Source organism: Megalops cyprinoides, chromosome 19 (genome assembly GCF_013368585.1).
Source record: "Megalops cyprinoides isolate fMegCyp1 chromosome 19, fMegCyp1.pri, whole genome shotgun sequence".
Lineage (NCBI taxonomy): Eukaryota > Metazoa > Chordata > Actinopteri > Elopiformes > Megalopidae > Megalops > Megalops cyprinoides.
The window spans coordinates 24,189,288-24,419,739 of NC_050601.1; the positions used below are offsets into that span (position 1 = coordinate 24,189,288).

Consider the following 230,452-nt stretch of genomic DNA (forward strand, 5'->3'; position numbering starts at 1 on the left):
TTTTCCTCATACCTGCTTGCTATCTTTATGTGGAAATTGGGAAGGTGTAGGAAAGAGAATTACCGATCTACCATTGCAGACCAAACAATGCAGGACACTGTTAAAGTGGACCATTACAGGAATCTGCTCATTTGAACCACTTTGGCTTTGCCAGCTGTGGGTAAGTGACCAGGTTACAGTTTTTTAGCTAGCGATCCAGCAGGCGCAGTGGCTGCTAGTTGTTTACCACTGTGAGAGAGGCAGGCTGGAAAAGAAGGCTGACGTCTGCCTAATCAGGCGGTCAGACTTCAGCAGCTTGCCGCGCCTCCAGATAACGTGATGAAACTCAGTTTATTTCTGGCTGAGTGCATGTCTGCGGGGGGCCCATCGACCCCATAGGTCAACCTGTCCGATGGAAAAAAGCCAAAACCGCTGTCGGTGAGCGACTTTAAGGGGCATGTCTCCACTCTGCAGGGTAGGTCTCCCCCTACTACCCCCACACCCCACCACCTCCAGGTGTAAGGTAGGGTGTCACCCCCACCTCCTAGCCCCCCTTGCCAAGATGGGCATGGTTTCCCTGGTAACCCAGGAGGATCCCGCTGGAATGTAGAGCAGCTGTCTGGTGTCTCGTGTGTCAGCGCTCTCCTGTCCTTGCGTTACCTCTGTGCCTTCATGTGCGGAGCCGCTCACTGCATTTGTATTCCTGCGTTTCGCCTCTGCAATTCACAGTGGATACTAATGTGCTGCAAACGGTCCAGGATAGTTTCTGCCCAACAGAATACGCAGATAATGGTTGTCATATTAGCAATGAAAATACTTCTTGAATTTACAGTTATAGCAGTGATGGCAATATGGCAATAATAATAATAATAAGAATAAGAATAAGAATAAGAATAGTTTTGTACTAGTCCACACGTGTTGTGAGACGTCAATCCAAAAAAACTGAATTTGTGTAATATGAAATTATGAATATTAGTTCAAAGAAAATGAACTATGGGTCAAATTCAGTATGTTCATTACTAATGCCTCTCACACAATAACTAAAATTGACAGATGGAAGAGTGGAATAAGCGCGAGGTGTTTTCAGTGGGTTGGGTTTCCTCGGCGCGGGCCGGCAGCTCCTGTGAGGCTGCCGCGGTGGCGTTATTTGAACAGCGCTGCATTATTAAACGCCGGAATGTCACAGGAAATTAACGTTGCCTCTTTGTCAAGTGAGCAGCTGGAGCTGAAATTGGGTCGGCTGCAACGCGATCGCCCGCATTAATAAGTAATACTGGCCAATGATGTCTACGGAGGGAAAAAGCGGGCAGAAAAAAAAAACCAAACAAACAAAATGACAGAGAGAAGAAAGCCATAAGCATTGAAGTAGCATAAGAAGATATGGAATGAACACTCTAGGCTACGGCTTCCCTGGCCAGGCACCAGTATATATGGTATGCTTGATTTCAGTATATAAATATGAATGACATGGTCCGTTCATATGGAACAGGGAGGTGCGGGTTGAAACAGATTGCAGCAACGCGGCCGACTTTCCGCACAGCATGCTTTGGCCACAGCTGGTGCCAGGTCTTCAGTTGCAGTGAGGGGGGCACGCTTTCGGCTTCTCCTGGCTACACCTGAGATCAGCGAAAGGGCAACGAGGTGGGCACCCTCAGGCGGGGGAGGAAACGGGCTAGACTATCACACTGTGTTTCTTTTGGTCATCAATATTTATAGAGCAAGCCGTTCGGTGGAGAATTTCTATATGAAGCGTTTGTGTTGATGGTGTCCCTGTCAGGTTGTTTTGCGGAGGAGATGGTCATGTGGTACAGGAACAGAGGGTTTGGCTTGGGGTCCAAGGAAGGGGGTCACGCCTGGCCTTTAGGGCAGGGTCATTAACCTTCTTGTTGATCTTCAGTAAAGTACAAATGTGGAGATGTGGAGGTTTTGGGGATGCTAGAAACAGCCAATATAGGGGTGCAGGTGTGACGGATGCTTAAAAGAATACAAAAAATGTTTTAGTGGGGAACCCCTGTCTCAAATCTTGGTGATGGACTTTACATAAGCCAATGTATAGGTGTCCGCGGGTAATGATTGCTGCTGCATTAGATGAGACTGAATGGCCTGTGAGCGGTGCTTCAGTCCCGCGAGATGAGGCGTTCCTAATTAATTTCGAGGGGCTAATCGGCACATTAATGTGGCACAATTAACCGTGTTTATTTACAGAGCGCCCTCCCGCCCCTCAGGTAGCGGCACCCTGTCCCCTGTGGAGAGCCGTGACATCAGAGCTGATTTTCATTCTCAGGTTCCCTGTCAGCCTCAGAAGATCTGACAGGCCACAAGCACAGTATTGGCCCAGAGTCTTTGGTACGGCCTTGGTCTTGCTCCTACTCTCACTCAAATGTAGTGTTATTTATAAAAACGACAGGCGGTAGCATGTTGTGTTTTTATGCTCAAGTGGTCTTTGTCTAAAACTTAAGTCACAGTCTTAAACTTGTTCTTAGTCTTGGTCTCAGACAGTGTGGTTTGGGCTACAACACCCATTAGTCATTCCTCTATGAGAGAAGAGGAAACACGCCAAAGCTAGACATTAAATAAAAGAACGAGGGGCTTTTTTTTTCTACTGTAAACTGAAATGCAGGGATGAGAGGACAACAATCCATCATGCTGGATAAGAAAGAGAACTGCCATGAGAGAACTGTGCGTATAAATCAGCCTCATAAATGAATGAGGTACAATATCAACAGTGAGCATAACCAGAATTGTGTTTTATTTATTGCCACATACATTAATTTTCAGCCTCGCTGGAACCATCTAATCCCTACCCCTCGGAGGCAAGAAATTTACCCTGGGGAAAAAAACAGAGGCATGAATATTTAAATGAGCATCTCAAAAAGCAATAAAAAAATAATCTGCATGCCACAGTGAAGGTCTGCAGACAGCTTGCCTCCCTGTGTCTGACCCAAAAGCCACCCCACCCTCCCCCCTCAATCCCCTAGCATTTGCTAGTCCCCCCACCTCTACCCTGTGTATTGAATCTGCGGAGAGTGTGAATTGAGTTGGGACCAGGGAAGTACGATTCATCATATCCCGAGCCTGCTCTGCCGTTGCCAGGGGAACGGCCGTCGCACTGGCCCACTGCACACACGGTCGGTTTTAATGAGTATTTGGCATAGTGCCAGGACAGCAACGACACCTCCACCCCCCAGACACACACACGCGCACACACACACACACACACACACTGACTCGCGCACTACCCCCTCCCCTCTCCCCTCTGGAAATCTCTCTCTTTGTCACGTAGCATTTCAGGCTACATCCAACTTCACTTTCATCAGTGATATTAGAAATGGTTGTGAATTGCCAGGTATTTGTAAATGTGCACAAATTCTGTCCTCACCAACAAACATATGTATGTCTACTGATCATTTCATCACCCTTTTCAAAGGCTTTATACTTTTTGTGCATTTACTTCTCACAATTCCCTCCTATTTACCCCATTCAATCCTAATGAAATATTAGGGAATTTACTTCAAGAAAAGGCCAGACTCTGAAGTAAGGAATAATAATATGGATTTAAAATGAAGGGTCAAGCCACAGAAGCAGTCAGGGTGGTTGCAGGGGAGGTGGTTTACAGTAACATATACACTGATTGGTCTTTCATCCTCGAACTCTGTGCCATATGTGAACCATGAACAGCTTTCACATAAAAGAGGAAATACAGGCAATTTGCTTTGATGTAAAAGGTTGTTTACAGTTCAAGTCACGACCGTGGTCCACCCCCTTACTCCCAATCATCTGCTCAAAAGATTGAGGGCCCACATTCCGGTAAAAGATTGGGCAGGGATTACCTGAGATTCGTGTTTGTCTTGTATGAGAAGGGGGAATTATGCCAGTTGCTACATGTCCTTTCACTTTACAAACTGTCATGTAATGATGATGGCAACAGTAGCCTTGCATTGTGGGAACATGGTGAATTATAACAGCCATAGAGTAAGGAAATGCCTTCTGCCATGTGAATTTTTCCTATATTGTGTGTTCAGTAAATAAACATTAACTTCACCTCCCTCCTGGACATCCAGTCATTTGGTTTATATCAGTGGGAGTTTGGTCAGGTAAGCAGGCATTTTTATCTTGTCTGCTTCTTCTTGTCTTGAATCAGTGAAAATCAGTGAAATATCTGACTGGTCTGGTTAAATGCGCCAGATGAAGGTAAAATTAAGGTAAGTGTATCGTATTGAGCAGCATCATATGTTGTCTTAAGTCTTAAATAAATGATAAGTAGATAGCCAGTCATTTCAGTGAACCTTTCCCTTTAGCACTTCTTGAGCTAATGTAACTCTTCTTGATTTACCTTCAGGGTTTTAGGCGGACTTTCCAGAGGCTGTCCAGTATAGCAGTAATAACATCTGAGGAGGTTTCATCACGGACATTGGGCATGATCAAAGTTAACTTTGGTTGTGGTTTCGTTGTGAAAGAATCGTTAACCCCTGCTACTGCTGAGCTGGAAGACAATGCTTAAAAGCAACCGTGAATTGTATATGTGAGTGCACCTTCAATATGCCATATACTTTCTGCTTGGCTGTCGGCACTACAAGAGGTGGATTGTGGGCAATGACCGTGTGTGACAGACAGGTGCCCTGTCCGGGTGAGTGGGGGGGGCGTGTCCTTGCCAATTTATTGTGCACTTTGATTTTGCATTTCCTGGGCTTATTTCCATATGCATGTCCTGAGAGAATTGAAATTCCCCTGACTGGCATTATCTGGGATGACAGAGTGACAGGCTCCTGTCTCTCCCCCTCCTGCTGCCACTGTCTGATTGCCAGCACCTGAAGATGGTGCCTCTTTGAGATGCATGCACGTATAGCAAAATGCATAAGTCAGCGAGAAAGGCATCCTTCATCATTTCTGTTCCGCGGTAATGGGGGGGTGGGGGCGGCGGGTGTGGCATTGTTCAAAGGGAAGGTGCAGACAGGCAGTTTGGGCGGGTGAGCTGCTCGTTAGAGACAGGGAAGAGGGCCCCTCATCCCTGAAGCAGGGACGAAGGCCACTCGTTAAGGCAGGGGGAGGGCCACACCCCCCCTGAGGAGTCTCTTTAGAATTCCACCAGATCCCCGGCTTGCCTTCAAGGTCGGGGAGGGGGAGAATGTCAGTGCATCGGTGCACAGTTTGTTACCAGAGTCGCCCAAGGTCATAGCATTTTTGTTTTCAGGATGACACTGCAAAATGGTCGGAGAAGATAAGTAGATTTTGTGTTCCAGGTATCCATCCAAGCAACTCCCCATCGAGTCCTTGTGTTCTTTATCACTGAGTCATAGGACGGGCTAGGGGGGAAAACGTCTCGACGGACAATGGGTTGTTGTGAGGGTCCATTATAACAACAGTGTCCTGGAACCTTCAGTGGCTGGCCTGGGGGGTTGGGTACTGTAAAAACACAGGCTTGTTGTTATTGGCTATTGTGACATCGACTTCTGCTGTATTGTTTGGTAGGTTTCCGTTTGTTTCTCATACAGACATGACGATGGGACTCAAGTTAGAATGGAACATGACTATTCACATCCATGTGGAACTGGGTGGGTATCGTTATTTACTCTCAGCAGTCTGACCACTGTTCTGGTGTATTTTAAAAAGGCTTTTTTTTCTCATGAGGATCTGTGGTTTGGGAGCAATGCAGTGGTAAAACCTCATAAGGTCAGAGGTCAGAGGTCAGGGCAGCTGCAAAGGAGGATGGCCTCAGAGCATTAGCATCCCATTTGACTTTCTGAAAAGGCAGTTAGGGTGTAATCTCTGAGAAAATAAAGCCTAAGGAACTTTTTTTGGTTGGACACACAAATCATTTCTACATCTGCCTTGTCAAGGCTGTTCACCCTTTACATATTAGGGGCATATGCCATCTGATTTCATTTTGTTGACTTTTTAAATCTTAATCATTTGGAAAATCTGAAATATCATATACCCAGGGTTATCAAGATTTTGGTCATAGCCAGGAGCCCCAGGTGCCCTTGAGGGGTAAACATCCCTGACCTCTCCTGCGAGTGGTCAACGTTAAATCATCGATTTGACACCCTGGTTTATCAATGAAGATCCTAAACCTTTGAAGTCGGGCAGTTACGCTTCAAGGGAGAACCTTCTGATGCTTTTAGGGAGAGCTGCTTGTGAGGCTCTGTCATTAACAACAAGGATGTGGGTCAAAGTCTTGAATTGATCCTCTGCCCTGGGCTTTACCCAGGGGGTGAGGTGGGGGGACACCATGACCTTTTGTTCCGGCATCACTGGAATTTGAAGAGTCCTCACTTCAGCCTTGAACTCCTTCAAGAGACCCATCGCACCTCGCCCACTCTTAGGGATAAAGGAGAAGAAGAACAATAAGAGAGGGGAGAATAATAGAAGAAAGTAAATGATAAAGATAGAAGGAGTGTTGTGTGGATGTGTGCTAACTAACAGATATGGACAGATTAGAAAAGGAGAGAGTGCTCCCATCCTTAAATTCCCACAGGTGGTGGGCAATAGAAAAAAAACTTGCAGCAGAAATGAACATAAATATAACCTGTGTGCTGTTGTGACGACTCCCAGTGATACCTTGGTATATTGTTAAGTCAGAGGGATCTGGAACCTGGACGCTGTGGCAACGTCAATGTCAAGGCTATTGTGTTTGCCTTTTTTTTTTATCAAACCCTAAATCGTGACATCAACTGCAAAATGAGTTTGCATTCACTGGGGATCATGCGTGGCTAAGACGTCAGGGCAATGTCCTGTTGTCACCACCCCCAGAAACTGATAGGAAGTTGAAAGAGAGAGTAACCTGCTGGGGGATTTAGTGTGTCCCTCAGCAGTGTACTGTAGTTTCTCTCTCCTGAGTCCTTTAGCCTTTCTGACCAGTAATCCCACTAAGGCATAGTGATACCCTGTTTTACTCAAGGAAGACCACCAATGACCTTTCACCATTTGGTATGATGACAAGTAATGGGAGTGGAGCTGGGATAAAGCTCTCTGACATCTCTCATCTTAGATCAAGCTCATTATGAACCTTGCTTTTTTGCATTTATCTGTATCAGTTCTGTTAATTTTGCAAACATTATTATGAACTCCTTGCAGCAGACCTGTAGACAGAAAGAGGGAAGAAATGGAGAGCTTTGAAAGTGTCAGATCCCAGTTAAAAGCATTTACAGAGAAATGGGAGAAGAGCATGCTGGATGGCCCTGCACAGTGCCCTTATCACATCACCTGTGATAATTCATTTACAGTTGCTCATATTTTCACAATGTCGATTCAGAATTACAATTGCTCAGATTTTCACAATGTTGATCCAGAATTGCGCGGGTCACGTGATTTTGGGGCCGGTGCACAGCTCAGTTTGCAAGGCGAGTAAAAGGATTACCCGTCCTGGGACAGAAATCGCCGAGCAACACGACAGAAATCACACCAAGCTGGGCCATCGCATCGTGTCATGTGTCATGTGGCGACAGTGGGTGGGCATTGAAAAGACACCATGGGCAATTGGAATGCTATTGTAGTTTTCCCCAACCCACCTATAATTGCCTTACACAAAAATGCAGGAAATGTTCACATTATTATTTTGTGGCTGGTGCTTATTCTTTTTTGGCTTTAATAAATAAAGTGATAAAATGGCAGGTACCTTGAATGTGTCCCCATTTTTCAACCATTAATTTGCAAAGGAAATCTCATCTGATAAGTACTTCCTAAGTAGCATTTAAAGCCTGCGAACAGCTGTTGATTTTATGAGTCTATAATACAGGGTTGTGTTACACCAGTGCAGGGGTGCGAGATCTCTCATTAAGTTCTCATTAAAATCACCCATTAAAATCCGGGAGGCACAGGGAAGTTACAACTTCGTGCTTGCCAAACCAGGTTCCTTGAAAGCGTCCATGTAATGATGATTCAGCAGTTATGTCACTCTCTCCTTTCCCAGGGGTTCCAAGTGCACAAACAGCACCTTTATGGCAAGCGTTTAATGAAAATCAATAAATATGCGCATACATACATGCAACTCTTCTTTTAAAACTTGTGAAAGATAAAAATCCTTGTTGTCTTGCATTGAATGATGAGCTGCCGTGGGTGAGAGGACTGAGATGGGTTACTGAAGAAAGGGACCCATTAGAGCTCAGCAGTCAAACAAGGGACCGATGGAGGAGATCTTTCTGATGGTGGAGGGCAGAGGATTGTGGTCTGCCTATCAGCACACAGTCAGGGAATGTGTTAATCACTCTGGGCTGAAACCTAATTAAACTGCACTTGAGTGTGAGGATATTCCCGCCACTCTAATTCTCACGCCTTGTAAGTCACCCTTGGTATTTGTGCTGGATAAATGACATTTTCCTTGTGGGAGGACGGCTCTTTCATGCAGTTAGGACTTCATGATCCTGTAAGCCTAACATGGTGTCTTGTTCAAACCGCTGCAACGGGCCCTGGAAAGAACCCAGCAGTCTGTGCGCTTAGGTCCGAGGGACCATGGTCACGAATGCTTTGAAACCAAAGGAAAAGGACACAGGATGGGAAGCCAGTGGCCACCTGATTCGACACCAGTTTGAGGAAAGCAGTCAAAGTAAGCAAGTTAGCAAAAATGCCCTCTGGGACACAGCCAGTGACAAGGCACTTCTCACCTGTGAAATGGCAGTGATGAAGTTCATAAAGGCGACACTGGCTGGTAGAAGTTGATGACCGGGTTTGATTCAGGCTGGGAATAACTCATACTCGGGTTTGATTCGGGCTGATAGGACCTCATAGTGGGGCTTGATTCAGACTGATAGGAACACATATTGGGACTTGATTCAGGCTGGTAGGGGTCGAGGAAAGGAGCTAATGAAAGATTGTATGGGTTGATGACTGGGTTTGGTGATGACAATACGAAAACACAGACATTTAAAATGGACCCTCATCCATCATGTCACTGACCACTGGGAGTCGTGCAATTGCCTCTCGTATGCAGCACTCAGTTATAAGACAGTTAGAATGAGACAAAAAACCATATAGAACAAGTTTAAAAAGGGCATTAACACACCAGTGCACACATAGATACCCACATAGCCAAAGACAGAAGTCACAGTATGCATACGTTTGGTGTGTCATTGCCATTGTACTGTGTCAAAAGAGCACTGTACACAACAAAGGGGAAAAAAACAGTCCCAGCTGCACAGCTGAGGGGGTGCTCTCTACAGACATAGAGCAGTCATGATTCAGATGTCCTTTGGGAATTGTAGTCTCTCTTCATCCAATTGTAGTTCTTCTGGCAAAATGGCTGCCAACTCTTAAAGTTAAATGTTTAAATTTACTCTGATGGTAGCAGTAAATTTTTATTACTATGAATCGTTTTCATGTAGCCATGATCATTGCCTGGCCTTGGGCCAGTGGTGTGTGCTGCCACGCATTTGTGCATTCTCGCCCAAGTGTGTTCTCTCCTCTCTCGTCACACATAAACGAAAGATTGTGGAATAAATAAATAAATAAGACCAGACGAAACCTATTCCCAAGTGGGGGGTTGACAGTTAGCAGAGGGGGTGGGGGGCGTCTGTTGTTGCCGCAGAGAAAACCTATTCCAATCTGTAAATGATGGGAGTCTGGCCTGTGGAAAGATGATAAATACCCCCGCAGGAACATGCCCCTTAATGAGGGCGTGGGGCCAGGGAGCTGGGCTCGCAGCGGTGGCGGCGGGGTGCGCTGGCCCATGGAGACGGGACGCAGAAAGGCAATTGGTCGGACGCCGAGCGCGATTCCACCTCGGCAAATCCATTTCACAGCTGGCAAATTCTCCGCCGCCCTCACCCCCTAACTGAGGGAGGAAAGGAAGACACATTGAGATTGAATAAAAAGAGAAAGTGGGGTTTGGCTGTTGGGGAGGGTGTGTGTGTGTGTGTGTGTGTGGGGGGGGGGGGGGGGGGGTTTGGATCAAACGAAGAGGGGGCTGAGTGGAGAGCAAGCAGAAAGTGTGACACTGCTGTTAAAGGGTACTCAGCTGAATATTGAATGAGGGAGGTCTCTCTGTTGGTCGTTGGGGGGGGAGTTCAGAGCGGGGGAAAGTTCTGGAAATGTAAGCTTTGTAAGCTAAATGACTTGTTTCCTTGAATTTCTGGACTTGCTCGTGCATAGTTTGAACAGAAGCCTTGGTTTTTATGTGCCAAGTCCTGCATTCGCAGATTTGCCTGGATCCACATCCAAGACCATGGACAGAAACCAATCATAGCATTCTGGCTGTTAGGCTACATTATTGGCATTTAGAAGAAGCTGTCATCCAGAGCGATTTACATAGGTTACAGTTTTTTACAAGTTACCCATTTATACAGATGGCTATTTACTAAGGCAATTCTGGGTTAAGTACATTGCCCGTAAGAACCGGCTACCCTCCAGTTCCTGCTCCTTAAAACTATGCTACACCGCCGCATATTTAGTGCCAGTGTCCCCCATTGCAGGTATACCTTTCCCAAGTCTACTTTATCAAAATAAATTTGTCATATACCTTTTTCATTTGAGGAAATTACTGATGTGATTGATGTATATCATATTATAATGTCAAGAATAACATCCATACATTTCCAGCTAGGTATTTCCATGCATTACTGCTGCTGACGAACTGCACTGGGCTCAGAACAGTGGGATGGTATCCGCGGTGACCCCCCACCCCCCCGACGCACTTTCGTCTCGTTGCATGCGAGAGTCTGTGCGCATCGCCAGAGTGACACCGCTCACGTTTGTGTCTGGCGGCGGTCGGAGGCTGCGTATTTGTCATGCAAAGCTGCGTCCCCGTCTCCTGCTTGTCAGAGCACAATGGAGCGTCTCCTTTTCCCAGGCCATGGCGCATTGTGGAGGGACGGGTACCGGGGGGGTGGGGGTGGGGGCGCTGGCCAGACCGCTCTGACCTCTGCCTCACGTCGAGGAGATACTGATAGAGTGTGGGAGCAGCAGACAAGGAGGGAGGGAGGACGGGAGTGGGAGAAAAGGAGACTGTGAAGGGCCTCCACTTTGGCTAGCCTGCTCTCCCCCTCTCAGTATTCCCACTCTGTGCCGGATCCATTTTCATCCCACAGCAGGCGGTCAGTGGGCATAACTTCATCAGCTCAGGCTCAGAGGTCCACCTGTTACTGAAACGATTACAGCTGCACTGTGTGTCAGCGCCTCATCTGAGATCTCGCCCCTCTCCCTCACGCACACAAAAACATAATTTAAGGTCCATGTTTTTCCCACTTTTTTGGGGAATCTGAATCTATTTCTCAGTGCATATGTAGGTAGTTTTAGTGTATTATTTGGACAGGGATTACGACTGACTGATCTACAGGATTAGAAGCCCATGTCTGTCTGACTTGGGAGCCAGGCACATGCTACGATGTATGACATGGCCTTTAGTTCCTTAAAGCTGAACCAGTTAGGAAGGTTTCCCCGCAGGTCAGTATGTGTCCCTGCTTCCATTTCTGTACGTGCAGGTCGATGTCAGTCGGAAAGGACATTGGCTGATTTTCAGCTGCTTCCCGTCTGTTACGCCGCCAAGGGGGACGCAGTTTGCATTTTCACGTACGTCTGGCGTCTTTTTTTAATCTTCCGTCTCCATGGAGACTGTCTCAATCGCCTTAATTGCCCCCTCCCCTGCAATTCCAAGAAAAGCAAGTGCAATGTAAAAAATAATAACGATAAACACATGACTCATGATTCATCCCAGCTGTTTACAGTGCAGAAGGACTCTTGATTGGGAGCCAGAAGCACCCACGCAGTGCGTGTTGAATGCGGTGAGCGGTGATCGCACGCGCTGGTTACATTCGACCCCATAATGCCGCATCTGTACTGTGAAAAGTCCCCAAAAGGCCGCTTGTATGTCTCCTTGTATCATGCGAGAGAAACACACGGGCTTAAAACATTTCGTATCATTTGTGTCTGTAAAATTGTTTAGCTGGTCTTGAGTTAGTGGCAGTTATCTTTTCCGCACAAACTTGTCCCTTCTGAGACCATTGTCACTTTCTTTCTTCTATCACTTTCTTGATTAGTAGAAGATGGCATGGTCTGAGTGTGAGGGTGAAGAGGCGGCTGGCAGAACCTGTGAATGCTCGCAGCTGCCTTTAAATGAGTGGCTGACTGGTGAGAGACAGGGGCGCTGCTGTGAGGCTGGTCTGTAACACGGTGAGCACGTTTGCCTGTATTTTAGAATAAATTATATAAATGAAGTTGTATAAATTAGTAATGTTTCGCACACACCATCTCAGCTCTGTAACTTAAGCCTCTTCTGCGATAAGGGAAACTGCCAGCACCTTCACACAGTGTACACTGAATAAAATACCAGTAGGCTATCCCACGGTGATCTGCCGGTATGTGTCTCACTGGAGCCTCAAATTACATGAGTTTCATGGTGAAATTTGAATTTTTGACGATATACCTTGGGGAGAGTGTTTACTCTGGTTTGCAAAGCACACATCAAGGAAATGGTGTAGAACACTGCACTGTAGAGCAGAACTGTAGATGGTTCTACTCTACAGTGTAGAACCATAATTGCTTGGGATATCCGATCAAACACTTTGATTGAGTTTCTTTTATAATGTGTGCTCTGCCGAGTTATGAAACATCCGAGGAGTACACCCTAAGGTGCAGCTCTGAGCTCCAGGCACACAGAGCAATGGAGTGTAAGCAGGTTTGAACTCTCCATGAACGTGTGCTGTCCTGCTCCTGCTTTTACAGACTTTGTCTGGGAGGGCTTTTACTCTCCAAAAAAAGATGAATATGACCTGCCTGTCTGTATTAATTTACAGGATCAAGAGCCGACGTTGGCTCCACAGGTCACAGTAGTTTGAGGCTCTGTAGTTGCTTTCCCACCAACTAGTGATGGGAAAGCAAGTTCGCGTCAATACCATGGTCAGTACAGTGGTCGGGGCTACTGTGTGCTGTCAATCACTGACTTATGAGAACCAATCAAAAGACTTTGCTGTTCATGGCAAAACACCATGATTGGTTAGAATCGGTAAGACAATTGATATATTGGGGGTTGATATATTGATATATTGGGGGGTCATGAAGACTTTCTCTGCTCTCATCACCACCACTAACCCCATTTGGTGCTCTGATTAACCGTTTCCCACAGTCCTTGCAGTCTTTTTAAGGATTACCCGCTGTGTTTCCGCACAGTCCTCTCTCATTATTGTGTCGTAACAAGATATGAACGGCCTGCCAAAAAGCGACGTCGCAAAAGACAAATTATCACCAGCTAACGGCAACGCACATGTGCATCAAGCCTCTTGTTGGCTTCAATGCCAGCAGAGGCGTGACCGAAAATAGAACCACAGATAAGCAGAGTGATCGAGTCACTTTATCAAAGGATCAGAGGGGCAGGCGGCTCCATGAGTAAACAATGTTGCGCAAAGTACACACTCGCAGCGTGCTCCCCTGCTCAGCAAACACTGGCAGCACAGTAACGGTTTGTATTTGTTACTCTCAGTCATTCTGAGGCTAAAACTATTACAGAAGAGCAGGGTTATGGAAGTATTTATGTATGCATGCATATGCATGCCCATGGTTACATATATGCTAGGGGTCAAGCGTGACCAGCAAAATCCTAGTACATATGTCAAGACTGACTATAAATGGCCGACATGCTACAGTGCAGAAGCGTTCCTGATTCAAATGCGCCCCTTTACTCTACGAACAGCTGTCACCTTGAAACCTCAGAGAGCGGTCGACTGGTCTGAGTGTTTGAACTGACGTGCTCAGTGGTCATTGGAGGGAAAGTCATCACAAGTTTTGCAGGGAACCAGAGTGCCCTTGAGAAGGTTCCAACGAGATAAGTGCAGTCTGGATCGAAGCAAAAGTCAGAGGAGCAATCGTAAAACAGACAAATGTGAGCCAGGTGTGGTTGCTTTTAGAGAAAGGCTTTGGGTTCAAGTTTAGCCTGTGCTTTCTCAGCACAGGCTAAACTTGAACCCAAAGCCTTTCTCTAAAAGCAACCACAAGTTTAATGTCTGTACCCAATGAGGGGTTGAAACTTACTACTTTAATGTTTTTTTTTTCTGGAAAAAACATTGTTTGTATTTGTAAAAGAAACTCAGGGATCTCACTTTGTTATACAGCACCAAGCACACACTGATTCTACAGTCCTTACAATATTGTTTTCAATATTGTTTTCTATTGTTTGGTATGGCTAACCACAGGCGTTCCCTGCAACCTGAGGGACCCTCCTTATTCACGTAATTTCCCACATTGTTGTCATGAGTGTCATTTTGTCACTCCCCTTTTATGACATCAGCACGCCAAGTGAGAGAGAATTCTGAGACAGGCACCTCCAGTATGCTTGATAGAGAGCTGAGGGTGCTTGCAGAACCACAAAGCTCAAAGGTCACAATGGTGTCTGTCGACCAAGGCAGAAGTGGTCTTGAAAAGGTTAATGCGGTCAGCGCTTACCGTGCCATTGACACCAATTTGCTACTGCTTTGTCCGCAGAGTTAAAACGTAGGCAAATTCCAGACTGGATGCCGAGCTGTATTTACATTGTTGCAGATTTGTTTCCTTTTTGTGGTGCTGTTACGCCCCCCCCCCCCACACACACACACACACACACACACACACACACACACACACACACCCCAGCCCCCCTTCCTATGCTGGAATTGGTTGGTGTTTTAGTCTTTGGCAAGCAGTGAAAGAACAGAGCTCACTGCATAATGGTAATGTCTGTGCTTTTGAACAGGCATGTCTAAAGAAAACAATTCACTGTCGAAGCAGCACTACAGGAAAGAACACTACAAAAAATGTGTCAGTGCTTTGAACTACAGCATATCAACACACACTCAGCAGAGCAAACACCAGAGATGGTTTGTTTATGTGTTAAGTATTTGGAAAATGCTGTAAGAGGAATTCTGCCCTTGAGTGTGGTTAGCATTCTATTCTACAGTTCCTGCAGCGTGGAGGGAAATCCTGAATGCTAGAGGATATTAAACATTCTCATTCATTTTGCTGAGAGTACAAAAGAGATCTTTGTAAAAATTTAAGGGTACCAAGGGTTGTCCTTGAGAATGAACCCCAGGGAAAGTGCTTTGCTGGATCTGCCAAACACACACCAAGTCAATGGCCCTTACAAGGATAATTCATAAATGGCATGTCCAACCACACACTCTCACTGGGTTTTTGCATTCTCTTGGAGCCACCAAAGCTGCCTTTTTTGTTCCAGATTCAGATTTTTCCTTGTTTCTTTTTTATGGGAAATGTAACAAAAGAAGTATTGTGCCACCTGTGCAGGGGTTCAGACAGGCCTCTCCCCTAAAAACACACACAGTACAATTAGGTGTCGTACCATACGTGTTTAGGAGAGAGGAGAGCACAGAGATGCCACAATAGCTCTCTGTCTCCATTTTAACTGGCTGCCTTCCACGTCTCTACTGTCGTCGGGGAGACCAGGGCCCTGTTTACATTCTTAAGTTTGCCTTTACATCCTCAAAGAAATGACACTTCCTGTTAGCTAGCCCAGGAAAAATGTACAGCTGGCAAAGGTGTCTTCACCCCTTTTAAAGCAACAGAACAAAACCACAGTGTGTGTGAAAGGGCGGACTGATGCATTGTGAACATCATGTTTGAACGCCACGATTGTATTTGATTTAAAAAAAAAACAGCTGGTTCACATTTGGGAGTCTGTAAAGTGATTTTTCTCTTTGCTTGCTCTGGGTTCATCATTATGTTGCCTTCATGTCTGTGAATCTGAGAACATCTGTCGTATATATTGGTGTTCCTTTGGTGACTGTTATGTAGGTTAATGGCAAAGATGTGCTGTATGTCTGTTTCCCTTCATTCTGTGTTTTGTTAACCATAAATATTCAGGAACAAGCCTTTAAAATTCAAGCAGTTACTGTAACCAGGTCACTCAAGTTGAAGTATGTGAGATGAACCAGTTTGTTCAGGTTCTTTGACTGCTTAGAGTTTTCTTGAAAAAATGTAATTTCTATTTCCAAATTTATTTAGGCCTAAATATATTTCTGTAAATTATGGAAACAGTTTTACTACCAGTCTAATACAAGCATCATTAGTACATTCATTGTTGAGACGTAATTAAACATTTCGAATTATTGCCCTCTTTAAGTACTATACGTTTAAATGTCACCTGTATATAGGTGTTTCTATAGTAAGTTTGTGGATTTGATCACGTCGAGGTCAAAAACCGGGTGCAGATGCTGATTGCTTCTAATGAGAAAAATATGATCAAATAAGTTATGGGTCATTTACTCGGTGTGTTTAGTGCGCCCCACAAAACGCTGTCTCGGGGGATTTGTTTTAAACGGACTTTTCCATAAAAGTCTAATTATGTACTTGTTAAATAATAATTGCGAAGTAAACTTAAGGCAGCAGAACAGCTTCGCCCAGACTGATAATGATAACAAGCACACTAAAAAAAGATAAACCAAGGCAACACCACAACAGTGTGAACCGTACCTGGCAATGTATTTTAGAATGACGTGCATAACCAATGACGTGCATTCACGTTAACAATAACACAAATATATTATACATGTAGTTTAGGGAAGTGTGCATACGCATACGTGGCCAGAAAATATCTGCACGCACATTTGCACAAGCTGCCTTGTTAGCGGAGGAGAGGCTGAGATTTACTGCTTCACGCCCGCCGGGCCGAATCGGGGGTCGTTGTTTGCAGGCAGAGGAAGTGGCCCAGTATAGGGAGCGCGTTCTCTTCCTGTGCTTAGCGCCGCACCTCCGAACACGGAGAAGGGAGGGAGGGGGAGCTCAGCTAACGCTAGTCAGGCAGTGAAGGAAATGGCGACTATGCAGGACGACTGCCTTTCCTAACCGCTGCAGACGTTGTATTCCCGTAGCCTTATTTCCCCCGCTTTCATTTACTCCGTTGCACTTTAAATTAATGCGGTAAGTGTTTCCGATACACTTTTACTTTTGCCAGCCATCTGCGTATTTGCATGTTTCGATGTGTTTTATTTATCGTTGCGTTGACAGTGTCTGTAGTTGAGCTGTGCGCGTCAGGCTAAGCTACCTAGCTAGACTGCTGGCGCTGTCCGTTCCATAAGTTAAGCGACAGGGTCATGTTTGGATCCAGAGCTAGCCCTAATCAACTGCATTGCCAAAAAGCATTATAGCAAACAAGCTGAACACGGTGCCTATAACTAATCAGTGCCCAAATACAGAATTCACAGCAAATGTTGCCTTATTTGTTCTATTACCGTGTGGCTAATGTTTACTTTTGGGTTTGCAAGCAAGCCCGCTAGCTGCACGGCAGTCGGCTAGCGAAACGTTTCATTTCTTGCTAGCCAGCCAGACTTAAGATGTGTTGCTGTGTAACCTTAGCTATCTAGCTAACTACTTAACGCCTACTACTTAAAAATTCAGCGTAAGTAACCACCTTGTTAACAAAGATGGGTAGAGTATATAGAGTACCAATGTACGGCAAAAGTTAATTAAGGTAACTTAACGGTATGTATTTTGTAATGTTCTCTACGGGCTATTGCGTTCGTTTCACGTCAGTTCAATCGCTTATGCGTCCGAAAAGGCTGAACATTTTCCCCGTTTCAGGATCTAGCTAGCGATGTATGCTATTTGGTTAAATCGCTGGATAGAACTTTGCTGCGTATAGCTAGTTGGCTAACTTAGGATCCGGTGTAATTTCTCAGTTATGAAACGCATGCATTCCTCGCTAATAAGGTAGGTAGCTGCGTAGCTGGTTCCAGACCGACGTGACGTCCAAGGGGGGAAAGCGATGCTGGTTAGCCCAGTTTAGCATTCCTGCTGGCTAGACACAAATTAAGTTTGTTTAGTTTACCTTGTCGGTTGATTTTATCGAGGTAACCGTTTTTATAACACAACGACTTAACCAGCGCCGCACCAACTAGGTAACTAGCGAAGATTGTTACATAGAGACTAGCTATACTAGCCGGTTGTGTTTAGCAATGAGTGCTAGCTTGTGAGCTAGATCTGCAGAAAAGAAAATTCGAGTGTCATCCAACATTAGATATATTTGAAAGCCAAGGTCAGTTTGCCCTAAAATGTAGTTTAGCTATCGTAAGTCGAGAGGAGAAAGAGGGTAATCCCAGGCAGTAAAGTTTGTTCCTTTGGTAAAGAAAATAAGGATCTAAAGTCTTGAAAAGTATTTAACATTTTCATGGGTAAGAATCAATGAAGACTCGATGTATCTATTGGTCCACAACTGCTATGGAGATGTGCAGTTAATCGTGATTTCTCGTTTTTGTAGAGAATTGGAAGCTCTAGCCACCAAAGAACTTGAAGCGAAGCAGAGGTGAGTTTTCTTTATCTTCTTGTGGGGGCTATCATACTGTACATGTTTAATTTGGCGTGTACCACCCTCGCTATACTGTTTACTGTGCACCCACACATGTGCTGGAGACCACTGACAAAGCCGGGTCACCGCAGCTGTTGCTAGTGTAAGCTCGTCCAGTTCCGCTGGAATTAAACGCATGCAAAATGCACTAAATGCTGAGTTTGCCAGTTCCACAGCCGTTTTGAAAGGTGAACGAACCCCCCCCCCGTCACCGTTGCGGAGTGGCGTTTGTGTAGCTCATTGTAGCAGTTGGCAAAACAAAAGCTTCAATGCCTCTGCAACTCCCCTTCTAACCCTTTCCCGGGGCAGTGTGAAACGGGGCCAGTGAAATGCCAGGTTCTTTACTTCAGAAAGAGGGTAATGCTATTTCTGATCATAACTCATTAACTTTAATTGCCCTGAGTAGTAGCATAGGGAAAAGCCGCCAGGATTCCTAACTGGGTTGCAGAAGGGGTTGTTGAAATGGTCACAACACAACAGCCAATCAGCTTGACTTTCCTCTTTGCATTTTTTGCATGTTGTGTTAAGTGCTAAAATGGTGGTCTGTGCAACATAAAATCTACTGTGGACCACCCTACCTGTCATGGATGGCAGCTTCCTAAGTCTCCTTATGACCCCTGGTATGTTTCTGTGTGCCACCATTGTTGCCTGTGTACGCGGCTGAATGAAACGCCAAATTTGGTTATCATGTGGACTCTTTTGCATACCTCGATTTCTGTGGGCTGATGTTGTCCAGGACAGGATACCTATCGCAGGGCTTTTACCCACAGTCTTTGTCTTTATCTTCCAATACTGAGCGCCAGGCGCAGAGGCAGCAGGCACAGTTTTACGGTCCTCGGCGCGAGTCGGCCAGCAGTCAGAACTCCCAGCCTTCTGGTGTCACTAACCACAAAGCCACTGACGTGGGTCCTCTGTTGTGGAGTGTTGTGTGTTTATAAGGATCATGTCCATGCATTAATAATCAGTCCCAATTGAGCACAGCACAACCCCACCCCAAACTGCCTTGCAAACTGGTATACCTCAGTGTTCTGTGGTGTGTGTGTCTGTGTGTGTGAGTGAGTGAGTGAGGGAGATTATGATTTCCCTCTTGTGTTTGTGCAGTGGAGAGGAGAACAAAAAAGAGCTGCATCCGTGCCCTCTCACAGATTCGGCTTCATGAGTAATCAAGGAAGGGTGGCATGGGGCATGTAGATAATCCACGTGGTTCTGTTTTGAAGCAGAGTCACTTCAGAACACCGAGAACGTTAGTCATATGGCTTTTGAGTTGAAGTAATCTATCCCATCTGCCTTTAGAGGAAAAGGAACTTTGTTTATTATATAATTTTTGTTCATGCATCTATTTTCAAGCGGAGGCTGGATGTGTGCACTAACAGCCGTCTGATAGAAAAAGCCCTCATATGTCCTCTCTTAAGTTGCACATGCTGTCTTAAATCACAAGAAAACATGCCACAGACTCTGCAGAGACCTGAATGCTGTCCTGTCCACCAAAGATGAAAGAAGTCTCTTTTCTCTCTTCACAAAAAAACAGATTTCTCCTTTTTGTTGTCCAGTTCTGCAACAGATTAGCCCTTTCCTGAAATGTTCCCTCTTTCATTTGCATAGACGCAGCTGCCAATACAAATGCACTGCAGAGGCAGGGAATGATGCAGGTGAATTATTTTTAGAAGTGAAAGTTTGCCGCTAGTTTAAGAAACCCTAATGGACTGTGAGCATGATCTCCTGTTTGTCTTGAAAGCAATTAGGTGCGTCAGATGGCTAATTACAATTTAAAAACAACTCATGTAGTTTGCAGAATACGAAGTTTCATATACCTAGTTTTGTAACCTTTTGTTACTTTATAAGAATATTTGAGATTGATATTCTTAGTGTTCCTCATTAAATGCCTGTCTTTGCAAAATGGTGACATTTAATCTAATTAGTGCGTTCAGTGCATTTAATCTAATTAAGCAAAGCTATTACTATCTCTTTGAAATATGCTACTAATATTATAAGTACAGTAATAAATACTAAATATGAGAACATTTGGATAAGAATGTTGGATTCATTCAAGTAAACACTTCCACTTGGCATAAAACAAACATTTTAAAAACATGAAAAAAGATGAGTCTTATGTAATGGCAAGTCTAGCTAATGTCTGTGGATCCACATATTTAAAGATTGAGAAATGGAACGCTACCAACTGATTAAACGCATGAGAGTGTCCTTTCCATCTTCAAACCCAGTAGGTGCGTCAGTGCCCCCAGACTGAGATCCTGAGTCTGTGGATTCGATCCAGTCACTGGATGGTCACCTTGAAGTGGACCTTCCTCCTCACAAAGGTCTCATAGGTGAGCCAGTACCGAAAGGATGTCTGACTGGCTCAAGTCATTCGGGAGGGCATTGGTCCCACCCTCAATATTACTGTTCAGATTCCTCGAACATTGAAACACTTGAAATGCCTGAATTATTAATGCATGTTACTCAAAAAGACATTCCGTTAATTGAACTGGCAAGACACAGAATGCGGAGAGTAATTTTGATACACGTTTGACGCCGACTTTCAAGAGATGTCGTTTTAACATGCTCAGATAACACTGGCCTATGTAATTCATCCTCATTGTGTCAATCATATGGCACATTTGCATATCCCAAGGTTCATTTTTTATCAATTCAGAAAGTTAATCAACTGGAGATCAGCATAAGAGGAAAAGACAACCATTGAAACGGTGTTCCAACTTGGCCCAGCATTTATGACACGTAGAATTATCGGAGTACGAGTCAGGCCACTTTGGGTGGTGATTCTCCTGAAGGCAGAAGTTGTCTATAAATGCTGATGTAGGATCAGATTCCCCAACCACAATTGTAACCTTAACTGTAATAAGTTACCCACAAAATTGGTCCTGCATCAGCACTTACGGGCAACTTCTTCCTGGAGCAGTAATTCAAAAATGTCAGCTGCGGCTTATTAGTCCTCTGATTCTCAATCCTGCTCTTGGGGGCACCCTGCTCCGCACGTTTTCCATCTTTCCCTGCTCTACCTACGTGACTGAAGTCATCAGTGGCACCTTTGATTAGCTGAGCACACCTGATTTAATCAAGAGCATCACACTAATTTCAATCAGGTGTGTTTCGAGCAAGGATAGATAGAAGATATGCAGGACAGTGGGCCTCCAGGAGTAGGATTGAGAAACACTGCTCTGTATGATTATTATAAAATCTCATTTAATTAAATTATTCAGTTACCGTGAAAGCTTCATTAGAACAGATTTTCAATTCAAATACATAATTTGATACTTTGTTGACATATTTATATACAGTCAATGGTTGTAATGAATGGGCAGTGGGTTACTAGTCTTATGCCTACATGTAGTAAATCAAATCTGACAGCCTGCTATTGAAATTAATAATGGGGCAGTTGAGACTGATACACTTTCATTTGTTTATGTAATGTAACATTTATCTAATGTAAATTTTCATCTGTCCTAATAATGGACAGGTTTAAAAACGGTCCATCATCATGTTATACCTATAACTATTTCTGTTAGATGGCTGACCAGAATTTCAAAACAACTGGCATGACTGAAGCTCAATAAGACACAGTCAGTGTAAAAATATGTTAAAAAAGTAGTCTCTTAAGCCTGCAAGATGCAGCATTATGTTGAGTTTTTCAGTGTTTCCATCTTTGGGGTCTTTTTTTTTTCTTGGTTTCACTGTTTTGATGCCCACATGTATTTTCAAAGTCTGATTTACCCAGGTTGCTTCTGTGCCACTATGTCAGGATATTTTGAACAGTTTTGTGCTCCTCAGTTGACTCTTTAGTTGAAATTTTTTATTGAAAATCTTTCTCGTAAGAATGGGGCTTGTCTGTATGTGAAGGTAATCAAACATGTCCGCGTTAAATTCGGATACACATGCATGTACAGTGTTTCAAATTGTATCACTGTCTGCATCATCTGTACTCTACATAAACTCAGGGCTCTGGGAAGCCCCTGTCTCGCAACTTGGGATTGAGACCAGTGGTCACCTCAGATCTGCCAATTGTTCTCCATTCACAGACAGATGTCCCTGTCTTTGTGTATGGGAGGTGACTGTTGTGCATGGGGCCATCTGGTTAAACACTTTGGAGGAGGGGGGAATTGGAGTATGGTGGGGTGGGGTGGGGGTGGTTTAGCTTGAGGCCCCAGGGGTGTTGATGCTCCGCCCCTCCCTATGGGGAGGTGACGAAAATACCCCGCAGTTGGTTTCAGCCGAGGCCAAAGCTGGTGTTTGTCCAGGGGCCCTGTCCAAGAGGCAGGTCTGTTGCTCTCTGGCTGTAATCTGCTCATGAGCTGTGGCATCACGATCAGCCCAGTCTGCAGCAGTAATGTGGCATTCAAAAAAAAAAAAGCCACCCCTCATTTTTCAGCCATGAAACCTGAGTCTGTCACCTTAATTCCTGTGTGGAAGGGAAAAGGTGATTTTACTGAGGTCTGTGGAGCTCCTGAGGGAGTGAAAAAGGGCGACGTGTCTGACCTGAACAAGCATTGAATCGCATTACTGGAACCTGCGGCTTTGCACGTGCAAGTGCCGTAATCGCACTGCAAGTGTTGTTTGCTAAATTGCAATTGTAATCAGAGTTGAATTTGTGGTATTGTCAAGAAGATCACCTGTTTTGCTAAGCATACCAATTCAAGTGTTTTTGACTTAAAAATGTGAAACTGATAACCATCCTCATTAAATCAAGTCAGTTGTAGGACAGGCAAATATGAATATTTTGGAGCTAATAAACCAACAAATATGGTGCCACTAATTGAGTGTAATATTTCAGACCAAAGCTGTGTATGTCTGCAAGTTGAGGCTTCTTCCTGTCGTCAGATGTCTGTGGTTTTGAAATGCTGGCCTCGCTGTGGGGTAACGTTTCATGATACCATCATCTAATTTTTGCAGTGTTCACGTGCAGAAATTTGAATGTCTGTGTGTCTTGAACCAATGTGCGATAGAGGAAGTAGCAGGTTGTTTATATTTACATATTTTTTTGTGACTTAGCCAACACACTTATCCAGAATGATGTACAAGATCAGTACATTTAACTTTACATTTACAGATTTGGCATCCATTGTCCATTGATCATGTCCATACATTCCCAGGTGGATTTTAAAAAGCTAAAACGTATTTGAATCGGACCTGTGAGGGCCGCCGGTTGCTTTTTGAGTCTGTTAAAAAAAAAAAAAGACTGAGCTGGAAGCTCCATTTTGTGCTGAAGCAAACCTTGCTCTCTCAGCAGCCCACCCTCAGTTTGAAAGGATTTGCGCTAGTCATCTGTAGTTTTGTTTTAGTTTTGTTTTTGTTTTGTCTGGCTTTTAGCTCCAAAACACTGAAATCATTGCCATGCACAAAGCATGCATCGATACAGAAGGCAAGCTTTTCCCTCACACCGTCCCTGGTGATGAGGGAGCTGTTTGAGGCTAAAGCACTTTTTTGCCGTTTGTTGTGTTTTTCTACTCACCCAAGTGAAAGCTCTGCCTGGTGGGTAAGGTGGGTTAGCACCTTTGACTAGAGTGTCAGGCCGGGTCCGAGGCTTATAGGACAGCGTTCAGACTGAGTGAACACGCACCAGCATACCTAATGCAGATGGAAAAACGTCACATTTTACTTTTTGATGCCAGTTCTAAATTATGGGAATTATTAAGAATTATGGGCTTTTTTTTCTTTTTTTTTTTTTTTTGCTGTTTCCCGGATCCTTATCAGTTCTTACTGTGATGGTTCTCTTCACCTCCTGTTGTAGTGGAGTCACACAGCAGGAATAACGTTAATGTCAGGAGTCAGTTTTTCGAATGATTAGGCCAACATAAACACCATTCACTGGCTTTGATTTTGGCGGTTTAGAGGTGTTGGCTTCTATACGGTGTCATTTTGAAGTCAGGACGCAAAGCGATTTGGCTGTTGCGCTGGAGCAGGTGAGTGCCTCGGAGGCCTTTTTGAGAAGGGCTCAGTCCCTGTTTCTGCATGCATTTTCAGGGGAAGACGGCGACAGAGAGGGCAATTAGCAGAAATGCATAACAATTTACAAGGACTTAGTACCAGCTGGTGGAAGACATATGGCGATTAGCTTTGAAGGTGATTGCATGTGCCACCCTTGGCACGGCGGCCTTTGTTCTTGTGAGGTTTATCGCCGAAGATTAGTTTCAAGCTCCGATCTGACTTGGAGGCGGGATGCACCTAAAAGGGAAAACCCATGCCATTCAGGTTGTACTATGGAAGCACGCAACATCGCCAGGGGGTTACGCGGTTGTTTGAGGCTGCTCTGTGCGTTTGACCCATGGGTAAGGGCATTTCACTTAATTGTATATGTGGCCAACGACAAGGCAGCACACCAGTACAGGAGGTATGGAGCTAATGTGCGTTTGCGACGTCACCTTGGAAAGTGCACGTCGAGTTAGACTGGAAGTATGGCGGTGGAAGCGACGGCTATAGATCTGACCCACTGAAGGGGCTGTTTATAGATTTGTAATTCAGCAGTGTAATCCCTTAAGGGGATTAGCCACAGCTTTCTCCTCTTTTCTAATTGCGTTACTGCATCATGTAGGTTTGCTGCAAGGTTTTAGTGCAACAGGTGGAGAAAGGGGTGCAGGTCTTCCTCAATATAAGTTACGAAAAAAAAAAATGGAAGCTGTTTATGGAATTAATTGCATTTGTTCTTTTTAATCTTTGGCTCCGTAGGGATACCTTGCCAGAAAAGGAAGAACAGTCAACAGAAGATAGGAAAGAGAGAACGGACGAGAAAAGGGAGGAAGCTGGTCGACAGAAGGTAGGTGGGTTTCTCCCTCTGGTCGAAGTGGCGAGTCGGAATGGACTCGAGCGCTCTCCCTTTTTGCTGCGCGAGCTTACAGCCGAACTCCCGGGGCTGGTATTTGGAGATGCGGTGGTGTTACTCGCGGCAGAAGAGCGCATTCCGAGTCCTCCTGGGGGAGCCGTGCGGGGGCTATTTCTGGCTCTGAGTGGATGGATTGACATTGCCGCCTGAGGACTCCGGTACTGGCACAGCAGGTAGCTGTTCGAGATGTGCACTTTGGTCAGTTCGATACTCGGATATTCTTTGGCTCCCGAGATCGAAGGTTTAAAAAGTTTTTCCTCCCTCCCCCAGCACAATGTTAATGCACAATATAATAACTCCAGTTCTTCCTGTGTAAGTGACTCATAACTCACTCTCACTTTCAGGCAGGGAGGCCCGCAGTACCTCTGAATGAGCTGCTGGGCATGTTTCTCAGGCTTTCCGCTGTCGACACGGATGAGAGCGGACTGATTTCTCCTCAGTATCGATGATTAATTAGCATTAGAATAGCGGTCTGAGCAGTCGATTAGCGATCCCGGGGCCGAACGTCAGAACGATCAAATGAGCGTTGGTGCTCATCCCCACCAGCTGTTTTACGGCTTCCTGGGGCACGGCGGTCTGGCGCATGCCGGGTTAAGCTCATTCCAGTGCCTGACCTCTTTCGTTTACCTCACACACCCCCCCCCCGGGACTGCGAAATACATTCAGGGTTTGAGTACCAGCGTCGCCCACTTAAGGAAGCATTCATACATTGATTTTCACCTCCCTTTATTGATCTCCACGCCTCCTTCCTCCCTTCAGACCACAGAGGAGAATGACACAAAGGGTTTCCAGTTTTATTAAAACTTTATCTGGGCCTTCTGCTTTTTTTTTTTTGTTGTTTTTATTAGTCTATAGTTTTTGGCTTGTGGGACTCCTAGTCTCTCCCTCCTAGTCTACTCCCCCACCACCTTACCACAGGATAAGGAAAACCGGATAGCTAAGGACTTTATCTCTGACCTTGCCTTTCCTGTGTGCCAGTGGCTTAGCGGAGAAACCCGATGGCGTGACTGACGGCGCTTAGCGACCAGTTGGGCACAGCCAGTGGAGTCTGCAGCAGCAGCAGCACAATTTGCTGTAGCCTCTCTGCGGCTAGCGTTTGGCACCAGCATTACGTGCCGGGAAGGTTGGCCACAGACGAGGATGGTCGAGGTGGCACGCCCCGCGGTCAGCACGCACCGCTGGTGAATTAATGTTTTCGTGGTCCTTTTTCGGTCTGGGACTCCTGCGGGAGAAGCCGTTTGTAAACAGTCAGACAGTGTTGGATCCCGATTTACAAAGACTTGACTGTAGAACATTCGATCTCACCGTACTCCACATGACATGTTCCAAAATGGAAGTTATCAAAGTCGTTGTTACTATTTATCTGTTACCGTTGTGCAGAAATCTAAAATTTTTAATAAAATAAAATTTTTATAATAAAGTTTTTATTAATGAATGACTGCATGGAGCATGTAGTAGAGGGTGTATAATAGAGAATGAACAGAAGAGGGTGTGCCACATATTGGTAGATTTGTGTAAATAATCTTTATATTGAATATATATTGGCATGTACATGTATAGCAGGTGGTTTTGTTAAACGCTTGAAATGGAATTTTCTTTGGCCTGTGACTGGTGGTCGGCGTAAGATAAGGAGATGAGTGACTTTGCTGCGTATAAGGAAAGTGGCCCCTGCACAGTTGTCCTTGAATGGCTTACTTTGGCAGATGGCAAATTGAAGTGGATACATGCAGACTGGCCACCGTGCTTTTGAGTGAACAGTCAGTCACATGTTATGTGCTGTAACAAATGTGCATTTGCTGATAAATTTGTTGCCTGGCCTGTACAGGGGGATGAGATTTTCTCTAGATCTACAATAGATAAATGTGTTTTGTTTATTTGTAAAGCCTGATCTATAAAAAAAGTAGTGATTTTATTTTCAATATTTTCGATCATGTAAATGAAACATTAAATTGACATGGCTGCTTTGGATCTTTTAGTGGCATGGTTTTTTTTTTGATAGTATACTGTGCAGAAAATTAGATTGTTGGCAAGGAGATCAGTTGCTAACCAGCCAGTCAGTTGCTATGCAGAATTTACTAAAACAGGGTTGTGGTTAACTTTAGATAACTTAATAAAGTAGCGGTATGTAGCTCCCCTTTCTGTGAGATGAGGTTTATTTTCTTGTAATCATTAATATTCTGAATGTGCTTTTTAAATGAATTACCTGGCTGATATGCTCATCTCTTCAAAGTAATAGTCTGGCTGTGAGGAAATCTTGGCTTTACATTGTAACAATTGACAATATCTGTCTGTTATAGCTGTCAATGTCTGTTATAGCTGTAGATACCTGAACTGCCAGCAAATAAAGAATGCACATTCAGTGTATTTTAGTTTTATTTGTGCACGAAACTCTTCAGGACATTGATTGTTGTCAAAGAAGTATTCCTTAATTGGCATGAAGTCTCTATTTTAAAATGTCATTTCCTCGAACATTTTCACCATTTTGTAAAATGCTGAGTGCTCTGACCTTTCAGGGGTCTTTTTTTCCCCCATTAGCTGCTACTCCATCAAGCAAGATTGAACGCATATATACTGGCACGCTGACAGTTCTCTGCTGATGGAGATACCTGGAATTTTATTGCTGTACGATAAAAAATAAACTGGGTGTGCGCTTGAAGCCCCTCCCCCACCGCGGCCTTCCCTTCCCCAACATGTGACGCTTATCTTCATCTCCAGATGGCCTTAGGCCTCCAGCTCTGCGCTCCCTAAGTTAATCAGTTTAGAAATGCTGTTGATTCCGAGTGTCTGTTTTAACACAGTTAGTCAACATCGGACACGACACTCTCATAAAAAAGGGCTGTCTCTAAGAACCAAGAAAGCCAATAGGAAGCTGTTGGTCTTGGTTGCTGCACATGGAGTGTTTCGCTGAGGTTTCTGGGGTTATGTGGGATGAATGGCAGAGGCTAATGTTTTGTTGATTAAAAAAAAAAAATTTAAGCAGCACTTTTTAAACAAAACATACAAGGGGGAGTTTTGGCAGGCAGACGACAGTTCTCTCTGCCTCTCAGTTTTTCCGAGCAGACCCACTGCACCGCGTGGTTTGTCGGAATAAAGCAAAAATGCGCTTTTGCAAGAAGAAAGGAGGAATTTGAGAAAGCTGTCTTGGAAGAGCCTGTCTTATATTTTTACCGCATTGTCGCATTTTTACCATCATGTCAGGGAAAGTTTGAGAGCTAGCAACAGTAACTATGGGGGGAAGGGGGGTTGGGTCCTGTAGAAAGGTCAGTTTTTGAAAAGCGGAAAATGTTTGGATGGCAACTGTTGTCGGGACGAAGAGAGGGTCAGAAAACTGGGAACCTCTCATGAGATGATTGGTGGAGTCTGCGATCTTAAGTGAAGGCTGGGTTTGTGTTTACCAAATCCTGCGGCTGTTGCTTAGCGATGGCTGCGCTCCGGGCAGAGTCCCGCTGAGAAGCGTCAGCCTCTCTGATAAAGACAAGCTACACAAACACTCTGCGTCGGGCCCAATCCGAGACCGAGGCCTTACACGGCTGACCTGTGAAACATCAGCCTCGGAAGCCGGGGGGGAGGTCTGGAGCAGCACGAAAAGAACTACGTTGAGTTCAGTGTTTTTTTGTTTTTTTTGGGGGGTTTTTTTGTACTGATGTCTATCTAGTCGCTGCTCCAGGTAGTTGCCAAAGACCGCCTGACAGCTTTGTTAGTTACAGAAAGGTAACTCCCAGTTCAGCTCAAGGCATTCTTTTCACAGCAAGTGCCCCTACCCGCTAGCCAGGCGTTCCATTGATGTCTTCAGCTCAGACAAGCCGGAACGGGCAACCCTACCCATTCGCCAGCCGGTTTCAGCCTCTTTTCTTTTTTCCTTTCCTCTGCGACGTGCGGCCGCCCCCCCTCCCTCGCGTGTCGGCACGCGTGCGGAGCCTGGTTCGCACCCGGGACTGAAATCGTTAAGTCCGGGTTTGTAGAGCTCGCGGTGTGCTGCGGCGCTCTCGATCTCGGCTTCCTGTTTTCACAGTTTACAGAGGAGGGCGCGGACCACAGGCGGTGAAGGAGAGGGCGAAGTTTTCGCGACCTTCCACCTCTCCTGCCATTTTTCCCAAGGGGCACTTTCGGCAGGCGTCTTCTCATTCGATTGGCTTTTCCTTGTGACATTGTGACAGCGGGAAGGAAGGGCGGGACAATAAGTTGGCGTTATGAGTGTTTCTTTTGTTCTCTATGAAAACATCAATATTTTTAATAAACGTAAACACACAAGATCACGCTCTAGGGTGTATGCATGGGCTGTTCTTGCAATGAAAACTCTCCGTGCATCTTAAATTGCGTCCGTTTTTCATTCTTTATTAAAAAGGTTTATCATCTGACTTTAAAAAGGGTTATGCAGTTATGCAGTGCTGGTGTTATTATGCGGGCTCAACAATGCAGCAAACCTTGCAAACAATACTTTGTTCTAGGTGTATCCCTTATGCGTTTTGATGTTTGGTAAAAAAAAAAAAAAAAAATTATGATCAAATCCATGGTAAAACAAACGAGTCCAAAATGGTAATCAATAGCAGGCTTGTTTAATATGCATCTGGGGGAAGAAAAAAAAATTGTCTGAATAAGTTACAGGGAAGAGCGGTTAGCAGTGTCTGTCGTTAGCTTCAAAGGCAAGCTCACGCATTGCTATTTTTGTTTGGGATCCCATTCGAGTCCACATTTTTTCGGTCGTGAGGTCTCTGTTTGTTGACAAGCTGCCCTGCCTCACTGAGCGGCCTTTCGGTTTGGACTGTTTTAGCCGGACTGCTTTAAAAACGTGCATGCCAAGTGAGCAAGCCATGGAGAATGTTCACAAGCACCTTTGCACCGCGTTAGCAGATCGCACCGCACCATGAGGGACAGCGCTGTAAAACAGCCGTCCATTTCAGATCTCATCAGTCCAGGAGCCAGTGGGTTCTGTGATTGTTTGGAGACCGCTTCCAAGTTTCTTTTTCCTTGTGGCCTCAGGGTCACGGTAGCTGGAAGATGACCACTGTGTTCTTTGGACGCTAACATGTTCTGCCACACAACTTTTTAAAATTTAATTAGACAAGGTTATCAGACATTATTGATAATTATGATATGGTGTTCCAGCAGAATTTAGTGTGTCGCTCCTGTTGAGGTGGACTGGTCGCTTGTAATGCCATTTGTTATAACAGTCGAAAAGTGCTGATCAAGGCTAGCTATCTATAAAAATAAGTGAATGACAAGGTTAAAAGTGCATTTAATGTAAATATTACCTTAGCTGCATGGGAGGACGAGTCAAAGATGCCTGACTTCGAGACCAAAGATGTTTGCTGGCTTTACTCCTTCAAACTGTTAGCTAGCTATTCATAAAGCCATTTCGGTTGCGGACCTGCAGCTGAAGCATTGGGCTGGCTAGCCTTGTTGGTTTGACGTTTTATTGATCCGGTTTGGATTACTTCCAGCTGCAGTAACTGGCCGTAGTTTTTCACCGTTGATGCATTTAGCTTTTCTTTGTGTAGTTGATACAGCAAGTTACCTCATGATTGAAAATTAGATAATGCAGCATAGCTGGTTGGCTGGGTGATGTTGGAATGGGTTTTTCTTTTTCTTGTGTAAAAGTAGGAATGCACTGTCAAAACGTACCATGCGTTGTAAATACCTGGCAAGCCATGTTGAGCAGTTAACAACTTAGCAAATGTAGCTGCTGCAAAAAGGCAAAATTTGGGAGGGAGTATGGGGAATGGACAATTATATTTTGTGCTAGCAGCTTGAGGGGGGGGTTTACACTTTCGAATGCTTTGCAGATGAGTTAATTTTATCCCAGTGTTGCTCAAGCCACCCCCTCATCAGTCCAAAAAATGTCTCTGCTGTCATGTCAGGGGGAATCTTGCCTCATTCAGTATCGCCCCCCAACCCCCCCGGCCCCGTGGCATGCGCGGAGCGGCAGACGTGACTTCCTGTAGCTTGTCATTCCACAACCAGCACCTCTATGCGCTGAACAGGAAGTGGCTAACAGTGCGACATAAGGAGGAGGAGAAGCGTGCAAAGCGAGCCCCGCGGTATACGCGCAGCGTGTAGAACTCGCCCGCTTTCTGCGCAGAGTGGCAGATTCTGTGCTTCAGCACGCTGTGTCTGCAGCAGACACCTGCAGGTAGCTGTAGACAGGATTCCTCTCTCCTGACGCTCCCCTCCCCTCCCCTCCCCTCCAGGCAGTCGCTTAAGATGATCTCGGGGGCCCCCCACTTCAGGCGGCAGGCGGAGCTGGCACAGCTCTGCCCCAGAGCAGTAAAATGACACCGCGCGCTGCTATTTTCTAATGAAATCGAGTGGGAAGCGTCACCGTTGGAAACGGAACATCGGGTCTCCGGAATGTTTTCGCGAAAAACTGCGAGCTGGGGGGCGAAGCGGAGACGGGATACGTAAACAGTCGGCCCACGGTGCCGTCGGGTGGCAGCGCCCGTTAGCATTGTTGTTACTATTAGTTATTTTCGTTTTTTCTTCTTTTTTTTTTTCTTCGAGCCCTCTTGCACACTGGTCTGTGGGGGATCATTGCCTGTGACCTCAGGACAGAAGAGCAGAAGGTGTTTTTTTTTATGTTCTGAGAGCTGGAGGAACAGTGGAACAGAGTGATGTGAGTGAGAACTAAGGAACGTTTTTTTTCCAGGTTTATAAATAGCACCTTGTACTGAAAGCGAGCCGGAGCGAGGACCTGTTACTGAGCAGAGCGCAGTGAAAGGTTCACACACAGGAGTGGTTGTTCGCATGGATTTAGCAACAGCCGTCTCTAGCTTAGTCGTGTTGCGTTTTCCATTTGAACAGCAGACTGAATCACAGGTGCCATAGAGGGAGGGCATTCAGCAAGCAGAGTAGCTCAAATCTAAAGCAAGGTGGATTAAAAGACAGAGTGAGTGGCTCTGATACAGGGAAATTGTGTACATACTCAGTTAAAACCGGGGGAAAGTGATTGGTGGGACAAATGAAACATCAGTGTACCAGGCTCATGCTCCTGTTACCTTTAGGATATTTGGTGCATTCAGCAGAACCCACTGCCTTCGGCTGCAGTTGAAACAATTTCAAGTGAATTCAAGTGCCAACCAGTATATATATATATATATATATATATATATATGTATATGCATGCTGAAGGATTATTGAAAGTTAAAGTACAGGTAATGTTTAAGGCACGTTTCTCCCCCGGGCCCTTTAAGAGAGCGAGGGAGGGGGAGAGAGAGCCAGAGAGAGAGAAGGGCAGAGTGAGAGAGATGACAGAGCATGGAGGGGGGGTGGTGAGAAGAGGAGAGTTGGGGGGAGGGGGCAGGGTGTTGAAAGTCTGTAAGAAGGTGCATAGCTGGTGACATGCTGTAATTAGCTGGTGCTCGCACGGCCTTGCTCAGATGTGGCAATGGAGCTCACGTGCGTGCAGATCTCCCGATTTTGAAAAGCTGGCCCAACGAGGACAGTTCCGCCGAGCACCCTCCACCCCTGCCAGAGGTGGTGGTGAATAAACAAGATGCGAGTGAAACCCACAGACGAGCCCGAGAGTTAACGCAGCGCTCTCGCGCTGCAGGAAGCTCAGCGGTGCTCTGGAGCCGCTCCAGCAACTGCCAGAACCAGTCGCTTTGTTTTTCGCATATCGCGCCGGTATGCTGATAGGAAGCTTTTTATCTCCGCTGTAGTCAGCTGTCAGTATGCTGTCCCGCGTCCTCCGCGCACCGGCGCAGGCCTTGCACAAACCCTCACAGGTTCCACAGCAAACCCGTGAAGCCTCAACGCTCTTCCCTCTGAACACCTTCCAGATTTCCAGCCCTCTGTGCTTTCTGATTATCCGGGCATTTCCAAAACAAACGCGCGGCAGGACATGCCTGACTGCAGCGATCACTTATTCTCAGATTTCACCCCTCCGCGTGGGGGGGGGGATGCTCCAAGCACTCTGGGAACTGGTAGTGCCTGTACTGTTGAAAGGGCAACCAGGGCTATTCTGTGAGAGGCAGCCGGAGCGGCACATTAGCTGCCCTGGAAGGCGCAGCCCGTGGCTGATCGGGGCTGGGAATCGATTGGAGGGACTCCAGATCAGCGGCAGCGAGTGGCTCAGAGGGAACCTATCCGGGAAGTGTTTACCGATCGAACATGCGAAGGCAGAAACGTGGACGGTTTGGTGCATCCAGCTAAACGCATTCCCCGGGTTTGACGTGTACTCGCGCCACCCTGTATCCCTTTTAGAAGTTGTTTATGGTGGCTCTTCAAAGCGCGGGGCTCCTGCCCGTAGATTACCTCTTTGCTTGCTTTCCAAAGCGCTCCCGTTGCTATGGAGAGAGCGAGGCCACGTCCAAATGCCGTTATATAATCGGCGACTAGAGTTTCCCGCTCCAGTGTCTGCGAGTGCCTGTCAGGTCATTTTGCAAGCGTACGTACCTCGATGTTGGAGGAGGAATCCTGCAAGAGAGTGGCTAAATGCACCTGAGGCACCTACGTTTCCTTAATGTAATGGCACCATGCGAAAAACGCACCCCCTCCCCCCAGGAACGATGGGGTATCGTTTTACTTCAGGGTGCCCCCCTCCACCGACTCTCCGAGAGAGGAGTACCTGAGCTCCGAGGAGCTGTCATTTGGCTCTAGCATCTTGTCACCAGCCACCTGTCCACATTCTCTCTGGATGGAGCTATGTGCTTGGCCCGATCATCAGGGTAGTATGTTGCCCCTGCTCACTTAACATTTAGATGACCTTTACTGTATTATTCTTACTCCCTCACTGTCCTCACTTAACCTCTCGCCCCTTTGTACCACACCCCAAATCTGAGGTATAACATCTCAGACTGTATGAGCAGATAGTGTCTAGTTTCATAACTCCGTATAGTCAGTAATTCATGCGAAGTCGGGGAGGCTTGCAAAAGAGACTTCCACCTCATGCGTTACCTCAGTACATTTGGACACTCCCTGAAGCCGTTTAGGTTTAGTACTCTGTCCGAGGTTACAAGTGAAGTGTGCCACCAGGGATTTCAACCTGCAGTCTTGTGGTCAGGACTCCAGTTCTGGTGTTGTGATTAACATGTGCAGCCGAGGTTCTTGTTGCACTGTGAGCTGAAACAGGTTTGGTCCTCGCATTAATGCAGTTGGAAACATGTTGAAAACAGCAGTCAGATGCCACTGAAGTCCAGAAGTGTTCACAAATGCAGTAAGCTTAGTGGTGCACTTCTGCATTGTTTTAAAAGTGCCTTCATTGAATGCTTTCACGGAATGAAAACAACCTCAGTCTTTTCTGAACATACCGGCTTGGAAACGGTTTCTATGTATATATACGTGGGCAGAAATATACCTACCAGCTCATATAATTTTTGTTGTTTGAATTTTCTGTTTTCAGCTTCTCACCAGTTTCCCCTCCTTGCCTTTCAGTGCCAGACCCCATCAGGGCCAGTCTCAGCCAGTCACAGCCAGCTGACCCAAACGAAGGACCTCCCACAGCAACCAGCGGCATCAGAAATGCCGAACGGGCCCAAGCCGTCAGCTGGCCCCAAGCCCTGCCTCCACACCCGCCCTCTGAAGTCCAGCCCAGTTTTCGCTCGCACAAACCGAAGCACCCGCTGAAGTCCCGCCAGCCCCTCACCATCCCGCCACAGGTGGGGACACCAGGGGGCGCTCTGCCAGCCAGCGAGGGGCTCCTTCTGAATTGCGCAATACCCACCGCCAAGGTACAGCGGGCATCTCCACAAAGTCCTCACGGGCTTTAGGCACAGTAACTGAAAATGACGGTAAACAATAACTAGCTCTAAACCCTGGTAGCAAATACCTGTTTGTTTACTAGCAGGCACACCAGTCAAACAATTTGTTCAATTTTAGAACAGCCTTCAGTTTTTCACAACATCCACACCTTTGCAGAACTGCATTTGCCTGTCTTTATTTGTGACATCACACTGAATACGATAATGGGAAGCATCATCCCCTGTCTGCAGCCAGTAGATTTCTCTTCAGAAACACATTGCAAAACAATTCATGCTGAATTTTGTTCGTTCTGAATTTTTAGCGTCAGTGATTAAATAGTATTTTAGATCACGTTTGTGGCCCCTTGACTTGAGCATAATTTCTTGCCTGAACCACATGTCTTCGCAAGGTCAAAGGTCTTTGGAACATCTGAACAAAACAGGCATGGAGGCATTGCTTAGGTAATGCAGCTCTTCTCCAGGGGATTGTTAAACAGAGGCTACATTCAGTCTTTTTCAGTATATGAGGCTCTCGTCAGAGGCGGCTCTTTGTGGCAGGAGTGGTTTTGGTTTCTAAGCCCACTGACACCAATAAGGATGCAAATTATGCAACCAGAGGATTTAGACCCCCCAATTATAAATGATGTGACCTCCTGTTCAGTGAGGGAGTTTGGTGGGAGAGAGAGACTCAGCCTGGAGCTGGTTGCAGAGCCTCTGTAGTTAATGGCTTCAGTGAAACCTTTTGGGAAGAAGACGAAAGTGGAAGCGAAAGTGGTTTTACTAGACAGGGACCCTTATGACAGGCTAACCCTCTGTCGCCAGAGGCATTGCGGTATTTGGCTGTCACTTCTGACTAAACTGAATTCATTTCCTATGTGCTGGTTCAAAATTTCCTCATTGCACTTGGATAACTTAAGTTTAGGGGATAGAATTTTCCCCGCTCCGTTCTGATTTGGTATTTTTTCAGTATATGAATGATTGGCTCTGGGGCTTTTTCCGTTGAATTTGTTTCTTAGAAGTGGGTTTTATATTAAAGTCAGTAAGCGTATAATGGTTGCTTAGATCTGCGTGCATACTGGAGTTCCTAGATACTTTGTCACTTTTCTTCCCAGACAGGGTTTTGAATCATATTGTCTAGTTAGGCATGGTCAAGTAGTCAGCAGGTTAAAATGCATTCTTGTGACCCTGGACCCAATCAATCCTGTGTGCTTGAACACAGTTTTATGTTGGATCTGCATTACATTACAGTACATTAGTTGCTTGGCAGGTGCTTTTATCCAGAGCAGCTTGCGTAGCTGACATAGCTCACCTGTTATCCATTTATACAGCTGGATATTTACTGAGGCAGTTCGGGTTAAGCACCTTGCCCAGGGGTACAACAGAAGTGCCCTACCAGGGAATGGAACCAACGGCCTTCGTGTTACGAGCACTGCTTCTTACCGCTACACCACATGGCAGCTCAGCTTTGTGCCAGGTCATGAGCTATCTCCTAACACCTGTTGTAGCATAGGATGTTGATCTCAAGTCACCCCAATCATCTCTGTGTCTGCCCAAGTCTCTGTCTGACCTCTTTGTTCTTTTGTCCTGCAGGCATGGCTCCTATACGGGATTTGGTCAGCCACTCCCATAACCAGACAGGTAATTACGAATTTATCTCGCCTCTTGGTTTCCCCCGCTGGCCTCTTCACCTTGTGACTGTGCCATCGTACTGCATTGTGGGTGTGGCTGGCCCGCATCGAGTCGGCCAGGATTAGAAGGCAACCTTTGCACTCTGGAGACTGTTGGAACCTCTGAGGTCACCAGGATTTGATCTGATAAAATCTGCTAAATATGATAAAATATGTTGTTTAGAGTCCACTTCGGGGAATCGCCAAACTAAATCTGGGAGAGCAATGTGGCAAAAACATTCCTGTAGCAGTGTTTGCTGTGAAGTGCAGTTAATTGCTCCATTTATAAGGAAGTTGTAAATGACTTTGCAATTTAGGGGGCTTGCCCTTGTAGTCTAATGTGCGGCAGGCCTCATTCACTAGAGTGCAGATCGTGGATAAAAGCTTTGGTGTTAGTACACGGCCTGTTAAGTACTGTGCCATCCCAACAGTAATAATGGAGAATTTCTGCTTTTAATTGGTCAGAAAGCAGACTTGACTTTCAGGCTTTAAATGCCTCCAGTGCTAAACGCACATTATGTGCAAGAATGATGATCTCCAAAAGGTGACAGTGAAACATAAAACATTGTTTTCATCAAACAGTTCAGTTCACTGCGGAGTAAGTGTCGTGTTGAGTTGTTCACTCAAATCGTAAGATGGAAAATTACCAATGTTATGACCAGCCAATGGATTATGGGCATTTTGCAAGCATTATTTAATTGAACACCTATTGAACAATGCAGCCTATTCTTGTTATCACACCAGAATCATTGTTTAGAACCAGTACAAAAATTGGTTCTAAAATGGGGGTTTAAGCCTTTGGGATGGAGGTGGGTGTGTGTGGAGGAGCTGGTCTCTTGGTCTCTTTGTGAGAGGTTGATAGCCGGTGTGCCAGAGACCTGACAGGAGAATCTGAAAAAAGCCTTTGATCAGGTGGCAGTAAAAACAATTGACTCTTGCACTGACCTCTTACAAATAAAATACCTGTTGATTCTTTGCATTTGATGAGGCCAGTTGGCACATTTGCAACTGCATTTGCCTGCTGTTCTGTCAAGTATGTGCTGCTTTCAAAAGCACTGCTCTTAGGATGGATAACCATGTGCACTGGATGTCCGGTTTGGTAACATCTGTGCAGGTTTTTTATTTTGACCATTGATACATGTGCAGTGCATACCTCTGGGCCAGTTTGTCCCATTCTAAACATGAAGGAAAATCCTAGAAATGAGTACAAATCCGCATATGATACATCCAGGCTCAAACTGTTGGACTCATGTGCAGAATACAGGAGACAGTGTAATGTTGCGGTTAAAGAGCTGGACCTGTAATCATGGGGTCCGGTCCGGTTTGCACTTGAACAAGGCAGTCCGTACTGTTTCAGTAGGTATTTGTCAGTGTAAAAGTATGATGGGTAGATGCGTTAATGTGCCAGGAGCGTAAAGCAGCCCGACCTGGCTCTGTGAAGCAAGCGCGTAATTAGAATACGTAGCAGAAAGCATCTCTGCCTGTGGATGGTAAAATGCTGAGGCGAGTCTGCAGTCTCTGCAGGGTCTGGCAGAATGCGCTCCACACGGGCGCGCGTGGCAGCTACCTTTCTAACGCCTCCGAGCCCAGCAGCGGGAGCAGCAGAACCCCTCAATGCGAGCCGCGAAACTCCTCGCCCCGTTTGCGCCAGCCAGCAGAGGTGGGTCCCCGTCAGGGTTACCGCGGCGGCCGTTTCTCCTGGCTGGATTTCAGCGCCAGCTCGCGGGCGGCCGGCTGCAGCGGGACGGGCGGCCGGCGGCTCTCCGGACGTGGCGGGTTTTCAGAACCGCACGTGCAGATTCCGCCGCCCTCCGCCCGAAGCGAGACACCGATCTAAAGAGGGGGCGAGGGGCAGGGGGCGGGTCGGGGAGGGGGTGTCCGATGTCGGGGAGATCCCGCTTTTGTCACCGCGAGCCTCTCTTTCGCCGAGCCAGGCAGCGAGACGGCTCCCGGACTTGGCATGGGGACAGAGGCTCTTGGCAGCCATCTTGCAGTGCGTGCTAGAGAGCAAGCGCAGGCTAGCACAAATATGGAAGTCTAATCTGCAGTCGCACGGGGAGACAAAAGATGACGAGGGGGATGGGGGGGGGGGGTGGAGGTCAGTGATTTTTGGGAGGGGCTAAGGGGGATCTATTGCACTGAATTTCAGGGAAAAACTTTTGGAAATAAGAAGTCAATTAATTTGAGGGAAAAAAGCGAACACCGAAACACAAAAGGAAAGTAGGTTTTGGCAGGCGCGTCCTTTCTTTCCTCCCCCGCCCCCTTGGAACGCGACGGAATCCCGCCGCGGATACAAAATGGTGCCGTCGCTGTGCAGACTGTGGAGGGGGCTCGGGGGGGGGAGGGGTTAAGTGGAAGGACTGTGATCGTAGATCAGCGAGCACTTGCGCCGAACATCACTGATCTCTGATTGCTTTCGTAGAGAAAAAAAATGAATGTCTAAATATCTCAATTTTCTCAGAGATTGATTAGCAGAGTTTGGGGGGTGTTTTAGTTTATTCATGCCTTTTGGATTTTCCTTTGCTGTTAGATTTGGGTATTTTTAGAACCCCAGACTACATAAGGTAGTCTACCACCTCATCTAACCTTTAATTTGTGAGAAACTGTTCACATGTCAGGGTTTTCACTCTTCAGTTTGTTTTACTGCAGTTAGTTATTTTGTATCTGTAGCACTGTTTTACCTTCTAAAGCGTAAATTAAACGCTTTATACTCAGCATCATGTTAGCAGCGGTATTGTTTGTCTCACGCTATGGACGTGTTTTTAAGTTTTGGAGAGCAATGTCTTGTTTTTGTGGTTGCCTTCACCTCTAAAGGCACTTTTGGTTTCAGTTCACACTGACATGAACGGTTTGGCCTTATAAGGGCCGTGTGTTTAGTTTATCTTGTCTTCGTCGTGGTTGCAGTAAGATTTAGATGTACCATGGGGAAGCTCACACATCAAAATGCACAGATAATGTAATGTTCTGTAGGTTGTTGTAGAGGTCAGTAGGACTGTGGTTATGTCACTTTCCCTGCAGACATGAGATTCCTTACACTCATTTATATTGTATGTCTTGGTTGGGTCACACAGTTGCCCTGATCGCTGACCTGGGATCAGTGTGTAAGTAGGGCGCTTGTGGTGGTCCACGTGTGGTTGCTGACCTGAGTGCTGTCGTCTCCCCTCAGATCTGAATCACAGTGGTCTGGGCTCTCAGTATGAAACCTCCCCCTGGAGTTCGGGCTCTCCCGGCAGCGACTCGGACACCAGCTGGGGCAAGGCCCTCGTAGACGGCCACGACAAGGAGGCAGCCTGGCCCTCCATGACCGGCAGCGATCCTGAGCTGGCCTCCGAATGCACCGACGCCGACTCCGCCTCCAGCTCCGGGTCCGAGAAGAACCTGAGCGTGACGGCGGCCGGGGGCGTGGCCGGCGATGGCGTCCAGGAGAACGGCCATGGCGGCCTGGCCAACGGGAGCATTAACGGGGCGTGGGGCGCCTGCCCCGCGGAGGCCGCCGGCGGCAAACCCAGCGCCTGGGGCGCCCTCGGGCCCGCAACCAACGGAGGCGTGAATCCAAGCACTTTGAACCCAGATGCCAACCTCGGTGCCTGGCCCGCTCTGGGGCCCGGCCCCCAGGGGCCGGCGGCAAAAGGGACGGGGAACGGCGGCGCCGGCGCTCACTCTCAGAGCGCCAACGCCAAGGCGGGTGTCTCCGCCCACGCCCCCTGGGGGAGCCTCCAGGGAGGCGAATCCGAATCCGAAACCAACGGTACAAGCAAGGCCTCGCCCGGCGGGCAACCTCAGAACCTTAACACTGAAACCCACGGACCAAATAACACTACTAACACCATGACCTCTAGTTTACCAAACTCTACTGGTTCGGTGCAGGCGGGTGAGGGCTGGCACGCCGGCGCCGGGAGCTCGCCCCCGCTCCAGGCCGCTCTGTCTAACGGCGCCCCCGCCGAGGGCTCGGCCGCCGGGCCCTACGGTGCCGTGTGGGGAGCTCCGCCCGCCACTAATTACTCCGCAGACCAATGCCCTGCCCCGATTGGCCAGCCGGCAGGCGACACTGTGAACACAACTCTAACGCAGCCTGTAGCAGGTGGACCGGCCACTTTCAAGGGTCACAGCGGTGGCAGCCGCGGTGGGACAGAGGCGCCGAGCGGGGACTGGGAGGAAGGGCCCGCGGCCTTGCAAAGCATGCCCGCCTGGGGGGCGGGCGGTGGGGGCCCCTCGGGGATCCCGCAGCCGTGGGGCAGCGTGTCGTCCTCGTCCTCCTCCTCCTCCTCCTCATCTTCCTCCTCGTCCTCCAACGCCAAGATGTCGGGCGGGGAGTGGACCGCCCTGCCCAGCCATGGTCAGCATTCCGGCGACAGCAGGAAGGGGGCGGGCGGCTGGCGCTCGCTGGAGGACGACGCTCTGGGCGCAGCAGGCGCGCGGGCGGGGGCTCCGGCAGCGGGCGGCTCGTGGGCCGGCAAGAGCGGCGGGGAGACCGCCGCCGGCCGCGGGGAACGGGACGGCCCGCACAGCAGCCGCAGGAAGGGCAACCACCAGGCGCAGGTGCAGCTGGCGCTGTCCCGCGCCGACCTGGACCCGCGGGTCCTGTCCAACAGCGGCTGGGGCCAGACCCCTGTCCGGCAGAACACCGCCTGGGACCTGGCGAGCACCTCCGGCCCCGACAGGAAGCCGAGCTGGGGCGGCCCCGTCTCCCAGGCGACCAGCTCAGGCGGGTGGGGGGAGGGGCCGGGCCCCGACAGCAGCGGCGCCCCTACGACACCCGGGTGGGGGGACACCAAAGGCTCGAGCAGGCAAGGGGGCTGGGAGGACGACTCCTCCGCAGCGGGCAAAGGCAATCAATCGTGGGGCGGCAAGGAAGACAAATCCTCCACATGGAGCAATGCACAAAAAGCCAAGCAGGGATGGAACGCGCCCCCCAGCGGTGAGGGGTGGGGGGGAGACGGGTCGCGGGGGAACCACTGGGGCGAGCCCCAGAGGATGGGGTCCGGCAGCTGGGACAGCGACAGCGACCGCTCGGGGTCCGGCTGGGGCGACGCGGGCCGCGGCGGCACCTGGGGCGGCAAGCCCAGCAAGAACGAGCCGACCGGCTGGGCCGAGCCTGCCGCAGCCACCGGTCAGAGCCCGGGGTGGGGGGACCCCCCGAATCCGAGCCACTCCTCCTCGAGCTGGGGCGACACCGCCGGCTCCTGCAAGTCCCCCGACTGGAGCAAGCCCCAGGGCGGCGGGGTAGGGCAGCCATCGGGGGGAGGCGCCCCGCCACAGCCGGGCAAGCCCTCGGGCTGGCTGGGGGGGCCCATCCCCGCCCCTTCCAAAGAGGAGGACTCGACGGGCTGGGAGGAGCCGTCCCCCGAGTCCATCCGCCGCAAGATGGAGATCGACGACGGCACTTCGGCCTGGGGCGACCCCAGCAAATACAACTACGGCGGCGTCAACATGTGGAACAAGAACAGCGGGGCGGAGCAGGACGCGCTGGCACCGCCCCCGAGCCACCCACAGGCCCCGCCCACCATTGCCGCGACGACCCCGAAAGAGAAGACCGGGAGCACAGGTAAGCGCCCCCCTCTATAGGCCAGGCCTCTGCGCCCTGCGCCACACAACCACCACCCCATCCCCCTCCCCCCCACGTCGTCCCTCGTGCCGAGCCTCCCGGCACCCTGACAGGGGTTACGTTACCCCTCTGGAATGTTCCGAGCTTTGATTGCGCTCCCCTCTCTTCAGAAGCTGAAACAAAGTCTTTGTCCGCTGCATGAAAGGCCAGAGCGTTTCTAAAGCCAAAGCAAACAAATATCCCGAGCGCGTATAGTTTCTCTCTAACAAAGGTAGCAGGGCTGTCCACAGTCACATGGCTGCTCTCAATAGGCTCTGAACAGTCTGTGCTTTCGGTGCGTTCCTGCTGCATTTGGTAGTGTTGGTTTGTATCGGGAGAGATGCGCACCCAACCCCCCCCCCCCCCCCCCCCCCACGTCCTAACGCATACAGGCCATTTGTGGGGCGGCGGATCATGTGAATAATCTGTTCAAACGCAAACCCAAACAATTGGTTCTTCAATAAAAAACGCATAGCTGTGTGTGAAATTTGTAGGAAATGATTGATTGGCAAAATGTAAATTTCTGGGAGCCCTCAGCCATTGGGTTTACAGAAAGAGGCCCACACGGGGTAAAGGGCATTGAGCAGCAGGTGAGTTCAGCGTCTCTCAGTTTAATGGAGGCCAGCGTTAGCTGGGGCCATTAATTGAGGACATCAGTTAGTGAGGCGATCCCGGGGGGGGGGGGGCGGGGGGCACAATGTTGGAAGAAGCTGCGCCTGATGCATGGGTTTCAGAGGGGGGGGGGCGGGTTGGGTCAGGGGGCTGACTGCTTCCAGACGCCGCAGCGGGAGAACCGGGGCTCGGGTTTCGCCCTCAGCGGGCGGCAAGGTCACATGGTGGCAACCCGAGCAGCAAGGCGCGCAGCAGCGGGGCTATTTTTGGCGGCGGAATCCGGGGCCCGCGGCTCAGGGCCGAAAGCCGTGCAAGGGGGGGGGGGGGGGGGGGGATGAAATGCCCCCCCGTGCTCAAACGCCGGGGGGCTGCAATATCAGGAGAGCTGCCGGGGGTAAACACAGCTTACGTAAGCCTGTTTATATGGGGACAGGAGCGTGACCCAAGGCAGGGTCAGTGGACTCCCTTCGGCCAAAGTGCACCTAATTCCCAACCAGCGTTAAGGAACTGTGGCTGAGATGCACGCACGCTGCTAATCTTCTTTGTTTACAGTGCGAAAACGCAGGGCTTTTCGTCCCAGCTAGAGGCTGTTTATCCGCCATGTAGTAATCCCATACAAATTGTCTCTCTTTCAAGCGCTGCGCTTTCATTTAGCTCAGTATCCCAGAGCAGGATCTCGGCCTATTTCAGGTAATCGCTGCGTATCCTATCCACAGACATGAGAGCTTATCTAAGAACGCAGCTTGGACCGGACGGCGTGTGGTCACTTCACTCCTGCGGGTGTGGTCACGTCAGAACCTTTGTCATGCATCTTCCAAAATAGAAACCGGCGATTTCAGTTTCCTCAACCGCTCAATCTCGGCTGGATTTCGCCACAGGGTGACACATTGTAGCAATGCGTATTTCAGTAATCGCTTTGAGTTTAAAGGGGAATTCCACCATGAAATAAAATGTGGGTGTGTAGTTTCGATCCTTGAACAGTTGGTATAATTTATTTCTACTTCTGTCTGTGACAACCAAATGTTAAATTTTTTTGTAAAATATTTTAAGAAGCAGTTATGCCTACTGTAGGATCAATGCTGAAGGCATTAAGGCAAAAATAGTTGAGTTGCTGAAACAATGAAAATATACATTTGAGTCAGAAATGTGCTACATAAATGTGTTGTTGATGAAGTGGCCAGGGGCACTCGGGTTTTTTCACTGTAATCTGCAAGAAATGACGAAAGCTCAATTCACTGTAGTAAGTAGCCAGCAGGCAGGATTTTGTAAGCAGCTCAGGTGACCTGCTTTGTGGTGTTAAGCGCTGGATTCATCACATGAGGGAAAATACACCAACTGTTTTGGAAATAAGAAGCATACCAATCTTTGATTTTCTGGGGGAAACCACCCCCCCCTCCCCCACCCCTCAGTGAAGACGCGCCCACTCCTCTGCATTTGGGGTGACAGGGTTGTGGTCCTCTCTCCTGCAGGGTGGGGCGAGCCGTACAGAGCGGCCCCGAAGGCGGAGTCATCATGGGGAGAGCCCGCGGGGCCCCCAGTCTCCGTCGACAACGGCACGTCGGCCTGGGGCAAGCCCATGGACACGGGTTCGAGCTGGGAGGAGCCGGGCCGGGAGACCACCGGCACGGGTGGCTGGGACGCTGCCGCGGGAAGGCAGCAGCCACAACACAAGCACGGTGAGTCGGGCTCACAAAGCGCCAGGAACAGCAGCATGCTGTGGTTTCATTGGCTCAGGCCCCTTGTCCAGAGCAGCTTAACTGCATCTCACATTCAAAACCTTGTTACTGGATTATAAACAGGAAGGCCACCAGATTGCTGACACCCTGTGTGGGATATGAGGAAATATTCATTTTCCCACCATTGATTAGCGCTATTTGTTGGAGTTTTTGTGGGGTGGGGGGCGATGCCTTGTAATCAGGGCCTTCCTGTATTTTGACCAATTTGATATTGGCCCTGCTTACATGAGCTCACACTCAGAAAAATAAAATAGAACAAAGATGTGGCTTGTTTACATGTCAGAGGTACAGTTCAGGATTGTCCTCCTTTATCGCTTGATAAGAATAACAGTGTTAAATGTAGTTACACTGTATGTTTCATTCTAAATGTTTGCCATTCCAGCATCATGTTTATGATTCCCATGATTAAAGTCATGTGCAGAATGAACCTTTGGCATCCTGGACTCATGCTGGGTTCAGGGTTGCAGCTGTGGGACTTGGGCTGGGTTTGGCTGAAATCTCATGCAAGACCAAAAGTAGCCTAAGATTCCAACAGCAGCATCCTCTACACCCGTGTTTCCCAACCCTGCTCCTGGAGGCACACTGTCCTGCATATCTTCTATGTATCCTTCCTGCTTGACTAAATCAGGTGTGCTCAGCTAATCAAAAGTGCCACTGATGAGTTCAGTCAGGTAGGTAGAGCAGGGATAGATAGAAGATATGCAGGACGGTGTGCCTTCAGGAGCAGGGTTGGGAAACGCTGCTCTACACCACAGTGCAGTTTCCCAGACACAAATCGGATGAATGTTTCTGTGTGGCCTCGGCGTGCGCTGTAACGAATGAGCGTTGTGTCTCTCCTCCACCTGTCCCCCATCCCCATCCCCGCGGGTCCAGGACCCAAACCTATGCAAGACAGCTGGTGCAGCGGCGAGGACGTCTCCATGCAGGGATCCAGCTGGGAGGATGAGGAGGAGGTGGAGATCGGGATGTGGAGCAATAACGCCTCCTCCCAGGAGTCGAACCCACCCAGCAACTGGTCCTACACCAAGAAGATGCCCCCGAAGGTGAGCGCGAGGCCATGATTTATCTTACATAGAGCACGGTCTCCCTGCTAAATGCTTTAAAAGAATCTGAAGCTCCCAATGTTAGTGGTCCTGGGGTTCCCTCTGCAGTGGGGGTCTGTGTACCCCTCGGCCAGCTGAAAGCATGCAGAGCAGAGCAGCAGGGGAGGTACAGAGCTCACTGGCGTGTCGCTTTTCTTCCAGCTCAATAAAGGAGTCTGCAAGCAGGATGATGCCTGGATGAACCAGTTTGTGAGGCAGTTCAACAGTATGAATTTCCCTGTGAGTACTCACAAAATTAAGAAAGAAATTATAAGTATAGAATAAACTGAAATAGCTTGTATCTTTTTTAACGTGGGTGTGAGGGCACTGTTATGACTGGTGTTTATATTTACTTTTATTGCCCATTTTATGAGTTCTAATTGGCCGTGCCCAGGAGAAGCGCAAAAAAAAAAAAGTTTATTGCTGTCATTTATTACTATAGGTTTTTATTGGTGGGGTTCACCTTTGGCCCCTTTGTGAGTAGTGGTGTTTTGGTTGTGTGATATCTCGGGGAAAGTAACCAGGCGAGGGTTTTCGGACATGAAGCGGGAGAGTGTGCGTGTTTTCACGGCTCGGTGTGTCTGTCTCCGTCTGCAGAGGGACTCTCCTGAGGAGGCCCTGAAGTGCAATAAGATGGATATGCCCGGAGGTGCGTGCCACGGCTGCTTAAACACATTAACCCCTCTGGGCAGCGCTTGTCTCAGAACCACTGCAGAAGAGTGTCTGTGCTTTATCTGACGGCTGGCGTTCTCCCGCAGGGATGCTGGGGGACAAGCGCATGGACCTGGACAAACACATGCTGAACATGGGAGAGTACAACGGCGTGATCGGGAAGAGCCCCGGCCTCCGCCACCAGATCCCCAAAGAGTCTTCCATGGACCGCGGCTCCTACTTCGATAAGGTCAGTGCGGCGCGCCGGCCCCCTGGCCCCATCACAGGCTCCGCCCCCGTCACAGGCTCCGCCCCCTGGACTCCCCGGCCCACGCTTCAGGCGCGGGTTAGAACCAGTCATTCCCATGTCGAGCATATAAGACTTCCCTCCATACTGCTCTCTGTCCTCTTTCATGGTGCAACGAAAATTATTTGTCAGTCAGGGTGATCCTAGGGACCTCCTGATTGGCTCAGTCAGTTTAGGTGCTCTCTTTCCAAAACAGAATGCAGGTGCTCATGCCTGCGTATGAGGGGGAAATGAGCTTAACATGTGTGTGCATGTCAGTGTGAAACAAGCATGGGAAACCATTAAACCTTGCCTGAAACATTGAACATGTTCTGTTTGAGAGCAAAAATAAGTTTGTGCGTTTAACTGGGGGAGGAGGAGGGCTGCGTTAATTGGTCAAGGAGGTAGGCGGTGTTTATTCTTTCCTTCGTCCATTCAAAACAGTGTGTGTGCATCAGGAAATAAAAGTTCTTACACAAAAACAGCCTGGTAGCCTAGCCACTTCATTCATGCCTGTAACATCCAATGAAGCACTTCAAAGTTCCAAATAACGTTTCTAAAAAGCCTAACATTACTCCCAGGCTCAAATTACATACACATGTGAAATGATAATTGCAAGGTAATCTGGTGATAATTATGCAGCGAGCAGCCCAAGGTACCGCATGAGGAAGGTGGTAATTGAAGCTGCTGCGCCTTTGAAGCTTAGCACTTTCTAATTCTCTGGCAGCTTACGACGTTTTACTGTACCCTGGCACTGGCCTCCCCGCCTTCAAGAGGCACGCTGCCCAACGTCGGCCCGGTTTTTCCGGCCAGACACCCCCGCCCCAAACTGACCTGACCCGAGTCTGCTCTGGCTCTGGCACGGGCCGGGGGACGTTTGTCCATTTTACCCGCGTTTAGCGCCTCGCTCACCCGCGCTCTCTCCCCCCCTCCTCCCGCAGAATGTCAGCAGCGTGTTCGGCGGCGGCGGAGCAGGAGCGCAGGGGAGAGGTGCCCAGCCGCCGCTCGGCTCCTCCCAACCCCCCCTCCGCCCCCAAGTGCCTCCGCCCCTGCTGTCCTCTCAGGTACGGCGCTCGCACCCGCGTCTCTCCCCGGCGTCCACTCGCTCTCAAGACTAACACGCTGTATACATGTACACATCACCGGAACAGGGGGAGTAATGCATACGGAGTAGCCTGGATTTCAGCAGATTGTAATGGAAATAGCTGAAGCATCTTATAAAATAAATAGCTGTAGAATTGGAAAGTAAATCGCTGTGGACCACCTCAGTCCTGTGATAAAATGTCGCAAACAGATGTGGTGTAATACAACTAAAACGTCAGCTCTTGTTCAGTCGATTGGAGATGGAGAGGAATGATTGAACAGTGGCAGCAGCAGTTAACTGTGGAAGTGTCTAGCTAACGGCTTTTGCGTAGTATTGATGTTAGTATTTGATATTATAAGATGGCCGATGATCAGATGGGGAAAAAAATCAGAGCAGCTGCCCTGTAGGCTTAAGGTAGATCACATAGGTGTTTGCTTGACCAATACAGGGCCACTGGGATATTACATGCCTCGCTGTGTTTATTGTTGTCATTTTAACAGACTAAATTTATACCTCTAATGTGAATACACTGCGGTTGTTTTTTTCCGTGCGAGTAAGTGGTTGTGTTTTGGCCCGTTCGTCGCTAAGCTAACGAGCTGCCGCTCATACCGTCTCCCAGGTCCCAGCCTCGTTGTTGAAGTACCCCCTCAGTAACAGCGGAATGAACCCTCTTTTCGGGGCACAGCAGGTGGCTGTGCTGAACCAGCTGTCCCAGCTAAACCAGATCTCCCAGCTGCAGGTATTGCCAACTGTTCCTTTCTCTCCCCCCCCCCACCCCCCCTGCTTTTTACTGTGAGGCTGTCATCTACATCATTGGTAAAATAGAAGCACCAGCTGTCAGGAAAATTACCCCCACTGGAGCACAGGAGCGTCATGTGATGCATCTTTCTCTCTGCAATGGGCAGAGTAGTGTAGTGGTAAGAATCATGGCTCGTAACTGAAAGACTGCTGGTTCAGTTTCCCTTTGGGGCACTGGTGTTGTACCCTTGGGCAAGCTGGTGTCTAGCCCACAATTGCCTTGGTAACTATCCAGCTGTATAAATGGATAAAAATTTAACCTATGTAAGCCACTCTGGCAAAAATGTCTGCTAAATGACAATAATGTCATATGCAATGTAATAGTTCACTAGTGTGCACCAGCATGTCGTATAGTTTGAATATTGTAACTAACAGGCCTTAATAGGAAAAATTACAACAAAATGCACTATTTTCGCAGTTGATTACAACCTTCATTAGTAGCTGTCACTAGTGCTGAAACCGGTGGAGCGAAGGAGAGGGCCCTGTGAATGACATTAATTGTCCGTTGAAAATATCTGTTGAAGTGCTTAGTGTTTGGCTGGGTCAAGTGCGTACTCAGTCTGTGTCCTGCCTCCCCCCAGCGCCTCCTCCTACAGCAGCAGAAGGTGCAGAGCCAGAGAAACCTGCCTGTTGGTGTCCGGCAGCAACAGGAGCAACAGGTAGGGAGACCGATCCTCTGTCCACTTCAGATCTCACTCCTCTGCGTGCACGTGTAGGCCAGTCACACGCTCACATGCCGCTACGCTGTGTCTCCCGCAGGGCCGCCCCCAGCAGATGATGCCGCCACCCCCCCGCCACCTGGACCCCTCCCTGATGAAGCCGCAGACCCCCCCACATCTGCCGTCCCTGCACCAGCCCGGCTTCAAGTCCTACCTGGAGAACTTCATGCCCCAGAATGCACCAGACCTGCAGAAGGGACAGAGCACGCTCAGTTCGTTCAATAACTACCCGTTAGGTAAATCCCCGCCATGATCTGTGATCACTGCAATCCCGTTATTTAGCAGGGGTATGTGTGTGTGTGCGCGTGCGTGTGCGCGCACACGTGGTACATAGTGTCTCAGTAACAGCACTCTGGGGGCTGGGCAATTTGAGCACAGTTGTCTCCTTCATCTGAATGTGCAGTTAATACAGCTCCCCCCCCAATCAAAAAAACTGCAGGGAGAATTGATTTTATCTGTTTATGTTTATTGATTTTATACTTAATGTTCTGGGTACATAAAAGGCATTCAGGGTCAGTCTGGGAGAGTATAAACCCCAGGGAAAATGCCAGGTTGGCCATCTAAGGCATTCAGCCCTGTAAGGCGAGCTGACGTGCATTTGGTACGCTCAGCTTAACACTTCCCCTCAGGGGGGCTCAGTCACAAAAATGTACAGTTCCAGTCCTTTAGTTGGTCCGCGTGTTAGATGATGATGGCGCAGTGCAGCACATCAGTTATGGCTGGAGTGAGGAGCCTCTTATGATCCTGTTGGGTTTTCTCCACTTCTCTCTCTCTTCTCTCACCAGGCTTGAATTCAAACTTGAATGTAAACAGTCTGGACATCGGTGGTGTCGGGTTCAAAGAGCCACAGTCCCGGCTGAATAAGTGGATAGCCATGGACATTTCCGCTAACTCGCCACTTGATCAAAACCCCAGCAAACCTGGTAAGTCACGCTCACACCCTGCTCCTCACAGACAGAGTATCTTTCGCTTGCAGAAAAAAGCACAGCTCTTTCTGTAGCAACCAGTATCATAGTAACGCTGCTGGTTGCGAATTGGCACGTGACTGCTTGGTGTGTTTGGCAGTCCATCCCGTAGGACACTTTGGGCTTCACCTTCATATTGTCACTCAACATCTAACTGAAGCTTAAACTTTCCCAGAAAAAGTCAGCTAGTGTTCGGAAATGAACCTCAGAGAAAGTGTTCAGCTGGATGTCGGTGGGCCTCTGAAAGGGCCAACTGGTTTAAAAAAAAAAAACTCTAGCCGTCCAAGCAGACACTTTCCCTGGGTTCGATCTCCGCCCAGGAATGAGCCCAGATCCTTTTGTAATGAGAGATGCGGGTGTCGCAGAGTGTGAAAGCCTCCTCTGTGTGTGACCGCAGGTCCGCTCTCCTCCGCGCTGAGGCTGGAGGACTCCCTCTTCGGTCCGCACGACTTCATCAGCTCCGGCAACGCCCCCGTCAGCCCCCCCGGGTCCGTGGGAGACGGCTGGCCCCTCCGTGCCAAATCGCCTCACGGCTCCGGCAGCGTCACCTGGCCGCCAGGTGAGCCGGCCTTTTCCACAAGGGGGGAGAGGGCGCCTGTGGTCTCTCATTTATATCGAAATTTGAACGGGCACTCACAGTTGGATTCAGAGCATTTGTAATCATGCTAACACAGCTGGGGGTCAAAGACCACTAAAGTAGGTGGAAGCTAGTTGAGTTTAGTTTAGCTAACTTGAGTTTAGTTGAGCTGTGCAGAAGAATTCCATTCGTTATTCCATTACAACGTAACATGAGATCAGCTCGTCATTTTCCTGTAACATTACATGTAACAATTTGCATTTTTCCCTGAACTTTATCTGAATGTGCACTGGATTAGATGTTTTGGCAGCTCTGGTTTGTGAGGGCCTCTTTAAAACGAGCTGTTCATATAGGGCTGGGATCATGGATGGTACAGCAGTGATTGGAACACTGGCCTGGTCAAAGGGGGAGGTGGAAGTGTGAAGAGACGGATGTCCCTGTCCCTCCTCCTAAAGCTAGGGCTAGAAACATCTCTAAATAAATGTTACTTTGAAAATACAGAAGAATGTTTGCTTACATACCTTCTGTACTTGTAAGTCAAGGACATTGCTGTTGGAACGAATATTGGCTCAGTAGTCTAGATATAATTCCAGAGCAAACCAGCCAAGCCTTTTTGAGCTCTTTTTTGTGTTGATCATTGGGGTGTATCCCAGCAGTGGGAACTCCGAGCTCTCAGCCCTAAAAGAAGCATTCCCCTCCTTCCTCCTCAGAGTTTCGCCCGGGTGAGCCTTGGGAAGGATATCCGAACATCGACCCTGAGACTGACCCTTACGTGACTCCTGGAAGCGTTGTTAATAATCTCTCCATTAATACTGTCCGGGACGTTGACCTCAGGGACCGGAACAATGGTACGTTTCAAACAACACCTCTCTCAGGGTTTCACACGACCAAATTCTGTAGCTGGAATTCTGATGTCCAGACCGAGTCTTTTTTCTGGTTTCACAATGTAAGCTGTCTGTGAGCCAGGTACCTTTCTAAAGCTCATTCACAATTAGTTCTTTTCACTACTGTGAACCACTGGTAAACTTTTCTCAAGACTTTTCTCAAGACTTTTCTCTGACGTGTGGTGCCTCTGTTCTTCTTTTATATATTTACTCAAATCACTTGGTTTTTTACTAAAACAGTCAAGCTTATCTTTTTGAGCAAGATGGAGGTAAAATACTGTGATTTTGTGGTCATCGGGGTCAGCGGTATCCACTCGTTCTTGTGTCAGTAAATTCTCAACTGAGGGATGGATGATTGGGACATTTTTTATATACTGAGTATTTCATTTTAAAACTATTTTATTTAACTAATACGTGTTGCATCTTATCTTAATTTGACTGCTAACAGGACAGCACGTGATGTTCTGCAAGCTATGCAGAAATGCACAGCTGTAATTGTACATCACTTAATTTGACCAGTTGGAAGCAAAAAAAAAAAAAAAAGTAGTAAAGAAGTAATCCTCTGGCCACAGAGTAAGTTGCGGTTACCCCTTTAGCCTCCATCATCCTCAAAGTCGGGGATGGCTCTGAATGGGAATGTCAGAGCCTGTAACGCTGCTCGAGATGAACCCTGAGCGGTGGGGCAGACAGGAAAGTGATGCAGGCGTTCCGTTTGTGACTCTTCCAGGGACAACCTCATCTCTGAACACCACGCTGCCTTCTAATAGTGCCTGGTCGTCCATGCGTGCCTCCAACTACAGCCCAGCACAAAGCACTTCAGGTCAGTGCAAGGCAGCGAGACGCTCTGCTTTAGGAGTGCATCACATATCAAGTTAGTTGGTTTACACCTTGATCCTGAAAGACTAATCTGTGCCAACAGTGTTACTGTGATGTCCAGGTAGACTTGTGTGAAATATGGCGGCAGTGTAGCATAGTGGTTAAGGAGCAGGACTCGTAACCGAAAGGTTGCCGGTTCGATCCCCGCTGGGACACTGCTGCTGTACCCTTGGGCAAGGTACTTAACCCACAATTGCCTCAGTAAATATCCAGCTGTATAAATGGGTAACATTGTAAAGAACTATAACCTATGTAAGTCGCTTTGGATAAAAGCGTCTGTTAAATGAATAAATGTAAATGTAAATATCCTCAGCGTTTTTCTTTTAAAGCAACAGTTGAGATCAGACGCTTTGCTCAAAGGTGCTCTGTCAGTTTCCCTGTATGGAACAAAACCCCAAAACCCTCCAATTCCGGTGGCCTACACCATGTATTACCTAAAACCGCCATGCCTGTGCAGCATACAGTAGGTTTGTGCTCATGACTGCATTCATTTTGTCCCCCCCCCCCCCAAAAAAAACAGCCAGAAGCGGCGACTCCAAAAACACATGGTCTCCTGGAACAGTCGCCAACACCTCTCTGGCCCACGAGCTGTGGAAGGTTCCCCTCCCACCGAAAGGCATCTCTGCCCCGTCCCGCCCGCCCCCCGGCCTCACCAGCCAGAAGCAGCCCTCGTCCTGGGACAGCGCCCCCCTGCGGCTCGGGGGCTGGGGCTCTGACTCCAGATACACCCCCGGTCAGTGCATCGGTCCTCAGCCCGAAGGAGCCTCGTATTTTTACCACTTTAGTTCCGATTTATTCCACTCTGCTCAGTTTATTGTTTGTGGCACGCTGTACAATGCAATCAAACGTCACTGTACTGTACCGCCATTTTTGGCTTGGTCCAGTCCAGTCTGGCTTGGGCTGGTTCACAGTCCCGGACTGTGGAACTGGGAAAAGTGGTCTATTAAACTACCCTGATCTGGTCCAGGGACAGGCCTCTTGAGGGAATCTGGGAATTAGCAGACCAGTTTGGAGCAGCTAAAGGCATCATCACACACCCACTGAGAGTAGCTCTCGTTGGCTTCATCTTTTCATCCCTGCGGGGACACATGAGTGTGAAACTGAAAGAAACCAGACGTACAGAACTCAGGTTGTTTCTGGATTAACCCCAGTGTTGGGCCGGGAGGAGTGTCACTGTAAAGCGTTTATTTCCTGTTTCACCCTCCAGGTTCCAGTTGGGGCGACAGCAGCTCAGGAAGAACAACCAATTGGCTCGTTCTCAAAAATCTCACACCGCAGGTGGGTACACCAAATCCAGAGCCTCTCTTCACAAGGCCCCCAGACACGCTGCCCTACAGCTGCTGACGGTTTACTATACACTGTACAACCCCGCTGCTAGTGTCCCCAAATGCAATATTTTGACACCACCCCTGTCTGTATGAAAACCTGGTCTGTGCCCATGGACGGGTTTCCGGTGTAAGTGTCCCCATTGGGGGTCTAAACGTGTTCGTGTGCGTGTGTCCCCAGATTGACGGCTCCACTCTCAAAACGCTGTGCATGCAGCACGGTCCACTGATAACATTCCACCTGAACCTGCCCCACGGTAACGCCGTCGTGTGCTACAGCTCCAAGGAGGAGGCAGCCAAGGCGCAGAAGTCTCTGCACATGTGAGTGTGACACCCCTCTGTCCGCCCCCGCAGAGAAAGGCCGCCCCGCATCGTGGCCCCAGATCAACACTCCCTCTGCGCCGGTGCTGAAGCGGAGTTTTTAATGTTGGGGATGATGAGAACGGCTGGGCTCTGGGTGTCTCCGTGCTTGAGTGGCACTGTTAGTTTTCAGAACGGTGATGTCATTGTAGAAAAGGTTACCGCACAGAGGCTCTCTCCTAGTGTCACCAATTGGACCTGAACGACAGAGCCTCAGGCGGCCAGCGCGGAGATGCCCACAGCCATCGCTGAGCCTGGAAAAGCTTCATTATGAGTCCGTGCATGCTTCACTGGTGTAGCCCCACTGCTAACGCTAACCTCTGCTCTGCTGTGTCGCCCACAGGTGCGTTTTAGGGAACACTACTATTCTTGCTGAGTTCGCCAGCGAAGAGGAGATCAGCCGTTTCTTTGCACAAGGTCAGTCCATGGCTTCCCCGCCCAACTGGCAGACCCTGGGCGCCGCCCAGAACCGGATCAGTTCCATCGAGGGGTCCCACCCTTTCCCCAGCCGCACCGACCCCAATCACTGGAACGGTGCTGGGCTGTCGGGAACCGGGGGCGGCGACCTCCATGGCTCCTCCCTCTGGAGCTCGCCCAGCTATCCCGCCAGCCTGTGGGGGAGCCCCAGCGGCGGCGAGGGGCGGGGCATCAGCAGCCCGTCCCCAATCAACTCCTTCCTCCCTGTCGACCACTTGGCAGGAGGTGGGGACACCATGTAGTACAACTTTCACCTTCTGACTTAAGAACTGTGACCTCAGTGTGTAACAACTAATAATTCAAATAAGATAAGAAAACAAATGGCACTAGTTGTACTTTCTTCACCTACACGAGAAAAAAAACGGGGTCAACCTGTGGAAACAAGTTACGTTCTTTCTGCACATTTTTCCACTCTGTTTTAGCCCAAAACATATCAGTTTGAATACTTGAATCATGCTGGCCAATATTATAATGTGAAAGGATATATTTACACTTCCAGGTAGCGCTCTTTGTGTGGAGAAAAACAAAAAAAGAAAAAAAAAATTGCTTCAGACGAGCTCATTTAAATGTTTATTCATCATGTTTGAATTCCATTTATTTTTGTTTTATTTTTATTGCGTTCGTTTGCTGACAGTGTTGGAGTATTGGAGCTTTTTTTTTTTTAACTTTGCACTGAATGTGGTCTGTTTTGTTTTTATTTTTCCTCTCAGTATAATCTGCAATATCGAGGGAGCCGAGAGTTTCCGGCGTAGTTGTTTACTCAAGGATGTTCTTAAGAAAAAAAAAAAAACAAAAAACAAACAAAAAAAAATAAAAAGCGTGCGCACTCTGCTACGCCTTGACGTACGCCTACCTTATCGTGGTATTGAGGAGTTTAAAACAATTATGATATAACCGCTGGTTTAGAGTTATTTGAGGACGTTCGAGAAAAGAAAAAACGAAGAAAAAAAAGAGAATAGTATTGCACCAATTTTGTGTTTTAAAAACTAAACTAAAGAGTTTAGCTCTGCAGCACAGGAGACTGTAGGAGCAGCTGTGATTTGCAAAAACCTGTGATGCAAGCCAGGGGGAACAGCACTTTCAAATAGGCTTTCGTTGTGTCTCGGAGGGGCCATGTTGTGCCCTCTTGTTTACAGACTTTTGAGGGGGTGGGGGGGGGGGGTGTGTTTACTCTTCCTTCGTTTTAAAAAAGATTTAAAAAAAAAAACAATAAACATACAAAAAAAGCATAAAACTAAAATTACATGGATAAAAAAACAGAGAAAAATATATATTGAGGATGAAGACAAAGCTTTATCTCTGGGAATACTGATCAGTGTTTTTGCCATGTTGTTTTTTTTTTTTTTTTTGTTAAATCTATTCCACTCATCTGCTAGATAACAAGCATGGTTCTCAGGAAATACTACCCAGATTCCCCCTCCCCCTCACGTACAAAGTCTCTGTAGGAAGATCCAACTTTCAGCACTGAAACTACTTATCGCTCTAAGTTTTTCTCTGCCAAATACCTGCTTTAAGCTGGATATATTCTACATACTGCTTTCAGATATGCTGTCTTTTTTATTAATGAGTGGAGGATGGTTTTGCTGAATCACTATATTTGTCCTTATTCTTCCCTTAATTCCCATTGAGTGGGGTCAGTGTTTTATTTTACTTTATTTTTGCTCTGACTGTCAAATATTACTGTTGTACTTCTAATAAGAAAAGCAGAAATTCGTAACTATGCACACTGTAGCCAAGTACGTGGCTCACAGAATCACACTTTTTGTTATGAGAAATGTTTTAAATGTCAGAATAATCGCGGATATGCCGTTTGCAACTCTTTCTCCTTGCCACTAGTGGTGTTCCTTAAAAAAAAAAAGCTAAAAAAGAAAAAAAAAAACATCTTGTTTGGTCGATATTTTAACAGTGCAGAAGTTGCCCACATTTCATTGCCTTGAGTCAAACTGTTCCAAGATGCAACAAGTCAAGTGGCTTTTAACTGTTTACAAATAGATTATGATTGTAACGTGTACAGATGGGTTGTGTTCAAATTTGAAGTTTCCTTACAATATTAATAAATCATGTTTTGGCTGCTCATACTTGCTTGTTTTATGAACGCTGGTGTGTCCTCTCATAGGCCTCATCTATGTAACTGGAAGAGGCTGTTGAAGGCTAGAACAGTGATGAATGTAATCTTTTGCTGGTAGTTTAAGTACATGCATTTAGATAAAGTGTACATAGATTTACAGAAAAAATACAATATTGATTGTTCAGTTACAACAATGCACAATTTATGCTTCAAAGAGAGATGTCAGCATTAGGCTAAGCCATGGACCTTAATGTTTGTTTTTTTTTCCAATATTATTATTTCAGAAGTAGAACTTTCTCGTTAAGTTTAAGCTGTCCAGGTTTGATCAAGTTTTAAAGTAGTTGAAAACCTCAAGTATTTAACCAGACTTGATAGTGGCATGCCAGTATTGAACCGCTTGTAACTACGTGCTCTACCAAATACGAATCAATCAAAAAAAAAAAAAAGATTTGATTACTGAATTCCAGATAGTGCTTTTCTCATTTTGTTTAATAGACGTTAAGAGGAACATCTGAACCAGGATTTTTACGGATCGATAAGAAAATAAGATATTCAGACTGAAAGCCTTGGATTTGCACTTGGTGTCTACGTTTGTGAATATATATATATATATATATATATATATATATATATATAAATTTGTACTGTATGTATATCTTAAATGGAAATGAGCATAGCTATGGCTATCGAAGGTCTCTTGTGTAGTTGGGTTTTTTTGTAAGTTTGTCTCCGATTTGTGTTGTGAAATACGATTTCTTGGGTTAAGCAGTCCAGGGTTTCTCCTGCGCGTTGCCCCGCGTCGTTCCGTCACAGGGGCGGCCAGGTTCGTGCGTCTGAAATCTGGAAAGAGAAAGCAGACGCCATTCGGAGGTCTTACCTGACCAGACGGGTTCTCACGATCACTTGCAGACGGCTGCCGCGCCGCCTCCGTAGCTCTTGACTGCGAGGAGCTCAGGTGCTTTGACTGCGAGGGGGTTAACGTTTCTTGTGTCCAGGGTAGCCGTGTTTGTTTCCCTTAAACTCGCAATTTGCGTTTTTTATGTTGTGTGTGTGTGGCTCTGACCACGGTTCAGGGTGTGTTCCACTGCGCAGTCCGGAAGTGGAGTGGGTCTATCTGGTTCCCCGACAGCCCTTTATGCTATCCTGTGGAGTGGAGTGAACTGATACAGGGTCGGGCAGGTGGCATCCTTCGAGTTAATTCCACTTGTTTTGGTCTCTGCCTTTCCCTTTTTTGTCGGCTTTGTGTAGCATACGTTTACCTATTTAGAGCTGTTCGCTGTCGAAAGAAAAAAAAAATCTCACTGTCATGCCAAATTGGGGAGGAGGAAAGGGATTGGATATTTTATAAAAGCTGGACAATTTATATGCTTGAAATGTCATTTGCGACTAGAAGTTGCGATGGGAAATACAGTCCCATTGGTTCTTTGCAGTCTTTTGTATCGCCGAATAGAAATGGAAGAAAACGGCCGGCCAGACATACTACTTTTGTATTGAGAAACTTATATTGTTTTCTGACGCGTCCTGCGAGCGAATTACACGGGTGTCTTTTAAATGGTCCCTGCCGTTTAATAATATGCTAAGGCAACAGACTTTACATACTGTGTGGGCATTGCCGTCTCATTTTAAACTCTAAAAAAAAGCTTTAGTGAAAACCAGCAGAACGGAACGGGCGAATACAGAAAAGCTTGGAATCATAACGTCCGTTATGGTGGGTATTCTCTGAAAGACTATGCAGTGTGCAGTAAAACAAGGCTTTGGTTGTCCATGCGCGTTTACTTAGCATCTTAACTACAGAAGTCGCAGGATTAAAACCGTCATTAAAACCGCGTGCCATGATTTAACTGTGTACTTTTTTTAATGGCCAGTTGCAGCCTATTGAGCACCTAATTGCCGTTTCCCGTTCATTAATCTCGTAAGTGAAAAGCGAGAATGCAAAATTTCAGCTGCAACGTTTTTTTTTTTTATACGTAAACATGTCAAACGTGGAAAAATAAGCGCGTGCGCATCAGCCCAATTATGCACATTTCTTTGGACTGTTTAAACAATGTAGAGAAAACCATGTCAATAATTTACCAACTTCTTAAACGAGCAGGAAGTACCTTTTTATGTCTTCCTGGGGTGATCTGGGAATTTTATGTGGGGGAACTGCACTTTTTGAAGGACAATCTTTATTTGTACCGGTAAATTGACAAAACTAGTCTAATACTCTGTTGTGATGAATGTTTCCATTGATGCTGTCAATTTATTTTATTTTATTTTTTTTGTCCTCATTGTTGCTTGCATTTCAATTGTAGTGCTCTTAGGTGAATATGTAATGAGGTATAGGTCAGATATCAGGCCTTTTGTTGACTGTATTTGTTAGACTGATAACTGTGTGTAAAGTTCTGCTGATCTCTGCATCAGAATTCAAAGCTGTGTAACTTGGGTGTAACCCACAATAAATCTTAACAGTGAGTCTTCTGTTGTGTTGTCGTTCATTTGTGTTCGGTTGCTGTTAAAATGTATAGTAACATTTTTAAGGTTATGCATAAAGGATTATTTGAATTTTTCCCCTCCTGGAGAATCTGAATTTGTGCAGATGTTTTAAAAATGTCTAAAATTATATAAGTCAAATATCGTAGGATTTGAAATGTGTGTTGGGTAGGGTTACACACTGTAAGTCCTGGAAGACTGCAAACTTGTAGATTTGACAGGTTAATGTCAAATGTAGGTTTTCTGCAAATCGTACTAAAAAGGTGAAACCCAGTGAAAGTCGGTGGATGTACCAAGCAATCTACCAAGTCACCAGTCCTTTCTAGCAGCAGCACATTTAAAGGGGCAGTGGTATAAAAATGCATGTTGCATTGCATTACCACAGAGCACATAACTTTTAAATTAGTTGATGTACTGGTAAGACTTTGTTTTAAAGCAATTGACTTCTTTGTGAGGATGTGCAGAATGAAATGGAATACTTGCACTTTTCTGTGTATTCACCAGGGGGCACTAGAGCCATAACAGACCTGACTCCTTTGGTAAGATACATTACTTGTATTGTTGAGATTGAATCTGGTTTAAATGAACATCTTGAAAATGTTCTCTAAATAGCAAGGCCATGGACCTGCCATCTCTGCGAATGAGGAAGGGCTATGGGCAGTGGCCCAAAACAAGCTCGTCACCCTCGTCAGTGAACTCCTCTGTCCAAGTGCAGACTTTCAATTTTAATTTGCCTTGCTACAAGGAAGTGAGTAGAAAAACAGCTTTACTATCCTGGCACTGGCAACAGCAGTTTGTCAAAAAAAATGTGGACACAATTAACCACTGTAAGGCAGTGTAAGGCAAACCTCAGAGCCATAGATCACTTGTGGGCTGAAGGATTAGTAAAAGCAAACTCAGAGAAGGAAATGTTCATGGGGACAAATAAAATGCTACAGACCCAGCAACTCTCAATTTATTAGATCCCACTCAGCAAGAGCATCTACACTTACACATCTGGAGGCACACTTTGCATATAAAACAAGGTGCTATAGGAGAACTGTTCTGTGCTGATGCTGAACACATTAAAATCTATTGTTTTTGTTACATACAATTACCATGCCAGCTTCTACATAGTATGTTTTGTTGCAGTGATGAACGTTGCTTAGTTTCTTCCTGTGCTGGCAGTACTGGCCAATGATTTGAAGACTCCATCAAATGTTAATGTCTTGCAATTCTATACATCCCTTTCAATGCTGCACGCAGGAGAAACTAAACCAAAAATGTTTCTACTGGTAACTGGTAAGAATCGTGTGAAGACAACATCTTGATTGCAAAACATTAAAGATGTGCGGCTTGTCTCTTAACACACAATTCATGAGTGTCCATTACAAGTGGAAAGGCATACAAAGTCTGGGTGGTTGCATTACATATGAAGACAATGAAACAAGCTGAACCCTTCAAAAACATTTTAAAAAATCAACAGAAATAGTCTGCTTTGGGTGAAAATGTCAAGTGTGATGATTTCTGTTCTAAGGTGGAGAGGTGTGCATGGAAGATGCAGACAGGACGAGGTAATAGCCAGGGACAACTGCAATACATAGCCATATCTGCCTTGAGATTAACACAACACAGACATGTCCCCTTATGGAAGCAGGTTTATTTCAGCTCTCAATACTCACTTAGTCTTTTGTTTTTCCCAAGTTAAACAACAATTGTAACTGCTAAATGAAGACAAATGTGAGCTGTCTGAAATATGGTGGAGGTTACAATTCCTGGCCACTAGATGGGGCTGCAGGATAAAATGACTTCAACAGTCAAGTTGGGGGTTTCACATTTTATTTTTTTACTTATTTCTCTCCAAACTCATTAATCCACATAGGTCTTGCTGTAATTAAATACATTGTGTACAGAAAACAAGGCAGTTGACACTGTAAGCCATGAACATCACAGACTGCATGTGAAAATGTCTGAGTCTAAACTGAGAAAAAAAAAAAAACACCATCCATGTCAGGTCCCACAGGGTCACATGGGGACAAGGTCACTCCTACCTACCTGAGGGGGGGGAAAGACAAATTCTGCAGTTACAATTCTGTAATTTGATCCTTTTTAAAGAAGTCTTACTTTGCACAATTGTGTTTGTATTCTTTACGTTAAGATCTTTATTTTGCCCTCTTGAATATTCCCCTACTTGCCATCAGTTTAAATCAATCACTCCCAACAGAGGACCAGGGAATACTTTTCCAATGATTCCCCCTACTGACTGAATGAATGTCACTGAAGTGCTCTACAGGAAGTCAATGGCGATATACTAAATACATGTCTGACTGTGACTGATTTTCCTAATCTAGAGTACCAGCTGCCTTTCACACAAACTGCTCCTCTGACTTAAATGTGATCGAGTGGTAATTAAGTGTTAACCTATTTAATTAAATATTTACATTAAATATTTTGAAATCCATCTAAAAACACAAAATCAAATTCTCCAACTCAAAGCTGTACATTGAAAATGAAAACTGATATGCTAGTTACTAATGAGGTTTACAAAACCTATTTTGGGTGGTGGCATCATGTCCTATCAGTGACTCCCTGATTCGAACCAATCCTAGTGTTTTGTTATGGAAAGCCATCATTTTGATTGGTTCTTCAGCCTTGATTGGCAGCACTCAGCAGCACCATCCACTGCTGGTTTCACAAAGCCTAATGACAACCAGTGGGTTTGTGGGTGGGGTTTATCTTACTGTATGTACAAGGAGGTCCCGTCACTCGTACACGTCCTTCTTGTCTGCAATGTAATCCACAATCTCCTGTGGCGTCATCAGCTTCTCTGCCTCTGCGTCTGGGATCTCGAACCCTGCCAGTCACAGAGGCGCTCGTTTGTGACCTCACTTCCTTTTAGAAGCTTAACTCCTGAAAAATGCTAACTCGCTGAAATCAGTCCCCATCAGTCCCCAAAAGGTGAAGGGATCTGTGGAGCCACGTGTCTACCTGCTCCGCAGTTTAATGAAACTCATCAGTGTTTCTCATGGTCATTTGCGCTATTTTTGGTCATTTCCACTACCGCCAAATCCATTACGTTGTGTGCACAGCGAGGAACGGTAATGCCACCTCGGTCAATGAGTGAATGACCAGCTGCAAAGCCTGAAGACTTCAGCAACTATTCAGTCTTCTATGTCACACTACTGTCAGAGAGGTAATTAAAGCAATTAAAGTGAAAAGTAATTTAATAATTAATTATTAAATTTAATAATTTAATAATGAAAACAGCCACATCACACTCACCAAACTCATCTTCCATGGCCATTATAATCTCCACCTGATCCAAGCTGTCCAAACCCAAATCTTTCATGAAATGAGACGTGGCTTGGAGCTACACGAAACAAATGCCACCAAAAACAGATTAGTAGACGATAGTATCGTGCAGCACCGAATATCATACATACAGATGCCAAAATGACACGAAAGTAAGGTACTCATTTGAGAGGAAGGTAAAAGCAGCCAAGCAGTCAAGAAAAAAGCATCTAGGATGTGATTTTTAAAATCTTGTAGCAGCATGGTTTGCTGTAAGTTACCTAGCATTTATCATCACTGAGCATGTCAAATATAAAGTGATGTCTCTTTTCAATCAAATCCCTGGAGAAATCTGTCAATCACTCTGTGTAACGGCTCAAGGAACACACACAAACAGACACACACAACTAGTCTTTTGGATTTCTAACTTTTTAATTCCCTCTGGTAATGCAGTGCAAAGACCCCTATGACAAACTAGATTCGAATAAGTGCTATATCAAATGGAAAGCTGATGATAATGGCTTGGTCCGGCTGTCCATGTTGACGCATTCATTTCAGTCTAAACATATCAATATGTTGGCATTAACCAGCCAAGTAATTGAGGGCACACCCACTCATAATCCATGAAACATGAATGAATGCACTGATATACTTTACTTACTTTCTCTGGGTTGATCTTGTCGTAAAGCTTCAGGACATACATAACCCGATCCTTGATGGAGTCGAGCGTCAGAGGCGGCAGGTCCCCATACTGTCGACACAGCTGCGCCAGAGAGCCGGGGATCTACAGACAGGATGACAGCACACCAACGCTCGTCACACACGGCCAGACCGCGGTCTTAAACAAAGCGACCGCATGTTCATGGACAAGGAGCTCCACAGATCAGGGTTCCTACACATTTTCCATTTCAAAATTCCACACTTTTCCAGAGTAAAATTTCCAGACTTCTCGGTAGATTTTTTTGACCCTATCTGACATCTGAGTAGAAATATCTAGATGTTTATTATGTAAATAAATGGTTTTAAAATCCAACTGTTAACATGTATGATTTTACACAAAGTTTGCATCTAGCTTTCTTTTCCCATTTGGAATCCTTAGCCAACCAGGCTTTATATTTGGGATTGTCAAGCCAGGCCTTGTATTCACCCACTGTGGCCGTTCAGTCCACACTCCGCAGAAAGTTAAAACTGTCAAACATCTCTGCCCAGAGAGGAAGTAAACTAACTGGTGCTACCTATAGTCGTATTACTTTCCCTTAACATACTGTACAAATAATATTATATTATTGTTCTCCCCATATTTTTAATCTCTTTTATAAATAAGAACCGAAAATGAGTCGAAAAAGTTAAATAATTTAATTTTCACAGCGTCTGTGCAGCCGTGTTTATTCACTGTGTCCATGGAAACGACGATGAACACAGCTGTATGGTTCCCTTACGCAGAAAAGACAGTCCGTTTACTTTTCTGATAACTACATCACTGCATAACTCAAACATTCCGACAAGCTTAATATTTGCTTATTTGTGATGCTATGTACTGTATATGTGCAACTGATGATCTTGCCGCATTTTCGTTCAAACTAATTTGGTCGCGGATGTCCGGATTTGGTACAGTTATAAGGCAGAGCTGTTTTACAGGCTGTGACGTACAGGCGTAGAGGCAGCTCTGTGTAGGAGTGTGTGTTCAGTCGCACGCCATACTTCTTGCCTTGCTTTCGACGACATCCAAGCTCGCTCTGGGCCGCGCTCTCTCACACAATGGTTAACATTTTGGCTGCGCTGGCTGCCTGCTCCAAACGCCATGAAAAACACTCTGCTTGTATGATCAATTTATTTCTAGAAATTCTGAATTTTGTATTTTATAAAACAGAGTAGGGACAATAGTCTGCAAACACAATTTTTTATACTCTCATTTCTTTTTTCCATACTTATCCAGACCTGGAAATTACTCAAATCAAATTCCCTGGCGTAGGAACCCTGGCAGATACACTGATCTCCAAGTCATCCTGAAGGAATCATCGTGGATACCAACGATTTGACTGACGCATCGATATACTATAAATATCAAGTGACTAACAAACCTGCTCTGAACTGCTGTCCACCCGCGTAAAAGCAGACTCTACCAAAACCTGGTCCAATGAGATGACATTGGTGGTTTTGCATACAGAAGCGTGACATGCTCCCTGTAATCTCGCAATGCCAAAGCACGGGGTAGCGGGCTTCTTGGCTGAGCAGCTTCAGTATCACCATAAAGCAAGCCAATGTGGAGAGTGAACCGCTTTGCGACAGTTCCGATTCAGTTTATATGATTACCCGCATTACTATGCATTTCGAGTGTCTATTTTGTAACAGCACAGGTAAACGCTCCCAGTACTATTCAGATAGTAGTTAGCTTGCGATCCTTGCCCTCAACATTGAACGTGCAGTGTCTAGAAACATATTAGTTTAACGGAATAACGAACTACGAAATTGACTACCTTTGCTGGCATACTATCTACCATCAATTCGGTAGCTTGCTGATTAGCATCAGCACTTTCAATGAGACTGGACCTAGACACCACTTTCAGTATGATGGCGATCCAGGTTAGCAATAAGCCATCAGCAGTTGTGCAATGTGCACCTAGCTAGCCAACTAGCTAGAAATGCATTCTCGGTATCGCTCAGCTAATTCACAGTTCATTCGCCCGTAACATTAATAGAAGCAACACGTAGCACGCTGCTCTATTCGTTTTAATTGCTAGCTAGCAAATTAGCTAACTGTGTTGTCTACATTATCACATTATTCCTTGCACAGACACGGATAGGTCACTGCACAGCCCCGAACTGCTAGGCCAGGACTAAGATCTTTTCAATGTTATTCAAGTGTTACCCGGATTTGGTCGGTCTGTCGCGTTCGCTGGCTGCAGGACAGGATGGAGAACGGTCGCTGGTTGAGCGGGAGCGGCGCAGCAGCTGCTCTCACGGCAGCATTTACGGGACACAGCCTCGCCGAGGGCCGGGCGAGCAAGCGGACACACCGGGCTAGGACACGGGAAGCCATGACTGTGAAGCAGAACAGTCAGTCCCAGCATGCAAAGCGAAGACGCACTTGAATCCGCGAGGTCAAGTCGCTTCCTGCTATGGCGCATGCGCATACCGACCTCACTTGCTCTGCATGAACCCATTCCCCCGAAACGGGTGCTAGTTACCTATGAAACCAGATCTGAGAATTTATAAAGAATTTCGTCTGTGTATGCCGAGAAACTCTAAAAACTCTAACAACGTGTACTTGTTTTACAATCTTAACTATCAGGGAAATAATTTAGGATTAATTTGCCATTAATGTTTTATTATTATTTTAAAATAATAGGATCGCAATAAGTGCGAGCGATCTGTTTCATGACGCCCCATTTGCGAAGACCCGCCTATAAGGCACTAGTAATGTATGTATTTTTCCTCCAATGGAGTGTCTTAAAATGTGTTATTTATATTCAGTGCACTTGTGAGGGGATTCAAAGATTATTTTATCTTTTCACTGTGGGTGCTGTCCAGCTTGCCCAGCAACTAAGTAAACACCTGTAAGAAGCCCAAAATTTCCACCTTGTTCTCCTTGTCCTGTCTTTCCTGAACCATCCTGCACCAATATTCATACAGTACTTCATTGGTAAGTAAATATATTTAGACTTGAAATATTGTAGTATTAATATCTGATTAATATTTGACTTAGTACCATATTTGTAATTTGTCCAGCCTTTTTATGAAAAATTCTATTTTGATTCCATGTTCAGGAATATAACCCCACATATTGTCATTACACAGGGAAAATGTAGTGTTTGGGAAATCTAGATGGGTTCCAGGAACAAGTATTTCTTATTGGACAGGATGGCTTTAAGCTTCTTTTTATGCTGAAGTAGTTCAGTTTTACTGCTCTGTTACTGGTCTTTCTAATAGATGCCCACCCCTGCCCCACAAGCCTCATTATTTGGCAATTTTCAGGCCATTCAGAATTCTCCTAACCACCTCTCTAAAGTCAAGGTTAAGCCACACATCTCCCCCATTTTGGACAAACTGCACTCGTTTCCATTTTATTTCCCAATTCTACTGCACATAAAGCCTCCTATAGGCTAGCCATATCTTGCTTGATCTCCTTCTACCATATGCTCTAACATATCCACTGTTGCTGTTCCAAGGACAATAGTCTGGTAACCACCCCTAGAAGCCTGAAGACTGTTGGTAAGCTTTCAGTTACCAGGCTCCCCTCCTGTGGAAATCTTTGCAAAGGTCATTCAGAGATTCATTTTCCCTAGATAGATATTTTTAAATCCTTGCTCAAGGTCCACAGGTGTATGACTACTGCCTGTGGGGTGATACGTGGTAATTGCATCTTTTGTATTGTGTTGCATTGTATTGTATTAACACTCCCAGTACATTCATTTATTATATTTAAAATGTAACTGACATGGTTATCTGACCAATATTTAAAAAATTTAATAATCCTGCTGTGTTTTAGATCTTTGCTCCTTTTCAGTTACAATATATTGTTTACATTCATGGTTTCTAATTTACTTAATGTGTGCATGTAAAAACCTAATGCTTGAATGCTCTATGCACTTTTGTGGTATGACAGTGACTTATGGAGCTCTCAGAGCCATCACCTTTGTGTATCATGAGATAAGGTAATTAAAGAATATGCATGCAGAGTGGAAATTAACCATAAGCAGCAGTCCTTGGCCTGCAGGAGCAGGCATTACACTTGTTGAACTTAGATTACTCAAGCCACTCGCAGTTGCGTTCTGTTGTTTTTAGTGCCACCTGGACTGGTGGTGAAGAATATTTCTGTGTACCTGTAAACGTATAGGAAACTGGCATTGAACAGCCCTGGTTTTGGTTGCTTGCAAAGTACCACACAGACAGTTATGGAACAGACATAATATAACACCACTGATTTTCCACTAGATGTCAGACGTTTGCACTGCCTGTGCAAATGGCAGGGGGAAATGAGACGTAAACCAATGTTATTATGGTTTAAAAGGGAAAACCGCTGTTATGGCATAGAAGGAATCCGGGACCAGGAGGCTACGTTTCGATTAAGTGGCCGAGAAGCCAAAAAACTACTGTTCCAGAGTTCCGTAGGTAATCCTGGCAGATTGCAGTGTAATAAAGTCGATAAACCGCCTGGATGAGTTTCCAAAAGTTCGTGCGTGATATGGAAGCTATCTTGGAAAAGAACGGAAATGGAAACCTAAAAAGACAGCAGGTGGTCTCCCAGACTATCCCGGGTTACGATCTATGCGTAGCTAGAGCTGGCTGTATGTGCGTCAGTTTGTTTTGAAAAGTGCTGGGGACAACGACGGGTGCAACGTGCTCACACCTTTTTAAAGTGGTATGGACGAAATGGGCCATGACAAAAAGTGGTAGGGACATGTTCCCAGCGTAAATGACGCTTATGGCTGTGCTAGAGTTTGGCAGCGGTTGCCACGCACCCTCTGAGCCCTGTGAAAAAGACGCGGGTGAAATTGATATGACGGTTAGAAGTAAGGACCTAGTCCGCTAAACCCTTATGCGACAAAATCACTGCAGAAAACACCCAAGTGGATATCTGATTCATTACTGTAAAAACTCGATGACGATAGTTATTAAATCAGGCAGGCAGCTACCCTCACTCCACAATATTTAATAACTAAAGTTAGCGATCTTTTGTAATAGTAACTGATGATCCCGTATACCCCCGCCATACCTCTAACTCCAACTGCAAAATAATTTGTAAATGCCAGTTAGAGCATCATTTTGACTAGACTGCCATTTAGGAAAAGCCTATGAGGATAAAAGATATGGGGCCGACACGCCACCCATTTAAAGCGATTCGCTCGTCGCCCGTCGCTTTGATGCTGGTTGCTAGTGGACATTCCAGGCTCTGGTTGCCTAGGTATCCCTCTTGTATATTTCCCATCCCAAATGTTTCTGAGTGAAACAAGCAGTAGCTGGCTAGTTCTACAAGACCATAAATATATCCCTAGTTTATGCATATGGACAGAGCTACTCTTCAACAGTGACAATGCACCCACGTTTAATTTCTTTTAGTTCTCAGATAGTGCGTTTATAAATCAAAGCCGTAGTGGTAGGAACCAAAGTCGTGGACGTTGTCTCCTTGTGGTAAACGTTTGGGGACCTCCCCGTTGGCGTCATCTGTCAGTCAACGGTATCCTTCGCTCCCATTGCTAGTTGCCTCAATTGCGTCGCCTCAAAGTTGATATTTAGTTTAACTCGGAACCCTCCCACTTCGCATCGTCAATTGTTATTTTGCCTGACGTGGCTGCAAGTCGCTGAATTTCATTCCATGGTCCCTCGCCGCTTAGTCTCTTCCAATGTGTACGGGGCTTAAAACTAGTGATGCATTTATGTTTAGTTACATTTTTAGTGTTAAATGCAGTTTACAGCGATTTTCATACGTAGATGCAGTGTAGATTTTCCATTGGAGTTCTATCAGAACACATTCAATCCTTTTATAAGTAGGCTATTCAATCATATTTGTGTGTGTATTACTGTAAGTGGTTTAAATGGTACCAAAGGCAGTTCTTTTTACCCTATTATATTTTACCTTTATTGTAATAATCATTATTAAACATGTATTGTATATCCAATTAGTTGCTATTTATTATGTTTTATGGAAAATCTAAAAAAGCTTTCAACAGAACCCCAGGGACTCCAGCACGAGTCAATATCCTCAAAAAGAACTGTCCATTCTACGGATACCTTCATTTTAAAAACTCATTTTAAATGAGTTTATGCCTGCAGTCTTTGTTCTCTTTTTCACGATAATAATAATAATAATAATAATAACAATAATAATAATAATAATAATAATTTGATAGGAAGGAATATAATTTAGCATTGATACATTGTGCAACGCATTTCTTATAAGCATTATATTGAAGTCTTTTAGCCATGGCCTGACTCCAGCCCCAAGATGGACACTTGAGATAATAATTATGTCAATATTATACCCGTGTCTTCTATGGAAGAATCCACAATAGCGTCACAGAGTTAAAGAGGGCATATGGACATCTGTTTACATTATAAGATGAGAAAAGGGGGCGCTTAACTGGCCTGTGTAACTGGGTCGTTCTTCCAAGCGCTAATCACAGGAATTGTTTGCCCGAGCCTAAATGTGTGTCCGCCACCTACTCAGTTTTCTCCTGGGTAGATTATTATGACCGACGCTGTTAAGACGTTAATATATCTATTTCATCAGCATATTTGCGTTCATTATCAGTGTTGTCAAGGATTTGTGATATTTCACTTTTCTCAGTTCCCCACAGCCATATGCAACATGTCTGAAGTGCCGCGTAGGTCAGGTAATCCTCAGTGCTATTACACCACACGGACGTTAAAGGAACGAGCTGCTCAGATATGTATATCACAGTTTGCCAGCGATTTAAATGATTGATGTCGATGTTTATAAAAGAATTCTAATGTATATCAGTATATGTTAACATATGAAATCCGAAAGGGGTACTCACAATAAGATGTGTCATATACTACGACATATGTCAAAAATGTCATTGTATACGACATATGCGCTAACTTTTACTAAGTGTAGTAGGTGCGTTAATCTAACGTTTTTGGAATAAATAAATTTGGACGCATGGATTATGGATTAGTTATACAAGATAAATGATCATAATTTGATCAAAATCTTATTCTTTTTAAATTTACAGTCCTAGATGCTCTTTACATAGCTGGAGACTACAGATCATTTTAATATTTCTATGAAGATCCAATGACTTAACAATGCCTCAGAAAAGTAAAAAAGTGCTAGCTAGTGATACAAACCTTTTGATCTTGCGACAATGTATGTATTTTTGTAAATTTCTATATGCATAACTTGACCTTATGTGAACTATCCTCAATAGCACTGATGAATACACAGTGTGGTTGATTGAGCGTAATATTCATAAAGACCAGGCGAAGAAAACCCCTGACATGGCCAGGGCTGCCGTATTACCCTCTTGTTCCATATCGATGAGCTGATGGTGACTTTTTCATCACCTTGATGGGATGATGATGCCTTGGGATGGGGAGAGATAATCCCAGTGCATCCCGGCGCATGCATATTGAGGGCATTAGGGCAACTCTGACGCCAGGCCTTTCCAAGATGATGGGTTACTTTGAGGTCTCTGTGACACACAACACCCTACAACCCTCACACAGTCTGCCAAAGGTACCCATCATCCTGACACCCCACCCCAACTCCCACTCCTAGGGACACAGAAGGAGAGAGTGAGACTGCCCCAAGAGAGAGAGAGAGAGAGAAAGAAAGAGAGAGCACAGAATTTCATCTCTGGAATTATTTATTTCCATACCCCTTTGAATCTTTTTGATGTTATTACTAGTTTAACTAATGTTGTGCATTTTAATTCATTGTGTTCATCTCCCATATTAAATTGCTGTACCCCTAGTTTCAGTCTTCGTCATCAATTTCTATTTCCTATTGCTTTTCAAACCTGTTAGCAATATCCATCTTCTTTTAAAAGCAAATTCCACACTATCAATTAGCACATGTAAAATGAGAAGGGCCAGGCCAGGTTTGATAGCCTGAATATGCATCTTGGTAGTGCACAATACTCTTTCAGTACAAACAGTCATATTAAAAAGGAATTTATACACTGTACCATGACAGAGAGTTTTTGTAAAATAAAATGGAGGCCATAGCCTACAGTCACAGAGTAAATGGGAACCAACCTGCACATGAACCATGTATTTGAAAAAAAATGGCCCCTCTCAGAGAGTTTGCTGACAAATTTGATAGGTGCATTGCTGTTATACTGCATCCCCTATTGAAGCACCAGCAGGAGAGGGAACAAAGCTATCTCCCCTTAATAAACAAAGAAGACACATTTGAGCAGTAATTATGCTCAATGAATGACTGTCATTTATGACAGCTATCGATAATCCACTGAACTGAGACCCATACTGAGAGCTGCTTATAATGTTCTCTGTGAACACATTCTTCACAGTGTAATGGCGGCAATAAAGGAAGCAAATAGCTGTTGCAAAAGCTAGGTGGCACTAAAAATAAAATGTTAATGTGGATTTTCAGATAAAACTAGCAGCACTATCACAAATGACATATTTCTGTGTTTTGTGTGCTTTCAATAAATGCCCATGTGCATTGTATAACCACGGTTTTAATGCACATGCAACCCAAACATACCAAAAATGCGTAACGACATATTAAAATATATTTTCCTGTAACAAATTCTTAACAGGACATGACCTAAGGATTCTGAGTAATATGTCAGTATTTTGGTGTGTCTTCCACTCACTTTGAAAAGTATTTCTATGTCCTTTTGGTGTGAATAACGACTGAATGAGCAAAGTCAGAATCTAATAAGTATGTGTCGTGCTCATTTCCCATGGTGCTGTGCTCCCAGCCCTTGTTGACCACAACCTGCCAAAAAGGATATGCAGGTAGCCAAGCCAAGAATAGCCAGTTTAATCACATTATGTGGTCTTTGTGAGCATAAATCAGATACTGAAAACAGACGCTACCTAAAACAGCTGAAAGATGAGCTGATAATAAATGGCTACCTTCCTGCTTTGAGCGGTAATTACATCCTTCTCTGGAACTCCCTAATGGCCATAGGGTTTTTGGTTAATTGGTTCCTTCCAGCTTGCTGTTTCCGCACAGACTTCCTGTTAAGTGGTATATTGTTGCATAGCAAATGCGTGACATCAGCAGCCCCGTGCATGCCAGGAGGGGTGGGCGTGGCTAGACGTGAGCCGTCTAATCACCTGGGGAGTGGGGGATGGTTCAGGACCATGGACAGAGGACACCATGACTCCCTCTTTAGCTTCAGCTGCTCTGCGTTCCGCCTCTGAGGGGGGCAGGTACTAAAAAGAACCCCCTTCAAAAAGAAGTGCTACACACCAGAAAAGGGACTCCAGCCCTCCTTAAGTTCCCCACTCTGTTTTATTTTTATGGCTGTTACTATTAACTGTGACTTCCTCTTTTGCTTTCATATTTTTCCTTGAAGACTACATGGGAATTTGGATGGCAGGCACGCTATCCCAGGCTCATCAGGGTACGTCCCATACCTGTACGGCAGAGAGAGTTAGGCCCCGTCTGGGGATTCCTACAGAAATAATCACACCGTTCCTACAGTCTGACCGAGAAACACAGCCCCAGGGCTCCTGCTGGCTCTCAGCCTCGGCCATTTGTATCACTCCTCCTGTGTTTGTCTTGCACACTCCACACTTCTCAGAGAGATCACACCTCCACCACCCCCACACTGAGGAGGGAGTCCAATGTCCTCCTGGGCAGGCAGAGGCAGACACACATCCAGCCAATTTATATTCATGGGCTTATGTACGTATAGTGTGTATTAGTTTTTGTTCCAATTTCTTCCCTGGTGGTGAAGTTAATAAGAAGGACAGTATATACAGTATATATCGCACCTGAATAAAGAATATGTTACAGTAAAATATTTCTCAATACACCACAAGGATAATCTGCAGATTTGTTGTATGATGTGCAACAAAAAATGATGGGGTTTATTAAAATATCAGGAGCAGAGGTTGGAGTCAAAACTTACATATACTGACTGTGACACATCAAATTTAGAGATGGCCACTCTGCATTTATCTGTGCTGCTGTTAGTCCTTTCAGCTTCTCCCACAGCCTGGAAGGCTTCAGGACCTAGGACAGCAACAGCCTCACAGACAGGTACCTGGTTGCTATTTCAGCCTATTCAGCCTTTCATTGGTGGTAAAGGACAGAGAGCACGGATCCTGTGTGTGGGGTTGTTTGTTGCGTTGAGTTTGTATAAGTCTCACATGCTGTTTTTTTTTCGTTTGTTTTCCTTAACCAGCGCCACATCCTGATACTGTATCTGTTTCTTTTTGGCCTTCTGTTACCCCCCAAGTGGGAGAATAAACAGCAATTGGCTGAAATACATCATTTGGAAGCTCCACTCTTGCTACCTGGCAAAGTGACCACCCCTGTCACCCAGCTACAGGCACCATGTGACCACAGTGATGAAAAGGAAATGCTACTCCAGTCGATCACAGTCCAGCTCTGTGTGCACATTAGTGTAATGTACTCCTGCTGCTCTTAGGGATAACTGTCAGTGTGTCAACAATTTCTGTTATGGGTTTTACATTTTATCCCTTTTTTAGCTTAATGCTTATTTACTGTGTTAAGGGCTGTTCTGTTCCTTTCTTGCCTTCTTGTTCTTGTTGCTGCTGTGACATGTATCCAATATGTCTTCCCTTGTTGGCCTTGTGAGTTGCTATGGTTAAAACTGTTTTCCCAGTAAATACAGTAATAATGACATGTCACAACATTTATCAAACAGACATTGGCCAATAATCTGGAACTACCCATCCTCATCTCTGAAACACACGCGATGTGTGTCATGATAACATTTGTGGGGAATATTTGCAGAGCACTAATTTGATCCTGAAATGACCCCTTTGCTCTAAACAAACCAAAATGAGGTATGTGGAATAAGAGTGGACTTCCACTGAGCCATTTGCTCTGTTTCACACACAATCGCATTTCGCAACGGCTGACACGGTCTGGCACAAAAATGGGGGATGGAATCTGTGGACAAAGATGAATGGAAAAACTAACAGTTACTGGCAGCCCAGTGCATTGTGGGACATGGGATTCTGGAGAATGTGGACAGTGAGGCCAACAAACAGAATCAATTTTGTACTGAGAGTGGAATGATAGCTGTGCCAACAATGACAACCAGTACCAGTAACACCTCTAGCTCTCCTTAATTTTAGGCCTGTTTTGTTTTTCTGACAGCTCATGGTTGGTTCAACCATTTAAGATTAGATCAGATTAGAAACCTGTGATGCACATAGGTGTTTCCTCATCTTTCATTGCACTCATCTCACTTCAGGGCACTTGTGCAATTGCAGAGGTTGTCATTGTGACATAAGCCTAATGAGAAGCTACCATGTTCAAAATGGGTTGCATGTGGGGAAAAAGCATAAAACCATATTACCTATTAACTTTATTTATACATTTAAAATCATTACACTGCAGTACATCGTTTAGCAGACGCTCTCACCTAAAGTGACTTCCACATAAGTGCATCACTCTCCTCAGAGTAGTTATCAAGAAGCATTACAAGAGGTCAGTAAGATACTGAGTTGAGTGCTAAACTAGTGCAGAGTGTTTTTTTTTATAGAAAATAGGGATAGAATTATTTGTACACATTTCTAAAACATATCCATATGAGTAGGAATGGTAAGCTGTAAACATAAGATTGTAGGTTGAAAATTTGAGCTAGCCACTCACCCTGAATTGCTTGAATAAAATGTAGGGCTACAGAACTGGATAATATGTATAATGTGAATTATGTAACTCACCCAGAATAAGGACACCTTAGCTACACTGAAGTCTGCAGTACAGCAGCAGGAGCATAATATTACTCTTATGCAATTTCTGGAGTCCCTCCCCTGGCCCCCCGGACAGAGGATTGCTACCATGGTTTTACAACCTGTCCTGAGATAGTGCAGGCCACGCCCCAGAGTTTGCGGCAGTTATCACAGCTCTCCTCTGCTCGCTATCTCCGCCGCTGTGCTCAAGACAGCCTCCCTGATAGCAGCCAAGCATTATCAGCGCGGAGCTGAATCGAACAAAGGGAGGTTTATTACAGGAATTGGTGAGGAAATCGAGGCCACTCAATGGGCAAACACAGTGACTGGAAGTGGCCAGCTTTCAGAACAGCCGGGCCAGCTGCAGGAGACGCCTGACAGCATGGGCGGCAGTGGTCACAGGCAGCTGCGCAGCACTGTGGGTAAAGAACTGGGCTTTTGCAAAAGTCCTTGCTCTGCATCACTAGGGCATTGTTCATCTCTGAGCCCTCTGACCTTTGACCTTTGCCCACTGTAGTGAAGGGTGAGAGCAGTCACCCCACCCAGCCTCGAACCCAGGTCTACGGGGTGCCAAACCTGGCCTCGATGCAAGCCATCACACTATTAACACCATATGTAGGAAAGGGCTCTTTGGCGTTGTTGTCAAGCTGCAGGTTTAGCGCCCCGTAGACCCGGGTTCAAGGCCGGGTAGGGTGACTGCTCTCACCCTTTGCTACACCCACACACAGATTCTGCTGGCTAGGTCCTTTCCACCAGCACACCTTCAGGTTTTTTGAGTAATTCTTAAAGTACAAGACGTGCAACATGAGGGTTGCACTCTCTAGTCCTGGACAAGGTTCTGCTATTGTTCCTATGATCAAGACACCGCTGGGTGCTTAAGCAAACACATCCAGCTCAGTAAATGCATAATAGTTCAAAAATGTACGCTATGTGAGTCACTGTGTAAACAAGTCAGTCAGGGAATGATCGGAAATGAACAAATAAATCCATGATTGATGAGATTAAGCTATGTTGTTGGGTACGTGCTGTTTTTCGGGGAAAAGCTCTTGAAAAAATATTTAATGTCAACACGCCATACTATTGTGACATGTACTTCAATGGCGAAGAGAAGCACGTCACACCTTCAACTAGTAATCATTTTATGAGTGGGAATGCTGATGATTACTTATGAGATTCTGTACTCTGCACCTTCACCAGTTGACCTGTTTGTCTGAAGAAAAGGAACTGGACAGAACATCCAGGCCTTGAACAGCTTGCTCCTGTATGAGGTAATAGTCAATGTTGTCACCATCACTGACCAGAGCAGAGATGGCTAATCAGCTGTCGGCACAGTGAAAGACATCAAAAGATGGGGCGAGGAGGTGAGCTGTGAGACAGAGACACTTATTGTTTTCACACATCCTTCCTTCGGACCGTCTCTTTGTACAAGCAACCTTATGTTAGTGACCAGAGCGGCGGTTGCTTGCGCAGGGAGTGGGTGCTTCCTGCCCTTAGGAGCTGGCCCTGGATCTGCACACAAATTCTTCACTGAATTGTATGGGCTAAGACTAGGGCTGAGGAGAACTGATTTTAGACCTGCTGTCAAGTGCCCCACCAATATTATAATCATTTCATCCAGACACCAGACAACATAGATCTCCTAATAATAAATCCAAACAATAATACACACTAGCTACACACTAGCTGGCAACCCCCGCCATTGGACCTATATCCACCTTTTACTAAGTGAAATTACTCTTAAATTACTCACAGTTCCAACACTCTCTGCCCATCACACAACCTAGTCTGAGCTAGAGGGTCTCTGTCATGACAGAACGGGAGCTGTCGGCAGGCCCCTTAATGCATGCTTTGGTCAGTAGCCAATCAGCACGAGCCCCCCCCCCCCCCCCCCCCCCCCATCCACGTGAGCCCCCCCCCACTCCCTCCAGGCTGCGGTGCCCTGTATCCCTGGCACAGAGTGGGCGGCCGGCACAGACCTGCTCTCCACCGGGTCTCAAGTAGGGCATGCAAACAAAGGCAGCCGGCAGCCCCTTTCCAACTGGCCCGGCTCAGCGCTGACATTTGAAACCCTAAACTTCCCACTCCCACTTCACAAGCCCGCCATTGTCTGTCTTCCGCTGATGTTTGTGCGTGCATGTGACATTTCAGCTTTTCAGCCGCTTCCGAATCGTATCAGCGCTTATAATGGCTGATTATCATTACAATCAGGTAACTTTCTTTTTTTACTTCAGTGTGCATTTCACTTGTTTGTGAGAAGCACTGTATAAGTGTCACAGGCCTCATAGGCACATTTTACCCGTGTCTCCTTGGTACTTGCATCTCCTTTGATGCGGTATTTCAATGACGCACTTCAGCACAATGGCATCATGGGACTTCTCCTCTTGGCCTGGCTGAATGGTAAATGTTGCATTTGAAAACTGGATGCAAATGTCAGAGTGCATGTAGTCGGTGTAGCTAGCAGAGCAACACCCCCCCCCCCCACCCCAGTCTAGTCAAATGGTTTTGCTTTCTGAGGTTCAGCATGAACTCTGTCTGCCAGCATGCCATTCTGTCTATGTGTGTATTTGTGTGTGTCTATGTCTGTGTTCCTGCCTCTGTGTGTGTATGTGTGTTTGCACATGTGTCACTGTGTCTGTGTGAGGGTTTTTTTGTTCATGTACAGTATATGTTTGTGTGTATACATTTGTGACAGATTTGACACCAAGGTAAATGATTAATATTTGGTTTCTGTTGCAATAACACTAGGCCTAGTTGAACTCTTCATATGTTTCAGCACCTTGCTGACATTAAACAATACATACATCTACACTCAAATGTAACGTGCAGTCTTCCATAGACCTACAGAAGCAGAGTCCTCAAGTAAATTGTCTGCATTACAATATACTACATTAAATTAGCCCATTCAAACAGACTTTTGTGAGTAGAAAAAGAAGTTTGTGAGCATAAAAGATGTGCTTGGACTGGCACTGGACTTGCCTGTTCACCATAAGAAATCTCTTCCCAAAACGACTGATCTACATTTTTTCCACAACAGACAGAGATCAGTGAGTGGTACAGTGGACAGTACAGTGAAAGGTAATGTGGATATCACCTTTCAGCACGCCCCACACAAACCATTGTTTCAATGAACCAACCCAAAACGTAAAACTCTGTGGTCAAAATGCCGAAAGGCTTCCCTGAAAAAAAAAAACATTTATTTTCAAAACAGTCTAGAAAGAACCTTGGCCTGTTCGCTGAAATCATCTAGTGTTGTTTGCCCGTGCATAATTGGAGTTTGATGTATGTGTGGCTTTCAGTCAATACATTTTTGAAAATAAACCCCAGGAAAATAATTTTACCCTTATTTCTTCTTGTCATTACACTTAGTCTTTAGTTTATTTGGGAACAGCAAGTCCATAGCAAGTAAATGACCCTTTCAACACACTGTAAGTGCTTTCTATACCAAACCAACCAAACACTCTCCCTTATCTCTTAGGTTCACAATCATTAGTGTGCATTTGTACACTTGTTGCGACCCAGTTTTCTTCTTTCCTTTTTAGAGGGTTGTTCACTTCTTGTCTTTTCCAATTTAATCCCCAGGTGTGATTTGCCCCGCCCCCCCCCCCCCCCATCCCCCCCCTCCCCCCCATTTACCCTGTTTTCGGTCCCCTTATTACATCCCAGTGGCCAACACCTGCCTTGTGGTATAATATTTTCTGATCTAGAGAAGACAGCAATTTATATTACTTTTGTGGTTATTGTTTCGTATTTGCTCGTCCTGGCTGACGTGCGTAACTCGCATTTTACTTCAGTGCTGAGCCGCTTCAGCCTTGCCCAAAAGTAGACTACTACAGCGACGTGCGACACGGACTTCAAACCTAACGCCTCGTGATTGCAAACCCACTTCCCTGACCACCACTATGCGTTACCTACTGTATCTTTACGCTTTGTACATTGAATTAAAACACAACCTTATCGCTACTCCTGATAAGCTATTGTGGGTAAGATAAAATGCAATCGTTACGCGCGTGGTAGTGGGGCGAGTGGGCAGCGTCGGACACTAGCGTGTCCGTCACGCATATCCTGTAACAACACTCGGTTTGCCCGTGGGTGACGCCGGCAGAGGTGAAGTTGACTCACTGATGCCCTGGCCAAGAGAAAGAGCTCTCTTTGTCCTCTGTCCTGCACACCCACATCTCACCGTTCTGCCAAGTGCCATCCGATGCAAGCCCATGTGATAAGCGACAGGTATTAAACACAGGAGTTGTTTGTCCCTGTCTTGCAAGAGATTGCATTTGACGAAAGGAGAGTGTGAGCAGCCAAGCATGTTTTTGTTCACAGTTCACACGTGTTTCCTGTCGTGGGAACATGTTGAGTTAAACAATTAAGAGGACCTTGTATGGATTACTTTTCATTACAGTAATTTATGATGAAGCCCCCCCAACGATCAATACTGTTGACTGATTGGATGAGGAATCAATGACGTTGCCAAGGTGGGTTCTGAAGGGCTGAAATGATTAAAAAAACATCCATACAAAATAAAATGAGTCTATATTTTAAGGACTATATATTTTTTATCTCAATAATTATTGAAAATATGTAAAATATTTCCGTTTCAGTATGTTGCAGCATATTTCTACTCTGAATTCCTACATTTTAAATGTATTTGCAACACGGTCTTGGTCTTAACACCATACTTTTCAGTATATCACAATATATTTCATTTTCGTATGGGTTATGGAAAAGTCAGATGAGTAAATGTATCGCTGCACCCCCTTGTGGATAAGAAACGTAGTTACCTAAAACTGAAGTAAAGTTACCGGCGCTTTCGCAGAAATATCCATTGAGAAATCCGTGGAAATAAAATATGGAAATACAAAATTGCAAAGTGAAACGCCTGACTCTTGGTTTCGAATATGGCATCCAATCTGTGCGAGATTAAATGGCATCAAAAAACAAGTATATGATAAATATGAAGCACAAAGGTGCTTAGAAAACAACTCGTGCCCGGAGTTTCCAATATTCAAGTGCGATATGGCTGCGGTCCAATCCTCGGCTGGCCCGGTGCACTCCCATTTAAAAAGCAGCCCTCTCTGCTACTTGCCGACAGAGACACGCCCGCTACTTGATCATTGGTTGGTGGAGTTTACGCTGTGATCTTCAGGAAATAAATAGCGGTAATTTTACAAGAGGTGAATTGATTTTGTGTTATCCAAGAAGCGGTCTAGACATCCTCATATGTTCATAGCCAGTTTACAGTTTATTACAGCGGACTACAAACCACTGCAACCTGGCGTACCCAAATAGTAAACTAGAAGACGTTTAAAACAAATGTTAACAGTATACAAAAGCAACAACTAATATATCCAGTTTCTAAATCTAAGACTCAACAACGCGCATGCAGCAATGTCTTTATTGGTGAAGGAGAAAACCACAGTCCGCTTGGTGTTCTTCGGTGCGGCGGGTGTCGGCAAAACCGCACTGATCCAACGCTTTCTAGAGGACAGGTTTGACCCCAAGCATAAGCGCACGGTTGAGGAGCTCTACAACATCGAATATGACATCGACGGTGCGAAAATCCGAATAGAAATCATGGACACCAGCGGCAGCTATTCTTTCCCGGCGATGAGAAAGCTCTGCATTCGCAACGGTGACGCGTTCGCCTTGGTCTACTCCATAGACGACCCCGAGTCCTTCGACGAGGTGCAGAGGCTACGCGAGGAAATCATAGAAATAAAAGAGGACCCGTTCGTTCCCATAATCGTGGTGGGCAATAAAGTGGACCTTAAGACCCAGCGCCAGGTGCCCATCGAGGTCAGCATGTCCACCGTGGAGATGGACTGGAACACCAGCTTCGTGGAGACGTCTGCCAAGACTAGCGTGAACGTGACAGGGGTGTTCAGAGACCTCCTGCAACAGGTTAACTTGCCTAGCCGCCTAAGCCCCGCGCTTCAAAGGCGCAGACAAACGATTCCAAAAGACAACGTCCAACTACGCAAGAAGCCATTCCTAAAGAAGACCAACAGCTGCGCTATCTCATGATTTTAATTGCAGCATTTACGAGAAGACCAAATAGCTGCACTATTTCACGATTTTAATCGCAGCATTCACAAACATCGACAGGTGCACGCGGCTTGGGGCGAGATCTGGCATCAGACGCGTGGACTCATGCGGAAGAGCACAAACTGCGGGAGAACTGTACTAGGTGCCGTCACAAAAAGAAAATAGAAGGATACTCATAAAGTGGGATCTATTTTTAAAGCAGAAACCTAACCCTAACATTAACCTTCGTTTCCTTTCTACCTGAAAAAACGACTTTACCTAGTAAATGGTACATGAAACGTATGTATTTTGTAAATATGTTGGATGTTTGGCATCTGACAGCAATGCGTAATGTATAGTGTGCAAACAGAACTTATGCAATAAACGGAGTTGGTGAATACCACTGAGTCATTTTATTAACCTGTGCATAAATCTAGTTGATTCAAGAGACAATGCTGTGTAAAGACATTTGTTATATTTGCCTTTTTCATGCCAACATGAATTTAAGGCAATGATCCTAAAACAAAGGCTACGTGTCACACATATTATTCAATGCATGGGAACAATTCCTGGTTAATTCACTGTCTACAGGGAGGTGGGACTATTATACATGCAACAATAAGGGAATGTACATGCACAGCCATTATGTATAGCCTTGCACGTCTAGTGTGCTTATTCCCCCAATATCCTCAGTTAACAGATACTATGATGCATGGTTATTTCGTTGTGCACCGTGGAAACATTAAGACAGGCTGCACTGTGTGTGTATTCTCAGAATGCAACAATGACTCAGTTTTTAATTGTTGATCTAGATTGGTAGTCTTTAAATTACACTGCAGTTCGGCAACTTAATGATTGAAGCAGGTTGCAGATCTGCAGAGTTGATTAGTGATAACTGGAGAATGAGGCTTCATGAATGTCATAATGGTTGGAGTTGCCATGTATTCTCAATCACTGACCTGTATGGACCAATCAAAATACTTTTGGCTCCACACCAGAACACTATGATTGCTTCAGTTGACTGAGTCACAATAGCCCCACCTATTTAAAGTTCAAAACATCTTGCTTTCCCATCATTACACATGATTAGGAAAGAGTAATGATTGAGTAATGATCATTAGAAAACATATTTAGCTCGGGGCTACTCGTACATGCAATCAAGCAGAGAGTTCTGAAAAGCAGCACAGAGTAATGTCCACATCTAGGTATGCACTAATTGTCTTTGTTTTATTAAGCATGTAACTACATTTACTCCCACAGCTTTGGTTAATATGCTGGATGCAGCAGACAAACAAAAATATAAAAATGTACCAAGTTTTGTCTTGGTCATGCAGTTATACATGTTCAGCATATGTGTTGTATAAGTCACTCAAATGTCACTCACTGACCCCACATCTTACACATATAATTCATACCGCATTCATTTCCATTGTAAATCTCACTGCTTGAGCCAGGTTGAAAGTCTTCACCAACACAGACTACAACATTCTGGTACAGAATAGAGCATATTGTGTACGGGAAAATAAACCAAAAAAGTCGACATTATATTAGCCTACATAATTCGAATTACGGGGGGGGGGGGGGGGGGGGATCGGGGGGTCTGACCCCCCTAATTAAGATTTGCCCCCCCCCCCCCCAAAAAGAGGTAAAAACAACAGTTCTTGGGGGGGTGTCAACTAACAGGGTTCGTAATTCGAACCCTGATGTTGGGTCCTTTACAATTTTTGCGAATAAATGTGGTAAGTTCAGACATAATGTGATGAAACAATTTATGAATGAAATGCTTGTGATCATATTGGAATTTTGCCCTTATCCCAAACTTCGTATTTGAAGTCCCGTAGAGAATACGTCATATGACACGCACGAGATGAATTATCGCGAGGTTTGTGTTAGTATTTACACTAACGGAAGCTCAACTTCTTCCTTCTTCCTGTTTAAACGATCACGTAAGTAACATCGTGACTGGGTTCTTGGAGGCAAGCTTATCAGAAAAAGAATCCGTTAAATATATTTGCCATCTCTTAACTGTATAGTGGACCAATCTCCGATTATAGTATAAATATTACAATTAATTATTTCTGTCACTGTATTGGTGATGAAAAAAACCTGCGATGTGTAATAAAGAGCCGACGCAACTGCGGTGTCCTAATTGTCATTACTGCAATCGTTAACTCGTAGCCAGATTATTAATTTCCATGAAGAAAGCGATATGGGTTAATTCAGAAATTTTACAGTGAACTTCTGCATTCAACTGTTTCGTAATACAGCTTTGAAACCAGTAGTGTACTAAATCGGAGAACATGGAAAGCACAAACGCATTAGCAGGCAGTCTTGGCGGCCTAGCTGTCGTTCTCCTAATGAAGGCCAAGAAGCATTATTTGGTGCTTTAGATGTAACGTTAGTCCATTTGACAGTCCAGTTCTGCAATCGGTTGCACTTCGGTCTAAAATTTGCTTTCTGCCAACAGCAAATGGCGGACGACGCCGGTGGTAGAGGAGGTTTTCGCGGTGGTTTCGGCACTGGGGGCCGTGGACGCGGCCGTGGCCGTGGTAGGGGCCGCGGGAGAGGCCGCGGAGCCAGGGGCGGAAAGTCCGATGACAAGGAGGTAAGGGACGGGGGCTACGCACGTGTTGTCGGTATGGGAGCCGACTGCATACACTGCTGCTATGATGCTTTTGTTGCAATACCTTTGATAGCCGCTGTATTTACAATGTGAGCCGTGGGTTGCTGTCATTTTGGCTAGCTATTTGTCCATACTTTCCATTCAAACGGATGCATTGCATGTTGGATAGTTTTTTTATTATTATTAATGAGCGTTTCTGTAATTGTGATGCAATTTGGAAATTGGTTGAAGGTGAGATTTAGTTGACGTGCCTCTAAATCTGCACATGAACTTAGTTGGCACATAATGCTAAAATAGAGGAACCCACAGAACTACAGTGTTGGAAACATTTTACTTAATCCACAGTCTTAGTCTTGCACCCTCTCAGATGCACTGGTGACACATTCTTTACTTTTCAGTGGGTACCAGTGACCAAGCTTGGTCGTCTTGTGAAGGACATGAAGATCAAGTCTCTGGAGGAGATCTACCTTTACTCCCTCCCCATCAAGGTAATTATGATGATGGATTATTACTGTTCATTACCATTGGCTGATCAACCAGTAAGGGGAACTCAGTGGGCCTGTTCATAATGTGTCAATCATGTTCACAGGAGTCTGAGATCATTGACTTCTTCCTGGGGTCCTCGCTGAAGGATGAGGTGCTGAAGATTATGCCTGTCCAGAAACAGACTAGGGCTGGTCAGCGTACCAGATTCAAGGTAGGCCTTTTGTTTTGACTCAGGATATCTAACTATGAAAACAGCTGGTGTGGGGGGGGGGGGGGGGGGGGGGGGGTTCTATGACTTGAATACAGTTTAGTGAGTGCCCAGGCAGAGGCTGTACACTGAAGTGTTGTGGTTTTTGGATATAGGCCTTTGTTGCCATCGGCGACTACAATGGCCATGTGGGCCTGGGGGTGAAGTGTTCCAAAGAGGTGGCCACCGCCATCCGTGGCGCCATCATCCTGGCCAAGCTGTCCATCGTCCCTGTGAGGAGGGGCTACTGGGGTAACAAGATCGGCAAGCCCCACACCGTGCCCTGCAAGGTGAGTGTCCCACTGGCAGGAGAAGCATGCATTCTAAGGGGATCATGGGCATTATATTCTCCCTCCTGGGATTAGTTTTGCCCCTCTTTCTTGTACTGACCATACCCTTCCTCTTCCTCAAACAGGTGACTGGCCGCTGCGGCTCTGTCCTGGTGCGTCTGATCCCGGCACCCCGCGGTACTGGTATCGTGTCTGCCCCTGTGCCCAAGAAGCTGCTTATGATGGCGGGTATCGACGATTGCTACACCTCTGCTAGGGGGTGTACCGCCACCCTGGGCAACTTCGGTAAGACCACCACCCAGCCTTCCTCTTGGTCTGAGGCCATGAACCTAATGCTTTCAGAGCAGTCATGCAGAGTAGCAGTTTGTATGAACAGATATAATTTGTGTGGCACCTTCTGTGGTCTGCAGTTATAGTGGGTGGGTAGGCCTATAGTGGGTGGGAAACGCTCTAACTACCACTGATTTAGGTGATGGACAGCAGTGCTTTGCAGGAATGTGAACCACATGTCATGTCAACTACATGAGCAGGTGTGTGTTTACCCAGTTAACCCCTCCCCCTCCAGTTTAAGTGGCCAGGTTTGCAATCTGGAGGGGGAAATTTTGACCAAAGTCAAGGCCTTGAGTTCACCTGCCGTCTTTTAGGATGAGATTGCTCAGAAGGGTGCAGGCTTCAAGATGGGGTAGCATTCTACAGTTGGCTCGGAACAGTTGGTCCAGAATGTATCCTGTATGAATCTACGTGAAAATGTATACTGACTTTTAATTTGGCTGGATTAAAGGCATCTAAAGGAACGAATGGATGAATTAAATTTAGACTGTGTACTCTCTCAGCTCTGCTCAACTTTACCTCGTCAGTGGTACGGTTGTCGTTAATCGGGAGAGACAGTGAATAGAGCACTCTAATGCACGGCAGGAAGACGCCCCCTAGCGGCCTTTCTGTTCCCTTCTCTGTGCTCCACATGATTGCATTCTCGTCAAACCTTGTGTTTTGAGTCCTGTGCTGGAGGGTGACTCGTTTCTGTCTCATTTACAGCCAAGGCCACCTTTGATGCCATCTCCAAGACCTACAGCTACCTGACCCCTGACCTCTGGAAGGAGACTGTGTTCACAAAGTCTCCATACCAGGTATATTGAAATGCTTACCTTGATTTTGACAGGACTCGTATGCAGACCGAAGTTTTCGGTCAAACTCGCACTGCAGCGTGATGAGTGAGGCTTTATTAACCTCAACATGAGACTGCTCTACACAAAATTGTCAAATAGTCTTGATTGGTTCATAGCGGTGATGAGATTTTTAGGCCTCATTTTATCACTTGATTGTTAGAACCATTGTTTGAAGGAGCCCGGCTGTGGCTGAGATCCAAACTGGCTGCCATGTCACATAGTAAGCAATGAATCTGGTCTTTCCTTCCTGCAGGAGTTCACTGACCACTTGGCCAAGACCCATACCAGAGTGTCCATGCAGAGGAGCCAGGCCGCTGTCGCAGCCACCTCATAAATGCATTTTTCTACCAAGGGTTCAATAAAAGTTCCTGAAACTTTAACCTTCTGTTGTCTTGTTGGTCTTGAACTGGGGGAGGGCTGGGCAGATGGAAATAGTGGCCCATAGAGGTAGTAGATGTGACTGAAGTTGTTGTGGGGAAAACCATATGGCAAGTTCAGTGAAAATGAGAGCGGTTTGTGTCGAATCTTTATACATGAAATTCTCAGACAAGTTATTTGATGTGCTGAAAACATTTGTAAGTGCAGGCTGCCTTGGTGCTGTTGACACCAATTGTACTGGAGACCAGTCTGCAGGGGATGTGTTGTACAGATTTCCTTGAGTGTGGGGAAAATCTATAGACATGAGCAGTTTCTGAAAATGGTCTTTATGGATACAGCAACTACTACATTTGAGTACATTACATGTATTTAACAAGCTCTTATCCGGAGTTACTTCCAGCACAATAGAACTTGCGTGTATTCATTCAGTTTAAATGAGCACCAGGGTAAAAACACTCCCAGACCAGTGAGTGAGCATAACCCTATTTGAGCCCTACCCCAGGTAAACTTGTGCAATCTTTGGATTCCCAAGAACGCAGAATCCAAAATGCATCACAACACTACATGTAAAATAAGTATGAAACATGAGAAATACTAGTGACATGTATTTAGCCTGGGCCACATGTACATTTCTGTAATTTAAAGCAGGCGGCACTAAATTAGTTATATGGAAAGGGTAGCAATTGACAAGTCTCAGTACTTAGTTTCTGAAGCAGTAAAAAAAGGCAAAAGGTATGCTGGAATATATAAAGTGCTGACTACAAATCAAAGGTTACACATATATTCTACAATACCTTTGTCACCACATTTGGAATAGAAACATTTTTTTAAATGATTTAAGTGGAACTAAGTTCAGCCTTGCTGTCAGCAGAACAAGCACATTTGAAATTACAGGCCATTACACCTGATGCTGGGAGGTATTTTTTGAGCAGTTACTACTACATGGAGCGGCCTACTAAGATTCATAGAAGAAAAAACCTTTACAATGTTCTGAATGGGGCCTGACACAATGCTAGTTGCACTCTAGAACAGAAAAGAGACAAGCCTAAGGACATTAAATACTATTTTGTCATCGTTAAACTTGTTTTTAATTATGTACATTTGTGTAGTGATGGGCTAGGAATAGGGACTGCTGCCAGAATGCTGAAAAAACAAAATGGTGAGGATCTCCTGTACTGTTTCACTGTGGACTGAGAGCAGTTCAGAGTTCATGTGCACATGCTGCACTTGCAATATTTTGTGTTGCTGCCGTTTCCACAGAGAACCTAAGTGGTTCACGCTGCTCACACAGAACCAGTGACTGACCCTTTCTAACTTGTGTTACTCCTGTGTACTCCCACAGGATTAAGCTTGGACATGAAGGGCATGCAAAATTCAAGCTTCTGAATGGAACCTTGGCTGCATGTACATATATGTACTGGCATGCTTTGTGACTCCATAAAACAAACTTCGAGTACTGGCATTTGGTTAGCATGCAAGACCATATAAATTGCATTGAACCATTGCCTTGAAACTGGCCAGACTAGGGGGGAAACCCACCATTCTGCTGCCCAATTCAAAATATGCATGTATTAATGAAGGGCACTGGAATAGGATAGATGCATGTTTTGACTACCATGTCTGCATCGAGCTTACACTGAACACCAGGGACAGTTGACTCATTTCTCAATAAACACTTTTATTTTACAGTTTCATACAGAAAGGAGAGAGTCGGCTTGACAGACGCAGTTCCACACACTCGTTCTCGGGCCTCTTCTCAGGCTGCCTGTTTCTGGCTTTCCATCATTCTGTGCTTCTGCTTCATCAGGCACTTGCGTGCGCTGCCATACGCCCCCAGGTCCCCGTCTGCGGGAAGACGTCAAATGACACGCGCAATTTAACTCAACACCGGCTGGACCTGGAGGCATCACTCCAGTGTAAAACGGCCCATGTGCTGTGGGTAGCCAGACTTGAACATGGCAGGGTCAACGCTGGCACAGATGCTGGTGTGGTGGCTGCACTGTATGGGGCTCACCTTCCAGATGATGTAAAGACTAGTGAATCTGAGTGTCAGCTTTGTGAGGTACAATGCCCTCAACAACCACCATTAAACAGCTGCTGCTTTGCATTTTTCCTGCATTACAACCCATTATAAAATTTTGTGTTGTGATTAACTTAGTGCTGTTTAGAGGGTGAGCCAATGACAAGCCGAGGGTCATGTGACCCTGTCTAGTGCTCAACGTGTCAAAAAAAGAGACCAATGCCACAACTAAAAGCTAGGTGTACTCATTACACTTTTCCCCTTTGCACCCTTTTGGAATCGGCACCTGCTATTGCGCCAGAATGCGACAACCTCTGCAGCCGCGCAGGAGTGCTGGGTATAGGAAGTTTCCTCGAATGCGAAGCGACAACTTACAGCGCGACTGGTAGGCCCTGGTGACCTCCTCGAACTGCTTCAGCTCCCTGGCGCAGTTCTGCTGGTAGCTGTTCCCCTCGCGCTGCTGGCAGGCGCGGAGGCGCTCCTGGATTATCTTCACAATCTCCTGGTCCACTTTACTGGCGGGGCCAAGACAAGACGTGATCTCGCGTTACAGATCCGCAAAACACGGCTTTCTGCGGTCTTAAAAGTGGTCTTCGGTGCTTTAAAAGACCAACGAAATGCGTATAATTCGTAAAGGCTGGCACGCATCTGCCTAGATGGAGCACACTGCACAGAATACAGCTACTTGAATTCAAATTCCATTTTTTGCAACATGTACAATAATTTCATTGCTGTCTTACATGAATCTTCACGTACAGTATATCTGACAATAATGTCCGACCTTGGCATTCTGAGTGACGGAATAAACATACAGCTTAACCTCTTAATGGTCCAGAAAATTAAAAATGACAGTATATCATTTCAGTATGCTTTAACGTGCACCATCTCTCTGCTCTATAATGTTTCCTTTCTTTAAAAGATACCTGCAAACACACAGCTTGCAGAGACAGGACTCGCTCTGAACGCAGGTTAACTTGGGGATAAACAACGTCACACTTACTGATCTCTCCGCCACTGCATTTCCGCCTCGTAGTAACATGGGTAGTCTCCCACCTGGCAATCGGTCAGTTCGGGAACGCGGCGGAACTTCTCATGGTAGTAGTAGAACTTGTTATTTCCGCGAAAGCTTTCCACCAAGCCTAAACACAAGGAATCATACAGCCATGGAGTCAAACAAATACCGCCTGACACAATTAATAACGGACATAGGTTGCTATAGCCCTAAAAACCTTAATGTCTTGTACTAGGTAGCAACTGGAAAAACTAAAAATACAAGATTATTATCTGGCGGACTTTAACTGCTTTGAGGGAGATCAACTTTGCTCCCTAACGAGCTACTGATGTATACTGGCCGATGTTGTAAGATCGCTTCCTAGGTTAGTTACAGCTCGCTCGCTATAAAATACGATGCGCACAATTAGCCCATTAATTATAATAAAAAGTACAAGATTATGAGCTTGATAGTTTATCTAACATCATCAGCTACACAGTGGTATTAAATTTGCAAAGGCATGCGGTGCTGCAAAAGCGATTGTTAGCTACCTCTGAATGTGGTGACAGGTAGATCCACCGAGTAATAGAACAATTTAGTTAAAATCAGCGCAGGGTTTGGGAGAGCAGTCTGTTTGTCCACTACCGGTGTACGACGAGGTGGTTCGGAATACACATCTTTGTCGTGATCACCCGGCATTCTTATTTTATTTTAAAGAAATGAATCTCCTCAATTCGACCTCAAACCACCGTTCCTTCAGTCTGCATCTGCGTCTGCGCGCTTCACACAGACAGAAAGGTCAAAACATGTGTATTTAAAATCTGAGTCGAAATTAAATATAACCGAAATTTAATTCGTCCTTAAATATATTTTGTATATGCATATATCATATAATATATTCTGACAATTTCTTTATTGAATTGTTTCATCGAGAGGTCGAAGGTAATAGGTCAACAGATACACGTTCCAAAGATTTTTAAGAGTCACAAGATCTCAAACACTGCCTTTATGATAGGCAGAAAACCGGAACTGTTTTATGTGAGCACCGGAACTTTATGTGTGAACGAGGAAGCGGTGGAGTATACGGTTTTTTATGGTGAATTGTCTCCGCCTGGCTTAGTGATGTTATTCCTTTATTTACCTTCAGGCGTCAGTATAGGCCTCGTTTTGCAAAACGAACAGGATAACCACAGCCTGACCACAGAGATAATTCATAGGAATAAATCAACCAAAGAGAGAACATAAAATGAATATTATCTTTAATATTAACATGTGATATTTAATTTTGCACTTTACATAAAAAGTAAAATGCATTTAGCACCGAGAAAGTTTGGAAGCCAGTTCTGGTTTTATTTAAGAGGGTCTTTAAACTGCCTCAACTTGTGATCTCAACAGTCAGATTACAATGCATTGCAATGTAAATCAATAACAATGATATTAGTCACAACATTTCATTATTTGCCAAAAGCCTAAGGATCTTGTTCATGCCATCAATGTCAACATTCCTAGCACTGTATACAGATTGTAATTATCTGTGAAAAAATGATGTCTGAGAATTGTAAGACACAGACCTTTTTTAAATATATGATCACATCATAGTTCATTTTACCCAGACTCTATCCAGAGTTGTGTATTTGCACTTGAAAGGGTGTTGAGCCCCACAGTAAGCAAGTGTAATTACAGAACACTTGAGAGTAGTCAGGTATAATTGGGCTCACCCTTGGAAACAAATCTCCCAACTTACTTTCCAGGAAATAAAGACTTAAAACTCAATTATGTATGCCTACATTAGGTGAAAAGATAGATTAGGGGAAAAACTTAAAGTATTATTTTGCAAATTCTCTTACTCTAAGAAGAGGAATTCAAATTATTAAAAGTATTCAGGAAATCAGACAGTTATAGATTATTATTCTTTACCTTTTTTACAAACAAACCTAAAAGCTGCATGAGATATTTTAATGAGAAATGGACAAATATATAAACAATAATATCAGTGATCCATAGTGTGTGTCAAAAACATGCTTGTGCTCAGATTTTCTTGTCACAATGTACAGATACATTCTTCATCAGACAGTATATTGGCACTGATATTTTATAGTCAAAAACATATTCTCGAATGCACTGAAATGCATACCATTTTTGAGGCATGTTTCATGTCATGTCGTCTTTGTTACTGAAATGTGTATCCATCAGCCACCTGTTACTGAAATGGTGCTCCCTTCCCTTCGTTAAAACTTTAGCCCCATTAAACCCCCCCCCCCCCCCAACACCCCACCCACCCCAACTGAGTCATGTTGCTGAATGGGGTCCACCCTCTGCCCCTTTTGAGTCACATGCTCCCCACTGGCTCACAGCACCATGACTTGGCAACATTGCTCTTGTTTGTAAATGAATACCGTTCCTTAACTGGGCCAGTAGCTAAATTAGAGTCTTTAAAGCGAGTATCATCTTAAGTATGACCCCCATATCAGCATTTGCTTCTGTCTCTTTCTGCCTTCGCCCTCGACACTGTGCACAGCCATGGTCAGTGCGTCTCTGTCTTTGCCGTGTAACTCACTCCTTTTTGCAGGGCTGCCTTGCTCATTCACCTCTCTCTGATATGTGTGTGTGTATATGTGCGTGAGCATGTGAGTGTGTTGGTGTCAGTGAGCATGTAGACTAACAGTGGTCATGTTTTTGTTGTGATGTGGTGGAGTATGATATTGTTGCTCCTGGGTACTCTCTACCCTTGACAGCAGATCTAAAATCAGCCTGCCCACTTCCAATCTGAACTCCAACAATTTAGCATTATATTTTGACTCTGATCCAAGATCAGTTGCTGAGGGTAAGAAAAGTACTGTGTTATTTGCCCATTGTCAGGATTTCAGCCAGAGATCCCCCCCACGTGGAGCCATGTGGAGTGGCGACATGGCGTACCTGCATGCTGCATGCGGTTCCAACAGCCGGGTCACCATCGCCCCACTCATGAGTCAGACGCTGGCTTCATCTACAGGACTAAATGGCCGGTTCTCTCGTCACTACTGAAGCTTCAGCCTCCTACTCCAAATATGCCTCCTCATTCACTCCTAGATGCAGAGCCCTACATGTTGTAGTCATCAGGGTTTTTCTTTTTTCTTTTTTTTAACGAGACTTCGGTTATGAGCTCCATTCTTTTTATGAGAGTGGAGTTCATGGCCTAAACAAAAACTGTTCAGTAAACACTCTCGCTTTTACACACGTTTAACTTCACAATAGCATAGCAATAGAATTAAGCATGTTAGAATTAAAAGTTAAATGTTAGCACATGGGAATTTGTGAATTATCTCTCTCTCTCTCTCTGATCGATGGCCATTATTTTCACCCTAATTGCAACTCCTACTGTTCACAGTGACGGGGACTCACTCCTGTCATTAGCTATCGTTCTGATGGAACAACGTTGAGCTCCTCTTTGTGCTGTCGTCCTTATTAATGACACTGCTTAATTACTCATGCATTACTGCACCCAGACACAGGATAGACACAACACACATTAGCTAGATATTTACACAAGGGGTGACAATTTCCTGCAGGTGTATTCGAAGGTTTATTTTGTCCTAAACGGGTCAATCAATCAAAATACTGAAAAAGTCATGCATTTCACTTCTTGTATAATGAAAACGAATATATATTAGGGTCTGGATAATGGCTCTATCAGTCCTGTTCTTTTAGCTTGAAAAGATCTGTTCTTTCATTTCCTTTTACCCTTTAATGTGTAGATTTCATCGAAGTTTGACAATAATTTGAAGATATCTGAATAACGTTGATCAATATTTGAAAACTGACCTTATGGAAAGCATTCGGTTGGATGTTGATGAGTTTTAGTCATGTTGATTGAGGTGGACATGGCTTTTCCAACAAGACTCTTCCTGTGGGGTTTATTGTCTCATTGAAACAACATAGGTGTTCTCTCTTCAAACTGCATCTCCGATCCCCTTCAATTCCCACCTCCTAGCACCTGCTTACTGTAATCATTAGTTTACTTCCTGCTTATCTATGTGTATTATTGCCATAGCTTATTGGTGTTATGTAATTTAGTGCCATTGTATGTGATTTATGGTAGTGTATGTTTCTAGGCTGTCTTAATTTCAGATTAGCGCAAATTACATTGTGGTGATGCTTGAATGGTGTACACTTCTGTTCTCTTGTGCTGGAAGTGACCCTAGAGAGGAGCATGTGCTAAATGCATGTAATTTAATGTAATGTAATTTCTTCACTTACTGCAGTGGCTGCAATGTGGACTCCCCAGTTTGAGAGAGCAGTGCACTCTTTGTCATACCTGTTCACTGCTGACTTGTTTATGATGCTGTATGAGTCACTTTTATCACCTGTCTCCACCCCTAGAGGGCGAAGCTGAGTCATTTGAGTCATGGGTAGGACAGGTACTTGAGCATGAGGCACACAGAGGGCTGGCCCAATTAAATTTACAATGCCTTTAAGGTTTGCTTGGCATCTACCAAAACGTGATGGAGACGTGAGGGTGGTTATCACGGTGATCACAGCGATGAGTGGGAGGAGCCTCCTGTCACTGACGTCACTGAAGATCACAGGGCTGAGTGGACTGATGCGGTTCTAAATAGACACACAGCATTTTAGAGTTTTCAGTGGAACGCTTTTAATTTAATGCTTTTACAATGGAATGCCTTAGCGTTTATCAGAATTTCAAATTATACAATGTCAAAACACAGTATGAACCTCCCACTGAAGATTTTGCTCCGATCTGTTTCAGAAGAACAAAACAATTTGAGCTCCAAAGGTGTCCGATTTGGTGGAACGTTCTGGCGAGAGGTAACCGGTAACCGTGCAATGTGGGCATGTTCTTTCTCTCTTGTAGTCTCACCGCAAGTTCCATGCCCCCCGCCACGGACACATGGGCTTCCTGCCCCACAAGAGGAGCCGCAAGCACAGGGGCAAGGTGCGCACCTGGCCCAAGGACGACCGCAGCCTCCCGGTTCACCTGACTGCTTTCCTGGGCTACAAGGCGGGAATGACTCATACCCTGCGAGAGGTGCACCGCACCGGGATGAGTACGTCCTGGGCATGCATAGTCCCAGTGGCTAAGGTTCCGGACTTATATCCAGGGGATCATAGGTTCAAGTCCTGGTTTGGCAACAGCCACTGTACCTTTGAGCAAAGCAGTTCACGTTTAATTTTTCTTCAGTAATTATCTGGCTGTGAACACTAATGAATACTGTATTTAAATGGAATTAAAAGAGGTCTACAGGCCTAATTCACTCAGCCATTTAGTCACTGTTCAGTATTTTGGGTGCCGAGACGCACAGTATATTCAATCGAGTGTAGGCTTCTGTCACAGAGTACACCAAAGCGAGTCAGCTGTGCTAACAGTTTCACAATGTATTCCTCGGATGATCTGATATGACCCCTCCCCCTTTCTCTCCGCCGCCCAACAGAGATAGCCAAAAGAGAGGAGGTGGAGGCGGTGACCATCATTGAGACGCCCCCTGTCATCGTGGTCGGCATGGTGGGGTACATCGAGACCATGCGCGGCCTCCGTGCTTTCAAGACCATCTTCGCAGAGCACATCAGTGACGAGTGCAAGCGCCGCTTCTACAAGAACTGGTGCGTACAGTCGAGTTTTCCTCATGGGAAAAAGCGAGTGTACGTGTCCAAAGAGAAAACCAAAATGGGGCTCATTGCAGCACCTAAAGTTGCTTGTTCTGGTCCCACTGGTACTACTCTGTGGTTAGACCACCAAACAACACCACAAGACTTGCCTAAGATGCAGTAAAAACGCTAATCAAGCAGTGGCATGTATTTTTAAGGTCGTCATCAGATGAATCTGTGTCTTAGGTATAAGAGCAAGAAGAAGGCCTTCACCAAGTACTCTAAGAAGTGGCAAGATGAAAGAGGGAAGAAGCAGCTGGAGAAAGATTTCACCTCCATGAAGAAGTACTGCTCAGTGATTCGGGTCATTGTTCACTCACAGGTGTGTCCCATACTGGCCCGTGGACTGTGACACAAATGCAGAATACCTGGTGTTTCATCGATACACTGTGCACACTGGTTTTCAGTTAAGCTTTCAGTCTCTCTCAATTAGCTAAAGCAGTTAATGGGATGCTTCTGTTTGAATTTTGCTTCAACTGACAGCAATGTGCTGTTGTCCTTTGTTTTAAGTGTAACAAAGTCTAACAATGAGTTGTAAAAAGTGTGTTAGAAACAGAAGTAGTGCCTGCTTTGGGCCTGAATAACCGTCTCTGGAAGATGAGACGTCATATTTAAAGTATTATTCAGTTGACAATTGAAACCCAATTACCTGAGCTCAGCTGGGGCAGTAAACAGCACACAGTGGAGCCTCATGGCCAAGGCTGAGGAGCACTGCTCTTTTTAAGTATCACCTGAATGGCTGGGTGTCTGTCTTTCTGTCACAATAAAGTCTGCGGTAAGGAGACCTTTTTCAAGATGTGTGACACACACCCAAAATAGGTTTGTCCTCTTGGCAGGAAACTGGCAACTTTCATGAACACACTGGGGGTTTAATGCTCATCTTGTAGGTGCTGCAGTAGTAGGACTGTTGTGAACGCCTGTTTGAAAACAAGGAGGGGATTTGTGTTGTTTTTATGACCACATACTGCAGAAAGATTCGATCAAGTCCCTCGTGCACCCCCCCCCAGCCGTCTCAAACGGAGATGTGTCATGTCGTCTTATATATCTGCCTCCAGAACGCGGGTATGGGGTTACAAATGGCAGTTAAAAATAATCGACCCGGTAAAACCGGCCCGCATTTAGAAACCGGCCCCTGTAGCATAATTACTTTGGCAATAAAAACGACTGCAGAGCGCCCACACGCCTGAAACCAACTTACTGCCCACCTCATTTGAAAAAGACGTGGAAATATAAGGAAATGTTAAACCTGTATAGCATTAAACGCATCTGAAAAACGCAGTAACGGTAAACCCTCGGAAGGATTACTATCATAAAAAGCAGCGGCAGACGTGATGCAATTTGCTCACCCTGGTTGATTCCTGTCTGGAGCGTTGAGGGAGCGAAGACGGTGTAACGGCGGCCGATGAGCCGAGCTAAATTTGCTTTAGGCAAACACTCTGGGGGGGTCAGTCAGTGTGTGTATACTGTGTATACAGTATACTATACATAGTGTATGTGTATATGTACTCAAATGTATGCACTTTTGGAGTCTCCTTGGATTTGTTGACATATATATTTGAGCACCTCTAAAGTGCATGGTGTGCGTGTGTGTGTGTGTGTGTATGTGTGTGCGCGCCTCTGCAGATGCGGCTGCTGCCACTGAGGCAGAAGAAGGCCCATGTGATGGAGATACAGCTAAACGGAGGCAGCGTGGCAGAGAAGGTTGACTGGGTCAGAGAAAAGCTGGAGCAGCCCATCCCCGTTTCCAGCGTCTTCTCCCAGAACGAGATGATCGACATCATCGGGGTCACCAAGGGTCATGGTGTAAAAGGTCTGAGCCGCCGCATTAGAACAACGCCTGCTATGCAATTTTCCATTGAAGGGAATTTCCTACAATGCTGTGCCAGTGCTCCGACTTTAGATCAGCTAAGCCGCATTAATAGACATACAACTCTCTTGCGATAAGGTAAAATATCTGAAAATCCAAAATACACACTGGATGCAGAACCTGACAGCGATCTGTGAAAGGAACAGCACCCTAGGCCAGACTTCTCCCCCTGCTAACACTGTGGCCAAGGCCTGTAGTTTTAAATGCATCACATTTTACGCAAAGATGATAAAAACCGGGTGCCACCTCAAGCTTTTCATTTTTTACATTACATTTAGGTCATTTGGCAGATGCTTTTATCCAAAGCGACTTACAAGTGAGGAACAGCAAGCAAGCTACAGTAGTGTAGAAGACCTTGGAGTAAGCTTTAAGTGCAACCTAAGCAACTTACCTCAGCTAAATAAGTCAAGAAAAGTAGAAAACAAAGGTAAATGAGGTGAAAACACAAGGATAGACAGGCAGAGGAGACAAACAAGTAGCGACAGGAGAAAGAAGTGCGAGGCAGAAATTGCACGGAGATAGAATTGTGTAAGAGTTGTTAGAGGTGTTTAAAACTCAGCAGTAAACAGCTGTGGTGAGACAAACTTGTGTAAAGGTAAAAACCTGGTGTCTGTAAATCAGTGATAATATTTTACAGGTGTGCACCTTTGTGATAGCACTTACTCCCCCTGTGGCAATGTGTCCCACAATGCCACTACATATCAAGGAAGGCATTAATGGCTCGGTATCTGTGTGGCAAATAGCCAAACCATATTGGATGCTTTTTAAGTAAGTTGCTCTAGAAAAGAGCTCAAGTGAATAAATACAAATGTAAAATCACAGTGTTTACATTGTGCCACGATTCATGAGTGTGATGTTAACATTAATTATCTTACTCCCATATTTATAGTGGCTGACAATAACCTGAATAAACTTCATTAAGATGTGTCAGAATTTATTTAAGGATTAAGTTGTCAGATTTTGGGTGCACAGGACAGATCCAAATACGGGGAGACAGGAGTGAAGATTCTGCAGTCCTAACAGTTACGAGTAGTTGATTCCACCCCTTGGGGCCAGCATATGCTTCTTTGTAATATAGCATTTCACTCTCGAATTTGACATGACTGATGATCAGACGTTTGTGAAAGGAGACAAGGAGAAGCAAGACATAATTATATTTTGAGAGACTAAAGACCAGTCCAGCAAAAGCATTCTGAATGTGGTCTGGCGACACAGACAGAAAGACCAGCTAATAGAGAGTTGAAGTCCAAGCAGCATTGTAGAAGAGTTAGGTATAGTGGGAGGTGTGAAATAGATCTATGCTTCTAATTTTTCTGAGTAAAGGACAAGGTCACCAAACTGAAGTGCTCTGTGTAGGAAGATGTATTTTGAGTGTGTGGGAAATAATGTAGAACCATGCAGAGATCATGGTGATGTCAGGGTTTAGCTTGTAACCAGAATTTGTCTGTGTTAGACAGACTGAGTCTGAGACAATAGTTTATCTTCCAGGTAGAGATTTCAGCCAGGCAAAATCAGCCCAACAATGGTTGTAAAAACCATGTGCAGAAACAACAGATCCATGTGATTTAGTAAAAAGGTGGAACTGAATGGGGCCAAACACTGATCCCCGGAGAGCTTCTGTTGTGAGAAGCCTAGAGTAAGCCTTTCCAGGTGATTTGGTGAGAACAATCTGAGTGAACCAGCTCAGGGCAGTGCCAGAAATTTCCATTCATGCCAGGGTAGACAGGAGTATCTGAAAGTCTATGGTTTAGATTGATTGATTGATGGTTTAGAGACAGACAGGAGGACAGAGGGGGGGGGAGCTGCTCTCAAGAAGCAGTGGTGCCTTATTTACACAGAGAGGAGCCACATCTAGTGTCCCATCCTGAAAACAGACTGCTTAGGATTGCACAGGTTTCTCTGAAAAAGAAAACTCAAAATTAATTTGCATGTAGCACATCTGAGTGTTTTGGAGGGACAGCGGAGCAGAGATAAACAACGATAGTTTTGAAAAGCAGGCTCAATTATGAGTTTTTTTATGGCGGGGCATGGTGTCTGCCAGTTTGAAGCTAAACAGGAAAACTGCCAGTATAAACGGAGGTAATAAAGAGGAGATGAAGGAGGAAATGAAGAAGAACAGAAGATCCCACGAGCAGCAACCAGCAAAACATACATATTTTTAAGATGTATTTTGTATTCTGATATTGAGATGCGCATACCTGATATTTTGGGCATTATACTTTATGGTGTATCCCTTTTTCATAAAGGACTGTTGCATTGCCTTTGCAGAAGAAGGCCAGCCCCCTTATGTTTCCATGGTCATGCATCACTCAATAAATAGGATTAAATGGGTTTAAGGGATTGCTAATGTCTCTGAGTGCTATTCTTTACCCCCCTGGGTTCATCCCAGGTGAATGCCGGTATGTGGTGTTTACCCAGCGAGCCCATACCTACTGCTATCCCCTCCCACCCAGTAGGGCTGATCCATTCTCTCTGCTCTTCCAGGGGTGACCAGCCGCTGGCACACCAAAAAGCTGCCCAGAAAGACCCACAAAGGTCTGCGCAAAGTTGCCTGCATAGGGGCGTGGCACCCTGCCCGGGTGGGCTACACCATCGCCCGCGCCGGACAGAAGGGATACCACCACCGCACGGAGCTCAACAAGAAGGTGTCTCTTCATTGCATGGAAATGCCGGATTTAATTGAATTACAGTGAGATTATGGAGGGAGTGTTTGGAGTGGTGAGCCATGGGTGCAACCCAGATTACCCCTAAGGGCTTCTGTAGCACCAGCTTTCGTAATTCATAATTCCCGAAATCTTATCAAGAGCAATCAGTTCATCCTAGAGCAATTTGGGCCAGCGGTATGGTTGGGACTGAACTAAACCGATACGGTTGCAGCTTCCAATCCGAGAGGAGAGACAATGCCTTAATGCCCTTGGAACAGATAATGTAGAAGTTATATAAACCTAATGCTGTCTACTGAGGAAAGAGATAATGTACATAAAATTAACTGAAGTTATGGAGGAAGTGCTCGCAGCAGCAAACAATCACAACTAACCCCATTACCATGGGAACTGTTGTGGTGTCGGGTTTCATATTTCAAAACTCTTAAACTCCTATGAATAGAAATCAATGCAGGTCAGCAGTAGTTAAGGGCAGCCGTGGGGGCTAGTATTTGGAGGAACTGGACTCATAACTGGATGGCTGAAGGTATGCAGTGAGGGCAAAACACAACCACTGTACTTGAGCCCAAGGTACTTGAGTTAGATTGCTTGTGTAAATATCCAGCTGTCCTTTATATGCTGATAATGTGCAAAATGGAAAATATCTAAGCTGCCCTGGGTAAGACTGTCCTCTAAGCAGATGAATAATGTAATGTAATGAATTATGCAGCGGCAGCACCATTACCGCACTGTGTTGAAACCGCCCCATTTGCTTCTGAGCTTCTGGCCTCTGACTGCTTTGTAAAAATGCCGTTAAGCATTTTTTTCCTGCCCACAGATCTATCGTATTGGCAAAGGGGTCCATGTCCAAGAGGGGAAAGTGATCTGCAACAATGCCTCCACCAATTATGATACGACTCAGAAGACCATTACACCCTTGGTAAGGTGAAACTTGAGGACTGCAAATGCAATAATTAAATATGATTTCAAGTGCTAAGAAGTAATCAGAATGTAAGAAATAGCTATATAAATCATAGAGGACACTGAGAAAATCTGGGTCCAGAATGTAACCAAAGTTTAAAAGGCACCGATGGGGAAAACAAAACCCAGGGAAGGTGTTTTGTTGGACATAGCATTTCTGAGTCAGTCTTAGTATGGGGCTGCTTACTTGATGGGTGATTGGCATTTCTAGATAAATACTTTCCCTGAGATTCATTTTTCAAATAGTACAGCATGGTAGTGCTACAGAGATGCAGAGTTCTATTCTATATAGTATTCTATTCTATTTTATACTATTCTATTCTATTCTAGTAATAGTATTCTATTCAGTCTGGCCACCATATCAACCGATCCTCATACCATAAAGATCAGTGAATCTGGCCAGAATATTTATAGGGAAAAAAATCTTTGCCTTTGACCTCTCCCTTGTTCACATCTCTCCCTGTTCCCTGTGCTGATATCTGGCTTTAGGGCGGCTTTCCTCACTACGGGGACGTAAACAATGATTTTCTCATGCTGAAGGGCTGTGTTGTTGGCCCTAAGAAGCGTGTCCTCACCCTCAGAAAGGTACGGTGCCTCGGTCTGAATAAAAAGATACGATACCTGAGTGTGAACGAAAGGTGCTGTTTAAAAATTGTATTCTTTTTACTTTTACTCGGGCAAAGCTTCCCCTATGGAAATGAAATGAGCGTGTCTGTGTGTGTATCACAGTGCCTACTGACGCACACCTCCCGCAAGGCCAAGGAGGCCATCGAGCTCAAGTTCATCGACACCACTTCCAAGTTTGGTCACGGCCGTTTCCAGACGGCCCAGGAGAAGAGAGCCTTCATGGTGAGTGCGGAATAAGGATTTTAGAGGGGAGATGTGGGGGTGCTGTCCTGTACCCCCGAGTTTCGAGAGTTTATATATGATGAAACCCTGACCCTGCCCCCTCTTCTCTCGGACTCCCAGGGCCCCCTGAAGAAGGATCTGCTCAAGAAGGTTCCTGAGACACAGGCGGAGGAAGTGTAGAGGGGTCCTTTCAAAGGGTGTCCACAGTGTTAAATAAACACTGAATAGTATTTACAATAAATATCCTTCCAACTCCTCAGCCTCGGTGTACATTTCTGTCCCAGTGATGGCTGAATGATCGACAGGTGCTCAGAATTCTACAACAGAAACAGGGTTCATTATCTGCAGTTAATTGCACTCTAACAATTAAAGAAGGTTCACTTTTAGATAATCTTTACATGTGCTTTGAATGGCAGATATTTCTCTTTAATTTTAAACATCTGACTTGAATAGTATATGTTTGTATTTACTGTTAAATTTTTGCCTTGAATGGTAAACATTAGTATTAAATGTTTGTGTTGAATGATATATATCAGTGGGGTAAATTTATATTGGATGTTAACACATGTCTGTTTAATGGTAACATTCAATTTGAACATCCACACAATGCCCACAGCAGTGCAGAGAAGCAGTCCTTTCTGACAGTCTTTTCACTGTTGCTGAAATGCAGAGCTCTGAGGCCCTCAGAGTGTAAGTGGTGCTCAGCTCCCACAGTGAGACATCATAATCTGCAGTGTGACTCACTACCTAACTCGGCACATAGTCCAAGGACATGGAGACATTTAATGCACACTCGCACGCACACACACAAATACATCCATGCATGAACGCACACACGCGCACGCGCACAAACACACACATGCATGAATGCACACACTATACTATACACTCAATTACACACACTCACACAAACACACAGAAAGGCACACACGCTCACACATATGAACACACACAATACACTATATACTCAATCACACAGACCCACACAGACACTTAGAGAGATACATACACACAATTGCACACACTATAGTATACACTCCGTTATACACACTCACATACACACACACGAATCCACACAAACACACATGCATGAATGCACAAACTAGCCCATGCACACAATTACACTCACACACACACACATGCACACACATCCAAACACAATAAATACATGTACACACTACACTACACAGCTATACACTTACACACTCAATTACACACAGACACACTCACACACTCAGCTGACCACACAAGCATATGCACAAACACACTCTTGCCCACACACGCTTGCACACAGTTACGCAAATTGGCTCTCTCTTAGCAGACACTCACGTAATTAAAATTTGAGCTTTGCTGGTCCAGTCCAGGGCCCTTCCTGCTCAGACAGCCAGCAGCAGAGCAGCACTGAGAGGAAAAACAAGCCCTGACAGCCCAGCAGCTCTGTCACTGTTACCACTCTTTTATTATCCGCCAACAGGGAATCAGGGAACACGCTGTACAGACACACATGCAGGAGTCACTGGAATTCCCTTTCTCTTTACTGACATGACACATCATGAAAAATTGGCAGGCACCTGTCTGACCCCTCTCTGCGGGCCTCTACAGCTGTTCATGAGGAGACAGCTTTTACAAGGAGAGGGAAAAGTCCAGCCACAATGCAATGCTCCTGCCTCATTGTAAGGATAAGTCCACACCTCAGTCGTGCAACATCCCCTTGCCCATGCAGTTCAGTTAGGAGTCTTCTCTTTTTGAGCTTCAGAATCATTGAAGATAACCTCATGGTAACAAGATGGAAGTCCACAAAGCTATCCCAGCATGCTTCACTGCACATCTTTTGCCCAAGTCCAGCTGGTACTGTTTTAAACAGTTTTTTTTCAGCAGTGCCTCAGTTTGGTACTGCTTACAGACCGAATGTTGAAGCTGTACACATATGCTATCCCAGTGCTGGACTCCAGGGGGTGCTGATATCTCTTGTGCTCAGTCAGTAGCACCCGTTTCACTCCCCTCCAAAGCAGGCCAGTCTAATCACCAGCTCCAGCCTGTCAGTCTTATGAACTGCAGACCCATGTGTTTGACAGGGGACCCAAACTCTCCTTACAGCTTAGCAGTGCACTGACCCCACCCTCCAACCTCCTCACATATCCATTTGAAGGCTGCTCAGAGCATGGGGGTGCGTTTCCGTACATCTCCACTGCAGGGCGCTACTCAAACACAGAATCCTCCCCCTGCACCATGTCCTCTGGTGACTGGTGAGAGTGTGGCACCGGGGAATGATGGGATGTTGGAGGACTGTCCAGGCCAGAGTGCATTAGGGGCAGGTAGAGGTCATCCATGTTAGGCATCACAAGCACTTTCTGCAAAGGAAAAAAGACAGCACAGTTGAGAGTCCTGACAGTTAATGAATCTAAATACAGACATGACAGTGTAGAACACAGGTGAGAAGAGTTATATACTGATATATTTCTGATTTATATACCAAAAAACAGCCTCATCCGCCAGGTTGACTGAAAGAGGTGACACTGAAAGGTGTCCCCAAAAAACGCGTTGGTAAGTAAGTGGTTTTCGGTAGCTCAAACAAGGCAACCCCACTGTTCAAAGCACTCAAAAACCACACCACAGTCTGAATCTGTAATGTTACCACTGGGTTTACTGAGTTCAAAAATGCATTCAATTGGCTGTACAAAATAAAGTAATAATTTAATGATAGTTCACCATGCCACAGAGCATAGCTGTGTATTGAAAATGAGTGTGTAAAGTTGTCATGTCAAATATGCAGTACATGATGACTTATTACGTATATATTAATCAAGAGTATTTGCTGGATTATAAACTGTAGAACAACATTAACAATAACATTAACAATATTGTTCTATACGTTAAAGGGGTGGACCAGAATTCTATCCACTGTCTCATGTTTCTGTCAATTTCCCATTAGGAACAACCTGAGTTTGGAATTGCATTCTGTTGCAGTCAAAATCATTGCTATAATGGTTTCACAGAGACAATACATGAAGATATAGTTGGAAACGCTTTCAAGAGAAGTATTGGGTATCTAGGTCAGGGTGACCTGAATCCAATCTGTAAAGGGCTTTAATCCAGCAGATTTTCGAACTCTCTTTAAAGCACTAACACTCTCAGACCCAGGGAGGGCTAAATTGGTTTAGCGATTAGTTGAATCAGATGGGTTAAATGCCTGGCGAGCAGTCCAGGGCCAGGGGTGAGCAGGGCTAGTCTGCTCTTCAGAGTAAAAGTCCCTGGTGCCCTGGGACCCTGCTCTGTGAGGAGCGCTTTTCATGTGAAGGGCTGACCTCGAACTCCCGCTGCAGCTTCCTCTCGATCCACTCAGTGACATGAGTGAAGGTGACCTCCCTCTCGCCAAGCATCGGCCTCACACGTAGGTCCAGGCGGGGGGGCACACGGAAACTGTACCTAAACACGGGTGGACACACACACACACATGTATTTCAGGTTCAAAGGCGCCGGAACACTTTCAGAAGAGTAATGGTGGTTAATGAGGTCACAACATGCCTTAATAGTTCTGAAGTTTCCCTCCCCTGCTTTCAGCTCTAGCCACTGCCAGGTCTACAGCCAACATGAACACCTGCCCACACACTGTAGCCCAAGCTTAGGTGTCCATTCATTTCTATGAGGTCATACTACATCTGTTGATGCCAATGAGTGCTCATGTTGGGGGTAAGTACACACAAAGCCAAAACACTGATGAATTGGACTGAAGAAAAACGTCAAAAGTCAGCAATGTCAACAACGTCTATTCCTGTCAAAGTAAACTATTTCAAGGCAAAAAATCATTTATGTCAAACTAAAATATTTCAACAATCTAAATAATTGCTTTCGTGGAAGCAAACAAGAGGAAGGTGGAAAAAGGGGAGGTGGATAAAGGTAAATCACATATCATGCAAGAGGAACCTGAGATCTCAGACCCTCCTCAGGTCATTGTTTCAATCTTGACCTCATGCAGTGAAATACTGTAACTGCAACCTTGTGATATGGACAGTCTGATAGACACACAGGCATCCATTACATTACATTATTGGCATTTAGCAGACACACTTATTCAGACCAACTTGCAAAGGTTATAGGTTTTTTACAATGTTACCCATTAATACAGCTGGATATTTACTGAGGCAATTGTGGGTTAAGTACCTTCCCTAAGGATACAGCAGCAGTGCACCAGCAGGGAATCGAACCAGCAACCTTTTGGTTATAAGTCCTGCTCCTTACCCACTATGCTACACTATGTTACATGGCCACCCCATCCACTGCCATCCAGTGTCAAAAACAACAGGCAGTGTTCACAACACAGTGTTCACTACCTTGTCTTTCCTTTCACCTGCATAAAAAGGGTGTAAGGGGTCTCTACAAGAGGGAAAAAATGTGAATTACAGAAAGAAAAGTCCTATGTTAGTGATCCTCAGATGCCCATAATGTTAATGAAAGATTTAGGTTATGCAAGTGCATTACCATATTCGGTCAGTAGGGGGTGGTGGAATGTTCACAGCCAGTGTTCCAGAGAGCTCCTGCACTTCCACAGTGAGATGGAGGGGTGTGTTGGACACCTCCTCTATCTTCTTCTTGATGTACTCATTCTCAGTGGCCTTCTGGAAGTACTTGGATTTGGCAATTTTGTCCACAAACCTCAAAATCTTCCTGCTGGTGCTGCCGCCACCGTGACTGGAGGAGGAGAAGGCAGAAAGGGTCAATTTGATTTTGTCTGTTTAAGGCTTAAACCATCTAACCATTTGTCATTTGTATAAATGTAATTTAATTAGAATGATGTATTTGTTCATTATCATTACTATCTTATCTAAGACAGCCAAAAAGTGGTAATAGATACAGTATCTATGGACAGTTATGGCCACTCCTTTGTCTGAACACACATTATTTTGCCTGAATTGAAGGTAAAAAGTAGTTGTTTTTCTCTTTGGCATCAGCACTGTACAACTTCTTTAGATAGACAGATAATTATCGTATCATGAGTTGTCTCATTCTCACAGCCTATCCAGACACCCATCCTGCTGATGTGAGGCGCTGGCTCTCCACAGGCAGCTGTGCAGAATGTCCTTACACGTCAGCGCCAGCAGGAGTGCCCTTGTCTCCCTGAGTTCCCTGGGGCTCGGAGGGTGGTACTTCCTCTTCGTCAGAGGAGCCAGCACTCGAAGACTCTTCATCACTGTCAGCCAGAACACACAGCCTGGGCCTGGAGCTGACACAAAGCACACAAGAGAGTCAGGGGAATGCATGCACACTCGTGAGGATGAGCAATATGGTGTGATAGCTAGGACACTGGACCTTCAAGCCAAGCTCTATAAAATTAGAAACTGAATGTGTATAGACTTTTGTTCCAGCTGAGTTCAGAATTAACTGGAACCGATTGCTTACATGAAAGAAAAGGAAGTCATAACCTCTATGATCCACATAAACTATAGTGGAACACTCCAGAGTGCAGATGCTCCGAATCCACACACCTACATGACATCTCTTGGGAGCGCTACAGAGAGTTAAACACAGAATGGAACAGGGAGAGGAGCGGAGAGAGGAACAGGGGGTGGAGCCAAAAGGGAGTGGAATAGAGCTGAAAGAAAGTAGAGCAGAATGCAATAGGCAGTAGAACAGGAAGCGAAACAGAGAGTAAAACGGGGAGCAGTATAGCATCCACTGAGGAACAAGCTATACCTCACGCTGCCAGACTCCGGCACACTGTCGGCCTCTGCCCCACCCTCCTTCCCGAGCTTACACAGGTTCATCTTGGTCTCCAGGGTCATCTGGAAAGAGCCGGTGTAGGCCACCTCCAGCTCCAACCACAGACCTGTCCCAAACAGAGACACAACCGCAGCGCTCAATCTATGGTCTTTAAGCATAGTGATCGCTGTGCACACCACCTCCAGTTCCAACTCTAGACCTCCCTTCAAACAGAGGCACAACCATGCAGTGATCACTTTTTGCTTCAAACATGGTGGACTGGAAAAATCGTTCCTCTGAGACAGTGCCAGTTTCCTCTGTGATGGGGTCTGCGACTGATTAATCCTGAGCCTTGCACAAAGTGCACACACACACACACACACACACACATACACACACATACACACACACACACACACACACATACACACACATACACACACACACACACACACACACACACACACACACATACACACACATACACACACACACACACACACACACACACACACACACACATACATAGAAAAAGCAAGGCTAAGCATTATTTCCCCAATAGCAGATTACAGCACAGTAACACCATCTCGACTGTTCTTACACACGGAACAGAAATGTATTACAAAGCCAGAATATCATCTTTGTATAGCATGCAAGCCCCCCCCCCCCCCCCCCCACAAAACCTCACCTCTGTTGTCGACGGAGGGCTTGGAGGTGCTCACCACCTGTGGCATACATGTGCCCATGTCCAGCTCGGCGAGGATCAGTTCATTCATGAAGTATGGTAGCTGTAGAGGGACATGGAAACATGCAACAGCACTGTTAATGTAGGAAAATGCTAAATAAAAACACAAAGTCCAGTACCAAGCCCACCTGTTAAGCAAAAATTAAGCATATTCTGTAGGTATGAATTCGAATACAATAAGGGTTGCTGATGGTGAGACTATAGGGGTACAAATCTTTGGCTTGGAGTCTGTGGAAAGGGTCGCACAAGAACACCCCCCCCACCCATGCCCCCCCGCCCATCATACATGGCAATAGAAGTAAAGAAGAGATGGGATGGAGGAGGGATGCCATGAACAGCTGACACAAAACATTTTTATGCTTGAGGATGGGACAGTTTGGTGAATGTGTGGGGTTTAAAAATCCCCAGCGCAAAAAAAAATTCAGGATGAGCTGAAACAAAGTCAAACAAATCACATTTCTCCCTAAATGTGGCTAAATAAGCAATGACAAAAAGAAGCGTGAAGATGAATGTGGGGAATAATGGCACTGCTCGCTTACTCACAGAGAAAATAATAAAAGCCATTTTCGCTGCCCTTGGAAGAAAAAGCTGAATGAGAAAACCAATATAACAGAGGCCTTGAGAGGTGATTTATACTGTAGGAGCCAGGAGAGTGAGGGAGAAACTCAGTTAGTGGAGGTGTTTGCCAGAGGAGCTGACTGGGTCACTTCTGTGGGGCCTCCGACAGCCACTGTGTCAGCCATGATGGATCGGCTGTCTCAACGCGCACGCGGCTTCCGCAAGTCCCCTGACAAGGACCTGCAGACTCACACAGAGGAGCCGGTCAGCTCTCTCAGATCAAACGTGACCTTGCAGGGAGTCGGCACAGCTGTGCAGAGACACAGCAGTAAACAAGAGCCCGGAGATGTGGCCCAGACTCGTTCAGTCCTGAAAGTCTGAAATGTAGATTCATCGCTTGTTTTAAAATGGCGAATATGGGAGAGGAGTTGTCAGATGATCCCTACACAGTGACACCAGACTGGCTGTACTGGGGTCGTATGAAGAGCTCTTGTTTGTGGACTGCCCTGGTAGCTGTCTCCAGCACCCTTCCCAGCCTCTGCCTCAGTTCTGCTCCTTCAGCATATGCACCTGTAGTAATCCTTCATCCTGTACTCATCTCCACCTCTCCTATCTGTATCTCCTCATGTTCTGATATCAACACACAGGTCAACAACCTTGTCCACACTGGCCTGGTGTGTTCTCCTCCTCAGACTCCAAGCCAATGGTGATTTTTTACCCATTTCCACACCCAGCATTTACATCACGCATCAATAAACACCTTACATTCAATTTTAGCATCTGTTATCTGAATAACTCAAGCGCCATAGTTGGCATAGATGGCAACAGTGACCTATATTCAAAAAGTGAGGTGGGTATGACTACCCATAACCCTCTGCTGGACAATGTGCCAGTTTTAATTTGCTCCCTGTTGGCATTATAGAACCTGGTGCTCAGTCACCTGAAGGCTCCTGGTTGCCAGCACTTTGTAAAACCCCCCCTTTTACTCACCCTGATTTTCGTCAGCTTTTTCTGGATCTTGTGGGCCACCTGATCGGCCCAGTATTTTTCACGGAGGAAGTCCCAGAAGATCCTCCCAATGAGGGCATTGATCCAGACTGTCTGGGCCTCACCGTTACTGCTAGCAGGCTCACAGGGCTGCAGTAGAGACAGGGGTGCGTGGCCGAGGAGGTGTGAGTTGGGGTAAATTCAATGACCTCACAATGAACAAAATCAGTGATACTGAACCCATTTAAAGACCCCCACAGATGTCCCTCACCATACAGAGAATCTGGACAGCTGCAATCTTTTAAACAAGCAGGTGATACTATCGGTGCAGTAACAAGCATTTGTCTTTAAGCTTGGATTGGTGCTCAGGTAAATTAGGCTTGGAGTCTGTTGGATTTCAGGTGCTTAGATCCATGCAGACCTGTAAATTACTGTTTAAACAAATGCTCTAAGTCTGAAAACTGTTGGAGCCAGAAATTGGTCATACCAGCCAGGTAAACCTCAGACAGTTGCAGAAAATCTTAGGGCATGTTCTTGTGTATCATAGTTAAGGAATTCCTTATGTAACACATTAATGTCACTGGTGGTGTCTGGTTGGATGAACTACAGTGTCTGGATCTGGGGTGGAAACCACAGAGGAACCAGCCCTATTGCTCTGGCCTGACTGCTGCGGGCGCCCCCGGGTCCCCCACCTTGGTGTCGTCCGAGAAGCTGTCCCCAGTGACATGTGAGGGGCTGGGCGGGGGGCTGACAAATCGGGCCATGTAGGCGCTGTAGTCCAACAAGATCTTCTCCCGCATGCTGCCCGCCAGGTCCTTCAGCCGCAACAGAGAGGGGATGTCCTCAGAGCTCCCCCTGCTGGAGCCCTCATCGCACTGCACCTGATCCATGGGGCTGGACCCCTGCTGTGCGGACACATCTGGGTTGAGGGGGGAGGCAGGGTTGGGGGCGAGTGTCACACAGCAGGTCAACAGTGGTAGCAGGTGAGGCTTACTGAAATCCACGATGGGTGGAGCCACCAAGTGCTGTGAATCACTTGCTTGAAAACCAATGGATAAACTTTCCTCTCTTCAGCAAAACTCCACGGTTAAAATCACTGAGACTGTTAATAAATGATAGCTCCATCCACTCAGTGGTTCATAAAGCCTTTCCAAGGACAATTGTAATTAAAATAATTACAAGTCTCAGTAGTTTAACTTTGCAGGTACCATTTATCATGCATATCTAATAACGTCTAATAAAGAAAGTCAACAAGCATACAAAAATGCTAGAAAATCGTTTAGCTGGACTAACCATGCATGTAGGGCCTTTGCTATTTCTAGGTCCCTGTCAACAAATAATGCTAATGATAATAACATATTCCTTTTATACTAATTAGGGAACAATATTCAAATTGTGCTTTTACTTCTCTTATCTGCCAGTTTTGACTTATAGTAAGTTTTATAGTAAGTAAGTAAGTATATTAAGTAAGACTTAAAGTAACTTTCTGCTCTGTGGCTTTCAGAGAACCACAAAATGGGGTTTGTATTTACCTCAAAAGGCCCAGAGAAAACATACAACATGGAGCACAAAATGCACTGTACCTTTTACAGCACATGAACTACTAAACAGAAACCCTTAGTCACAGTAACAGACATAGCAATCATTTAACATAAGATCAATTCATAGAGCTGATTAAGTGACTTGCTAAGGGTACAACAGCAGTGCTGCTCCCTAGATTCAAACCTGCAAGCGTCTCTTTTCTCCCCCCTTACCGGATTTGGAGCCACTGTCCTGGTCCCCGTCCTGGTCTCCCACCTTGGATGCAGCCAGCAGGTGCTGGAACCACTCCTCCTTCTCTCGTCCCGTCCGGCCGAACAGGTAGAGGGTGGTGGGGATGCCCGGCTGGGCAACGGGGGGCGGGCTCGCCCCCGCCCCCGCCCCCACCTTCTCCTCTTCGTGCGTCTCACCCAGGGCCTCTTCCTCTCCTCCCTCCTCTCCCTCTGCCAGCACCACGCAGATGGGGTACTTCTTGTTCCACACCCGCTTGCGTGCCAGGGCGGCTGGCAACAGGAACACCTGTTTTTTTGAACGGGCCCTTGAGTCTGGCGTTTCACGTTACACACCTTTTCATGTCAAAAACACTGAGTGCCTGATCTTCTATGAATGTGGCCACTGTTGTGCTCTGGTTTCTGGGCCTACCTGTCTTGAGCAGATAGGCCCAGAGCAGGTAGCTTTTAGCAGCAAGAAACTTGTTGCATTTCATCACCACAATTAAGACGAGCAATCACTTTAACCACAGTGGCACTTGGACCTTCACTTTGAGCAACAAATTTAAACAAGTACTGTTATACTCTGTATTCTTACACTTCATCATTAGTAAGACAGTTGAGTTTAATGACAAACACTGTGAGTAAAAAATGCAATGCTTGTATAATTATGAAGACATTTTGCATAGAACAGCTCTTGAGGCTTTTAAATGATAAAGAATGATTTTGTAGCTTTGCTGCTTCTTGAATGCTGTCAGCTAGTAATGAAATAAAGACAGCCACTTTAGACAGCAGAAGAGTTCAGACAGCAAGGCAAAAAATTTAATTAACAGTATTATCTAAGAATCAAAGACATGCAACGCTTGCTTAGATACAAAAAAAAGCATGTAACCCATTCTTTATTCAGAGATGAGTACATTGAAGGCCTTAAGGCCTGGCCCTCATGAGTTTTGAGGACTGGTGTGCAGGCGAATCAAGGGGGTGGGGGGGGTAACCTTGCTGCCGGTCAGCTGGAAGCGGCGTGAGCGGACGAAGACGGCCTCATGGGGGGAGTCGTGGAAGGTGGCGCGGCGCGGGATGGTGCCGCGGGGGTACGCCAGCCGCAGGCGGCAGCCCTCCAGGGTGGCGTGCACGGGCTGGGTGAGGGACGGGTGGTAGGCCTCAGGGTCGTACGCGTGCATCTCGTTCATCCACCCCTGCGGAACACCGAGAACCATGCTCTCAAGTCAGGGAGCAAGGGCTCGACACTCACTTATGACATTCTTGACCTGACATGCTATACATGGCACCCCATTACCCAGGCACCACAGTATGGTTTTCACTGTGAGACCCTTAAAGCCAGTAAAAACACCACAAAAGTTCACACAAGTGCTGTGTGTTTGTGTTTTGTTGAACCACTTTGGAATTCTGCCTCCCCTCCCTCCCCTCTGCTGGAGATAAAAGGTTCCATTTGTAACCAGGAGGGTAAGCATTCTATTGAAAAAAGGATCATACATTCCGGTATTAAATTTATGATTAATATGACAAATTGTCAGTTTGGTCACTGAAATTAACAAAAGCACTTGCCTGAAATCCTAAATGAAAAATTAGGACTGGAGTGTGTGTAAAAACTGATTTTCTGTATACAAGGATGGTTTTATTAAAGGCAACAGAATTTTTATGTACTTTTAATGATGGTTTTAAGAGTAAAGCTGTGTACTTCTTGCTTAACAATGATTCAGCTTGTGTGTAGCTCATAGCTCTATATTGACATATAGGCTAGGATGCATAAGTGACCTTTTCCAATCGAGAGCAATTAAAGACAGAACTAGATGCATTGTGATTGATAAAAGCAATTAAGCACAAAATGCCATCAATATGTTAAAACTTAAAGTACAAGGAACTGGTTCCAAGAGCATGTTCTCATTACCATTAATCTACTTGAAATAAATGTTAATTGGGAAGCACAAGACATAAGTCTGTTTTAGTCAGGTGACAGAATATTAAAAAAGGACACCTCTGGATTAACATTATTTTTCATATTCAGGCCTACCCCATGGGACCTGATGCTGTGCTGCATTCAGTACAGATGCACTCTTGAGAATATATTACATGTTACAAAATATTTACACACATCTAGAGACTTGATAGAGCCTAATATCTGAAGTGAGAAAAATTACAAAGCACCACAACTGCAGGGGAACAAGAATTGCTGGATGGAGTGGAACAAATGAATCTAATGTGGCATGGATTATTAATCACGATGCCCCAGGGTGACGGAGCATATCCAGGTGTGCCTGGAATTGTCTGTGCTTCTGCCCACTAAGAAGATAAAAGTGTCCTTGCATTGCTTTTTTTTCGCCAGGGCAGCACAACTACCAAACGGAAGACTTGGAAAACTGTACGAGCCACGAAATAAGTAAAGCGTCCAAACTGGATGTGCCGTCCTGTTGTTGGCCACTCCTCCTCTGTAATGAAAGCCCTTATGTAATCCGCATAATATTTGCAGTCACTGGCTGAGCTGCACGGTCCGCTTTTTGGTCACCTCATTGTTGCCTGCACCTGTCCCTCTTTCTCCTCTCCATTTATCTCTGCTGGATTCTGTACCTATGCAAATGTTCACTGCTGGTCACAGAACCCCATAATTGTTGTGTTATAATATAAACAATGATACAAACAGAACAAAAGGATGAAGGACACATTTTATCTTGAGGGACTGGATTACCCTGCCAGGTTTCGCTAAATGCTTCCAAACACAATGTGAGATTACCAAAGACCCATTGTGCTGAGATTTTTTGTCCCATTAAACCCTGAACACGATGACAATGTGAGCCTGGCAGATGTTTTGGTGCTGATTTTTTTTTCTTTCCTGTAGTGGCTTTGATCCTGTTGAGCTAATTAGGCTAAAGATCCAACATTAGCATGGCTCCCCAAGGAAACACTGAGGCAGTGAAAGTGGTACAGACACAGAGTGAAGGAGGAATGGAGATAGAGAGAGCAAGACACAGGGAGAGACAGACAGTGAGGGAGGCTGAGAGAGAGTAGGAGAGAGAGAAAGGGAGACATTGAAAGATGGAGGGAGAGGAGGGCTTGCGGTCCCCCATCTGCAAACAGGCCCTGAGGCGGGATGCGGCCCCCGGTGTCTGTGCCAAGCGGGCGATCTCCTCCCTCCCTGCCCCCACTGTCTAACAGAGTGACCGCTTACAGGGACTGGCGGACATTGTGGCTCGACTAACACCCCGGGAAGAGCGGCAAAGGGGGCAGCGGAGATGATGTCATTGTCACCATGGCGAGAGTCTCATGACAAGGAAAAAGTGAGGCTGTTGTGGCTGATCACCCTGTGAGGGTATAGCTCACTGCAAAGCAAAGCTGCTAATCTAGACAGACCAAATTAGCCCAATTTAACCGGGTGGAGACGGGAGGGGAGGGAGAGGAGGCAGTGTGCAGCCAGCGTTCAAGCATTCAACCCAAACTTGCAAAGACAGTAGTGTCTTGACATAAGACAGAAATGGTGCCCAGAAGCCCTCAGTGTTAATTGTGTTTCAGATCAATGGGCGGTCTGAGAATTTCTCTGATCTCTTTCTCCTTTTTTGATTAGCTTAATGATGCACCTGGCATTGTTCACAGTGATGAAGGCTTTGATTCAAACTCAAGGCCAGCGCCAACACAGCAATTTCAGTCACTGCACTGGGAGCTCTTAAGCAACAGGCCATGAACATTCTTCTGCAGGGGAAATGAGCTTTGAGACACACAATAAGCAACATTTAGAACTAATAATCGCAAACTGCTGGGAGAGCATGAACAATTTCAGTGACTCAAAGTGTCACCTCAAAATCACACCCAGTCATACAGACAGATAAAAAAGAACTTCTCTGCGTAATATACTTTTAAAAGTAAGAATGGGAATATACTTCATGCAGTAATGACATGAGAACACATTTTAGAGTAAAAACAGCAGTATAATTTTTGGAGTAAGGACTTGAGTACGCTGAAGTAAGGGTGGTATACCTATTGGAGAAGGGCAGGAGTGTAAGTCTCAGGTCTGGTACCAAGCAATACTGTTCAAAGACTCCAAGGCAATGTAGCCATGGTAACATTCATAACCACTTTGAAATTATGCCAAGTTTGCACTGTACACCAACACAGTTATTACGTTATGTGTATGAAGGTGGGCTCCCTTGACTTCTACTCCTTTTAGAAGCATGGGCCATTTGTGCTTTTAATTCTGCTCTTGGCCCAGTGGTTGGCCACATAAGCTTGTGTGACATCCTGTTTAAGATATTGTCTTATTGTCATACATGTTGTTGTAATATTTGTATACATGTATGCTGTTGGTCCCCAGTTCCCCTGGGGAACGATTAAAGATTCTGTTCTGCTCTGTTCTGTTCTGTTCTTTTAGCACATCAATTGGGACACATCATACAGTGTAAATCATTAAATCCTATAACAATGTGCTGCTCCAGACTTGTTATTGCTTTCATGTGGCAGACATCCAAAGAAATTTACAAGTGCATCATTGAAAGATAATTAAATATTAATATGACAAGAGCAACAAGAACATTGAGAACTTAGATGCAAAACAGCTAATAATAAAGCTAATGAGCATTAAGCTAGAAGACAGAGCTAAAATATATGCAAACAACATTGTTTTAACATCAACATAGTGCCCAATGATTATCCTTTGAAGTGGAGCGTACCTACATCACAATAATGATCTATGAGATGAAAGTGATTTTATATCATTAGCATGGTGTCATGGGTCCGTGGAGTTGCATGCTAAGTCCCAGGTATGGTACCGGGCCCAGTGCTGGTGACTCACCTCCAGGACCTTTGGATGCTTGTGCTCTCCTCCGGGCGTCTGGGTCCTCAGGCTGTCCTGCTGGGATGGGGCATTCTTGTGTGGGCACGTGAAGGAGCGGCGCGGGGCCAGGAGGAACACCACCAGCAGGCCCAGCATGAAGCCGCCAGCCAGCCCCAGTGCCAGCCCCGCCAGATAGGAGGGCAGAGGCAGGACAAAGAAGCTATAGGCCAGCACGGAGACGCAGAACAGCCACATCCCCGGCACGGAGCGCGTCAGTCCCTGGGGCCCTTGTCCTTCCTGTCCCTGCCGGGCCACCACGCCGTCCCTGGCGGCGGGGCCCGCAATCTCCACCACCTGGATGACGTCTCCGTACGTGCAGATCTCGTACCTGTTGTCCCGGGAGAGTGCAGGAGAGAGGTCCAGCTTCCTCCTTGGCTTTCTTGCTGGCGTGGCGCAGGCAGGCGGAAGTTCACCGCCAGCCCGCTGCACCCTTTCACCCTCCACCTCCATGGCCTCCCTGTCAACGACGCCCTGGGCCCCACCCCTTACCCCACCCCCACAGCCACCGCCCCCTGGGGAGTCGGTTGCCCCAGCCGCCCTCTGTTGCTTGGGGCTGTCCTCCCCGATGATCTTGCTGAGCATGCTCAGTGGCTCCTGCATGGCCTCTGAGAATTTGCGCCGGGTGTCCTCCAGCTCAGCCTTAAAGAACCTCCCTTTGGGCTCCGTGGGGGAGGGGCTGGTGGGGGACGGAGGGGCTGCTCCAGGCTCCTCCTCCTGGCCTTTGGACTGGGTCAGCTGCTTCCACAGGTGCAGGTTGAGCTTGGAGTCGGACTTGGACTGGGCCACCTCCGGCTCCCGGCGGGAGATCTCTGTAGAGAGCGACTTGACCAGGCTGAGGAGGGGCTTGGGCCTGAGGGAGGAAGGGGAGGAGCCCTCCTTGGACTCGATCTCCGTGGACAAGGACTTGACAAGGTTGACCAGTGGTTGGGCGGCAGGGGTGGAGCTCGTGGGCAGGAGGAAGGCAGGGGCTGAGGCAGAGCGGTCCCCCAGCACCCCAGGGGAGGAGGGGGAGACGGGGGCATGGGAGGGGGGCGAACGAGCGTCCCTGCCCTCTCCTGGCCGTCCCGCCCCGGAACAGCTCTCTTCGGAGGAGGAGACGGAGGGCCCCTCCTCATCGCGGTCCACGGACACGGCGAGCCCGCTGTCGTCCGTGCTGTCCCAGGTCTCGATCACGATGGCCTGCCGGTCCACCGGGTGCAGCTCAGGTGGAGATGTGGGGAGGGGGTGGCTTTGGCTGCTGCGGTGCGGCCCGGAGTCCGACTCATCCACAGCCTCCGCCATCGCTCACCGAAGCATCACAGACCCGTCACACCTTGGAAACAGCAAGAGGAGGCAGAGGTCAGACCGAGGTATTGTGGGTCATCTTGCTTTGCCTGTTTCCAAATCTTTGCTTCCAGTACATTTTTGCTGCAGTCTTGTCTGCAAATGTCCTTCCAACAGGAAAACCCCTGTGCGTACACAGCAATGCTAGCCTGCTCCCCTCTGACTGACTAATGGTTTCTGCTTCAGCAGGATCTCCCTGCTGTGTGTTCTGGAGAGATAAATTCCCTCTGCACTACTAAGCAGGATCAGAGCCAGCTTTGGACAGAAACAAAAATCGAACCACAGAGTTGTTTTTTTTTTAACTGAAATCATCTGAAATATAGGGCAATAAAATGTACTTAAATTCAATACATCCAGCAGCAGATACCTAATGCCTGAAGAAAAACCTACACACCAATCAGGGAAACTGGGTGAGTGTAGCCATTGGGTTCCAGGTAGAAAAACAATGACCACTGGACTGCCTACATGTGCCCTGAGTGTGTCCCTGTGTTCTGAGCTTGGTTGCTTCTGCATTGCGCAAACATCTCATCAAATGTGTTCCAATTTACTTTGTTCTTACTCACTGTCAGTATATATCAAACCCCAAAAATGGAAATATTTTTTCTAAAAACTCAAAGCTTTGATGTTTTATATTTGTTGTTCACGATAACCAAAGACACACGCTTATGCTGTAGTAGAGAGACCCAGTGCCTTGTAACTACATCACTCCGGCGATACTGTCTGAGGGCGAAAGCTCTCGTCCAGTGTTTTTGGGCTGCGAGGGAAACAAGCACGTTTCTATATTTGACAGCCTAACAGGGTGACATTTAGGCTGTTGCTTATGCATGGCTCGTTCTGCCTTGGCTGTCACCAGGGAGCAAATCCCGTGTCTTCAGAGGCCGGCGGTCGACCGCGGGTCTATTTAAAAGACGGATTAGAGGGACCTCAAAACAAACAGGGGGGGTGAAAAAAATTGTGTCTGTACGTGTCGCGGTGTCAGATTTTGTTAGGGTTATGCTTTCAAAATAAAAGAAGGGCACAGACCATGGACAGGCAGCGCAACAGAAAGTCTCAGAGTTTTAGTGTGCATGGTCACCCATGCTGCAGTAAGTTGTTTTAAAACAAGGACATTTCTGCTGATGGTAAATCTTGGCTGTGGCCCAGCTGTGCAAAGCACATGTGTAAAGGAGGGCGGCCCCTTTAACTGAGGGCGGCCCCTTCCCTGTCCATGCAAAGCCATACGGACGATCAGCCAATCGGAGCACAGCAAGACGAAAGGGGAGAAAACAAGTTAGAGCAGGACACCAAATGGCAATCGTGAGAAGCCATTAAGTTACCTTTGCGTAGTTAGTAAAGTGTTACACCTTTTCCTGTGTGCGTTCATGACTTTAAAGTAAGTAAATTTGCTTACGAAGTTCTCTGTTACCGTGTGCTGTAAGCTTGTGTCGTTGTTACCCATGTTACTTCTCACTTACTACCGAGTACAGCGGGGATAGCCCCCCGAAGTTGTTTTCAGTTAGCGTAATTGTTTAGATGTTGTTGCGCTTAGAGTAATATTTTCAGACATCCACCATAATCAGTAATGTTGAGAAATGAATATTATAACGCGTAGAGACGATTAACACGCATAAACTCTACTCTACGTGAACGTAAATATGTCCCGGTGCGTAGTATGCAAGCTTACGCTGCGTGACTGTATCGCGCCCGTCTTGTATAGAAGTATGTCAGTTATGCCATTTCTGATTGCACGATTGTACATATCATAACCCTGTGTAGTTTGCTGTGTTGCTTGCCCAGCGTTATGTGTCTGTATAGTGATAAAGTTATAATTGTATAATGCTGTATAACTAATATTATGTATATCTGCCTTTTGTTCAGACCACACACACACATACCCTCAAATACCTCCAAACCTGCAAAGTGATCAAGACTATGCCAATACCCATTAAACGAGTTTAAAGGATCAGATGTGCCCTGTTTCCCTGTGTTCTGACCGACACTCCACCCTTGAACCAGTACACACCCTCCACCACAAAATTGGTCCTTCGAGCCGGATTGGGCCGTTACCATGGCAACCCCAGGGCACAGCTCCTTTAGCTCTCCACCTGCATCCTGCCAGCGCCCGCGCAGAGTAACCCAAAGGCCGGTGTACCTTGATGACTACCTCGTTAACTACGCCGGTACGCCAGCCATGCGGTCAGTTCGGCGCAGAGAACCTGCAATAGGTACATCCACCCCCTTCAGTCCCAAACCCCCACAAGGGGCAGCAGGTTCACCTGACGACCTCATGCAGCAGATAGTGGAGATCACAAGACAGCAGAGTGAGACTGCTAGACGCCAGACAGAACTCTTGGAGCGCGTCCTGCTACAAAGTACCCCAAGGGCATCCACTCAGTCCTCCAGAGCATCATCACGCCATCAGACACCTCGGGCCCAGATCCTGAAATCAGAGGAGAGGGAACAGCCGAAACCTGATGTAAGTCCACGTGGTGCCTCCCCAAACCTTCCTCCCTGGCAGCAGTCCCCTAAGCTTCCAACCTCACTCATTGAAGAGCTGTCTCAGGAACTGAGGAAGACCCACCTGAGTGGCCCGCATCTCCTGTCGCCACCTCCTCTGAGCAGAGATCCTACCCTCTCCGACCATCGCTATACATCGCCATGCTGCACCCCATTGTCGGAGAGAATCCAACAACATGGTGAAGCCCATTTCCTGATGCGGCCATTGCCTCCAACCCCTGTGCCGAAGCAGAGCCCACCAGAGCCATCTCCCTTCCAGCCTTCAGTGGCCCCAGAGCCCCACAGTCAGTCTACGTCCGCACCTAGGTCAGTGCCACCACACCAAGCATATCCCGCTGCACCCGCAGCTCCTGTTCCAGTCGGTGGCAGTCACTGGCCACCAGATCCAGTAGCCTTCTCCCAGCCTCATGTTAACACCCTACCCTATCCATCCGCCCACTTTCCACCTTACTGGTTCCCAATGGTAGAGGGACCCACCTTTCCTGACTTCACTGAAGAAGAAAGGGCACAATATGTGGAGCTCCGAATGGCTCTGAGTAATCTTCTCCATCCCAGCCTGTCAGAGAGGTACAAGTACTCTCTCCTTCTCAAGCACGTGAAGGTTCCTAACGCCCACAGACTTGTCCTGGCACATGCAGAGTCATCCATGCCCTACACCAACGCCTTGCGAGCACTAGACAGAAGGTATGGACGACCCTATCAGTTCATGCTTAAAGAAATAGAGACCCTTGAGAACCTACCACCCATCCGTGCTGGAGATGAACGAGCCTTTGACGAGTTTTCTCTTCGTGTGCAAGCTATAGTGGGAATGCTCAAAGCCCTGAAAGATGACGGCGTTGAAGAACTCCACAGTGGCTCCAATGTGAAGCGCCTGCTGAACAGGTTACCTCGCCCTCAGCAGCAGCAATTTCGTAGACAGCACCTTAAGAATAACCCTGACAAGGCGAAGTTTTCCCTCCTTGAGTTCGCTGATTGGCTGCAGCTGGAAGCTAACTGTATGGAGTTTGACCCAACTGACAAGGCCTCTGCAGAGAAAGGGCAGTCAAAGGAGCAGAAGGCTGCACCTCGGGGTCAGAAGAAACCCACCTCCATACTGCATGGAGCAGAGCAGCGGAACACTGCAGAGCAACCAGACAAGACTGCAGTGGTTCCGCCTAAAGCACCCACCAAATCCAAGGTCTTCTGTCCATACTGCCAGTCTACTATGCATTACCTAAGCCAGTGCACGGCATTTGGAGCGCTCACCAAGGACCAGGCTGTCAGCTGGATAAAGGATAACAAGCGTTGTTGGAGATGTGCTCGGTCTCACCTGGCCAAGGATTGTGACCTCAAGAAGCCCTGCCGTCTCTGTCAGGGAAAGCACCTTTCTGTCCTTCATGACATCAATCAACGGAGTAGTGATGCCACCAAGCAAAGTAGCAGTCTCTATAACTCCACCGTAGAGACTCTTTACCTGGACCAGCCCCGCTGTGGCGGCAGAGTGTTCCTGAAGGTCGTTAAGGTCATCCTCTACCACCAGCGGAAGTCACTGGAAACTTTCGCCATCCTTGACGATGGCTCAGAACGCACGATTCTGCTGGCCACGGCTGCACAACACCTCAGCCTTGGAGGAAGCCCAGAACAGCTGCAGCTACGGACAGTGCACCAAGACATCAGGACACTGCATGGTACGTCTGTGACCTTTGACATCTCCACCGCTAGCAACCCACAGAGGAAATTCAAGATCCGCAGAGCCTTCACAGCAGATCAGCTTGGCTTAGCAGAGTACGACTACCCAGTAAGTGCCTTAAAGGAAAGATACGTGCACCTCAGAGGAATACCCATACCCCCTCTCTCCAAGGCACAGCCCCTACTCCTCATAGGCGCAGATCACCCAGAGCTTGTCACCCCAGTGGAGCCAGTGCGTCTGGGCCCGCCAGGGGGCCCAGCAGCAATCAGAACCCGCCTCGGCTGGACCCTGCAAGGCCCATCTAAACACCTACAGGAGCGGCTCCCAACATCCCAGTGTCTGTTCACATCCATCTGCTCTCCATCCACTGACCTACATCATCAGGTTGAAAGGTTATGGCAGCTGGACGTCTTGCCCTACCGAAGCGAGAAGCTGGTGACCAGGTCACGACAGGATCAAGAGGCTCTCAAGATGCTGGAAACACAGACCATCCGTGTGAATGTGGACGGAGTACACCGTTACGCCACCCCACTTCTACGAATCAAGGACATGCCGGCATTGCACGCACCTAAGGAGGCAGTGATGTGTCACCTCCGTAGCACAGAACGTCGGTTGGCTAGAGACCCACAGCTGGCTGCCAAATACAGAGAAGAGATCCGGAACCTGGAGGAAGCTGGCTACGCCATCCAAATACCACCCCAGGAGGTTGAGCTGTCCGGAGAGTCATGGTACCTTCCCCACCACATTGTGTCCCACAATGGAAAGCACAGAGTAGTATTCAACTGCTCTTACACCTACAATGGACAGAATCTCAACAAGCTGTTGCTACCTGGACCTACACTGGGACCCTCTCTCCTGGGAGTGCTGATCCGCTTTCGTGAACATCGAGTGGCCATCAGTGGAGACATAAAGGGGATGTTTCACCAGGTCCGCCTGCTCCCCAAAGACAAGCCCCTCCTACGATTCTTGTGGAGGGATCTGAAGCCAGAGGCACAACCGGCCGTGTACGAATGGCAAGTCCTTCCATTCGGTACGACATGCAGCCCGTGTTGTGCGACATTTGCACTGCAGCAACATATCTTCACCCACTGCCAACCAGGTGACAAGACTCAACAGTCAGTTGAACGGTGTTTTTACGTGGATAACTGCCTGCAAAGCACTCCCTCCACTGACGAAGCACGTGAGCTGGTCAATGAGCTGAGGTCCCTGCTGGCCACAGGTGGATTTGAGATAAGACAGTGGGCCAGCAATGAAACCTCGGTTGTAAGCCACCTACCAAAGGAAGCTAGATCTGAGAGCACTGAGCTGTGGATCTCCCAAACCCAGACAGACCCACAAGAGATGACCTTGGGTTTAAGCTGGCACTGCCTGCCTGACACCCTCCATTACCGCCATCGACCCTCCCCCTACCAAGAGGTGACAATGCGGAATATATATCGCGTTTTAGCGAGCCAGTATGATCCCCTGGGATACATACTCCCCTTCACCACCAGGGCCAAAGTTTTGGTGCGACAGCTATGGGTGAAAGAAAGAGAATGGGATGACCCACTTCTCCCCTCTGACCTCCTACAAGCTTGGAAGACATGGGAAGCGGAACTGCAGCACCTACCCTTGATCACCCTATCCAGGTGCTTTGTGTCTGCTGACCTGGATGTGCCAGAAGTCAGAAGAGAATTGCACATCTTTTGTGATGCGTCAGAGGCAGCTTACGGATCGGTAGCATACCTCCGTACTGAACATCAAGGAGAGGTACAGCTAGCATTTGTCCTTGCTAGATCCAGGGTGGCGCCGAAGCGCCTTCAGTCAATGCCCAGGCTGGAACTCAGTGCCGCACTCACCGGGGCACAGCTTGCCAAGCTGCTTCACAGCGAGCTCTCCCTGGAGATTAATAACACAATCCTATGGACGGACTCAACAACCGTTCTTGCCTGGCTGCAGTCCGAATCGTGCAGGTTCAAGGTGTTTGTGGGAACGAGAGTCGCAGAGATTCAAGAGCTCACAGACGGCTACACCTGGCGCTATGTGGATTCAGCCAGCAACCCTGCGGACGACGTCACCCGCGGCAAGACTCTTATGGATTTAGCGCAGCCAAACCGATGGAGTCAAGGGCCCCAGTTTCTTCACTTACCGCCTGAGTCGTGGCCTCAATACCCGGCTACTGAACTGACAGTTGATCCAACTGAGCTTAAGTTCTGCGGTCTCATCTCGGCAGCATCTGACCCGTCACTACCAGATGCCAATCAGTATTCAACCTTTGAAGACCTTGTGGAGGCAACTTGCAGGTCCCAACATGGGGCGGCAGGCCAGACAGGCAACCCAGGAGCAGCAGACTACCAGAAAGCTGAAGCAGCACTGATTCGGAGGGCCCAGAGGGACAGCTTCCCAGAAGAGTTTCAGGCCCTCAAAGCTGGTAAGCGTATCCCCTCCTCCAGCCGTGTCCTCACATTGTCCCCAGAGTTTGATGTCAGCACTGAGGTCATCCGTGTGGGTGGGAGACTGCGTCATGCTGTAGACATCAGCCATGACACCTTACATCCCATAGTTCTAGATCCCAAACACCCTGTCACCCGTCTCCTCATAAAGCAGTATGACAGCAAACTGTGCCATCCTGGCCCAGAAAGAGTCTTTGCAGAAGTGTGAAGAACCTACTGGATTCTCCGAGGAAGAGAAGCCATCCGACAGCACCAGCGTTCCTGTGTCGAGTGCCAGAAGTGGAGAGCTACACCCAAGATCCCAAAGATGGCCGACCTCCCCCCAGCCCGCCTTCGCCTCTTAAAGCCAGCCTTCTACTCCACTGGAGTGGATTGCTTCGGACCCTTCATGGTAAAGCGGGGGAGATCCAGTGAGAAGAGGTGGGGTGTAATCTTTAAGTGCATGACCACACGTTGTGTTCACCTGGACCTACTCTATAGTATGGATGCAGACGCCTTCCTTATGGCACTCCGACGATTTGTGGCCCGCCGTGGAACCCCGTTTGAACTTCTCTGTGACCAGGGAACCAACCTTCGAGGGGGCGACAAAGAGCTGCAGGATGCCTTCAATGCCATGAGTCCAGGTCTCCAAACACTACTGGCCAAGCAGAAGATCAAGTTCCAGTACAACCCCCCTAATGCACCACATTTCGGAGGTATGTGGGAGCGTAAGATTCGCTCTGTCAAGGCCGCTCTCCACACCATAGTAGGAGCTCAGACGCTGACCGAAGAAGTCCTCAGGACGCTCCTGACCGAAGTTGAGGCCATCCTGAACGCAAAGCCCCTCGGATACGTCTCCTCCGATGTAGCTGATCCTGACCCTGTGACCCCTAATTACTTGCTGATGGGGCGGCCTGATGCTTCTCTGCCACAGGTTGTTTTCCCAGAGTCAGAGCTACTAAGCCGACGGAGATGGCGTCACACTCAGGTACTGGCAGATCAATTCTGGAGCTACTTCATTAAGAATTACTTACCCTCTCTACAGCGACGACAGAAATGGACCAATGACACTGATGACCTCACTCCTGGGACCGTCGTGATGATCATGGACCACCAGCTCCCTAGAGCACTCTGGCCTGTTGGGCGGGTGGAGACCACTTTTCCTGGAGCAGATGGCCATGTTCGTTCAGTGGACATTCAGGTCAAAGGCAAACGCTACCACCGCCCCGTAGCTCGGCTCATCAAGCTCCCTGCCATCCCTGACGATGACAACCAACGGGCACCTCCTACCCAGATCACACCATCTACAGGAAGTACATTCACACAGTGAATGTAGGGGCGGCTGTAAAGGAGGGCGGCCCCTTTAACTGAGGGCGGCCCCTTCCCTGTCCATGCAAAGCCATACGGACGATCAGCCAATCGGAGCACAGCAAGACGAAAGGGGAGAAAACAAGTTAGAGCAGGACACCAAATGGCAATCGTGAGAAGCCATTAAGTTACCTTTGCGTAGTTAGTAAAGTGTTACACCTTTTCCTGTGTGCGTTCATGACTTTAAAGTAAGTAAATTTGCTTACGAAGTTCTCTGTTACCGTGTGCTGTAAGCTTGTGTCGTTGTTACCCATGTTACTTCTCACTTACTACCGAGTACAGCGGGGATAGCCCCCCGAAGTTGTTTTCAGTTAGCGTAATTGTTTAGATGTTGTTGCGCTTAGAGTAATATTTTCAGACATCCACCATAATCAGTAATGTTGAGAAATGAATATTATAACGCGTAGAGACGATTAACACGCATAAATTCTACTCTACGTGAACGTAAATATGTCCCGGTGCGTAGTATGCAAGCTTACGCTGCGTGACTGTATCGCGCCCGTCTTGTATAGAAGTATGTCAGTTATGCCATTTCTGATTGCACGATTGTACATATCATAACCCTGTGTAGTTTGCTGTGTTGCTTGCCCAGCGTTATGTGTCTGTATAGTGATAAAGTTATAATTGTATAATGCTGTATAACTAATATTATGTATATCTGCCTTTTGTTCAGACCACACACACACATACCCTCAAATACCTCCAAACCTGCAAAGTGATCAAGACTATGCCAATACCCATTAAACGAGTTTAAAGGATCAGATGTGCCCTGTTTCCCTGTGTTCTGACCGACACTCCGTGGCGACGGCCAACCCCCACCCTTGAACCAGTACACACCCTCCACCACAACATGCTTCTGGCATCTTAAGAGAAAAGGCACTGATATTAAATTGTGAAGCCAGGAGAGTAATTTTGTTTCCCTGCCTTTCTGCTTTTGGCATTTTGTCCAGTGAAGCTCTTTCTCTCTCTCTTTCCCTCTTTCTCCACTCATCTATATATATAATGAAATGTCCACACTGAGTCATTAACTTGACTTGTGTTCTTCCTTGCAGCTCTTGGCAGAACATGGTGCAGCTCTCAGAACAGGGGCCTGGTCACGTTCGAGGACAGCCGCACAAAATTCTGCATGGGCTCACCATTCTCTATGTCATGCGGACAGCTCGCTGTGTCCACCGCTCCAGCTGCCCGGCAGGGGTGTGTATTATTAAGATCAGTGAATCTGCACAGAAAAACCCCTTGGATTCCTTCTCTCCAAACGCTGTTTTTGCCTAAAGCCTAGATTCTTGCACACGGCTCACTAGTGTCACACCTCTCATGGGAGGGATAGTCCCACTGCTTATTCGTTGGTGTCTGTTTACAGCGGGTGCTGCCTGAATGCACTGATCTTTATATTATGTGGATGAGCCACTCAAATAGTTTGCATCTACTATGAGCCCATGCAGGAGATATAAAGATCTGAGATTTCATATAGTGCCCCTCATGAACAAGCACTCTCAGACTGTGTAGTATAGTGTAGCATAGTGGTTAAGGAGCAGGACTTGTAACCGAAAGGTTGCCAGTTCAATCCCCGCTTGGACACTACTGCTGTACCCTTGGGCAAGGTACCTAACCCACAGTTGCCTCAGTAAATATCCAGCTGTATAAATAGATAACATTGTAAAACAACTGTAACCTATGTAAGTCGCTTTGGATAAAAGCGTCTGCCAAATGAATAAATGTAAATGTAAAAGCATGAATTGACCTGGGGAGCATTGAAGAGTAATGGCCTTTAATTAAAAAGAATTCTAGAGAACACATTTCAATTCAGTTTCAGGAAGCTTGTTCATTACTCCATGTGACAAAACTCCTTAAGCATCATCTACTGAGAGCTGGGCGGACACCAGGATATGACTGGGTTTTCCTTTTTTTTTGGTCTGTGATTTCTTCTACTTCAAATGGTGATGGTAAATTTGATTGACAGCTCCTTGGATAACAGGATCCCCTCTCTGAAGTGTAGTGACAGAGGCTTTGACTTCCAAATAATTGTCTTAAGCTGAATGTTGTATCATGAGATGATCATCCTAAAATAAGAGCACATAAAATGGTCTTCTCTGGCATTTGATTAAATTAAATCCAGTGTCTCCCATTTTGTTATAATGTGGATAAAATTTTTTTCGTCTCCACACAATATTTGGTGTTCCTGCCAAAGAAATGTCATGTTTTAAAGTGCAATAAAAACCCTTTGGCAATTATGTTCTATTTTGCAGACACTATTATCCAGAGTGATTTACAAGGACATTGTGGTATAGTACATTAAATGCATATCACGGTAGCATCAAGAACATCTACAGCGCTGAGTCAGAATAACCAGTACCATAGTGACTGAGCATCAAGTCAAGAATAAGGGCATGAAGTAAGAAAAGGTGGCTGTCTAACATCTGTTTTGTCTTCCTGAGTCATTCAGAGCATTTTCGAAGAGAACACTAGAGAGAACACCGAAGTTTACGCAATCACCTCACATGACCAGGACACCAACGCAGCCTAGAGAGCGGAGAGAAGATTTGCTGTAATCCACGACAAAATGAGTTTGATTGGAGTGACAGCCGACTTTGTGCAGAGGTAGGGGGAAAGCGGCAGTCAGACAGGCATGTCTCCCTGACCCTGCCTCTCACCCAGTTGCACTGCAGAAACAGCCTGCTCACCCACACATGGCCATGTATGTCTGCGGCCACAGACATGAAATCCTGGGCTCAATCTACCCACAAGGCAGTCCATCCTGAACTCTGAATAATCAACCTTTTTCTTTAACAACGTTGGCCCACGGCCAGATGCAATCACTCCGTCAGACTTCCAAGCCAAATAAAGTACTGCTACAACATCAAACACATTCCATTTTGACTGTATGGAACTTCATATCAACTGGACTGCTGGCTGGGAAAATTACGGTTACAAGGCAGCCTTCCTGCCCACTTCCCCACACCCCGCACATGCGGCCTGCCCACAGTTGGAGGAAATCTGTCCCTGATCTATTGTGGCCAGCGCAAGGCAATGCTGCCGCCATCAATTTCCATTATACAGTCAATTTAGGCCGATAAACCTTGTCAGGGTCAATTCGCTCCCTTTTAATAACTCCGGGGGCCAGCGAGTGTCTGGCCACACTTCGCGTCTGTGTTACAAAACAAGCTCTCTCATAAGAAGAGCATAGAGGGATTAATGACATGTGTGGGGAAGTCTTGGGGATATTTACGAAGAAGCAGCCAGGCTGTTTTTGCTGCAGGGGTTCTCTGTGAAGGTGAGGTCAGGAGTACAGTAGTTGTTTGTTTGGTTTTTTGTTATAAAAGAGTTAAAACAGGAATCCTGTCTAAAGGTAGGTGTTAAAACAGGAAGCAAGTCTGACATGAACCACACGGACTGGATCCAGAATGGCAGAAATGTGTTTTGTCCTTATCTTTGAGAAACAAATTAAAACAAGCGAAAGGGATTTTTTTGTTTCTTGCTCCTTACACAACATTAACAGTTCATTTCAGTATTCACCACATTTGTTAACTTGATTTAGTCTGATCTGAGTTAATTGGCACCTGATTCTGTCTGTCCCTGCCTTGCCCAGACACCATGAAATAAATGAAATGTACTTTATTTTTTCAATTAAATTTAAATGACTAAAAATCTGCAAACAATAATATCATCAATTACAAGGATGAAAAAGCAAATACATATTAGCATCAATTTCAAGTCTGTCAGCAACATACATGAAAGGGTTCAAATGGGGCTGGTTGGACTGAGTTATCATCAGGTCAGGACATTCCGCTCTTAATGGGAACAGAGGCAATCTGATGAGACTTCATTATGTCTTCATAAATACTATATGGAGTAGCATTACAGATACATAAATTACAACTGTAATGACTCTTCTCCCAGCTGAGTCCCAGCTGGGGCAGGGGATGCGACCTTTATTGCATTAGAACATCCTGCTGCATAAGTGCGTAACGTATAAAAGCATGAGCCCTGTAAGTCACCCTGGATGGAGGCGTCTGCCCAGCATATTAATAACAGTAACATTTAATGGAAGGTGACAGGAGAGTTGCAGTCACTCACAGAGACAGCACTCCCCTTGGGTGGAGCACACGCACACACGCATGCACACACACACACATGTGTGCACACACATGCACACAAAAATGCATACAGTACACACACACTGTATAAACACAAATACATGCACATACACGTACAGCACACACAAAGACACACACATACGCACACTTGCATATGAGTGCATTCACTCATGTATACACACAAAGATGCTCACACACACTTGTGTGCATCCACAAACATATACACATGCACACACATACACACACATACACCCTCCCTGCTTCCACACACTATGTCAAGGCAGGGAAAAACCTAGCCTTCAGCTTCCTCTCTCTCCTCAGCCAGAGCACAAGATTTCCCAGACTCCCTTCAAAAGGTCTGTAGGCCTGGGATGCCTAAAACAGCATCACTGTGAAGCAAAATGAAAGGCACTTATTTGTTAACAAGCACAGCCTGGTGTTTCCCTTAATTACTGACAGAGAACAAGGGAAACACCCAACACCATTGTGTTTCTGCTTGGTCCAGAGAGAAGACTGTCATAACAGGTCTGCTAACACTACTTGCAGCAGACACCTGGTTTTCTCTCTAGATCTCTTGTCCTACACTAAGCAGGCCCAGTCTCGCTTACTGTCAGCCAATCAACAGGAGGGGGGGACCAGGGCGCCATGGTGGCGGGCCTAAGCCGGTCTTAACGTTGGGTGAAACCGCCCAGAACAGGACTGACTTTAACGAGCTTAAGGAGAGCCCAGCAGGAAATAGACCTCCAGTGGTGCGAAGACAACAAGGTGGCAGGCTTTCCCATTCAGTCACTGGGTCACTGAAGCAGTCGAAGCCCCTTGTCAGCAAAGGGGCTGTGGCCACCGGAGGCCACGTACATACTTCAAATGACACACGTTGGAAAGATTCAGTGTACGTTGTGCACAGAGGGCTATATGTCATAATGTATTTAAAGCAGATGAGCCACTGCTACATGGCATCAAAAGCCAGCCCAGGCATCTCAGCCAAACAGAAAAATGGCTGGTGTTAATTCACCTCGAACAGAGGGACAGAGAGCTGGCCAGGACTAATCTGAACTCTCTCCAAACTCAATCAATGCATGCATTTTTGCTCTACCGTCTCCTTCACAGTTCACTTATTGTTTTCTGTTCGTAATGCGATGGCTCTCTGCTGACAAGCTGTGTCATTAAAATGGGACCTCAGCATCGAATGGCCCACGAGGTTGTGTGTATGAGATCCACAGGGTGAAACCTGGAGCACAGGACCTTGTTGTTGAAACAGAGAAAGGAAATGGAAACCGCTCTCAGAGCAGGTGAAAGTGCTCAGAGCAGATCAATGTCTTCCATACTTCACGCTCTTCTGACCACTCCCTTGGCTCTTGACCCTGACTGGTTCTTTGGCAAACGGAGTCTGCACCATCCAATCAAACAGTGAGAATTAAGACTAGTTTAGGCAGATTAATGCTGTTCAGGTAGGAGCTGTCTAGTTGATGGCCTGCCCCTGAGGTCTGAAAAACAACCTAATGAGGAAGTTAACTTTAAAAAACAAACAAGACGTTCCTCTGTTGATTGGCCATTTGTCTGGTCTCAGCAGAAATGAGGGTTGAAACTTTACCTCCAGAACAATTTATTTAAACAGTTTTGCCTTGTTACATTCTCCAACCAGATTTGCACACTGCTGGAAAAAAGATTGCACACATTTCCCAGACTTGTTTGATGATAAAGAGGCAAAAATGTGTGTTTCCTGTATATTAGAGCCCTACCTGCAAACTAATAAATTCATAAGAACGACTGAAATATGAGGGGAACCCCGACAAAATGTAACCAAAAATTGGCACTAGCATGTTGCCATTACCAGTCCTTTATTCATTTAGACAGATGCACTGCCACATCACACAGAAGCATATGACATCGTGTCAACCTTTGTCCTCCAGTTTCTACTTTTTAAAGGCTTCAACGAACACACCTACACATAAATCATAAAACATTTTCTCATACAGTGAAACTGCCTCCGGCTCCTCTAAACACCATTCATGCCTGTTTTTCCTCGGCGTGACAAACGCATACACACAGAGCACCTTAGTATGCATCCGACTCAAACTCACCTGTTCGGCTTTCTCGCTTTATTAATATGACCCAGTTTTATCGATGCGGCCGGCGCGTTCTTCCTGAAGTGACCAATAGCGGTCGTTTGATGAGGTCGCCTCCCGGTATCCAGATCCGCCGGGTGCAGCCGCGGTATGCAGCAAATCAGCGCGTTCAGACCTCTGCGCTGTTAACACCGACAGAACCTGCAGGTTTTAACTTCTAACGTCGTTGACAGCCTTAAGTAGACGTTTTAAACCTAAAAAATGCTCGAACAAAAGCGAAAGGGTATCCGCCAAGAAGGTGGCATGCCGATACCAATCAACACAGTCCTCATTCTGCACTCTTCAAAAGCCCGCTCGAGAAACGCATGCACCGTGCGTCCCCGTACAGTACGGTACCGCAGCGGCGCTAAATTCAGATCCCCTCCCCCCTCATACACTCTGGCTGCGGACGCGCCAATCTAATTACTAAAATCGTGGCTGCAGCAAACCACTCTAATCCAGATTAAACGATGATAGCTACTACCGGCATCTTCGTCCACTCATCAAAACCCTCACACGCTCACCTACCTTCCCCTTTCCGTCCGCACAAATACCATTCTGAGTCTACTGTCCACCTACGCATTTTAGAAGGGTTGTCCTCGCCATACCCTTACCTAATGGCACATACCGCCGGTGAAAATGAAACGTTCTACAGGAGGTTATATAACTACAAAACTTTAGCTCCAAAAATAGTCCTATAGAATTTTAGATGTACATTTCTTAGACAGTGTAGTATTATATAGAAATAATATATGCGGCATAATATATGTAATACGAGTAATTACGATTCTGAAATCTCGTGCTGTCACACGCATTCGCAGACACCATCACTGTAAAACACTGGCACTATGTCACTGCAAATAGAAGGATACAGCCATGAACAATACAGTAGCCCTTAAATTTACAGCTGGGTTACCGATTATAATTAGGCTACAATTGTGCTACATGTTTCCATGTAATGAGGCACAATCCAAGTGAAGTTCATTTAATTACAAGTCAGAAAATATTACTGTTCTTAGGAAATACTAATTCAGGGCCAAGGCAATACGGAATGATACATAAATATAAATAAAATACAGAATTACGGCACAGCCAGAATTAGTAGGCAGAAACCTGAAAAACAGTGTAGCAAAGAAATAATACCGCAATACCCTCATAATTATGCTTAGAAACCACGAATTTACATCATGATAAAATGAACTTGGAGACAAAAAAACCTTGCCTCTAACCATAGTGTTTACATGTCACCAGTGAAGGTGAACTTTCACAGGAGCCAATGTGGCATTGCAATGGTCTGATAATCCCAAAGGCTGCTGGGTAGATTCACAGGTGAGGGAACTTTTCTGGGGCAAAAAGCCTACCCTGAATTTCTTCCGTAAATATCCAGCTGAAAGAACACACGCTTTGTGTGTCCCCAGTAAGGGCAAGAGCGCCTGCAAAGGGGCGTTGGCTAAGCGAATGAATAATTTGAACCGAATTATGCACCCCCAACTCCCCACCGATCTTCCAGCAGGGAGAGGTGCGTCCAACAGCAGGGGTCTGACGCGAAGGAGCTCTCTGTCTTATTAATGGTGACACTTCCCGGCCTCCTGCGAAGCTGCGAGACGCAGGGGACAATCAGAAAACTCCCCTCACCGGTCTCCCGCCCTACAGCAACCACCCCTCCGTGCGCGGGTGAAGGACGTGCTCTGCACAGAGCTTGACGCACCTGCTGATATGTGCCTAAAACACACCTTTTATCAGATGCGATTGATGTTTTAATAAAGTGGAAGTCACCGACATTTTCTCATATCATCTTAATATGACGGAGGTTACTGACAGTGAGGGTGGAAATGCTGAGAAGTGCTTCAGGAGCTAGCACTGCAAGCAGAGGAGTGTGGAGATAGAAAACTGCATGGGTCAATTATCCGCTGATCAATATGTTGCCCTGAGTAAGGGTTTTGCTAAGCATATTGCATACTTTAACATCTAAACTCTCTAATTTAGTAGAGGTTGAATGCATCCCTACAAAGGACAATATAAATCCTGTCCTGCACCAACCCCAGTGGTTTTGGAGCATTAAGTGCCTCCGATATGACGTGACTGCAAGGTGAAAACAGACCAGCTGTACTAAGAGCACTGCTGGGAAACTGAGAGAAGGAGAGAAAATCAGAAGCTAGACAATGAAAAAAAAAATGAAAAGAACGACATCATTCGTCTAGAATGGAATCTTTTCTGTGGATGCCACGCAATGTTGCACAGATCAAGGTCAGGCGCACAGCTGTTAATCTGAGTAAACATCTCTGCGTATTTTATATTGCCTGTCACCAGACAGTGGGATGCTGACTCCATGATGGAGAGCCCCAATTTTCATGCAAAGATTTTTTAGACAGTGTGATGAGGTATGACAGATGCTTGAAACCAAAAGGTTGCAGGTTCACAGCCCAAGCAAAGCTGCTATGTGAGTTGCCATGAATAAGAAACTCTGACAGCAGGCAAACATACAGTAACATGTGCAGTGACAACCAATGCCAATGCTGCAGCTCACTTTGTCTAGAATGGTATAAACAGTTCACAAATATCACAAGCTTCCTACAGGACACCGCTAATCGTCCCTATGAGGCATCCTTGTCTGGGAGAGACAGTTCACAGACCAGGAAGGTAATTAAGAACTTTTCCTCAGGGAAATACATCTATTTTGAAGCATATGGGTCACTGAGGGAAGGGTCCAAGGAGTGGAAGAGCAGGACTCTCACAATGGAAAAATGCAATATGCACCCTGCATCTGCTCATATTCCAGCATTTATGAGTATAGACCCTCAATGCTGAGCTGGGGTCACTGCTAAGGTTTTTGGTTAAAGTGATAGGTAAAATGATGATAAAATCCAGCCAGAGTTCCTATGCAGGTAATCTCATCTCTCAGGCCCTAGGCAGGTGCTGCAACTTACTTTGAATATTTCCTTTCTTTGTTGTAATTAGCTGTGACCTGAATAAATTATCAGCAGGGTTGTACATTTGGCCCAAGGAGACTGGGGGAGTCAGGGAGACAGACAGAGAGAGAAAATAAAACTCAGAGGAATCCGGGAACATGATCATAAAATATTGGAATTGGATTTCCGCGCCTTTAATTAGGGCTGGGATGAAGCCTGGTTCTGTCATATGTTATGATGGCTGCCTCATTTGTCTCGTGGCGAGGAAATAATCTCGTTTCATGTGGGAAGCAGCGTGGATTCATCCTCTCCTCTTTCACTTAGCGCTACAAGTGAATTGACGCAATAAATTAACAGATGCCCTTATGTTTAGGGCGGAGGGCGAATGGTCTCCGCACATTGCATTGGTTATATGAAATTAAATCAAAACTATAAAAGATATAAATTTACACACCCATTCCCGTACGTCTTAAAACCATTATAATATTTCTGTTTGTTCACACAAGTAAGACGACGTTACGTTTGATTAAGCGATAAAAAAGTAGAATTCAAAAAAGGTTACATCGCCATCTCATGGTAGTGATTGTAACACACGGTACACTGCTCGGACAGCGGTGTCACGTGATCTGCAGGGCAAGTAAGTGACAGCGACATAGGCATTTACTTTCGCTAAAGTTTTCTCCTTCGGTAATTGTGTGGAAACACGCACCGTGTGTGTTTTGCAAAATGTCATTCTGTTCTTTTAGAGGAGGCGAGATTTTTAAAGACCACTTCGAACCCGGTAAGTACGAGGTAACGTGAATTTTGTTTAGATGGCTGGCATAGCTAGACTGATCATCTTGCCAGCTGGCAAACAAGACAGCTGACTATGGTAGCTATATTAGATAAGCAGGGACCTTGGTAATATAACGGGAACAAAGAAGCTAGGTCAGCTCTCAAGGCAACCAGCTAGCTAGTCTAAAATTTACAAAAGTGTAGATAGCTGTCATATCGAAGGCCCAAAATGGAGCTGTTAAACGTTTTAAAATAAATCTCACTAACTTGCTAGCTTGCTAGCTGTTGCTAGCTAACGCTGCAGTAACATGATACAAATGGTCAGATACGTGGATAGATAACTAGGTCTAACTTGCCTGGCTGTTAGTGATCTGTCATGAGTGAGCTGAGACGTATAGCGAGAGACATTTGGCTTGTCATGACAAAAAGCGTTGTAGCTGATCTGTGTTGGTCGGTTACCTTAATGGTGCTAATTTTAAAAAAGGAAAGTGTAGCAAAGTGATTTCCGACATGAAGGCAACATGTACAGAGATGTGTGAGAATGTTTTGGAGCATGTTCACGGCCGCAATCACATCCCAATTTCAGAATTTGCTCATTTCAAAGTATTTCAATAGTATTTTAGTTTATTTGACAAGCATCCTTGTCCAGATCAATGTACAGAACATTTGCATGTACAAGAGTACTGGAAGAGTACTGGAATGTATTTGTGGCTTACCTGTGTTGTCCCCCACCCCACCCCACTTCCCCTAGGTATCTATGTGTGTTCCAAATGCGGACACCAGCTGTTCTCCAGCAGGTCCAAATTTGAGCACTCCACCCCGTGGCCAGCCTTTTCGGAGACGATTCAGGAGGACAGTGTGTCTAAACAGCAGGAGAAATGGGGAGCTTACAAGGTGAATGCTCAAACTGGCGCCGAGCCTCACACCTGAGCCGCTCGCCCTTATTCAGTTCAGCAGGAATGGACAGAGCAGCATGTCAGGCCTCCTGGAAACCCACTCAGAATCTGTGCCTCTTTTGATTGAATGTGTGACATCTTATGAATGCCCTTTGTATGTAAGTGTACATGCACATTATTGTTTTTGCTGAGCAGACACTTTTAACCAGTCCTGCTGGCACAGCCTACATATAATCCATTTATATAGCAGGACATTTAGAAATTAGTTAAGTGCCTACAACAGCATTGTCCTGCTCAGGATGTGACTGCCACACACTCCTAGTTATTCTGTTCTCTAACCACTACTCTTTTGGCATAGTAGTATGTAAGTGATGTGGCTGTGTTTGAGGTGTAGCTGTGTTGTGGGTGTGGCTGTGTTTTCAGTGTGCTGTGTTTTAGATATAGCTGTGTTTCAGGTATTAGAATGTTACAGGTGTTCTGTGTTTCAGGTATGCTGTTTTTCAGGTATGTCGTGTTTCAGGTATAGCTGTGTTTCAGGTGTCCTGTGGGAAGTGTGGGAATGGCCTGGGCCATGAGTTCCTGAATGACGGGCCAAAGAGGGGACTCTCTCGCTTCTGAATATTCAGTAGCTCGCTCAAGTTTGTCCCCAAAGGTGAGGCTGAATTTTTATGCATGTATGCATTATATTACATTGCATTGTTGTCATTCAGCAGATCCTCTTGTCCAGAGCGACTTACTCAATGTACAGGGTACAGGCAAAGTCAAAGAAAATTCTAGAACTTTCTGTTCTATGCGTGTTCACTTTCATAGGGGTGAATGTAGTCTACCTTATTGTGAGAGGCTGAAGGGATAGCTTATAATATTATATCATCACTATGATTATAAGGACAATTAATATTATAATAATTGTTACTTACCACCATCAGAAAGGGCACTTTCTGATCGTATGCAAAGTGAGAATCATATGTATGACAGTCAGGTGTGAGGTAAGTTACATATGCCAAATGACCTGCACACTCAGGAACAAAAAAAGATCACTTTTGAAACAGTCTCCTGTATCAGTGTTTAGGTCACGTCCAAGACGTTACAGAGACAAAAACGGGAACCTCTCAGATATTTTGGCGTTAGCATCATGAAAGCATACATATAATTCACACAGATTACCTAACCAATTTAGCAATCCCGCAATTCCAGTGGCTCTAGATACAAAAATAGACTTTTAGATAGATTTGTAACATGGTGCGGTGCATAAACACACTGCCTATAATAACCTCCAGATGTTTGGGCCTGGTGCTCACTCCACTGTCTGTGCTGTCTATCTCCTCTCCAGATAAAGTGGACGGACAGTAGAGCGAGAGGGTCTTTCCGGAATCACGAAGGCAGCATAGGGGTGTGTCAAGAATAGTGATACTCTGTTCTGTGGAAGGTGTGGACAGTTCATGAAGTGAGCTGGAGAAAGCCCCCTGATGGGACGCCCAGTGCACAGATGGTGGAAATAGTCCCCTTTGAGAGCAGGGCCTCTATTTAAAGTGTTCAGTTTCACCACACACACACACACACACACACACACACACACACACACACACAAATGTACACAAGGGCAATTACAGCAACCTTGGCTGTAGGTTTTATCTTTGGGTTCAGGTCAGTGAGCACAACTATCGGCAAAAGTGCAGGAATAGGTTTCAGTTCTAACAAGAGTCCGATAGTCTGCTAATCTTTAATATTAAGCTTTTTTAAACCACCACAGAGGTTGTGGCAATTGGCTATGGGCATGTACATGTTCAAAGATTTATTCAAAGCTTTTTTGCACATGCAGTGTAGATCAGACACTACCAGGGCAGGGGAAATCAACCAGACTCAGACTAGCATCCAGAATTTACCAGTCATTTGTAAAAAAAAAAAAAAAAAAAGATAGATTTAAAAAATGTAATATCTAATTTATTCATTATATCCAGAACTGTCAGGTGTTTTATTATTCATTCACATGTGTGAAATCTGTGTTATTTTACACTTGATATTGGGGGGTGTGATGGAGTGTTCTTTTTGCCAAGCATACATTGAGATTCTGCAGTGTGGTGCATTGACAGCAATAATATGAACACTTCTTGCTCAAGGGTGCCCCCATGATTGTCAACACTGTAACAGCATTTTACATATTTCTCAGGACCCGACAATTTCTCAGGATGGACATTTTTGTTCTCACACTGACTTCAGGAGTCACAGCTGAAGCTCTGAAGAGCTGCAGTCTGGGTATCTGTGATAGGGTGTGCCAGTATCAGTATTCTTTGTCATCTATACATGTAGAAACACCAAATGTCCAGATGGGCAGAAACCATCTCTTTCTTTTCAGTTTCTCTTTCAATCATTGCAACACAACTCAGTGCCAGTTCTGGAGTGCCACAGAGATTTTCCAAAAATTTTCAGTCAACTTTCAGAGTCAAGGCAGTCATTCAAGACAGTGATGATCTGAAACAGAGGGTTAAGTGCCTGCTGGAATGAAAACCTTCAGGCAATGCAGCACTGTTCTCTTGGTCCAAATTAATCATTGCCCAACTTGCCACAGTAGAAAAAAATTATAAAGGGCTAAAATCTCCATTTGTATGCAAATCACACTGCTTTGACCAGCTGTGAATCTGTGAATATATGCACTTCCACTTCACTTGAGTACTTTTTGTCAACAATTGGTAGACTTCATTAAAAACTGATGTCTGTCTCAGCTTTCCTGGTTTTCAGATCAGGAGTTGAAAATTACATTGTCTTTTAGCAAATTGAGCTCTCAACTTTTTCATTGCAGAGATTTGTAGAAAGTCTGATATATCCACAGTTTTTCTACATTGAAACAAAAATGTAATGCAAGTGACACATGTAATATGAAATGTGTCTTACAAAATAAATGGCTGCTTCTTCTAGGCCTGTATCTGGGTACTGGCTCTTTGAAATGTAGAACTGGGAAACTACTGCCCTCTTCTGGTTTTCTCAATAGCTGTCAGTTTTCAGCACATTGAAACCCCCTAACAAGTGTCAAAGTGATAAAGTGCCTTTTATTTGGCCTTGCCCATGCTGATGTTAATATTGTCAAATGTTGTTATTACAGTACGTGAAAAAGAAGAGAATGAAACACTGCACTAATCACGACATGAAAGCATACCAAAACCCCACAATTCATGAACTTTATTGTTCATTGTGACCGTTTCTTTATAAAGTAATCCAGTGTTGTCAATCGGCCTTTTCGATTATACGTTGTAATTTATAAAAATGTTAAAACTGTTTTAACATATGAATTAAAAAATATATTATTGTTACTTGACTAGGTTTTTATTCTAACGAATTAGCTACCTAGCTCACATACTAAAACTGAACAGTGATAGACAGTACAAGCACTGTCAGTGTCTGTCAACTCTGAACGTCATGCTGACAATGTCTTCAATGCCGGCCTGTAACTCGTCGTGCTCCTGGACGCTTGAAACGCCCTTGGGGGTCCCGGTCAGAATCAAATCCCCCTCCTCGAGGGTAATGATCTCGCTGATGTAGCTAATAAGATACGGAATGGAAAATATCATCTGGGAGGTGCTGCCGTCCTGCCGTAGCTGGTCGTTGACTTTAAGCCATATCCGCACGTTGCCCGGGTCTGCGATTTTCTCCTTAGGGACGAACTCGCTGACTGGACAGGACGTGTCGAACGCTTTGGCCAGGGTCCACGGCAGACCTTTGGACTTGCACTCGTCCTGAGTGTCCCTCGCTGTCATGTCCAGACACAGCGCGTAGCCAGCCACGTGATCCATCGCGGACTGTCGGGGGATCGCCGTACCCCCTTTACCGATGACGACCCCGAGTTCAACCTCATGGTGCAGGTTGCTGGAGTAGGTTGGCACAAGAATGGGAGACCCCTCTTTCACGTAAGCAGAGGGGGGCTTGAGAAAGAGAACAGGCTCTGTGGGCACGGCGTTTTTCAGTTCTTTCGCGTGGTCTGCGTAGTTTCTCCCAACACATATAATCTTCCTCCCCCATTCCCAAAACCTTGTTAGGCTCCGTGACGCGGCCATTCCCAAGATAGTATTTAACAAGCAAGACAGCTACCTCTTCGGCTAATGTTACTCCTGAGAGGACGACAGCGCACACCTACTTCTAGAGTGACCTTTGAACATCGCCACAAAACTACTAAATCCTGGGTGACTCTACGGAATGCCAGACGTGTCATACTGTGCGGGAATATTGTCCGGTGTTGACGTCATTCATTTATGTGTAGAAATATGTTGTGTTATGAAAGCATCCATCTATTACAAGCATCACTCTAATATGAAAAAATCACCCTGTCATAATAGCAATGCATCCTAGCAGGCAAAATACGTATATTTTGTGTGCCACACCCCCGTATTTGATTGGCTGAGCCGCCGGGGTCAAAGTTAAAAGGAGGACGTTCTGCACTTCAGACGAAATTGTTTCCTAGTTCCTGCAGATACGATATATTAGCAGACATCTGAAGTGCTGCTATGTTATTCAGGTCATTGGTTGCGAGCGCCTGCACACTCGGTGTACTGGGAGCAGCTGCTACGTATAAACTTGGTATGTCGCTCAATGGCCCGATCACTTCTTGCTCGCAGCCGCTGAAAAGCTCCTGCCATTTGTCTTGCTCCGACTGTCGGTGTGCAGTCGATGAATGACGCTTAGCTAGCCAAGTAGCTAGCAAGCAAGCTTACCGTTTTGCTTTCCCTTGGCCAGTGTTGCTGAAAGAACGCAGCTGTTGCGAAGCAGTGTTTACTTGATAGCCATGTTACATCATGCTGGACTCCCTGAAGCCTGTATCTTATATACGCTACCTTGCTGATGGCATTGCATTTATTAGTCTCCTCCAGTAGTGTCTTTAAGATATACTTGACAGGTTTAACTTATACAAATTTAATGTTGTTCATTTGTCGCCTGGTAACTAGATAGCTTGGATATACGACCCGAGCCATATTATAAATGACGCGAGCGAACGCCAAGTGAAGCGTTGAAGTTCTGCGAGACATGCGAAAGTTGACAGTTACCTGGTCGATGGCAGACAGGCATAATTTTCTATAAAAATAGCATCGATAGATGAGTGTGAATAGTTATCAACATTCATTATTTACAGACCGTGAGGCTGTTGAATTCTTACGGGTTACACCTTGTCTCTTACATTAAAAGTGGAAACTAATAAATACAGTGAAACCTAGCTTGTTATCGGGAGTGGGACAAATTTCGTACTGTGCCTTTCACCGTAACGTGAATTGGAGGAATATTGATATCGCAGTGCAAGGTTACTGAGTTACTCAGTTCGGGTTGTTCGTCCTTGTTGTGAAGCTGCTAAAGCAGCCATTCGCACGTATGTATAAGCTGTCGAGACGGAATGCAGGAATGAGTGTTAGCGTACTAGCTGCAGAAGTTTAGTTTCATTCTTTTATTTTTTCGGCTTTGAGCTCCTGCACAGGTTCGCTCAGCATTCCTCCATTCCTATAGGAAGTCTGCGGTTGTGGCCCAGTCCGACATGAAGATAGAACTGCTGCCCGCGTTGACAGATAATTACATGTACCTGCTCATTGATGAAGACACCAAGGAAGCTGCCATCGTTGACCCCGTCGAACCTGGCAAGGTAAACAACCCTTTGCGCAGTGACAGCTTTAATCACAGCAGTCTTTTTTGAGAATAACAAAACGAGGTGAGCTCGCCCGTGCCTTTGATACCGTTTCATGAAATCTTGCAAATTGTATTAGTTATTTTGAAAATTCCACTCCTCATCCATCTTGCTTGGTTCCCCTGAAAGGTTGTAGATGCCATCAAGAAACATGGAGTCAAACTTACCACTGTGTTAACAACTCATCACCACTGGTAAGCCAAGGTCATGAATTTCTAGCAAGTACTAAATAATGTGGACAGTGTGATCTAGTGACTGATGTATGGCAGTATACTTGGCTTCACTTGCCTAGTGATGTTGCACAAGTTAACTTGTGCTAGGGCTTGAATAGTGTTATGCTCACACACACTAGTCTGGGAGTGTTAGCCTGGTCTGATGCTGGTACTCATTAAACTTGAATATTATGATCTTTTGTTTTTTTCTGGAAGTCACTCTGCATAAGAGTATCTGATAAATTCATGTAATGTAATATAATGTAATGTGACCCATACTTTCAAAACCCACCAGTCTTCTCTGTTTGAACTTCACCTGGCTAGACTGTGAAAACGTTACATAACTACCTTCCGTGTAATACAAAAAGTAAGAGGGTGGACTTTGATTCAGTCAGTAATATTTTCAAACTTCAGTTTACTGTGGGACTGGTGGAAACTTGGATACTGTAGTAACACTTTAAAATGCATTGATACAGTTTGACTGAAAAGTTGTTCAGTTTTTCTTGATCTTACACTCTCAAACACCTTTGTGGCCATTACAACGGGGTGTGTACAGGTGTGTCTCCTTTTACTTGCCATTTTCACTCCTAGGATATTTGCATATGAATCTCACTTCTTATTCATCCTTGACCTAGACTAGGAAGTAATTAGAGGTACTCCATTTTCTATCAGGGACCATGCTGGTGGTAATGAAAAGCTGGTGAAACTAGTACCAGGACTGAAGGTGTACGGTGGTGACGACAGAGTGGGAGCCCTGACTCAGAAAGTGACTCACTACAACACGTTCAAAGTAAGTGCTTCAAAGTGCAGGGGTCCGCTTTTGGAAATGGCAGCCGAAGAAGAAACAATTCTAACTCTCTTCAGCTAAGCTTTGGCAAGGTGTTAAAAAGGTGCACAAAGCTCCACCTCAGTGTCATTCATTTGCCTTGCAAACGCCCAGTTTGACCCACTTAGCTTGCATTTGATAGGTTATGTTTGCACAGCTGAATGTTTACTGAGGTAACTCATTCAGAATCCTGTTCTGAGTGGTGTGCAAGCGGTCTGGGTCAGTTCAGTTCCCTCACCACCGCTTCACACAGCCTCCATGCCGTCGATGAGCAAATGGGACAAATCAATTATGTTCTTGCACCTGCACCTGTCTGTGAAATTCTGAGATTGTTCTCTCACTAGGTGTACACAAGGCACCGCTAAAACACTGTTGCTCTCCCTCCCCTGGTAGATTGGGTCTCTTAATGTGAAATGCCTGTTTACTCCATGCCACACTAAGGGGCACATCTGCTACTTCATCACTAAGGACAAGAGCTCTGAGCCCCCAGCGGTTTTCACTGGTAAGGCACTGTTTTCACCAGTAATGAACTGTTGTCATTGGTAATGAACTGTTTTCTCTAGTTATGCACCATTTTCACAAGTGTCTAGTTGTTCTGATCTCAGAAAACTATTTTGCATCCAAGTATAAACTGTGTGTCTGTAAGATGTCCCTCACATTCCCCCATATAAATGGCCTCCCTGTTCTAAGATGTGGGTGATGTGATATCTGTGGGCAGGTGACACATTGTTCATTGGCGGCTGTGGGAAGTTCTTTGAAGGCACCGCAGATGAGATGTACAAGGCATTGATTGAAGTCCTCGGACGCCTGCCCCCAGAAACGGTACACCTAGGGGGTGGGGGGTGTCATTCTAAGTGCATTAGTGGCCCGGGAAGTTGAATATTTGAGGAATAGTCCAATTTTTTTAGCCCCAGTTCAGGAGATACTAGGTTTACTCAAGATGACTGCGTTTTATTCAAATGGGCCTGGTGCACTTGGACTAATTGTGTTCATACGGTGATCTTCATTGATCGACTCGATCAAGAATATTTTCTGCACACAGTAATGACAAATTCTGAGATTGTTCTCTAGAGGGTGCTGTTGCGCACAGTTGGTGTTATGGACGTGTATGTTGTGTTTTGTGTTTCAGAGGGTCTATTGTGGACATGAGTACACCATCAACAACCTCAAGTTTGCACGTCACGTAGAACCAAACAATGAGGCCATCCATAGAAAACTGGCCTGGGCCAAGGTACCTCTTTCACTACTCCCACCCACCATTAAATGATCCTTCCACTCAAAATTGAACTTTTGCATGCAACATCACTGTCAACACTCAAAGTTTGACTTGCATAGCTTACAATTCTTACTTTTTAAACTTTTATACAGTTGGATAATTCCTGGGGTAATTCGGGTTAAGTATGTTGTGCTAGGGTACAACAGCAGTGGCCCACAGGGGAACTGAACCAGGAACCACTGGGTGACATGCCCTGCGTCTTTTAGACTGTCAGATATTTGCTGAAACCATTGCCGTTAAGCACCTTGCTCAGCAACACCTGGGTCTCGACAATGTAGCCTTGCAGCTACTAGTCCGTAAATTAGTCCTTAAATTATATGCCACACTTGTCTTTTCTGCAGGAGAAATACGACAGTGGAGAACCGACCATCCCCTCAACCATGGCTGAGGAATTCACATATAACCCATTCATGAGAGTAAGGTAAGGAGACGTTACATAACATATTAAGAGTCCAAGTAAAAACTTACCCTGTGGTTCAGCTTCAAATAATTCAAGAATTTACCTATAAGAAAACTTCAGTTATGTTATTCTCCAAGTGGATACAAATGTGAAATGATGAATGTAAGTCTGGCTTAAATTCTTCACAATATAATGCACATATAATGTACCTATCCTTTAGTTTATTTTTTTTACACTCTGACCTTTTTATATATTTTCTTTCTTAAATTCTTGTATTTTCTTACTTAATTGTACTTTTAAATCTTAACAGCATTCATAAGTGGAAGGCAAAGGAAGAATTTCATTGTACAGGGAACTTGTTTCTTTACTGTGCATATGACAATAAACTTTGAACTTCAAAGAATAGCCATAGGTGGTCTTTATAGTCTCCTGTTGGCTCATTTGCAATGTGTTGCAGGGAGAAGTCTGTGCAGGAACATGCCAAGAAGACCGACCCCATCGACACCATGGGGAGCATACGTAGAGAGAAAGACAACTTCCGGGTCCCCAAGGACTGAGCATCCATCACGGGTGGGGGTGGGGTTGGGGGGCGGACCCTGAGATGATGCCATCTCTGAATGAAAACAAAAACAAACAAAAAACTTCTCACTACATAGCGTTTCATTACACCGCAGGCCGTTACTAATAATAATAGCAAACACTTTGCGCTCCCACAAACGCAGAACACACAGGAGATGCCGAATTTACAAGCCTGACTTTCCTCGCAGTCTGTCTGCAGAAGCTGTGGGCAACATTTCAACCATGCAGCCAAACTCACAAAAGGATACGTACCCAGAATTCATGTTGCAGCAGGGAGAAACTGGATATGTGAAGCACTGTCTAGGTGTGTAAATGTGTTGCAGTTTTTCAACATTGAATACAGTGTTAGTATGAGAAAACATGGATTTAAGCAAATGCGCTACTGTTTCTTTGTAGAATGAATGTAAAAAAGATTTCTATTTTACTAATGACTGATGACTCAGATTGGCACTTTTCCATGATGCTAAAGAGCAAGAATATATTCATAAGGGCAGGGATAATATAGATTTTAAGATGTATGTCTTAACTGGTTGTGCAATTTTGTTTTTTGCTTTTTTAAAAAAAAAATATTTCAGGGAGACCAGAGTATGGAAGTGTTTTGGCTTCTGTGTTGGATCAAAACTATCAACAGAATGGTAAAGCTCTCTGTTCAAAAGTATTTTATTCTTTTAACAACTTCATTTATGTGTGTAGACAATGTTCTTGTGATGCATGTAAGAATTGTTTTTGATGGAGATGGGATTATAATGTTCAGGTTTTGTAAGGGTGGGACAGAGGAGTGTCTGTTTATTTCAAACCTGTGTGTGTACAATTCTCTATTATTTGCAATCGTTTCATCCTTAACTGACTTAATCGCAAACATGTAATTAAGTAATTAACATGAATATAAGTATAAATGCACCAGATTATTTTTTCACGTGTCCTTAATGTTTAAAGAAGTGAAAGTTGCTAGATAAAGGACAGAATATACCACAATGTTACGTAATGTAGTGTTGAATTAATGGGTCCTGTGTGCAAGGCGTTTCCAAAATGTCAGCAATAAAGCACTTGATAAATAATGCTTCACGACATCATAGTGTGTCCGCTTCACGTTTTTCACCGATGATGTAATACGAGCGTCTGGTAGCCGGTTTCTTTGATTTGGGTTGTGTGCGGCGCATTAAGAATAGGACCAATTGTATAGGATAAAAAAGACTGTTTTGGTGATTTTGCGCTTGTTAAAATGTTTTATTTTTTTTATTTTTTTTTTCTTACCGATGAAAAGTGAAGATGGCAACGCTTCCATTCAACAGCATCCACTGCGTTAATTGACAAAGGGGAATTGATTGCTGAGCTCGTTCCATTGTAAATAAACTAAAAAAAAATCATCTTGACAAGGTCTGTTTGTGCATTGTGTGCTTTCTTAACCTTGCCACTTGTGGATGGTGATAGTCCGGTATGGATTAGTTAGGTCTTGCATGCGTGGGCGAGTGGATACAATAATCTGTACCTGCTGTTGAATATTTCATCAGCTTCACACCGGAACTCCTGCACCCTTTGCAGCTGTGGAAGCACCCGGATCTCTTTGGTTGAACCCGCAGACTCCGTGCTCTCGCTTTGCAGAGGTCTCTGGGATAGCGAGTACTTTTCTGTGATTTGCTTGTTGGACTAGCGCACAAGTGTACACATCCGGAGCCGGGGCTGCAAGGTAGAAGTGAAAAACGTTACCTTGCCGACTTGACGTGTCGCTGCCGCTCACCATCCAAGTTGGCTAGTTAGTAAGATACCGTACATATCCTTTAGCAAGTCAACTAATTGCCATGTCATTTGCTTGCGTGTTGAGTGTTTTAATGCAGTTGTTAGGTCGTTGCCGGTAGCGAGTGTTCCCACCCTCGGAAAAAAAACACATGCTAACTGCAAGCTAGCTAGCTTGCGACATTTCTTGTTATCGAGCCAACTAGATAGGTCTGCCTCTCCCTTGCTTTACCACCTGCATGTAAAATACATAAACACTGTAATATTTGGGCAGCTAGCGAGCTATATTACGACGAAGTTATTGGTTAGCTAGCTAGATACTAACAACAGTTTAAACTTGCTTCCTAGCCATATCAAGTACATTTTAAAATCAATATACAATACTGATGTTTTTATTGCAAGTGTAGTTACGTCCCAGTGCACATACCCATACCATTAGATACCTTTTTTATTTTCGCTGGCTAGTAATTCTTATGTAGTATGTATATATAATAATAATCTGTAATATCTATAATAATAATCTGAAAGACTCGTCTCTGCCATGTGCCAGTTATTTGTACCCTGTGTGGCGGTTCCATCTCTGAATGACGGACAGACATGAAGGTGAAGGTGATATCTATCCTGGAGGATAACTACATGTACCTGGTGATCGACGAGAAGAGCAGGGAGGGTATCGCTGTGGACCCAGCGGTGCCGCACCGGGTGAGACGCCAACACCATAAAAGTCTTACAGAATCATAATAATCATATTGCCCACATGTCCGTGTACACACGTTTAGAAAAAAAATTGTCACTGGAAGTATTGATAGCAATACAATGCATTCTTAGAACTTACCCACATTATAAACAATAAGCAAAGTTAACAGGAACTCTGATAGGTACCTCAGTGTTGCATATAGCACCAAAGGTGGATTAAAAAGTACTTTTAACAAGCTTTGAAAGTAGATTGACACAACTAATAATTTGTTAAAAAGATAAATCATAAATCATATTTGTATGTTGTACTTTTACCCTTGTATGTGTGAGAGGCTGATGCACATACTGTTGGATTTAAGAAATAAATTGCTTCAATCCCTTGTGTAGCAAATTCCATTATTCAGGGCGTGGCTCACATTTGACCTATTGTTAATTTTTGCAATTTACAACAAGGATCCACCCTGCCATCTGTTATCTACCTGTGCCAGATGGAGCCTACAACTTCTTTACAAATTTCTGAGAGGCCTAACAGAAATTCATTCCCTGTGACACCTTGTTGGCTTTGATCCAGGCAGGTGTCTTTGTTGACAAAGACTGGCTTTGTGGAAATATTCATGTGTTTACTTGTGTGTGAGCATGCTTCACTTTGTGCCTTCTGTCAGATGCTGGAGATTGTAAAAAGGGAGGGAGTATCTCTGACTGCTGTTCTTACCACGCACCATCACTGGTAAGAGTCACCCTTCTACCACTAGATTTTGCCACTAGAATCTCCTTATGCAGGCTCCATATAAGGCCATTTCCTATTTTCCATACTTACCTGGAAAAAAAGGAACCCCACAGGACATATATAGTGTACGCCAGAAAGGTTACCCTCAAAAGCTTGAATTACAACTGTTTGGTAAGTCCTTTCCGGTTTTCCCTGGTTTAGATTTAGAATAATCCTGGGTCTCTGTGTGAACTATAGCTGCTCATTAGGTGTGAAGCTGATGCTAAAAGGAATGTTTGCTGTCTTGGTCCAGTGGTTCTCCATTCTTTAAAAGTGTTCTTAAACATTTAAGTAGTAGATACACTCTGCTGTTTGTGAGATGGGTTGATTTATGTCATACATAATGAAGTTTTAAATTACATCCAATTTTAGTTGTGTGCTAGCCTTGTGCTAACAGACAGCGGTGGTGCAGCCAGATTTACAGTACCTAATGGGAGCTGGAAGCAGAGAGAAAAATCAGATGGAGTGCACTCAGTTTTAACCACCGATTTACATTCAGTTGGAACGGATTCCTTTTTATTTTTCTGGCATCATACAGTTCATTTTAAAGGTCCTTGCTTTTCAACATGCATGCAGTAGCTACTAAACTGTAAGGAAAGCAACAGCATCTTACATATTTAAAATTTTTAGATCTCAGTGGTATCTGAGTTACTCTTTAGATAAACAGGAAGGGCCAGACTTAGTCAGTAACAAACTGCTTATGTACAGTTTACAAGGCACCATTACCGGGGAGCAGATCTCTATTAATGCAGTCACTATAAACTTCCAGAACATCATGATGTGATTTGCGTAGTAGCTATAGAAACAATGCAAAGCGAAGCAGTTTGGGATGCACCTGTGAAGTGTGGGCTAATCACCAGGCATCTGTTAAAGAGGTACCTGTTATAGTAAATTCAGTTTGAGGCCAAAACAGGGAGAGACACCATAATAAATAGTCATATTATTAATGATAGTATTCATGTAATAAATAGTAATAGACCGCCGTATATTGTAAACCATTTGCAGTACAAATAGGAGACAGTGCTGCTTAAAACTTGGAATGCATGTTACTTTAGCTTGAATGTTAATGAACTGCAGTTTAACCACCTGACACAGATTCTACTAGTGCAGTTAGTGGAGAGCCCTCTGATAAGCATGTTAGGCTACAGCCAGTGGGTGGCGCCCTCAGCCTTATCTGTTTTTGACCATGTGTGTTTGTATTAGTGTGGGACGCAATGATAAAAAAAAAAAAAAAACATGACTAATGCCTGGTTCAACAAGTCTGCATATTCATTTCACGTACGGTATCTCAAAACATGATAAGAGTTATGACAACGTATTGGGGAGGTTGGTGGTTCTGATCCTGATTAATGTCTGATTTAAGCAATATAAGAAACTGTGTACATAATATCAGGTGCTTACACCATGGCTTGAACAAACACTGGATTGTTATGGGTTTAGAGGGTGTGTCTTGTCCAATAACTGCAGCACTGAAACATGTTTATGCAGGCTGAAGTGCAATTCTATCAGAAATGGCCTAATTACAGCTATAAATCAATACACAGGCACGATTCTAGATTCCATTCCTAACTGACATTTTAAGAAAACACGACTTCTTAATCATGCGTAAAACATTAAATAAAACATTTTGTTTTGTTTTTCAGAAAAATTTTACAACTCTCTGTTTAATGTCTGTGTCTTTATTTGAATAGGAGCAGCCATAATCAGATTAACTCACTCCAACCTATGCTGTTGCCTTGAAATGACACACTCTGGGGTGGTTGACAGTCCTTTGGCTCCGCGTCAGGGCTGCACCACACCACCCCCTTGTGCTTTATGTTAATGCAACAGCACAGCTGGGAGTAGGTTATTCCTTACTCACCAAACATAGTTTAAGCCTGTGCAGCTTTGTGAAAGTACTTTTGAATGTACTGCTGTATAATGTGTTCTATAAGCCCTTATAGCTGGGCTCCATTGTGTGCATGTCATTAATAAAAAAAAATCAATCAGTTGTGCAGCATAAGTACATTGTCTGGCAACCCAGTGTTCAGTCATTTGTGCAGAGTACATTGAAGAATGGCCTTAAAACAGAGGTGAGGAATAGCTTTGTCTCTGTCTCTCTGCCATTGAATGGGTCTTTTGGTGGTTTTGTTTGTTAGGCTTGAATTGATGATATGATGATGACGATGATGGTGAGGGTGAAGGCGAGGGTGTAACAGGTTTTGTGATGTCGAAGGGACCATGCCCGCGGGAATGAGGCGCTGGCGAAGGAGATCCCCGGGCTCAGGGTGTACGGGGGTGACGACCGCATCGGGGCGCTAACTGACAAAGTCACAAACGCACAGGAGCTGAAGGTACTGCACGTGCACAACCGCACTGAACTCCGCGCAGCAAACACCTTATGCAGCTGCTGCGTCTCTCATTCAGGGCAGAGGTGTGCAATCTGCAAGATTTCCTCCAAGCTCTGCTTTTCACTATATCACTAGTCTTAACTAGAAGTGTGTGGATCATTACCGTGAACCAAAGAGCAAAGTAAAGTCTACCCTCAAATGAAGTGAATCTGTGCCCTAGTGCCCAGAACACAACTCTTATCGCACACAACTGTATGTATGGCTAGTCATCAAATTGGCTGAAATAAGCCTGTGCAGTTGGCTCTATCGAAAGTCATCACACACAGTTGGGGCGTAAGGGACTGTGGCGCCAGCAAAACAGGTTAACATGTTGTTTGGAATGCTTGGATTGATTGAGAATTGAGAATGTGTTTGAGAAATGGTGGCTCGTGACACGGAATATCATCAACACGGTCAGCAGGACAATGTTAGCAAGCAGTCAGACTCTGACACAGAAAGGCTGCCAGGCTGCCAGGACACAGACTCCCTGGCTCACATCCTAAGAAGCGGTAACTTATGGCCCAAAGGCAAAAGATGAAGGAAAAAAATCAAACCTAAAAGATATTCTTGAATGTTTCTTGATATTGTCCTGATACAAGATTGGCAAACATTGGCTTTATGTTCCATATGATCTTGAAGTTGCAAAAATGAGAATATATTCAATTCACTTTATTAATAATAATTCATTCATTTGTTTAATTCTGTGTTTGCCTGGCAGTTGCCCTAATCTTGGGTGGTTTAAGGGAGGTCATATACCTTTACTGCCTTTTTCAAGACTATGTCAACATACAGGATTAAAACCTGCCTGACAGGTTGAGCATGACAAAAGAAACTAATAATTGTGAAACTTTGCAGTGATGTTATGTTAATATTGCCTGTGCCTTTTTTCTCATCTCCAGTTTGGCTCAATCAACGTGAGGTGCTTGTCCACGCCCTGCCACACCTCAGGGCACGTGTGCTATTTTGTGTGGGAGGACGACTGCGACGACGCTCCTGCTGTTTTTACAGGTCAGCACCTCCCGGTCGGCGTTACCCCTCCCTGATGTGGAGGTGGTGTGGCAGGTTTACTGTAGATTGCCTGTAAGTACTAATCAGTTCTATTTTTCCAGTTCCAAATATCCATGACTGGGAGGTTTTTGCAGGAAGGAGGAGGTTTTGGTGCTCTTGGAGCAGCTGTGGTGACTGTGGATGCTAGGTTTTTGTTTGTTTGTTTATTTATTTATTTATTTGTTTTTAACCATGCTGATTCATGAGTATTCATAATGAAGCAGCCAATCGGAACTCTGCAATGACAGAAGTAAAATTGCAGAGACAGATTTTGTTAAGTCTGGAGCCCTGAATATTGTTCCGGTGTATAGAGTATCTGGGGTGTAGAGGGTGGATACCCGACGGCACCTGTTGGGACCCGATGGGTCGGGCCAGGTTCGGACGTAAATTTAGAAATGATGTTCGGGTTTGGGTCGGGTTTGGTCACGTTGGCCGAACAATAACTAGGCAGCGAACATTTGACTTTTGAACTACTAATTACGATGGGCTAGCCTAGTTCTTTTTAGTGAAAATATAGTGTAAAAATAAATAAAAATGATGGACCTACTGTCTGTGTTGTGCTACCTTCTGTTCAGTGCTGGGGTTTGTTTATTTACATGACAACGCAACACATAGGCTATTTCAGGCGCTAAATATTCATAGGCTAAAGATGGAGGATGTCAAACTAAATTTGTCATCGGGAAAGTTTATAACTACCGAAAACCATGCAGGGAAATCGACGGTATGGAGGCATTTTGATTAGTCGTCATACAGATAATAACAAAGCAGTTGGTTATGTGAAATGAAACGTGTGGGGCCTTGCAGCAACATGTGCACAGAGGGTGCAGGATGTAGGATGCAGGTTGCGGGCGGTTTAGGGCTACTGCAGACTACTGTTACTGGCTCGGGTCGGGTTCGGACATAAAAAACAGAATGCCTTTCGGATTCGGGTCGGGCCCAGTTACTACTCTCTCGGACTCGGGTCGGGTTCGGACAGAAATATGTGGCCCGAGCCGCACTCTACTGGGGTGATGCCATGCTTTTGTTCTGACCTCTGACCTCTATGACATGCAGTGTGCTGTCTTGGTTTTCCAGGAGACACGCTGTTTGTGGCAGGCTGCGGGCGTTTTTTTGAGGGGACCGCAGAGCAGATGCACCACAACCTTACCGAAGTGCTGGGGTCCCTGCCAAGAGACACGGTCAGCCTCTCTCAGTCAGTGTGGTCACACCACGGTCAGTCAGCCAGCCACACACCATCAGCAGTGGTGCACTTATTACGGTTATATTATGGTCAGTCACTTACCCTCAAAGAGTGTCATGAATGTCATGTCTATGCTCATGACATGGTCATTGCAACCACTGAACTAGCAGCACAACAGAAACATAATATGTTGGGAAGCACACAGACCAAGTCTGATGAAATTCTGGTTGTGTCCCTATTGCAGAAGGTCTTCTGTGGGCATGAATACACCATCAAGAATCTGAAGTTTGCTCTGAAGGTGGAACCAGATAACGAGAGGGTGAAAGAGATGCTGAGCTGGGCCCGGGTGAGAGATTTCTTTACATTCTTTACTTTTCTTCACATTACATTACCTTAGGATACATTACATAACGGCGTGTTGCACTTTGTTACGTTACAGTACGCTTCATTACAGCATTGTTGCCTCAGCCCTGGTCTTGGACTTGTATGTGCATCATGTACGCCCTTTTTCTGGATTCTCCTCAGGGACGGGATGACGATGACAAACCAACAGTGCCGTCAACCTTGGTGGAGGAGTTTGATTACAACCCGTTCCTGCGTCTCTCGTGAGTGTGTTCGCTCTCGCTCCGTGCAAACGCAGGAGGCGTTACCGTGTACCCTGTTAGTGTTCCCTCTGTTCTGCGCTTCAGAACCGTAGCAGAGCAAGGGGGGTGAGAGAGTGAAAGAGAGAGAGACAGAGGCGAGAAGAACACAGAGAGGGAAAAGGGAGGGGTGTGGACTGCAGTGAGAGATTAGAAGAGTTGTTGTTGTGGACAGAAGTGAATTAGATCACAGGTAATCGGTGCGAAGCATCTGCAGGCTAAAACTGAAGCCTCCTCCACAGACCAACCCCCAACCCCCAGCATCACCCTAATGTTAACCTAACCTCCCCCCGGCCTGAATTGAGTCAAACCCTAACCTTATCCTAGACACCCAGCTGTAAGCATAACCATAAAAAGGCCAGCTTTTTAAATTTCCTTTCATGGTCCTCTTTGCCCCGGTGTGTGTGTGTGTGTGTGTGTGCGTGCGTGCGTGCATGTGTTTGTTTCTGTGTGTGTGTGCATGTGTGTGCGTGCATGCGTGCATGTGTTTGTTTCTGTGTGTGTGTGTGTGCGTGTGTGTGCACGTGCATGTGCGTGCGCGCGCGCACGTGTGTGGATGTGTGTGTGCATGTGTTCTCAGTGAGAAGAGTGTGCAGAAGTTCACGGGGAAGACGGACCCCGTGGAGGTGCTGCGGGTGCTGCGGCGGGAGAAGGACAGCTTCTCCAAGCCCAAGGAGCGCGTTCCGCCCCACGCCATGCTGGCCCTGGAGTGGGGGCTGCTGGGGCCCTGAGCCCCACCCCTCCTGGCCCCGCCCCTCCCGATGACACCGAACACCAGGGCAGAGGGAGAGGACGGGATGAATGAAATGGCAGGTATTTTCGTTTACCGCCAAACACAGCAAATTGGCAGCCAAGAGGAGCGTTAGGCAACTGCCTTTGGTAAAGAAGGTTGACCGAACGGAGAAACTGTCGTTTCTCTCGTGTGCGAGCGTCACATTCCACATTACATTTTTTCAGTTGGAACACTAGCGAAAGAGCTCACTCTCGGAGTGAGGACCACTAAGCTGCTGAGAAGCACGGCCCTTCAGCATATGAGAAGGACGTGCAGCCGTTCTCTTTGGGGCGTAACTCTGTCAGACGTTCTACAGGTCTGGCACACCCTCACGCAAAGCAGTTACCCAACCTAAAACATTATCAACCTACATGATTATGGGTGTTTGTTTTTCAAAGTAGGTTTTTTGATCATTTGCATCAATGAAAATAGAAAATAGCATTAATTTCTATCTGTGTTAAGCTGCTTGCGTATTAATATTTTTAATTTAACAAGATTTATGTTTCTTGATATATTTGGGTGTATTTTTGTTCTAGAATTTATTTTGTTGTAATTATCTCATGCATTTAAAATTGCTCTGGCTGAAAGCAAAATAATAATTAAAACAGTAGTTACAATAATATATTTTTGATTGTGTAAAACCTAAAGCCTGACTTTATCCAGTTGATTACCTAAAATTAAATTTTAGTGTTTTATTTTATCTTTTTTTTGCATGCATGTGCATTTTGGTTGACATCCCCGCTGTGGTTAGGTTATTTTGGTGCCAGCACTCCAACATTTAAGCTACTCCCTGTGTTCATTTACATCAGACTCCTGCATCTTCTAACAACTTGGCGAATTGACCATTCAAGAATCTATGCAAATGCACATTAAACAAACCTCTCTCTCGGACCGATCGTTTGAGGAAAGGTGGTGTTACATTTTTCCCCTCCCCCCTGCCTTGATTATGTACTTTTATGATATGCTGTGATGTATTTTTCTAATCTTGCACTCGTGAGCAACCTTGGTGTTGAATAGTTACAGCCCTGAGTGTTTTTTTTTTTTTGGTGAAACGCATAATTCTGCATTCTCTTTAAAAAATTGTCAGTCTTATCTAGCCTGGTTAAATATTCCTTCCTTGCTTTTTGGCCCTGGGCACTGCAGGAATGTTGCTCTCAGGTAAAACGGTTGCCCACTGCTTGATTTCTGTTGCACTTTACAGATATGATGTCTTCGCTGTGACCTCTGACAGAGATAAGTGAAAAAAAATGTTAATTTTAAAGACTGACCTTGTTTTAAAAATGCGAATGTAACTACTGTGGTGTCACCTGCTACCCCAAAGAGCCTGCATGTGGTTCATACTTCAAACAAGGCTCTGCTGTGTATTGCACCTGACAAATAAAGCACATTTAAATTTAACACTTACCTTCAATGAAGCCTCACTAATGTGTTTTTAACTGCATTGGAAATGCATTCAGCTGTGGAACCTGGCTTCCTCAATCAGTTGCTCAGTTCATGTATAATTTCTCCTGTGTCCCCAGATGCCCAGTGATGGCTGCAGGTACATGCATGTGAATCAACTCCACAATACATCATTTATTAGTTGTATGGGAAGACATGTAGTGGGACGTCCTCCCTCGGTGTGTCAAATCAGCTGAAGAGTCTAACAGGAAGTTGGGTCTGGTTAGGTCACTGTAAGGGTGGGGCCAAGGGTCAAAATCATCGGTCTGCCAGAACTGGAAGATTTTGCGTGATCGCATAGCTGTCACATGGCAACAGGGTGCTTTGCGGGAAGCACGTCTGGCCCAGCGAATGGCAGCTCTCCTTTAAGGCGGTGGTCTCCGCTTTGGGTTCGGTTGGATGGGAATTCTGATCGCTTGTTCCTCCAGGTGTCAATCACTGGGTGAAAGATGTCTCTGAAACCCGCTGGACTGTGTGAGTGCATCACTTCACTGCTACTGTATGACTACAGCAAGCATCACAGTGAGATGAGCTGAAAGTAGGAGTGATGATCCTAGCAAACATACAAAAAGGCTTAAAAAAGAAAAGAAAGGACTGGATCCCCATGGCCATATGTGAACACATCTGCCAGAAGATATTTATACGGGCAGCAGTGTAGCACAATGGTTAAGGAACAGGACTCGTACCCGAAAGGTTGCAGGTTCGATCCCTGCTGGGACACTGCTGTTGTACCCTTGGGCAAGGTACTTAACCCACAGTTGCCTCGGCTGTATAAATGAATAACATTGTAAAGAACTCTATGTAAGTCGCTTTGGATAAAAGCATCTGCCAAATGAATACATGTAAATGTAAAATATTTAATAGCAGCATTGGATTGGTTACAACAAACCTGTTTCAACTCACCATGTACTGATAATACACTTATACTATACATTTCATTTCTAAAATCAGACTGTCCAGATCAGACTGAGTTTCATGGCAAAAATTATAGATCCCCCCAACCCTAACCACTCAACACTCAATTAAGAGATGGATCAAGCCACATGGAGATAAAATGTCAAACAAAGTGGTTTGATATACACCATTTGTATACCTTTTATTCCCTTGTAAAGCTATAAACACACAAACATAACATGGAAACAACAAAAAGATAGTTGTATCTGCAGTTTGTTTCTTTTCAGCAACATAGCCCTGAATCTTCCTTATTCAACAGAAATAAAAAACTGGCATACAGACATTCACAACCATTCTACCATGACTGGGCAAACCACAATCAACCAATACTAACGTTACAGTATGGGAGTTTAAAAATAAACTTCAGAACATCTCTGGAAATAAAGGAATGTGATGCAAACAACATCTCTTCACACGGCATTTTAATATCACTAACTAAATTAGAGATGTTCAGTGATAAAGTTCCAGTCAGGAGGGCATGACCCAGGGAAAAGACACAATGGTGTCATCCATTTTCACCATTAATTCCACAGACAGCATTTATGGGCAGCAGATAAGTGGTGACAAAAAAGAAGGGCTGCCAAGGTAGTGCTGTAGTCAAAAGAACATCAAGTTTTGTCATGAACCTGGTCAGAAATCACTGTAGACCTGCAGACCAGAAGATAAAAATTGTCATGAATGAACGGCCAGTGCTATCACTAGTGACCAAAAAAAAAAAAAAAACCAAACAACAAAAAAGCGACTTTGTGCTCTGATGAGCTGGCAATGCTGCGTGTCCTTTTTGAATTTTGAGAATGAGGTCAGTGGGATTGTCTGACTGGTGTAGTAGTTCAAGTTCTCACGCCAGAATCCTGTCGTGCTGGATACCAATGTCTGCTAATATTAGCCGTCTGAGAGAACACACTTTGAGGCGAGCAAGTGCTCTGTCTTGGCCTGTCCTCCGCCATTGCCAAAGGGTAATGTCTGCCAGCAGACTGGCACCCTGGATTCTGGGATTCCGTAGCCTGTATGCATACTAGGCCATTCCATAGTCTTTAACAGAAGAAAAGCAGAGTAAGATTTCTGAGAAGGGGTCTTGTTTTTTTTCCTTCCAGCACATGCTGGAAAAACCTATGTGCATTGTACATTTTACGGTGAGGTATCTAAGGCAAGCAGTGGTAGGGAATGAAATCTTGCTGTAGAAAGAACTGCTCCCACAAAGAAATATGACTGGACCCTAAAAATGGCAGTAAACAGAATGCTTTGACTTATTAACACCATATGTTTAGTTTTAAGAACCAGTACTGCGTTTGGGCCGTGAACCTTTAGAAATGCAATGTGAGTCCTTCTGCGTATATCTGATCAGTCTACTGTAGCATGTAAATATAACCCTATTACCATAAGAGGGAATCAGCGATTAGTGATGGGATGGATTAGCCAATGTGAGAATGTTATGTGCTACACAAGCGTACTTAAATTAGAGAGCAGATCATCGCAAATGGCAAATACATTCTCAAGGTCAAAGAGCAATGTGCTGCATCTGGGGGAAATGCATTTCGGGTCGAAATGCAAACAGCATGCATGGGAACAAGGGATAGGACATCCCTGGATTGACAGAACCATGTCAGTTCAGCTGTCCGCTAAGAATGCAAGCGCACTGGCAAATTAACGGGACCAGAGTTCCCAGGAAGTCCAGGGTCAGGGAGCACTATGTCTCTTTTCCAAATGCCGCTCAGCTCCCTACCCCCACCCCGTACCACCCCCAAGGTGGAGGAGGGGGCGGGGAGCGTCAGTGTGATTTAGGCCCGCCCTTGAGCTTCCCGATGCGCTCGGCATCGCCCACCATCTTGCGGAGGCGGTCCATGTTGCGGTTGACGTTCTCATCCATCCACTCCTCCACGGTGTCAGGGAAGAAGATGGCCTCCATCTGGGTGCGGAAATTCTCCATGTAGGTCTCCCACTCATCCAGCAGCCTGCAACAACAGCATGTCAGACCTTTCCTCCATAGCCAGGGGCAACCGGCCAATGGCAAAGGGAGGATTCATGGGATCCACCTTTAGTTTTGTTTTAGGTTTGCTGTCAAGTTATAAACAGTGCAGAAACCACACATTAGGAAATAAGTTTTTCCTCCATGAATCACTGCCTTTAAGTGAGGTAAGGTGACAGGGTTCGTTAGTTAACTCCAAAGAACCAGTCAGACTGGTTCAGCGACTGCAAGGGAGATTGGGCTCCAGGCCCTTGCAAACCCTGATATGGAACACACTATTATGCATGCAAGCATTTATGTAAACATCAGTTTGAATTTATCAGACTGAGTTGTCAAATAATCAACGATTATGGTTGTAAGACCACAGTGGCTGTCCAGTCTGGTGGAAACTTGCACTACTTTACACATATTAATATTATAAAATACTGAACTCATGCCATGTTTAAGAAACCAGTTCTGAAACAGTATTACAAGCTCCAGACTCTTTGCTGCTTAAAAAGAAAATCTCACATTTTTGTACAGTCGCCAACAAGGAGAGGAGACTCATCTCTGGTTTATTTGGTGCTTGTAACTAGCATTTTACAGACACTGATACTGATCAATGTTTTTGACTTTTCTTTTAAGAGGTGAAATGAGGTACTGGATTTACTCGCATTTCCAGTTTGATTTTTTTCAGCACTGGTAGCTGGTGGCCTGCTGGGTCTGGGCCACAATGCATGCTGGGTGACTGTCTCTCAGCCCACCCCTTAGACAGGTAGTGTGTGTTACCCTGCTTTATTTTGTGCAGTAAAGCTTGACACACATAAGCCTGAAAGTGCAAACTGTTCTGCTCAATCTGGGCCTTGCTGCATGTGCGACTGACTTCACACAGGAAGACCGGAGACCTTTACAATTTGGAAATAGTGGTTTCAAACTTTTGGACTAGGCAGAACTTCCTATTCCTGCGTTCACGCTTTCTTCCCAGGCCACACCCTCCTACGTTTGCTTCACATATTACCCACATTTAATGCAGTATTACATTGTTTTTACACTGAGAATGTGGTTGCTTTGTGACAGGAACTAATCCCGTTAATACACAAGTCTGTATTACTAGTATGGATTCACTGGAATATGTAGAAGGCATCCATGCAAATGGTGTGGGTTTGCTGTGACGGGGACGTTTACACACACACACAGTAACCTGTGTTGCATGGGTCCAGACCAAAAGGACCGCATGGGTGCTATTCTGACCCCGCCCCATTAAAGAAAGACACTCACTTTTTCAGCTTCTCCATGAAGAATCCTAGATTCCGCGGGTTCGCAAAGTTGTATTTTCGGTGGTAGTGGGTGAACGACCCTCTCACGTTGCTGCAAGGGATGAGCATAAATTGGAAAAAATACAGGAAGAGAAAGAAGCGGAAGATTTTTCCCTATACACTTACTGTGCAGTCAACTGTCAGATTTTAACTGAATGCAGAGCAGGAATCTTCCAGGAGTGTGTTACAGAGAAACAACAGAACCTTATAATATACCATGAGATGGAATGTGAGCAAAGACAGCAAAGCCATTACGGTAAACTTAACAGATAGCACAAAGTTATGGTTTTAAAAACAATGACATTCCCTCCGGGACAGACAAAAGAAAAATCTCTTGTCAACATCAATTCAGTAATCAAGAGAAGAAATATCCCTGTCACCTGAATCTCAGCGAAACTTTGATTAAATAGCATTAGACAAAGGGAGGTAAACCTCACTTAATCTTAGGGTGTGATTGTTTGGTCAGGTTCCAACCCTGGCCTGTGTTATACTGAGTGAGAGAAACATACTCAAGAGAAGCAGGCCCCAGCTCTGGGGCAAAACATAGTTTGGCACCCTTGTTTAAAAAAAAAATGGAGCTCAAATACATTACGTGAAAAAAAGGTATTGTGATTAATAGGGGTGACCCCAAATAGTCGACTATTCAACGATGTGATCTAAGGAGCCTGATTCGACTGCCAATCTCACAGTCGAATCATTGCAAAATGTGGTTATGGTAAGAATCAAGCGGACACAGACGCAGTGAAAGCCTCGCTATTTTTGTTTGATCAGGTTGAAAGTGATTTCAAAACCTTTTAGCCGGTTCTAATTTGATTTTTGGACATTGTGAACTTGTTTAGCCTAAAGTTGGATAGGCTACCCACTGCAGTGCTTAGAGCCTGGTCTCTGCAGTGTAACAACTATTTGTTATGCGCCTTCTTCGACCTACTTGATTCTTACTATTATTTCGTTATTGTATTTTTTTTTTTTATTTATTTAGGCAGGCTTATCCTATTGTAATTTAATTATATATTTTTTGTTTGTTTTTTGCATGGATGTTGCTCTGCACTGTACGGCATGCTCAAACACAATTTGAAAATAATCAAGTAAGCGGCGCACACAGGCAATTTTAGCCGATTTAATTTGATTTGCCAACATTGTGAAATTGTTTAGCCTTTAGGCCTATCTACACTGCTAAGAGCCCATTAGGTCTCTCTGCAGTTATTTGTTATTTATATCAGGTTTATCCCATTCTGTTTAATCCAAAATGTTGTTGTACATTTTATTCTACTTTGCGCTGATGTTGTTCTGCACGAAATTGTTCATTTTTATCTTAATGTTAAGGAATCACTTAATGAATAATGTTTATTCCATATTGACTTTAATTTATAGCTTGTAGGGATTCACCTTAACTTAAAAAAACTTTAAAAAAATCCAAGGCATGTGTTAGCCCGTTTGTTATTTAAACCTATATTTTGTTATGGTCATTTTTTTTTTTATATGCCACTTTGTTTGATGTTTGATATGCCAACACTTGACAGTGGCCTTGTTTCAGTTTTGGTCATTTCATTATCAAATTGTTTCTGTGTGTGAAAAAAGTTTTGTACCTACCTACTCTGGTTTCTGTTTTACTGTAAGCTGTGGGCCTTCTATATTTTAAATGGGCATATTTATTATCGTTATAAGGCCACCTTGCAGACTTTTCAAATAATGAGTGAGAAAAAGGATAGAACATGTCCTATTTTAAAACAAATTCTTAGCCAAGTCAAGAAGACAAATTGTTTAATTGGGTGTTTCAGCTCTTTTGTCTGGTGTGGAAAAAATGGAAGCCAATGTCACAAATGAGAATATGGATCAATGGGCAAAAAAAAAAAAAAAAAACATGATTCAACGATAGGCAAGACTTGACCATGTAAATTCTTAGTCGGGGACACCCCTAGTGATTAAACTTACTTTGGATGTCAACACGTTGTAGTCATGCATATTGACTGGTAAAAAGGCATTTGAGTGTTGCAAGTTCTACAGATCATTATAAGAAATTTGCTTGTGATGGGTTTGGTCTGTTTAGAATAATCACCCCTTTCATCTTACCCATGCATTCAGACACTTATCTGCACCCCCCCCCCCCCAGCAGTTTTGCCCATCACACATTCTGAGTTGAAACAGGGCTGGGCGCTTGCCAGGAAAGCAGGATTCTGCAGATGTAAGTATTTCTGGATGCCGACCGGTTTGGACGGGAGGCTGGCGGAACTTACTAGTCCTTCATCAGATCGTCAGTCTGTTTCTGCAAGTTCCTGCTGATGTGCAGCACCATGTTGTACACCTGCGAGCCTGAGAACGCGCCGCTCCCCTCACTGCGGGACACAGCACACAACATGGCCGACTGAGGCACAGGACAACTTCTCTGCGGCGCAGCCCCACAGCACACAGATGCCAAAGAAAAGCTTATGCCTTTCGTGAGAGTTTTTCTCTGATAACCAAAAGACAAGTGAATTTGCATGTACTGTTAGGTAAATGATGTCCAGCAGTTGAGGGTAATCTCAAAATTGAACGTTTACATGTCAGCTATCATTGTGCAGAGCAGATTTACCTTTACAATTAAATTAGATTATTTTCAGTATCGTTTAACATGAAGTGTGTACTGTGGCTCAAAAGTCAAACCCTACACTCAAAGCCTAACCCTAACCCTAAACCTAACCCAACCACCCTGGGTACCTTTAAAACATGGGTCACAAATGTTGTGACCGACATAGCAATTTGCCATTCTTGAAGTAAAAAATGTTCCTAAAATGCTTGGTTATAACAAAAGTCACAGGCTGTGTATTTTTGTCTGGAAAATGACTGAACTCTCCTGGTCAGTGCAGAGACAGTGCTGTGTCGTGACAGATGAGGAGCAGAGTACTGTACCAGATGCCTTTGTCAATCGCAATCTTACATCCCAGGATGTGCTGCGTTTCCAGCTGTGCCTTGTCTGCAAATTCACCTGTTCTCACACACACACACACACACACACACACACACACACACACACACACACACATTTAATATCATAAATGTAATATGAAAATACAACCTACTTTTTGCAGGTTTCTATGGGTGTAGTTTAAGCAAATAAAAGTTAAAAAAAAAAAGTGTATCCTGCACGGAATTTTCTCTCCACTTTTAAGAAACTTTGTGACCCGCAGACACAGGCTTCTGTGCCTTCTGCTCTGCATGCTTGTGGCAGACTTGCCCAGAATGTCAGCGGAAGGACAACAGAGACAGCTTAGACTGCAAAGGAGGAGAACACATTGAGCTTACGGAGCTTAAACAGCACTGGGCGGCTCTCAGTAAGATTGCCCTCCTGTACCTCTCGGTTCTGTGTTGGGCGTACTGAACTGTGTGCGTACTGTGTGTGTGGCGTGCTTGCTTTGTGCCTCCCGCACCCCCATACTGTGCGTTACAGACGTCACCCCTGCGGCCTGTCGGACGGCACTCACCGTGCACCAGAGTCTGCAGGCACACAGCCAGGGAGGGGATAGCCACAGGCAGGATTTCACACAGCACTGTGAAGTGTTCATACCTGGAACGCATGCAGTCAGGGCATTGCGGTCATACACAAGAGCAAGTAACACCAAATACGCTACACGGCAGTGCGATTTGCTTTGCAAATGCGCTCATTGAGAGCGATTTACATATATTACATTATTGTCATTTAGATGCTGTTATCCACAGCAACTTACATACGATAAAGTTTTATCCACTTATACAGCTGAATATTTATTGAGGCAATTGTAGGTTAAGTACTTTGCCTAAGGGTACAACAGGAGGGAATCGAACTGGCAGTACTCAAGCTCCAAGCCCTGCTCCATAACACTACACCACACTGCAGCCCTTACCATCACTAATACCCCACTTCTGCTGTAGATCTGAAACCAGGCCACCTGGTTGAATTCACCTTAGTAGGTAGTTTTCCCCAGTATCTTTTTTTTGCTGTGCAAAGCCATGGTTGCTCAGCCTGCAAAAGTTACTGACAGTTGCTACTTACAACAAAGTAGTGAGTCAGAAGGCTGTGTTACTGTGGTAATTAAGAAAAACTGTGAGGAGATAAATGGAAGGGACATTGAGGAATGCCAACATCACCGATCTAGTAAAAAACCACAGGTGTCTAGTCCCCCCCCCCACCCCGCCCGGTCCCCAACATCCTAGGTATGGACTGTGAACGGCCCCATTCATCATGTAAATGCCAACATTGTGTGCAACAGCACTGGCTGCCTGTAATGCACAGAACAATTTATACCTTCAGCGCTTTTACATCTGCCTTTTGAGCATGGAATGGCTTTGTCACAATTCTCAGAGAAATTTGGCATGTGAACTTTACCTCTGCCATCCAGTCAGCACGATGCCCCTGAAGGAGATGGAGGGGTACTTGGACATTGAGGAGATGACCTTTAGCCAGGACAGGTGGTTGTTCAGGTGGTGCCCCAGTGGCGTCCATATCTGGGCGATATCCGATGCCCCCTTGAAGGCACTTGCGAACCAAACGCCCTTGAATCCCACCTCCTGGTACTTGGAGATGAGATTATCTGGAGGGGGGGGGGGGGGGAAGGAGGTCCTCATTGGCACAATCATGAAATGATTATGAATGACAATGACATGTTGAATGTAAATATTCTTTGTGTTACTTACTTGGTTGTTCTATTGTTTCCATTTTGAAGTTGAATTTCATAAAGATAATTATGTAGAGGTACTCAAAAACAAGTCACGCTAATGCTCACACAAAATTCCATTACATCTCTACTGTAAATATTGGATCATTGCTTGTCCTTCCTTTTTTGTGAAGTGTCACTCTTTACACAAACCTCATAAAACGTGTGTGTCTGTGACATCTGATCATTTAAAAAATGGACAGTTTCCAGTTTCAGTAGTGTTAAAATTGTACATGTCATTCTCCATCTGAGCAAATAAAAATGGCACACCAACACTCCTGTTTTTGATGATTAAAGGTTACCAGAAGTAACCACAGTGAAATTTGACTGTAATCTTTTAAATATGGTGTATGACATGATGTATGGCAAGACCTGGTTAGGCTGAAGAGCCATAAAAAATGGCTAAACTCACCAATTGCCTTCAAGTTCAACTCTGGACTGTAGAACCAGATCATGGGAGAGGCAAGATTTTGCAATCCGGACTCTGAAGACAGGGGACATGTACACGTCATTGATGATGAAATATGATTTACCGTTTTTTTTTCTAATTAGAATAAATGCAACACTATCACCACATTGTGACCTGGTGCTTTATGACATCACAACATCATTATTAGTCTTAGATCTGTTTAGGTCACCAAGTTTCATTTCACTGTTTTCACCCCTGTTGCGGTTATCATTGTTACTATCATTATAACTGACGTAGCTGCTGGGGCTGTGGTCATCAGTAACAGCAGTTGAGCAGTTACCGTGACAGCAACAGTAGCAGGATATTGGCCTAAAAAGCAAGTGCTGCTAGGCTAATTGCAGTGACCTGAAATTTGTACAAGAGAACCGGTATAGCCTGTGGATGACGAGCCACATTCCTTTGCACCCTAAAAGAAAAAGGCAGCAGTTCCACCTTCCATGCCCTCCAGTTCAAGCTGAGGGCGTTGCCACTACCCACGCAGCAGACGAAAATTTGCCTAGTGTGACTTTTGCCGGACATGACAATCTCTGGTGCCCTGATACATTTGCATGCAGAATGCTTCACTGACACAAAACCAGATGTGTTGTGTGAGAAATGTTTTTATGTTACTAGAAACAACAAGTTCCTTAAAACGTTCAAAATCCGTAACCTTATTTCTTATGTTTGTGCTCTCTGTATAGAATCATAACAGTGGTCATTTCATTCAATGACAATTCTGGACTCAACTGAAATTTATAATCCCACTTTGTTTGAGGTAACTAAGGCTATTCTCATCAATTATTCTTTGCATAATCTGTTTTAATTTAACTGACGGATTTTGTTAACTTCTCACTAGTCAAACCGGACAATGACAAGGTCACCAATCAGAAGACTTCCACTTTCTGCAGAATGGAAACATACACAAACATTGGCTTGGATTAACCCAGTCTAATGCCGTTCAGTGTTCTTCCATTATAACTTAACTACGTTTGTACACAGTGGTTGATGATCTTGTCTGGGTATTCCATGAATCCTGATTTTTTAAATATTAATATTAATAGATTCTTTTACTTATTCACTTAGCAGACATATATACATACATACATCATAACACAAACATACAGCAATTTGTACAGTCACTAATGCACAGAAAGATACCACTGTTTACTGATATACAATATGCATGCACAAATCTGTAAAATATCAACAAAATGACTTCTGAAGCATTATTTTTTTATTCTGAATAGTTGACAGTTGATCAGTGTGTGCTTATGTGTGAGAGTATGTGTAAGTGTGTATGTGTGTTTGTGTGTATGCACATGCGTGCGCGTGCGTGTGTGTCTGTCTGTGAGTTTGTTCATGTGCATGTGCGCGTGTGTGTGCATGCACGCGCGCATGTTTGGGGCAGGGGGTGGCATTTAGGCCTAACCTTTGAGGACGTCAACGCCAATCTGCCTCATCATATCATCCCACATCAGCAGCCCGACGGCGGGCCTCTTCTCTTTGATGAAGCGCGCCACTGTGGTCACATGGTTCAGATACATCCTCCCCTTGTCCCCATTGTTGGTGTGTAGCCAGTTCTTAGAATCCTGGCTCTCGCCGAGGCCAAACACCTGCGGGTGGAACAAACAAATGAATGAACGGCCCCACGCATGCCGTCAAGGCAACTGTCATTGACCCCCCTCATCCGTACCATCCCATACACTACGCTGCTCACTTAGAAGTGGCTCTGATCAAGAGCAATGTGTGGCATGCATATGATGCCTAATGCACCTGTACAGCAGGACATTTATTGCAGAAATTCAGGCTGAGTACCTTGTTTAAGGTTAAGTACCCAGTTCAGCGTAATGAATTGCCCAGTAATATAGCTCTACTGTTCAAATCAGCCCTGGAGACTGCACATGTTTTAGATATTGATGATGTACTGCAATAAATAGTACAGGGGACCCTGGACATTTGGCAGAGTGTCATTCAGAAGGCAAGGAATGGGGAAGTCCACAAATACTGTACTTGGATGTGATGGACCTCTCCACAAAAAGAGTTTTGTTGCTGTCACAAAAACACATGAAATGTAAAGTAATAATGCTATAAAGGACCACATGTATATTTGAACATTAACGGGGTGGACATCATCATGAAAGCCAAATACCACCCGCACCTGGGAACAGAGACAACAGAGTTGTGAAGATGGAGTGGGTGTGGTATTGGAAAATGGCAAAATTGTGAATGGTGATGGTTTCCTGTACTATATTTCATTGGTGTGGTGTTTCTCAGTCTCAGTACTCTTTATCCCAAGGTGAGGGCAAAATAGAACAATGAAATTAAGACAGTTGGATAAATAGAAGTGTGAAATCAATAATACATAATGAAACAACATCTGAGACTGCGCTTTGCCCACAAAAACCAGGCTCAGGGGATGACAGACCTCGTCAGCTCCCATGTGGAACCAGCTGGAGTCTGGGTGCTGCTCCAAGACCTGAGTCACCATGTCCTTGACTAGCGCCTGGGATCCTGGAGCATGCGGGTTCAGGCTGTTGGGAAACTCCGCGATCTCCCTCAGTGAGGTGAACTGCTCGTGCTTCAAAACAAACTGTCCAGACGAGAGAGACAGAAAGAGCATGAGAGGGAAAGAGAGAAGGAGAGAGGGGGAGAGCGAGAGAGTGTAGGGGAAGGAGAGAAAGACAGGGAGAGATGAGGAGAGAGAGCAGGGAAGGAGGAGAGAGGGACAGAGGAAGTAAGAATGAGGAAAGGCGAGAGAGGGAAAAAGAATGAGAGAGATAGAGAAAGGGGGAGAGAGGGAGAGAAAGAGTCAGTACATTATTGAGATAGAAAAAAACGGCCCAATTAAAGCATCCGGTCCATTAAGCCAGCATTAAGAAAAGGCAGGGCAAAGCCACTGTTGCACACAGTCGGACGCAGGCCAAAATGCCTGTTCTTCCTCATTAATGAGCTCAACTCAGAGTACACTTAGCAGCGGTGTACTTTACAATTACCCCTGAACATGCCCATCTCCTTAAAATTGGATTTTAGTTGGGAAAAAAGTCTCAAGTACGCAAAAACAAACTCCTGGGGGAAAGCTTTTAGCTGGATGTACCAAAAACACGAAGGCCGCTGACTCTTCAGAAAGACAATCTGTACACATTTAGTGCATCCAACCAAATACAAACACTTTTAGCCTGCCCCGTGTCGAAAGGTAGTGCTGTCTGGGATGGGTCTTCATATCTCATTTACTCTCCCACACTCTTCGTTTGTGTTCAAAACAATGTGTCAGCTCTTTGTTCTGGCTGTTACATATACTGTACCTCCAGGCTAGAGTGGGCGAGAGGCACAACCACTGATAAAAGCAGTCGCTTTGGACTGTAGCTGGTCATCCTATCATGAGTGAGAAACGCCCCGAGACCGAGCCAATGTGACACAGTATCAGTGGTCTCTGTTACAACAGTTTCCATTGTGGTGGGACGTGTATATGTACATAGTCAGTGTTAGCTCTCATCTCTTACCTCTAAATGCCCAAACACCTGAACCAGAGGGATCACCTCCAGATTGCTGAGCTTGGCCAGGTTCCTTATTTGTTTGATGTCTTCCAAGCTGTGCCAAAAAAAGAGCAGGATCCACAATTAGACACAAGACAGTTACAGGGCCACGGGGGCTGTACTCTGAAAAATCAGCGGTAGCTGACTTCACATGGGTAGTCAGTGAGTACAATGAAACAGAAACCCACTGAAAGTGTTTAGTTAGAACATACAAAGCATGTATACTCAGTTGCCTGTCTGGAAAAACTCAACTGGAGCAATGCTTCTCATGGCAGTGCAGCTGTGCGTGTGGGGTCTCATTCAAAGGAATGTACTTCTACACGAATCCATCATTTCGCAAAAAAACTGATCCTTCCTCTGTGGACAAGGTGCTCTGACCTTCACTAGGACAGTTCATCAATGGCTTTGTGCATCCAACCAAACACCTTCCCCAGGTTCTGTTTTTCTCACCGAAGGCTGAGGGCTGGAGGCTGAGGTTTTCCCCGACCCCCCTGCAGAACGTACCTGTACGCGTGGGGTGACTGGAGAATCTTGAGGTCGCCCTGGTAGGGGAACATGTCCTCGTATTCCATCAGGACCCCAGTGGCGCCCAGTGAGGAGAACAACGGGAAAATCTGATAGGAGCCCAAGAGGAGGAAGAGGTCAGTTGGAAACAATGGAGCTTAAAACACACCCATTTCGGAAATACAAATCCACACACAGATCCATTTCATGGGACACTTTCTTTGGTCTGGCTAGTAGTATACTGAGTGCCAGCATGATAAGACCACATCAACTGATTCCAGATCAGTGGTAACTGATAATGCTCTGATATACACCAGTAGGAACTCCAACGTGCCCTGCAGGAACACTGAAGCCTTTCCATCCACCATGGGAGAGGGGGTGCTGGGGGGTTTCCATGCATGGAAGACAAAAGTGATATAAAATATGGACAAAAGTATTTGGCCACACCTGTTTTTCAGGGTTTGGGCTAGGCCCCTTATCTCCAGTGAAGGGCAATCTTAATGCTTCAGCATACCAAGACATTTTGTACAATGCTATGCTTCCAACTTTGTGGCAACAGTTTGGGGAAGGCCCTTTTCTATTCCAACATGACTGTGCCCCAGTGCACAAAGCAAGGACTATAAAGACATGGTTTGATGAGTTCGGTGTGGAAGAACTTGACTGGCCCACACAGAGCCCTGACCTCAACCCCATCGAGCACCTTTGGGATGAACTGGAACGGAGATTGCGAGCCAGGCCTTCTCGTCCAACATCAGTGCCTGACCCCATAAATGCTCTACAGAATGAATGGGCACAAATTCCCACAGAAACACCCTGAAATCTTGTGGAAAGCCTTCCAAGAAGAGTGGAAGCTGTTATAGCTGCAAAAGGGGGACCAACTCTGTATTCAAATACATATACTTTAATATAATGTCATTACAATGTAATGGTCAGGTGTCCGAATACTTTTGTCCATACAGTGTATATCAGATATCAACTTTTTTAACATACACGGCTGTCAAGCCACTCTTGCAGTTTAAATGGTTACCTGGTTGAAACTGCATCATTTCAAAATGCAATTTGGAACTGTATCTGCAGTTTAGCCCTGAAGTTCAGCTAGCCCTGACCTGTTAAAGATCATGAATGATCTTTAGAATGAATGAAAAGAATGAAACTAAGAATTAGCACATAGTCTGGTAACCTCTGACCTTTTTAAGAATCACCTTTTCTTTTGAACCCCCACTCACCTGTTCCAGATATTTGATTTTGGGGGCGGCGCCCTTCAGGTCCAGGTGCACGATGCGTAGAGGGCCACTGGGTTCCCGGGGCGGCTCGGCATTCGGGGCCTGCGCGCCAGCATCCTCCTCTTTGGGCGGGACTTCCTGGGGTGCGTCCACTTCCTTGGGTGGAGCCTCCTCTGGCTTCAGAAGCTCCTCCTTCTTTCCGGAGCTCTTGCTCCAAAAGTCACCGCCGGTCAGCGGCTGCTTTTGGCCGGACGGCACGGTTTCTGCCGACCTGCAACAACGAGAGGTAAGAGGTGGCAGCTTGGCGGTGGTACAGTACTGTATTGTACTGTACTGGCATGGCTCCCGTGCCAAAGCTCGCCCGTGACAGCGTGTCTTTAACAATGCCGACTGACGTGCTGCTCATGTGTACAGGGTTGCGTCTCGTGGCAAATACAAGCAAGGAGTACGCAAGGCCAGTGTTAAACAGTGTTACTCTCTCCATATGTAACAACAGAAGGACAGACTTCTGCCTCCAAACTGCATTACTGCCAATTTGGCTCTAGCCATTGCAGCAGGCTATAGCTGTGTGGGGAAAAGTGTCTTTGGACTTGAGCATGGACATGAGGCATTTTCATGTGTTAATATACACTCAAGTCTAAAACCCAAATTTAATGTAACTGCAATGCACTTTGTCCTTAATTCTGAGCAACCAATTCAAAACAAGCGTTTTCTCTAAATGTTTCCCCTTCATTTCAGTGATCCCCCCAGCTAATGACGGTGTGTATGCAAGCAAAGCACTGTTCATCATCTAGTGGTAAGATAAGGAATTGCGGCTTTGCGCCAAATTCCTTACATTGAAGCTAGTGAGTCGGTTTGCGAGAGCGAGAGACGTAAGAATACTGCTTCCTCCAGAACAGTCAAGAAGAAAAACTTGCTTAAATCTGTTATTCAGAAGACAAAGCCCATTTTGCAGCTTGACTGCATCTGGGCTGAGCCCTGAAACGTGGCTTGAATGATACATGACTGACTGACGAGGCGTCTGTCCGCCAGCCTACGCACCTCAAAATGAAAAAGACAGACAGCAACTTACCGGTGCGGGGAGAGGACTTTGACGGCGACCCCAAGGACCAGACACGTGACCACCAATCTCAGCAGTATTTTCCCCCGGGTGTTTGGCATTTTTTTACTTACTGCAGTTCAGAGCTAAAACCAGAGAACCCAAAATATAACATCGTACGAGTAAATAACATCGATCATATGAGAAACGGACTGCACCGTGTGCTCAGTGCATGCCCACAATTCAAACTGATTTTCTTCTAAAAATGATTAGCTGTTATCAGTCAGCATCCGGGTTTTGGAATTTGACATCCTTTTGGAAGGAAGCTTGGAAGAAAACTTCTTTGGAAAATGTTCCCCAAGGAAAATGCCTGGTTGGAGGTAAAGCACACACAGAAAACTGCAGTTGGAAAGCAGATGTATGAATGCCGACCAACAGTCGAACAGTCCAACGAACTTTTTCCCCCCCGAGCTGTAGTTCATGATATGTCGGTTCATAGGATTTTTAATGGTTTAAGGTTTTTAAGGATTAGGCCTAGTAAAAGGAAACCCCCAGTTGGTTTTCTACACTGCATTTCAGTCTGTGGTTGGGCCAGGGAAACTGAGGTGGCTGCCATTAAAAATAGTAATAATTTAGTTTAACGCACGTAAATAATCTCATAGGGTTTGACATTTTAAGCACCGCTCATCGGAGACTTTGGTCTTGACTCTGCAATCCTTGAGGGGTCCAACGCTTTTGCATCTACCACATCAAGTGATTCACTGTTCCTTAAATATCAAAATTCTGAGGGGACCCCTGACAGCTGGCGATGCAGCTGTAACACCGTAAGGCTAACACGTTGTTTGCAACACTACTATTAACTATTGGCTATGGGAAGAAGCAACTCCGTGTCCACGCTATGTCCGATTATTACTTCTCACGTTAACGCGCCGGTAGCACGAGCTCGATGACGTATGGTTCCATTCATGCCTGCGACTGCTTAATTCCAGGGACTATGCTACACATTTTCCTACCTTGCAAACGGCGCTGACGCCCTTAGTAATTTGCTCCGACCCTATCGTCCCAAACCATTTCCTCACCCGATTCGCGCTGCTCGAACACGCAGACCCCCGAGTGGATGTTTTGACCAGTCCTGCTGCATGATCCCAAAACGCCCCCTCTTCCTTCATGGGAGCCCCCCTCAACGTGTACATTTTTTGACATCACTGAGAGGGCCGATGGGTACACTAAAGGGAGGCTCGCCTGTTTGTGAGTTTACGCCTTGGATTGTTGCTTCTTGCAAGCATCTTTACAAAGACATTTTCGCTACTAAGCAATCAACTCGAGCATTTTTCAGCCAGCCAGCTAACACCTGGTTACTAGCTGTTGCTACCAAGCAAAGTTTTGATTGCAACGTTATTATCCACATGTGTAACAAGTAGGCTATTTAACTAGCTAATCTTATTGGAGAAAAGATATCAGCGAGCTATCATAAATTAGCTAGCTGGATATTATAACTGGCAAGCTCGTTATTATGGGAACCATTTGCACGGTGCGGTGCGAGATTCTCAAAGGAAAGTTGTACAGTAGTACATACTTAACAAAGAGCATCGCATTTCACAATCTTACAGACTAACCCAAGTGCAGGAGCATAAGTGCGAACTACAAACCACCGTGGAAGATAGTGTCGTGGAAACAACCATCGATGGGCGGAAGTGACTAACTTGCTGTTTTGTTTATTTTAATGTTTTCTCAGGATTGCATCCAGCAACTTACACTATCTATCTGCTGAAATGTGCATACACATAAACGGTCATTTCCAATCATTTCAAAATGTAACCAGCTTGTGACAACGTGAGTTGCTCCGGTACACTTATTTAGAAAATTAACTTTGATTAATAAATTGGTTTGATAGTGGTTTAAGGGAGTGTTTCGTCTTTTCAGAAGAGGATCAATTAAATTATTTATCCATAGATATGAGTAATTAATTTTACAGTTTAAATTTCACTTTCTCTCTTAAAAACCAGTTTCTCTGCATTCTAGCGCCGGTGTAGGCTATACCGGTATTTGGGTCATTGGGTGCAACCTACGTGAATTCATCAAGTTATTATCCATGAAATATAATTATTTCCCCTGTTAATGACAACGTTTGGGGTTAAATCAGGCCATGCAAGTAACTAACCCTTCCAATATTTACAATAACTGGACAGGGTCAGTGCATAATAGAGGAATGATCGCCTCATTAAGGGGAATGACATTATGATTTCGTTAACACAACAGCACAGGCTGTCGAACGTGCTGCTTTATGCCTCAAGTTTTACACAGGTGCGCAAAAGCTCACAGAACGCTGTCTGTCAGTTGCCAGCTCTAAAACTATTTACTGAAAAATGATTAAGATGGATCAATCCGGTGCTACATTTCAGCGGCAATGACATACTAAAACATTACTCGCTTTTACAGTACACATCACGCATTTGATACAAAACTTGTTTATACAAACAGATTCTGGAAAAAAAAACGCTTTGCTGCGTGTACGTACCAAGCGACGCGTGAATTGCAGTCGGGACATTTACATTTGAGGGGAGCAGGAAGCAAATCGCTGCTGAGATAACAAAAAATGAGTAAAGTAAAGACAACGCCTGTGATTTAACGACACGACAGAACCTATTCTAGGATAGATTACTTCCGTGCTTTCCCTTAGCGCCTCCTAGCAACACTTCAAATGATCTCGCTCAACAACTGCACACAACCAACGGCAATCACTTGCGGTACGTGGTCACACCCTGCTGCCGCAAACGCACGGAATGGTAGCGCAAACAATTAGGGGCTGTTAGCGCAAGTGAGCTGTGATAGTTTATAAAGGTCAGTCAACACAAAACACAATTTCACAAACGATTACTACTAGGCGATTGCTTAAAAGGCGTTTAAACCTTAGGTTCGACCTAGGAGGCCGCGGCAGAATTTGAATAGGTGTTCTTAATAAAAGTTAGGAGCAGCTGATCCAGACCTCGGTTTAGTGGTCTAAACCTGAGGTTTAAACTCTGACCTACGCTGTTCCAAATGGCGAATCATGAACACTCTGTCGATGCTCTTAAAATTAAATGCCCACTGTTGTTATTGTGATTACTATTTTAATGGTTTTGGTGCCTAGAGAAGACTTTTTGGATGAATTTTTGTAAAAGCTGGTGAATTTGAAAGCCCATTACCACAAATATTCAATGTTCAGTACTCTTTTGCAAGTTTAAGGCAGACTATAATTCTTTGCACTAATTTTCCGGACATCCTTAGTATCAGTACCAGTCCCTAGTACAAGTACCAAGTATTTCATTTTCTTTTTGGACGTTGACGGTACAGGTAACCATTTAATCTACATGTGAGCATAAGACTCTCGACTGTTTAAAGATGGAAGAGGTCAGTCTTCTTGTTCCAGTGAAGTATGGCACAGTTTATTATGTTTGGTATTTTTGTGAATTGTGATCATAGCTCACTCTCTACCATAACACAGCCATGCCCTGGGCCATCTTCCCAGTGGTGATTCTTAGACCATGTTGATGCCTGAATTCTTTTGTTTGTCATTAATTCTCTTAGTTAATTGAACATGGCTGTTTTTATATGTGAGCTCCATTGCAACCAATAAGTAGGATGCTATCATGAAATGTGCTAGCAACCTGTGGGGAATGTGGGTGTGGTCACTCTTGCAGGCAAATGTTTAGCCACAACTTTTTCAGAGGCGTGCTTGGGACTGCAAGAAGGGGAAAAATGTTTGTGCAAACACAGTGGCATTGTCTTGCTCTTCTGGGAACTAAGCAAATATAGCAGTCCCCCTTGCTGTTTTCTTTGGGCATGTTCAGATGTCCAGATAAAGGTTTGCATTTGACTTTGTCTGCTTTGTCTGCAGATTTGATTTATTTTTGTATATCTAAATAGTGTGCAGTGCAAGACCTCTGTGAAGTCCACCCTGAATGCAGGAGGTGACCTTGGAGATATATACATATACAGCAAACAAATCACAGTGTAAACCACATGCTTGGGAATTCCATGAAGTACAAACATTAATTACAAAGACAGTAGACTGTACATAACGAATCATCTTCATGGATTTAGTTAGTGCAAAACTTCAGTGTTCATATCTTGATTCAGGATTATCTTAAAAAAACAGCAAAATGTAATTTTTGCATGGAACCTTTTCTGGAATGAAAAGCAAAATTGTGAGTTGTGACCTGGAAGGCAGTTGCAAAGGAAGTGCTCCAACGAATGACCAGCTATTTAGTTTCATCACTTCAATGTTTCATGCCAGCCGATGTGACGCTTTACTTTCTGAAGTAGATTTTTTTTTTTGATATTTTGATACATTTGACAGTGGAAAGAGATCAAGCGAAATGCGACACATCCATTTCCCTCTTCCTGTGTGACACAAACACAGATCTCACAATCAGTCTCTCCATTTGTCAGAACAGGGGCCTTCAGTTCTTTGCACGGGTGATAAGGCTGGTTTAATGTACCTGGTTAATCAAACTTGATATCACCTTTTGTATCTAAGCAAATTTCCTGTCTTCCTCCTGTGGCTGTTCACAGGTTTTTGAATACAAGACTAGTCCCGGTTTAATATGTGAACACGACTATGCCTGGCCCACCCCCATTCTAACATGCAAATATTTAACCTGCCTCAGCTTTATGTGTCACCTGGCATGGCAGTAGTGCAGCATTGTGGCAGCTTGATTAAGCATCTTGACTGGGAGGCCGCAGATTTTAATCCCAGGTGGAGCACTGCCCATGTACAGCTGAGCAAGAAGCTTAATCAGTGCTAATGCTTCGGTGCACACCTGTGTGAATGGTTCACGGGAAGACCTCCAGCCCTTGTTCAACGGCAAACATTTGATTAACAGTCAATGTCAGTGACCTTTGAAAATGCATATTAATACCCTTTGATTTTAGTGTTTGGAGGCTGAGGATTCATGCGACCAAAAATGGAGGTAAAATACCACGTGTTATCAGTGCAACAATGATTTGAATAAAATGTTTTGCTAATGGTGGTATTAGACCTTTCTGTGGATCAGAAAAGACAGTGCCTGACAGCACACAATGCCTCCACCTTCTGTGGGTCCTGAATGCTCAATTTCTTTTCACTCATTTCAATAATTATTTCATATGAGTAATACATGAATATTAATAAACTAATTAGCAATACAAGTAATTTGAGGGCAGAAATGCATATTACACAATAAGATAAGATAAGAAAAGAGTGTTTAGGAGTTTTTACCTCTGGCTAAAGCCATCAAAGATGTTATGCTGAGATGTTGATGGATGTGCTAAGTAGGATGCAAGTTGTATATACATATGGTAGTTAACCACATGAGGGTGCTATTTCAATCCCTATCCAGCAATAAAAAGGCCAAACACCATTCAGTCTTAAGCTTTTTAAATGGTCTGCTTCTGTGTCTCCAACTCTGCATGCTAAAGCATAGAAGCTACTGTTTGCATATGGTTGTCATTCAAAGTATTTACTTTTCTTATTTGTTCATTTTTGGGTGCTGTGGTGCTTCTCAAATGTGGTTTGTTGCATGTTATTAGAATTGATATACGTCAAGGTTAGACCAATGTCATGACTTTTTCATTAGAAAAAAACTGCTCATGTACAGTTATGCCTTGAGAGATTACTAGTAATACAGAGAGTTATTAATAGAAATGGGGGTTTTACCATATTAATGGCATGGAATTACTGAACCAGAACCCCACAGCACAGTTCAACTGATGGGTACGAAGAGCTGTCCTCTGCATCAGAGTTCAGGCAGGAGGTGCCTTTTATATTTCTCATCATTTGTCATGCACAAGGTACAAGCTACAGTTGCCTTTAAATGGCACATATCTTACCAACAAGATAATATACATCTTGGGTTAATTAACTGTTATGTCAAGGGTAAGACGTGTTAAACACTCAAATTGACCCACATGTTTCTGTTTAATAAACCCAGTAAATTGCTTGCCTTCTTCGAGACTTTGGACTAATCCAAATTGTTCAAACAAACAAAAGAGAATCCAAGAGAATGGTACACTAATGCAAACTTATAAATAAATATTCCTTTATATCAAAGCAGAACGCCAGGGAAAAACAGTAGTATTTTGTATTTAGTCACAGTGGTTTGTTGCTATACTTCTGAAGATAATAGATTACACAGGCTTATTTTTATATTAAGTTGCCAAAATTACAAAGTAACACTGTGTTGGTCACTTTTTATGTTACCTTTAGGTCACGTTGAACCCATAAATGCATAATCAAACAAGACACAAACAATCCAAGATGTGGCTTTCTTCAAAGGGACAAAATATTCTGGAAACTCACCCCACCCTCTTGTTTTCCCTGATTAGAATTAATGTCACATGTTTGCTTTGAGCTTTTGAATCTGCCAGGTGCCTGTTTTATTGAACTCTGTTCTTCATACTGTGGGAGAGATTAATAGCCATTTGGTTCAGTGTTAATGCATGTTCAGTGTGTATCAGTGTGCTCAAGGATTGTGTGAAATCCAGTACACAATTTATAATGTTATGAAAAAGTTTAATTAATATGTGCAGCTGCCCAAACGGAGTCAACAGTGCTTTTGAGTGTCAGAAGTGTGTTACCTCTGTCATAATTTTGGAGGCATGTCCCATACCTAGAGTTTGTTTGAAGCCCCAGTCTTGATTGGACTCAGCAGCTGATCCTCACCATTGTTCAATGACTTTAACTTTGGCCTTTCTCCTGCCTTAGACTGAGGTGTATCCAAAAGTCAAAGCAGGGTATTGAACATTTGCAAGTTTTCCATTGCCACTACATTTTTGCTCTTTAAAACAGCCATCAGGTAGTTAGCCATTTGTTTGGCTGGGTTTTCAGATTGCAAGCGCTTTGCCCTGCCACAAGGGGGCGCTTGCTTTTCACAGCCTCATCGTGAAGGGAGACACTGTACGCCCTATTTAGCGGCCCATCTAGGCCAAAGTCTTAACTCTGCCTCCTGCCTCAGCGTTGGTCTTCATCTGCGCATCAATGCTCCCTCAGCCTCTCCTGTTGGTGATGGCTGTCCCTTCCCTGTTTCTGGGTCAGCTTCCACTCCTGAGAGAGACCGCACCAAAAGAGCGAGCAAGCGAGAGAGGGAGAGAGAGAGAGAGAGAGGGAGAGAGAGAGTGTGTGCCAGAGAGAGGTATTTATAGAAAAATGGGGCTCCACAGTACCTTTTTCTCGAGAAAGAGTTGTTAAAGCGCCCAGCCTGGTGGCGTCCCAGTTTCTCTTAGCCAGGCTCCACAGGAGAAAAAGGGGCAGGGCCGGACAGACTGGCCCCGACCAGAAGAGCGGCGGCGACTCGGCGACAGCGTTCCTCCGCCCTCCCAGCCACGCGGCTTCCCGCTTCGTTCCCCGCACTCCTCCTCTTCGGGAGAGCCAGCGCTTCTCGCGGCTGCCTCGTCCCCAATGCTGCCCTCCGGAGCGCCAAGTCCTTCCGTCTCTGGGGTGGGGGCGGGCGGGTGGGGGGGCTGAGGTCTGATTTTTTTTTTTCTACAGAGAAACTAGGGTGGGGCCCCGTCCTGACCTCTCGCCCCCGGCCTTGACTCCGACCCTGACGAGCAGCCCCAGCCCGGCCGCCCGAAAATGAAGAAGTTTCTGAAAAGCCGAAAAGGCCGGTTCTCCCTGCGCCAGAGCAAGTCTGGCTCTCGCTCTGCCTCCAAAGACTTCCGTAAGCCACATTCTCTTTTTTCATTATCCTTATTAATATATCTTACTGGACTAAGTTATTCTGCTTGCAGGAGCTGTGGAAGCGTTGTAGTACATAATCTCCTGTGTAGTGTGGGCCCCTGCCACAGTGCTTTAAGCTGCTTATTCCAGGTTCTCTCAAACAGATGTGACAAATGTAGCCCATTGTAGTAATGCCTCAGTTTATGAGTCAGTGAGCACTTGACATTGCGTAGAGTACAAGGCTGCTCACCTGCAGCAGGTGTTCACTCATTAGATGAGTAACCTGTGAATCCGACGTGATTGTATCTGCTGGGTTCTCTTACGGTTCTCTTATGGGACGGTGTGGTCTAAAGCATGCAGTAACAAGATCGCACGGTCTGCACAAATTGCTAAAGGACACTGGCTGGCCTTGGCCGGTTCCACGATGACAGCGGAGCCTCTGAGTGACACAGCTCGCCTGCTCTCCCCATCCCTGCCACAAACCCGAGGGCGATTTGAGAATGGGTCTGCCCTCGCCTTCTCTTGAAGCAGTATCAGATCACTGCTCTCAAATCCGGCATGAGTGATGCCCAGCAGAAGCATAAGAAAACCCATGTTATGAGTTTCACGAGATGGTCAGGGTCAGCCAGACTCTCAGATCAACTTCAAGAGGGTGTGGGTGTGTGTGTGTGAGTGTGTGTGTGTGTGTGTGTTAAACAGACCGAGAAGGTGAAAGAGATAAAGGCTCTGATGTTGACAGGATCTGGACTTCATACTGCAGCATCGTTCTACAGTCACACAGCTCAGTACGCTTTCTTTCCAAGAAGGATTACATCATTTTTGTGGAATGTGAGCCTGTAACTTGCTGCCGAGGCTGCAGACTCACCCCCATCTCATGCCTTAGCGTCCCTAGAAAACGGCCAGAGTCTCGAAATCAGGCCATGCAACCTGCAGAGCGAGAACAGCTCGGCGGAGGCCCGGGAATCTGCCTCGCTGGGTCAAATGCATTTGCATTTAAATGGACAGAGGGTACATGGATGGTGCACGAAGAACAAAAAGCCATCTGCGACAAGTCTGATATTAGGACATTGTGACCTAATATTGAGCGTGGGTATTTGCTTTCAGGTATAGCACACCAGAAAGCAAATACATTTGCATTTGTAATTACATTTGTCAACTAAAACATGTATGGTAAGGGATGATCATTGCACGTATGTGAAATTTCAGAAGTGATCGTGACTGGTACGTGACTAATTGAGCACAGCATAGCTGTGTTTAAACTAAGCCGTTTGGGGAAACTGAGACATACTCTCCCTCTTTGCAGTCTAAACTGCTGTCCTTTTTTGACATTCTGTGCAAGTCTGCTGTGAACCTGCAGAGCAGATGGGACAGAAGCTAGTGTCTGTGTGTCTCTTAAAAGTAGAAAAATTCCTCTCACTGTGGAATTACAATGATTCCAGGAAGAAAAAAAACACATTTAATTCCTTATCTTTGGCTTTTTTGGGTTTGAATTTTTTTATTTACTTAAAATATATAATAGAAAATTCGTGTTCATTTTATTCTCACACTACATGTGGGAGAATCTTGAATCCTGAGATCAGTGAAGTGGTGCTGTCAGCATGTGTGTGTGTGTGTGTGTGTGTGTGTGTGTGTGTGTGGAATATTGTGTTTTTTAGTCTAAATCGGAGTAGATAATATTCAAAGAGGTAATTTACATGTAAATTCCCGCTTGATTGAAACATCTGTGATTGGGTGTCCATTTACCTATATGTTTAAATGCAAATGAAGGGGAGGCTGCAGCAAAGTCTTTTGTAGCTGCAGCTTTTCAGAGCAGCCATTAATACAGAACCAAAAATAGAGAGAACGCTGCATGAGTGAACCAGGAGAAGGGCAGGAGGATGAACGATTGGGGAAGAGCAAATGAAAAATAAGGAGAAGGACACAGCTGAGTCAGACAGCACCAGGAGGCAGAAGGCCTTCAAAGCTCCTAAAGTTTGCCTGGTCGTTTCTTGGTCAACCTTACTCTCAACCTGCATAATGGTAGACATGGAGGGTCACAGTGTCTGCAGGGCTACTCTGCCCTGGTCCTGGAGGGCCACAGTGTCTGCAGAGCTACTCTACCCTGATCCTGGAGGGCCGTAATGCCTGCAAGCTTTTGTTCCAACCAGACATTTATCAACCTGATCTAAATAATCATCATGTTGATTGACACAGCTTGGCATCGCTTTCCACCTCTGAGAGGATCTGTGCTTTAGAAAGAAAACCTGGGAACCATAGACTGTAGCCCACCGGGACTAGAGCTGAATAGCTCTCTTGTATTGTCCTCTTTCAACATGTAGCCCCACCATGGTGAGGTGGGGGAGCTGTAAAGCTGACCTCCAAGTGAACGCAGTAAAACAGCGAGGCACCAAAAACACACAAGCAGGCCTGCCTACTGGCTGTGCAAAGCTCAGAAATCTTCAGCAGTAAGACTCAATTTAGATCAGCAGTCACATTTAGATTTGGAGTAAAACCACAAAGTGCATTTTGAAACACTTTGAAAGCACGCAGCAAAACAGTTTAAAGATCTGGTTCCTTTGCATTGGGAATGCATTCATAATTGATAATGTGTGTGTGCTGAGAAACATTGTTGCATAAGTTTGTGCATGCTGAACTGAAGCTGAAGTCTAATGGGAAAGAAACCCTGAACAGCTCCCTGAAGTAATTTCTCTCTTAAATCCCGAAACGCACTCCCAATCACCCCTCAGCCTGAACTTGCTATGACCACTCCACCCCCTCCCCTCCCCACAGGCCCTGTGTGAATTCAGTTTAACAGAAATTGGGGAAAATATCAGTCTTTTGCAGGCCAAACAAGATAAGATGTTCAGATGCTCAATTTAATCCCTCATTAATATGGGTTTATTTCTTGTAGTTTCTTTCATGTAGTTTACCCCTACTTTTTACAAATTACTTTTCCTATTCCTGCTTTCATTTTTTCCAGCAAAAGTATTGGAGTTATATTAATTGTAATGTGTCTGTGTGAGAGAGGTACATGAGTGGATTGGATTCCATTTTGGATTCATGTGAGAAACAGTGACCCCTAGTGGCCTGATATATACACATTGACCATGTTGTATTCATGGACAATGACTCTGGCACCTTGCATTAGCAAGATCCATCTTTTGGTATTAAAACTAAACTAGGCATACATCTTTGGGCATTTTTTATGATGTTTCCATGGCAATTGTAACTTCATGTAAAGAAATGTCAGGCAGGACAAATGTTCTTTTGAAGAGCAGAACAAGAGCTTTCCCCAGAATTTTGGAATGGGCCTTCAAAAGTGGCCCTCCAGGTTTTGAGGTAAAAATCTAATTTCTCAGTCTCGATCCTGTTGGCGAAGTTACAGGTCTGATGAAACGATGACTTAAGCAAAGCAGTGGATTCAAAGAACATAGGGTAAGAAGTCAGAGGCATCCCCCACACAAAGACCTTGTGGCTGCTTGGTTTGTAATGTGTACGCATGCACATTTACCCCTTTCTCTCTCTCTGTCTCTCTGTGTCTGTGTGTGTGTGTGTGCTTTTGCGTATGCGTGTGTTTGTACCCTTTCCCCGGGGGCCGACCAGTCCTCTCGATGCCGGCCTCCAACCAGGGCTGGCCGACGGACTTCGGCTTCCGGCTTGGGGGGAGCGGGCCGAGCTACATCCTGTCAGTGGAGGAGGGCAGCAGCGCCTACATGGCGGGGCTCCAGCCCGGGGACCAGGTCGTGGAGATTGAGGGGCAGGACGTGTCCACCCTCAGCCCCCAGGCCCTTGTCACCCTGGCGCAGAAGCAGAAGAGTGTCCCGCCCAGCATCGGCGTGGTGTCCCGCATACAGCAGGTCAGTGCAACCGACCGCATGACACCCTCAGTGTGCAATTTCTCACAGAGCGCCTTAGTCCAGGTACACCCCTTCCTCAGTGGTGACTGGTGAACTACAGATACAGCCAGGTAGAGAAGTTATGTGTATTTGCATAATTATCCTCCAATTTTCATGGTTTTATGTGATTAGCAAGCACACAAATTTAAATAAGGCTCACCCATTCACAAGTGATGCCTCCTGCTAATGTGATCATTCTGCTAGTTCGTCAGCAAACGAGTGCCTCTTGCTAACCATTAGAGGGCGCAAAGTCCAGAAAAGCAGTCACAGCTGTTGAACAGCACCTGCTCGGTTTGTGTTTCCCAGTAGTCAGAATGAATCGAGCAGCGTAACATGCATCGCTGTGTCATATTTTCTGAACAGCTGGACATCTCCCCCGGCCCTGACGGCCGCTTCGGCTTCACCATCGTGGGAGACTGCCCCCTGCTGGTGGAGGACTGCCCGGCCAACTCGCCGGCGGGGCGCTGCGGCCTGCGGGCGGGCGACTACGTGATGGAGGTGAACGGGATCCCCGTGAAGCAGCACGAGACGGCGGCGGCCATGATCAAGGCGTCGCAGGGGCGCACGCTGCGCCTGGGCGTGCTCGGCCCGGGCCGGCGGCTGAAACGCACCGGCGGCAGCTTCAAGGAGGGCCAGCAGAGCAGCGAGAGCGTGCGGCAGGACCGCACACAGAAGGCCCTGGACTTCAACGTGAAGGTGGGAACCGCCGCGACCTCTGACCCCACACTGGCTGTCCTGATGATCTAAGAGCCACATCTCAGGTTCCATGGCTGTGACTCAGAACATTTCACCTCAGCGTTTATAGAACCACTCTGAGTGGTGAATTTTAAATGCCCATTGGCTTTCAGGTTGTGTTTTAAAATGGATTGGATTAAACTGGATTTAAAAACCAGTAAATTCACAGTAACTGAACATCATAATTGCCAGGATTATATACAGCGTTATATACCAATTACAGGGTAATTGGTATATAAGTACACACTTATATAATTGTATGAGAGGGTTAAATTTAGCATAGCATTTAGTTATGGTAACAATTATTATTGTAGTTCCAGGGTTATTCATAATCTGTAAACACAGAGCAAAATTGTATTCAAGAGCAATTACATTGTAACGAGGTCAATTCATGGGCGTAATTATGTATGTAAGCAGTCTACCTAATGTTAAGTGTTGCCCTACCTAGACTTCACACTGCAATGAGTACTGCTGCAATCGGGATTAATGTTAGATACACAGCTCTGAACTGAGCATGGTTTAATCATGGCTTCTTGATGGGGGTCATCTGTCTCTTGCATGTGCGTGTGGCAGATCGAGCAGGTCCTGGGGGGGGAGCCGGAGGTGAAGGAGAGGCTGTTCACCGTCCTGAAGCAGTATGCGGCGGAGAGGAAGGTGGAGGCCCTGGCATCCGCCCTCCCCGGCATCCTGACCAACGAGGAGCAGCGGCAGCTGATCAACAACATCAGGTATCCGCGAGGGCCGCTCTCCGTCGGCACTTTGCCCCCTCCTCCCCATTCCATGTCCCGCCTTTCAAAAGAGGTGTGTAGACTGTACTGACGTAGAAACAAGGTCAGGCATCGCGCACAGAACTGTCATTGCTTTTACATGTGTAACCCTTTCCAGACCACAGTGGTCATGATGAAGCAGAAAAGCATGTTACATTTATCAGTATGTGGTACCATTGTAGGGCTGTGTGGTATGCAGCCATTTGTCGCAATTTAAGGTCACCTGCAACTGAAAGGTGGGTAGCTTTGGGTGGGGGGTTTGATTAATGCCAGAATAAATGCCAGATTCGGAAAACAAGTATCACCCTCTGAAACAGAAATGGGTGGTGACATGCGATCAGTGAGCTTTTGATTTTCACTGGACACTGTCGTGATTCATCCAGAGAATGATTTTTTAAAGAAGGGTGTCAATCAGCCTTGGACAGCTGGAATGTCACATAGGGGGCAGAGAGAGAGAGAGAGAGACAGAGAGAGCAAGAGAGGAAGAGGAAGAGGAAAAGGAGAAGGCCAAAGCGTATCTTAGCACGCTGTTCATTGTAATGATGCACAAGTACAGACACGCATCCCTTTAATTTCCGAACCGTTTAACGTCACCTGCTATGTTGGGCCCCTGCTTGGACACTTTTTTTTTTTTGATTTTATGATTTTGAAATTTGTGATATGAAATGGGAAAAATGAAATGCGAGTAGCGGATAAAAGCTCTATCAACTGCAAAGGTTGAAAATGAAGTGAGATCTGAAAACAAACAGGCCCAGCACTTCTTATTCTCACCTCCTGGTAAGATACTTCTGAGTCACAAACATGTTAAACAAAGTGGCCATTAGATGGCGATAAAACGTTCCGACGTAGAGAAATCAGTTATTGTTGTCATACTTTATCTTTGTGGTTGGGGGAAAAAAAACATTCTCCTGCTTTCTTTCACATGTTTATTGCAGATCGTCTTTTCACTAAATCCAGGCGTGGAGTTAAGTCAAGCTTGACCTGGTCGCCGATAAAATAAGAAAACCTTACTCCATATCGTTTAATTCGCACAAAACTGAAGTCACCGTTCACGGTTCACATTACCTTGCTTATTTGCTTACTTAAAACTTGCTTCTTATTCAGTCCGAGTTACATTGATTGCGTTGTAGATGTAGCCTACTCATTTGAATATATATATATATATATATATATATATATATATATATATATATATATATATTTTTTTTTTTTTTTTTTTTTAGAGTCACATAAGTATATCTCTCAAGGGTACAGCGGCAGTGGGGTGCCTGGGATGTGAACCAAGGAAACCTGCTGGTTGTCAGCACAGTTATGTGGTCCAGTCCAGTGTCAGTACGCTGCAGCTGCATTGCCATTTTCTTAACTAGCAGCTGAACACCACTATTGGAGCCCGAGAAACGTTAAAGCATGACAGGCTGAAACTGTACTTTATAATAATTTGAAGAAATATCTCTATATTTTGACGGATATGGGATTAAACAGTTCCTTTGTTGGTGGTTCGGGAAGAAGCCTTCGCCTTCGTCTAATTTCCATTTCTGAGCGACCTGCTTGGGCTTGGGAACGGAGGAGCTGAAAGTTGTACAGATGACTTCCTTGAAAAACCGCAGTAAGGAAAAAGGCATAGTAAATATTTATTTCATAATGAGCATTTTGATATTCGTAATCGCTTCAAACAATTCCCCTCCGGAATACTTTGCCTAATTTAAATAACTGTTTTTGTCTCGCGAATAAATGAAAAGCAAATTTCTACAAAGAGCCAAGAACCTGATTAACTAAAGAGGAAATTAAATATAGTAGACTGTAAACATTCGATGACAGCCGCTGTCAAGAAATTCTGTCATATTCAGGGCAAGTTATGAATATTTTAGAGTTTTCAGGTTTTTTCGCTAGACCATAGTTGAGTGCTTAAAAAACCTTTCCATTGTAGGAGAGTAATAATAGAATTTCCACTGTTTGTCGCCGAAGTTGTACCCAGTGAAAAAGCCCTCCGCGTTTCCTCGCAGCTCGTCCGCGCTGCGACGCTGAAAACTGTTGCATCATTTTATGACGCAGACTGGCCATTTAACGCAGGGACGGCGGAGACGCTGGCCGTCTTTCTTGCGCAGACTGACTCGACTCTTTCAGTTGCTCTCCCCTGCTGAGTCATAGCACTTTCGGTTTTTTCCTACACGCAACGGTGGAGTATTGTTACCATCTATTTATGTTTTTGATTATGTCAGCTCTTGATCTGTACTAATTCAAAAGGAACAGGATGTGCTTTTTAGGAGGTAGATGGACAACTGGTTTTTGGAAATGTTTGGGGGAAATAAGAGGCATCGTAGTGGGAATAGTTGTAAGGGTGCAGGACTAGCTATACTATTCTATTCCCTTTTGTAAATGACATAAGCAATTTTGATATTTACTAGCAATGTTACTGTATAAGGGCTCAATGTGGTTTTCTATTAGGAGAGAATGGCCCTGAGGGAGGTTCAGGTGTTTGGTCCATTTCATGGCAAGACATTTCACTCTGTGGCATGGCCTAGCTGAGTCTCCTGTAAGGGTATGAAAATGGGGTCTGATGACCTAACACAGGCACAGCTGATCATAACAAACATATCAGAACATATCAATGAACGCTAAGGGCAGTTCTGTCCAAAACTCTAGTAGGGTGTGAAAATATGCAATCTGTCACCCTGGCTGCTTACTATCCAAAGATGGTGGAAAGGACATCAACTGCTGTCAATCCTAAACGTTTGTCTGCAAACTCCATTGTCTCTACCCCTGGCTGCATTAAAGGAGTGCGTTCAGCAATCAGAACATTTTGAAGCATCTTCATTTTTAACGGCTTTTCTCCCCATGGTCAAGTCAGTAACTTCAGATTGTTCATAACATTCTGCAACAACCTTTGAAAGGCAGGTTTGTGGCTGTCCCAAAATGGTGAAGGTGTTTGGCTGGGTGCATCAGTTGTCATGGAGCTGGCTGTGGCTGACAGGAGGCTAATTGAGCCCTGGATCTGGATAACCAACATTTGCAAAAAAATTGCAATGGCAGCGTTTTACAAACATAGCCCTCAAGCTACATATTTCACAGTAGTAAATATTCAACATCATGACTGTCATTTCTATATTTATATGTAGCCTATTGGTATACTTCTAATACATTTTAAATGAAATGGTAGTTGTATAACAGTTAGGCATCTCACATATTATCAACCAAGCAACCAACCATCAATCACTCAATCAATCAATCAATCAATCAAATTTTATATGTTATTGTATGTTTTTACATTAAAGATTGTCACAAAGCACTGTACATATAGCATATTGCATTTTCATATTGCAATCAATAAACTGGCTAATTTGGGAAAAAATGGAAAATTATCCCCTGACCCCAGGAAGAGGCAGCTGAGAGACTCTGAGAGAGATAATGGAAAGGGTAACACATATGGTATCAGACTTCATTATTTTTTCAAGTCGGACAGTGAAAACACTGTCTTACTCTTGGAATGTTTTTCATTTGAACTTCAATTAAGCACAGATCTCTGAATGCCTCACATAACTGTTTTTTGTATTAAACATAACCCATCTTACTGGGCTCACCACAGGTTTGGCATCAGCTGCATCCTACCATAAACTGTCACCAGGCGGATACGCTGTACAATTATGACTCTGATTGGCAGGGTTCAGAGAGGGGCGGAGTCTGCACTGTACAGCTGTACATATCCTGCATGTCCAAGTTCCCTTTTGAAAATGACTCAAATGTACATACAGTTTGGTGTATAGTAATTCTTAAACAAATCCCAACTCTGTCTGAGAGAGAAATCAGCTTGCCTGTGTGGCCTTACTGCCTTACCGGTATGGCCTCCTATTGCATAGCATGTAAAAGTATCCATACACTTACTAGTACAAAGTGTCAAATTTAGGGTGCTCATATGAAACACTTCCTAGCAAGTAACACTTGCAAGTTAGCAAGTAACAGAGCAAGTAACACTTTCCCTCTGTTTTGGGGGATAACATCATTTCAGTGAATGACCTGCCAGCTGGAGGAGACAAAGGGCTACTGATTCCAGCCCCATTTTTTATCTGTGAGTAAGATTGATTGGAAACCTCTCTGCTCTTCAGTGGCTGAGGTCCCTGCGGTCAGTGCGGCTCATTGTCCTTGGCCTTTGGCTCCACAGGATGGAGCCACTGGCTCTCTGTAATGTGGGTATCAGTCTGAATATCATGTTTACTTTCAGGCAAAACTGTGGAACGTCTCCGAATCCCCCGAGCATATGACATTTCCTCATTCTCAGCAATTATCGGAAAATACAGAGCAGAGTGGTGCGCATGCGTGCACACACACACACACACACACACACACACACGCACACACACATGCTTAATCACACATGGACTGACTACTATGTTCATATTATATATATAATATGTACACACACACCAACTCACACACTTAATCACACACGGACTGACTACTGTGTTTATATTATATATATAATACACACATACACACACACACACTCACACACACATACACTCATGCACACACAGAACCAAAACCACACACTCACACGAACATATACACATACATGCACACTGTACATCCACAGATAGATATACACATGCATGTACAGTACACAGACACATGCAGTAAACCCACATACACACATTCTCTCACTCATTCCCTCACACACATAGTGTACACAGATATTCACATTAACTCACGTACCCCTTCAAGCAGAGACAAACAAATGTGCTCACTCCCTCAAACAATATATACACTCTCACTCATGTGTGCACATACGCTCACACACACACACACATCCACATGCACGCATACACACACACATACAAGTCTCATCTCACACAGACACACAATTGCACACAAATGCGTACATACATAGACATGGACACAGTAAACAGGTAAACACGCACACACACGCGCGCGCACACACACACACACACACACACACACACACACACGCACACACACACACAAATCCAGTCTCACATACACTGATATCCACACACAGGCATTCACACTCATTTCTGCATCGCTGTAGCTGTGCTGTTTGGGCTCTGATGGATTTCCTCCTCATCCCACTCTAAGCTTCTCCTGCTTTTAACAGGCTGGCGTGGGTCTCCTCGCATTCAGCAGCCGGTGGCTGTCTGATGCACAGCCAGTCTGTCACAGCTGCCACATCTGCGCTGGCATCACACACTGCAGGAACCCTGCGCACACACACACTCACTCACACACATACACACACACACACACACACACACACACACACACACACACACACACACACACACTTCCACAAATGGATGCATCTTGGTGTCTTTCTCTGCACTTGGGATTATGACTGACCACAAAAAGCCATGAACTGTCTCAGGTGAGTACCACTGTGTGCGTTATTAAAGGTGTTTATTGTTCTGCTGTTGCAGCTGCATCTTTGGAAGTAGCGGACAGGGAAGGTGTGTGTGTTTGTGTGTGTGTGTGTGTGTGTGTGTGTGTGTGTGTGTGTGCGTATGTGAGGTTGTGTGGACATGTGTATGTGTGTGTATACAGTATATATATGTGAGTGTGTGTGTGTGTGTGTGTGTGTGTGTGTGTACACGCGCATGCACATGCATGTGTGTCTGTTTGAGCTTGCGTTGGTCAGGACGAGTGTTCTGCCATGCAGATTTCAGACAGACTGGGCGTCTATGTTATTCATATTATATACCCCCAGGGGTGGTGCGCTCAATGTCCTGGACATCTTGCGTTTGAAGCATTCTCCACTTTGTGACAGATCGAGTGATGACATGCAGTCCGCGACCACAGTGCCGCTCACTTCAGCAGTTTGGTGCCACTTTCCCTCTCACGGCATCAGTGCACTCGCAATGGTGAACTCATGCAGGGGAACTGTGCACTGAACATTTGCAGTTTCCTTTGGGCAGTGCTTTTTTTGCATTTGCAGTTTTGTAACGAACAATTTGTCGTACAGCCTCTTCTGTGGTATTTGTGGTATCTCAGCCTTTTGACAGACCCTCCCCATATCCTGACCGAAGTCTTCTGACATAATGTATTGCTTATGTGCTTTATAGCTTTAGAAAAGCTGGCTCTTCCAGGCCAGGACTTCTTTACATTGCATTACACTATCGTCATTTAGCGGATGCTCTTACCCAAAGCAAGTTATATCAGTTACAATTATATACATTTACACAGCTGGATATTTACTGACACCATTCTGGGTTGAGTAACTTGCCCAAGGGTACAACAGCAGTGCCCCTGCAGGGAATTAAACCAGCAAACTTTTGGTTACAAGCCCTGCACCTTACCACTACGCCACACTGCTGCCCCCTTGACTGCACCTATTCTATTGAGTGTTGGGTAAGGGACAGAAGTGATGAGTGGGGGACTGTGGGTGAAAAATGGGGGCGGTGGGGAAGAATTAAACTGATAGCAGTCCTGAACCAACCTGTTTGGGTTTGTTTTTTTTTCCATATTTAACAATCTTGCCAGTTTAATTAAGGATAGCCACGCACATAAGCATTTCCCATCAGCAGCCGATTCATTTCTTTCCTTAATCGCCTGATATTGTACCATAGCATAGCAGCACCTTTTGCATGCTATGCATGAAATCATTTCGCTCGTAACAAAGACATCAGAGATCTTTTAGAGCAGGATTAGCCCCTAATGGGTGATGCTCATGTATGCTGCTGTCCTTGTTAATCCTGTGAAGCGCTTAAAGAAAACAGTTTCAGGGTAATTATCAGATAAATGTGAGGTCTACCTCTTGCCTAACTGAAGCTCATCAGGCATGGTGCAAATCTGTGATTTCGTTTGGAATTACCTGCTTGTCTCCTTTTTGAAAATGCTAGAATGCCAAAATATTGAGATCCTTGTGTTAGATGAAATTTTAAAAAAATCATTTTATGTAATATTAAAATAAAGTTAATCAGAGACTGCATTCCAGATAGAACTGTTGAAAGTCTTATGTGCTACATTTAGTTAAAGGCTGGTAACTTTTAGAAGTACTGTGTCAACATCCTTATTCTTTGATTGTCTTTATATCCACGATGGCTGAAACGCCATGACAATTTAGTCAGCTAATTTATAAACTGAATCTGCTTTCTACTGGTATTTGCTTACCTCCCAGAAAAACGTCTGTGGGCAGCATTATAGTAGAGTGGTAAGGAAGGTTGCCAGCTCGAATCCCTTGTAGGCCACTGCTGTTGTACCCTTGGGTGTGATACTTAACATGAATTGCTTCAGTATCCTCAAAATCCAGCTGTGTAAGTGGATAAGATATAAAAAATGTAAGCTATGTAAGTCGCTTTGGATAAGAGCATCAGCTTAGCAAATGTAAACTACTTAGTAGGTAATGTTCTGACATATGTCTCATACTCCATACCACAACATAGGGGATTCTACTTTCATGTTCCAGAGTCCATGTATTGTCCATAGTATTTGATGAGGAACATGGTAAAGCTCATTTACTAATATGGTGGGTTAGTGGTGGAGTAATGTGAATATATATCATAATACAGTGGATTTGTGGTGGAGTAGGGTAGGAATATATTTTATTATGGGTATGAGGTGAGCGTGATGGATATGCATCTCAGTACCATTGGAGGAGAGGTAGTGTACAGCATAATGCAGGGCAGGTGTGTACAGCTACAGTATCTGTAGGCATCCTTTATCACCCTGCACAGTAGCTTATTTGGCACAATCTCTGAACTATAACCACCTATTTGACATGAGAGGGGAAGCCGGAGACATTAAGCACGCATTTAAGCACAGTCTGAGTGCTGATAGGTTAATTTATTAAAAACACATTGTAAAAGGGTTAGGCAGGGATTGGGGTTAATTCATCAGTGCTTTAATCAGCTTTTTATTAATATCCATCAATAACTACCCCAGCATTTTGATGACATGTAACACAATAATACCCCATTCAATTAAAAGCTGTCAGACTTTGGTTATACCCCTAAGATAATGCATCTCTGGAGGATCTGTTATTTAGTTGCAAAGGAGACACCCTTATCCAGGGCAAAGTATGTTTCAGGTGCCATTAGGTAATTGCTAAAGCAAATCAGGTTAAGTACCTTGCCTCGTCCTACAGCAACAGGGCTGCTCCTGGGAGTTTAGAGCCCTTCTGGCTTTCTCTCTGCTCTTAATTGCTTAATTGAAGATGTAAGCTTGTTCAGTGTTCCAGGTTTAAATCTGATGGCAATTAAAAAGCAACCCTGAACCACCCCACCTGCCTGCCCCCAGTCTTCGGTTAGAACGGCCCTTCCTTTGTTTAATATTTGCATACAGGCAGAAGCTTATTCCACCGTTGTGGCATCTGTAGGTTTGTGGAGGCACTCTACGGGCACACACGAGTAGAATAGAGAGGCAAATCCACAGAGACAGATTAAATGTCAGTTTGAGCATCCTCCCCAATTCGAGCGTCCTCCTCCTTCGACACGGCCGTGCACTCTAAAGCAAGCTCAGTCCCATTTAATTCAGGTGCAGAAACGCATCTCAACCCATTGGCCTGGAACAACTTGTGACATCACAATGGGCAGATCACATGACTAACAGCGCAGTGCATGTCTCCAGTCTTCACTTGTTTGCAGGCATTAAGCTGGTATTCCCAGATGTGTGCCAAATCTAACTGCGTACGTACAGTAGACAGTTGGCACTAGAATGAATGCATTTAGCTCAAGTGCCTACCATGCAGTGATTGCTTAATGTTCTTAATGTTAGGAAGTGTGTAGTGGTGTGTTAAGCCTGTATACTGTGCATGTCCATTAAACTAAAGTCCATTTCCAAACTGAGAATAGAAGAGGCAGAGATTTGTCTTGTGTTATGTTTATCTCTCAACCAGATTAACAATTTGGCAATGAATTAGCTGAGCAGTCCGTGCCAGTTGGCAGGTAATTACCTTTCTCTTAATCACATATTTTTGTAATGTTGTGCACTTTTTATATATCGACCTATTATTTGACAATGCAGGTGTACTCATTCTTGTGTGTGAAACCAGAGGAGGTTGACTACATAAAAAGCTAATCTGTGCAGACTCTATTTTTAAAGTGAGTGGATTTAAAGTGAGTGGATTCTGAATGGAGTTTAACTAGCTTTTGATGCTATTTGCCCTGAAAGCTTGTGTGATATGCAGTCAGAAGGAAGCCTTCCTCTATATATTAAGTGTTTTATTTGATACTCTTTTGAACTCTGTCTAACCATTTAACATCTCTGAAAAATAAGAGAATTTAAACTCTCTGGCAGAAAGCAAAAAAAAAAAAAAAAAACACCACAATTAAGAAAAAGGGAATTACCTGGCAATTAGTAAGAACTATTCAGCTATCTGGCTTGCTTGTTGATTATGCAAATGATGATGATGATAATAATAATAATAAATAATAATAATAATAATAATAATTGCAGTAAGATAGCAATAATCAGTAAAACTGGAAGGTTTCTGCCTTCTCTATTTTAAGATGAGGCATTGCCACTACTGTAGATTTAAAATGTTGGCTGAGATCTTTGATCATCTTTGACCAGAGTTAGTCAGACAAATACTGTGACCAAAGCCAAGTGAAGGATTTTCTTAGCATCTAATAATAACAAAGAAGTTAACATCTGAACACCCAAGAGAGCTGTTGACGTAGCCTAGCTATATCAGGTGTTGCAGACAAATTTTGAAAGATGTGAAAGTAATGTCTGCTTCAGCTGAGACAGGTATCTATTAAAAACATCTATTTCAAGGCATCTATTCTGGGGAGTCGAGATGGTTGTTAATCCTTTCTGGAGAATTTGACATGAACTCTTCTTTGTCTGAACAGATTGATAATATATTTCCGTTAAAAAAAAAAAATTAACGGAAATATAGTTATTGACAGATGAAGTTGCATGGGTAATCAGAATGAATACTTCCCTGGTTGTAACAGCAAAACAGGTCTAGTCTTTGAAACACTCATCAGTAGTTTAGCTTGCAGTGATCACTTAATGTGTGCATTGATTCGAGTCTTGACGTTGATTTGAAGCTGTCAGGAAAAGTCAACAAGTATTTAAAATTGACCCAGGGACAGAGAAAGCTGATTGATAGAAAGATTGGTATCCACACCTGTGGAGCAGAATCTAAAACGACTAACAAATATGTAAAATAAACCTTAAATAAATAAGAATGTTTTTTTTCTGGGTGACTTGCAAGTAGGCAGCACAACAGCTGGAGCTGGAAATTGAACATGTGCCTTGTTAGCATCCTTTACACAGTTGATTTGCTTAGTGCATCCAACCAATTGTTTTCCATGGTTTTTTACATGGCTAAGTTCTTAAATAGGTCCAACAAATCATTTTCCAGGGTTTTTTTTACAGGCCTGGTTCTTCCAGGGGTTTTGTTTTCTTGAAGACCCCCAGGTAGCCTGCCCTACAGATGCTACAGATGTGGTGAAACGTCTCCACCTGGAAGCGGTCTTGCTGGTTTGTTTAGTGTTCTGCACTCTCCATCTGTGCTTAATGCGAGGCATCCAATTGGTTATCGTCCTGTCAGTCAGGCACACGCCCCTGGGCGAGGGGCGGGGGAAAGGCACAGATGGTGGAAAAAACGTAGACGCCGCAATTTGTCCTATTGTGGGTGAGCAACGCCACCCCAGAGGCTGAACCATTGTGTTGTGGCTTCCCAAACAGAAGTGGGGCGATTCTTTGGAGACTGAGAACCAAGCATCTTGTACTGAGCGTATGTTTACCGGATAGGCTTCCTAACCCTCCCCCCACCCCTGGGGGCTTATTAAGCAGGCTGACCACGTTTCTCCGCCCGGGGGGACAGTGTGGGCCCGAACAGGCCCGCATCTCCATGTTTAATCATCGTCCCCTTGCTGGCCAAGGGAGCCTCAACCAGTGTCCTTTCTGAAGAATGATCCCCACATGGGTCCACTCTATTTTTAACCAGCCTACTTCTTATATAAAAAATAAAAAAGTATTCCATGTATCAGAGGCTGGTGCAAGTGCGCCGATGACGCTTTGTAAGTACGTAGCTTGTCAAGTAGGGCAGAACGAGTGTAAAAATAATGTTGCCCGAAAAAAACGTGAGAAGCGTAAGCGTGACAGATTGCATGTTTGCTGCATGCTCTTTGATACTGATTTTTCAGCACCTTTTGCACTAACAGTGTAGATAGTTACCAGTGTCCAATTCAAGACTGTTGAAAGTACATCGGTACTTGCTCAGATATTTACCTTTGTGGTGTTTTTCTGGGAAGGCAGTGCAGCTTAATGCAGTAAATACAGAATTGCATAAATAGATAAAATGCCAAGTTAGCTATCCAAGTTGCCCTGGATAAAGATGTGTGCTAAGCAAATATATTATAGTGTGATGTTTGGAGAATTGGGGAGCCTTATTTAACATGATTGTCCTGCTCAATCATAATGAATGAAACAAGAGCATAAACTGGCTAACAAGCTGACTGTCTGACCAGTAGGTACTTGAAAATCAAACCTAGTGAAAGCTTAAATCAAGTCTGATTGAGATGCTCTTGATCCATCCAACCAAAAAGGATCCCTGGATTATCGTCAGATAAGATTCCTAAGTGCCCTTGAAGCAGGGCCCCTTAGAGAGCACTCCCTGAAGAGTTTCACAGCGGGGGGTGTGTCGCTGCATGTAGGGGGTTGCTTGCGCTAATTCTGAGCTTCAGCCTTAGAGCCCAGTCTGACACTTGTCAATCTGGGCCAGGCCTGGCTGACAGTGGCAGATCACCGGCCAGGGGAGGGGGGGGGTGTAAGTGGGCGGCAGAGGGGGGCAATTTACGTCCGTAATCCCTCTGGGACCCGCGCCTCTCTCCCTCCCTCCTTTCCCTATTTCCCTCCTCTGATTCTCTCTCCTCGCCTCCGAGGCGCAGCAGCCAATTCGCCAACCCACTAACTTGCTAACTCGCTAACTCGCCTGCCGGGAGCCAGGTGACACCCCGGACTCTGCGGCACACCAGGACGCTCCGTGCAGTGTGCACCTGTTCAGGTGGCCCCTTTTCCCCCCACCGGCGCCAGAGCGGCCGAAGAGAAGGAAGAGCCGCACGAGGACGGGATTTATTAAAAGACTCGTGGATCGGGGTGCGGACATGTGGCCGGCTTGGAGGCACGGTGGAGCGCGCTGCAGTGCGTTGGTTCCGGCGTCCCGCGGACGCTCCCTCCCCGCTCCTCCCGCCGGTCCTGGGGCTCTCCTCACCGGGTAGTTAGCAGCGGAGGCAATGTGAGGAAGGAGCCCCCCTCGGGCTGCCGCGTCTACCGAATTCACCGCAGAACTGAACTGTTGCGGCGCACCAGCGGAGCGATGGGGAGGGACAGGAGCTTCTCCCGACACTTTCGGTACGCTCTCTCTCGCCTCACTGAGGGGCACGCTCTATTTATATCCCAGTGTGGCTCCGGCCGAACTTTCTCTGAGTACAGCCAGCATAGGGAGTGATGGCTCTTGGATGTTAGTTATTGTGCAGGACAGTTAATTTATGACTGGTTGTATCAGCTTTGACAGATGGTGATTGGCGGGGGGGGGGGTTCTTTGCTGAAGTACTGTTGCTTATGGATCTAAATGATTAAATGTCACTTTTACATTTAATTTTACGGTAAAATTTATTGATTGAAAGTAAATTCTCTTGCAGTTTTGTGATTTAGAACAATTACTCAAAATTTGACAGAATTTGTCTGTCTTTTGAAAGCCATCAGCAGTTTTTTTAAGTAGTTCTAGGTGTAGATGTGGTCATTTCATTGATACATGTTCTGCATGATGCTTAGTCTGAGGAGAGCATGTTAACTTTTAATGACATGTCTGAGAGAGTGTTCTCTGGTCGTTGCTCCTTGTCAGTATGTTTTTCAAAGCCGTGCTGTCAATGGGACTGAGATAGCGGATGTGTTTTAAACCTACACTAGTGCTTGTTTTGATGAATTATCATAAATACGTAAACAACAGAAGCATTTGGGAATTTTGTAAATTATGCATCTTCTTCTTGGGCATTCCCTTTCAGAATACACAAAACAGCATGCGCAAATTTTTTGAAAACCTAAAAGTGTCATAAAATGCATGTAATTTCAAATTAAAAATATGTTGAGAGAGATTAAAGGGCCTGTTGTACTAATGGTAGAAAAATTTGCATTTTTATTGGGTTATTCATGGGTTATCCTCCTGGAGATTTAAAGTCAGCCTGTATGTGTATCATTAACTGAATTTTATTAATTATGTGATATCATTAGCTAGCCAGAGTTCACTAGCCAACTTTGTAACTTCTTTTGCAACTGTTAGTCCTAGTAGTGCAGCTGAGAGGATCAGTGCCGCTGAATTTCAGAGATGCTCTTTTCCTGCTCATACAGTAACAGTGTTTGTCTTATACAGTGCAGTATAGCATCCACTTTTAAGGGCTTCTGGTATCAGGATCATTGCTGGTTCTGGTTGCAGTCAGTTTGTTTGGTTCTATGAACCATTCAGTTGTCTGTTGCGTCTCCCTGGTTTTGACCTGGTCCTAGGCAGTCTCTTTGTAAGGGAAGTGCTATTTTGTGAAAGGATTTTTCCCCTCTGTGGGTTAAATGCCGCATGCGTGATTTGGGTGTATTAATACTACACACATTCAAAACGGGTATTAAGCTCCAGAAACGACCTTTACCCTATAACAGCGCCACTGTTGCCATGGCAGGATTTTCCTGTTTATCTGACATGTATGGCAAAGCTTCACTGACCTGGTTATGCAAGCATATAAATGTATTAAGCTGTTTTTTGGTCTGTGCAGGCCTGACCTAACTCTCTGTTTATGTGTTGAGGATATATACACATTGGTTTTAGCTGGCAGTCACATGCTGCCAATAACATCTGCCAAAATCCACAGATGTCTGTGGTCCTGTCCAGCATTTTATGGCTGGACTTCCTCAGTGAGAGTCTTGCTTGTGGTTGAAGGACATTGATGGGGTTACAGTGGGGGCTGACAGGTGCAGTGGCAGGTGTTTAGCATTTAGCTGCGCAGGTGTGTTTTGGTGATGAGTTGGCATGCTGTTGTGTGGCAGCATCTGGTGGTGATGCATGTGAATCCAACCTGCGTTTTATTTCACCTTCACTGCTGGAGAGACTCCTCTGCCTGATCTAAACAGATGGCTGATTAGGTGTGCATTGTAGGATATCCCACAATCCTCTACTAATATTGATGGCTGGGTTTTGCCTTGTCCAAACAGTTAAGCACACAGATCACACACGGGTTCTTTTTTTTTAACATGGTTCTTTCGGACCATTGAAATCCTGCTTCGTTAGGGTTCGAGTTTCATTCACTGATCTTCTTTTCAAATAATTTGTCCTTGAAATACAGTATTGCCCCTCCCCCCTCCAACCCCCACCCGTGTGGTTAATTTTAGAGTCCTCCTGACCTCCTTCTAATTGGGGGCATCTCAGAAACGAAATGAGTTTTAAACACCGGGATCATTTAAGTTTGCGTCTCTCCTCATTAAAAGAAAAAAGTTCCTCACTTTTTGCTGAATCGGTAGTTATGTTTTGCTCTCTCTATCAGTGGATAATCAATACTTGTGCAGGGGTGGCTGGCCCAACACTACCCATCAAGGAGGTGCTGTAGAGTATTTAATCACTTGGCAAATACAGATATAGTGCTAGCACTGTGTCCTATTCCTATGAGATCAAAAACATGTATTTAGAAGTGGGTCACTGCACAAAAAAAAAATCTATATTGAGTTTTCACCCTCATTGAGAGCATATGTGCCATTTTCACTTTGTCTTTGAACACTTTAAAACAGAAATGTGTCTTTGCACACTGAAACAGAAAGGTGTCTGAAAAAGACCTCTGCTAAGCTTTATGTGTTGATCTCTACCTTAGACTCGCCTTTACTGGTTTTTTTGAAGAATGTCATCACAGTCTCAGTGAATACAAAACCGTTGTATTCCCATCATGCATCTTGACTACATTAATTATCATTAGGTCTCAGATCGAAGATGTTGATGTTATTGTTTTAATATTTACATCATGTGCAAATGATGACACTGACTCGCACAAAGCCATGCCTACTTGTCACAGGACAAATCGATATATTGGGCTCATTTACTTCCTGGCCTATTGCCATTACGGGAGTAAGATTAGGCTCAGATTCACTCTCGACCCTCCAATTACTTGTATAGAAATGCATTTGTCTTATATGTTAATTTGGAGTTGCACTATTGAATTGTGCGCTAGAATGTAATGGCTTGTGCTGAAATATCAAAAATGTGGATTATAAATACCATTTTAAGTTAATTGTGTGGAATTGCTCCTTTGTGGAAAGATGCATTATTAAAAGTCTTCCAAAGATCGCACGATATAGTACAGTGACAAAACCACTTTTGCTATTGACCCCATTTATATTAGGGTGGGGACTTGTCCAGTAAATACTGTATTTGTTGTTGGTCCAGGTTGGACTGATCCAGGTCAGATCTGTGGCAGAGGAAGGTACATCTCATCTACAGGTTACGGAGCTGCAGGATTGACACAGGGAATGCAGACTTCTGCAAACAGAAGGAAGCTTCACAAACCTCATGGGCTCTCAGTTGCTGACTTGTATAAACCAACCCAAAGACCTTGCTCTCTACAGAAAAACATTGTGATTGGGTCAAATCAGTGAGTCTCTGATCTCATGTGATAACCTAACAGTTTCACATACTTAGGGGCACATGAAGCCCTAGGCTCCCATCTCTAATCTCCTCTGCATCCTTCCAGCGGACACAAACATCTTTGACCACTATAAGCATTCTGCGTGGTATCTTCTAACCCCGCCCTAGAAAATAAAAATCCCCGTGCTGCTTATTGAGGGTAAAGATGCCGTTCCAGTTTTGGATGGGCCGACCTTGAGGAACCGCGCCGTGGTTTCAGGGAGCGGAGGCGACCGTGGCCTGGTTTTCAGCGCTGATCCGGTATGCGCAGGAGCTGGAGGGAAAACGCGATGGCAAATGGCTGAATGCGAGAGATCCGATTCAGCGTTGCGTGCGAGAGAGGTATGTTTATTAGCGTTTTGTGCAAAAAGTCAAATGAGGCTACAGAAAGTAGTAGGCATCAGTTTGCTCGGCGAAGTAGCTCTTTTTGAACTAGTTCCACATTTGGAAACAACTTTTTTTTTCCACGGCCATAATCAAAATGGACTCTAGACGGCGACAGAGAGCGGGCCGGTGGCTCACAGAGTACCAGCACTAGCCCCAGGGAAAGTGACAGCTTCCTTGCATTATAGTGATCGATATAGATATGGAGATAATTTGTACCGGTTTCAATTCAGGAACACGGACCCACTTCCCACTGCTTGTATTCACCCGCTCCGTTTCCATGGTGACCTCAGCAACAGGAGCTTGTTATGGAGAGCCCCGTGTCTCGTCGGCTACATGGCTCCCAGCTGTCGAGACCCGCATCCTTTTATCAGAGAGACATCATATACTTTTCATGTCATATCTGGAGTGGTTGTCATGGTTACGGAGCTCTTAGAAGTAATGCTGCTTGTGATTGCCACAGGACAGAGACCGTTACGTTGGTTCAGTTTAAAGCAATGGTTATTAAAGGGTTATGGAAAAATAATGTGCTAACGGCATTATGCGTGTAGCAAAAACTGACACATTCAACACCGTCAACACAATTCACGCAATAACCGTTAAATTTCTTTTTCTGAGAACAGATTACCAAAGTGTCATTGAAGTTTTATGAAAATGTGTTTTCCGACTGCGGCGACGCTGAATGCTGCACGCGTTCGGTGTCTGCGATGAAGTGGGCGACTTTGACGGAGTCGCCCCGCAATCGCAGGGGCGGCATGCTGCGCTGACGTACTCCGGAGAACTCGCTCATCAGAGACGCTCGCTGTGAGTCTTTATTTAGGCGTCTGAAAATAGTCTCCAGCATCCAGAGAGCGCAGCCAGGAAACGACCACAGAAAATACGGTTTGGTTTTACTAAAACACACTGGGTGATTTTTTTTTTTTGGTTGGTGAAAGATTATGTGGATTAACTCAGTCAGCCATGGTACACTGCATCCAGAGAGCCATAGATTTGAACCCTGTGTGGGAGATTGCTTCTGCAGCTCTGGAGAAGGTCGATGCTGGACACTGCTGGATACTGCATGTCGCTGGTTTTTGCTCCTGTGCTTATACAGGACCTTGCACACGCAAAGCAAACCTGCATGCTTTTCCGTTTGTCGGGTTAAGACAAAAAGAGCTCAGAGAGTTCAGAGTTCAGAGAGTGTAGCAACTAAAATAAACCATGCTTTTACTTTGCTGATGCCATATTATGCTGCATCATATTATTGTCATTTAGCAGACACTCTTATCCAGAGTGCCGTACATAGGTTACAATTTTTAGGTTGTCCATTTATACAGCTGGATATTAACTCAGGAAATTCTGGGTTAAGAACCTTGCCCTTACCACTGTGCTACACTTACCACTGTGCTACGCTTTGCCATATTGACCGCTGCTCCTTACCACTGTGCTACACTTTGCCATATTGGAGCCAAACTACATTTCCTTTTCTCATGAGGAGTTGTGAACCTGACCAGATCAGTGTGAGGCCATGCGCCATCTATCTGAAGACAGTGGAACAAGGTGCGTCAGCATCATTGCTGCAGTAGCTGTTCAGCTATGAGAACCTGTGACTGCACATGAACTGTAATCCCTGTAAATTGCTGTGGTTAACAGCCATCCCACAAACAAGGAAGCAGTTTAACCAGCTCTGCACTGCGCTCTGGGCTGAGTTCCATGTGTGAGGGTTCATGTCCTCATGCATGTCAGAGATAGCAGGAGCCAGGGAAAGCCATCACTGAAGCTGTCACCAATCGAAGGCACTTGGGTGGGAGTGATTTAATGATATTCAGGTGACAGGAATGGGAGACTGATGTCAGCATTTGATGTTGATCGCTTTGAAAAGCTTCATACGAAGCTCACAGGCTGTCCAAAATTGGGAAGTATCTCGGCGGTTCATTCCGCTTCAGCGTGCTTTTTTCTCTGCCGCGATCGTGCCTGAGAAGTGCAAAGGCTGCGCCTTTGATGTCCCGTCGTCTCACTGACGAGGGGTGGAGCCGTGGGAGTGACGGTAATCCGAGACGCACAGATGCCGGCTGTGTGGGCCCTGCTCCCTGAGGTGGAGGTTGGCTTTGGAAACGGAGTGCGCCCTACTTCGACTGCGCAGGCTCTGAGGATCACCTGTGCCGGTGGCTGTGTCTGCGATGGCTGCGCTTCCCTGCTCCTGCTGATAAGCAGTGGGGCTCTGGCTGTGGGTACGAGTGGGACATGCGCATCTGCTGCCGTTGCCCCTGTAACTGGACCTCAGAGCCCCGCTGTCATGCTGACAAACTGCCTCCAGTCGAGAGGTGTGAGCCATCCTTTCAATAGCGCTTCCATCCATAACAGTGAAAACAAAAGGGGTTAAAAAATCGAGCCCTCATTACTGGCTGCTTGGAAATGCATTGCTTGATACGGCTAAGAGCTTCTTCGCTGAAGAGAGGTAGACAGAGAAAAAAGAGGTGGGAGAGAGGGAGAGGAGGGAAAGGAAGGATAGAGAGGAGGAAAAGGACAACTGACTGATGGAGAGAAAGATTGGGAAGAGGGATGGTGAGGGTAGGGGGAGACAAAATGTTGGAGCACAAGTGAGAAAGGGAGAGCTGGGGAAAATTTAAGAGAGAGACAGAGAGGGAGAGATGGGGACATATTGATAGAGAGAAGGAGAGAGGGAGAAAGGGGGAGAGACGGAGAGAGAGGAGTGAGGGAGAGCCTGAAGCCGAGCAGACAAGTGTAGTTTAGAGAGACAGAGAGAACAGCTGAATCTCTGGAGGCGGGAGTGCAATTCTGCGCTCTCTCTCCCACTCCAGGGCTGTCACTGCGCTTGAACATTCACACCTGGTGTCTTGAAAAACGACAGATCATGACAGTTCCATATCCAGCAAAGAGGGCTGCCAGCTTCCTGCGAAAACTCACCCTCTTCCTCTCTGTCCTCCTCTCACAGTCTCCTTCTCTCTCATTCTCCTGGTCTCCCTCTCCCTCTCTGCATCTTCTCTCAGTCTCCCTCTCTCTTCCTGTCTTCAGCACATCCTCTGGGGGTTTCATGGCTCAGTTGGAAATAGACGCTTGTAGATATTCTCTGACCTCATAATCTACTGCTCACTTTCATGTAGGAACTGAAGGGATTTTGGGCTCCACACAATGGACTACAGGGGAAAAATGCTTCTGCTTGGTGGCTCTGACATAAAGTTTGTGAAGTGCATTGATGGATTACATTGGTATACTTCGGTTTGATCTGAAGGTGTTATTGACTGCTCCTACCCAGCTCCGTCTTGGTTTGCTGTTCTACTTTTTCTAAAGCTGTTTAAATTGGGTGCCTGCTCCTCTGCTAGCCTGCTATCCTGTATGGAGTTGTTTTAGACATCTTTCTGGACCCTTACACGTTGGCTACTTATCAACATTCTTTGGATGGAAATTTTGACCAACTGAAGTGGGTTTACTCTGACAACAGCTTGCGGGTCTCTGGTAGACCTGTTCCTCGTCCCGCTTCACCCCTCCTTGCCCAGAGGAATGTTTTTGTGTCTCTGACACTCCCCCCCCCCGTGCAATGTTCTCCAGGATCTTCATCCCTAAGAAGCACCGGCAGCGCTTCGACGAGGTGGTCTCCCAGAGCCTGGTGGGCCGCATCCGGCGTGGCAAGAGCCTGAGCGAGCTGGGCCAGAACCGGCTGCGCCGGAGCCGCAGCGAGGACCACCCCGAGCGTCTGCTGGTGTCCACGCGGGCCAGCTCCGTGCCGCGGGCCGCCGCCGAGGAGGCCGCCGCGCCGCTACCCCGCGGCCTGAGGAAGACCACCTCGCTCATCGCCGGCCACTCGGCATCCTCGGCTGGCAGCTGCAGGTCAGTGACCCCGCCCAACCCAACACCAGAAACACCACCGCAGGTAAAATGTGGCAGAGCACGAGGCCACACAGAATACAATTTTAGCAAGTCATTCCACTTCTTAAGCATTATATTACATTACATTATCGGCATTTAGCAGACGCTCTTATCCAGAGCGACTTACATAGGTTACACTTTTTTTGTTACAATGTTATCCATTTATACAGCTGGATATTTATTGAGGCAATTGTGGGCTAAGTACTTTGCCCAAGGGTGCAACAGCAGTGACCGGCAACCTTTCGGTCATGAGTCCTGCTCCTTTACCACTGTGCTACACTGCCGCCACCCTGATTCACCGCTGGGGCACTGCTACCTTGAGCAAGGTACTTAACCTGCAATTGCTCAGTAAATGTCCAGCTGTATAAATGGATAACTTTGTTGCATTGTTAAGCACATCTTGTGTGTGCTGTTATGGAGTTACTGTTTAAAACTGTTTAAAACTTGTACTTTTTTCTAATCACAAGCATGTCATATTGTTTATCTTAAGTTTTCTATTTTATGAGTAATGCTTTTTCTGTAAGCCTTGTGTTACACCACACATAAATCTGGGCCCTTACCCAGCCATGTCTTCTAGTGAAATATTTATATAAGTAGATCCATAACATACACAGATAATCAAAGGTACTTTGTATTTGCTCTTGAAAGGATGAAACACCACAGGAAGCCTAAAAAGTTAAGAAGAAAACAGCATTTCCTATTCTGTTTCTCAGTTGCCACTATGACAGTTCAACATAAACTTTCTAAAACAAATCCATCTATTTTGTTAATCAGAGGCTTAACCTGAGAAGATGCTAAGCTGTACCAGATGCACACAAATCCCATGTTATCAGTTATTAATAGGAAGAAAGCAGCCACAAGTTGAACAGGGGCCTCTGTGCTGCTCAGGACTTTAGCTGACTCGCATGGATCCGCAGTTAAGTAGATGTTGCTGAGAATGAGCAATTTCAGAAATGAGAGACATTCTGGGAGACAAAAGCTAAGAAAAGAGCCCTCCATGTAAAAAGGGGGATGAGGGGTAAGGCTAGAGAACTTGCTGTTTGAGAGGGACAGGCTCATACAGAGAGAGGCACACAAGGTAAATGTCGAGCCTGTTGGCCCTCAGCCCGCTCTCTCTCCCTGTGATTGGAGAGAGTCTCTCCACCATCACCATGAACAGGACATGCCCTTCCTAGGTTTTGCAGGAAGTTTCCATCTGTCCCTCGGTACCCTGACGAGTGCGTATGAATATGGGAGGTATAATCAGCTTAACAGCTCACGACAGGGTAAGGAGGGTCCACTTAGTGGAATTGGATGGGACGTCACAGCAACCCAACTGGAAGAGATCCTGACTGTCTGAGGGGCTTTAGGAGTGGAGAACGCCGGCTCAATGGTGATGTCCTGGGTTTGTAACCAGAGGATTGTGGGATTGATTCCTATGTAGGCTACTGCTATTGTAACCTTGGTACCTTGTAACCTTGTAACCCTCGGTAAATATCCAGCTGTGAAAATGAATAATATGCAAAAATGGAAACTCTGTGGAATCAGGAGGGTATCTACCAAACTTACAGTGCTTGTATATGATGGCACTGACACAGCCTGTTCACCACAAGGCTTGGATGTAACTCCTCACATATTCCTTGCATTGGTGTAAAAGCATTCATATTCCTAAAGTTAATATTCTCTGTAGTATATGGTGTGCTGTGATCTAGATTTGTACTGCGTTCTTACAGCAGGAGTCGAGTGTAGCAGCATCTACCACATGGAGCGATTCCCTGCAGTGTTCAGACAGTTGCTCTCATCCCTCCAAATTATTTTCCCATTGCCAAGCGGCAAAACAATGTCCGCAGGGGAAGTAAGCGTTTAATCCTCCAAAAAGAGATTTTGGCACTTGTGTTGTGAGAGGCCAGCACAGAGAGGACTCCCATTGCAGTTTTACAGCGTGTTGCTGGAGGCAGAGACACTCAACATATCTGCTAAAAAGCGAGGCTTCACTGTGAGGATTAGCACAATTTCCTTTCTGGTGGTGACTTTGGGAAACGGGTCTAGAAATAGCTAGTTTACTCAGTTCTTCACTCGCTTATCCATTCACATTCATTCACCAGCTCACTCACACACACTCATTAATTCATTCACTCATTCACCCATTTGTGCTCATTCACTCACTTCCTCTCTGACTGATTCGCTCACACACAAGCTGCACCCCTGTGAAGTATAGACACTAATGTGTTTTGTATTACTAGAGGGCGAAAAGGTGAGTAATGTCATTGTCATTGAAGAGTGTCAGAAGCCCATGTGTTTCATCTGCTCAAACCACCTCCCCTAAACAGGACAGAGGTATTGCTTGTCAACTACACTTGTGTTAGGCCTCCTGGTGTTGCCTTAAGGAGTTCCCATGGCAACACTATAGCTGTTGGGGGGTTCCCTGTGGGTCCCATGTACATACAGTATGTAATTTCTATGTGATTGTGTGGTAGCCCAGAGGCATTTCCTCTGTACTGTGAGGGTTGAGGCTATTTGGGTATTTTGTCATGGTGGAGTCAGGTTAGTGCAATGGATGTGTCCATCTGGACAGAATAGATGAACAGCCTGAAAGGCACAAATGCAAAATCCCATTTAAAATACAGCTTCATACATTGGTGTACCTCAGATAGCTTTAGTCTCATGTCTGTCTCATCAGCTAATGAAATTTCCCTCCATTCCCATTGCATTGTGGGTAAACGGGGCAGCAGCATGAGAAGAACTTGAAGCCACTGTCCAACACACCAGAGTGAAATGTGGCGCTAGCAAAGCAGGAGGGTTACCGCGAATTGGTTCTGTGGTCCCGCCATGATGCCCGGTGTTATCATCTCAACGACTGACTCAATGTACAGGGATGTTGTACAATACGTTAGCTCAGCAGACCTGCAGAGACCGTAGTTACACATTGTCCATTAAACACTATATTTAGTACCGATTCTTTTTCATATGAGGTTAATGGTGTCCTGTTTGTGAAACTTGTTATGCCTCTTTATTAGATGCTCTCTGAAAGTCACTGTTACCTTTGTATGTTCTCTTTGTATGCCACTCCTACTCTTTATGTAATGTACAGTACTTAACTCAAATCGCCTCTGTACATATCCGTCCGTATTCAATAGCAGTGCCCTGCGTGGGAATCAAACTGGCAACCTTTAGGCTAAGGCCCCTTTTTTTATTATTAAATGGGGGCATCAGAGCTCCTCCCCTCTCTAACACTCTATGTTGCTCTGCAGGACAGTACGTGTCTACAAGGGGAACAAGAGTTTTGGGTTTACCCTCCGTGGTCATGCTCCAGTCTGGATTGACTCAATCATCCCAGGTACAGTGTGGATTACGCTTCATCAGATGGGTGACTTCATTTCTGATTGTTTTTAATATTATTTATTTATAATAATTATTTTGTTTACATTCAACTGATATTATCAGCATGCTGTTAAGGATCCAACCCATAGCCTTCGTAAACCACATGGCAGAGCTCCCCAGCAAAAACGCATGATCAGACTTACCATAGAAGCAAATGACCCAGATCCCCCAAACGGGGCGGAGTGAGCCCTTCTCCTGATCTCATGGAGTGATGTCACCGCACGTAGCCCACTCTTACACAATCTGAGCACCGCTGCTCATGCATATTCATGTATTCTGCAAAACCTCATTTGCATTTGCAGTGAATTTTATGACGGATCTAGGTCTCTTCAACAGAAATGGTGTGATGTCGAATATAATCAAGACCCTGCACCGCTCACAGAATTTGAAAGACCGAATCACAGCAAATTACTAGCTTTATGGAGCCATCTTATATTCAGTGCACCTGGCCCCTGGTCGGTCTTTTCTCACATACTGTACGTGTCAGTTATGAAGCCACTGTTTTAGAGTGTTTTATGTCTTACTGAACTGGTTCCAAAAACATAGCAGTTGACACCCTCCTTTTTTTAAGACAGTCATGATGACCCAAAAAATCGTGTTTGTGGGTGCACAAAAATGAGCTTGTTTGCTGCATCTCCTGTATACAGCACAGAAGTGTTAATGCTTTGTGTGCAATTTACACTGTTTATGGAGCTGTGGGAGGTTTTTCTGCAACGCTTTGGATCATGGTTAATCAGTTAATTTTCCACCTGGACCTGTTTCTGACCATGCTGTGTCCTCTACTGGGAGAGAATTGCTGTGACTAATTATCACACCATGATCATTATGAGCCTACACTGCAGTGAAGCCTCGCTGTCATACCCCGCGCATTATGGTACAGCGATATGAAAAAAAAAAGAAAAATCCTGCATGACATTTCATAATTCACTTTGCACATTCAATCTTTTTGGGTACCTCATTGCCTATTTGTGTTACTTTCTCTGTGTATGTTAATATAATGTTTTTAAAGGTAAATGTACATGTTGGTGGGTGTTCTGAACATAGACAGAAAGGGATGGTGAATCATCTGAGCACCACGCATTCATCCATCTGTCAGTAATGAGTTTGCTTTACCCTCACATGATTCTGTATGGAAGGCTGTGGATATTTAAACTTGTATCTTAACAAGGAATTATGGTTTCCCACAAATTAATGATGTGGTCCCATATGTTTTATGTGGATTACATGAGTGAAGTGTTTTTCCTCTGGGAGAGGTGATTCATTTTAATGAATGATTCATTTGTGTTCATCGTGTCATGTTATTCATAGAAGAGTAGGTGAGTGAGAGATGAGGATGTTGTGTGAGAGTGAGGGTGTACAGTAGTGTGTTATAGAAAGAGGTACAGTACAGTACATTGTGTAAAGCAGTACAGAGGTGGTAAAGTCTGTTGTGTAAAGGGATATTGAGGTGATTAAGGGTGGTAGAAATGGATACAGTTAGTGTGTTTAAGTGTGGTGTAGAAAGTGGTACAGTGTGGGTGTGTTGTAAAGGAGATGAAGGGAAGCCTTTCAGTACATTGTGTAAAGAGGGTTTAGAAAGAGGTACACTGTGGACATGGGGTATAGAAAAAGATGCACGGTGTAGAAAGGGGTGTATTGTTTTGAGTAAGGGGGTGAGGGGAGTACAGCACAGTGTGCTGTGTGAGAGCGTTGTGGGGGGTACAGTGCAGTGTGTTGTGTGAGAGCATTGGAGGGGGTACAGCACAGTGTGTTGTGTGAGAGGATTGAGGGGGGTACAGTACAGTGTGTTGTGTGAGAGGGTTGAGGGGGGTACAGCACAGTGTGTTGAGTGAGAGCGTTGAGGGGGGTACAGTACAGTGTGTTGTGTGAGAGCGTTGAGGGGGTAAAGTGCAGTGTGTTGTGTGAGAGCATTGTGAGGGGGGTACAGTACAGTGTGTTGAGTGAGAGCATTGGGGGGTACAGTACAGTGTGTTGAGTGAGAGCATTGGGGGGTACAGTACAGTGTGTTGAGTGAGAGCATTGGAGGGGGCACAGTACAGTGTGTTGTGTGAGAGCGTTGAGGGGGTAAAGTGCAGTGTGTTTTGTGAGAGCGTTGTGGGGGGTACAGTACAGTGTGTTGAGTGAGAGCATTGGAGGGGGTACAGTACAGTGTGTTGTGTGTGAGGGTTGAGAGGGGTACATTACATTGTGTTGTGTGAGAGGATTGAGGGGGGTACAGAACAGTGTGTTGTGTGAGAGGGTTGAGGGGGGTACAGTACAGTGTGCTGTGTGAGAGCCTTGAGGGGGGTACAATGCATTACATTGTGTTACATTGTGTGTCTGCGTGATGATGTTCGCCCACATTAGGGCTGACTCAGTGGGCACCGGTTGGAGAGACATACCGGTCTGTGGGCGAAGTCCCCTTTCCTGTCCTCCCTGCGTGCAACATGACCAACACTCAAATGTCACAGGGAGAGAGACTGTGCCTTATGGGAGGGTATTATATACGATGTGCCAAGAATTGACTTTATTTCTGTTAGGAGTCACGCTAATTGCAGTGTGCAATATTGCAGAAATGTGTCAAATATGGCCTTTTGTTTAATATCTCTTCTTTCCATTTCAGTCTCTCTCTCTTGCTCTCACTCTCTCTCTCTCCCTCACTATTGAATTCTTTTACTGTCTCTTGTTCTGGATCTGATTTTCTAGGGAGCCCAGCAGAAAAGTCAGGCCTCAAACCTGGAGACCGCATCCTGTTTCTCAATGGACTGGACATGCGGTATGGACTGAAAATAGTCACGGTCATGGTTATGGTCACCCCAACAAAGATTAATTACAGTAAAGGGCACCAGGGGCTTTTTCCTGAAACCTATCCAGTAGTTTAGCTATTGTTGTTGTTGTTATTGTTAGTGTCATCTTCAAAATAGGGTTTCATTTTCAGTCCTTAACTTGATTGTGTTTCCCTCTTAATGGATAGAATTGCGAAACGTTAAGCACACGTTACCTTGCCCAGCATGGCACTCGTGTGCTGAACTAAATACTCCCGCATATTCTGAGGCCTCCTTGTGAACAGCTGTCACCAGTAAATGTACACTGTACACTAAACCATTCTTACCTCAAAGAGGCAGTTGGATTTACACTGTCCTTTTGTTCTGAGCTAATTTAATGGGACCAGTAGATCTGCAGGATGCAGAATGTGAAAGCAGCAGGCAGGAGATGTTGTAGGAGACACATGCAGGCCAGCAACAGGAACCATGAGTTGCTGGTGAATCACCCTGAACACGTTCCCACTCGTTCACCACCTGTTCACCACTCGCTGCCTTCCCACGCCACGGCGTGAGACAGCTTCTGCTGATTATCTGGGTATTTGTTTTCTTAGCCTTACATAATATTTACTTGCCTTGGCAGGCCAGCGTGCTGGTATTTAAGGTGTTGTCCATTTACGCTGCTGAGCTTCAGCTAATTAAGGTTAGGTAACTTGGTCAAGGGGTGGTATGGTTGCATCCTACCTGAGCTTAGAACCTGCAACATGGTCTGTTGACATGGTCTGTTTCCACCCCTGTGGGAGGGATGTCTTACTCCCCTCTTAAGTCCTGCTCATGCAGATGACCAACAACAGTAACTACAATGAAAGTGTAAATTGCTCAAAAATTTTGCTCTGGTGTGACAGCTGGCAAATAATAGAGCAGTAGTCTAATGGTATGTAATTATTGTTCTCAGCATCACTGGCTCTTAAGCCTTGCAATGGTCATGCTTCATGCTGACAAAGTGGTTCATCAGTTCTGTTACACATTGGTTAAATAAAATGCACACAATGCTGAATGACCTTCGTAGTTACCTTAATGTATGAAGATTAGGTTCCAGTAAGGTATAGTTATGATTAGGGACTGAGCTGAGATTGGTGTTAGCGTCAGGTGTGAGGGTAAGGTGTGGGCTTGATCGTGATAGTTTAGTTACCATAGACATTGTCAGCATGACCAGGGATGTACTGAAAAGTCCACTCTCAGCTTGCTGCAGCCTTAGAACTGAACCTTCAGATTAGGAGGTGACCCTGCACCCTGTCTACCTGCCAGGACGTGCTCCCATGAGAAGGTGGTGTCCATGCTGCAGGGGAGCGGCGCCATGCCCACCCTGCTGGTGGAGGAGGGGCCTGTGGGCTTCCCGCCGGTGGAGGCGGAGCCGGTGGACAGGGGGGCCTCCCCGCCCCCGCCCCGCTCGCCGGTGCTCAGCTCCCTGCAGTGGGTGGCCGAGATCCTGCCCCCCAGCATCCGCGTCAACGGCCTCACCTTCGCCCAGCAGCTGGAGCACCTCCTCACCCACCAGGAGCGCTACGCCATCTGCAAGGCCCTGGAGGCCTTCTTCCAGCACAGGTACGGCGACAGCGGAGAGACAAAATGCACGGCGTGCCATCAGGAAATAGCTCAAAGAGAATCTTTAGATTGCAAACGTGAATGATACACAAGCCACTGAGCTTAAAATAGACTTTTCTAGTGCTCAGAACTAGGGTAGAGAAAATAAATAGAAGGCCTGCAATCAGGTGCGCAAAGCACATTTTGCCCTCATCATCCTCAGGCATTTTTCCTAAGGCAGTAGACCGTATGGTAACTGCAAAAACTTCAACATAGTCCATTGACAGGGACTATAAATCACTCTATAGATCCCACACACTATTACTTCCTGTCTTTACAAAAGAGTTCTGGTTGATAGCTACAAAAACATGGTAATGACTGCTATCTGTGAGCACTGTTGAGCAAACAGACCAGTAATGCATTTTTTGCATGCTGCTTCAAAGATTCTTTACATATCAATAGTGAATAAGAATCTTAACCAATGTAGTAATGGCCTTACTGTTCACAAGCACCCATCTACCCATCAACCCATCAGAACTCTTTGGGTTCACAAGACACAAACTCAGCTCCCAGTCCAAACTGCAAAGAGAGGGACATGTCCTTACTGCTGATACAGGAGCCTCAGTTGCCTCACGCATTCAGGGCTGTTAGTTATTCTGCTTTTTGAAAAGCTTTGTGGAGAACGTAGTCCTTCTCTGGGTTGGTGGGAGGTGACCAGGGGAGAGCTGAAGCCTCCTGTGCTCTTTCGGGCAGGAACGTGGACACCCTCATTGTGGATGTATTCCCCCTGCTGGACACCCCAGCCAAGCAGGTGATCTGGCAGTTCATCTACCAACTGCTGACCTACGAGGAGCAAGAGCACTGCCAGAGCAAGATCTCCCGCTTCCTCGGCTTCAAGGCAGCCGGTGCGTGCGGGCAGTCAGGGGAGGGGGGGGGGTTCCTCTGTGCACATATGTGTACGTACGCGTGTGTTTTCCCCAATACTTCTGCTCTGCGGATGTGAGTATGTGTGAGTGTGTGCGTGTGTGTGTGTGAGAGAATATATTGTGTATTTGTGTAGGGGTACATGGTAACAGTAATTATCATAATGTGTGTGAGTACATGTGCTTGTGTATGTCTGTATGCGCGTATGCACGAGTATATGTGTGTAAGCGGGAGTGTATGTGTGTACATGTATGTGTGCATGTGTAGGTGAGAGTATATATATACGTGTGTGTGTGAGTGTATGTTCATATCTGTGTGTGAGTGAGAGCTCTGACCCTTTGTGTCTCAGCTGCAGCAGCGGAGCCTGACCCGGCCCCCGAGCCCCATCGGCGCAGCAGCTCCATGAGGGTGACGGGGACGACCTACAGGAGCAGCGTGAGGGGGAGGAGCTCCGATGACCTCATCATCGGCACTCACCTGGGCATGGGTACGACTCCACTAGACTGATAATGAATCACTCACTAATGACAATGAATCGCTCACTGCTGATGCTGACTCACTCACCACTGACACCTAATCATTCGCCACTGACACTGAATCATTCACTAAAGACACTGAATCTGTACTGACAATGAATTGCACATGACTGACACTGAAACACTTGCTGCTGATGCCAAATCACCTGATATACACTGATGTATGCAGATATCCAGGTTATTTACAACTGTAAGACTAAACGCTCACATTTCCAAAGTGATTTAAAATGCTACTTTACATGAGGTTATGATTTAGTCCCATCCCATACGGTCTCACGGTGAATAATCTGCGATGAGTAGAGCCATTCTGACAAATCTGTCTCTGACTTATACAGCACGTTCTAAATGTAACTGCAATGTCCTCCCTGCAAATAACCATCAGTCGTTGCTTATTTTTGTTGCTGTGTTTGATCTGCACGGAGCCACCGAGCTTCCAGCTACGCCGTATTCACAGGGTTATATAAAGGCAATTACTCAGAGAGCGCTGTGTTGCCATACTGTGGAGGGTAATGATTAATGGAGAAATAAAACATTGATTTCCCTTCCAACGTGGTGTCTCTCGGGCTTCATAAACTTAAGTGTAAATTAGATAGCGAGTCGGGCATTCATTTTTTATGCCTTCTCCCTGCAGCTTTTAGAAGTTAAAAGATGCGCTGTTTTTTATACTTGACAAAACTGTACCTGTTTTTGCAATTTTCAGAGAGGGGGGAAATGTTTGTGTTCTTTCATGCCCTCAAGAGGAAATAACTTTTGTGAGACTCTGCTATTTATATCAATAAGGTGCTCATTTAGGGCATCTCTCTTATATCAGGTGTAGTTTGATCACATTTTGTAGCTTCAAATGCTGTCACTCCATGTGATTTCTCTGCTGCCAGAGCATCATTACTCCTCCTTTCAAGTTGTATCTTCTAAAACTAACATTGTTTCTAAGTTATACACTCTGAGTATTTCTCTACTTGAAGCACTTTGTGAAATCTACCTTGTTGAGAGCAAAAAAGTGGAGTTGATCGGTTTGATCGATTGAACGTGATGGTTTGATCAGAGGATGGGGTTTGCCTGCCTGTCTGGTGCATGCGTGTGTGTGAGTGTGTGTGTGTGTGTGTGTGTGTGTGTGTGTGTGTGTGTGTGAGAGAGAGAGAGAGAGATAGAGAAAGCGAGAGCTAGCTTTGTGTCCAGTTTTCGAGAGTACCCCGTTTTTATTTCAGGGATTCATCAGGAACCCACAGAGGTGGGGATGAGGCTGACCCCGGGAGAGAGGCAATCCGGAGATGGGACGTCCCTGCCAGAGACCCCCAACCTGACAAATGTTGGTACCCTCCCACCCATTTCATTACATGTATTCATGCAGCTGGTACACTGATCAGGGCAGATCATGTAATACTATGTATTTTCCATATAGCTGGATACAGTGAAGTAAATTCAGACCTGCAGTCCCCAATTACAAATCCAGCTCCCTGATACCACTGCTTATTAAAGTCCATTAAGTACATTATTATATTATACATAATTATACGTTATCATAATTATGTCTGCTCTGACTGCCCTCTGCACTCCTTCTCTCTCTTTGTCTCTATTATTGTTTCTTTCCTCCTCTCTGCTTCTCTCTCTCCTTCATCTCTCTCTCGGTCACTTTCCCTCTCTCTCCCTGTGTGTGTGTCCCTGTCCCTCTGTCTGTCTGCAGCTGTCGGCAGTGTACGCAGAGCTGGAGGGTGTGTATGCGGCAAAGAAGCCCAAGTCAAAGTCTATGAAGGTCCGGCCCCCCCCTGCCCCGGAGACTCTGGTGGACCCTGAGGCCCTGGCACACTCTTCCCTGCCCTCCCTGCACGGTGACGCAGGTACACACATAAACACACACACACTAACACACACACTCACAATAACACACATATACATACACACACACACACACACATGCGCACACACACACATGCGCACACACACACACACGCGCACACACACACACACACACACACACACTAACACATTCACACAAAAACACACTCGCACATAAACACAACAGACACACATACTCAAACCTACATATACGCATGCATACTGTATACCTTTTCTTGCTAAATATAGGCAATTTTAATAAGATGAGAAAAATTCAAGCAACATAGACAGGGAAAAACTTACAGCTTACAAATTATTCTTGAAATGCAGTATAAATTCATTTCAGTGCACTGTGGAAGCGGTCTTTACAGAGGATAAAGAAATCTTGTGGAGGAGTTTAATTCAGAACAGATTTTACAAAATGCATTAAAAAACAGTTTGGAGAGTAAAAACGTAACACACTTAAAATGTGCGCCAGAGTTAAAAAAGAAATAATGTTTGCCAGAGGGCTCTTGTAGAAGCAAATTTCAAATGATACCAAAAATGGTCCTAAGAACTTTTCAATATTGTAGTAGATAAACGAAATGCAGAGAGAAGGTTGGATGAAGATACATTCAAAACTCAGTAAACTCAGCACTTTGTTGTGAGTTTCACCACGGAAGTAGTTACATATATGCCTACAATGATGTGTAATGCTCAGGAAGTATAGGATAATGATGTATTTCACTGCATCACCAGTGCCGCATTGGCCCTGCAGGAGCGGTGTTGGGTAGCCCTGCAGGAGTGCATTGAACAGTGGGATGTTTTTGTCTCCCTGCAGGCAGTCGTAAACCTGCCCCCCACATGGCCTGGGAGGAGCCCCTGCCCAGCCCGCAGGGCTACCCACCGGTGCCCCCTGGCAGCGAGACCAACCCCTACATCAGCCTGGACAGCCCCCCGCCCTCGCCCCCACCCCTGGACTACCCCCCCAGCCCCCCTTCAGCCCGACGCAAGAAGCGCTTCACCTTCTCCCGCCCCCCGCGCAGCATGGACACCGACAAGTTCCTGGACGCCCTGAGCGAGCAGCTGGGCCACCGCATCACTGTCGTGGACGACTTCCTGAACCCCGAGAACGACTATGAGGAGGTAGCCCTCTCCCTTTCCCCCCCACACACACACACATTTCACAGAGAAACTGAGATGGCTGTTCAGTGCTCTGGCTCTCACGTTCGGCATTAGCGTTGAATAGCAAATTTAAGCAAGTGTCACTAGCTTTACACAATATTTTTAACATCTGCAGTGGGCGAGTTCACAAAACTGTGAAAGCATTAAAAAGATATAATCAATTGTATTCAAATATTCTGACCCACTACATAACATTTTAACCAAAAATGTTAAGAACTTTATCCTCAGCACTAATTTTGTCAGTAAAAGTTAAGGACAAACTGCAAAATAGGAGGTGTGAATGGCACTAAAGTTTAAAATGCCTATGGACAGTAGAGAGGAGAGCAGAATGTTGTCCATGACTCTACAGATGTGTCCACACTAACTTTATAGCAGAGGGGTGGTCTTGACATTACTAGACATGTCCTGCCCCCAAAACAAGGTCATTTCCTGGGAAAATTGTTTGGCTGATATGTTTGAAGCAATGTGGGAGGGTATATAGACAGGTTAATTATAACGCGTGGAATGGAAACTGCGTAGGCTCCCCTCTGTGAGGGCATTATGCCCGGGGGTGATGATAAAACGGTCTCGTTCCAGATGAGTTTCCAGGACGAGGAGGAGGCGGTCTTCATGTCCCATGAGTTGAGCAGCCCCAGTGAGTGCCGCAGCACCAGCGGGGACGCCAGCTCCCTGACGTACTCGTCCAGCTCCGAGCACATCCCCCCTCCCCCCCAGAGCCCGCCCCCGCCCCCACCCATACAGTTTAATGACCCCCCTCTGCCCCTCAGCCTCACCCCGGAGCACTCTCCCAGACTGCACCTGCCCTACCACCGCCACCCGGTCCCGCCCCCGCCGCCGCCGCCCCGTGCCATCCTGCCACACCGCCAGTCCCTGCACAAGGTCCTGCCCACCAGGGAGGAGCTCCTGTCCCACCAGTCCCTCCCGCCCCTCCCGGTGAGCCAGCCCGGCCACGCCCTCCAGCAGGTCCACCCGACTCACCAGTCCCTCCCCCCGCGCCCTTCGCCTGAGCCCACCACACCCACCCAGCAGCTCCGGGAGCAGCCTCACCAGTCGCCCGAGCCCAGGCAGCCTGGCCACGCCCTGCAGCAGGTGCACCAGCGCCACCCGTCTCCCCAACCCACTCCCAGCCACCTGCTTCAGGAGATGCACCAGGCCCAGCAAGCCCAGCAGGCCCAGCTTCACCAACGTCACCCATCTCCAGACCCCACCCGTGACCCAGGCCATCTGCTCCACCAGATGCACCCAGCCCACCAGATTCAGCAAGCCCAGCAGGCTCAACAAGCACAACAGGCCCATACTCACCAACGTCACCCATCCCCCGAACCCACTCACCCGAGCCATATGCTCCAGCAAATGCACCAAGCTCACCAGATTCAGCAAGCTCAACAGGCTCAACAAGCCCAGCAGGCCCAGGCTCACCAACGGCATCCCTCCCCTGAACCTGGTCACCCCAGCCATCTGCTTCAGCAAATGCACCAACACCAGATTCAGCAAGCCCAACAGGCTCAACAGGCTCAACAAGCCCAACAGGCCCAGGCTCACCAACGGCATCCCTCCCCTGAACCTGGTCACCCCAGCCATCTGCTTCAGCAAATGCACCAAGCCCACCAGATTCAGCAAGCCCAGCAGGCTCAACAAGCACAACAGGCCCATGCTCACCAACGTCACCCATCCCCCGAACCCACTCACCCCAGCCATTTGCTCCAGCAAATGCACCAAGCTCACCAGATTCAGCAAGCCCAACAGGCTCAACAAGCCCAGCAGGCTCAGCAAACTCACCAGGCTCACCAGAGGCACCCGTCTCCTAAGCCCACCCAGCAAGGCCGCTCCCTCCAGGAAATGTACCAGGCTCAGCAAATGCACCAGATGCAGCAAGCTCAGCAGGTTCAACAGGCGCGCCAGCGTCACCCATCGCCTGACCCTGCTCACCCGAGCCATCTGCTCCAGCAGATGCACCATGCTCACCAGATTCAACAGGCTCAACAAGCCCAACAGGCTCAACAGGCGCAGCAGACCCACCAGCGTCACCCGTCTCCAGAACCCGCTCACCCAGGCCACCCCCTGCCGCAGATGCACCAGGCCCACCAGGCTCACCAGCGGCACCCCTCCCCTCAGCCCACCCAGCAAGGCCGCTCCCTCCAGGAAATGTACCAGGCTCAGCAGATGCACAAGCTCCAGGCTCAGCTAGCTCACGAGGCTCAGCGGGTTCACCAGGCTCACCACAACGTTCAGGCTCAACAAGCTCAACAGGCTCCACAACCTCATCAGACTCACCAGGGCATTCAGACTCAACAAGCTCATCAGGCTCAACAGACTCACCAGACTCACCAGGGCATTCAGACTCAACAAGCTCGCCAGGCTCAGCAAACTCATCAGAGCGTTCAGACTCAAAAAGCTAATCAGGCTCAGCAGACGCATCAGAGTGTTCAGGCTCAGCAAGCCCACCAGGCTCAACAGACTCAACAGACTCAACAGACTCAACAGACTCAAAAGACCCACAAGCGCCAGGCGTCTCCCCAGCCCACCCACCAGGTCCACCCGCTGCAGCAGATGCGCCAGGCCCACCAGGCCCAGCCGGCGGAGCCGGCGCCATCCGCCTTCCACTCCCTCCAGCGCGGCGCACACCAACCCATCCACCCTTCCAACCAGGGCTCCCAGACGCCCCAGTCCCAGAAAGAGCCCCCGCCCCCTCCGCCCCTACCCCCACCCTGCGTCCCGCCCCCGCTGCCCTGCCCTGCCCCCCAGCGCTCCGACTCCAGCCACATGAACGTCAAGAGGCTGCGCTGGGAGCAGGTGGAGAACTCCGAGGGGACCATCTGGGGCCAGGTGAGGGCGGGGGCACTGCCTGCATCCCTGGCCTTCCTCATCGTATCTGTAACAGTATCAGTAACATCAACATCATCTATTTGTAATACATGTTATTTATTGTTTTTGTCAGCTTACTATTTATTCTCTAGGGTACATGTCTACGTGTATATCAATCCATAACTCCAAAATATTTGTCTGTTATAGCTATTGTTTGTCATTTCCATAGTATACCGTTCAATATATGATATCTATATATAATCTATAAATCTGTAATATCTATTTTATGTAGGTTAGTAATATCTGGAGTGTTAACATGAGCTATATTGTATGTCTGATTTGTAATCTGATCTGTAATATTTGCTTAAAAGGCCTAGAGATCAGAATTAATAATCTGTAGATTTGTGTGCTTTATTTAAGCTCCACTGGCACGGTGTCCACTTTAGGACATTCTCATTTGTCATCCCTAACACCCAAGCTCTGCCTGGGTGTCAGGAGTGAGGCAAAACTGGTTGAGGGAGGACAGCACACTCAGACGGCTCCACAGAGCCAAGGGTGTGAGAAATGAGTAGGTTCTAAAAGCAGACGCCGCGCTGTAGGCAGTGTAAAAGACGGCCGTTCTGTGCCCCCACAGCTCGGCGAGGACTCCGACTACGACAAGCTGAGTGACATGGTGAAGTACCTGGACCTGGAGCTGCACTTCGGAACGCAGAAGAGCCTCAGTGAGTGCGCTCTCCGTCGCCACAGCAACACACCGCTGTCAGAGAGCAAGGACGCCCCCTGTTGCCCAGTGTGAAGCGGGAATGGGTCATATTTACAGCCTGCCATTGCTAAAAATAGCTTTTGATTTATGTGACTTGAGAGAGGCTTGGACAAATGGCAACAGCAGCCTAGCTGGGAGTATTGCCCTGACCTACTTTTGTGCTGTTTTCTTACTTTGTTTATTTGGTCTGCAGTAGCATGAACGGAGTAGGACAATAAATGACAAATTCAAAAGTTCTCAGCCCACTCTTCTCTACACCCAGCCTGACAAATAGGAGAATTTTTTCCATGTTACATAAAGATGTTTAAATCAGTTTCGTATGGTCTTCTATCTTGCTTTTGAATGTTGTCATTCTATTTTTTTCCAGATCATTATGGCCACATCAATCTCTCCCACCCTCTCTGCCTTTCTTCTCTCCCTCTTGCATTTTCTTTCTCTCCCCCCCCTTCTTTGTTCCCCACCTTCCACTCTGTCTCTTCTGCTGTTCAAGCGTCTCAAATGTACCTCTTCCACCCTCCACCAGGTGGCGTTTACCCATTTCCATCACCATCGTCTCCGCTGTCGTCTGTCTCTGCTGCCGGCGATGGGAGGACGCATCCTTACACAGAGAATTTAATGTGTCAGTCTCTCTTCCAGAGCCGGCCCCGACGCCCGAGACTTTTAAAAAGAAAGACGTGGTTGAGATTCTCTCGCACAAAAAAGCCTACAATGCCTGTGAGTATGTTCACGTTGTGTCCCCACTGCCAATCACACAGCCCTCCATCTGTGACCTCTGGCCTCTGACCTTTGAGTGACTTCGCACAGCCATTTGTGATAGTGTAAGTCACGTCTTTTTGGTGTGTGGTAACCCCTTACAGGTATAATAGATTTTTGTATTTAGTTACAGTGCCATATATATGCATATGTGTGTGTCCATGTGTGTACATTTATAAACACACACATATGTATGCATTTATACTATATACATATATACATACACACAAATATGTATATAAAGTATTAATATAATAAGTCCAGTCAAAGGTCCACAATCTGAATACTTCTAAATACATTTCTGTGCCACCATCACATGAAAACAAGGCCTACTGTATTTGAGAATATACGACTAAGTGCAGGTGTTTACCAAGAATTTACAGAGTGTAAAGGCTATTGGGTTGATTTGTGCTATGTTTAATGCAATGTACAGTACAATTAGTCTTTCTTGGGGTTAATTTACTCAATGACCTTCTCCAGAAATGTATGATATATATTCTCCCTGGGTGATACTTGACGTCTGACATAGTTGTAGAAGTTAAGAAGAGTGAGAGATATACGGTACACACACAGAATGTACTGTATATATACATTTTACTGAACTTTGGATGCTCTGTCCTCAATCCTGTCCCTTCAGTAATGCACAATGAGATGTCAAATCCAGAAGCATTTAGCTTCGGCAATGTCAAAGAAAGAGTTTTCAATGTCAGGCACACAGAGTTGAATATGTGCTCAGTAAGTAGAATTTCTGAATGTGTCCTGACCTCTGACCCCTGCAGCCATCCTGATTGCCCACCTGAAGCTGTTGCCGGCGGAGCTGCGGCAGGTGCTGATGACCATGAGCACGGACCGCCTGGAGGCCTCGCACCTGAAGCAGCTGCTGCTCTACGCCCCTGACGAGGACGAGGTCAAGCAGTACGAGCAGTACAGCGACGACCCCAGCAAGCTCAGCGAGCCCGACCAGTTCGTCCTGCAGGTGCGGGGCTGGGGAGGGCTTCAGCTGTGGAGACACAGCCTCCGACAGTAATGTCTGGCTTTGGTTTGGCTTTCTGTCAAATTAATATGCAGTGTGTGTGTGTGTGTGTGTGTGTGTGTGTGTGTGTGTGTGCACGTGTGTGTGTGTGTGTGTGCATGTGCACATCTGTGTGTGTGTGTGTGTGTGTGTGTGTGTGTGCACTCCTATTCGTCTCCAGATGTTGTCAGTGCCAGAGTATAAGACTCGTCTGCGGAGCCTGCACTTTAAGACCGCGCTGCAGGAGAAGACGGAGGAGATGAGGGGAGGTTACGAATGCATCTGCAAGGCCTCCCAGGAGCTCCAGAGCAGCAAGAAACTGGCAAAGATCCTGGAGGTACAGCCTCTCTCACCTCACTCCCAGAGCCTGTCTCTATCACTCTCCCTGTGACGCACAGGGCCTCTCTCACTATAACACACAGATCCTATAGGGCCTTTCTCACTATAACACACAGACCCAATAGGGCCTCTCTCATTATAACGCACAGACCCAATAGGGCCTTTCTCACTATAACACACAGACCCAATACGGCCTCTCTCACTATAACACACAGACCCTAAAGGGCCTCTTACTGTAATACACAGACCCTGAAGGGCCTCTGACAATAATACACAGTCCCAATAGGGCCTGTCTCACTGTAATACACAGAATGTAACAAAAAGGGCTCCCGTTTTCATTGTTAGACACACACACAGCCTGTAACCTTTATTCACAGATGGAAATAAAATGACTTTGAGCTTCACGTTTTTACAAATTTCATGCAAAAATAAAAAAAGAAATCATTAAGTATTGAAGCAGCACAAGAGGCACACGTGGCAAAGGATAAATTGATGCAGTTCACAGTCACAGTACACAAAGCCCAACGCAGCAGGTCACCAGGGATTTAATGCAGTATATCACAGCATTTCTGGACTTTTATAGCTTGCAAGCATTTATTGGCAAGTTGAAACGTAGTTTCACAGACAGTATAATTCTGATAAGCAGAATGCTGGCAGCATAAGAATCACCTGCCTGCTTTTATTTTTAGAATGGCGTGTATAGCATACGTCCACGTGACTCTAATAAAAGTCAAAGTCATGGAACAAAACAAAGATCACAAGCATTCATGTTGCTTCTTCCACAGATCTTACTGTGGTTTTGACAAATGGGCATGACTGAAGGCAGAACTCTGGAAAGAATGGGAAATGATGACAGCATCTCCAAAGAACAGTTGGGTCGCGTGACGGCGATGGCCTGTCTGTCTCAAGACACTGCCTTTGAGTGTCACACAGAGTAGCAGTAGATATTACTGATTCGCCCAAAATAGAGATACGTACAGTGTAACAGTGTCACTTAAATCATTCACAGACACTGCAGCAGGCAGGTGTAGATTTACCTGTGCTAGATGAATAAAAGAGAAGTGACAATTATTTTGTGTTAGTGAAGCTGTGTTGTTCTAATTACAGCCAGTGTAGATAAAGAAGTGTGTTTTCATTTCCAGCTGAAAGTGGTTTCAGTTTACTTTTCTTTCCTCCTCAGTGGGGTGCAATAATGTTTGGAATCTTATGGGAAAGACTGCAGCAGACCATATCCATTATCAGTTATGTGCTCATTGGCATAGTGAGAGAGGGCACTGTGAGAGGAAGCCCTGTACATGGACCAGAGCAGGGGTTGAAAACAGTTTGATAATGTTATCCCAGTGTGACAGCTTTGAGTCATGTGGACTCACTCAGTTTTGACTCATTGTGGGAATGTGTGCGCTGAGTGGGTATCTGTTAATTACGGCTTTGATACTGTTCCCTGTTGCTCCCTCTCTCCTCCTCTCTCTCCCTACAGTTTGTTCTTGCCATGGGGAACTATCTGAACAATGGTCAACCCAAAAGCAATAAGAAAACAGGATTCAAAATTAACTTCCTCACTGAGGTATGTCCTACAGTGTTATTGGTGGGTAAGTTTACAGTCACCGAGGGTTTCTCAGTGAGGGGGGAAAAAAAAACAGGAAAAGTGATTGGTTGGAGACACCAGACATTTTTGTAAGGGTCACTTACATATCTTTTGAACACATACAATTAAAGCCAAAATTATCAAAATGGGACGAAGACATCAGTCAGGATTATACTTCCGTTTCTGCAATGTACAAAGTACTATGTACAGAGAATTGTCAGTGTTCAGGCACGGACTCAGACGTAGACCACACGTACTCAGGTTCCAAGTGGTTTATTGGAATTGTAGGACAAGAGCGTAATGGCAGAACAGGCAGGGTCAAAACCAGGCAGGCAGTCCGAAGGCAGAGAAGAACAAAAAACAGGAACAGGCTGGGTAAACCGGGTAGGCAGGCTGATCAGGCAATCAAGGCAGGGCGGCAGACAGAGACGAGCTCAGAAGTCAGGCAGGAGTTGGGATCGAAAGCAACAACAGCGAATAGTCCGGCGGGTACGAATCAGACAAAAACCAAGATGGACTGGAAGCAAGACAGAGACAAGCAGGGAATATAAAGGGCTGGGGCTGACGAGGAGACAGGATGCAGGTGGGCAGGCAGGCAGATAATCAGGTAATCAAGTGGGCGGGGACAGGGCGGAGAGCGGGGCAGGGCCGGAACACATGGGCACTGTATACAAAAGCACATGGATGACACTGACAGAGAGGGAGAAACACCAAAACAATAGCTAGGGGGCCGAAGTACTGACAAGAATGCACAATGTACAATGTACTATGTACACACAATGCACAATGCACAATGTACTATATACACACTTTTACAGCTTTTTGTTTGATTTATGTAACTTTTATTGAACCAGGCAAATCTGCTCTGAAATGGGATCTTTTACAAAGGAGGCCTGGCCAAGAAGGCAGCTGAAAAGTTTAAAAACTGCACCAAATGATTATGATGGTGTGCCATTATAATCATTTTAGTGGCTTACATGGCTTATATAATATATGATTTCAAGGAACTGGACTGAGAATCAGCTGGTTCTATTCCAGTGATGGACGTGGTTATTGCACCCTTGAGCCAAGGCACTTACCTTGAATTGCGTACAGTAATATCCAGCTGCATGAAAGGTTAATGTGCGAGAAGCCAGTCATTTGTCAGCTCAGGCAGGGATATCTACCAGCCAAATAAGCAATAAAGCATAGTGTTACATCTACAGAGCAGAGACAGCGTGTCTGTCACAACTGATGAAAGCTTCATTAAATTTACATTAACATTTACATTTACATTTTGTCATTGAGGAGAAGAAAACAGCATGAAGTGTTGAACAAAAATGAGGACATGAGTGCGATGCAACATTTAGGTGAAACTGGGTATCTTCATTATGATACTGAAAAACTGCAAAACTACAAAAAAGTAAGTTATATATGCATAACGTCGCCACTTTCTCACAACCTCACAGCTCAGCACCACCAAAACGGTGGACGGAAAGTCCACCTTCCTCCACATCCTCGCCAAATCACTAAGCCAACACTTCCCCGACGTTCTGGGCTTCGCCAAGGACCTTACGACAGTGCCGTTGGCTGCCAAAGGTAACTTCAACTTCCTGCGCCCGATGGAAATAATATTATGGGTATTAAAAAAAGAGATCTTTTGCTAAGACATCTGTTCAGGTGCCCGCAGGTGCAAAATGAAGAATCCAGTCTATCAACCAGATTCAGATTAAACATTAAGGGTGTGAAGTGAATAATTTTTCATCAACTCTCCGGTGATGTCATGCATCATTTATGAAGCTCTGTGACTTGAAATGGAAAAAGGTGATTAAGCTCGATGCTTAATTAATGTGCCACTGCATGTCTAATGTCATGTTCATTCTGGTTTCCGCAGTTCTGTCTGTCAGGTCTAAGGGGCTGTGGGGGAAAGATTAATGTATGTACAAGACATGACAAATGATCACTCTGCACAGTCCCAGAAATGGCTATCTTGTTTTGTGTACTTTGGGACTAATAGGTCGAAGCATTAATAAATTTTCCTTTGTCAGCGAGGTTAAATACTTGTACGTACAGATATTTTTAAACAAGGCCACATTGCGGTTTTATTTTGGTATTCACTGTGACTTTATCTCTTCTCCCGGCAGTTAATCAAAGAACGATTACGTCAGACCTTAATGACCTCCAGGCCACCATCAGCGAAATCAGAACAGCCTGTCAGAAGATGCCTGCCACACCAGAGGATCGCTTTGCAGCTGTGATGAGTGTATCTTAGACACAGTCCTCTAGACACAAACACTTGCATGTGTGCATAAATACACACACTTCAAAGCAGTCACACACATATATACACATAAACATACATGCAGACATATATACAAACACACACCTGCACACACATGTCTACATTCAACATACAGGCACATGCACAAGAACATCCGCATATACACACAAACACATGCACACACAGACACATGCACAAACACAGCCACACATGCACACATTGAGACTCTTATACACATGTATGTACACACACACATACACACAAGCACAGCAATGTGTAGACATACTGTATTTATACAGATATGCACATACATGCACACACATACACATGCACACACAGACACATGCACAAACACAGCCACACATGCAGACATTGAGACTGTTATACACATGCATGTACATGCACACACACAAGCACAACAATGTGTAGACATATTTATACAGATATACACATACATGCACACACAGACACATGCACATGCACAAACACACACATACACACACACACGCACACACGTACAAACAGGGGCTTCCTTGACCACGGTGCTTCAGAGCTTCCTGGAGAACAGCCACCCTGTGGTGCAGTCCCTGGAGTCCCTGCAGCAGCGGGCCATGGACGAGTTCGCCAAGGTGGCCTCCTTCTTTGGAGAGGACAGCAAAGCCACCACCACTGAGAGCTTCTTTGGAATCTTCGCTGAGTTCATCACCAAGTTTGAGGTGAGCTACTGCCCACCACTACGCAGGTCCTTACAGAAAGTACGTTGGTACGGATGAGTATGCTGGACCCACCCACTCCTAAGTGGTCCAATCAGAAGGCTAGGCCTCATTTCGAAAATGGTTGTCATCTGCCAGAAACGACCCGAAACCCATAGCACTGAGACAGATTGGCTTTGTTTAGCTAGGAATTCACAGTGTGTAGGTCAGCCAGGGTTCCTTTTTCACATGGCTCTCAGTGCACTGTGAGTTGTCCAGATAAAGTCAGTGGAGTAGCATCTCTCTGTAAAACTATGAAGTGCCAGAAATTTCATTTAACATGTATGTGATGTATGCAGTGCTAAATATCTCAATATGCTGATCAGAGGGAAAGTGACATTTCCTTTGTGCTGATGTTAAAGACATTGGTGTCATATAGCCGACCTATTAAAATGCTTGGTACAAAAATAGTACTAGTACTCACTAGTACTCACTTATAACCATCAACATTCAAGTTTGAATAAAATGTCTATTGCGAGAGGAATTAGCAGATTATTTAGTAATTCTGGAAGATGGAATGGAATTCCACTGTCTTCTGTCTCAATAGAACCACTCCGTTTAAAGTTTACTTTGAATATACATCCCACAGACTGAGTGTGATGCTCTACAAGGCAGTACTGAATATACTCCTGAAAGGATATGGACCTTCACTGTCCCGTTGACTGTGTCTGTCAAATTCAGTTCCTGGAGACGGGGGGAGTGTGTCCTGGTTTTACCTCTAACCGCTGCTCTTATTGAACGACTTAATTAGCGTGATCATTTGTTCAGGTCGACCATTTGCACATTTCTAAGAAAGGCACCTCTGCTGTTGCAGTTTGTACAAGAAATATATCACTGCTGTGTATTTTTGGGGCAGCACAGGAGTGAATGCAGCTAATTATACATCAGGACTAATTAATCCTTGAGAACTGGTTGGAAGTAAAACCGGTAGGTGCACAGGTCCTCCAGGAGCGGAGTTTGACCCTCCTGGTTTAAGCCATGAGGGTGCCGCTGGCTTTGCAGTGACGGGTTTCGTTTGCAGAGGGCGCTGAGCGAGATCCAGGCCCCGGAGAACCCACGGAGCCCGAGAATGGCCTCACCCTCTCCGCTGGCCTGGTGAGGTGACACGACGGCCCCCTCTGTCACCCAACCGGCCGGCGCACCTAAGGGAGGCATGGAGACAACACCCCGGCAGGCCACAACAGAACCAGATCCCCAGTAAACGCAGAGACCCCCAATCTATCGGGCCACACCAGAAACGCATCGCCGTTTAACACAGAGACCCTGACGTATTGGGCTACACTGAAAACATCTTACTCTGGAACACAGAGACAACCTTCAACATTGAATCACTTTTTTCCTTGAATAATTCCAGTGGAATAATGGAACACTGGAAATACACAAAACAAAGGACCTCCTTTTCTGACATGGAATGATTTACAAACAGGTTAATTAATCCAAATGAAATATAACATTTTGTTTCAGGATGAGTAACTAGGTCTTAAGCTCCTTGTTTATGCTGATTCAGATGTTTGGAGATTGTCTGTGACAGTGTTGTCCAGACAAATCTTGTTAGCTTCTGAATCGCATGAATATTAATCAAATCTAAATCTACATTAGTTTGCCACCACTTCACTGGTTGACTTTGTGGACATTTAAAGTTGACTTAAAATCAGTAGAATGTAGAGGAGACATATCTGAGGTATGTAACGAACTGTACATGTTTGTATATTTTTGACATACAAATTCACAATCCAGTGAAAAAAAGGTCTTCAGGAAAAAAGATAATTACCGACATCATATGGACAAGTTATGCTCATAATATATCACGCAAAATCTGGTAGCCAACTGTAGAAGTGATTAAAGTGACTGTCCCTGGTGTGTCGAAAATGTCATTGGAGTTTGCCATCACTCTGCGAATGGAGAATGCATGAATCATGCATGTCCTGGATTGGACCCCGATGGACTGAATCCCTCAGACTTTTGTGGAGACGATCTCATTGGACACCAGTGATTGGGAGGATTTTTATCGTTATTATTTGGCCTTCTGGGGTTTTATTGGACAGCTATTTCCAGTGAGTGCACTGTCACTTTGCCACGCTCGGATGTGCACGCGTCGAGAACTTCTGTTTAGTCTGAGAAGGGCTGATATGACATGATAACATCACAGTATTAATGTACAATTCACGTACACTGAATATTAATTCCATAGTTTATTACTCTGTATAGTATAGATGAATATTTTATAGTGGCATATCAGTACTGTATTTTGAAAGCCACCACACTGAATGTATAAGATGGGTGCTCAATGTATTAGGAGCTATTACAAGCTGCTTAAGGTACGTTTACCCAGTGTTCTAGTAAGACATGAGATGTCTCGCCCAATGTGATATGTATTGTTATGTTTACATTGTTAAAAACAGTATTGTCAGTATATCACAAGTACAACTTTAATACAGTATTGGCAGAGGTGGAAAACCCCAGCTTCAGAGAGTAAAAGTCCTACCATGTATTTGTTCGAGCCATTCACTAAACAAGGTGATTTCACTAATTAGCTCCTCTACCTGGCAGGACTTTTACTTTCTGAAGCCGGAGTTTTCCACCTCTGAGTATTGGTAAATCATACAGTATGGTAAATGTAAATAAGCTTCTATTCAGACTAGTGGCCTACTGTTCATATATCTGTTGGCCTACTCTTCATATATCTGTTTTTTCCTGCAATCAGGTTTTCATTGATAACTAGACATTGAAAAAGGAGTGCAAAGATAACAGAATATAGCAACCTGCTTTTAGTTTAAGTATGTCTTGTTTTAATTCTGATGGGCTTGTGCCAAATATTTATTGTATGATTATGATTTAGACATGCAAGATGAGCACAGTTTCAGTGAGGCGTAAGATACCGCAATGCACGCACTACTGGGATCAACAGAGGCATGATGGAATGTAGATTGGATATCATGCTTCCACTGAACTTTTATCTATGTCGCTTAGAATCATTAACAAGTCAGCGCTACACATATGGCCACCACGCGGGTGAATTATACACCGCTGGCCAAAAGGCCATCCCTGAAACAGGCTCTGGGTGCTGTGCTTGACGAGACGAGCCACGCGGGGGGGCTGTTTCTCTGTTGAGACGACCAAGATAATCAACCTGGATCCGAAGAGGGAAGTGTAGGGCGGTTTTAAAGCTGCTGCCGGCCTATCGAGAAGGTACCATAGCTGTTGTACTTGTCCACTCAAACACCGTTTACTGGCCCACCCAGAATCCTGACCCCAACCCCAAGGATCACTTGCTGGGAAAAAATGGGAAAAAAAATGCGCCGGAACTGAATTCCTCTCCCCAAATCTTAAGCTGTGAAAGACTGGGTCCCCGAGCAGTCGACAGCCGTCGTGTGCCTACGCCCTCAACTAATTGCTTTGCGCTGTTCATTGAATGTGCGCTGTTCGTTGAAGGACTCAGTAGAACGTGGCTGGATTACTTGTAGACATAAAGCCAGCATTTTAACGGAACCAATAGGTTGACAAAATAAACGGCTGCTCTGTTGCCACAGTTGTAGTGCTATAATGAGATGATTAATTCTTAGTGATGTAAATGTGTGCATGTAAACTTGTGTTTATAGATTTTTATTATATTTGATGTTTGCGCATTGATTATTGACTGATTGGTCAAATCACCTATTTATGAATTTGCTATTATGCCATATAGTTTATATAAATGTGAATGTGTTATTTTGCCTTCTCTCCTGACAGTAAACATGTTTGCCATTAACTTAAACGCTGCTCTGACTACTAGCCCATGATATCTGTTTTGTATCGTGACCCTGTACAGATATGTTGACAGCTAATGCTGGCACAAATAAAAATGTCTTGGAGTCTGACATTAATCTGCATAAGAACTGTGTTGTATAGGACGTTCCCATAAATCTCACCAAATTATTTGTGTTTTTATGAGCAGAGAAATACAGCCTCCCTGAACATGGGTAACAACTCAGACGTGAACGCACAAAAACTGCGCGGTCACCGTATAGCCTACTTTTGAAGCGAGAGGAAAATTAGTTCATGGTGCGCTGAAAAGTACCTCGGGTAATTTCAAAAAGCTCATCGGCATATAAGTAACTAAAATAACGTTATAATAAAACAACGTAACGGGATTTTATTTCCCTCTGTGTAGGCTACATTAATCCTATATTGGCACAACCTAAAACGCCAAGCACGTGTCCTAAGGTGCTTCTCAGCTGCCACTGCCGAGGTAACAATAAATAACTTAAACTTTAACCAACCCGTGTTATATTGCAATCACTGAGGTGTCTGCAATCAGTGGAATTTGATCTCCAGGTTAAAACCAAGACCCTTTTACGTGGTAATGAAAATGCTAGAAACATTCCTAAACTGAATTAAACACCATGCCATCCGTGGCATGAGCGATGAAAGGCTAAACGTCTGTTCCGTTGATCAGGGGTGAGTCCAATTTCGGTGTTCGGTGGAGTTCGGTGATACCG

The 230,452-nt window shown here is 45.4% G+C and overlaps 13 protein-coding genes and 1 long non-coding RNA gene across 22 annotated transcripts; 8 read left to right on the top strand and 6 right to left on the bottom strand.

The window, feature by feature from the left end:
* The first annotated feature begins 16,662 nt into the window (after positions 1-16,662).
* LOC118794273 (trinucleotide repeat-containing gene 6A protein-like) lies at positions 16,663-54,973 on the top strand. Its single transcript, XM_036552491.1, has 23 exons — positions 16,663-16,809; positions 18,146-18,190; positions 24,911-24,998; positions 34,434-34,729; positions 36,329-36,376; positions 39,572-41,950; positions 44,071-44,277; positions 45,211-45,380; positions 45,582-45,659; positions 46,017-46,068; positions 46,178-46,320; positions 47,298-47,420; positions 48,060-48,179; positions 48,820-48,897; positions 48,998-49,193; positions 49,743-49,880; positions 50,320-50,481; positions 51,210-51,347; positions 52,111-52,203; positions 52,780-52,992; positions 53,467-53,537; positions 53,766-53,905; positions 54,288-54,973. Exons 5-23 carry the CDS (start codon positions 36,331-36,333, stop codon positions 54,661-54,663), a joined length of 4,923 nt encoding a protein of 1,640 aa, XP_036408384.1. The 5' UTR covers positions 16,663-16,809; positions 18,146-18,190; positions 24,911-24,998; positions 34,434-34,729; positions 36,329-36,330; the 3' UTR covers positions 54,664-54,973.
* A 4,934-nt stretch (positions 54,974-59,907) lies between these two features.
* Positions 59,908-65,312, bottom strand: LOC118794756 (acyl carrier protein, mitochondrial-like). The gene is made up of 5 exons (XM_036553020.1): positions 65,101-65,312; positions 62,893-63,015; positions 62,223-62,310; positions 61,682-61,794; positions 59,908-60,995 (listed from the first exon to the last, which is right to left on the bottom strand). The coding sequence occupies exons 1-4, from the start codon at positions 65,269-65,271 to the stop codon at positions 61,703-61,705; spliced, it is 474 nt and encodes a 157-aa protein (XP_036408913.1). The 5' UTR covers positions 65,272-65,312; the 3' UTR covers positions 59,908-60,995; positions 61,682-61,702.
* Positions 65,313-79,968: 14,656 nt separating this feature from the next.
* Positions 79,969-80,755, top strand: LOC118795187 (ras-related protein Rap-1b-like). The gene has a single exon (XM_036553582.1). It carries the CDS (start codon positions 79,989-79,991, stop codon positions 80,622-80,624), a length of 636 nt encoding a protein of 211 aa, XP_036409475.1. The 5' UTR covers positions 79,969-79,988; the 3' UTR covers positions 80,625-80,755.
* A 2,339-nt stretch (positions 80,756-83,094) lies between these two features.
* On the top strand, positions 83,095-85,819 carry rps2 (ribosomal protein S2). The gene is made up of 7 exons (XM_036552583.1): positions 83,095-83,229; positions 83,646-83,735; positions 83,837-83,944; positions 84,097-84,270; positions 84,396-84,555; positions 85,306-85,397; positions 85,690-85,819. The coding sequence occupies exons 1-7, from the start codon at positions 83,095-83,097 to the stop codon at positions 85,768-85,770; spliced, it is 840 nt and encodes a 279-aa protein (XP_036408476.1). The 3' UTR covers positions 85,771-85,819.
* A 1,710-nt stretch (positions 85,820-87,529) lies between these two features.
* ndufb10 (NADH:ubiquinone oxidoreductase subunit B10) lies at positions 87,530-89,597 on the bottom strand. The gene is made up of 4 exons (XM_036553301.1): positions 89,377-89,597; positions 88,835-88,973; positions 88,210-88,349; positions 87,530-87,659 (listed from the first exon to the last, which is right to left on the bottom strand). The coding sequence occupies exons 1-4, from the start codon at positions 89,522-89,524 to the stop codon at positions 87,571-87,573; spliced, it is 516 nt and encodes a 171-aa protein (XP_036409194.1). The 5' UTR covers positions 89,525-89,597; the 3' UTR covers positions 87,530-87,570.
* A 1,696-nt stretch (positions 89,598-91,293) lies between these two features.
* LOC118794850 (60S ribosomal protein L3-like) lies at positions 91,294-101,051 on the top strand. Its single transcript, XM_036553133.1, has 10 exons — positions 91,294-91,348; positions 93,675-93,867; positions 94,252-94,420; positions 94,652-94,787; positions 96,089-96,275; positions 98,817-98,977; positions 99,813-99,914; positions 100,445-100,540; positions 100,685-100,804; positions 100,925-101,051. The coding sequence occupies exons 1-10, from the start codon at positions 91,346-91,348 to the stop codon at positions 100,982-100,984; spliced, it is 1,227 nt and encodes a 408-aa protein (XP_036409026.1). The 5' UTR covers positions 91,294-91,345; the 3' UTR covers positions 100,985-101,051.
* A 1,328-nt stretch (positions 101,052-102,379) lies between these two features.
* Positions 102,380-131,065, bottom strand: LOC118795185 (testis-expressed protein 2-like). The gene is made up of 12 exons (XM_036553580.1): positions 130,822-131,065; positions 115,338-116,691; positions 111,535-111,735; positions 110,546-110,849; positions 109,484-109,710; positions 108,795-108,941; positions 107,190-107,289; positions 106,496-106,628; positions 105,888-106,025; positions 105,284-105,493; positions 104,110-104,230; positions 102,380-103,155 (listed from the first exon to the last, which is right to left on the bottom strand). Exons 2-12 carry the CDS (start codon positions 116,658-116,660, stop codon positions 103,003-103,005), a joined length of 3,057 nt encoding a protein of 1,018 aa, XP_036409473.1. The 5' UTR covers positions 116,661-116,691; positions 130,822-131,065; the 3' UTR covers positions 102,380-103,002.
* A 3,323-nt stretch (positions 131,066-134,388) lies between these two features.
* msrb1a (methionine sulfoxide reductase B1a) lies at positions 134,389-137,005 on the top strand. The gene is made up of 4 exons (XM_036552690.1): positions 134,389-134,535; positions 135,280-135,422; positions 135,962-136,076; positions 136,755-137,005. The coding sequence occupies exons 1-4, from the start codon at positions 134,481-134,483 to the stop codon at positions 136,772-136,774; spliced, it is 333 nt and encodes a 110-aa protein (XP_036408583.1). The 5' UTR covers positions 134,389-134,480; the 3' UTR covers positions 136,775-137,005.
* A 1,117-nt stretch (positions 137,006-138,122) lies between these two features.
* On the bottom strand, positions 138,123-139,590 carry fahd1 (fumarylacetoacetate hydrolase domain containing 1). Its single transcript, XM_036552689.1, has one exon. The coding sequence runs from the start codon at positions 139,468-139,470 to the stop codon at positions 138,811-138,813; it is 660 nt and encodes a 219-aa protein (XP_036408582.1). The 5' UTR covers positions 139,471-139,590; the 3' UTR covers positions 138,123-138,810.
* A 264-nt stretch (positions 139,591-139,854) lies between these two features.
* Positions 139,855-145,580, top strand: hagh (hydroxyacylglutathione hydrolase). Of its 2 annotated transcripts, none has more exons than XM_036553119.1 (9): positions 139,855-139,990; positions 140,866-141,038; positions 141,210-141,274; positions 141,965-142,082; positions 142,512-142,620; positions 142,837-142,940; positions 143,248-143,349; positions 143,736-143,815; positions 144,252-145,580. In XM_036553119.1, the coding sequence occupies exons 1-9, from the start codon at positions 139,918-139,920 to the stop codon at positions 144,349-144,351; spliced, it is 924 nt and encodes a 307-aa protein (XP_036409012.1). In that variant the 5' UTR covers positions 139,855-139,917; the 3' UTR covers positions 144,352-145,580. The 2 variants fall into 2 exon arrangements, with proteins under 2 accessions (XP_036409012.1, XP_036409013.1); XM_036553120.1 differs by having other exon boundaries at positions 139,913-139,990; positions 140,906-141,038.
* Positions 144,345-146,822, bottom strand: LOC118794844. Its single transcript, XR_005005771.1, has 3 exons — positions 146,750-146,822; positions 145,863-146,053; positions 144,345-144,407 (listed from the first exon to the last, which is right to left on the bottom strand). It is a non-coding gene; the product is annotated as an uncharacterized LOC118794844 (long non-coding RNA).
* LOC118794842 (hydroxyacylglutathione hydrolase-like protein) lies at positions 146,026-153,940 on the top strand. Of its 8 annotated transcripts, none has more exons than XM_036553122.1 (9): positions 146,026-146,060; positions 146,658-146,809; positions 147,466-147,530; positions 149,785-149,902; positions 150,838-150,946; positions 152,060-152,163; positions 152,410-152,511; positions 152,691-152,770; positions 153,387-153,940. In XM_036553122.1, exons 2-9 carry the CDS (start codon positions 146,705-146,707, stop codon positions 153,535-153,537), a joined length of 834 nt encoding a protein of 277 aa, XP_036409015.1. In that variant the 5' UTR covers positions 146,026-146,060; positions 146,658-146,704; the 3' UTR covers positions 153,538-153,940. The 8 variants fall into 8 exon arrangements, with proteins under 8 accessions (XP_036409015.1, XP_036409020.1, XP_036409014.1 ...); XM_036553127.1 differs by having other exon boundaries at positions 146,030-146,060; positions 146,703-146,809; XM_036553121.1 differs by lacking the exon at positions 146,026-146,060 and adding an exon at positions 146,067-146,130.
* Positions 153,941-156,703: 2,763 nt separating this feature from the next.
* Positions 156,704-173,328, bottom strand: zgc:113333 (beta-N-acetylhexosaminidase). The gene is made up of 14 exons (XM_036553012.1): positions 173,166-173,328; positions 170,681-170,793; positions 169,612-169,879; positions 168,386-168,495; positions 167,849-167,936; positions 166,774-166,938; positions 165,778-165,961; positions 164,313-164,384; positions 163,573-163,777; positions 162,692-162,774; positions 162,120-162,195; positions 161,468-161,566; positions 159,196-159,285; positions 156,704-157,924 (listed from the first exon to the last, which is right to left on the bottom strand). Exons 2-14 carry the CDS (start codon positions 170,767-170,769, stop codon positions 157,741-157,743), a joined length of 1,713 nt encoding a protein of 570 aa, XP_036408905.1. The 5' UTR covers positions 170,770-170,793; positions 173,166-173,328; the 3' UTR covers positions 156,704-157,740.
* A 4,913-nt stretch (positions 173,329-178,241) lies between these two features.
* Positions 178,242-228,435, top strand: grid2ipa (glutamate receptor, ionotropic, delta 2 (Grid2) interacting protein, a). Its single transcript, XM_036553482.1, has 23 exons — positions 178,242-178,326; positions 181,908-182,161; positions 182,564-182,896; positions 183,509-183,663; positions 203,246-203,524; positions 206,794-206,879; positions 209,609-209,678; positions 210,973-211,269; positions 212,002-212,153; positions 212,522-212,659; positions 213,914-214,014; positions 214,390-214,543; positions 215,362-215,666; positions 216,282-218,531; positions 219,145-219,232; positions 219,898-219,987; positions 220,806-221,002; positions 221,220-221,375; positions 222,855-222,941; positions 224,411-224,540; positions 225,086-225,204; positions 225,774-225,938; positions 226,996-228,435. Exons 1-23 carry the CDS (start codon positions 178,242-178,244, stop codon positions 227,071-227,073), a joined length of 5,769 nt encoding a protein of 1,922 aa, XP_036409375.1. The 3' UTR covers positions 227,074-228,435.
* Positions 228,436-230,452: the final 2,017 nt, after the last annotated feature.

Coding starts and splice junctions, on each gene's coding strand:
- ndufb10 (XM_036553301.1), bottom strand. CDS start 89,524: ATGCCGGGTGATCACGACAAAGATGTGTATTCCGAACCACCTCGTCGT. Junction 88,350..88,834: donor ATGCAGTGGCGGAGAGATCA/GTAAGTGTGACG, acceptor TGGCCCCGCCAG/TAAAGTGGACCAGGAGATTG. Junction 87,660..88,209: donor CAGGGCCTACCAGTCGCGCT/GTAAGTTGTCGC, acceptor GTCTTCCCGCAG/ACGGGGACCTGGGGGCGTAT.
- hagh (XM_036553119.1), top strand. CDS start 139,918: ATGTTATTCAGGTCATTGGTTGCGAGCGCCTGCACACTCGGTGTACTG. Junction 141,039..141,209: donor ACCCCGTCGAACCTGGCAAG/GTAAACAACCCT, acceptor TTCCCCTGAAAG/GTTGTAGATGCCATCAAGAA. Junction 142,083..142,511: donor CTCACTACAACACGTTCAAA/GTAAGTGCTTCA, acceptor CTCCCCTGGTAG/ATTGGGTCTCTTAATGTGAA.
- LOC118794842 (XM_036553122.1), top strand. CDS start 146,705: ATGAAGGTGAAGGTGATATCTATCCTGGAGGATAACTACATGTACCTG. Junction 146,810..147,465: donor ACCCAGCGGTGCCGCACCGG/GTGAGACGCCAA, acceptor GCCTTCTGTCAG/ATGCTGGAGATTGTAAAAAG. Junction 149,903..150,837: donor CAAACGCACAGGAGCTGAAG/GTACTGCACGTG, acceptor TCTCATCTCCAG/TTTGGCTCAATCAACGTGAG.
- LOC118794756 (XM_036553020.1), bottom strand. CDS start 65,271: ATGGCTTCCCGTGTCCTAGCCCGGTGTGTCCGCTTGCTCGCCCGGCCC. Junction 62,311..62,892: donor ACAAGATCAACCCAGAGAAA/GTAAGTAAAGTA, acceptor TGTTTCGTGTAG/CTCCAAGCCACGTCTCATTT. Junction 61,795..62,222: donor GGCCATGGAAGATGAGTTTG/GTGAGTGTGATG, acceptor TGTGACTGGCAG/GGTTCGAGATCCCAGACGCA.
- zgc:113333 (XM_036553012.1), bottom strand. CDS start 170,769: ATGCCAAACACCCGGGGGAAAATACTGCTGAGATTGGTGGTCACGTGT. Junction 162,196..162,691: donor CCTGCAGACTCTGGTGCACG/GTGAGTGCCGTC, acceptor GTGTGAGAACAG/GTGAATTTGCAGACAAGGCA. Junction 159,286..161,467: donor GACGATCTGATGAAGGACTA/GTAAGTTCCGCC, acceptor CATCCCTTGCAG/CAACGTGAGAGGGTCGTTCA.
- LOC118795187 (XM_036553582.1), top strand. CDS start 79,989: ATGTCTTTATTGGTGAAGGAGAAAACCACAGTCCGCTTGGTGTTCTTC.
- rps2 (XM_036552583.1), top strand. CDS start 83,095: ATGGCGGACGACGCCGGTGGTAGAGGAGGTTTTCGCGGTGGTTTCGGC. Junction 83,945..84,096: donor GTCAGCGTACCAGATTCAAG/GTAGGCCTTTTG, acceptor TTTTGGATATAG/GCCTTTGTTGCCATCGGCGA. Junction 85,398..85,689: donor TCACAAAGTCTCCATACCAG/GTATATTGAAAT, acceptor TCCTTCCTGCAG/GAGTTCACTGACCACTTGGC.
- LOC118795185 (XM_036553580.1), bottom strand. CDS start 116,660: ATGGCGGAGGCTGTGGATGAGTCGGACTCCGGGCCGCACCGCAGCAGC. Junction 110,850..111,534: donor TCCAGCTGACCGGCAGCAAG/GTTACCCCCCCC, acceptor TCAAAAAAACAG/GTGTTCCTGTTGCCAGCCGC. Junction 108,942..109,483: donor GCTTCTCGGACGACACCAAG/GTGGGGGACCCG, acceptor TCTCTACTGCAG/CCCTGTGAGCCTGCTAGCAG.
- LOC118794850 (XM_036553133.1), top strand. Junction 94,421..94,651: donor CGCCGCTTCTACAAGAACTG/GTGCGTACAGTC, acceptor TCTGTGTCTTAG/GTATAAGAGCAAGAAGAAGG. Junction 100,541..100,684: donor GTGTCCTCACCCTCAGAAAG/GTACGGTGCCTC, acceptor TGTGTATCACAG/TGCCTACTGACGCACACCTC.
- fahd1 (XM_036552689.1), bottom strand. CDS start 139,470: ATGGCCGCGTCACGGAGCCTAACAAGGTTTTGGGAATGGGGGAGGAAG.
- LOC118794273 (XM_036552491.1), top strand. CDS start 36,331: ATGGCTCCTATACGGGATTTGGTCAGCCACTCCCATAACCAGACAG. Junction 51,348..52,110: donor CCTCAGGGACCGGAACAATG/GTACGTTTCAAA, acceptor TGACTCTTCCAG/GGACAACCTCATCTCTGAAC. Junction 52,204..52,779: donor CCCAGCACAAAGCACTTCAG/GTCAGTGCAAGG, acceptor CAAAAAAAACAG/CCAGAAGCGGCGACTCCAAA.
- grid2ipa (XM_036553482.1), top strand. CDS start 178,242: ATGAAGAAGTTTCTGAAAAGCCGAAAAGGCCGGTTCTCCCTGCGCCAG. Junction 183,664..203,245: donor CAGCTGATCAACAACATCAG/GTATCCGCGAGG, acceptor AATGTTCTCCAG/GATCTTCATCCCTAAGAAGC. Junction 212,154..212,521: donor CCTCGGCTTCAAGGCAGCCG/GTGCGTGCGGGC, acceptor TTTGTGTCTCAG/CTGCAGCAGCGGAGCCTGAC.